The 288358-nt window shown below is 41.3% G+C and overlaps 2 protein-coding genes, 1 non-coding gene and 1 pseudogene across 3 annotated transcripts; all 4 read right to left on the reverse strand.

Annotated features, from left to right (window-relative positions):
- Positions 1-40578: 40578 nt before the first annotated feature.
- Positions 40579-41118, reverse strand: LOC123835948 (large ribosomal subunit protein eL21-like; annotated as a pseudogene).
- Positions 41119-46743: 5625 nt separating this feature from the next.
- NPSR1 (neuropeptide S receptor 1) lies at positions 46744-195656 on the reverse strand. The gene is given in 11 exon segments (XM_045865118.1): positions 46744-46836; positions 47703-47881; positions 52510-52537; positions 52539-52597; positions 64944-65020; positions 76532-76733; positions 82794-82887; positions 92215-92234; positions 92237-92317; positions 166479-166611; positions 195501-195656. Coding segments are annotated over 11 exon segments (1122 nt in total).
- LOC123836184 (U6 spliceosomal RNA) lies at positions 67444-67549 on the reverse strand. Its single transcript, XR_006788884.1, has one exon. It is a non-coding gene; the product is annotated as a U6 spliceosomal RNA (small nuclear RNA).
- Positions 182629-183763, reverse strand: LOC135362085 (proteasome subunit alpha type-1-like). The gene has a single exon (XM_064575063.1). The coding sequence runs from the start codon at positions 183692-183694 to the stop codon at positions 182903-182905; it is 792 nt and encodes a 263-aa protein (XP_064431133.1). The 5' UTR covers positions 183695-183763; the 3' UTR covers positions 182629-182902.
- Positions 195657-288358: the final 92702 nt, after the last annotated feature.

Raw genomic sequence — 288358 nt, forward strand, 5'->3', positions numbered from 1 at the left:
TACCATATGATCCAGCAATTGCACTACTGGGTATTTACCCCAAAGATACAAAAGTAGGGATCCGAAGGGGTACGTGCACCCCGATGTTTATAGCAGCAATGTCCACAATAGCCAAACTGTGGAAAGAGCCAAGATGTCCATCGACAGATGAATGGATAAAGAAGAAGTGGTATATATATACAATGGAATATTATGCAGCCATCAAAAGGAATGAGATATTGCCATTTGCAACAACGTGGATGGAACTGGAGGGTATTATGTTGAGTGAAATAAGTCAAACAGAGAAAGACATGTATCATATGATCTCACTGATATGAGGAATTCTTAATCGCAGGAAACAAACTGAGTGTTGTTGGAGTGGGGGGTGGGGTGGGAGGGATGGGGTGACTGGGTGATAGACACTGGGGAGTGTATGTGCTCTGGTAAGCGCTGTGAATTGTGCAAGACTGTTGAATCTCAGATCTGTACCTCTGAAACAAATAATGCAATATATGTTAAGAAAAAAAAAAAAGAAGAAGAAGAAGAAGAAGGTAGCAGGAGGGGAAGAATGAAGCGGGGGAAATCGGAGGGGTAGACGAACCATGAGAGACGATGGACTCTGAAAAACAAACAGGGTTCTAGAGGGGAGGGGGGTGGGAGGATGGGTTAGCCTGGTGGTGGGTATTTAGGAGGGCACATTCTGCATGGAGCACTGGGTGTTGTGCACAAACAATGAATCATGGAACACTTCATCTAAAACTAATGTTGTAATGTAAGGGGATTAACATAAGAATAAAAAAATTAAAAAAAAAAAAAAAAAGATGGTAGGATTTTCTTCTGTTCTGAGGCTGAATAATATTCCATTGTATGTATATACCACATTTTACGAATCCACTTATTTGTTCCCAGACACTTTAGGCTGTTTCCACTTACTGGCTGTTGTGAATGCAGTGAGCCCAGGAAGGCTAATATCTCTTCGAGATCCTGATTTCAGGTGTTTCATCTAACCTTCTTATCTGGGTGATCTATTCCAAGAGGGTTTCACGTTCCTAATCAAACACGTTTGTTAGGTTATTTTTTCCCAACCAGAAGACCAAAACTCTCTTTGAAATGAATTTTCTATCAAGCTCAAGCAGCAGAGAGCTTTAAAAAAAGAACATCTCTCTCCCTGTCTCTTCCCTTAATCATAGCGCCCAGCACGATGAGCAAATCAGGGTGGATCTGCTTGCTAACCATTTCTAATGCTGAAAACCTTTGAGGTTTTCTTTTTTGTACTTTTTCTCCCAGATGTCTCTCCAACCCCTTTGGAATAATTTCTTTCTGTTCCTCTTCATTTTTCATTGAGAATAGGAATAATTCATCCAAACATAAGGAGAGAAAAAAGGCTTTTTGGGAGAAGGGGGGTGGGAATCAATCCTCTGTCAAAATAGTCTGGCTCCACATCTGCCCCTTTCACTCAGCCTTTGCTTAAAGTGGGGCTGGTTGGGTATGATGGGCTGGGGCTCTGCTCAACAGAGCATCTGTCACTCCCAGCAGAGCCAGGGCTGCCTTCTGAGCTGAACAGGAAAATGACTAAGTGATGACAGAGAAATGGCTGCCAATTCCAAGTAGATATTACCACCTCTGAGGATGCACAGTATTGTCTTTTCAGATGGCACTTCCACAACGAGCTTCCTTTCCCTGCAGAGGCTTGTGATCTGAAGATCTGATTCCTGTCCAAATGCCCAGGCATCCACTGATTCCTAGAGTTGCAGAGTTTTACTCTGGGAAAGAACTTTGATGATGAAAGGCCAAGTTGAAAGCTGTGAGATTGGTTTGGGAGGGACAAGAAATTCCTAAAGAAAGTTTCAAGAATTCCAAGGTTTCAGGGTGAGTGCTGAGGGAAGAACACTGGACTGATTCCAGAAGACTGAAGTATTAGTCTCCACTGTATTGCTCTGTGGGATCTTGGGCAAATTACTTTACTTCTCTGGACTTTAGCTTCCTCATCTATAAAGTGAGGATGTTGAATAGGATCAGTAATTTTCAAATTGTGTTCTGAGGATCCAGTAGTCAATAAGTTGGAGGAAATGCTGGGATAAATTTCTTAGAGTGCTTTAGTAATGACTTTCTCAGAAACTTTAATAAGTTACTATGCACCACAACTTTCCAGGACCAGGGTAATGTGCAAGTTTTCATAAGCAATCAAAAGCCCTTTAGAGTAAGTAGCAGTAAAGCCACTTAATGGCTTTATTGGTATGAATGATACTTGTTCTGAACATTTAGTTGCATAGCTCAAGAAGAGGAGAAGCTAGAAGAATGAGAAGCATGAGTTCTAATAGTACAGAGAGTGAGATCATGAGAATAAAAATCCATAGAAATGAGAATGTGAATTAGAAGGAGAGATGGGCAAAAGGCAATGTGATTCATCTTCACTTATAGGAAGGGCTTGAATGAAGAGCTGGAGGTCATGGAGAACCAAGGGAAGGAAGAGCGACTTAAAATTTAAATAGTAAGAAAAAAATCTTACATGCTTGCTCATGGCTTTGCCAGTTCCAGTGCTCCTCACGTGTTTGTGAAGCTCCAGATTTCCATCTGGTATCATTTTCCTTCTGCATGGAGGACTTCCCCTCACTTTCTGCAATGCAGGTCTGCTGGAGATGAATTCTTGCAGCCTTTGTATGACTGAAACGTCTTTATTTGGCTCTTGTTTTGAAATGTTTTTACTGAGTAAAGAGTTGTAGGTTGACAGGCTTTTGGTACAGTGTTTTCAAGACATTGCTCCATTGTCTCCTGCTCTCAATATTTTCAGGAAGAAATCTGCTGTAATTCTTATTTTTATTCCTCTGTATGTCACTTGTCATTATTCTCTAGATGTTTTTCAGCTTTACCCTTTATCATTGTTTTTAAGCAATTTCATTTTGTTGTGTCTTGGTGTAGTTTTCTTAATGGTTTGTGTGTGTGTGTGTGTGCGCGCGTGTGTGTGTGTGTGTGTGTGTGTGTGTGAGCATGCTTGGATTTCATTGAGCTCTTTTCATCCATGGGTTTATGGTTTTCATTGAATTTGGAAAATTTTGCCATTATTTCTTCATTTGAAGGACTATATTTTCTGTCCATACCCCTCTCTCTAATGTCTTTTCTGGAGACTCCAACTACCTAAATTTTAGGCTGCCTGTGACCATCCTGCAGCTCACTGATGCTGTTTTCATTTGGGGGGCAGCAGGGAAGAGGGATCCTTTTTACTCCCTTTCATTTGGATTGTTTCTATTGCCATGTGTTCGAGCTCATTATTCTTTTCCTCTACAACATCCAGTCTGCCAGGGGCACCATGTAGAGTATTTCACCTCTTAGACTTCACAGTTTTCACCCCCTGAAGTTCCACTGGGGTCTTTAAAACATATTCTCCATGTCTCTATATAACTTCTGACCATATTGGAATAGTTATAATAAATGCTTATTAAAACATTACTAATGTCCTTGTCTGTTTGTTCTACCATCTGTGTTAGTTATGGGCCAGTTTCTGTTGATTGATCAATCCTCATTGTGGGTCATATTTTCTAGCTTCTTTGCATATCTGATGATCTTTTATTAGATTCTAAACATTGTGAATTTTATCCTGCTTAGTGTGGATTATTTTTTATATCCTTATAAATATCCTTAAACTTTGCTCAGGGATGCAATTAAGTTACTTTGAATAGATCTTTGTGGGTCTTGTTTTTGTGATATTTTTTGGTGTGTTCGGAGCTGTGCTCAGTCTAGGACTATTTATTCCCACTATTGAGGCATGACTTCCCTGGGTACTTTCCCCAATGTGCCATGAATTACATGTTTTCCCCTCTGCCTATTAGGAACAGGCTCTGTTCACAGTCCTGTGTGAGCACTGGGCACTGTTCTCCAATCTTTCCAGATGGTTTTCCCCCAGCATCGTGTAGTTTCCTTAAATGTATATACTGCTCACTGCTGTGCTGGATACCCAAGAAGGACCCTGGCCAGACCACTCTCTGTGCAGTTTTCTCCTTTCTTGGTACCCTGTTCTACCAGGCCCAGCTCCCTTCTTGTCTCCAGACTCTCAATTCATGGGGTCCATCAGGCTCTATCTGGCTTCCTCCTTCTTATGCTCCAGACTATAAATTCTCTCAAGGTAATCCGTGACAATTATAGGGCTCAGCTCATTATTAGCCATCTCAGGGATCACTGTTCTTCATTGTCTAATATCCAGTGACTTGAAAATCTTTGTTTCATATATTTTGTCTGCTGGTTGTTGTTGTTGGCATTTCAGTAGGAGGATAAATCTAGTTCCTGTTACTCTGTCTCAGGTGGAAGCAGAAGTCTTTAACTTAAAATTATAGTAGAAATTTTAATTTGAATGTAAGGAATGAATTTTATTTTTACACCCACTATTAGAAAAACAAAAAATCCTTGAAAGAGGAGACTCAGGAATATGTGGGAGTCCTCATGCTTGGAGCCTTAATAAAGGGTACAGGTTGAGAGGGTGACCTGTCTGGGACATCTGTCACCCCATTCACGCCAGGGTTGATTTGGCTGCTCTGGTTGGCCAGGCAGGTGTCCCCATCCTTCCTAACTGCTGCATGTACATACCTCCCAAAGCTGCGTTCTTGATCCAAGAGAATGACCACGACCAGGAAAATCGTTCTTCAGTCAAGGATATACGAGTAGCTATGCTCTCACTCAAGCTCACAAAGTCCATTTGTAGAAGAACATAGTGTAGACAAGCTTCCAAAACTCCAGACACATCCAAATGAGGCACTGAATGTGGCAGTCTACCTTTCTTAAACAAAAAACAAAATACAATACAATAAAGTAAATAGTATTTGTTATGGGTGGTTATTTTTTAAGAATTCTTTCTGATGTATGTGACAGAAAATAAATTCAAGCCTTCAGCAAAAAGGGTTATTAATCAGTTTAACACTTTTCTGGAAAGTCCAAGGAGTTGGGCCAGGCACATCTGTTACTCAAGTTTTGAATGATCATTCCAAACCCATGTCTTCCCTTGACTTGAAGGCCAAGACAAAGAGAATAATCCTCTCCCCAACAGAAGTAATCTGAATGGCTGCCCCGGTCATGTGAACCCTGCCAGACTGATTACTGTTTCCAGGGAAATGATGTAAATTACTCTGATTATTTAATTTGGATCTTGTTCTTCAGCCTCTCCACACTCCCCTCCGCCCCCCAGCCCCATGATTGACAGTTTTGCTAGAATCACACATACTAGGGGAGGGATACTATGTAGTCAGAAATGTACCCATGAAACATGAGGGAGCTTTATGAGATGATATTGCAAGATTTCTACCTACTCTAAAAATTCATGATTCTAAGGACCAAAACCGTATTGAAAGGATTTGAAAAATATTTAAAAAATTGTAGGACCGCAGATGACACAAAGAAATTGATTTCCTCCCTGGGAATTCTTTCTTAAGATTTTATTGTTTTTCTGATTTTTAAAATAATGCATGTTTATTACTGAAAATTTGGAAAATCAAGAAAATGTCACTACCCAAAGAAGATCCCTGGTAACATTTCAACATATGTCCAAATTGTTCAAGAACTTGATTGATATGAGTTAAAAGAAGGCATACCTGAATAAAGACTGTGGTAATTCTCCTGATCTTTCATGCATATAGACCAACTTGAATACCAAATTTTGGCGTTTATGCTCCTGGTAACAGTAAGCAGATTTTCAATTAATTATGGTGTATGAGCACTCTTGAAGGTCTTATTCCTCTAATTACTTACTAGTTGCTGCTTTGCATTTTGCTTTATTCAATAAAAATGCACATCATTAATGTCTAGTCACTGCTGCTGTACCCCGCATTGCAAAGCTTCACCAGAAAACACATTTTATCTTGACATATTTCTGAAGGATCTCACATACAAACAGGAATGGTGAGGGATGGATTGAATGGGGCCTATAGTTAATTTTGTGTTAATTCTACTCATTCATTCCTGCATTCATCATTTATTTACTCATTTATTCAACAACCTTCTATTGAATTTCTACTATGTTCCAGGTACTTACAGGGTGGTAGAGAAATAAATGTAAACAAAGCACCAGTGGTTTTTTTTTCCCCTCATAGTTTGCAGTTTAATGGGAGACACGGAAAAAAATGTCAGTGAAATAATTACAGACTGTGATAAGTGCCATGAAAGAAGCAAACGGAGTGTTGAGATTTACAAAATTTAGACCACACAAGGCTCTTCTCTGCTTCTAACCTTCCATAGCTCCGCATTGCCTAGGCAAGCCAGCCAGCAACCCAGCATGACGTTCAAGGCTCTTCACAGTATGAACCCTGCCTGAAGTTCCCTCTTCCATTGCCCCCAACACTCAGGCACACATAAATATTCATCAGTCCCTGGATGTGTATGTCACGTCAAGGTGCGCAGGGTTTGACTCGCTAGCGACCGAGTGTCTTTGAGGGATTCCAAGCAAGGCAGTGACACGAGTTCACACAAAGTATGCTTTGAATGGTCACCTTGCATGGCGATGTGTGCAGGAGGACCTGGTCAGGTGGAGGCATGAGCACCTGTTAGGAAGCATTGCGAGGGCTGCAGCAAGAGGATGGTGTTGCCTAAATGTTGGCGGGAGTGACAGAGCTATGAGAGAAGGATGCGATCCATTCTCTCCGACGCGGTCAGGGCTTGGCGGTGAGGGTGAGGACACAGCAAGTGACTCCCACCCTCCTGGCCTTGAAGAGGCTGGTGAGCGGCCAGATGAAGCAGTAAAATTGGCAGTAAAGCTGTTTTAAGGTAGTCATGCTACTTAAATCAATATATAGATTCTTGAGGGGAAAGTCAGAAATAATTTCTTCCTCTGGGGTTGGTCGGAGTCTTGCAAGAGCAGTATCCAGACTTCCTGCTGGTGGTGCTCTCACATGAAAGGATATGGCAAGAGAGATCATTTCTTAAGTCTCTAACCTGGGGTCTCACAAGGGTGGCCCACAGGCCGAATCTGGCTTCCAGACCGATGAGCTGATTTATCTTGCACTGTGTCTTAAAACTGGGAGTTTCCCCCACAGAGTTTCTGATTTCCATCTTCTCTTTAAAAATAAGATCTGCTAACATTCTCATGGGACAGTTGGCTGGAGCTGAGGGGAGACTCTTTTCCAAGGGCATTTCCACCCCTGGCTCATGACAGGCCCCACTACTCGCTAACACCTGTCAAGACGGCAGGTTGAGGAGTCCCCATCTGCTGCTTGGTAGAAGGGCCCGTGTGTCCTATGTGCCAGGCCTTCTAGGCCGAGCCCCAGAGCATGCAGGTGAGGTCGGAAGCATGGTCACCCTTCCCGGATGGCCAGGGGGGCGTGGCTCTCCTCCAGGAGCTCTAGCAGGTGCCTGCCTCCCTCCGGGGCACGCCAGGCAGCATGTGTGGTGCCTTGGTGCGGCTAACAATGAACGCTAACAATACTACTTCCAATACTATTCATAAGAGCAATTATAGAGCACTTACCATGGTCCAGACACTCTGCCAAGGACATCACGTGGATACATGACTCCTTCAATGAACCTGAAGGCAGACGTTATTATTCCCATTTTAAAGATGTGCAAACAGGAGCAGAGAAGTACCTTGCCCAAAGTTACACCATGGATGATTGATTAGGAAAAGGGAAGAATCTAGGTTAAAACCTTGGTGCCTACCCTTGAAGAATTTCTTAACCCATAGTATATTTTTAAATAAGAATCTTTCCTGTTTTATCTATTTCTATGAAGGTTAATAATGCATATTTGGAATTCTCTTCAAACAGCTACATCTGTCTGGAATGGCTGGTTAAGTCCAAATAGTGTGCCCTATGCTTTCCTATCCTACATCTTTGTGCACGGGTTTCTCCTGCCTGGGTTATGGTTCCCTCCTCCTCCTCTTGCCCATATGTAGGTCTCTGTCCTGGAAGCTTCTGGTAACAGTTTGCATATGCCTCTTACAGGTGGCATGGCCACGGGTTCTGAGGTCGTCTTGATTTAAAATATTTGGTCCTATTGTTATGCTTTCTCACAGCTTGTGTCCAGAGCATGGATACTTGATTCAGAATATAGGCCCACGGTGTGTTTATAGCCCTTTTAATTTCTGTTGAGGGTTTTAAAAGAAATGTATGCAAGTCTCCCTGATGCAAGTGAGGTCCTAAGAGCAGAAACTGCGTCTTACTCATGTGCATGCTCTGGCCCACCTTAAGTGATAAAGAGCATTGCGTGGAGTAGGCAAAGTCTGTCTTGTCCTCATCAATGTCCTTCTTTTTACTTAATAGCACGTTCAGATCGCTTTCTCTCTCCCCATCATATCAGCTTGCTTGAAATAGTGGGAATTCATTCTGAGCTGTCAGAGACTGGTGACAGCTTTGTGTGCTATCTCCCTAGGCACTTACTCTTCAATTGGCATCAAAGGCCTCATCCAGGAGCATCCATATAGAAAAGGTCAGGGAACAGAATCCAAAGTGTAGGAGGACAAAGTGTGTGTTAGAATGAATAACCATGGCAGGTTCAGAGCAGAGGTTCTGAGCCAAGGGCGATTTCCCCCCTTCTCTCCCACTCCGGGCAATGTCTGGAGACATTCTGGGTTGTTACAAGTTGAGGAAGGGGCTCTGCTGGCATCTACTGGGGAGAGGCAAGGAATCCTACTAAATACCCTACAATTCACAGGACTGCTCCCCACAACAGAATGTTCCAGCCCCAAATGTCAATAGTACTGGAGTCGAGAAACGAAGGTTGAAAGGGTTTTCTGGCCTAAAACAACACACAATTTTAATCTTACAGTTCTGGAAGTCAGAAGTCCAAAATGGGTGTCACTGGGCTAAAATCAAAATTTCAGCAGGGCTGTGTTCCTTGTGAAGGTTCTAGGGGAGAATCCACTTCCTTGCCTTTTCCAGCCTTTAGAAACCACTCCTGTTTCTTGACTTGTGGCTTCATCCTTCATCTTCAAAGCCAGGAAAGGCAGGCCAAATTCTCTGCTGTCAGGTGGCTGGTTCTCCCTCTTCCACCTAAGGACCCTGTGATTACGCTGGGCCTATCTGGATAAACCGGGATAACCTCCCTATTTTCAGGTCATCTAATTAGCAACCTTAGCTCCATCTGCAGCCTTAATTCCCCTTCGCCATGTAACTACCGTTCTTGTAAGTTTGGGGATTAAGATGCGGACATTTTTAGGGGCCATTATTCTTCCCACCGCGGAGGATTGCCCTTGTCCTAAATGCCCAAATGCATTTACCGGCTTTATCAAAACCAAGTTGCAGATAATGCCCAAACACCATAATATGATTTTAAGAGAATTAAGTGTGGACAGCTCAAGACCTGTAAATCCCTTTCAGTTATAGTTACTTATTCACCAAGGCCTGCCTAGGACCTCCAATGACATTGTTTTCTGAGCGGTGGGAGTCTGGGCTCGATCACACCTGCCTCCCTGTGTGGTTACCAGGTGAGGGGCTTACACACAAGGATTAATAGCCAAATGGAAATCCATATGCATCTTCATTAAGTGCCAGATGCAACAACTCCCAGTACAAAAAGATAGGAGTCCTAGAGAGACTTCACTCCTCTTCCCAGAAAATTAAAGACACCAGCCTAAATTTCCTACCAGTTATAGGCAGAATGAAGGTGCAAGGGATAGAGCCTTGGGGAGCACCTGGGGGGATCAGTCGGTTAAGCATCTAACTCTTCATTTCAGCTCAGGTCATGACCTCATGGGTCATGAGATAGAGCCCTGAGGTGGGCGCTGTGCTGAGTGGGAAGTCTGCTTGAGATTCTCTCTCCTCTCCTTCTGCACCTCCCCCCGCCTCTCTCTCAAAATATATAAATAAATTTTTTTTTCTTTTAAAGAGAAAGAGCCCTGGCTGGGCCTGCGCAGAGTTGTTGGAGGCCCCCTGCCCAGGTGTGCCTGCCCACAGGGAGCAGGGCGTGTGTGCATGCATGAGTGCTCCAGGCTGTGACCAATCAATGACCATTTTTTGCTCCTTTGTATCAACTTAGAAAATTAGGTAAGAAAAAGCGCTAGCATGAGTTTCGGCAGCCTGTTAGAGAGTTACACTTACCCTTAAGAGGTATGTTGGGGGCGCCTGGGTGGCTCAGTCGGCTAAGCGGCTGCCTTCGGCTCAGGTCATGATCCCAGGGTCCTGGGATCGAGTCCTGCTTCGGGCTCCCTGCTCAGCGGTAAGCCTGCCTCTCCCTCTCCCACTCCCCCTGCTTCTCCCTCTCCCACTCCCCCTGCTTGTGTTCCCTCTCTCGCTGTGTCTCTCTCTGTCAAATAAATAAATAAAATCTTTAAAATAAAGAAGCATATTGGAGTTTGGGGACTTTTAGCACAAGGATTGGGGTTACCGATAATGGTGCAGAATGGGAGGTGGAGAGAATACTGGTGTTGGAATCAAAAGACTCCGCGTTGTGGGGCCGGCTCAGCTCGGCCCGGGACAGCTGCCTCATACAGCCTTCCGGGGCCTTGTGGGGAGCAGCCCTGCCCCTGCGGTCCCACAGCCCGATGTCCCGGCCCCCTTCAAGTAGGGCAGGTGCATGCCAACTAGTGGCGCCTCTAGAAAATGCACCCGGGGATCAGTGGTGTTATTGTAGGAACACTGTAGGCACACAGGTGTATCCAGGCACTTGGCCGGCCTTTGACCGTGAGGCCCTGGTGCCGGCCAGGTCACAGAGCCCGCTGCTGTTCTGGCTTCTTGGGTTGTCGCGTGAGCCCAGAGACATAGCCTCCTTTGCAGCCAGCAATATGATTTATTTGAAAGAAAGTCTGTAACGAGCATGTGCTGCAAATGAAAGAATCGGGATGGTCCTGCCAGAGCCTTTTATGCTAACGCTCTGCAGGGAAGCCGCTGGAACGCTGCTTTTACGAAGGGAACGGCCCCACGGGGAGCGGGAAAGGGAGCCTGCGGGCAGCCAGAGGTCTCCCGCCTCTTCGCCTTCAATTTGCAAGCGGCCGGGCGCCAGCCGCGGTTGGCAGGGGCCGTCGGCACAACGTAGGTGTTGCCGGGCCGGCCTCGTTGGCTGTCTGCGCTGGGGAAGTGCTCTCTTTGCATCCTGTGGTCTGCCTGAGCCCGCTTTCCCTGACTCCCTTTGCTCTATCTGGGTGTGAGTGAGCAAACAGAGCAGGCGCCGAGCGTGCCCGCAGGGACAGGCTGGGACAGGTGGCGCTTCCGCTCACAGGCTGGGCGACTGGTGCAATGGCTGGGCATCACTGGCCCTAAAAACTGCAATGCTGTCAACTAGAAGACTCCCTAGGGCTCTGGTGGACACTGACCTTACCCCCTTCACAGATAACCTCGTTGGCAATATGAACAGCCTTCTTCCAAGTGGGTGAATGACCCAGAGCGGGGACAGGAACCTGAGGAGGTGCTGACGTTGCCGACTGCAGCATGTCTGGCCCCCCAGAGTTTTGGCAAAGGTCCAAAGCTCCCCCGGTGCACCCACCCCCTCCCCGCACTATACGAAAGCGTATTCCTTTCCTGTTGCCTCTGTAACCAATTACCAGAAACTCGGTAGCTTAAAACAACACATATTAACTATTCTCCTACTGTTCTGGAAGTCAGGAGTCTACAAGCTCGAGGTGTTGGCCGGGCTGTGTTCATTCTAGAGGCTTTAAGGGAGAATCTATTTCCTTGTCTTTTCAGAGTCTAGATGCCGCCTGTGTTCCACCCTCTGTAACCTCTTGCTTCCACGACTGTCTCTGAGCCTCCTGCCTCCGTCTTATAAGGACCCTGTGATTACACTCAGCCCCCTGTATAATTTAGCATAATCTCTCCATCCCAACATCCTTCACTTAACCCTATCTGCAGAGTCTCTTTTACCATGTAAGGTAGAAGATTCTGGGATGAGGAGGTTGGCTCATCCTAGCACAGGAGGACGGCAGCCTGTGGTGTGGGAGGGGGAGACCACAGGGAGACCCTGCCCCTTCCAGCCCAGCGATGCCCCCCTTCTGGGCAGTGGCTCCAGGACCATAGCCTGGGCAGCTCTGGCTCAGCTTGCTTATCTAGGTCTATGCTAGCCATGCTCCATGACCTCTCTCCTGCACCCCAGGCTGCTCATCCAACCTGCTGGCACGTGACCGTGCAGCCCCTCCCCTGCCTTCTCTATCTTCATCACCGCAACTACTGGGTTGTGCCATTTCCCTGCTTCTAACCTTGGGTTCTCTTTTCCAGGTCGTGCTTCTCCTTGTGGCCTTCCTCAATCACACATTTCCCCCAGGAATCTCATCATGGTCCTGCAAGTTTTGTAAAGTTGAGCACATTAATGTTCTAACAGAAAGGCAAGGGTAGGCCATCCCTTGTAGCCGAAGATAGAATTTCAGGGCAGCAAGTACGAAGAGGGATGGGCTCCCAGCGCTTCCTTCTGTCCTGGGGGCAGAGCGTTGGGCATGATGAGCAGGGGCCGAGAGGAAGCATAGTCATTGGGACAACTCGGGGAACCAGAGAAATCTGTCATAAGTCGTGGTGCCTCAAGGAGAGACCTGCCCAGAGGGATTTGAAGATGAATGAGGAACCCCTGGGGGATGCTGACGAGGCCTCCACTTAGGAAGTGTTGTCTCTGGGCCAGAGGAAGCAGCCACTGCTTAGGACATCTGGGGACCAGGCTATGAAGCCGAGGTGACACTTGAACCAACCCAAAGAGAAAGATGGGATCCTGGGAGCCCAAGTTTAGACCGGAGCTGGAGGTGGTGGCCAGGACGGACCACGGAGAGGATGAAACACCCTGAAGCAGGCAGGATTAGTGAGCGGTCTGGGTGTCTGCGAATTGCCTGCTTCCACCGTGGGTCCCTGTCTCATATGACATAAAAGCACTTTAGCTCTCCCTCAAGCTGGCGGGACAAGCATTCATCCCGCGAGGAAGGAAAACACTTTCAGGGGCACGATGGGCATGTGTGAGTGTGCAGGACATGGGGAGAGAACAAAGGGAGTCTACGAACAGTCCACTCCAGGTGGTTTTGGAAAAGAGAGCAGTGGCCCCATGGCCAGAAGAGCATGGAAGGAGACTATGGGATGGGTTTGGTTTGGAGGATGCTCCAATACTGTTGGAAGTGATCCAGCAAAGAAGGTAGGGGAAAGGGAGCCCCCCAGGGAGCAGACAGTGCCATCACGGACGCCTTGCCTCCAGACTCAGTGGGACGCTGTGTCCCTTGCCAATTTGTTATTTGCTCCCCTAATCTTTCTCAACACAACACACACTTCGTTAAAAAAAATCCTTGAGGATCTCCCTCCACTTCCTGTGCAAATATCTTTCTTTTTCTCTGTCTTTCTCTCTCCCTCCCTCCCTTCTCCTTCCTTCCTTCCTTTCATCCTTTTTGAAGCTTAACTATAGATAGTGTGTTGGCTCCGAGGGTTCTGTGTATTTTGTTCTTTTTTTTGCTTTGATCTTAATCTTTCAGTCATATTTTCCCTAGATCCTGATTTTTTTTTCCTGTTTTTGTCATTGTTTCATTGAATGTGTTTTTGTCATTATGACCTAATTGTGTGTGTGTGCGTGTGTGTGTGTGTGTGCTGTGCACTAGGTCTAGAGACCTAAAGTAGCTTTACTCATTAGGAACTGGTTAACTGCTCTTGGCCAAGTTAAATAACATCCCTGGACCTTCTTTTCCTCATCTGAAAAATGAGGTAATCACACTGCATATTGGTTTCTTGTAGCCCTAATTTCTTCCTTAATCAGAGGGAAGCCCAGAGCACTGATGGATCTCTTTTCTTCCGAGGCGTGTCCATCACTGGACAGATCTCACTCCCGCAGTGATTAGTCTAGATCAGGAAACTTACATTTGCTTTAGAGAGTTTCTCCCCTTACTAGTGGAATAAATCTCCGACCCTCTGTATTGTTTTCCTGAGGCTGCTGTAACAAATTCCCAAAAACCTCCTAGCTTAAAAGCACAGAAATGTATTCGCTCATCATTCTGGAGACTAGAGTCTGAAATCGGTATCAGTAGGTGGAGATCAAGGTGTCGGTAGGCTATGCTCACTCTGAAGGATTTGGGCACAATCTCTTCCTCGTCTCTTCTGGCTTCTGGTGGCAGCTGGCCTTCCTTGACTTGTATACTACCCTAGTGTCTGCCTCCAAGGTCCCATCGGGTTCTCGCCTTCTCTGTGTGTGACCTCCGGCTGTGCTCTCTTTGCTCTCTTCCCAGGGTACTTGTGATTGCATTTGGAGGCTACCCTGATAATCCAGGATAATCTTCCCATGTCAAGATCGTTAACTGAGTCACATCTATAAAGAACTTCTTTCCTTATAACATTTACAAGTTCCAAAGGTCACAATCTGATATATTTGGGTGACCATTTTTCAACCCATGACACCACCTTATACCAGCCTGGCTAATGGCCATCGGCAAGCAAGGGAGAGGTTGACTGCAGTGCCATCTCTAGCCTCTCTCTCATCATAGCTGCAGCCTTTGTGAAATCAGCCCCAGAGGGGGGTGCCGATAACTCCGGACAATCTTGGAGAAAAACGCACAGCACTTCCCCAGGCAAAGAAGACAGAGCGTGTGTCCACGGAGCTGGAGTCTGGGCTTCTTTTTGAGGGTGCCATGAAACCCACAATTTCCCAACTTCTTGACAGCTGATAAGAGACAGATAATCTGTTCTAAGAATGTTTTTTCTTTTGTTCTTTTCTCTTCTAGGTCACTGTCTAGAGAGAGGGTGTCATGGGAGGGAAGAAACTGAAGACCCAATGCCATGGACAACTCTTTTATTGTAAACATGGAGACTTCAGATCCAGATCTTATCAACCCCCAGAGCTCCTCTCCCTGCCCTCCAACTCCCTTCACATGGCTGAATGGTCAGATTTTTATTTTTTATTTATTTATTTATTTATTTATTTATTTATTTATTTATTTACTTGAGAGAGAGAATGAGACAGAGAGAGAGAGCACGAGATGGGGGAGGGTCAGAGGGAGAAGCAGGCTCCCCGCCGAGCAGGGAGCCCGATGTGGGACTCGATCCTGGGACTCCAGGATCATGACCTGAGCCGAAGGCAGTCGCTTAACCAACTGAGCCACCCAGGCGCCCTGAATGGTCAGATTTTTAATAAGCATTTTTGAATTGATATACATTAACTAAAAGTCCCAATCTCAAAATTTGCTGCCTGTATTTTTCCCTGTATGACATTGGGCAAATCATTACCCCTTCCTAGACTTCAATTTGCTCATTTGTAACTTGAAAGAGGATGGACAGTGAGGGCAGAGGCAGGAAGGGATGTCTAGTGTGAAAAAGACTGTATAATGTAGTGCAGAAACCCAAGCTTGAGAACCAGGCAGACTTGAGTTAGAAACCTGATTCTGGCACTCTAGTAGTCACCATGCTCTTGAGCAAGTTGCTTTTCTTCTCCCAAGTCCTGGCTTCTCATCTGTAAAATGGGTTAACAACTGGTGTGGGAGATTGTTATGGGTTGAATTACATCCCTCAAAAAGATACACTGAAGTCCTAGTCCCGGGTACCTGTGAATGTGACCTTACTTGGGAACGGGGTTAGTGCAGATGTAATTAGTTAAGATGAGGTCTACTAATAGAGTAGGATGACCCCTCATCCAATATGACTGGTGTCCTTATAAGAAGGGAAAAAGACACATGGGGAGAAGATGGTCATGTGACAGCAGAGGCAGAGATTGGAGCAATGCATCCACAAGCCAAGGAATGCCAGGGGCTACCAGAAGCTTGAAGAAGTAAGAAAGGATCCTTTTCTGGAAGCTTCAGAGGGAGCATGGCTCTGCCAACACCTTGATTTCAGACCTCCAGCCTCCAGAACTATGAGAGAGTAAGTTTTTGTTGTTTTAAGCCCCATCCCCCATTTTGGGGTCATTTGTTACAGAAGCACGTAGGAAATTAAGACTGTTGTCATGTCTGCTTAGGCTCCTCTTGCCTGTAATGGTTTCTTGGGCTTTCACTGCTTCAATGACCTTAACAGTTTTGAAGAATGCTGGTGAGGTATTTTGCAGAATACCCTTCTATTAGGATTTTTCTGATGGTTTTCTCATGATTACACTGAGGTTATGGAATTTTTGGAGGAAGACACAGAGGTAAAGTGGATTCTCATTCCATCATATCAAGGGTGCATGCTATCAATACGATTTATGACTATGGATGCTGATATGATTTATGACTTGACCACCTGGCTGAGGTAGTTGGTCAGCTTCCTCTACTGCAAAGTTACTCATCCCTTCCCCTTTTCCTACTGTGCTCTCTGGAAGGAAGTCACCATCTGCAGCCCACACTTAAGAGATGGGCATTGTACTGCACACCCTTGAGGGTGAAATATCTACATACATTATTTAACATTCTTCTGCATGGAAGATGTGTCTCTTTTCTATCGATTAATTTATTCAATCTTTTTTCTGTGAGTATGGGCTCATGGATATTTATTTAGTACTGTGGATTATGATCCAACCCTATTTATTTTGTTGCTCAAAGTATTTCAGCTTGACCATGGCTCTTGCTTCCCATTAGCACAGCCCTGATCACTCTGGGATTTTTTTTCCTTCCCAAGGACTTCCTTATTTCTGGCATATGAGATGCTCTAGGTTCATCTTGTATATTTCCTGTCCTGGTTCTAGAATCAGCCATTTCTCTAGGGAGCCCTGGCTTTTTTTTTTTTTTTTTTTTTTTGAGGCTGGATTATTTTATTGCTAATGTATAGTGATATTCAAAAGGCTTATAAATAATGAACATGCATTTGTGACTTGGGGCTATTAAAATGCTCAGCAACCAATTCCAGCTAATCTGATTTAATTGACATTATGTCAGAGGTTTTGAAGTTCTTTTTTTTTTTATAAATTTTTTTATTGTTATGCTAATCCCCATACATTACATCATTAGTCCTAGATGTAGTGCTCCATGATTCGCCGTTTGTGCATAACACCCAGTGCTCCATGCAGAACGTGCCCTCCTCAATACCCATCACCAGGCTAACCCATCCTCCCACCCACCTCCCCTCTAGAACCCTCAGTTTGTTTTTCAGAGTCCATCGTCTCTCATGGTTCGTCTCCCCCTCCGATTTCCCCCCCTTCATTCTTCCCCTCCTGCTACCTTCTTCTTCTTCTTCTTTTTTTCTTAACATATATTGCACCATCAGTTTCAGAGGTACAGATCTGAGACTCAACAGTCCCGCACAATTCACAGCACTTACCAGAGCACATACCCTCTCCAGTGTCCATCACCCAGTTACCCCATCCCTCCCACCCCACCCCCCACTCCAGCAACCCTCAGTTTGCTTCTTGAGATTAAGAATTCCTCATATCAGTGAGGTCATATGATACATGTCTTTCTCTGTTTGACTTATTTCGCTCAGCATAACACTCTCCAGTTCCATCCACGTCATTGCAAATGGCAAGATCTCATTCCTTTTGATGGCTGCATAATATTCCATTGTATATATATACCACTTCTTCTTTATCCATTCATCTGTCGATGGACATCTTGGCTCTTTCCACAGTTTGGCCACTGTGGACATTGCTGCTATAAACATCAGGGTGCACGTACCCTTTCAGATCCCTACTTTTGTATCTTTGGGGTAAATACCCAGTAGTGCAATTGCTGGATCGTATGGTAGCTCTATTTTCAACTTTTTAAGGAACCTCCATACTGTTTTCCAGAGTGGCTGCACCAGCTTGCATTCCCACCAACAGTGTAGGAGGGTTCCCCTTTCTCCGCATCCCTGCCAACATCTGTCGTTTCCTGACTTGCTAATTTTAGCCATTCTGACTGGTGTGAGGTGGTATCTCATTGAGGTTTTGATTTGGATTTCCCTGATGCCGAGCGATATTGACCACTTTTTCATGTGTCTGTTGGCCATTTGGATGTCTTCTTTGGAAAAATGTCTGTTCATGTCTTCTGCCCATTTCTTGATTGGATTCTTTGTTCTTTGGGTGTTGAGTTTGAGGAGTTCTTTATAGATTTTGGATACTAGCCCTTTATCTGATATGTTATTTGCAAATATCTTCTCCCATTCTGTCAGTTGTCTTTTGGTTTTGTTGACTGTTTCCTTTGCTTTGCAAAAGCTTTCTATCTTGATGAAGTCCCAATAGTTCATTTTTGCCCTTGCTTCCCTTGCCTTTGGCGATGTTTCTAGGAAGAAGTTGCTGTGGCTGAGGTCGAAGAGGTTGCTGCCTGTGTTCTCCTTTAGGATGTTGATGGACTCTTGTCTCACATTGAGGTCTTTCAACCATTTGGAGTCTATTTTTGTGTGTGGTGTAAGGAAATGGTCCAGTTTCATTCTTCTGCATGTGGCTGTCCAATTTTGCCAACACCATTTGTTGAAGAGACTGTCTTTTTTCCATTGGACATTCTTTCCTGCTTTGTCAAAGATGAGTTGACCATAGAGTTGAGGGTCCATTTCTGGGCTCTCTATTCTGTTCCATTGATTTATGTGCCTGTTTTTGTGCCACTACCATACAGTCTTGATGATTACAGCTTTGTAATATAGCTTGAAGTCCGGAATTGTGATGCCGCCGGCTTTGCTTTTCTTTTTCAACATTCCTCTGGCTATGTGGGGTCTTTTCTGGTTCCATACAAATTTTAGGATTATTTGTTCCATTTCTTTGAAAAAAGTGAATGGTATTTTGATGGGGATTGCATTGAATGTGTAGATTGCTCTAGGTAGCATTGACATCTTCACAATATTTGCTCTTCCAATCCATGAGCATGGAACGTTTTTCCATTTCTTTGTGTCTTCCTCAATTTCTTTCATGAGTATTTTATAGTTTTCTGAGTACAGATCCTTTGCCTCTTTGGTTAGATTTATTCCTAGGTATCTTATGGTTTTGGGTGCAATTGTAAATGGGATCGACTCCTTAATTTCTCTTTCTTCTGTCCTGTTGTTGGTGTATGGGAATGCCACTGACTTCTGTGCATTGTTTTTATATTCTGCCACTTTACTGAATTCCTGTATGAGTTCTAGCAGTTTTGGGGTGGAGTCTTTGGGGTTTTCCACAAAAAGTATCATATCATCTGCAAAGACTGAGAGTTTGACTTCTTCTCTGCCGATTTGGATGCCTTTTATTTCTTTTTCTTGTCTGATTGCTGTGGCTAGGACTTCCAATACTATGTTGAATAGCAGTGGTGATAGTGGACATCCCTGCCACATTCCTGACCTTAGGGGGAGAGCTTTCAGTTTTTCCCCATGGAGAATGATATTTGCTGTAGGTTTTTCATAGATGGCTTTTATGATATTGAGGTATGTACCCTCCATGCCTATACTCTGAAGAGTTTTGATCAAGAAAGGATGCTGTACTTTGTCAAATGCTTTTTCTGCATCTATTGAGAGGATCATATGATTCTTGTTCTTTCTTTTGTTAATGTATTGTATCACGTTGATTGATTTGTGGATGTTGAACCAACCTTGCAGCCCAGGGATAAATCCCACTTGGTCGTGGTGAATAATCCTTTTAATGTACTGTTGGATCCTATTGGCTAGTATTTTGGTGAGAATTTTTGCATCCATGTTCATCAGGGATATTGGTCTATAATTCTCCTTTTTGATGGGGTCTTTGTCTGGTTTTGGGATCAAGGTAATGCTGGCCTCATAAAATGAGTTTGGAAGTTTTCCTTCCAGTTCTATTTTTTGGAACAGTTTCAGAAGAATAGGTATTAATTCTTCTTTAAATGTTTGGTAGAACTCCCCTGGGAAGCCATCTGGCCTGGGCTTTTGTTTTTTGGGAGATTTTTGATGACTGCTTCAATTTCCTTAGTGGTTATAGGTCTGTTCAGGTTTTCTATTTCTTCCTGGTTCAGTTTTGGTAGCTGATACATCTCTAGGAATGCATCCATTTCTTCCAGGTTATCGAATTTGCTGGCATAGAGTTGCTCATAATATGTTCTTATAATTGTTTGTATTTCTTTGGTGTTGGTTGTGATCTCTCCTCTTTCATTCATGATTTTGTTGATTTGGCTCATTTCTCTTTTCTTTTTGATAAGTCTGGCCAGGGGTTTATCAGTCTTGTTAATTCTTTCAAAGAACCAGCTGCTAGTTTCATTGATCTGTTCTACTGTTCTTTTAGTTTCTATTTCATTGATTTCTGCTCTGATCTTTATTATTTCTCTTCTCCTGCTGGGTTTAGGCTTTATTTGCTGTTCTTTCTCTAACTCCTTTAGGTGTAGGGTTCAGTTGTGTATTTGAGACCTTTCTTGTTTCTTGAGAAAGGCTTGTTTTGCTATATACTTTCCTCTTAGGACTGCCTTTGCTGCATCCCAAAGATTTTGAACAGTTGTGTTTTCATTTTTTTTGTTTCCATGTATTTTTTAAATTCTTCTTTAATTTCCTGGTTGAGCCATTCATTCTTTAGTCGGATGCTTTTTAGCCTCCATGTATTTGAGTTCTTTCCAACTTTCCTCTTGTGATTGAGTTCTAGTTTCAAAGCATTGTGGTCCAAAAATACACAGGGAATGATCCCAATCTTTTGGCACTGGTTGAGACCTGATTTATGACCTAGGATGTGATCTATTCTGGAGAATGTTCCATGGGCACTAGAGAAGAATGTGTATTCCGTTGCTTTGGGATGGAATGTTCTGAATATATTTGTGAAGTCCATTTGGTCCAGTTTGTCATTTAAAGTCTTTATTTCCTTGTTGATCTTTTGCTTAGATGATCTGTCCATTTCAGTGAGGGGGAGTGTTAAAGTCCCCCACTATTATTGTATTGTTGTCGATGTGTTTCTTTGCTTTTGTTATTAATTGTCTTATATAATTGGCTACTCCCATGTTAGGGGCATAGATGTTTATAATTGTTAGATCTTCTTGTTGGATAGACCCTTTAAGTAGGATATAGTGTCCTTCCTCATCTCTTATTACAGTCTTTGGTTTAAAATCTAATTAGTCTGATATAAGGATTGCTACCCCAGCTTTCTTTTGGTGTCCATTAGCATGGTAAATGGTTTTCCACCCCCTCACTTTCAATCTGGGGGTGTCTTTGGTTCTAAAATGAGTCTTTTGCAGACAGCATATCGATGGGTCTTGTTTTTTAATCTAGTCTGATAGCCTGTGTCTTTTGATTGGGGCATTGAGCCCATTTACATTCAGGGTAACTATTGAAAGATAGGAATTTAGTGCCATTGTATTGCCTGTAAGCTGACTGTTACCGTATATTGTCTGTGTTCCTTTCTGGTCTATGTTGCTTTTTGGCTCTCTCTTTGCTTAGAGGACCCCTTTCAAGATTTCTTGTAGGGCTGGTTTCGTGTTTGCAAATTCCTTTAGTTTTTGTTTGTCCTGGAAGCTTTTTATCTCTCCTTCAATTTTCAATGACAGCCTAGCTGGATAGAGTATTCTTGGCTGCATATTTTTCTCATTTAGTGCTCTGAGTATATCCTGCCAGTCCTTTCTGGCCTGCCAGGTCTCTGTGGATAGGTCTGTTGCCAATCTAATGTTTCTACCATTGTAGGTTACATATCTCTTGTCCCGAGCTGCTTTCAGGATTTTCTCTTTGTCTTTGAGACTCGTAAGTTTTACTATTAGATGTCGGGGTGTTGACCTATTTTTATTGATTTTGAGAGGGGTTCTCTGTGCTTCCTGGATTTTGATGCCTGTTTCCTTCGCCAAATTAGGGAAGTTCTCTACTCTAATTTGCTCCATTATACCTTCTGCCCCTCTCTCTTTCTTCTTCTTCTGGGATCCCAATTATTCTAATGTTGTTTCGTCTTATGGTATCGCTTACCTCTCGAATTCTGCCCTCGTGATCCAGTAGTTGTTTATCTCTCTTTTTCTCAGCTTCTTTATTCTCCATCATTTGGTTTTCTATATCACTGATTCTCTCTTTTGCCTCATTTATCCTAGCAGTTAGTGCCCTCATATTTGATTGCACCTCATTAATAGCCTTTTTGATTTCTACTTGGTTAGATTTTAGTTCTTTTACTTCTCCAGAAAGGGTTTCTCTAATAACTTCCATGCTTTTTTCAAGCCCAGCTAGTATCTTTAAAGTGATGATTCTGAACTCTAGATCTGACATCGTACTAATGTCCATATTGAGTAGGTCCCTGGCAGTCAGTACTACCTCTTGTTCTTTTTGTTGAGGTGATTTTTTCTGTCTTGTCGTTTTGTGCAGAGGAGAATAGATTAATGAGAGAACAAAATGCTAGCAGGGTAACAACGTCCCCAGAAAATATACTCTAAACAAATCAGAAAAGACCTGAAGCAGTGGGAAAAGAAAGGGAAAGAGAGAAAAAAGAAAAAAAAAAAAAGAAAGAAAGAAAAAGAAAAAGATAAAGATAAAAACAAACAAAAACAGAACAAAACAAAACAAAACAAAAACAGAATGTGATCAAATATGATCAGGCTGGTATATAGATCAGTGCCACACACTAGATTTTGGGTGTATTTTGGTCTGTTAGAAGAAAGTGCCTCCCAAAATTTTAAAGAAAGAAAAACTTATATATGTACAAAAATAAGGGTTGATATGATGAAGGGATGGAATATGACTGTAAAGATGGAAATTATAAAAAATTTTATAAAAGGAATTGATAGAATTTGTTTGAAAAAAGAAAGAAGAGGATTAAAAAAAAAGAAAAAAAAAGGGAGAGAATGTGATTAGGCAGGGGAGTAGAAAAATACCATACACTAGAGATTTAGAGTATATTTTGATCTGTTAGAAGAAACTATCTCAAAATTTTAAAGAGAGAACAACTTATATATATATGCCAAAAATACGGGTAACTACTATGAAGGGATAGAATATGACTCTAAAAATGAAAAATAAAAATGTTTTTTAAAAAAGGGATTGATAAGATGTTGGTTGAAAAAGGGAAAAAGAAAAATTAAAAAAAAAAAGTTAAAAAAAATTAACTTTGAAAGACTACAGAATCATGGTAAAAAAGCCATGAATTCTATGTGCAGTATTCCCCTAGCGCTGGAGTTCTGCCGTTCTCATTGATCGGTAACCTTGGTCTTGGCTGGCTGTTCTGGCTGATCTTCTGGGGAGGGGCCTGTTGCCATGGTTTCCAAATGTCTCTGCCGGAGGCGGAATTGCCCCGCCCTTGCCCCCTCCCGGCTAAGGAATCTGCTCGGGTTTGCTCTCCGGGGCTTTTGTTCCCTGCGAGCTTTCCGTACAGCTTTGGAGGCGGAGAGTGAAAATGGCGGCCTCCCAATCTCCGCCCTGGAGGAGCCGAGAACTCGGGGCCCGCTCCTCAGTGAGCCCCCAGAGAAAAGCCGTCAGTCACTCCCGTCTCCCCGGTCTCTGGCTGCACTCCGTGCTCACCCGGCCTGTGATCGAGCGTTTCTATCTCTGGCCCCCGACCCCGGGTGGAGTCTCCAAACCCAGCAGATCCCTGCGGTGCACTCCCGCGCGGCTCTTCCCGGGGGAGGAAGGTGAGTCTCCCCGGATCTGCCGCTTGTTGGGTCCCTGCTGGAGGAGCAGTGGCCCGACTGGGCCGCGGATCACGGTTTATGGGAACCCCGAGCTGAGAGCCCGCGCCTGGGCTCCGCCTCTGCAGCCGGCTTCCCTGCTCCGTTACCTGGGAGCTCTGCCGCACTCAGGCACCCCCGGTCTCTCTGTGACCCCGAGGGTCCTGAGACCACACTGTCCCGGAGGGTTCCACCCCCCGCTCAGCCACCAGAGTGACGTCCCTCGGCGGAGCCGACTTTTAAAAGTTCCGATTTTGTGCTCCGCGGCTCTATCACTTGCCAGAAGCGGCGGACGGAGGCCCCTCCCCCGCCGTCTATCCTCCCGAATATCGCCTCAGAGTCACTTCTCCGCACGTCCTACCTTCCAGAATGTGGTCGCTTTTCTGATGAGAGAGTTGTTGCTCTTCTTTTCTTTGATCTCCTGTTGAGTTTGTAGGTGTTCAGAATGGTTTGATCCCCATCCAGCTGAATTCCTGAGAGGAGACGAAATCCAGGTCTCCCACTCCTCCGCCATCTTCTGGCTTTTTGTTTTTTAAATTAGAGGTTGGTATTAGAAATCACTATGTGCTTGTTGCCACTAGTGTGTCATTGCTTCTGGTCCCCCTCAGCTGACAGAGCAAGGAAATATATGTGGCTTACTAACCGTGTTTTTCTACTTTGCTCTTCACTTTAGATTTGGTGCTTCTTGGATTCCTCCTCATTATACTCCTAATAGGCATCTAGCCCCTCTGGTTGTTGGGTCCATAAGCAGGAAAGGTCCTGGTAGAACTCACATAATGAATGAATCTGAATGGACATTCTTTCTTTATCTTATTGACCCACGTTTGTCAAGCCTGGATTCTCACATCCTCTCCAGTCCACCTCATAAGGTCCTACATTGGGACTTTGATTCGTGTTGCTCCTCTCTCCTAACATGCATGGCTGGCCTTTGACTTCTGTTTCTCCACATTTTCCCCATTCTTCCGGGTCCAACCCAGGTGGTTGCATGGTGTGTTCCCAGTATCATAATTCATCAAACTATACCCCTGGGATTGGCACACATTTTTATGAATGCTGCATTTCAATAAAACACTTACTTAAAAAGATATCTTTGATCCAGGTACAAGACATCAAAAACTTTGTTTCCGTGAGGTTGCAAATAATCTTCATGATACTAAAAATAAAACTTATTCTTATGCTTCAGTTAAAATATGTTGGCCTGTAAGAAACAGAAACCCCATCTCAAGCTGGTTTAAACAGGGACTTTATTACCTCAGGAACCAGGAGGTGGTGAGGTAGGCAGCTTCATGGACAGCTGACTTGGTGGCTCAGTGGGCTCTGGCCATGTCCAGACATCAGTCACTTCCTGTGCTCCCCCCGAAGTGCAAGAGAACTTTCTAGCAACTTCCCCCTTTCAAAAAAATCTTCCCTTCACACCCCCTCAGGCACAATTGAAGAAGAGACGTGAAGAATCTTTGAATCTTGGTATTGGTAACAAGACTGTCGCTCCTTCCTGAGGAAGGAAAGCTTTTTTGGGGCTCTTCTCTGCCATGGCTTCTGATATTGTTGAAATCTGGTTGGAATGGCCATAAGACTGGTAGCCTGGACGAGGAGAAGGTGAGCAGTGAAGGGTCAAGCAGTGGCCTTTATGAAGGAGGGCTGCACCCCCCTGGTGCCCTGCGGGGATTATTATCAAGGGAACAGCTTCAGCACCCAGCCTAGGCTGCACGGTGGGTAAAATTGATCCTGGCCTCTGGCTCCCAGTTTTGAAGGTGGTCGAACAGTGCCAAGAAAGTGTTCTCTCAAAGCATTTAGCACCGTTCCAATTTTATATTTTCTTTGGTGATTAACTGGTTAATATCTTTCCCCCTACTCTGAGAGCTCCCCAAGAGTAGGGAACATGTTTATTTTGCTCAGCTTTCTATCTCCAGCAACCGGAACAGTGTCTGGAACATATAGGAGTTCAACACTATTGGCTGAGTCAATGAATATAGTCAGAAGAACATGGGTTTTTAGATCAAACCAATGTGGTTTCAATGCCCAACCCAGAAACACGTCAGCTTCCAGCTATGACAGGCTCACTTATCTTCTCTGAGCCTCTGAATCCCCCACCTGCAAAATGAGGATAATGCCACCCTCCCTTTAGAAGAGCTTCACACATGTTAGCTTGCCTCTTATTTTTCACTCCTCTGACTCCCAAACACCCCTGCAGGTTGTTTCTTTATGAATCAAATGGGAACCAAATGTTTATCTCATAGAATAGTTATGCAAATTAAATGAAGTAAAACGTGTAGGAGGAGGTGCTTTGTAAAAGCTGGTGTTAAAATTACAATAATCATCCTGTAAAAAGGAAGGTAGAAGAGCATTGAAGTCAGCGTCCACCTCACAAGATTGTCCAGAACACACAAGACTTCTTACCCTGCAATCGATTTTGCTCTGTGTCATTTGAAGACCTGAGTAGCATTTTTGGGGGTTGATTTGCTGTATTTAATATTTTTTCTGTATTGCTTATATTTTTGAAATGTTCTGTATTCTTTCTGCTCTAGCATTTAGGGCCTCATTCCGGAGAGACTGCCCCTCCCTGGGCTAGCTAATTCCTCCAGGGAGCAGATGACTTCCCCTGAGGGTGCATCTTTGGTACACAAACCAACACGTCTGGAGCCCACACCCTCAGCCATCACCTTCATCAAACTCTCCACACCAAGCCAGTATTCCCCTTGCCCTAAACCACCCCAGGGCCAAGTTCTAAGGACAACTAGGGACCACCCCCATAGCCTACAGCCTGCTGAGGTTATTCAAACTATCAAACCCTAAGCTACTCAGGGCCTTGTGCCTACCTTACCTTGCACCTTCTGTCCTGGGAAAACCCCAGTAAGCGCTCTGGGCTGTGCTCTCCCCTCTCATTTCTTTCGCCTCCTGACTGACCCTGCTGCTTCTCTGTGTGGTCCTGCATGGTATGGTGTGTCTGCTGTTTCTTGGGATCTGTGAGTATAGACTTCCTCCTTCATGACAGTCATATCTGTTTCTACATCTTATCAGACTTGATTAACACAAATCCTGAGTACATTTTAACATAGAAACAGACACCAGAACCAAATGCTCTGGGTGGGGGTGGGTGCCTGTGTTAGAGAAAGGAAAACAAGAGAGCCCCCTCCCATGTTCTGAGAGGACACCCATGGCAGAGGCTGCCTGGACAGTGGGCTCAGAGCCTGGGGACCCGGCCTCGAGGATCCTCACAAGGCTGGGGCTTGGCCAGGGAAAGGTTCATGCATTTCATGCTTATACAGTGAAGAATGTCTATACCCCTCAGAAATAAGTGGAAGAGATATTATTTAATGCCCTGGAGACTTAACTAGAATCGGATCTGCAGGAATTTCCAGTAAAGGAGTCAGGAAAGAAAATATTTTGTGGAGTACCTACATTGAGTTCTGTGCCAGGGACACGGCAGCCTTCTGGAGAAGGTGTTATTTAGCCTCATTTACAAATGGGGAAACCGAGGCACACCACAGTGAAGGCCCTTGCCCAGCTTGTAAGCGGTGAGACGAGCACTGGGACGAAAGCGAGCTGCTTCAAGGCCTCCCCGACCCCAGCTGCCTGTTGTCCCTAGACAATAGTGCGATCTGTCAGACACGTAGGGACAAGGGAGCCCGAGGTCGCCCCCATCTTCTGGGTGTGAGAGCAGAAGTGTGATGAGGGAAGGCCCTCTACAATGCTCTCTGTGCTGCGTGAGCCTTCCCCAGGACGGTGGTGCAGAAACAAGGCCATGGCAACCCCTGTCCTTATCTAGGCTTTGTTGGGCCTTTTCCCAGGCTCTCCCAGGGAAGCCCTCCTCCTGCCCTCCCACTATGTAAGCCCATCTTGAAGGCAGGGAAGGCGCGTTCCGCGAGGGCCGTCGTGGGCCACGTGCCACACGGGGCTTCTCTTAAGTTTTCATCACCATCAGCAGGACTTGGCGGTGGGTTTTCCTATTCCCGTTTTGCAGGTTGGAAAATGAAAGGAAAAGCATTTCACTTGGGCACCTGATGTTAAACACAGCCAGGAAGTAGTCGAGCTGGGCTCAAGCCGGATCCTCCCACTTCCCGTCCCAGTATGAACAACGGCAGAGCTGGCTCTGGCATCCGAGGGTCTCGGGGAGCCCGGGAGCTTCCCCATAGCCCCAGCGGCACTGCCATGCTGCATTGGCATGCTGATGTTAGCCTCAGTTTCCCTGCCCAGTCCTGCCATTTCCTGCGGACTGGAGCCCTGTCCTGAATGCAGGCCCCGGTCCCTGACCTCCTCCTTAACTCCTGTTAAAAACAAAAAAGTCGATATATTTATTTAATGCAGTGAAATGAGTGTTTGTTCATTTATAAAAGCCAGCCAGGCCGTCCACCAGTCCGGACAAAAAGAGTACACTGAAGCAGACATCTGTGAACTCCCTCCAGAAGGAAGGAAGGAACAGCACATCTCTCTGGGAGGCTCCAGTTGTAGGAAACCCACACCGAATATGTCACAATCTGCTCCCCAGCATTCACAAAAGCACATATTCATTACGAAAGAAATACGTGCTTCTTGTAGAAAACCTAGAAAATTGAGAGAGGCATAAAAAGAAAATCCTATCACCCCACCACCTAGTATCTATGTATCTGTGTGTGTATTTACAAAGTTCGGTTATACTATTTATTATGTACTACAAAGTATATCTATAGATACATACACACATAACTGGAGTTACACTGTTCATAATACTGGCACCTAAATGCCTTTTGTTAACATCCTTTCTAACACATAGTAGCAGCATTTGGTGGCAATCGGTACTTTACTCCAAGTTTGGCGTCTTCACAATCGCCCTGTTCGGGGATCCTTGGGCTCTTCCCCATATGCTACCGCGGCAGAAGGTCTAGGTTTAGAACTCGGCGTTCTGGGGGGGCCTCCCCGGTGATTCGGACACAGCCTGGCCTGCTGGGACCCCTTTTCGGAGCCCCCGGGGACCGGGAGCTGCGGTAGGCAGGCAGGAGTGGCGCCGGGCACGTGGGGGGGGGGGGGGGCGCTGCGGCCCGTGGGAAGGGGGCTGACCGAGCTCCTCCCAGGTTTTCTCCCTGAGGGAATGGCAGAGCCGGCCTCCTGGCGTTGACATGGAAAGGAGCCCCCCGCCCGGGAAAGAAAGATGGATCGCAGTAGATAAGGCCTGGGTCTTCCTATGTGTGAGCTCGTTTGGGGGAACTCCTCATACCACATAGAGTTCACCCCCCACCCCCGTTTTTCACCTTCTGACTACTCCCCCCCCTCCCCGTTTTCTCCCCCTGTGAGCGGCTCTGATTATTTCTTTCATCCTCTTCAACTCCTTCGCCACGGCTGGCCCGTGCGGCTCCAGCCGGGGGTCTGGTGTGAGGACAACCGGCTTCCCCACCTCCTGCAGCTGAGAGGCTCCCGCACAGGAGGGGCACACACACCCCTGGGGATGTCCGCTCTCACCTCCCCGCTGGGGCCGAGCAAGCGTCTCAGCCTTGCTGGTGGAAACGGGGCCCCAGACCTAGAGGCAGAATCTCAGGCTGAATCCAAACCTGTCTTTTCACAGGATCCCAGGCGATGCCTGTACACACTGGAGTTCGAGAAGCCCTGTCCTAAGGGGGAGCTTCTTCTTTTTTTTTTAAATTTTATTATGTTATGTTAATCACCATACTGTACATCATTAGTTTTTGATGTAGTGCTCCATGATTCATTGTTTGCGTATAACACCCAGTGCTCCATGCAGAACGTGCCCTCCTTAATACCCATCACCAGGCTAACCCATCCCCCCACCCCCTCCCCTCTAGAACCCTCAGTTTGTTTCTCAGAGCCCATAGTCTCTCATGGTCCTAAGGAGAAACTTCCTTCAAAGAGCATTGCTGCCCTACGCTCCAGGGTCTGATTTGAGGGATGAGATCACAGGCTGCAAGGGCAAGCAAGCCACTGAGACCTGGCCCTGCAGCTCTATTCCCAGTCTGTCCTCCAGCCTGGATTGGTCTGGAGACCCCAAGTTGAAGGGAAGAACACAAGCCGTTCTCCAAGGGGCAATGGAGACCTCTGGCTGTGGCGCCCCCTGGCTGCTCTGTTGGGGGAGAGTAAGGACCAGAGGGGACGGTGGCGTTGCAAAGGCTGAATAACAGGGTGAAGCTCGGATCCTAGCTGCTTTTGGAAAGACGGCCCAGTTCTGTTTGGCAAAGAAGCACAATGGCTCTTTATCGCTGGGTGTTACAGGATTTCAATAGCAGGAGGCAGCCAGACAAAATGCAAGGCATTGTGAGCAGGCCACGCTTTGCGCAGCCCCAAGTCCTATCATAATAGCCATTGTTCACACAGCCCCTGCCTGGGCCCACCTCCTTCCTCAGAAATACTGTGGGACAGGGACATGGGTCTATTAAACTCTTCTCAGGAAAAGGGGGGTGAAGCAGTAGTAAACTCTGGGGTCTGGGAGGATGGATGGGGAGGGGGAGATGAAAGGGGGGAGCATGGGTAGGACAGAAGGTGACAGTGAGGGTTGGTTAGCGCATAGACCACGGCGGATCTGGGAAGGGATGTGGGGGGCAGGAGCAATTAGTGTTGCACTGGGGCTTTGAGGAGCCAACAGCAAGTGGAGGGCAGGGGAGGGCAGGGAAAGGCTGCTGCTGGCCCCCGCCATGAGACAGGATGTCAGGAAGACTAAGTTCAGAATCTGTGTCCCACTTAATGGCTACGTGGCTTTGGCATTTTGCCTACCTTTCCCGCGTCTTATTTTCCTTGTCTGCAAAATGCAGATACTGACATTTGCCTCAGGAGGGGATGTGGCAATGAAATTAAATGAAATGAAGCATAAGAAAGTACCTAGTGCAGCACTTGGCACAAATCATGAGTTCGGGTTCAGAAAGATGTTGTTTCCTGTTGCCTGTCAATGAATATACCATACGCTCAGCCCTGCCAGTTCTGTGATGCCTCTCTCCTCTGAACCTAAGAAAGGTTCAAAGCGTGATTCCAGAAAGCAGCACATGGGGAGGGGGCAAGGTAAGGCTGAGGGTGGTTAGACTACTGCAATCATCCCAGCGCTAGTTCATTATGGTCTGAGCTAAGGCAGGGTATGTGGGACTGGGGAAAAAGCAGTGATTTTAAACAGGATCTGATATCACCAAATTTGCATTTTAGAAGAATGACTTTCAAGCGCTGTGAATGACTGGGCCTGTATTTTCTCCCCTTGAATTATTTTATTGTTTCACTTGAATTGTTTTATTGTCCAGTCTCTGTCTGATTTTTGCCTTCACCCGTTAATGAAGGACACTTTCCCCCCTGCATTTGCCAGAGGGTGTCACTCGGCAACAGATCTGTCTGCTACCACACAGGGTGGTAAGATGGGCAGTTTTCTTCCCATGGTCGTCACCGGACTCATTTTCATGGAACCCTGCCCCTAGAAGCTAACTAGAAATTGTTCATGTGATGTCTGGGGGTGCTGAGGGGTGCAGCCCCCTGGTTCCTCCCCAGCTTTCCAGTAGAGGATGCTAAGGGGTTCCAGACCCCTTCTCAATTTCATTTCTGGCATTCCCCTAGGGCTTCTGAAATTTGCCTTTCTTCTGCTGACTCCTTGCTCTTTAATACAGGAAATTCACCAGGGATTTATTTAATAACATTCTAGTATGTGCACCAGATTATTTGGCCAGTTGGCTAGTTGAACTGTCAGTTTTAGCTTCCTCTCATTTGATTTCCTCACTAACTTCTTTGTTTTGGTGAGGATTAAGATAATTCAGTATATTATAGCTTCCGAAGTTACAAATTTTAAAGATTAAAAGTTTTTAGTAAAACTGGCTGAACTTTCTGCATTTGGAGTAGACGTGCCTCATTAGCTTATACATTCCACAGATTTCCGAGTGCCTCCTTTTCATAAATGAATTCTCTTAACTGAATGCGAGACTGTTTTGGACTCATCTTGGAACACAGGCTGGGATCACTATGTCACAAGGAGACCATTGAGCAGGGGGAGCCACTTGCTTTAGAATTTCTTAAGAGATATTACTTCTTGAAAAAGTTCCATTAATGTCCCTGGTGACCCTTTTCTTATTTCCAGATCAAAATCAATAGTCATTATTTCTCCTTGGGTGATAAATGGGAAATCTTCAGAAAGAAAGATGGCCCTCCTCTGCAGCTATAACAGCTATCATGGGGACTTGGACGTGTTTCTCTAGTAGGACCTATAATGTTACTGGCAAGTGGGCATAGCCCACAGACCTACATTCTCTGGATAAATGACCTGATCTGGTCTACTGTCTGACCCTCCAGCTCCTGGCTTTGGGGCCCCAAATAGCCTCAAGCCTTTCCTGAAGATGGGGACAGAAGGTGCAGTATGAGTCATCAAGTGCCAGGATCTCCTGTCTCATTTGGGGATCCAATCTTGCAACCTTCCCAGCTACCACTTTGCTACTCCCTCCAGGGCATGGCTCGGGGCTAAATTCTTCACACATCTCTCCTCCCATTCACCCTGCTTTGGAAGCTTGTCCACTAAGCCTCTTGGCCCTTGCAGCTCTGTCAGGACAATGGCCCCTTTTCTTGGGGACATCTGTTGGTCTTGATAATGGATTGAAGTTCTGGGCTCCATGTGACTGCAGCTCATGTCTCTGGGCTCTTGAGACTCTTTACCTTCACTTAGAAGGGTCTCACCCAGGCCTCAACATCCCATAGTGGGAAGGGATCAGTGTCTGTCCTGGGTTGAAAGATGACAGTGAGGATGTGATTTGGTTCTCTCCTTCTCAGCAGTAAAAAAATGCCAACTAATTTTTTTTTTTACCAACACCATGATGTCCTTGAAGAAACCTCGTCATTTCCTCACATGGTCTGGACTGGAGAATTCTTTAGTCTGGCATGGATTTTCCTTTGGGTGACTTTTACCCTAAACTCCAAACCTCATAGAAGCCTAAAAAATACCACAAATTCACCTGTCTTGTTCTTTCTCCCCAAAGTGCCAGTCTTGCCAAACTCTCTGTTATTTATTCACAGCTTCTTCCCAAAGTTTGTAGCTCAAGGCATCTGACAGGTAGGAAGGAAGAGGAAGAAGCTCATATGAGCATAGTTTTCTAGAGAATCACTCATCACAGTTTGATAACACAATTATGGAAATGAATTGTTCTAGTCAGACAAGGCACTGTGATGTGCTCAAGTCAGGTCAAGGAAAAAGGAGGTTATTATAAGGATAGACATGGAGAGAATTGAACAACTGTCAGGATCCAAGATATCTCCGTGGATGGATTCCTCCAAATTGTGTTCTCTCTTTCTCTGTCTCTCTCTCTGTCTCTGTCTCTGTCTCTCTTTTCCCCTTCCCTTCTCATGTCTCCGTTTGCATTTCTCTGCATACCTGTTCCATTGTCCTTTCTCTGTTAGTCAATTTCCTCTCCTTACTCATGGGTGTTATTGTCTTATGGGCTTGAGATGGTCCATTGTGTTCAATATCATGAACTTTGGGTTGCAATTCCCACTAAATGGCTTAGCCTCTTGGCCATAGTTTGTGGATCAGTCTGTAGATGAGCCTCCATGGATTGGGGGGCTACCTTGGTCTAATCTGCTTGGCCAGGAGGTGCTAGGTCACATGGTGCTAGGCCAAATGTTGGCCTAAGCGTTAAGTGCTGTGCAGGACAGTGTCCCTCAGAAGGGACTGTGGGTGTGGCAGGTACACTGAAGTGGGCCCACCCCAGCATATATTCTTGCTATGGTGAGGATTTGAGTTTTTCTCTTTCCATTTCAAGTAAAGGTGCAAGAAAGGTAGTTCCCAGGAAGGTGGACTCTGGAGGTGCTAAGAGCACAATTTTTCCCCAGAAACAGCCTGATGACTTATAAGCAAATGCCACCATCATTTAAAAAAAAAAAAAAGTGCCCAAATCTCCTGTTATATCTACTGAGCATAAGCCTTTGTGGATCCTGGAATCTGGAGCAGGTGGGGAGGGAGGGTCAATAAGCATTGTTTTTCCTTTAATTTTCATCTAACTTTGCCCAGAGGACAATTTGCCTGGGCTCCCATGGGCCAGTCTCAAGAGAGAAGCAAAGGCAGTTGCCCTCTGTTTTATACCTGTTAAGGAGCCTGGGGTGGGAGTGTGTATCTTGGAAAAGAGCTAATAGAATCTGGATGGGGAGCAAAGGAAAGATGTCAGCCCCTCTCTTTCTCTTGGGCTTGGGCTGTCCACTGGGTGCAGAAGTTTTTTGTTTTTTGTTTTTTTCTCATGATCCTCTGTCTCACTGAAGCAGCTAACTCCCTGCCATAGGAAAATCCATCCCGGGTCAGTGCTTCCAGAAACTGGCTGGGTATATCAGGCAGAGCAAGTGAAGGACTGGAAGAAGCAACTTCTGGAAATTGAGCGGCTTCTCCCTTTTCTACGCCCTCAGAGTCCTCTCCAATCAGTCTGCCGATGGGGGTGGGAAGGAAAGCAGGAGAAAATTCAAAGGCAGTGTTTATGGATCATGGTAGGAGGGTGTGCGTGACTCTTCTCACAATCCATTGGCCAAAACTCATATGAGCAGAGATGCCTCTGAGAGAGGCTGAGAAATATATAGTGCAGCCAGGGCTGCAAAGATATTGGTGAGCAGCTGTATATGCCACAGCCAGGATGTCTCATTCTAGAATTCATTATTAGTAGGCTCTCTTGCCTGCAGGCGTAAGCCACATTTATTTGTTATAAGGATGTTTTATTCTCCCTTCTGTCATCCTTTGTTTTACTTTATAATCTGCTCAAAGCTCTCATGGGGAAGAGAGAGGCTATTTTTTTGGACCTCTCAACTCCAACATTTGGTGCATGGCCTTGGAACACTGAGAAATAGAACGTAGGAGTTGAATATCAAATTGGGAGGAGATTTAGACTTTAATTTTCTTTGAACCTTAAATCAGAAAGGGAAGAGAATATGATTTTGGACTTTAAATCCTTTGGACTTTAGTATCTTTGGACTTTAACTTAAACATTGAACTTTAATTCCTTCCCAGAAAATTCATGATGAGCAGGGGTCGATACTCAAATTTGGAACATGTTGTAATTGGTATTTTATTGCTTGCGTATTTTAACATCATTTGATTTCATTGCAGAACATATAATGGTCATATTTAGAGTGCCCATATAATTTATCACCCAAACTAGGGTAGTTTTGAGAGAGAAAGGAGGCTCTATTAATAATTAAGCACAACAACAGGCACGAGCCTGGACTGTTTTGGATGAAGTTGGATGTGTGGTCACTCTAGCTATACTGAACAAAGTTGAAAGACATAATTAGGAAAGAGAAATGGAATAGAGAATGAATTTCCAGCAATGTAGTAGATTTAATTAATGAAGATTTTCTGACCCGTATAAAAGCCCTCTGGGGATCAATTCTAACTTGTCCACCAGTGGTCCCAGGGGGATCCACAAAGTAGCATAACCAGTAAGGGGCCATCCAGTCAGGCAAGAGGAGCCACCATAGGTATTTCAGACAGAGGGGACTCAATGCAGGGAATTGGGTGCACAGGTGTTGGAGGACAGAAGGACAGAGAGAGAAAAAAGGAGGAGTAGTAGAGACATGAGTAATGACAAGAAGCTGCTACCATCCCTAAGACTGGGGGAGCAAAAAGTAAGAGATGGAGTCATCCTGGGAGACCATCCTAGGATCCAAGCTCCAGGCAACTGAGGAGAAGTACAGCCTGGATGTTCCTAATAACTCTAAGGAGGTGGTGAGGCTGGTGCTTGGGACAGGAAGAAAGCCCCCCATTCTCCCCAGATTGTGTTCTTTCTTCCATTGTCCTGCCCTCTGCAGACCTTACCTAACAGGAACCAACTGCCAAGGGAGTCTGGGAAATGCAGTTTGCAGAGTCCCAGCCCCTGGATTAAAGGTAGAGCCGAAGGGTGGGCTTGGAGCTGAGAAGCAGTAGGGAGATGAAGGGCCTACATGCAGTGGATGGCACCGGGGCCGTGCCTGAGGAAAGAGGAGCAGAAAGGTCTCCACAGAACTTCTTTTTTTTTTTTTTTTTTTAAAAGTTTTGTGTTTCAATTTTTTTTTTTTTTAAGATTTTATTTATTTATTTGAGAGAGAGAATGAGAGAGAGAGCACATGAGACGGGGGAGGGTCAGAGGGAGAAGCAGACTCCCCGCTGAGCAGGGAGCCCGATGTGGGACTTGATCCCAGGACTCCAGGATCATGACCTGAGCCGAAGGCAGTTGCTCAACCAACTGAGCCACCCAGGCGCCCTCCACAGAACTTCTGATCTCCTTCTCTGAGTACGGCCGCACTCTGCTAACCACAGCTTAATAGTTGAGCACAAACAGTTTGAGAACAAACAGTTGAGGAAAGTCACTGTGGTGGCTGCTTCTTTATTCCTGATGTTTCCTTTCACATGGAGATGTCACATTCCCAGCTTCTCTTATTTGTTATTATTTATTGGCACCTGCTCTATTTCAGGCACCGTTCTGGTCGTGAGGATGCAACAGGGAATAAAATAGACAAGATCCTTATCTCGTGGCATATGCAGGCAATAAACAATAAACATAATCGATAAGTACACCGTACAGTATATTGGAAAGTGATAAACACGGTGCAAAGAAAGAACCGAGAACAGTGAAGGGGGCCCAGGGTTGCTGGATCAGCACTTGAGGTGCTCAAGAGGGTGGGCTGGGTGGCGTCACTTAGCAAGCCCCTTTGAGCACACGGGAAGTGCTATTTGTTGCTGACACTCAGAACCCCAACAAATGCCCTAGCTTTTGAGGGGAATATTGACCATTCTGTTCCTCAGTCTAAGCAATCACTTGTCCCCAGTCCCGAACATGCTGTAAGACTACGAACCCAGCCCGCAGCAAAGACAGGTTTAATCCCCTCCTGAGGTGTTACTTGGAAGCCTCAATCAGAATTGCCTATAATCAGTGCCTTACCCAGCTTTGCAAACAGGTGCCTACGGTCCCTTACCCTGCCTACCTCACCCTGTTTCTGATTTGCCTCCAAGACAGTGGTAATGGCTGGTGCTATTGGCAAGCAAGCCAACACTGGTTTTCTTGAAGACAACAGTCCTCAAAGTGTGGTCCAGAACCTGGAGGGTGGAAGGCCATGTCTTCCAGAACCTTTCAGGGGATGGTGTGTGAGGTCAAAACTATTTTCCTAGCAGCACTAGGATGCTATTTGCCTTTTTCATTTTCATTCTCTCATGTGTACGGTAGAATTTTCCAGAGGTTATGTGGCATGTAATAGCACAACAGATTGAGTGCAAAAGCAGATTAAAATACTCCTTTTTTTTCCTAACTACATATTTGTGTGAAGCCTGATTTTCTTTATACGTTTCCATCAAAACAACATATTGCAACAGATTGAATGCAGAAGATATGAAAATCCAGCTGTCTTCTGTTAAGCCAAACTTAAAGAGATTTGCAAAAGTTAAAACAATGTCACCCTTCTCACTAATTTTTTTGGGGGATGGTACAGTTACTTTCCATATAAAAGATATTTATGTTAATATGGAATGAGCTTGTTATTGTTACTTGTAAATGAATTCATAAATATTAAATATTTTTTCATTTTAATTTTTAATGCAGTAAATATCAATGAGTATAATCCACATAAACAAGCATAAAGGGGTCCTGAGACAAATAAGTTTAAGAAAGTCTGTTCTAGAGGGCTTTGTTGTCATATCACACCCACATATTTTTAGAGCCCCCAAAATACCTCTTCAGAGACATCCTTCCTTGTGTCCAGCCATCACATAAATACATGGCCATCCTTGGGTGCCTGGGTGGCTCAGTCGGTTAAGCATCTGCCTTCGGCTCAGGTCATGATCTCAGGTCCTGGGATTGAGTCCTGTGTCAGACTTCCTGCTCAGCGGGGAGCCTGCTTCTCCCTCTGCCCCTCCTCCCACTCATTCTTTCAATCTCTCTTTCTCTCTCTCTCTCTCAAATAAATGAATAAAAATCTTAAAAAAGAAATACATGGCCATCCTTGCTGACTTTTGGATATCTACATGCATGCAGAACTAATTTTGACTAAGTCTATCCTCTTGGGGGAAAAAAATGCCATTAATCCAGAGTGGAAAGAAGAAATTCGAGCTATCCTGAGTTTACCTACCAGATACCTGAAGAGTTGCAAGGTGATGAAGTTGTAGTCTTAGAAGAACACATTTATCCTCAGGTCAGACCCAGGGAAACTGGATGGAGGTAAGCAAGGGGATGGAGTCCGCACACTTCCAGCCCTGAGGCATGTGGGCTCCTGAATTCCCACTCACGGAAGGGCTGCCCTGATCTCCCAGAACCACAGTCGCCCGAGGTGCTTGCCATTCATATGGAGTTCCAGGCTTTCCCAGAGCCCAATGAAACAAAATCTAGGGCTGGAGATCTAGCAATCTACTTTTTTTCTTTTTTTTAAACTCCTTGGGTGATTCTGTGAGGTAGGTTTTTTGGGACCATTTGATCAGTCTCCTTAAAGCCAGTCAGGGAGTTATGGGGATGTGTGGGTTACACGCTGCTGGCCCCAACTATTTCTCCCAGTTCCCTACTCTGGGCTCAAATCACACACCTGTGGGGATTAGTTCTTTGGGGGTTAGGGCAGCACCATCTCCAGTGTTCCTTATTTACATGTAAATCTCCCGGGGAATGGGAGTTGCATTCAGTTGCGCTCTGGGAGTAACGTCTTAGCAGGTGTCTTATACACCTGCTCTGCTCTGAGGGATGAGGAAGGGCAGAAAGGATGGGCACAAGGAAGAGAAGGAGACTTTGGGGAAGGATACAGAAGTGAGAAAAGCTTAAGGACTCCAGGCCCCCTCGAAGGCAAGAGGAGAACAGAAGATGAATATTGATTTCTGCTGAACTGACTCCCAAGGCTCTGTGAAGGAGCCAAGACGTTTCTGCAGATTTTGAAAAATGTTGGCATCAATATCCCTATTACTGGATGCTAATGATACATGTTGGCTCTGAATAGAGAAGGAACCCAGAAGGATCTTTCAGCCGTCTTGGCTGTTTCTTGTGTGTAACTGATACCCAACTGATACCTATCTCCCTGTTTCCAGTCTGGTTCCCTTCTCTGCACTGTTTCCAGAATAACTGTTCTAAAGGCTTTTGAAAGATGGTTTTAGAAACTCCTTTTATTGTGAAATATAACACACATTCACAAAAGTGCACAAAACATAAATATATAGCTTAACGAGCAGTTAGAACATGTAAGTGCCACCCAGAGCAAGAAATAGAGTGCTGTCCATCCCTCTTCTGCATGCCGCCTCTCAAAGATAGCGCTTCCCTCCCCACAAAGGTACCCTGGTCTTAGCTTTTATAAAAAGTAGTTTTCTTGCTTTGCTTAAGAATTGTATCATCTAGGGGCGCCTGGGTGGCTCAGTCGGCTAAGCGGCTGCCTTCGGCTCAGGTCATGATCCCAGGATCCTGGGATCGAGCCCCGCATCGGGCTCCCTGCTCAGCGGGAAGCCTGCTTCTCCCTCTCCCTCTGCCTGTCACTCTGCCTACCTGTGCTGTCTCTCTATCTCTCTGTCAAATAAATAAATAAAATCTTAAAAAAAAAAAAAAGAATTGTATCATCTATGTGTGCATCCCCAAACACAGTAGTTTAATTTTGGTTGGCTTTGAATTTTATATGAATCAAATTATATATAATATCTTTTGGTATCAATCTTCTTTACTTTTATGTTATGTTTTTTTCATTTTTGTTACTGTAAAGTTTCCTACTGTGTGAAATATACCATCATCTGTTTATTCTACTGTTGGTGGGCATTTGCTTTGCCTCCAATTGGGGTTCTTATAATCACTGCTATTATGAATATTCTTTCACATATATCACGGTGCGTATAATTACACTCTTCTGTGGCGTGTGTACTGAGGAATGGAATTTCAAGGTCATGGGATATAGGCATCCTTAAGTTTACTAGTTAAAGGTACATAATTTTCTGGAATGGTTGTACTAATTACTCACCCACTAGAACAGAATGAGAATTTCTGTTGTTCCATGTGCTCACCAGTACTCGATATTTGTCAAAGTTTTACATTTTTGCCAGTCTGGTGGGTGTATATTATTTTCCTTTTGTGGTTTAATTTACCTTCTCCTGACTTTTAATGGGATTAAACATTATAAATGTTTACTGGCTATTTGGACCACTTCGTTCCTGAAGTCCAGTCTTGCCCATTTGCCTGTCTTCCATTGTTTTTTTCTTACTGATTAGCATGAGTTTTTTTATATTCTAAATACTTGATCTTGCTCAGTTATATGTGTTACAAACATCCTCTCCAGTCTACAGCTTGCCTTTTCACCCTCCCTATGATGGCTTTCGATGAACAGAGTTTCTAACTTTAAGTAATCAAATTTATTGCTCTTTTTCTTTATGAGCTGTGGTTTTTGTTTTGTTTAAGAGCTATTTCCCTATTCAGAGATCTTCAAGATATTCTCCTACATTATCTCCTTAAGGTTGTTTTCTCTTCACAGTCAGATCCATAATCCACCTAGAACCACTTTTGCATAAATCCACTAGGCTTTCATTTGAATTTTCTCCCATGTAAACACCCAACTGTCCTAGTATCATGTATTGGAAAGAGCACCCTTTCCCCATCTCTCTGAAATGCTGCCTCTAAAAGAAATCAAGTTTTCCAAATGCGGCCATCCTCTTCTGGACTCTTTTTCTGTTCCATTTGCTAATTTGTCCACCCTGGAGACTACCACAGCCTTTACTATTATAGCTTTATGATAAGGTTTGCTATCTGGTTCATCAAGGTTTTCCCTTTTTTTCGTCTTGGTCAAGAGTGTCTTGGATATTCTTGGCACTTTGCATTTCTATATACATTTTTAGAGGTACCTCGTCAGGCTTTACAGAACTCCTGGTGAAGCTTTGATGGTCACTGTATTAATATTGTACATCAATTAGAGAAGAATAGATAATTTTATGGTATTCAGTCTTCCAAACAGTATTAATGATATATTTCTTTCTTTCTTTATATTTCTACATATTATATCTCTCAATAATATTAAAATTTCCCCATAGAGATTTACACATCTTTTATAAATTTATTCCTGGAAACTTAATCCTTTAAGTCTATTGTAAATAATAATTGAAAAGTTTATTTTTTTTATTTGTTGCTGTTATGTGGGAATGATAGAGATTTTTGCATATGGAATTTGTATCCTGTTACCTTATTAAACCTTGTGATTAATTCTGATCATTTATCTGCATATATTATTTTGTATATTGCACTACACATATATATCAATAATACTGGTTTTTATCATTCATTATTAATCCTTATATCATTTATCTTATTTATTTTGTTTGCTTTACAGCATTGGCTAGGATCTCAGGACAAGGTTGAGTAGAAATGATGATGTTAGCATTGTTAACTCATTCTTTATTTTATTTTATTTATTATTATTATTATTATTTTTTACAGTCTTGAGGTCTTTAATCTTCTTTACATTTATCATGCCATAAATTCATAGGGAATGGGTTCCAGCAGTTCGGGCTCCTTTCCATTAGTTCTCACAAAGTGTGCTTCTCTGGGTGGGGCAGGCTGGCACTTCAGTTGAACCCAAGTACATTTCTCTTTGGCTTCCTTCTTTTTCTGATCATTTTCTTTCACACGCTTCAGGAAGCTATCTCGGCTCTTTGAGTGTTTAATATACTCAATGCGTACATTAATTCTCTTGGCAAGAATCTTGCCCTTAACTTGTTTGTTTACAACAATGCCAACAGCATGCTGAGTAACATTGTAGACTCTTCCAGTTTTGCCATGGTAACATTTGTGGGGCATTCCTTTTCGAACAGTGCCCATTCCCTTGATGTCCACAATATCACCTTTCTTATCGATTCACATGTATGTGGCCAAAGGAACAACTCCATGTTTTCTAAAAGGTCTAGAGAACATATAGCGGGTACCTCTCCTCTTTCCCTTTGTGTTGGTCATTTTGGCGAATTACTGGAAGATGGTGGTTCCGCTCATTCTTTATTTTAAAGAGAACACCCTCAAAGTTTCATCATTAGATTTTGGGGTACATAACCTTTAAAGTTATTTAGGAATTTCTTTTTATCTCAAGTTTGTGAATTTTTTTTATATGCCTGGATGTCAAATAATTTTATCAAACATTTTCCCTGCTTCCATTAAGTTGATAATACATTGTTTGTTTAATCATTTCATCTATTAGTGTAATGAGTTATTGAATGATTTTCTAATGTTAAGCCAACTTTGCATTCCTGGAATGAATGGAACCTGGTCACAAGTGTTAGTCTTTATTTTTCTGGATTTGGTTTGCTAGTATCTTATTTGGAGTTTTTGTATTTATTTTCATGAAAAAATTGGCTTGTAATTTTCCTTTTTGTAATGTCTTTGTAGGACTTTGGCATTAAGTATTTTTAGTCTCAAAAGTAATTTTAAAATTCACCCTTTTTCTACTTTCCTGAAGAGTGTGTAACATTAGGGGTTGCTTTGTACTTAAATGGTGGTTGAACTTCACAGTGAAGGCATATTTTTTCTTTATGGTACTACTCAGATTATCTGTTTCTTCTTATGTCCATTATGGTAAGTTGTCCCATCCATGTCTGTTTTCCATTTTTTGGCATAAGCTTAATCATGATATACTTTTATTATCCCTTTATTGATTCCAGGACCTACAGTGACATCCTTAAAAAAAAAAAGATACTGCTTACTTTGCCTTCTCATTTTTTTCCCTTTGACCAATCTCACCAAAGGTTTATTTTTATTATTTTTTCAGTGAGCAGAATTCTACCTTTGTTGAATCTTTTGAATCATGCTTATTTTCCATTTCCTTAATTTTACTCCTACTCATTATTTCCTTCCTTAGCTTTCCTTTAGGTTTATTTTGGTGATTCTTTTTTTCTAACTTCATGAAATAGATGATTTGTTCATTGTCTTCAGATTTTTCCTCTTTTAAATATTATTTTGTCTGTATCCCACACATCTGACATATAATTTCATTATCACTCAGTGCAACGGTTTTCTAACTTCCATATACTTTCTTCTTTGACCGTAAGTTATCGAGAAGTGTATTTCCTAATTTCCAAACATATGGTAACTTTCTTGTTATTGTTCTGGCATAATTGCATTATGATCCAAGAAATTTGACTGTATGAGCTCAGTCTTTCAAAAGTTTTGAAGACTGCTTCACTTGTGCTTTAAAAGCCCGACTACTCTGAGATGTTAGGGCAAAGGGCTTTCTGTGTTATTCACATTGTTCAAATTATCTAGATCATTTCTAATTTTTGCTTCAGTTACTGGAATTAAGTGTGATAAAATTCCCCACGAGGCTAGGGGTTGGCTTATTGATTTTGTAGTTTTGAGCACTTTGCAAAATAGGTATTTGAAGCCATGTTGTTAAATGCACAGAAATTGAGAATTATTGTATCATCCTATTGAACTAAAACACTGATCATTTGCAGCGTCCCTGTTTAACTCGACTGATGCTTTATACCTTAAAGTTTATTTAGTCTTTGTTAACACAGTCCCACGAGCGTTCTTTTGGTACTGTTTGCATTGAATGTCTTAATTCCTTCTTTTACTTTCACACTTCCTGTGTCCTTGTGTTTTAAGCATGTCTTTTGTAAAGGACAGATTCGTTTGTTTTAAATCCAGCCTGACAATCTTTGATTAACTGGAGCATTTAATCTGCTTACATTTATTACCGTTACTAACATATTTGGATTAAAAAACCCTGCCATCTTCCTCTGCACTCTCTATTTGTCCCAGCTCTTCATATTCCCCTTTCTTTCTTTTCTTGCCTTCCTTCAGACTGCTTGAGCCATTTTATCATTCTGTTTTCCTTCTCTTTTAGTTTAGAAGCTACATACCTCTTCGATTCTTTTATTTTACAACGTGCCTTCTGGAAATGACAATATGCATTGTGGGTGTATCGATGGCTAATGGTAATCTATATTCTACTCTCATTCCACGTAATTCAAGGACTTGTAAGCAATTTCACTACATTTAGTTTTCTCTAGACATATGCTCTTGTGTGTAGAAATGGTAATACTGAGTCACACCTCCTGGGAACCTCTCAGAGGGTCCCTGAGCAGTCCGAAAACCATGAGACTACACCAGCCAAGGCGCTGTCCACATTAACATTCTATAAGCATGGAGCTGCACTTCTAAAATGTTAACTGGACCAGCCCTGTTGTGGATAATGCATTTTAAAAATGCAATCGCAGAGCAATGAGGCATGGGCTTTTCATGATTCCCAAGGCAAGGAGGTTGGCGCCTAAATGGGGCTATCTCCTTTTAATCAAATGCATTGAAAAGCAGTAGGGAACACGGGGAGATCTGCACATCAAATGAGATATATTCAGATGATGATAAAAGAACTGCAGTTGCCAGCAGGTCTGTAGCTCACCTAAGATGATTCTAGAAGTACCCAATCACTTTACTTCGTGCTATAAGTGTTTTTGTTTTTCTGTTTCCTCAGCAGACCCAGGCTCGTAGCCCCTTTCCATACCGGGCATGCAGAAGGAAAAAGCAAAGTCATTTCTGTGGATGTGTGTACAAAGTTGTCAAAATGAAGGGAGGCAGAAAGTTTAAGCTGCATGTTTGTTTGCTTTAAAAGGGGAGACAAACCATAGGAGACTCTTGACTCCAAGAAACAAACTGAGGGCTTTGCAAAGGGAGGTGAGCGGGGGGATGGGGAAACTCGGTGATGGGCACTAAGGAGGGCACGTGATGTGAGGAACACTGGGTGTTATACGCAACTAATGAATCATTGAACACTATATCAAAAACTAAAGATGTACTATATGGTGGCTAATTGAATTTAAATTAAACAAATAAAATAAAAGGGACACTCTTTTTCTCATGATTGATTTCAAATTGAAGCCATTAAAAAGATGTTTCCACTTTCTGGAAAAAAAAATAGTGGGGCATGTTGCTTGGTGAAATTAAACTTCAATTAAATTATGCTTCACACAAGCCCTGAAAGCAGAGGAGCTTTTTACCATTCATGTTTAATTTGGTTCAGTAAAGTGGACACAGTTTTTCTATAGCACGGCTAAATATATTAAGCACACCTACTCTTGTTATCCTGAATTTTCACCTGTGCCCGAAGCTATGAGATAATGTAACCACAGACCTCTGTGACACCTCGGTGTAGGCAGTAAGCATCTTTATTTGGCATAGCGCCTTGCTGGCTTCTCTGACCCCACTTGGGCATCCACGGCCCCCCACAATGACATCACTGCACTAAGCTTCTCATTTTCTCCAGGAGCTCAAACTGTATTTCTCGATTGGGAAATGTTTCTCTGACTTCATACTGATAGATGGGGAAGTTATAAAGGGCAAATGACTCAGTGTTGAGTCACCAAGTCATTGGTCCCCTGGGGAAAGAATTTCAGAAGGTCTGACTCTCTGGGTGTCATTTAAACCATTTTGGTCTCAGCACTGTATCTATAAAGAACCTACAAGATCCTCTGCTCCAGCCTTATTCTGTTGCCATCTTTCAGATGAGACGATGGAAGCCCAAAGACATTAAATGATTTTTCCCAAGGTCAGAAGACTAGTAATTACCAGTGTTCCCATAATGTTTAAATCGGATTTCCCCAAGCTTAGCAGATACGTGGGAGATGAGGATTCCAGAATCCACACCAGTACAAAGCAAGCTTTGTTTTAGCGACACCTTCTCCTATAGCAATGTGAGCTGTTATCTCACTGATGTCCAGTCTTCTCAGGGAATGAGAGACACGGCATTAGAGCAAACTACAAAATCGCATTCCCAGTTTCTAAAAGAACACAAAGCCCCCTCACTCCACTCTCTCCTTCACTGTCAGACTCTACTGATGGATGAGGTAGGCGCGTAATGTCTCTTGCAGACCAGAACTTGACAGAGATTGAAAGCATCTCTCAGGAGAACCCAGGCCCCTGTTTTGCCACCCAGGACACCTGCCAGATTTTGCTCTGTTAATTGGCTTCCATGCAGGCAGCTATTTTAGCAACGATTCTGTGTGGGTCTTCGGTGGCACGTCCTGATTTAAAGTGAAACGTTGAAAAGTACATCTCGACCACTCACACCGTCTGGGGTTGCTCACATTTAGCTGGCTGGACAGAAGGGGAGGGAGCCTTCAAAACTATTGTGTCGACATAAAACTAGATTTTTCAGTCTCCTCAATTCAGAGAATAAGTCTCAGAGAGATAGTGACTGAGGAGTCTGATTTCTGCCTAAAGAGATACTTTCCCTAAGGACAGAAGGAATTGGGAAGAGAGTTTGTGGAAAAAATGCCACTGTGACCTTAAACATACAGTTTCTGGGTTGACACCATAATGAGGACTGGAGTGCTATTAAAATATACTGCACATTTTAATGACTCCACTAGAGCGGTAGGCCAAAAAAAAAAAAAAAAGACTTAAGCTCAGAATAATTCTGGGAAGGAGGATTTTGCCAAGGAGATTTTAATGTCAAGAAACTATGTGAGGCTAAAAATAAGGAGCTCACGCACATTCCAGAGCCGTGGGTGGGGATGTATATATAATCAAATTAAATTATGCCATTTCCACTTAGGAAAAAATCTGATGGCAAAAATTGACTAGAAAACATTTAGTCATATTTCACTTGGATTAAGCTTATAAATACCAAACTCCAGACTTGTCAAAATAAACCCCACCAGCACTTTCTGGCCGAGGTGTTAGATAGACAATGGCTGCGATGTGCAAAACCAATAGCTTACGGGAACATCGTGCCTGGAAAAGCCTCAGGGACTCAGCTCTCAACTAAAGAGAGGGTTCAGAGAGGTCAGAGGGGAAGAGGTGACCCTGCAGGATGAGGACTGGAGCCCAGAGTGGCCCAAATGTGGAAAGCCGAGGGAGGGGCTGTCGGGGGGCCCCAAAGACGTGTGAAACCCAGGTCCCAACTCTCAGAGACTGGAGGTCTGGGGCCCATGACTTTTTAGTATTATTATTTTTTCCCATCAGAGAAAGTACCCCTTAATTTTAACCTTCCTCTAGAGGGCCAGCATTGGGTTCTTTTGACAAATCATTGATTGATACAACAGGACTGTGAGGTTAGGTGCTGCCGACACACCCAGCTGCAAACTGAGGCCTTGCGCAGAGGAGATCCAACGTACCTGTGCCTGGGAATGAATTAGTTGCCATTTTAAGGATAAACATCTTCTTGGCTACAACTGCTGAACTGCCAATCCAAAAGTGGGGGGAAAATCTAGGCTTCAACAAGTCTTAATTTACATCTTAAGTTGTAATTAGGAGACTCTTGTAGTACAACCGTACTTCTTTAGTCCCCTCTGCTTGCCCAAGCCTGGACCTTGGGCCAGAGATGCCTCTGTCCATTGGGTTCTGGTGTTGACCAGTGGGAAGGAGGGCTGGGAATCGCGGGGAAGGAGGGAGCATCTTTCTTGGATGGCATGAATAGTTGGTGACCTCACATTGGCCAGTACTTGCTGAAGCAGGTGACACACACTCCTTAGGATGCTTGCCTTGTGCATCTCCCAAGTGATGGAAGGAACAGGATGGAGAAGTCAGCTCAAGCTCCATGCACACACCCAAGGTGGTGACAGGGATCCAGAATTGCTGATGGGGCTCAGCCTAGCAATCCTACTGCCCCAGAGTCTAGATAAATTCTGGCTTGGATAGAACCTGCATCTCGTGCCTCTGAGTTCTCTCCTGGAATGTCATTCTGGAATCCCGTGATGTTTGCTTCCCTAGAGAAAGAATAAATCAGGGAGGGAAAAATAATTTGACCTGATGAAAAGGGAAGTAAGGATGTTAAACAATAATAGTTATGGAGGATGTATTGAGGATCAAACACTGTTGAAGCACTTTGCATGTGATACCACCCCCTCCCCCCGACCCCCCCACCCGCCCCCACACACACCTTCCTTCCCCACCCATCACAGCCCTCCTTCCCAATGGTCAGTACCAGAGCCTGGGTAGGCACTGCGACTAGCCCCATTTTATAGGCAAGGACACTGAGTTTTATGGAAGTTAAATAACTTGCTCAAGGTAAACACATAGCTATGAATCAGCAATGGTGGGATTTGAAACTTAGACACGGGCATCAAAACCAAGCCTTAAACCATTTTACTATTCTATCTCCTATGGATCTCTCTACCTACTCTCCGTAGCTTATGCAGTAAAACAGCTGCAAAAGAGCAAAAATGACTGAGTAGTTGTGGGAGGGATCTAATTTCAGCGTTGGTACTTACTTTTCATATAACCTCCGTAATGTCACTTACCTTCATGAGCCTTCCTCTGTTTATCTATATATAACATAGTAATAATGCTTTGGGTCCTGCTATCCCCACAGCATCGTATTGAGGAAATTCATGTTGGGAAGCTTTGAGCAAAAGAAAGTTCTTCCATGCATGACCTGATTAAGATGGTTGCTATCGCAGGTGAGGTGGTATAGGAGAAAGAGCATAGAGCATGACCTGAACCTGGGTTTGAATTTGTCACACTAGCGAGCCTTTCTGACCCTCAAGCATCTCAACTATTACCTGAAAAGACGCATGTTGGAGTCCAAGTACAGTGGCTATCTGCATTGGCCCAGGCAGGAGTGCCCCTTACCTGCAGGGAAAGCTGATGGAGCTGCTGAAGACACAGTAGATGAGAGGGTTGATGGCGCTATTCAAGGCTGGCAGGTCCTGAATGATCACAGAGGCAGAGAAGCGTTCCTTGGTGTCTGGAAGAAGACTGAAATTGTCCCATATGTCGAAGAAGAAGTATGGACTCTAACAGCAGATGAAGGCTGGGGAGAAGAGAGCCGTTAGCACCATAGCAGACTCAGCTGGGTCTCACCACTGAAAGCGGTGACCCCAAGTCGAGCTCCAAATAGGAGTTTCCTTAGCACCTGAGATCTCTCAGAAATATTTAGAACATGTGTGTTAACGTTAATGTCATGTTTACTCACACACATGCACATATACACAGGCATGCGTACACAGCCCACAGATACGTTGCTAGAGTTGAGTGAATCTGTAAAGGGAGGGTTCGATTTGACCCCTGTTGTGAGTCCTATTGGAAAGGTTGGGAACTGCTCGGCATGGCCTCAGCTTCGCATCCCACATAGTGTGAAAGGAAAAGCAGCAAAACTCTTTGGAGGCTCTATGAGAAAAAAACAAAACAAAACAAAAGAACAGGAAGCATTTTGACCAATAGTGACTCCTGGTTTTAGGGTATGGCGGGGGAAAAGGTGGTGCCTAACATTTTCAAAGCACAATCTGGCTTCATCACAATGTTCTTAATTTTCTTTTCCATTTCTAAGTCAGCCACTCCAGAAAATAGCTGCCCTCTACCCCTCTCCAAGTCAGTCTGTGTGTGAGCCCCTGATTCTGTTTGTCTCCAAATCCTCAGAGGAAATGGGTGGTATATGGGGAGATCCAGAGCATGACAGTGAATTTTATGGGTCACCTTGACTGGGTCAGGTGGTGCCCAGATATTTAGTGAAACACTATTTCTCAGTGTTTCTGGATGAGATGAACATTTGAATTGGTAGGCTAAGAAAAGCAGACCATCCTCTTCAATGTGCGTGACCCCCTTCAATCCCTGAAAGGCTTGAATAGAACAAAAAGCTGAGTGAGAGAGGATTCATACTGCCTGCTTGACTACCTTTTAGCTGGGACATCATTCTTCTCCTGCCTTCCTTCACACTCAGACTCGGACTGGAACTACACCATCGGCTCTCCTGGGTCTGCAGAACCTGGGACTTCTCAGCTCTGTAATCATGTGAGCCAATTCCTTCTAATAATTCTCTTTACATACATGTATATCTCTTCTTTCTCTGGGGAACTGGACTAATACCCACATGCACCGAGGTAAAGAGTCTTGGGGCTGACTAGACATGGACGTGTCCTCTTCTGCTTTCTTGCTACATCCTCTCCACCCTCCCTCTCCCCCTTTCTCACCCATAGGACTTTTCTTCAGAGAAGTCAGGGTTCCTTCGCCATCTGCTTGCAGGGGCCTACTTTCCCCTGTAACTGTTTGACCGGCGTGTGTTTATTCCCCAGGCCTTGGCAATGGACTAAAGAGGAGCAACTGAAACACAAAGACCACTGAGCATTCTGGGCACTGGCGGTTAAGCTTAGCATTGGCCTAGAATAGTGGTTCTGGGGCATGAAAGGGCAAAATTGCCTTTTGGGGGCATTTTGAAAAAAATGTGCATGTTTATGTATGTGCATGTGTGGGGTTGGTGGGGGATCTGGTTTGCCCAGGGATACTAGTCCTTCTGTGTGGGGCAGGCCATCCCACCAATGTCCCATATGTCCTTTGAATGTCCAAGTGAGCATTTATGTAGCAGAGAACTCTGTTTATAATTACTCCAGTCTGGAAACCTAACTCTGTTTTATATATGAACACAAATATTTTTAAGAAATAGTGAATTTTCCAGAAAGGCAATTCTTTTGCAAAGGGAGGAAAGATTACTTTTTCTAATTTGGAACTTTAGCAGGATTTATTTACCTGCTCAGAAAATCAAGTCCCTGACAGCAATGTTGCTTTATTTTCATGTCTTTATGAAAACACACCTGTATTGATTTTCCTTTGTATCTGTTATTACATCTAGCTGCCTACTTCATTATTCTTCTAGTGTAGCTGTGGCCAAGTATTTACATATTGAAATCTGCTCTGTTTTATTATACATTATTTTCTCTCTGGTCCTCCTTTGTGTTCTTACATATTGATATTCTAAGACTTGTTAGGTGGATAGTATTAATTATACATTTCATTTCAGGATGGTAAAGGGGCATTCCAAGATATCTGTTATAGGAAGGGCTGGTTTGGTCTGACTGGGCTGTTAACACTGGCTGACCCTCTTGGGGGCCTCTCTGCTCTCTGACGAAAGGACCCTCAGGGTCTGAGCAGATGGTTCCTGATTACAAATAATTATGTCGGCTCTGGAACACATGTATAACATTTATGTCCTGACTCAACATCCAGGGGATGTGTATCTCTATTTCTGACCATCTGCGAAGGCAAGAGAATCTTTGCGCTACTTGATCAGCTGTTGGGAAAGGACTGTGAGCCCCGGTGGTTGTATCTGCTTTCGCCCCAGCTCTGCCTGCATTGCTGTTTTGCACCTCTATCCTGCTGGCTGAGTCCCTCTGCGCCTGGTCTGTTTGGCATTTTGGAATGGCATCTCAGAAAGGTGAGATTGATTATTTTGGTGATCTGATACACAGCTAAGACAAAAGGCCTGCTTTCTTAGGCTCCTAGGAGCTGCCAGAGGGGTAGGGAGGGAAGTATTTGAGCTACATAAAAAGAAAATCGCACAAATCCCTTTCCTTCTTGCATATCCTAATTCATTTGTTCCCAGCAAATATTAATGAAGCACCTAGTGTATGTGGGATCTTATTTCAGGCTTTGGTGATGATAATATAAGGAACACAAAAGCAAAAGTCATTGCTCTCATGGATTTAAACCAGTGGGGGGACAGACAGTAAGCAGACCAACAGATAAAATGTTCAGGTAGAAGTGGGAGGAGGAAGAAAAATACGGCTGGGTAAAGACTAGAGGAGGGCTATTTAAGACTTGTGAAGGAGGCCTGGCTGAGGAGAAAGCACTGTTGGGAAACAAAATGATGTGAGGAGGGAGCCAGGCCATCTGGAGCAGAGTATTTCAGGTGGTGGAAACAGCACGGGGTCCCCCAGGTGCAAACAAGTGGACATTTTGAAGAAATAGCAAGAAGACCAATGCAACTGGGATAAAATGAGCAAGGAGGAGAGCGCTGGGAGTGAGGCTGGAGACCTGGCTGAGGGATAGATCACACATCTATCCCTCAATAAAACTGTAGGGTTTTATTCCAATGTAATGGGAAGCCAAAGGTGGGTTTGCAGGATAGTGATGATACCTGATTTACAATCTTGAAAGACCACATTGGTTGTTTTGCAGAAAAGGAATAAAGAGAAGACCAGTTATAATGTTCTAGGCAGAAATTTGTAGAAGCTTTGACTAAGACAGGAGTTGGATAGATAGTGAGGACTGGTTGGGTTTGAGAGCTATTTTGCAGGTAGAGCCTTCAGGCCTTGCTGATGCACTAGTCATGTGGGATGTCTGAGAAATAGAATAACAACAGATAGATGACCCTTAGGTTTTTGATATAGACACTGGGTGAAAGATGGTGTCATTTACTGAAATAGGGACAATTGGGGGAAGAGTTACTTTGTGTAGGGGAGGAAAACATGTCAAGAATTTTGGTTTGACATGTTGACTATGATAAGCTTATCAGAAATGCAAATCAAGATCTCAAGTAGAAATCATAAATAGAATTTCTAAGCAAAGGAAGTGTTCTTAAAAAGAGAAACTGATTACATGTTGCTTACAAGTCAAGATGAAGATTGAGAATTGACACTGGCCTTTTAGAGGTTGTGATGACCTTGCTGAAAGTGGTTTCAGGAGTGACAGGAGAGGAAGCGGATGGAAACAGGCTCCAGAGAATGAGAGGTAAAACATGGAAGAGTTGTGTTAGAAGAGACTCGGTGACTCGGTGGAGTTCACCGAGCGGCCTCCTGCACAATATTTACATGCATACGATCTAGTTAAGGGGAGACCTGTTGGGGAGGGGAGATAACGAGAGGGCTGAAATTCTTGAGGAGGCAGCACGGAATGGGATTTGGGGCTCCAGCAATCATTCTGGGCTTAGAAAGAAGCAGTGCCAGTTGATTCACCGGAATAGGAGAAAAGACAGAGCACATTGTAGAAAGGCAGATAGGTCGAGGGATGCGAAGGTGGGAGGATGAGGGGGTTCTATTGTATTTTCTTAGTGAAATATGAAGCAAGGTCATTAACTAATAGGGAGTAAGGGCGAGGAAGCTTCGAAGGTTTGAGAATAGCAAAGAATACACACCAATCTGACACATATTATGTGCTCTAGAAATACCGTTTTTTTCCTAAGATGAAGTGATGTTATGGGTCTTAGGAGTAGAGAGAAAGGGGAGAAGGCCAAGTGGCCATCAGGAAGGGACTTGTAGTGACCCTGCAATTAAGTATCCAGAAGAAATGGAATGCCACTTCTGTCTTTCTTTGCTCATAAACTTCAGCCTTAGGGGAGAATATGTCTCAGAGAATGCAACAGGGTCAACTGGGTAATTGTGAGCATCATTCAGCTAGTTATGACTTAATCAACTTTCTCCAAATTATCCACACCCCATGGTCTTGGTGGGCAACTATAGTCCTAAAGGGAAGGATCGGGAACCACTGTCTGCCCTTGAAGGAGACACAAGTGGATGGATAAATTCCACACATTCCTCTCCAGTCAGACAAAGGTAGAGTGCCTGCAGACAAATTCCTTTCTTGTGTGGACTCTCCACCACCAGCTCCTGGGACAAGCTTGCTTTTGGAATGTTCACACGGTTCTGCAACACAAAGAGGGAATTTGCTTACCCAGAATGATGACAGTGCTATACTTGATGGGCTTTGATTTTTGCCTTTGAGATGAGCCCTCGGTGGTAACTGGTGCACAGCTTTCCATCTGGAGATACAGAAGGGGAATGTTGAAATGGAGTGGTGTTTTTGCCAATAGGAACATCATAGGTTAGATCCACAGCTGTCATGGGACCACTTAGATCCTGCTCACCTCTGCCTGGGAGGACCTCCTTGAGTATTATCAGAGTAAAGATGGCTTTGAGCCGGATGCTAGAAACTGCTCAGGTTGCAGCTTAATATAAAATGCAAATGCATTGGGACATCCAGACTTTCTCCAGAGTCTTGGCTGAATGCCCTGAATCAGCCAAAGCTGGAATTAGCCTTGTGACCTGGAATTAGCCAGGGGGCAATGCTGAGCTACCCATCCAGTCACTTCAGGAACTTAGGGCAAAGCCATTTTCTTAGAATGGTTACCCCAGACTTATTCGTTCATCTAACTCAGAAGATCCACTCTCAACAAAAGCTCAAGCCAGGGATATGAAAAACAAAACAAAACAAAACAACCTGTCCCAAGTAGGAACCTGGATATATAATTTAATTCTACGTGGGCTGTTGTTTGATGGTAAATACACGAGGGGTACGTGTGTATACCAATCTATTAGAGTATAAGCTTGATGGAGGCAGGGACTTTGTTTTCTTCACTGCTGTATCCTCTAAACTTAGTGAGTGATTAATATATATTTGTTGAATCAATGAATACAAACCACTCTCTAGTTAAGAAGTAGTGGTAAAATAAAAGTTGATTAGGGTGGACAGAATTCAGAGTGATAGCTCTTAGTGAAAGGAGTGTGTAGATGGTACATTTGGGAATGGAGATGTTGGACGCAGGGTCCCTTGCCACTGCGGAAGAGTTTTTTCACTGTCAGAGCTTCTGCCAGGCAATATGGCGCCTTTGTGAAAATTGGGAAAAGGTGCCCTTCCTGTGGATGCCTGCAACCTTGCCCCAGCACACCCTTAGCGAGGGAAGCAGGGATGGGATGCCAGACCCATGCACCCTTAGCTGGATGCCACTGATTGGGGCTCAATGAGCACGACCCTAGCAGTGGCCCATGTCAAAGGCCTACCCGGGGCACCTGTCATGTGGGGCAGGATTGTACATTGTACATTGCTGTGCTTGCCTGTCCTCACTACAGTGTTCAGATTCCACATTTGAAATTTATTTTAATCCCAGGGAAACTGGTCTGAAGTTTATCTTTGCAGTATTATTCTAGACCCTCTCCAGTCTAATCCAGCCCAATCTGACCAACATGGCACATCTGCCAAAAGATAAGGACTGAACAGAAGAGGCTAAGATAGAGTTCCTGTTCTCTAGGAGGTTTCAGTCCAGCAGGAAAGGTCACACACTGTCCTGGGTGAGGACAAGCCTGGCTGACATGAGGGAGAGGAAAACCAGCTGTGAGGGAGAGAGCCATCCGCCGTTGTTATGCGGGGAAGGCTGCAGGGCAGATGCAGAGAATCCAGAGGTGGAACTGGGGGGTGTGGGAGTGAGATTGGGACAGACACGTGAAGCAGAGTGAGTGTCCTCACCCAAGACGTGGAAACCAGAAAATGTCAGATGTATTTGGACCATGAGGGAGTCACCTCACTTGGTTGGAGCTTAAAAGGATATTGATTTTCGGGGTGGGGGGTGGAGAACTGAGGCCGAAGTGGAAAGATCTAGAATGTCTTCCCAGGGAGTCTGGGCTGAATTTCTGAGGCGACCGCAAACCACTGGATCTTCTGAGTCTTTCCACAGTGTGAACATTTACTCACTGGAGAGGACAAACGGTTATCAGGAATAATGGGAAGAAGCTTTTATGTTCAATAAGCTGCAATGCTAATTAGAACTGGTGTTTTCTTTCTTAATGTATACCTTGTGAGGCCACTCTTAGGAACTGTTAGAGCTTCAAATTATTCTGTGCATTTCACAGAACCGCAAGACTTCATGGCATAAGGAAGCAAACGTCGCAGAAGCATTTACCGCAGCGGTTAAGCTGGGGGCGATATTGCCCCTGAGGGTTACATTTGCCAATGTCCAGACACATTTTTGGTTGTCTCAGTGTGCTGGGGGAGGGGGGGGGGGGCTGCTATTGGCATCTAGTGTGTAGAGGTGAGGAATGCTGCTAAACATCCTTAGATGCATAGGAGAGTAAAACAGAATTATCTAGTCCCAAACACCAATAGTGCCAAGGTTGAAAAACCCTGATTTCCATGGTGGTCTCCTGGGAAGGAGACAGGCTCCAAGGTCAGACCTGAATATACTTTCCAGCTCTACCAATCACCAGCTGTGTAACCTTAGGCAACGACCAACCGTTTCCAGCTTCAGATTCCCAGTTTAAAAAACAAGGCATAAAATACCAAACTCAGAGGCTTTTTAAAAAGGGGCAGAGGGAGGGAATCTTACAAGCAAATTCTCCACTGAGCATGGAGCCCCACACGGGGCTGGATCCCACGACTGATCCCACAACCCTGAGATCGTGATCTGATCATGACCAAGAGTTGAACGCTTAACCGACTGAGCCACCCAGGCGCCCTGCACCAAACTCAGAGTTTTGAAGATAAAAACAAAATATGTATTTAAGATGACAAGCCCTATGCTGAGAATGTCAATTCCTTTACTAATTGGGATGAATAAAGTTTTGATAGTATTTCAGGATGTATATGGCCTGCCTTTATGGAAGTGAACAGACAGTCTTACTGCATTTAGATTGTTATCTGTATATAGGAATTATATACATCCCAAAATTCTCCCAGAAGGATTTTACCCAGGGGAGGCAAGTAAGAAATACAGCTGACCAAATTATATCCTTTCAAAATATCCCCATTTGCTGGACTAACAGCTGGCTCTGAAACAATATGGTTGTGAAGACTTGGTTGGTTTTTCAGAAAAGTTCTTGAGAATGACATTTGTGCTCTAACTTTTTAAAATGGAACCTGGCAGTACTTTCCACAGGGCAACTGGGTGACAATATAATCAACTACTTGCCCTTTGATCTCCCAATGAGATCAGTGAAAAACGTCTCTAATCTGACCACTCTAGGAAATGCAAAGCCTCCAGCTTCTAAAGATGGCTCTTCAAAGAGAACTGAGCTACAAAATGCCAGTAATTCTCCTTTATTGGGAGATAAAAGGGTTATTTCCACCCAGGCCTTGGTGCTGAGCTGGAGCAAAAAGCAGTTAAATCCAGCCATCCCTGCGCATTAATAGCTGGGGTAGCCTTGAGGCAGCAGGTCCATTAGGTTCGGGACTGGAAGCAGCATGCTGCCTTAGGCAGTCTTAATTCACGGATGCATCCCTAGGGGGGGCCCACACTGTCCATTTAGTCTCCAGGGGGCCAGTTCCTGCTCCTTACCTCGCCATGCTTCATGCCCCTTGCTGAGCCACTGGGAATCCATTGTTTTTGTGAACTGAGTGCCTGAAGGGGAGCAATTGGTATCTTGGGATTTTTAAATGAGACAGAATTTATTCCTGGTCGGGAGGGGACTATGTCATCTCTGGGCTTATAATGAGTGCAGGTGATTTGTTTGTAACAAGGAAATCTACCCGGGGATGTCTTAAATATTTTTTCACATATTGGGAAGTCTATGTATTTCGGGTTGATTTTAAAATTTTAAACGTTTTTAACAGTCATGCCCGAATTGTAAAATTTTTAAAATTTGAAATTAATTTTTGATTTCCAATCATTGATAGCTTGTTTATCTACAAATATAACCTCAGTGTTAAATATTTCTAGTGCATTAGGTCTCATCTGCTTAACTGTGGGATTTTGACCACTACCTTCCCTTGGGGTTTTTTTGACCCTCTAACAAACCAGAGGTCATAGCTAGATATGAGGAGGTATGACCTAACTCACCTACCTCACAGCTTTTTCCCTTCCTCAGCTCCTCAGCTCAGGTGGAACCAGGAAGCCTGGCAGACCTAAAATAACTGTGGCAGAGACAGGTGAGCTGTCCAGCAAGCCTTTTCTTTTCAGCGGCGTGTAGTCATATGACTAAGCTCTACCTATGGGAATATGGGAAGAATCCATGGACACTATTCTCGGGCCTGGCTCAGATAAACCACCTGAGTAATCCTCCTCTCTCTCTTCCTTCCACCCCTGACTGTTGGATGTTGCTGCTGAAGGATATCTTATAGCCATCTGTTAAGTGCGGCAGAATCTTCACCTTGAGTTTCTGAATGACTGTGTGGAGCAGGGCCCTTCCCTTTGACTTTTACTGTTGATTGAGCTTTAAACAAGGAACAAAGTTCTACTTTGTTAAGGCTACTGTATTTGGGGGTTTCTTTGATATAGCAGCTAGTGTTTCCTTAACTGAAGCAGAAGTTGGTATCTCATATGCAATGCTATCATAACAAAAATCAAAAACATGTGGCATTGGCCTGTGGGCTGGCAGCAGGTGGCAAGGAAATTGATATTGGAAGCTGGGACACTAGAGATCCATTTCATAGAACCATCACATATGATGCCTGGGAAGTCAAATTGTGTGCCTACTGAGCCTGGAGCCCATAGGACAAGCCTGGGTTAGCAGTCAGGGCTCTCCAGAAAATGGAACCAATAGGAAATACATAGAGATATACATAAAAGGAAATGTATTATAGGAATTAGCTCACAAAATTGTGGAGGCTGAGAAGTCCCACAATTTGCTGTCTTTAAGCTGGAGAACTAGGAAAGCTGGTGGTATAATTAAGTCCAAGTACAAATCATGAGACCCAAGGAAGATGTTTGTGTAGGTCTGAGCACAATGGCTGGAGACTCGGGCAGTCAATGGTGTAAATCCTGGTCCTAGCCCAAGGACCCAGGAACAGGAGTGCTGATGTCCAGGGACAGGAGAAGATGGATGTCCCAGCTCAAGCAAATTTACCCTTCCTTTGTCTTTTTGTTCTATTCAGGCCTTCAACAGATTGGATGATGCCTACCACATTGGTGAGAACATCTTTACTTAGTCTACCGATTCAAACGCTTCTAGAAATGCCTTCCAGATACCCAGAAATAGTGTTTTGCCAGCTATCTGGGCATCCCTTAGCTCATTCAAGTTGACACATAAAATTAGCCATCACAGTTGGTAAATAGAATGTTAATAGTGTATGTTGATTGCTACCAGCTGTGTTTAGCAAGGTATTAGAAAAAAGAGATGAATTCAGACAAGAGTTGGTTGGTTTATGAACAAAAATGACAGGAAGTTAAAGAAAGTCTTACAATTTGGGATCTCATAGAGTTGCAAGTTTCCATTGCTTTCTGGCCCCTGATAGTAACAGATACATACTTTGCATGACCTGGTGCAAATTGGAAATGTGAGTGGAGCATTAAAGCAAATGTGTATACCTTCTAAGTGTGCAAGTCTTATGCCAATGGAGCAGACCCTGATCCCCAAATTAAGTTATAACATTGAGAAGTTTTAACCAGCAAAGACCCATTCAGAATCATTCCTGAGGCAAAGATGAGACTAAGGATGTGGCCTCCTGACTATTGTTTCCGATGGCTTCAACCTAGCTTCCATTAAGTTAAAGACAGGGATGGCATGAGGAAGAAAAGAAACAAGTCAGACCTGAGAATTTTATTAAGAAAGACTTTTTGGACATGGTTCCTGGCACATGAAACGGACTGAAAGCAAATGGATCAGAAGTCTACTACGTTTTTGAGGAATGATGTTGCCAAATAAACCATGAGCTCTATATCTTTTTCACCACTTTGAAAGATCAGATGTTAACATTTTTACTAATCCTGTGGGTAGAAAATTGTATCTAACTGAGGTTTAAATGTGCATCTTCCTGATCATCAATGAGGTTGAGAATCTTAGTTTTGGCCATTCCTTTTTTTTTCCCTTCTGTGAAATGCCTGTTTGTGTATTGCTGATTTTTTTCTATTTATCTCTTGTTGTTGTTGTATATGTTTTTTAAAATTGAAGTATAATCAGCATACGATGTTATAAGAGTTTCAAGTGAACAACATACTGATTCAACAATTCTATCCATTACTCAGTGCTCACCATGCTAAGTGTGGTCACCATCTGTCACCATACAATGTTATCACAATATTATTAATTATATACCTTATGCTGTACTTTTCATCTCTGTGACTTATTTATTATATTCATCTTTTTATAACTTCTCCCACTTTGTTCTTGACTTTTTAAATATTTACAGAGTCAAATTTATCTATCATTTCTTTTATGATTTAATATAAAAGATCTTGTTTGGATCTTGTTTAAGAAGTCCTTCCTTATCCCAGTGTCATAAAGGTATCATCCTACATTTTCTTTGAAAAGTTTTATATATACTGAACATAAAGGAAACCTCACTTAAAACAGTCAGAAGTGAGGTGCTCACTCACACGTACCACTCCCTGCAGGCTGCCCAACCAACAGAAAGAAGAAACAGAATCATTTTGACAAGGGAGCTCACTTTTCACACAGGAATTTGTCTCCTGCCTTTAAGAAAAGTAAGGAAGATCCCTCCCTGCTCCAGCACCAAGGCACCAACCACCACCTGCTGCCAGTGAGAAACCACCGCCACCTGGAACTCTCATTCTCCAGTGACCTTTTGTTCAGAACAGCCCTCCCCAGATTCCTCCTAAAACCTAATAAAACCTAATAAAAGCTCATCTTCCCTTCTTCTCTTTAGACTTGCCTAAGGTTCGCCATACCTTGCTTGTCCCGAACTGCAATTTCTTTGCTGTTCATGAATAAATACATTTTTTACTTAAAATTGCTCTTTGCTCTGCTTAAAGTTAACAAAATTTCAGTCTCCAATTCACCTGGAATTTGTTTTTGCCTATAAATTGAGGTAAAGAGCCAGTTTTCTTTCTTTCCCTATGATCTTCTGACATAGATCAAGTTTTCATATACGTGTAGGTTCTGTTTTGAGGTTGTTTCATTTTCTATTTGTCTATTGTATTGTGTCACTACCATACTCTATTAATCACTCTGACTTTATGATAGATTTTACTATTGAATACAGTAAATCCCCCCTACTTTGTTCTAGTTCTCCAGGAGTGTCTTGGCTATTCTTGGCTCTTGAAATTTCCCCGTATATTTTAAACTTGGTTTGTCAAGCTCAATAAAATGTCCCATTTTAATTTTGACAGGAACTGCATTAATCTGTAGATTGTTGGGGAGAACTGACATCTTCAAGCTATTGAATCTTACTATCCATGAACTTGTTATAAGCTTCATTTATTTATATCTTTCTACTTTTTTTTCCATGAAGTTCTTTATGTCTTTTGCTAAATGTCCTTATAGGTAGAGAAGCCATTTTGCCTACATTTTCCGATGAAGAAAGGTACTCAGAGCAGTTAATGGGCTTATCTTAAATTCACTTAGCTAGAAATGAAGAGGACTCTAACCCAGTCCCTAATCCAAAGCTTTTTTATCCACCTCATTCTGACTCACTTAATTTGAAACGCAGTTTGGACGTGCCATGGATCATACCACGTCTCCCAAGCCACCATGGCCGGATGCAGTCATGTGCAGATAGGTTTGCGCGTTCTGTGGCCGCACCTCGGCATCTCCCGTCCCTATGCAGTTAAATGCTCTATTTTACAGAAGTAGATACCCCTAGGCATCAAAAGCATGCCTGTTTATGAAAGATTACCTACAATATTGAAAATCTCATCCCCACTACTTCTTGCTTTCCGCACTTGTTTGTGGGAAAGTATTTAGATCATTTATTAAACAGTTCTTTTTCTTTTCTTTCTGTCCTCCTTTGAGGTAGAGAAAACAGACATACTTGCCGGTAAGAAGAGTGGTGCATAAACGAATGAGAGCTTGGATTTTTGCAGCCTGTATTTACACGGTGTGCTTCTGTTCACACTAATCATTGCCGATGTCCCCTTGTTGATGAGCAATAATCCTGGCATGCTAACACCACTGGAGATCTATTTACCAGCCAACTCCATAGCTGCCTGGCTGTAATAACAAATAGAAAATCAGGTGAGTTCCATTTATGAATCAGATACAGAGAGTACCTGGGCTTTTGACAATACTATCTGCTCCTCATTCTAGAAGGGGCTCACTGGTGTTAATATGGACAACTAAAAAAATAGCAGTAATGGAGATGTAGACTTGGATTAAAGAATAAAAATTGACTGTAGCCATTTTCGCCTTTGGGGAGGGTAATAACATATTGTATACCACTGGGAAAACTGCTCTCTATGTGGCTTTGTACTATTTCAGAGACTGGAGGACAGGGGAAGCCAGTAGTTTAGGGACTGGAAATTCTAGTAGCAGGGAGATATGGGGGTCTCTGGAGAGAGACAGAGCCCAACCACAGTGGTGAAAAGCCTGCTAGAAAAGGGTGGGGAGCAGCTGATAGGATGTGGAAACCTTTCATCACCTCAACATTTGCTTTATTTACTCTTGGGTGTGATAAACTCAAGGAAAGTGATGTGGATCCCATGCTTGCTGGGCCAGGAGCAGAGGGAACAGAAGAGCACTCTGAGGAGGGGTAGGTGAATGTGACAGCTCAGGGGGAGAGTGCAGGACACGCCAGCCTCCTGGAACTGGCAAGAAGCATGGGACAGGGGTTTAAACCAACCTGATTTAAATCTGCAATATAGGAAGACCTCAGCCTACCAAGATAAAATTGGGCCCTTGACCAGTGGTGGCCACCTTTTAGATTTTAAAGACTTCAAATCAAAATACTTCAGGGGCTGGGGCCAGAATAGTGCTCTCAAGGCAAAACTCTAGGGAGTCGGGTGGAAGAGAAGCCATGCCAAAGAGCCAGGTTTGGGTTTTTTCACTTTGAGCTCTTTTTGTGTGTGTGTGTGTGTGTGTGTGTGTGTGTGTGTGTGAGTCATTTACCACCTCCCTTTCTTCAGTGTCCTTCTTTCTGAGAGGCAGCCTGGTATCGGGGAGAAAACAGGCTTTCTGGTCAATCGTATGTGCTTAACCTTCATGCCTGTCCTCCATTTGTAAAAGAGAGATGATAATGCGCCTTGCAGCGTTGTGTATGGATTCAAGAAGATACAGTATGGAAAGAACTTAGTGAAGTGGCTGGCAGGAGAGGCTCTGTCTGTTCCTCTGTCTCGCCAGCTTGTGTTGATAGACTGAATAAACAAATGGATCATGGCCAGACCATGTATAAAAACAGAGCCCTGACCTCTGCAGCAACCAGGCCAGGAAACCAATCCATTATCTATAGTAACCAGGCCAGAAGGCCAACCTACTGTGTACAAGTCAAATTTGTGGCAAGTCAGTCTCTCTCCCCCTGTCCAGTAAGACCTGTAAAAATCTACCCCAAACGGTCAACACTTGATTAATGACTGACAGCTTCTTTAGTTTTTGTCCCTGTTTTCAACTTAAAACCAATCAGAGGAAGCCAAATATATACTCCTAACCAACCACATGGGATGCCATGCTTCTACTTAGCCTACCTGCAGCTTCCCATGCCAATAGTCACCAGCCAGGGCACATCTGAAGTCTTCCCTTTTTCCACTATAAAGTTTTCCCACTCCTCTGCTTGCTTTTGAGTCTCTGCCAGAATGTAAGGCATGGTGGCTGACTCCCTTGCAATGACTCTTTCGCAAGCTCTGGATAAACAGCATTTGTCTATTCTCATTTGGTTGGTCTTCAATTATTTCCACAGTGTCTTTTTTTTTTTTTTTTCTGATTCTCCCTTTTTATGGACTAAGTGTTTGTGTCCTCCCCAACCCCTTTTTACTTTGTTCCCCTTCAAACCCAAAGCTCTGGACCTTCAAACCCAAAGCTTCCAAACCCTCTGGTCCCACCACACTTGATCTGTCCACCATCAAATCAGGGTCATGCACTCTAAGTGACAACTTGATCAGTATATGCTTGTAGAGTGCACATTACTCAACCCAGGCTACAAATGTACTGCTCCTGGGTTCTCCTAGAGATAGTACCTTAATGAAAAAGGACTGATTCCATTGGTTTGAATTTCAGGCATCATAGAAGGCTCAGCAGGGAGATATCTGAGGGCAGGCAGAGGCATTTTTTGTATCTCTCATAGCAACCTCTGGGTACTTCCCTATTGCTTGTAGCTTCTGCATCCTACCTATATATCAGGATTCATCTGATCTTGGTCATTACCCATTCACTGAGAATGTAAGTTTTGAATGTTTAAGGATTCATCAGTTTACGATATATCTATATATCTCTCTCTCTATCTATCATCTATCTATCTATCTATCTATCTATCTATCTATCTATCTATTCATCATCTATCCAGCTAGCTATCATTTATCTGTATATGCACATGCATATTCTAATATTTATTATATATTCATATATTTATAAAAGTGATATCACTTTCTCCTTCTTAATCTAATACATAATAGACATCTTTCTATTGCAATAAGTATACAACACAATACTTTTTACAGCTGTAGTATTTGATTGTATGTCTATATAATTACACTTGATCCCTCATTGCAGGTATTCAGAACTTTTCCCATTTTTCCTGCTTATAAACAATGATTCTTATATTTTCTTTCCATTCTCTCTCTCTTAGATTTAAATCTTTAAAAAAGTTTATTTCCTTGTGGCGTATGAGGTAGGACTATAGTGTATTTATTTCCAAATGAATTGTCTCAACAACACTAATTACCGAACAATCTCTACGACTCTATCAGTTTGAAGCACTTTATCATACCCTAAATTCGTAAGGTTTCCTTTAGAGCTTCTGTCCTGTTCTAGTCCCCTCTTCATGTAATTCTTCGATAGGGATACCCTATTTCAACAATTATAGTATTTAATATATTTATTTGATATCTGATAGAGGAAGGACATCCTCCTCCATTTTTTTTCCAGACAAATATTCTGACTTTTAACCAAAGCCACTCATGATGAATAAAATGAATGCATTTGTGTTTATTCTTTTGGATTGCTCTTGTTTCTTCTAGAAAAACCAGGGTGCAGAGACTAGACTGGTGTGAGGGAGTCTGTGTGGAGGATCTGCGTGGAAGCCGGAATGAGTCACAAGTTGAATGAGAGGTATTCCATGGGTGGAAGATTTCCGAGCAGCCTGCACACACGTCTGGGCTACTGTCGTCAGTCCCTGTGGGAGTTGGCTGCCTGGAACTGCGTCTCCCACTGGAGGAGAGGTTGTCAAACCTGGTTGCACGTTAAAATCATCCGAAGAGCTTTCCCAGAGTAATGATGCCAGACCTCACTCCAAACCGAGTGAATCAGAATCTCTCGGACAGGGGTCTCCAGGTATGGGCGCATTTGAAAATTTCCCCAGGCATTCCCAGGCCTTTGTACCGCTGCCGACATGTGGTGGACAGAGCAGAACTGAATTGAATTCAGATGAAGACACCCAGACTTATACGTCTCTACCAATTCTCCTAGAGAAGGGACACAGATGATTAGTGCCCACTTGGGAATCTTTATGACTTTCCCTCTGTCACACTGGGAGAAGAAGCTTCAAAGGGAGAAAAATGAGCATGGTCTTGGTCCAGTAAAGGTACTAGCTCAACAGTCTGAAAAGAGGAAGCTTCGAGACCATTTAGGCTGTCCCTGTATTTTAAGCTCATGAAGGCTAGAGAGGTTAGATGACTTTGCAAGGTGGCACAGCTCTCGGTGGCACATCTGGAACAGAAACCAGCCTTTTGTATTCCAGACATCCGTGTTATAGCCCGCTGTCCTCATGTGAGTGCGTGTGAGGGAGTGTGTAAGTGTGGGTGTGAGAGACTGGGTGTGTGAAGGGGTGCATGTGTGCATGCGAGTACTAGGAATGGGAGGAGGTGGGGAGCCTGAGCAGAGAACTAGTTGCATTATAATAAATAGAAAACCAGGAGCCCTGGCCCCTCTCTCTCTGGCACGTGGTTCACTGCGTTCTCTCCAGGTTGGTCTCTGGCAGGTGCAGCAGTGGGGGCCTGGGAGGCAGGGTAGGCCTCCAGGGCCCAGCGCCGGCCATGGGGGAGGTGCTCCGCACTAAGGTTTACTGATGCAGAATTTGGGGAAGGGCTATTGTGAGTGGTCTCAGGCTCATTCTGGGGTGAGATGGTGTGTTGGGAAAGCATTGACCATGCTTTGCCTGGCTTAGGGTCCAGGATTGTTCTGTGGATGGATGGCAGTTTTCTCCATCTGTAAATTCAAGCCAAGTAGAAATGTCTATGCTCACACGTCACTGAATGTGTCCTCCTTGGACAGACCTCTTTTCACCGCAGTGTCTTCCAGGGTGTTCCTCTTTGCCAGGCCTAAGAAACCGGGGCAACCTTTGGATCCTGGCACCCAAAGTCCACCCCCCCTCTTTCTTCTTGAGTCTTCAGGGAGGCCACATGGAAGAAGCAGTACCTGCCAGGAGAGCCTTTGGTGGGTCTGATCTGCTAGCTGGGTCCTGATAGAAGAGTGCAGGCTTGTTGTATTCAGGCAAAGCCCAAGCTCTGATTTGCTAGAGAAAAACCACTACAGAAGCAAAATTACCCAAGAGTTGGGTAATGCTGGTTAGAGACTTACCCGAGCAGTTGGAGATCACGGTCTCGTGGGCTTTGCTCTTAATCCAAATGGTTCGGATCACAATGGCATAGATGGCACTGTGGAAAGGACCAGAAGTAATACTAACATGGCTGGTGGGTCCCTACTGTGAGGACTGTGAGGACACATACAGAGGATCACTCCCAGTTACCTGAGTGTGAGGTATGGCCAGGGGAAGGGGGGTTCTCTAAACCATGCCTGGTCCCTATGCTTGCTGATTGTAGAATCCCAGCATGTTACAGCTACCTCTCTTTTAACTGAGGAGGCTAGAATCTGGTGAAGTGAAATGGTTCTCTGAGATAACTCATATGGTTAGAGGTAGAGCTGAGATTAGAATCCAAACTCAGGGTTTGGGATTGGAAATATTTTTATTTGTAAGCAGCTTTACTGCTTGCTGGTTGTATGTCCTTGACCTTAGACATTCTTTAATGTGGCTCCTTGATTCCTGCCTCTGGTATTCATACCTTTGTGATATCCCCTCCCCTTGAGTGTGGTGGGAACTGTGACTGGCTTCTAATCCTTGCATTGGGCTGAAGGTGATAAATGTCTGTGATCGTGTAAGATTGTAGTGCCTGTCTTGCTAGTGTCTCTCTCTGTTGCTACCATGAGTCCTACAGTAGCAGAAAATTAATTCTGCCAAGAACCCCCGGGAGCCTGAAAGAAGATCCTTCCCCAGTTGAGCCTCTGATGATACCCCAGCCCTGGCAGACACCTTGTTGGTTGCCTTGCTTAAGCAGAAGTAAGCCATGCCCAGTTAAGCCATGTCCAGATTCCTGACCCACAGACCCTGGAGATAATAAATGTATGTTGTTTTAAGTACCCAGGTTCATGACAATTTGTTACCCTGCAATAGATAAGCAATATACTGACTGATACAGGCTGAATGTTTGCATCACCACCCCTAACTTTATATGTTGAAATGTAAATGACCATGGTGATAGTAGTAGGAGGTGGAGCCTATGGGAGGTGATTAGGTCATGAGTGCTCTTATAAAAGACACCTCACAGAGCTCCCTAGCCTCCTCCACCATGTGAGGACACAAGGAGAATTCGGCTGCCCAGAAGAGAGCTGTCACCAGAATCTGACCATGCTGGTGCCCTGTTCTTGGACTGCCAGCCTCCAGCACTGTGAGAACTGAAGTTCTGTTGTTTACAAACCACCCAGTCTGTAATATTTTGTTACAGTAGCCAAAACAGACTAAGGCACTGGGCCTCTGTTGACACTAAAATGGAGTTAATAACACAAACTTCTTATGAAATTTTTTTTTTTGGATCCAATGTGACAACATTGAAAATGCCAAGCACAGTGCTTGGAAATTAGCAGAGACTCAATAAATGTCATTTTCTTTCTCCTCTTTCTTCCCCATTTTTCACGTAATATTACACCTACTGTAGCATGACATAATCTATACCTAACAGGAAAACAAAGTGTTAATGACTCAAAAGCATCAGGAAATTTTGTCTTTTGTCCCCTTTGATAAATATAAAAATTTATACTCTTCTTTAGTTAGTTACGTGATGCTTCCAATATATTAAGAACCTCAACTAAAAATTTTGGGACAAAGCGTTGCTTTACTTTAGAATAGCACAAACTTCCCTCTTGAGATTTACTGTGTTAAAAACCTTCTGCTCCTTATTGCTTTTCCCATTCTTGCTTAGTGAACCCCTCTGAGTGCTCCAGGTGAGCTTGGAGTCTTTTTGGAACATCCCCAGTTCTTTGCATATGCCTGCCCAGGGATTTTTCTGGGATTTGCATGTCTACATTAAAGAAGAAATGAGGAAAAAATTACTTGTGAGTCTATTCTTTACCTTAAGTTGGACATTTGTTACAGCAGAGAAACTTTTTCCCCAGGTAAATGAACTACAAGGAAAGGTTACAGCCAGTATGAAACATTAATTATGTATTACAATTGCAACCCCAGTGCTAAATCAATCAATAATTCAAATATTTATTGGCCATCAGCCATGTACACAATGGAAAATTAAGGAAGGTCTTATGTGTTAGGGGTTTGGGACTAAGTCATCTCTGCCTCATCTCCTTAGGATCCATCGGGCAAGGGGAAAGCAACTCCTAATAAGTAGGGTGTCCCTTTATTACCCAAATCAGGCCACTGCTCAGAGCAGAACAGTTATGCATCAGAGAAATCTCTGAATTATATTTTTCTCCTTCTTCTTCCTTGTTTCTTTCATCAGCAAGTTCTATGGTCTGTCCCTTCAAAATGTTTCCATGATTTGTTCTTTCTTCTCCATTCCTGCTCCTCAGCATCAGTCCAGATCCTTACAAACTCCTTTTTTTTTTTTAAATATTTTGATAGGGTTTTTTTATTGTGGTAAAACAAACATAACAAAATTTACCATTTTAACTATTTTTAAGTGCATGGTTTGGCAGCATGAAGTACATTCACATTGTTGCATAACCATCTCCACCATCCATTTCCATTCTTCCATTTTTCATCTTCCCCAACTGAAGCTTAGTACCCATTAAAAGTATTCAAGAAGGCTTCATGAATGTTCATATCATCCTCGTATGGGGCCATACTAATCTCTGTATGATTCCAATTTCAGTATGTGTGCTCCCCAAACGAGCACCCCTTATGACCTCTTGCCTGATTATTGTGATCTTCTAATGCCTCTACTCAGCTACTATCTTGAATGCCCATGCTGCCATCAAGGTGGAGCTCTAGGACACAGAGTAATTCTCTGGCTTAAAACCCCCCAGAGTCTCCACTTCCCTACAAGACGACATCCAGGCTCTTATGCAGGGCATCCAAACCTCCCACAATCTGCCTCTGCCTTCCTCACATTTACCGTCATCATCCTGCTTCCCTCCACCCCACCGTCTCCCAGTGACCTTTCTCCATATCAGCAACAGGGGTGGCCAACAGGAGCAGGCTGACAAAACTAACCTTGACTCCATGCTTCATGTGTGGTTGACTTTGGGTGAATCGGAGTTCCAGTGCCTTTCATCTCTCTGTGTCTGCTTTGCTGTCTTGCTGAAATGCATTTTTAAACCCACTCTTCATGTATCACTTAGCTATGAAACCTTTCTTTTTTTTTTTTTTTTAAGATTTTATTTATTTATTTGAGAGAGAGAGAATGAGAGACAGAGAGCATGAGAAGGAGGAAGGTCAGAGGGAGAAGCAGACTCCTTGCCGAGCAGGGAGCCCGATGCGGGACTCGATCCCGGGACTCCAGGATCATGACCTGAGCCGAAGGCAGTCGCTTAACCAACTGAGCCACCCAGGCGCCCTATGAAACCTTTCTAAACTGTCCCTGTTCCTCAATGATAACTAGCTCCCACTTCCTTGGGGCCTCCATGCTGGTATAACATCGGTTACACTGAGTCTTGTCTGTAGTGGTCAGGTCCTAAAGATCAGCAGACCTATACATAGCCCATTCTCAGAAACAGAGCTAGAGAATAGCATCTCCACTCTCTTGTTTTAACTTCTTCCATGTCTTCGACCTATTTCCATTCTCCCAACAAATGAAGCTTTTCTTCAAGCTTCTCAGAAATCTGAAAACTGAAAGATCATCTAGATTGAAGAAAATATCCCTTATCTGTAATTGGCTGGCTAAGTTCTTGATTTTATGGGAGACTATCCAGACACAGACCCATTTTCTCTTATTTCCTTTATAGAGGCAGCTCATGATGGAGGTAGAGTGAGAGGCAAGGCAGAGAAAGACCTTGCAGGACTGCCTTAGGAGGATGCCTGAACCTGGTTCCTTAGTCCTGGCTCCGCATTATGTGTAAGAAGTGTCCAGGAAACAGAACAAAACCTTTGCTTTTCCTATGAGACACAACAGACAGCATTCCACTCAGACTGTAAGTGCTCCACCCCTGCAGGACTCAGCACAAGGCTGGGGACTTCATGGATTACAATCTTGAAACCATAGACATTCAGAGCCAGAGGCGATCTAAGGCTCCATCTCTGTTTCACATTTGGGGCCTGAGGATTCTGTCCAGTTGTGCTCTGAAGGTCCCATTTGAGGTGAAGCATAGGGAAGACAGGTAGGAGGAGTTGGTGTTTCACTGAACAAGGCCTTTTTTTCTCTTCTAGCAGGGGTATTAAGGACACTTCCTAGTCAAAAGTGTCTCTCTCCTTATTAATTAATTCATTTCATTATATGTATTTGAGGACTTACTTTGTCCCAGGCACCTAATGAGCCATTGTGGATACTGTGGCAGAAAATACAGAGTCCTAACCCTCATGGAGCTCACATTGTATTTGTGGAGATAGATAATAATAAAATGAGGACACAGTAATATATGCTTATAAAGGAGCAAATTCTATGAAGATAAAATGTAGGGTGACACAGAGTATATAATAGGGGCCCTGACTTGTTCTGGGGCTCAGACTTCAGGTTTGAGAGATTCAGTGATTTGTCTGAGTTCACACACCTAGAGGATGGGTCCTCTGACTTCAAGGGCTGTTAACCAACTTGTTAACAACCTTGTTAAGAAGGGCGCACAAGCTCCTCTGCGAGACGTATTGGGTTATACGTGCTATATATGGTTCTAGTTATTTCCTGAATGCCTTCTTTGATTCCTAGACCAGGTTAGCATCCCTGCTGTGGGTCCCTTAGGGCTCTCTATTTACCCTACCACAGCACTCATCACAGTGTTATAACTCCTTCCTTAATTGGCTGCCTTCTCTATTATACAGGACTATTCTTAAATTCAGATAGCATGTGTGTCTTGTCATTTCCGTATCCCCATTACCAGGTCCAGGGTCTCACAGAGGGTGGGTGCCCTATGGGTATATGGGAAGAGGCAAGGGGTCAGGGACTGAATAGTATCTCTGTATGTAGTTGGGCTCTGGGAGACATGAAGGCAGAACTAACTTTGGGGGGAAAATGTAAAAACAGCTTGATACTTAAGAAACTAAAAAAAAATCTGAGAGTCCTGATATACACAGTCCATTGGCGCCATGTTTAATGTGCTCCCAGGACAGAGAAAGTCAAAGGGATGCCTTTGCTAACTCACTTGGTACCACTGAAATAACTGAGATTTCCTAATGGTCCTAGAAGAAGAGTTCACTCTGATGGCTTCGGTAGTTCAGATGAATTCACTGATATCTGGAAACAGCAAGTATGGACAGTTGGGTATCAGGATATTTTTTGTAGCAACTTACAGAAAACTCCAACTCAAATTATTCTAAGCAATCAGAATATTTCTTATCTCCCATAATTGCAACTTCAAAGGGTCAAAGCTGAACTTGAGAAATCTGCATTCTTTCCATCCCTTTCTCTTTTCTTTTCAGTGTAGGTGTCTCCCTGAGTCAGACTGAAGCAGTTCCAGGTGTCAATCCTGGACACCTATATCCAGAAGCAGTACCCAGAAGATGAGAAGCTGGCCTCTCCTGGACTTGTTTCCTAAGAATGGGGAAATTTTTTCCAAAAGCTCTTCAGAAGACATTCCCTCACATCTCATTGGCTAGAATTGGTCACGCAGCCATTCCCAAACCATTCACATACTGAGGGGAAGGGCTGCCATGAGTGGCTTACTATGGAATGGATATTGGAAATCCCATCACAAACATCCACCTTAACCTAGCAAATCAGTGAGAATGGCTTTTCAAAAGGTAACTCTTGCCACCCCTCAGGTAATGCCATATGGTATGTCACTTCCTTTGCTGATATGATGGGTCATTCTCCTTGACCTTGGACCACATGCCCAGAGACAGTGCTGGCCAGACCCCTGGGACCCTTTTACACACCATGGCCTTGAACTCTACTGGGCTGTACCAGCCTTAGCATGGGACTTTCCCACAGTCTGATCTCCATTCCCCAAGCAGAATAAGTGGATTTTTTTTTTTTCATATAACACGAATCAATGCTCCATGACAAATGCGCTTTTTTCCACTTATTCCTTTGCAATTGTTGGCCATGGATCTTTTATGCCTCCATCTTTATGTCACAGAGATAAAAATGATAGAAAAATGAGAAATCAGTTAAGTCACAAGAAAATAACCACTGCTAAAGTAAAGCAATTACACCAGGGCTAATAACCTCCCCAGCAACAGTTAGACAGTTATGTCAAGTAAATTTTGAAATAACAGGAGTTGTATTGACCCAGAAAAACAATGTATTGCCTTTATTGTCAGTCACTATGGTTTCAAGTCCTGGGAGCCTGATTTAATTAATGATGGAAGAGCTAAATCTTTATTCATACACAGCTCTCCTGAGAGTTTGCCCCAGACAATGCAAGTCTTCCTTCCTCTCTCCTTCCCTCCCTCTCTGCCTTTCTTCTTCTCTCCCTTCTTTCCTTTCTCCCTTCCTTCTTCCCTTTCACATATATGGAGGACCTACCATCTGCCAGAAACTGATCTAGGCTCTAAATAGCCAGAAATGTCCATATTAGGTGTGTGTGTATCGGAGTGACACGGCACCTCTGTCCTGTGATTGGTGCCCTTTATCGGTCAGACCTGCATTGTTCATTCTCTCCAACATTTACAGAGTGAGCATTAGGTACTCGATTTGGAATCCAGAAATGAAGAGACAAAGTTCTATACTCAAGAGATACAGCCACACAAGCGGGTGATGACACTACCACGAAGCCTTCATGGCGACAAGGACGAGCTGAGCTTGGAGGCTTTGGGTGAACACCCGAGGCATTACTTGGCCTAGGGCCAGCAGTGGCCGTTCTGTGTGGAGTTGGTATGTGGCGTGAGACGTGCAGAATGTGAACGGGGTTGCCAGAAGCAGGGCAGCAAGGCAGGGCGAGTGTGGAGGAGTGCTCGGGCATAAGGAACGATGTGCACAAAGGCACAGGGATGAACGGTGCGAGGGGTGTCCCTTGTTGGTTATGCCTGGAGTAGGAGCTGAAAGGGAGAGCATCAGTAGCTCCCCTGAAATAGCCAGGGGAGCTTTGAGAAACACAGGACATCCGTCTTATGGGATATGACATGTATATAAAGTGACAATGTGGTATTCGTGGCAGAAAAGCCAGTAACTTAGTTATTTGTGTATTCTCTCCTTTCTTCATTATGGCAATTCCTATTAACTGAAAATAAAACCATATTCAAGATGAAGAAGCAAATGACAAACGAGGGACGTATTTGCAACATATAAAAAAAGAAAAAGGTTATTGTATAAGGAGTATGTCTCATGATAGAGAAAAAAGAAAATAAAAACAAAATGAAGAGCCTAACAAGTTCAGAAGCAATGAGAGTATTTAGAATATAAATATGCATATGGTAGAATTGCCATTTCATACCATGTAGAAAAGATAGATTATTCAATATTCAGTAAGTGGTGTTGGGACAAATGACCTGGCATTAGAAAAGTAGATTTAAGTTAGATCTTGAATTCATATGTAACATCGAAAGTAAATGGTATTGGGGCAATTGGAAAATCGAATCAAATGCTTTTTTATAAGAGATTTATTTATTTGAGAGAGAGAGAGCATGAACAGGAGGGGTAGAGGGAGAGGGAGAGAGAATCCCGAGCAGCGCTGAGTGCGGAGCCATTGCAGGGCTCCATCCTACGACCCTGAGTTCATGACCTGAGCCAGACCAAGAGTCAGACCCTTAACTGACTGAGCCACCCAGGCACCCCAAATCAAATACAGTTTTTAAAGTGACATTTTTTGGGGCGCCTGGGTGGCTCAGTCGGTTAAGCGGCTGCCTTTGGCTCAGGTCATGATCCCAGGGTCCTGGGATTGAGCCCCGCATCGGGCTCCGTGCTCAGTGGGGAGCCTGCTTCTCCCTCTCTCTTTGCCTGCCGCTCTTCCTGCTTGTGATCTCTCTCTCTCTCTCTCTGTGTCAAATAAATAAATAAATAAATAAAATCTTTAAAAATAAAAAAATAAAGTGACATTTTTAGGGGTGCAGAGTCTGCTTGGGATTTTCTCTCCCTCTACCCCTCCCAATTGTGCTCTCTCCATCACTCTCAAATAAATAAATCTTTTTTAAAAAAGTGACATTTTTAATGTACTCCCAACACTGAAATTATTTTCCAATAACTAAAATAATAAATCATAAAAACTTAAATCAAAGTAGAAATAAGCAGGCGCAAGGGGCAATTTCCTAAGAAAGAAATGGAAGGCAGCAATGTAAAGAAAAGCATGAGTAGGGGTGCCTGGGTAGCTTAGTCATTAAGTGTCTGCCTTTGGCTCAGGTCATGATCCCAGGGTCCTGGGATCCAGCCCTGCATCCTGGGATCAAGCCCTGCATCCTGGGATCGAGCCCCGCATCGGGCTCCCTGCTAGGAGGGGAGCCTGTTTCTCCCTCTCACACTCTCCCCTGCTTGTGTTCCCTCTCTCACTGTTTCTCTCTCTGTGTCAAATAATAAATAAATAAATAAAATCTTAAAAAAAAAAGAAAAGAAAAGCATGAGTAGATGTGAATACATTACAATGTGAAAGGTCTGTGTATTACAGAGAAGCCTCATACATTTCATTCGTATTTCCACATGCATTTATATAAAGTTTTGCATAGTGTTTTCCTACGATTCTTTTAACTTTTTAAAGAATTTGACTTTCTCATTTCTAATTTTTGGTATTCATGCAGTCTCCCCTTTTCACATTTATGCCAGTCTTATTAACTAAAAGCAAAATAAAACCATATTCAAATGGCAAATGACAAACTAGGGAAATATCCTCAACATATGGAAACAGGAAAAGTTTATTATACAAAGAGTATCTTTAAAAATAAAGAAGAGAGAAAATAAAATTGAGAGAAATTTGAATAAATTTGAAAGAATATGAATAAGTAATTTATTTAAAAAACAAAAATGATAATGTACATCTTAAATTTTTTCAACCTCGTCTGTAATGAAAAAAATACAAATTAAAACAACTATATATGGTTTTTTTGCCTATCAGTTTGGTAAGGAGGTATATATATATGTAGGTGTATATCATGCCTGAAGAACAATGAGGCATGAGGCATAGTTAATAAAGTGAATGAACACCTAATTTGAGTTGTTTCTTTTGTCTTCTTAAGCTTGGAATTAAGAGTTTAACTCTACCTAAAAGAACTATAAGCAACAGAATCAACTTCAAGTGTCCAAAATGTGGTTAAGAAAAAAAAAGAAAGAAAAGAAAAAAGATGAACTTTAACTCTGAGAGATATAAAATTGTAGCAAGTTATCCCAGGAGCTAGCTGGAAAACAAATTCTTCACAAGATTCCATCTGGGCCTGGTCTTAGGTCAAGAGGGAGGAGGAGCTGAGAGGGCTGGAGGATGCCATATCCCCCAAAGAGGAGCTCTTTCTTCATCAGGAGGAGCCTGACCACAGAAGACTGAAGGTCATGACTGTACAGATAGGAAATGCTTCAGGGAAGCTCGAGGTTGGGGGGGGGGGGGGGGGAGGTCACTCTGAATCTTCCTCATTCTACCACAGCTGGGAGCAAGGAACTCCGGGCAGGATTTAAGGAGGCTGTACTTTGATGAAGGCTGAGTGCAGCTTTTGAAATCATCCCTTTCATCGTCATATTATACTTGGCTTTTTCCAAGGGCACTACAAGAGCACACAAGCTGGGCTGTAGGCAAGTCTGAGAGGTCCTGATGGGAAGGAACAGCTTGAATTGATGGGGGAAGATTACGGACAGGGAAAGAGCCACATGACGGATCTGGCCAGACAGCGCATCAGGAGCCATGGGGTCGACATACTGCATTCACCCTGCTGAGCAGGGGTTTGGACTGATTTCATGAGCTGATGGGAAATCAATCAGGAGAGAACAAGGACAAACGCTGCCCACTGAAATGGATGCGTCAGTTGCCTGTGATGGACGGCAGGAGTTGCTTCCCCCCAAAGGCTCACCCCTGCAACTAGCCACCCTCCTCCTCCACGTGCCCCTTCCAATGATGCTATGACTTACCTGTGAGTGCTTGTCTAAATAACCTTCATCTTTCCTCCAGGATTCCTCCCAAATTCAGCTTGGAGGAGAGGAGGCGGTACGTGGAAATAAAGTAGACATCAATTTGTCAAGTCAGCAGAGAGGACTGACAATCTCCAGTCTCAGCAAGGCTGCTGGGCTGGCTATGGAATCCCTCTCCTGCCCAGCTCGACCTCTGATGGAGAGCAAGTCATTTTGCTCCTTTTAGCTCTAAGCCTACTTTTGTGAAAAATTCAGGGGCTGGCCTATGCGATGGATAACATTTTTCCAGTTGTGGTATTTTTTGAGACTAAAGATGAACACAGAGCAAGAACACAGGAGTCCCATAATGTCAGAAAAATACTTGAAACGGATTTAATACACTTAACACATAATTAAAGAAATGAGCATGAAAACAATGAGATACTTTTTTGAAACCTCTATGTTTGGCAAAGATTTCATAAAGAAATGATACCACCTTCCATTGGGTCCGGGGAAGAAAACTCAGAGCTCTTTTTTTGCTGTTGGCAGGAATACACCTTTTCTGTAGGGCAGTTTATGAATATGCATCAAAATTTTAAAATGAGCATCATTTTTGATCTAGCATTTCCAGTAGAATGAGTTCTGAAGGAATAATCAGAGACTCATGAATAAATTTAAACACAAGGATTTTTATCACAGCATTATTTATACTATCTGAAACCAAAGACTGATGTTCCTTCATCCAGGACAAATTATGGGACACACCATGGCCGGCTTGAGGACACTCAGAAGGGGCAGGATTAGCCTGGCCATGCAAACACTCAATACGCCAGTATCTCCCTCAACCCCCCACCCCATCCACCCAGGCGGAGCCATGCTGTCAGAGGAGATCCTGCCGCATGACAAGCGAGACCCTGCCTTTCCAGGCAGTTGTGGTCTTCCTGCTGAAAGACCATCTGTGGCCACCATTGGCTGCAGGACAAAGGGAGCATCCTATGGCTTGGTTGTTAAGGCCCTTTATAATCAAGGCTCACCCCACCAGAAAGAGCTTATTGCCAACTTCTTCCCTCTCCCACTGGCATGGCCTGCCTGTCCTTTCCCTGTTGCCACACTTACTCAGACCCCCAGTCACCCGGAAACCTGCTTCCTTCTCACCTTTCCCTTCTCCTACCTGAATTCTTCCCTTTTCAATGGCAGCTTCCAAGAAGTGTTCCCTGCCATTACCTGACCTCACTGCATGCACTTTCTAGCATATTTTTTTGTGTGTATTGCCTTTTTTGCTCAGTTTTGCTTCAAGTTTGCCTATCATTTCAGTTATCATATAAGATCTCTAAAACTGGTACTATGTCTTATATTTGAAAGACTACATGCAAAAGGAGAAAGAACAGGCTATGAACTCAGAAAAACCTGTGTTTAAATCCTATGTGATGTTGGGCAGGTTACCTAACCTCTCTGGACCTGAGTTTTACCATACATAAAATGGGGACAAGAGTAGTTATTTTATAGAGTTGTAACGGGGTTACTGGGATCATTGTTAGCCACTTAGCACAATGCCTGCTCCGTAATACATGCTCAGAAAATATTAGTTCCTTCCTCCTTACTCTACTTTGGAGAAGTTGGGCTTAATACATAGTAGCTTTAGATGAAATCTTATGGTCTGGCCACTTGCCTTAAGGACACTAGGAACAATGAGGGGCCTTGTAGGGGAGGAGAGCAGGAGTTGGTGAACCAGGAAAGCCTCTGTGTGAGTCTGGCCTGTTGGCCTCTTACCTGATGATTGTCAGGGGGATGAAGTACACCAGGAAGGCCGCGATGGTCATGTACGGGGTCCAGTAGGAGTCATCAGGCCATAACACCCAGCACTGCACTTCACCATTAGAGAGTTTCCTTTTCCCAAATATGATCAGGGTGGGAATGGAGAAAAGGAAAGAGACGCTCCAGGCAATCACGATGAGAACCTTGGCTTGCTTTTCTGCTCAAAGGAAAGAGAAATTGGATGATTTGTCCATGTAGACATCAAAGTCACCCAAGATGGGGACAGTATGAAGGGTGAGAGAGAGACTGAGAACGGTGTCTGCCTTTCCAGTGGGTTAGGGGCATGGCCATGTGGTCGGACAGAGAGGGAACATTGTAGAAGGTAATCTAGTTTGATAGTATGAGCGTCAAAGGAACAGATCAGCGCACAGGCAATAACGGAGGAGAAATGGGTTGGAAGGGGTCCAGGGAAGTAGGAAAATGTCTATACCACCCCCAGGCCTTGAAGTTCTCAGAAGGAAGTTCTGAGATGTTAAGAGAACCAGGGATCTCAGGAGGCAGGAGGTGGAGGGAACCTACCGTCATGTGGTTGAGGATATAAGGGAGTTTTTTCCTGAAGGAATAGAGGAAAGTTTGGGGTGGAAAAGAAGCCATGGGTGTTTGGGAGAGGAAACAAACACAGAGCAGTCTGGCATTTAGAGAGCAACTGAGGATGTTTCCTCTCGACCACAGCGATGAGATGTGTACTGGGTTTCTACAGATCCTGCTCATGCATGGTCTCCTTCTTTCACTGGTTAAAATTCAAATTTTGTCTCCCTCTGTAGGTCCTAGAGCCTGGACTTTTAAGGGTGATCTGCAAGTCCGGGGCTCCACTCAGATTCCACTGGATGGGTTAACAGGCATTCACTTTTGAAAGAGATGGGCATGGAAAGAATCAGATTAAAACAATATGAAACTGTGTGAGGGTTGCTAGAGTGGAGGGGCGTGGGAAGGATGGGGTGACTGGGTGATGGACATTGGGGAGGCTGTATACTATGGTGAGCGCTCTGAATTGTGTAAGACTGATGAATCACAGACTTGTACCCCTGAAACAAACAATACATTATATATACATTTTATTGTTAAAAATATATATATATATAAAAAAAGAATTCATTCTACCAAGGTACTAAAAATGTTTCCCCAATGTGCACCCAGGGCAGATGCTTGGAATTACTTTTCTCATACTGGTGCTGGGCTGCATTGGGAGAAATCCCCAGTCTCAGGTGCCTCCGCAACAGGTGTGTGGCCCGCAAACACAGCGGTGACAAGACTGTTGGCCCTTTGGCCAGCTGAGCCCGCCTGTCATGAAGAGTGACTGCTCAGGGCTCAACATTCAGGGATGGAACAGATGAAGTGCAGTTTCAGTATTAGGTGGCTGGTCTCCTGTTATCTCCAAAGTGGCCTGTGTCCCCCACCCGTAGAAAGGAAGACTTCCTCTTCCATTTGCTCTTGTCCAATTCTGTACTTCTGTCTTAGCCCTCTTTCATGCATCATATATACCTTCTTTGTTTTTGATAATGAAAGTTACACATGATAATTACAGAAATATAAACAAAAAGAAGGAAAAAGAGTCCATGATGGCACCACCCAGAAATAGCCAGCCCAAATTTTGGTAATACATCCGTATGTAATACATAGATTACACATATAAAAATAAGAACGTAATAGGGGCGCCTGGGTGACTCAGTCCTTAGGCGTCTGCCTTCGGCTCAGGTCATGATCCCAGGGTCCTGGGATCAAGCCCCGCATCGTGCTCCCTGCTCAGCAGAGAGCCTGCTTCTCCCTCTCCCCCTCCCCCTGCTTGTGTTCCCTCTCTCAGTGTGTCTCTCTCTGTCAAATAAATAAATAAAATCTTTTTTAAAAAAATGAGAACATAATATACATGCTGGTTTTCAACCTTATTTTTTCCCTGGAAAAAATTTTTACGACTGTCTTTTTATGTCAAGAAAGTCTTTGTCAAAAAATTTTATGACACCTTTTCATGTCTGCGTCTAGGCAAGCAGCATTCAGACTTTTTCAGTTGGTAAAACGCTTTCATCAAATATAATTGTACTTTGAGCCCAGTGCAGAATGCCAGGGTAGCTCAGGTTGAGGCTGGGTGACAGCCAGAGGCTTCCAGACCTGTCCTGGAGCAGGTCTACAGAATGAGTCCTCCAGGGCCAGTGTGTGAAGTGTAATTTAAAAAGCACTGATAGAAAATATTTTTCCATGGTTACACTAAATTCTAATTTTATCAATAGCCTATTATTATTTAAATTGTTTCCAATTATTACAAATAATTTATGTGTATCTCTTTACAGTGCTGTTGCCTTAGGATAAACTCTGAGAAACAGATTTTGGCAAATATTATTAAATTTCTTCCAAAAGTGTCTACAGCTTATGGCTCCCACCACAAACCTATTTCGTTATGCTCTCCCAACACTGAGAGGATCCTTCCTCTTCCTCTTGTTATTTCATTGATAAGATTTCATATCCAAATGTCTAATCTTGCACTTCTTCAATTAGTGGTCAAAAAGAACATTTCTATATATCATCTGTTCATTTTTCTTTGTTTCTTAATAACTTGCTCCTGTTCTTTGCCCGTTTTTTCAATTGGTACGTTCTTATTTCTTTGCCAGAGTTCTTTAGAAGAAGGATATTATCCCTTTGCCTGTTGTATACAAATATTTTCTATTTGTCATTTTGCTTAAGTATGTGTACAATGTTTATTATTTGTATGAAGAGTTTTAAAGTTTTGATGTAATTTAAACTACATTTATTTTGCTTTTGGTGTTATTCTCAGAAAGATCTTTCCCTCACAAAAATAAAAACTTTTACCCATACCCACACCCTTTCAAGTTTAAAATTTTTACTTTTTCAATCCAGCTGGAATTTACTTGGTGGCAGTATGGCAGATTTAATATTTTGTAAATGGCTAGACAACTATACTAACACCCTCTACTGACTAATTCATTCTTTTCTAACTGATTCGATATTCCATATGCTTTACGTACATTATTCTGGTTTCGGTATCATATTGCTTAAATTATCAAAGTTTTATATTATGCTTTAGTACCTGGAACTACGTATTTCTCTTCATTATGAATAGATGTTTTCCTAATTATTCTCATATTTATTTATCCTAAAGAGTCTTAAAATGTCAGCTTCTCTGGAGTTGCTGGCCAAGGAAACTACCACGTTAGTAAAAAGCGGTAAACAAGCAGTAAGATGTGCCCCCCCGCCCCCCACCCCCTTCCGTTGGTTTAGTCTCCATCGCCCTGTGTCTGCTCCACCACGAGTAACTTCGTGTGGCTTCTGTCAGCTCAGTTCTCCATAGAGAGGCTGTGCTGCCTGGTGGGGAACCTCTTTCTGCTGCCTCCTCTTTGTTCAGTTGCGTGAACCCTAAGCCCTGCCTCTCACGGCTGCCCTTAGATTCCGATGAGCTGTAGCACCGAGTGACTCTAGCATAGTGTTCCCTGTTCTCACCTACCACCTCACCCCAAAACTCCTACACCGCCATGCCACCTTCGGGGTGGGGCATGGCTTCCGCGTGTAATCAGCTCCCTGTGTGCTGGGAATTCCGTGACGTTCTGGTACTTGGACAGCTTCTTTCCTTGGCTCCCACCCAGCTGCACATCTCCTTTATTTCTATGTTTCCTCCATGACTTCAGTGGGATTGGGCAGAGAGGAAGGGAAAATGGCTAATGTCTACTTCCAAGTTTTCATCTTTCCCCAAAGCTATTGGAGATGATTATTTTGCAAGTGCCCTCCACCGAACCTCTATTAATTTTGTAATGAGGAAATAAATTGCTTTACAGCTTTAAAAGGACACTATAATATTCATTGCTGCCTTTTCTATAATTTAGGACCTTGTTCATAATATTTCAGTGTCTCCTAGAACTAGTCATATTTGCCATGAGCTAAAGAGTTGATATATATATATATAGTTGAGGTATATATATATATGTATATATATATATATATATATTTTTTACCTAATGAATATGGTGAGATGGGTAACTGACCATGTTTCCCTTTTGGCTATGGATTCCCTAAGCCTCCACCTCTGGCAAATATCTGGGGACACCCCTTACATTTCCTTATACCTAATTTCCCTTCACTCATATTTCTGCACCTTGAAACACTCTGCTGTATGTGTTTTTTTGTATGCCCCCATTCAATCCTTCCTGGGGCCTGCTGGGCATAAATAAATAGATGAATGAATAAGTATATCACACTTTTGTATAGATCATAAAATGTCTCTCCCATTTCCCTTCATCCCACTCCCTGCTCCCTTCTTTATCATAATCACTGGGGCAATGGAAATGCCCAGAAAGCTTGGTGCTGGTCACATACTTCACACATACACGCACACACACACACACACCCCCCAAAACAAACAAACAAAAACAACCCTAGAAAAGCCTATAAAACAGGTGTAAATTCTATTTTTAAACTAGTTTTAATTGCGCACAACACATCAGTATACCTTCTAGTATGTAAGTCCCTGTGATCACTATGGCTAGTCCAAATTCTATCCCCAGAAGTGAGGACTAGTTGGTGCATGTCTTTGCAAGCAATTGTTTATTATGTTTTCTTTTTTTTACTGTCCATGGCTATCCCACCTCCCCATTGAGAGGCAGGATATGCAGTAGTCATAGATACCTGAGCTACACCCAGACCGTCTTGGGTTCAAATCTTGCCATGCACCTACTAGCTGAGTGATCTTGGGCAAGTTACTTTAACTCTCTGAACTGTAATTGTCCAAACTATAAGATTCAGATAATAATAGGACCTATCTCACAGAGAGGTTGTAAGAATTAAAATACTTAGCATGCTTAAAGAACTTATAATCATGAGTGGCATCTAGTATGCAATCAATAAATCTAAGCTACTGAAATGTCTACATTCCTCCAATGAAGGAATTCCTATCCTAAGCAATGCTACAATAAAGAACACATGTGCATACATGCATACATGTGGGTGTTTGTCCAGAGAAGATACCAAGAAGTAGGATTTCAAGGTCAAAGGACTGCACATTTTATATTTTAATTAGATGTGGTTAACTTACCATTCAAAGGATCTGTGCCAATATTCTCTGATATATTCAATAGTATCTGATGACATTAATTCTACTTATTCTAAAGTTCTGCTTGTTAATTTGGCTTTCTTAGTTGTAAATGCCACAGAATGGTATTCTGAAGGGTTATCTATTTTCCAGTTTGGCTTTGCCCCATTTTCCATGATATTTGATTACACCCCATCTTTGTAGTCAAGATTTCATATTAGTTCCTCACTTTAACTTTTCACAGGCTCCTTGGGAGACTGTGGTACAGATCACCAAACATTGGGTTCTTACTTGCTTTCAGGGTTCATGGAGGAAAGTGGGCTTTGCACATGGGCAGAGTAATGGACAATTAGTCTGTGACTAGGTACCCACCATCCCTCCAAGGAGTCATTGCTTCCTAGGACCCCACCCTGTCTCTTCAAATCCAGCACTCCCACTACTAGGAGGAAGAGACCTCTATCCTTGCTGTCCCTCTGGGAAGGGGGAGGACAGAGGGAAAGTAAACATGCAGTGATGAACACTCTTCTTTGTGCTCCAGAAATCACCCTGCTGGTTTCCTTGAGTCCTTCTTGCTCTGGGCCTTTACATGATCTATTTAGGAAGCACTCTTAACACTTCACCCATATTACTGTAGTGTCGTCTGTGGGTATTGTAAGCTGTGTGGTTTCAGCCTCTCCTCTGACCCATCTGCTTTCTTCTTCTGGAGATTCCTCACTATCACTGGATCAAGGAGAATTTTCCAACTTCCCAGTATTCGTGTCAGTTAAAAACATCTTTCCAATTATCTCTATGGTTTGGAATTAAGGAAGGCAAGGTGCTTGTTTCTGGAAAATGAGCAAGTTGAAGTGGGAGTATTCATTTCTTGAGAGAGGTACAATGTGTCAACACTGCTCTAAAGGAAAAAACCAGAGGCATTAGGGTCAAAGTAAATGACCACAGAGTGGGTCCAGCAAACTGCCTTCCCTAGGAGCTCTTGACCATCCATGGGTACCATCCTCATTTTCCTAGGCATCCTGCTTCTCTTTCTACATCTTTTTGGACAATCAGACCCATGAAGTAGAAAAAAAGTAGAGAAGAAGAGAGAGGGAGGAAGAAAACCATTATTAAGAGGATAATATTAGTGAAAATAATCCTACCCTCACCCAAGGATGATTTCTTACAGGATAGCCATTGGTGGAGCCATCTCACCTCCTTGCAGGAACGTCATAGGGTAGACAATGGTCTGGTATCTGTCTATGCTGAGGGACACCAGCACATAGGTAGAAGCATAGAGCAGCACAACCTGAAGACAGAAACAAGAGGAGGTGCATGACTTCATAGAAATGAAGGAATGCGTATCATAGAAAGAAGAATGTTTTGTGCTATTTAGAAACCTATGCACTGAACCTAGGGAGGGATGAAGTTTGGGCTAGGGAGAGAAATGACTGACTCCTTGTGTCTAGAAGCAGATTATTGTTCTTGGAATTGGACTTGTCATCGCTAGTGGTGACCAGTGAGAATACTTCTAAGCTCACCCTTCTTCATTCATTCACTTGGCTTCTTGGATACCACATCTCAGGATCATTCTCTCTTGACATCTGCATGGTACATTTGTGTGTAATTGACTTTTAAAGCTAAGCTAATTTTCCCTGCCACAACTGACATTCCAGAATAATTAGAAAGAAGCTTTCATTTACCATTTATCAGTGTGAGTTGAGAGACAGTGGAAGGCATCTGGTTTCCAGGAGCCCATGTGTGGTTTAAAATCATTTATCACTATCTGCGTTGACAGTCCCAGAGCTCACTTCCTCCTCCACTTCTCTAGCAGAGCTGTTCATTAGGGTCAGTCCTTGGGTCCCCCCTTCCTCTTTCCCACCGCATCTCTTATTAACCTTGCCCAGGCCCTTTAATTATCCTAAGTATAGTGTTATTTGTAGAGTTTGCAAAGAAGGAAATTGGGATATAAGAGGTTAACAGTTCTTATGTGAAGAGCATAATCAAAATGTAATTAAGTGAAATATCTCTGAAAGGATGAATAAGGTGGAAAATTTTGGGGTAATGTTGAGCCTCATTTCTACCAAGAGTCCAGACGTATCTCTGTTTTGTAACCTTTGGGCCAGTTCCAGAGCCAGGAAGAGTAAATCAAACACCAAAGTCTAAGGGTGAGTGTCTGAATCTCTTCTAAAATGAAAGAGAAATACCATGACTTTGGTAATAATTTTGTCTGAATTTATACCTTATTGTTCTTTCCCTCACTCAGACAAATAATAATCAACTATATTGTTGTTCTTTATTATTTTTATTTCCAGAACACTACACAAATGCATCCCAGCACTAACATTGTAGAAGGTGCCATAGGGAAGTGGTTTCTGAGGGCTGATTAGAGATTGAAGGTTCTGCTGAGGGATATAAGAAGAGATTCTCTTCTTGCTAAAAAGGTGCTATATGGATGGCGAGAAGAATGATGTCCAAGTTTAACTAAAAAAAATTAGACAACTGTCTTCTTAGAGAAAACTGGGATTTCTATGGGTGATCCAAGAATTCAGAATTACTACAACTGGCCACACACAGCTCAGGAGGTGGCATTCGAGGAGGATGGGAAAGAAAGCTCCCAAGGGCAGAACTCTGTGGGATGGAATGTCATGGTAAGAAGGTCACAAGAATCTCAGCCATCTTTTGCTGTGTTGAGTGAGGTGGCCGACACAAGTTCAGAATTTGGAGCAAGAGGAAAGTACAAAAAAGAGTGCCTGGAAGAGCAAGCAACATTAACAAAAAGAGATGTATTTTGAGACACAGTCAAAAAGAGTAGTTAATTTCAAGGGTCTTCAAACATCTAGGCAGGGTAAAAAAAAATTAAAGGTTACATAAAAGAAATGCATTTCAAATTGTCATGCCTCTTTTTTACAAAAATAAAATGCCAGAAAACAGCATAAAAACATGTTCAGAGTTTTGAAAGAAAAATTATGATCCAAGAATTTTGTAAATATCACTTCTGTGCCAAGGCACAGAATGATTTTCTTAGATGTATAAGAAAGAAGAAAGCATAACATCACATAATCTCCTGAAAATCTTCGGTGAGGAAAATATTTCTGCTGATTGTGCGTTGTTTCAAAATTAAGAACTCTAGAAGAGGGACAGGATTGAATAATAACAGCTATGATAAGCAATGAGTCCAAAAAACCCCACAACATGTATACAAAATAACTATGATTATAGTTAGGAAACATTCCAGGGAAAAATCTGGGGAGTTGAGTGAGAGGAGAGAGAATAAGGAAAGAATTCATGTCATATATTTCCATTTGGACATTTTAGGCATTTCTTTTGTTTTTTACTTTGATAGAGACATATTAAATTTAAAAATTAAGATAAGCTATGATAGTGAAATAAAAATGGAGAAAAAATAATTTATTAGCTTCTTATGGTAATTGTAACAAACTTTGTGGTTTAAACCAACATAAATTTATTCTCTTACATTTCTAGAGACCGGAAGTCCAAAATCAGTTGTACTAGGTCAAAATCAAGGTGTTGGCAAGACCACCCTCCCTCCACAGGCTCTAGGGGGGATTCCTTCCCTTTCCTCTTTCAGCTTCAGGTGAGTGCCAGCATTTTTTGATTTGTGGTCACACCCATCCCATCTTAGGTCTACGGTTACAATGCCTCTTCTGTCTGTCAAATCTCCCTCTGCCTCCCTTTTATAAAGGATACATATGATTACATTTAGACTTATTAAGATATTATCTAATAATCTCCCCATTTCAAGATCTTTAACTTAATTACATCTGTAAAGCCCCTTTTTGCCATATAAGGTAATATACATAAATTTCAGGGATTAGGATTTGGATTTGGGGGGGCATTTTTCAGTCTACCACAATTAATAACCAAATAGAAAGGAAAAAACATGTAAATAGGAAAAAAATTAACCAAAAAGATTAAAATGAGGTGACTTAAATAACACCAAACACTATTTGTCTCAATAAATATAAATGGCTTAAGCTCCTTGACTAAAACAAAGACTATGTACAAAGCCCTTCCCCAAGTCTAACTGCATACTGTGTTGAAAACAAACCTCTAAAACCAAATGATTATCAAAGTTTAAAAATAGAGTGATGGCCAAGGACACACTGAACAACTAAAACCAAATGAAGGCAACTATTACAATATTACTACTAGGTAAATTAAATTCAAAGCAAATTGCACTACATGAGACAAAGGGATTCTTTTTATTGATGAAAGATACAATACAGGGGCGCCTGGGTGGCTCAGTAGTTAAGCGTCTGCCTTTGGCTCAGGTCATGGTCCCAGTGTCCTGGGACGGAGCCCCCATGGGGCTCCCTGCTCTGCGGGGAGCCTGCTTCTCCCTCTCCCCCTCCCCCTGCTTGTGTTCCCTCTCTCGCTGTCTCTCTCTGTCAGATAAATAAATAAATCTTAAAAAATATATGCAATACAAAATGGTGATGGAATATTAATAAACTTATCTGTGACAAGCAACATAATATTAAATATGTATAGCTAGAGTGGTCAAAGATTTACAAAGGATAAAACACAATAATACATAGATAGAAAAAATTAAACACACTTTAAAATAATACACATTATTGTAAAATATCTAGGCAACATTTCAAAACTGGTTCTAAACTAAACTACCAAGAAAAAAAAAATCCCTCAATAGATTCCAAAAATTATACAACTTATATAATTTGCATATTTAAAACAACAAGCAATAAAAGCTGAAATTAGTATCATGTTATTTTTTTAAAATACCACTTGGAAATTTAAACACCCTTGTAATTAACTTGAGTCAAGAAGGAAATCAAAGTACAATTATAGTCAATTCATAAATGTCAACAATGAAAATTCTACACATCAACAACATATGGGGTACCATTTGGAGAACAGATGGCAGCTTGAGGACATATGTCTGAATTCTCACTACCCCACCCCTCAATTCTGACAAAAATGACCTAGGAAATATAAAACTAAGGAAAATCTTGCAGAGAAGTGAGACTTGAATGCAGCAAACTTAGGAAATTTTTATTTAGAAAAATACCAGATTGGATCCATGTAAAGGAGGATCCCCGGATTGACTTTAAAAATTAATATACTTTATTTTTTAGAACATTTTAGATTTAGAGAAGAAATAGAGCAGATAGTACAGAGAGGTCCCACCCCCTATCCCCCACTTTTCGCTATTATTAACATCCTTGTTTAGTGTGGTTCATTGGTTAAAACTGATGAACCAATATCAATACATTATTACTAAAGTTTTACACGAAGCTTTACTCTTTGGGTTGTATAATTCTATGGGTTTTTGACAAATGCATAATGTCATGTATCCACCATTCATACAGAAAAATTTCACTATTCTAAAAATCCTCTGTGCTTTACCTATTCAATCCTTCCAAATCCCTAGCAACCACTGATCTTTTTACTGTCTTCATCGTTTCCCTTTTCCAGAACGTCATATAGTTGTAATCTTACTCATGTAGCCTTTTCAGACTGACTTCTTTAACTTAGCAAAATGCATGTAAGATTCCTCTGTGACTTTTCCTGGCTACATAGCTAATGTTGTTTTATTGCTGAATAATATTCCATGACATGGAAGTACCAAAGTTCTTTTTTTTGTTTTTTGTTTTTGTTTTTTTTTTAATCCATTCAGATTTTGAGGAACATCCTGCTTCTAATTTTTGACAATTCTGAATGAAATCACTATAAACATTCTTGTGCAAGTTTTTGTGTAAATGTAAGTTGTCAGCTCAATTGGTTATATATGTAGGAGCAAAATTGCTATATTGTATGATAAGAGTATGTTCAATTTTATAAGAAACTGCCAAAATATCTTCCAAAATGGCTGTACCATTTTGCACTCCTACAAACAGCATTAGCATTTCGCATCATCAGTTTTTTGGATTGTAGTCATTCTAATAGGTATGTTAGTGCTATCTCATTGTTGTTCTAATTTGCAATTCCCTAATGCCATATAATGGTGGGCTTCTTTTCATATGCTTGTTTGTTATCTTTCTATCTTCTTTGGAAAAGTGTCTGTTCAGATCTTTTGCTCATTTTTAAGTGGGTTGAATTTTAAGAGATCCTTGTATATTTTGGATAAAAATCTTTTATCAGGTATGTGTTTTGCAAACATTTTTTCCCACTCTGTGCCTTGTCTTTTCTGTCTCTTAACAGTGTCTTATGCAGAGAAGTTTTACATTTTCATAAAGTCCAACTTTTCATTTTTTTCTTTCATGGATTGTGTTTTTGATGTTATATCTAAAAAGTCATTGAGAAACGCAAAGTCCCTGATTCTCTCCTATGTTATCTTCTAGTAGTTTTATAGCTATGTATATTTCATTCAAGCCTATGATCCATACTGAGTTAGTTTTTGTGAAAGGTGTGAGTCAGATCATCATTATTATTATTTTATGTGGATATCAATGACTCCAGCAGTATTTCTTGGAGAGGCTATCTTTTCTCCATTGAATTATCTTTGCTCCTTTGTCAAAGATCAGTTGACTTTTAGTGTGCATTTCTTTCTGGGTCTCTATTCAGTTCCACTATCTATTTGTTGATTCTTTTGCCAATATGCTGTCTTGATTCAGCTGTAGCTTTATAGTAAGTCTGGAAATCAGATATCACTCTTCCAACTGTGTTCTTCTTCAGTATTGTATTGGCTATTCTGTGTTTTTTGCCTGTCCACATAAACTTTAGAGTTTGTCTATATCTATAAAATAACTTGGTGGGATTTTGATTGGGATTGCTTTGAATTTATAAGTTGCTTTGAGCAGAATTGACATTTTAACAATAGTGCATCTTCCTATCTGTGAACATAGAATATCTATCTATTTATTTAGATATTCTTTGATTTCTTCCAATGAAGTTTTCCTCATACTGATCTTGCACATATTTTGCTAGGTTTATACCTAAGTCTTTCATATTTTTCATGCTAACATAAATGGTTATTGCATTTTTAATTTTAAATTCAAATTGTTCATTGCTAGAATATAAAAGCACAATTGTATTCTTCAACCTCATTATTTTTATTTTCACTTAATAAGCCCACAGATTTTCTGTGTTTTGTTTTGTTTTTTCTGTCTATTTTTTCTGATTGTCTACATAGATAAGCTTGTCATCTGTGAACAAAGATATTTCATCTTTCCCAATCTGTATACATTTTATTTCCTTGTTTTGTCCTGTTGAGTTAGTTGGGACTTCCAGTATGATGCTGAATAAGAGTAGTGAGAGGGAATATCCTTGCCTTGTTCCCAATCTTAGGAAAGAAGCATTCAGTCTCTCACCATTAAGTATGAGGTTAGCGATAGCTTTTTGTAGATGTTCTTTACCAAGTTGGGGAAATTTCCCTTTATGAAAAGTTTACTGAGACTTTTTAACATAAATGGATATTGGATTTTATCAAATGCTTTTTCTGTATCTATTGAAATGATCATATAAATTTTCTTCTTTACATTTTTGATTTAATGGATTACTTTGATTTTTGAATGTTGAATCAGCCTTGCATACCTGGAATGAATTCCACTTGGTCATGGTATGTAATTTTTTTAATAAGTATTTTGGTTCAATTTACTAATATTTGTTGATAATTTTTGGATCTATGTTCATGAGAGATATTGGTCTATAGTTTTCCTTTCCTGTAATGTCTTTGCCTGGTTTTGGTGTTAGGATAATGTTGGATGCACAGAATGACTTAGGAAATGTTCCCTTTGCTTCTATGTTTTAGAAAAATTAGAAACTTATTAGTAGGGGCATCTGGGTGCCACAGTAGGTTATGCATTTTCCTTTGGCTCAGGTCATGATCCTGAGTTCCTAGGATCGAGCCCCACATCAGGCTTTCTGCTCAGCAGGGAGTCTGCTTCTCTCTCTCTCTCTTTGCCCCTCCTCCCCCCCATTCATGTGCTCTCTCACTCTCTCTCTCATAAATAAGTGAAATCTGAAAAAAAGAAACTTACTAGTATAATTTCTTCTTAAATATTTGGTAGAATTCACCAGTAAACCCATCTGGGCCTGGTGCTTTCTTTCTTAGATTATGAATTATTAATTCAATCTGTTTAATAGATATTGGTCTATTCAGATCATCCATTTTTCCTTGTGTGAGTTTTGTCAGATTGTGTCTTTCAAGGATTTGGTCCATTTCAAGTAAGTTATCAAACTTGTAGGAATATAGTTCATAATATCCCTTTATTATTCATCTAATATCCATGGGATCAGTAGTAATGACCCCTCTTTCATTTTTGATATTAGTAATTTGTGTCATCCCTCTTCTTTTCTTGTTTAGCCTGTCAAGAATTTTATCAGTTTTATTATCTCTTTGAAGAACCAGTTTACAGTTTCATTGATTTTCACTAATGAATTACTGTTTTCATTTTAGTGATTTGTTCTAATTTTTATCATTTAAGACATCCTGCTTGCTTTAGGTTTACATTGGTCTGCTTTCTCTAGTTTCCTAAGGTGGAAGGTTAGATTATTAATTTTAATTAATTTAATTTATTTTTAATAATTTTTAAATTTAAATTAATTTAATAATTAATTTTAATTAATTTTAAATCTTTTTTATTTTCTAATACAAGAATTTAAATGCTGTGTTTCTTCAAAAGCACTGTTTTTAATGTCCTACAAATTATGATAAATTATTTTTTCATTTTTTTCTTTGACCCACCTGTTACTTAGAAATGTGTTGTTTAATCTCCAAAAACACTGAGATTGGCCAGCTAGCCTTCTGTTATACATTTTTAGTTTAATTCTAGTTTGGTCTGAGAGCATAATTTGTGCTATTTCTACTCTTTTACATTGTTAAGGTGTGTTTTATGGTCCAGTATGTAATTTCGCTTGGTGAATGTTCTCTGTGAATTTGATAAGAATAAGTGTTCTGCTTTGTTGGATGAAGTGTTGTATAAATGCCAATTAGGTCAATTTGATTGATAGTTTAGTTTACTTCAACTGATAGCTATTTATTTCAACCATATACCCGCTTCTAACACTAAGTACTGGCATAATTTATTTCTCAGCAATTACTAGAATAAGTAATTGATAATGTTTATCTAAAAGGAAACAAAATTTTTAATAAGAAATTAAAATAAGTTTTAAAAAATTACCCCTGAGAAAATACCAGTTCCAGATAGTAATCAGGGCTCTTTCACATCAACTAAACTTTCAAGATTATGTTCAGATCACAAAAGATTTTTAATTTTAACTATTCTCTACCCATTTTCTGAAGATGGAGTCACTCCATTTTCAAGGTCTGAAAATGATAGAACAAATGAAAATCATAGATTGAATATAGATGCAAAGATTCTATAAAAATCTACTAACAAATGGAATCTTGTAGGAGAAGGTTTTCCAAAATTGCATTGTGCATCTATAAAACTACAATAATTTAGACCTGGAGTATGGGCATAAGAATAGAAATATATTAATGGAAAATAATTTTAAGAGCTCAGAAACAGCACATCAATCCTAACACCAGTTATAAAACAGTTCATTCTTTCTATACTTAGTTGATGTGCCTTAATCCATATTATGTACATATATGAGGTATTAATAATACAATATATATATGGGACATATGTAATATTTTACACCATATATTTTATATATATGTATATATATTTGCATTTATAATTTTTACATCAAAGCATATTCAACAGGCAAAGTGTAAATGTCTTTAATCTAAAAATAGATATTAACAATAACTGAGAAAAAACAAGTATCCCAGATATAAAAAAAAATTGAAAAAGGGTAATAGGCAATTTAAAGAAGAAGAAATTCAAATGCCAGTAGATATTTTTAAAAGTCCAATTTAGGTGGTAATACAAGAAATACAAGTAAAAACAACCAGAGACAATACCTATTTTCTAACAATCTGTCAATGTTTTTCAAAAAGAACAGTAGCCAGTGTTGTGTTAGTTTGAGGGGGGGAAAAGGCAAAAAAAAAAAAAAAAAAGAATTGACAAATTTCCTGGAGATTGTTTAGACAGTGCTATATATGCTCTTAATGTTTGTATCCCACCAAAATTCACATGTTGGAATCCTAATGCCCAATGTGATGGTGTTAGGAGGTGAGGCCTTTGGGAGGTGATTAAGTTATGAGAGTGGAGCCCTCATGAATGAGATTAGTGCCCTTATAAAAGAGGCCTGACAGAGCTCCCCAGCTCCTTCTGTCATGGGAGGGTATAATTTGAAGTCTACAACCTGGAAGAAGGTCCTCCATCTGACAATTTCTGGCACACTGTTCTGGAACTTCCAGCCTCCAGAACTGTGAGAAATAAATGTTTGTTGTTTCTAAGCCACCTACGCTGTGATATTTTTGTTACAGCAGCCTGAATGGACCAAGACAGCCAGAATAGGTCAAAGGCCTTCACATTGACCCCAAAATTTTACTTAATGTTTGAAATGTGAACATTTATATTCTTACTAATGTTATTTTTGTTTTATTTATATATTTATTATTTTAGCGAAAAAACAAAATAAAAAATCTTACAAATTATGCTTGTCCTTCCAACTAGAAGGAAGCGAGCAGTTTGTTGTGTAGAAGTGCTGGGTTCTATATTACTTTCCTTATGAAGAATCCAAGACCTAGTTTTGGTGTCAATTTGTCTCATCATGTATGTAAGGTGCGACATACCTGCAAATAGCGGACACTAGGCAAACGAGATCAGGTGCCAGAAAGTCTCCAGGGAATCGCCAAATGATGTCTGTCAAGATGTTAATCAGACCTGTGAAAGAGTCTAACAAAAACACACAAGTGGTTAATTTTAGTATCTTTCGAATTTCCAGGCTTGCCACAGTAGAAATGAATTCCTGGGGAGATTTTTTTTTTTCCCCCTGATTTATCAGGTGACCATTAAGGAAAAGTAAGCCAAAGCAGGAGTCCACTGACTTTTATTATTGGAGCTTGTTACCAGTCAGATAGAGCCACTTTGGAAGGATTTTGGTAATGATTAAAATGATTTTGGTAATCATACAGTTGACATTTTAAGTCACAGAAGAGGAATTTTAAGGGGGTTTAGATCCCTATCCAAACAAGGACTGTTTGAGGATCAATAAGGGCAAAATTGAGAAAAGGAAAATATTTATCTTCAAGAAATCCCTCAAAATCCCCCTTTTTGTATCGTTATTTTACAATGTGGACCTCTTGTTACCTCTCTACCATCAACAACTTCCCTCCACCCCCACCCCAGTTTCCTTTTCTTTCTTCACCTTTCCCCTTTCAATATCTGTCTCTGGAAAAAGTCAAGTGCATGATCTATCAGTTTAATCAAGTTAGTTGGTTAAACTACAGAGGAACTGAGGCCAAGATTCGAGACCAAGGTCAGAGACTTTATGCTCCTGTGGTTATCTTTACTCGTTTCTATAGTTACAGATTGTAAGCTGTGCAAATGTCTACATCAGAAATGGTAAAATATACTATATGTCTTGAAGCTCCCTCTCACCTTTCCATGATCAATATCGCTAATTGATCATGTGATTCAGAATCTTTCTCAAAACAGTGCTGGAGGGATTCTCTGCTGATTGATGGATAGGGCTGGGACTTAAAACAGGAAAAATAAGAATTCATTGACTTAGGGTCACTTTCTTAGAACATGGGATATAACACTCTGTCAAGGACCCAAGAGACAAGGCAAACTCATTGATAGGGTGGCTCTTAGAAGTCTGGAGGAAGTGTTGGTCCTTCCTAGGCAAGGAAATGGCTGAGTTGCCCTGACAGACAGTGGAAAAAAAGAATAAAAAGACCAAAGGAAGTGGGCATGTTGTAATGGATATATTGTGTGAAGCCAGAAGACCCACCAGGGAATTATATTCCATGGAAGGGCTCAGAAGACACATCATTCATGAAGAATGTACTGGTGAGAGGAACACCAGCATTACAAAGAAGCTCAGGGGTGGCTTCCTACTGTAAGCCAGAGTGGATGGTAGGAGAGGTGGTCATAGAACCAGGTCTTGTAGAATTATAGTAAGTATACACTGTAATAGTTCTCCTAGTCCTTCCCCAAAGGGACCTATGGTCATTTATTTGAGTGACAGTACACTGGGGAAAGAAGAATATACAGACATTTTGAGGACTATTAGACACAGGGTCTATGTTGACATGATACTTGGCTACCTGAAATGTCATTATGGCCCCACTACAAGAGTGGAATCTTATGGGACCAGGTAACAAATAGAATTCTAGTTGAAGTAGAATGGTTCGCTAGACCTGCAGACCTTTCATTGTTTATTTCCCCAGTCCCTGGGTATTTAGTTTGTATTGACATACTTGGCAGTTGGAATAACTCCATATTGGGCTCCTCATAATAGTGGCAGACAGTAAGACTACTCATTTGCACAACATGATGAATTACCCCTTATCATGGTCAATCTAGCTATTGTTGTATTTGACTGTCTTGGAATTACCAACAATGGAGACCAACACTGAGCCCCAATATAACACTATTCCTTAAGACCAACTCGCTACCTTGTGAAAAGTTGACTGCATTGGGTTCCTTCAATACTGCAAAGGCCAGCTGTCCATCTTCCCAGTGTATACCTATTCTGGGTATGAGCTTGCCTTCCCTGACCTCTGAGTTGTAATCAACACCTCACCAATCTCCAGAGGATTTCTGATTGCTCAACTGGAATGGAATGCCACACAACATAATATCTGATCAGGAGACCCACGTCCTAGTGAAGGGGATATAGCCTTGAACCACTGATCATAGAATCCTCTGTTTATATCACATAGTGTACCACCCAGCAGCAGCTGTCTTCTTGGAGCACTGGGATGGACTACTAAAGGCACAGATAAGGGTCCAAATTAATGGCACTCTGAAAGGATGGAATGCCATCCTTCAAAATGCTGCATATGCATAAAATCAGAGCTTTCTTTATGGTGCTGTGTTCACTAATAGGAGGTAGACATACATCTGAGAACCAAGGGGTAGAGACAGGAATGGCCTCACTAGACATCACTCCCAAAGGAGCCCTGGGACACTTTGTGCACCATTCTGCTCTGCAGCCTGGAGGGCCTGGTTCCAAAAGGAAGTACAAACCTGCCAAGGGACATAGCAAGGGTCCCTTTGAACTAAAAGTGATGACTGCCACAAGGACTCCTTTGTCCAGGGACTAGCATTCGAGAAGAGAAGTCACCACTGTGGCCAAAGTCATTGGCTATGATCAGCAGATGGCGGTAGAGCTGGGTTTATACAATGAAGAAAGAGAAGAGTATGGGTAGGACACAGGCAATTTACTTCTCAAGTTATGATTGACGGCAGTAAAGAGTGAATGAGGCTAGGGATGCTGGGCATACTGCCCCAGACCCTCAATGAAGAGTTGTGCAGATTATTCAGGCTCTCGGGTGCCCTGTCCTTCTGCGGTGGGAGGGTGATGGGGGTTGAAACTGAGTCTTTATTCTTTTTTTTTTTTTAAAGATTTTATTTATTTATTCATGAGGGACAGAGAAAGAGAGGCAGAGGGAGAAGCAGACTCCCAAGGAGCAGGGAGCCCGATGTGGGACTCGATCCCAGGACCCTGGGGTCATGACCTGAGCCGAAGGCAGACACTTAACCATCTGAGCCACCCAGGTGCCCCTGAGTCTTTATTCTTTTTTTTTTTTAATTAATTTATTTTTTAATTCTTATGTTAATCCCCATACATTACATCATTAGTTTTAGATGAAGTGTTCCATGATTCATTGTGCATAACACCCAGTGCTCCATGCAGAATGTGCCCTCCTCAATACCCACCACCAGGCTAACCCATCCTCCCACCCCCCTCCCCTCTAGAACCCTGTTTGTTTTTCAGAGTCCATCGTCTCTCATGGTTCGTCTACCACTCCGATTTCCCCCGCTTCATTCTTCCCCTCCCGCTACCTTCTTCTTCTTTTTTTTTTCTTAACATATATTGCATTATTTGTTTCAGAGGTACAGATCTGAGATTCAACAGTCTTGCACAATTCACAGCGCTTACCAGAGCACATACCCTCCCCAGTGTCTATCACCCAGTCACCCCATCCCTCCCACCCCACCCCCCACTCCAACAACACTCAGTTTGTTTCCTGCGATTAAGAATTCCTCATATCAGTGAGATCATATGATACATGTCTTTCTCTGTTTGACTTATTTCACTCAACATAATACCCTCCAGTTCCATCCACGTCGTTGCAAATGGCAAGATCTCATTCCTTTTGATGGCTGCATAATATTCCATTGTATATATATACATTTCTTTATCCATTCATCTGTCGATGGACATCTTGGCTCTTTCCACAGTTTGGCTATTGTGGACATTGCTGCTATAAACATCGGGTGCACGTACCCCTTCGGATCCCTACTTTTGTATCTTTGGGGTAAATACCCAGTAGTGCAATTGCTGGATCGTATGGTAGCTCTATTTTCAACTTTTTGAGGACCCTCCATACAGTTTTCCAGAGTGGCTGCACCAGCTTGCATTCCCACCAACAGTGTAGGAGGGTTCCCCTTTCTCCGCATCCCCGCCAACATCTGTCGTTTCCTGACTTGTTAATTTTAGCCATTCTGACTGGTGTGAGGTGGTATCTCATTGAGGTTTTGATTTGGATTTCCCTGATGCCGAGCGATATTGAGCACTTTTTCATGTGTCTGTTGGCCATTTGGATGTCTTCTTTGGAAAAATGTCTGTTCATGTCTTCTGCCCATTTCTTGATTGGATTCTTTGTTCTTTGGGTGTTGAGTTTGAGAAGTTCTTTATAGATTTTGGATACTAGCCCTTTATCTGATATGTCATTTGCAAATATCTTCTCCCATTCTGTCGGTTGTCTTCTGGTTTTGTTGACTGTTTCCTTTGCTTTGCAAAAGCTTTTTATCTTGATGAAGTCCCAATAGTTCATTTTTGCCCTTGCTTCCCTTGCCTTTGGCGATGTTTCTAGGAAGAAGTTGCTTTGGCTGAGGTCAAAGAGGTTGCTGCCTGTGTTCTCCTTTAGGATGTTGATGGACTCCTGTCTCACATTGAGGTCTTTCAACCATTTGGAGTCTATTTTTGTGTGTGGTGTAAGGAAATGGTCCAGTTTCATTCTTCTGCATGTGGCTATCCAATTTTCCCAACACCATTTGTTGAAGAGACTGTCTTTGTTCCATTGGACATTCTTTCCTGCTTTGTCGAAGATTAGTTGACCATAGAGTTGAGGGTCCATTTCTGGGCTCTCTATTCTGTTCCATTGATCTATGTGTCTGTTTTTGTGCCAGTACCATGCTGTCTTGATGATGACAGCTTTGTAATAAAGCTTGAAGTCCAGAATTGTGATGCCGCCGGCTTTGCTTTTCTTTTTCAACATTCCTTTGGCTATGCGGGGTCTTTTCTGGTTCCATACAAATTTTAGGATTATTTGTTCCATTTCTTTGAAAAAAGTGGATGGTATTTTGATGGGGATTGCATTGAATGTGTAGATTGCTCTAGGTATCATTGACATCTTCACAATATTTGTTCTTCCAATCCATGAGCATGGAACGTTTTTCCATTTCTTTGTGTCTTCCTCAATTTCTTTCATGAGTATTTTATAGTTTTCTGAGTACAGATCCTTTGTCTCTTTGGTTAGATTTATTCCTAGGTATCTTATGGTTTTGGGTGCAATTGTAAATGGGATCGACTCCTTAATTTCTCTTTCTTCTGTCTTGTTGTTGCTGTATAGGAATGCCACTGACTTCTGTGCATTGACTTTATATCCTGCCCCTTTACTGAATTCCTGTATGAGTTCTAGCAGTTTTGGGGTGGAGTCTTTTGAGTTTTCCACATAAAGTATCATATCATCTGCAAAGAGTGAGAGTTTGACTTCTTCTTTGCCAATTTGGATGCCTTTGATTTCTTTTTGTTGTCTGATTGCTGTGGCTAGGACCTCTAATACTATGTTGAATAGCAGTGGTGATAGTGGACATCCCTGCCACGTTCCTGACCTTAGGGGGAAAGCTCTCAGTTTTTCCCCATTGAGAATGATATTCGCTGTGGGTTTTTCATAGATGGCTTTTATGATATTGAAGTATGTACCCTCTATCCCTATACTCTGAAGAGTTTTGATCAAGAAAGGATGCTGTACTTTGTCAAAAGCTTTTTCTGCATCTATTGGGAGGATCATATGATTCTTGTTCTTTCTTTTGTTAATGTATTGTATCACGTTGATTGATTTGCGGATGTTGAACCAACCTTGCAGCCCAGGGATAAATCCCACTTGGTCGTGGTGAATAATCCTTTTAATGTACTGTTGGATCCTATTGGCTAGTATTTTGGTGAGAATTTTTGCATCCATGTTCATCAGGGATATTGGTCTGTAATTCTCCTTTTTGATGGGGTCTTTGTCTGGTTTTGGGATCAAGGTAATGCTGGCCTCATAAAATGAGTTTGGAAGTTTTCCTTCCAGTTCTATTTTTTGGAACAGTTTCAGAAGAATAGGTATTAATTCTTCTTGAAATGTTTGGTAGAATTCCCCTGGGAAGCCATCTGGCCCTGGGCTTTTGTTTTGGGGGAGATTTTTGATGACTGCTTCAATTTCCTTAGTGGTTATAGGTCTGTTCAGGTTTTCTATTTCATCCTGGTTCAGTTTTGGTAGTTGATACATCTCTAGGAATGCATCCATTTCTTCCAGGTTATCTAATTTGCTGGCATAGAGTTGCTCATAATATGTTCCTATAATTGTTTGTATTTCTTTGGTGTTGGTTTTGATCTCTCCTCTTTCATTCATGATTTTGTTGATTTGGGTCATTTCTCTTCTCTTTTTGATAAGTCTGGCCAGGGGTTTATCAATCTTGTTAATTCTTTCAAAGAACCAGCTCCTAGTTTCGTTGATCTTTTCTACTGTTCTTTTAGTTTCTATTTCATTGATTTCTGCTCTGATCTTGATTATTTCTCTTCTCCTGCTGGGTTTAGGCTTTATTTGCTGTTCTTTCTCCAGCTCCTTTAGGTGTAGGGTTAGGTTGTGTACTTGAGACCTTTCTTGTTTCTTGAGAAAGGCTTGTATTGCTATATACTTTCCTCTTAGGACTGCCCTTGCTGCATCCCAAAGATTTTGAACAGTTGTGTTTTCATTTTCATTGGTTTCCATGTATTTTTTTAATTCTTCTTTAATTTCCTGGTTGACCCATTCATTCTTCAGTAGGATGCTCTTTAGCCTCCATGTATTTGAGTTCTTTCTGACTTTCCTCTTGTGATTGAGTTCTAGTTTCAAAGCATTGTGGTCTGAAAATAGGCAGGGAATGATCCCAATCTTTTGGTACCAGTTGAGACCTGATTTATGACCTAGGATGTGATCTATTCTGGAGAATGTTCCATGGGCATTAGAGAAGAATGTGTATTCCGTTGCTTTGGGGTGGAATGTTCTGAATATGTCTGTGAAGTCCATTTGGTCCAGTGTGTCATTTAAAGTCTTTATTTCCTTGTTGATCTTTTGCTTAGACGATCTGTCCATTTCAGTGAGGGGGATGTTAAAGTCCCCCACTATTATTGTATTGTTGTCGATGTGTTTCTTTGCTTTTGTTATTAATTGCCTTATATAATTGGCTGCTCCCATGTTAGGGGCATAGATATTTACAATTGTTAGATCTTCTTGTTGGATAGATCCTTTAAGTAGGATATAGTGTCCTTCCTCATCTCTTATTACAGTCTTTGGTTTAAAATCTAATTTGTCTGATATAAGGATTGCCACCCCAGCTTTCTTTTGGTGTCCGTTAGCATGGTAAATGGTTTTCCACCCCCTCACTTTCAATCTGGGGGTGTCTTTGGTTCTAAAATGAGTCTCTTGCAGACAGCATATCGATGGGTCTTGTTTTTTAATCCAGTCTGTTAGCCTGTGTCTTTTGATTGGGGCATTGAGCCCATTTACATTCAGGGTAACTATTGAAAGATAGGAATTTAGTGCCATTGTATGGCCTGTAAGGTGACTGTTACCGTATATTGTCTGTGTTCCTTTCTGGTCTATGTTGCTTTTTGGCTCTCTCTTTGCTTAGAGCACCCCTTTCAAGATTTCCTGTAGGGCTGGTTTTGTGTTTACAAATTCCTTTAGTTTTTGTTTGTCCTGGAAGCTTTTTATCTCTCCTTCAATTTTCAATGACAGCCTAGCTGGATATAGTATTCTTGGCTGCATATTTTTCTCATTTAGTGCTCTGAATATATCCTGCCAGTCCTTTCTGGCCTGCCAGGTCTCTGTGGATAGGTCTGTTGCCAATCTAATGTTTCTACCCTTGTAGGTTACATATCTCTTCTCCCGAGCTGCTTTCAGGATTTTCTCTTTGTCTATGAGACTCGTAAGTTTTACTATTAGATATCGGGGTGTTGACCTATTTTTATTGATTTTGAGAGGGGTTCTCTGTGCTTCCTGGATTTTGATGCCTGTTTCCTTCCCCAAATTAGGGAAGTTCTCTGCTATAATTTGCTCCATTATACCTTCTGCCCCCCTCTCTCTTTCTTCTTCTTCTGGGATCCCAATTATTCTAATGTTGTTTCGTCTTATGGTATCGCTTATCTCTCAAATTCTGCCCTCGTGATCCAGTAGTTGTTTATCTCTCTTTTTCTCAGCTTCTTTATTTTCCATCATTTCATCTTCTATATTACTGATTCTCTCTTCTGCCTCATTTATTCTAGCACTTAGCGCCCCCATTTTTGATTGCACCTCATTAATAGCCTTTTTGATTTCTACTTGGTTGGATTTTAGCTCTTTTACTTCTCCAGAAAGGGTTTCTCTAATAACTTCCATATTTTTTTTCAAGCCCAGCTAGTATCTTTAAAATGATTCTGAACTCTAGATCTGACATCGTACTAATGTCCATATTGAGTAGGTCCCTGGCAGTCGGTACTACCTCTTGTTCTTTTTGTTGAGGTGATTTTTTCCGTCTCGTCATTTTGTGCAGAGGAGAATAGATTAATGAGAGAACAAATGCTAGCAGAGTAACCACATCCCCAGAAAATATACTCTAAACAAATCAGAAAAGACCTGAAGCAGTGGGATAAGAAAGGGAAATAGAGAAAAAATTAAAAGAAAAAAAGAAAAAGAAAAAGAAAAAAACAAAAACAAACAAAACAAAACAACAACAACAACAAAAAAACCAGAATGTGATCAGATATGATCAGGCTGGTATATAGATCAGTGCCACACACTAGATTTGGGGTGTATTTTGGTCTTTTAGAAGAAAGTGCCTCCCAAAATTAAAAAAAAAGAAAAACTTATATATGTATAAAAATAAGGGTTGATATGATGAAGGGATGGAATATGACTCTAAAGATGGAAATTATAAAAAATTTTATAAAAGGAATTGATAAGAAGTTGTTTGAAAAAAGAAAGAAGAGGATTTAAAAAAAAAGGGAAAAAAAGGGAGAGAATGTGATCAGGCAGGGGAGTAGAAAAAAACCATATACTAGAGATTTAGGGTATATTTTAATCTGTTAGAAGAAACTATCTCAAAATTTTAAAGAGAGAACAACTTATATATATAAGCCAAAAATATGGGTAACTACTATGAAGGGATAGAATATGACTCTAAAAATGAAAAATAAAAATGCTTTTTTTAAAAAAAGGGATTGATAAGATGTTGGTTGAAAAAGGGAAAAAGAAAAATCTTAAAAGAAATAAAAAGACAAAAAGACAGTTAAAAAAAAATTAACTTTGAAAGACTAAAGAATCATGGTAAAAAAGCCATGAATTCTATGTGCAGTATTCCCCTATCGCTGGAGTTCTGCCGTTCTCATTGATCGGTAAACTTGGTCTTGGCCGGCTGTTCTCGCTGATCTTCTGGGGAGGGGCCTGTTGCCGTGGTTTCCAAATGTCTCTGCTGGAGGCGGACTTGCCCCGCCCTTGCCCCCTCCCGGCTAAGGAATCTGCTCGGGTTTGCTCTCCGGGGCTTTTGTTCCCTGCGAGCTTTCCGTACAGCTTTGGAGGCGGAGAGTGAAAATGGCGGCCTCCCAATCTCCGCCCCGGAGGAGCCGAGAACTTGGGGCCCCGCTCCTCAGTGAGCCCCCAGAGAAAAGCCGTCAGTCACTCCCGGCTGCCCGGTCTCCGGCCGCACTCCGTGCTCACCCGGCCTGTGCCCGTGCGCCTCTGTCTCCGGCACCCGACCTGGGTGGAGTCTCCAAACCCAGCAGATGCCTGCGGTGCACTCCCGCGCGGCGCCTCCCGTGGGAGGAAGGTGAGTCTCCCCGGATCTGCCGCTTGTTGGGTCCCTGCTGGAGGAGCAGGGGCCCGACTGCGCCACAGATCATGGTTTATGGCCACCCCAAGCTGAGAGCCCGCGCCTGGGCTCCGCCTCTGCAGCCGGCTTCCCTGCTCCGTTACCTGGGAGCTCTGCCGCACTCAGGCACCCCCGGTCTTTCTGTGACCCCGAGGGTCCCGAGACCACACTGTCCCGGAGGGTTCCAGCCCCCGCTTAGCCACCAGAGTGACGTCCCGCAGCGGAGCAGACTTTTAAAAGTTCCGATTTTGTGCTCTGCGGCTCCATCACTTGCCAGAAGCGGCGACGGAGGCCCCCCCCCCCGCCGTCTATCCTCCCGTATCGCCGGGGATTCACTTCTCCGCACGTCCTACCTTCCAGAAAGTGGTCGCTTTTCTGTTCAGAGGGTTGCTATTCCTTTCTTCGATCTCCTGTTGGGTTTGGAAGTAGTTCAGAATGGTTTGATCCCCATCCAGCTGAATTCCTGAGACCAGAGGAAATCCAGGTCTCCCACTCCTCCGCCATCTTGCTCCGCCCCCCCGAGTCTTTATTCTTGTCATGAAGATGTGCACCCTGGCTTCAGGCTGCACAAAGACAAAGCAAGGGGCAACTCTGTCCTGGATGACATATGAACTGTACCATCTAATAAATTGTTCTGATCAAAATTCGAATCCTTCCTCTGTCGAGAAACACCGCTAGCTGTTATGGGAGAGGATTCTATTTCCGTGCAGCTCTACTGAGACAGAGGAGTGGGCAGAACCTCAGTCAGAAGTAAAGGCTTATGTGTTTGGCTGGATTCAGGCTCTCGGAAAGCTGAACAGCTAAACAACAAAAGAAACTTCAGTTTTGGAGTAGGCCACTCGTAATTCCATTTCCAATAGTTTATTTTTATTGCTGTGTTTCTGGTAAAGAGAAGTAAGAAGTAATGAAAACTGAAAATGACACTGTCACTTGGTTAATTACTTCTGTGGACCCTGGAGAATGAGAAGAGAAGGGAGGCCAGCGTCCCGAGCATGTAGGGCATATATAGGTGCTCAAAGCATATTTATCAAATAAATTGTCACTAAGGTTTGGAAAAAGCATTTATGGCTTTGTAAAAATTAAACTTTTATTTAGAGATAATTAAAGACTCACGAGAAGTTGCAGAAATAGCATAGAGTTTTCACGTACAAGTCACCCAGCTTTCCTTCTGACATGGTGACATCTTACATAACTAGAGTTGACTTTGTTCAAAGGACAATTATTACTCTTAATCCAGGTTTCTGTACAACTGAGCTGGTCTTAAGGAATGTTACTAAGCAGTCATTATATCCTTGTTAATATTTTAAGTATTTAAAGTATCTTAAGATTTTTTAACCTAACCAAAAACTATGAGGTAAGTTCCCCGTTTAATAGATAGGCAACTAAGTGTGATTAGAATCTTTTCTAAGATTTTATAACAAGTTAGAGGTACAGGCAGGCTTTTAACCCAGACTTGGATGTCCGTGTCCACAGTCTTCCACAGTACCTGTGTGTTTTCCTTTCCTTTTCTTTCCTCCCTTTCTAATTCTTGTTCTTTCTGTTCTCGTATATTCCGCAGACCAATATATAGACATGATTCTTCCTCCCATCCCCTCATTCCTTTTTCTGGCTGCCCTGATTTTTCTCTTGCCCCCCTCTATTTATAGGACCACTCCACCCATAGAATTTGCCTTTATTCCTTTAGACAACTGTGATGGTAAGTCTTCCTTTACTGGATCTTCACTATAAACAGGATAAGCTCCCAGCTTAGCATAAAGACCTTCCACAATCTGACCTTGCCTACCTCTTGCCAGATACCCATGTGGCATTTTTATATTGAAGACCATAGTGATCATACATTTGTGTTTTCAGATATGCATTCCCTTTTCTTGAAATTGCCTCACTCCAGGTATCAGTCTGTTGAATTCTTATTTACCTTTGAATATCTAGCTGACATGTCCCCTTTTCCAGGAGCTTCCCTTGACCATTCACACAGTAGAGGCTACAACTAAAGGTATTTGGCCCTCCCACTCTTATGCCCATCCGTCTCTTCCTTTTTGTGTTTCTGTAGATAACAATTAGACCACTGGCAAGCAAATGGGCACTACAACAAAAATGTCAGAGATTAGGGAATCTTGTAGCAGTCCTGGGTAGTCAGAGAAGTGCTGAGGAGGTCAGATTTGAGGAAGGTCTTCGGAATTTTGAGTTGGGACCTGAAATCTCAGGAAGCATTTCCTGGCAGGAATTGACTGGAGGGATGAGTGGAATGGACATTGGAGTTCCTTGGATCTTCTCTTTTGTTGTACTTATTCTTTAACTAAAGAATAATCGGGAAAATGCCTAAACTTATGTTTCTCAAATCTAAGTGATTATATTAACAATTATGATGTACTCCAGTAAAATTTCTTTTTTCCCCTGGAGCTCAGTCTGAAATAAGCCCAGATCTGGGAGTAGACTATCAATGGAACTGGGCCCCAGAGTTTGTGGCTATTAAGCAAATACTGCTCTATCTGATAAGTAAAAAGCTATTTAGTTACCTAAGTAATTGAATACATTGCAAATAAACCTTTCTTAAATGGTAATTAACAGGACCTTGGGAACAAAGGGTACACTTTAAAGGCTTAATCACTTCCATGCTATTACTCCTGCTTCTTAAAATTTCTTCAGTGAGAGATCCTAGGAAGCTGCAATACTCAGAAAAACCGAAACAGGCTCACCACAGGCTTCATTGCTCCTTTGATGGTCTCTAAGAAACCTGAATGTCGGTTCCCAGTTGGAGCATGGATATGGGTGGAGTGGGGAGAAGTCAAGAACGAGGGGACACCTGAGCTGAACCTTAAAGGGTCAGTGAGGTTGGGTTGGGGAAAAGCAGGTGAAAGACACTCATTCTAGGCAGAGATGACAGCATGAACAGAGTTATGGTATGAAACAACATCAGTTTGTGATTGTTGAAGTCTGAAGTAGGAGCTTCTAAGGGCAAGAAATGGGGCTGGGGAGACAAGAGTTGGACCTTTTAGGGTCTCGTGTGCCAGTTAAAAGAGCTTGTGCTTTTTCCTGTGTACTGTGGGAGCTATTGAATGTTTATGTGTTCAAACACCTGTTTCAAATAGATTTCTTTAGTCTCCTTTGGGGGATCAATTTGGGAGGTCCAATGCTGAAATCACACTATACTTTTAGGGAAAGATGCAAAAGTATGGGAAAGAGATAAGTGGTAGCTGGTGTATGTCAAATAGGAATTGGGATAGAGAGAAGGGTGCAGATTTGAGATATACTTTATAAAGTAAAATAAGGAGGACTTAGTGTTTTAAATGTGTGATACAGCGAGAAGTCCTGGCTTGGGTGTTCGTGGTAGATGGTGGTGCCTCTTGAGAAGACAGGAGGATAAGCTCATTATATTTGGGTTGTTCCCAGTTTTTGACAATTCCAAATAAAGCTGCTATGAATATTCATGTATAAGATTGTGTGTGAATATATGTTTTCATTTCCCTAGGGTAAATACCCAGGAGTAAGACTGTTGGGCCATAGGATGAGTATATGTTGAACTTCATGAGAAACTACCCGACAGTTTTCCAGAGTGGTTGTACCACTGTGATCCGTACCAAGAATAAATGTCTGAGAGATGCATTCTCTCCTTGTCAGCACTTGGTATTGTCAGTATGTTTTATTTTAGTCATTGGGCTAGGTGTGTCATGGTCTTTCATTATGGTTTCCATTTGCATTTACTTAATGGTTAGCGATGTTGTTGCTATGATCATCCGCAGCCCCTATGCTTCACATTCCTCTTTGAGTACTCTGTCAGGGTGGGAGCTGGGGTGTGGAGGGTTTTAGAGCTCCAGTCTCTACTTTCATCTGGCCCCGTGTTCCTGTTACATGGTTGTGGCTTGTTGCTCAGTGCTTGTTAAGCTGGAGGTTGGAGGGCTCTCTTTGTCCTGGCTCAGCCTTGGTCTTACATCAACCTGTGCACCAGGGCCTTGGGGTTGGGACCTTCTCGGGATTCGAATTCCTTCTCCACCATGGCACTCAAACTTCTGCCTTATATCTATGGTGGGTCTTGTGTGGGAGACAGTTTTATGCCCTTTCCCCAGTGGTAGGTGACGTTCAATGGAATTAGTAGAGTATCTTGAGCCAGCCATTTTATGCCCCCATCCCCAAGAGTTGAGGGCTTTTTATTGGTTGTCTCCATGTCTTTCCCTGTGCTCTGGGGCAACAGTATTTGGTCCCACAGTGGCCTAAGGTGTTGAGAGACGCGACTGAGCAGGAGGGCATGATAAACTAAACCTTCATGTATACCTCACACCATCTTGGTAACAACTCCTTAACTCTGCCATGGTAGAGCGGAAGCAGCCATAGACAACCCTTTAACTGAATGAATATAGCTGTGTCCCCATAATACTTTCTAAAAATAGGCTACAGGCTGGATTTGGACTGAGGGCTATAGCTTGTCAACCCCTGACCTACAGAATAAACTACAAATTGTGACATTTGGAGCCTTCCTGTCTACCTCTTAGGTCTGATCTTTTCTTGTCCTACTGTAAGTTTGTATCATAAGAGAAACCCTTTCAACCAGCACATTAATACTGACAGCTGGTTAACTGATCAAAACGTTGGTTAAAAAAAGGAAGCACACACACAAACCCATCTTAAAACATTTTAATATAAAACATTAATGTGCATGCATTTATCATTTCTTTAATGTAGGGCCAAGACTTTTATTTGATTTTATGCATCATCTTTCTTTTGTGTGCATAAAATATATCCGTAATGCATCTTTTATGATTTCCAGTTTTGTTTTCTTTTAATTGGAGTGAGAACTTGAGATACCAGCATAGCAATTTGAGGCAGAATCTCACTGTAGGGATTTTTATAATCCTCTTTCATTCTTTTATAGTTACATTCCATGTGCTTAATTCTATTGCTTCTTTTAGTGACTCAGAAAAAAAAAATAGTCAAGTCTTTCCAAAGTATCCAACTTAATTTTCACAGAAACAACAACACTTTAACATAGTTTATTTAATTATATTATTTTAATAATGAGTACAACTGGCATAAACTGGTTTGGGAACAAACACCTGTGACTCCTATAACCCAAGAAGTGGGAGCAGAAATGGATGACTTTTTAGGGACCATCCTGCTAGTCATGGGTGCGAGTTAGTCAGGGTGTTGGAAGGAAGAATAGAGAGTGTTGGTTAGCCCAGTAAGGCATGAAGAAGATGCAGCCAAGAGACCTTCCATGGGAATCCTATACTGTTCCTTGACCATTCCCGGCTGTTCACTCTGCCAGCCCCTTTCTTTATGTTGCTCCCTTGACTTGGGAGTTTCTTTATGCACTTCTACCTAAAGAATATCCTAACTCCTCTAGGTTTAGTTCAGGGCTACCTACTTTTTGAAACCTTTTCTGACTACTGGGATTGGCTGATTGCCTTCTCTGGACCTCTCCCTACCTTGCTATCAAAGTATCTATAACAGATTAACACATTTATGTTTTGTATTTCTCTCTAATTCTGCTATATTATGAGAGGATAAAGATTATATTTTATGCACTGTCTTGTCTTGGACCCTAACATCTTTTTACATGGTAAGAGCTTGGTAACTTTCCGTGTAATGAATGACGACATTGTTACCGCTGTTGCTTGATCGGCTGCCTCAGCAGAGGATTTCACAGAGCCGATTGAACCCCATTAACTGTCTCCTTCAGAGTAGATTGAGGTAATGATTATAGAGTCAAGATGCTGGAAGGAGGAATATGATTGGAAATTTTGATCCCCAAGCAGAATTTTTTTTTTTTTTTTGGTAAATTTTAGAATTTTTTTTAGAGAAGGAGAGAGAGAGAGAGGGAGAGAGGGGCAGAAGGAGAGAAAGAAACTTAAGCAGGCTTCACGCCCAGCTCAGAGCCCAACACAAGGCTGGATCTCATGTCTCTGAGATCATGACCAGTGCTGAAATCAAGAGTCAGATGCTTAACTGACTGAGCCACCCAGGCGCCTCAATCCCCATGCAGATTTCTAAAAAAGTGATCTAGATTCTGAGATCTCTGCTAGATTGTAAGCTCCTGGTTAGCAGTGGCTGTGCCTTACTCATGTTTCTAGCCTCATCCCTTTTCAGGGTGTCTTGCAAGATACTCAGTGCTTGCAAGATAAAGGAGGAAATGTTGGTGAACCAAACAGATTTGTAAAGTCCTTGAAAACACGAGGCCACTATTGTAAGACCCACCTCACCTAGAGAACACGATGAAGCACCATTTCTTAGATTCCTACTTGTTCTCAGCTGATGTTCATACTTTCCCATACAGAGAAGAACTATGGGAATAATGAACACTTAGCAAGCTGAGTAACTTTTCCTTGGGAAGTGAGTAGCATGTGAACATTTGTCACACTGGATAAGGGGACCACTGAATACAAACAATTTTAAGGAAGATTTTGACATTTCTGACAATGTAAGATTCTTTTAGCTTCGACTACAGTGTTATGGACGAGAGGTGCCCTGGTGTTCCTGGAGGACACTGTGGATAGCAATGTCCATGGAGAATCTCCAGGGTATACAATGTTTCCAGCTCAACTCAATGTCTTTAGTGTTGTTTGTTTTGTTTTTAAAGCAAGGGAGGTGATAATTGTTTGCCTGTGGTCGTGCATGAAAACGTTTTTGATATTGCTAAGCGTCCTTTTCTCCCCCCAACCCTTTCTTTGGAACAAGATTTGAAGACTTTATGTGAAAATCTGTTTAATGATGGAACTTGCATTGCTCAACCTGATGCCAGGCAATTAAAATTATTTCTCAAAAAAGTAAGTTCTTGGGTCTCTAAGTTTTAGACTCATTTTACAACTAATATGATCCTGGCACTGTGCCCTTTGCCAAGATTAAGTACTGGATGAGCTTAATGGCCCACTCTCCAGCTCTTTATTAATCCTGGGAAAGTGACCTGCACCTCAGTCATTACTGCTCAATTAGGTAAATAATCATCACATCCATTCTCATTAGACTACTCTCTCCACAGAAAGCTGTTTCTGAGATTTTCATTTAGTCTTATTAAGTCATAAATGCCACTAGTGTCTCCCTTTTTCCATTGGTCCACTAAACAAATAAAAATCATGTATCTAATTAAAGGAACCCAAATCCTCCTAAAACCTATTCTCTTTGCTTTGGTTCTGTGCAAAAGCCAAGAATCCCATTACATGAGGCCAACTGGCTAGCGTGGGTCATTGGTTATTGCCGGGTGGTGAAGAACTCTTATACTCAGACATGCAAATATCAGGTTCAGCAAGAGCATATGTTTTCTTGAAGTGGGGAAAAATAAGTCATCGAGTCACTACTATTTCTCCTCCTTCACTCTGTTTTACAGGGAAATTTTTTGAGGCATGGCAATACATAATCATCATCACACAACATGAGGCTCAAACTGACTCTGAGTGTAAAAACATAAGACATGGACAACTGTCTCCTCCTTTAATGAGAGTTTGTTTTCCTAGTAAGAATGGTCTTCCATCAATGGTCTCGGATTTTTAAAAACCCAAGTGAAGGAGAGAAGAGTTCCATTTATAGTTATCCAAGAGATGAATTCTTTGAATGTCTTTTTTTTTTTCCTTCTTTGCAGTTCTTGCCCAAAGACAGCTGAGTTGTAGCAGGTTGGCATGCAAGTAGTAGATTGCAACAAGAAATAGTTGGTTCTCATTTCATCCTGCTGCAAAAGGGCACAGGCTTATACATAGGGAGGTGAGGCAGACACAGAGATAGATTGCTCAGGTCCCTCTTGAAGAATGACCTCCCTGTCCAGCTGTGAGAAGTGTGGTTTGCTGACATCCTCTCGCTGTTAGATTCCTCAGGATCTGCCTCAGCTTCCTAGTTGAGATCACACCATTAGTAGTACAAGTCCTGCCAATGACTGAGCAAGATGCGAGTAGAAGGGTCTCGTCATTTCCATCCAGCATGGGAATCCTATAACGAGCGAGCAGAACCTGTAAGATGGTCCTTATGTTCTGATGGGTCCTCCTGCCCAATCTTGCTTCTTCCCTTTTCTTTTCATAGATGTTACATCCCCTCCCCCATTTTTGCATGCCTTATTCTGTTTCAGCATCTGTCTCCCAAAGAACCCAACTTGCAACAGGAGGTAGGGCAGGAAGGGACACATGACCATTCATTGTCTAGGGATAGTCTTTAAAGGCTGCCTCTTTGCATAATCTAAGATCTTAGCTCCTAGCCCAGTCCCAAGCTCCTACCCAATTTTCTGGAAGGTAGTTTTCTGGAAAAAATGATAAATAGGAGGTTCAGGCTTTGTTTAAACTAGATCTACAATGATGACTGTCTATCTTATTTTTTTACAATGCATGCTCATTAATTTATGTTAGTTAATTTAATACATTTGGCATCCACTAACAAAATAGTGTTGACTAAATTAACTGATTGGCTTACAAGGTGAATACAACCAAGCCAATACTTGAGATAATAGAACACAAAGAAATACTAGTTGTGATGAATGGTTCCAAGATAGGACCATTATTTGTTGACAGAGATGCTGTTTATGGGCAATTCTTTGTTGGGCTAGACTGTACTGTGCATTGCAGGAAATGTGGCATCCCCAGATTGTGTGATAATTCCAAATGCCCAAGCCTTTCTAAATGTCCCAGGACTGCCTCCAGTGGAAAATCACTTGTAAAGCAAGCTGAGGTGTTCAAGGTCAGAGTTATCTAGAAGAGTCTGAACTGCTGCATAATATATTAGGGCAAAGTGAGTTGTCTGTGTTGAGTCGGGAGTTGGGAGGATGGAGCCGAAGCTCAAAGGAGACAGGAGATAGGAACAAGCAAGCAGGGGGGGGAAGCAGAAGCCAATCACAGGGTCAGAAGGAAGCTGGAGATTTTGGGCCATGGCTGGGTCACTAGAATAGCAGAGTGAGACAAAGCAATGCCCAGAATAGTGGGTGATTGATGAAGGCAGAAACAGGGATCAGTCTGGGAACAAGAGAGCCGGCTGGGCTTCAGACTTGTACTCATACTCTGGACTCTGTATTTATTTCCTTGGAAGAGGCTTGTTTGTCTCAATGTATCTTGTAAGGCCTTGGCCTCATCTTTCCAGGTGACGCTCACCTTTCCCAAAAACCAGTTCTCTGAGTCTGATCTTGCCACTAAGGAGGGTGGAGACAAATTTTGGCTAACTGCCTTTGTGCCAGGCATTGCTTGGGGCTATTTAACATGCATTGGTTTATTTAATGCAGTGTTTGTACGAGTATATCTGGGCCAAACTCTCTAGTGTACATGTCAATAGAATTAGTGACCATTCAGAGTCTGCATTCAACTTTGGGTTCAGTGAAATTTGGAGTGTAAATTGGACTTTTATGTATTTCTAACTGAATAGAAGAATTCTAATTAGATGAAACGTCTCAGCCCAAGGTGCAGTATAACTATAGACACTCAGAAAAATCACAGAATCTTGGAGAAGCAGGAACACTATCCCTGAACCAACATAGAGACTTCTGCATGTGGTAAGGATTTACCTCTATAAACAGTAGAGGCCAGGTCAGACATAATTTACATGTAATCTCTTTCCATCACCATAACTGTCCATATATATATATATACACACACAAATATATATATAACTGTCCCAAATAATAAAATTTCTGCATCTTGTGGTCATGATGAGGATTAAAGTAAGCAAAGCACAGAAAGCCCCCGTGTCAGTGGGGGCTTTGAATGCATGGCATCTGCTCTGCTCAGTTCCCCAAGGGAGAGATGAAGCCACGAGAATGTAAAGCAATGTGTTGAAAGCCACTCAAATGATAAACACGAGAGCCAGGCCTCAAACCCAGGTTATCTAGTCTCTTATTTTTGTACAACTTTCACACTAAGAATGGCTTTTAAAATGTTTTAATAATTGAACAAAATTACAAGAAGGAAAACCTTTTGTGGCACAGGAAAATGATATGAAATTCAAATTTCAGGATCCACAAGTGTACTGGAAGGCAGCCAGGCCCATGTGCTGCCATATCGTCCCTGGCCGCTTTCCTGCTATACCAGCAGAGTTCCGTGATGGAGCTCAGAGGGCCCCCAAAGCCGAAAATGTTTAGAAAAAGCTAGCTGACCCTTCTCTACACCTTAGACCCCTGATCCTTCCGTTACGCCCAAGTGCTGGTGGATCCAGATTGCTTGTGACTTTGCCAAATCTTCGGTATTCTTGAGGAATTCTCAAATTGCTGCGCAGGTTGCACTGAAGTGCTCCCTGCTGGCTGACATCGGAGAGTTGTGAAGGTACCAGATGGGAACAGATTCCTTTCTTTCATCTTAGCAAAAATCCAATCTCACTCTCTTTCATGTTCAAAACATTTGATTAATGAGGACATGCAGGGGGAGAAAGAACAGTCCCTCCTGTTGCCCTGGGCTGGGCTGCCAGTGCGGCTGCCGTCGGAGCTCCTTCCCCCCCACCCCCAACCGCGTCTGACAGATCCCGGAGCGCCCAGCCCTGCCCCGCCGCCCAGGTTGCGGACTCGGAGGCTGACCGCGCAAGCTCTGGAAGGAGGCATCTGCTTTGCACCTGCTTCTCCACTCGCTGACTCTCTGGTTTTGGGCAAGGCATTTAACTGTTCTCGGCGTCGGTTTCCACGGGGCCAAAATGGGAATAGTGCAAGCATCTATAGCTCGGGCAATTGGTAGGATTACACGAGAAAATATATGCAAAGAGTGTTTTGTCCACTTGTTTATTGGTTTGTTTTGCAAAGAGTTTGCTGAGTGAGCATTCAGTTAATGTTAACTATTATTATTATTTTGTGTGCCTATTTGTCAGCAGGGAAGAAGCTCATTTTCTGATCTCAGTGAAAACGCCCTGGAAGGTGTTTTACAGACATTTTTTTAAGTAACACAAGCACACAATATGCAATTCCAGTAGTACAAATAATAAAAATAAATGTCTCACAAAATGATGTGTCCTGGGATGTTCAAGGCAGTGCTATTCATAATAGCTCTAAACTGGAAAGTACCCACATGCCCATCCCTGGTAGAATGGAGAAATACATTGTTCTATATTCACACAGTGGAGCCATTCAGGAAGGAGTGTGAAGGTCTACAATATGTGTAACAATGCTGACGGATCTCTTGCAAAAAGGGGTGCCTGGGTGGCTCAGTTGGTTAAGTGTCTGCCTTCAGCTCATGTCCTGAGGGATAGAGCCCCGCATCAGACTCCCTGTTTCTCCCTCTCCCTCTGCCTGCCACTCCCCCTGCTTGTCCTCTCTCTCTCTTTGTCAAAAAGATAAATAAAATCTTAAAAAAAAAAAAAAAAGGAGCCAGACATAAAAAGCATACATACTGTAAGGCTCCATCTAGATAAAGTATAAAATCAGGTGAAGCTCACCTTGGCCTTTGGGATTACCCTTGGTGGAGGTGAGGGGTGGTGACTACAAGTTGGTGGAGGGGGTTTGGGAAAGGCTGGTGGTGCTCTGTTTCTTGATTTGGATGCTGGTTACATAGGTGGATTCAGTTTGTGAACATTCATTAAACTGATATTTGTAATGTGTGCACAGGATTAGACTTCATATTTCAATATAAAGAATAAAATCTAAAAATAAAAAAGGCACCCTCCACCTACTCTTGACTCCCACTCACTCAGCTCCTTCCTCAGAAGCAGCCACAGTTACGATCAAACAGAATAACCAGAGCTAGTCACGGAATGTGCAAGAACATGTCTGCATGGGTATATTGTGGGTATTCCTTTCTTTCTTCTTATTTCTGGAGAGCAAGTTTTTGTTTTATTTTCTAATAGCTTTATTTTTAGAGCAGTTTTAGGGTCACAATAAAATCGAGCAGAAGTACAATGAGTTCCCATCTACTCCCTGCCCCCACATATGCACAGCCTCCCTTATTATCAATCCCCCACAGGAGTGGTCCATTTGTTTTTTTTTTTTTTTTTTTTTTTTTTTTTTTTTTTTTTTTTTTAAAGATTTTATTTATTTATTTGAGAGAGAGAGAATGAGAGACAGAGATCATGAGAGGGAGAAGCAGACTCCCCGCTGAGCAGGGAGCCCGATGCGGGACTCGATCCCGGGACTCCAGGATCATGACCTGAGCCGAAGGCAGTCGTTTAACCAACTGAGCCACCCAGGCGCCCCAGGAGTGGTCCATTTGTTGCAATTAATGAACCTACACTGACACATCATAATCATCCAAAGCCCATAGTTTACATTAGGGTGTTCTCTTGGTGTACTCCTAGGGGTTTGGGCTAATGTATAATAAAATGTAACCATCATCGCAGATAGTATCAGATCGAGTATTTTCACTGCCCTAAAAATCCTGAAAGCAAGTTTTGATGGGCCTACCCCTATGTCCAGTTGACAATCTGTTACAAACGCAGATCTCAGGAGAAGGAAGAAAGAGCAGAGGAGATGAGAAGGAGCCCGGATGCTGGGTAACCCTCCTGGACCTGGCAAGATTCCTGCAAATGATTGTTGAATTGTCAAAGTGAATTTAAGGGCTTCAAAACGGATGGGCCTTCTTCCTAGTAGTGGGTTGGGACCCAGATGTAGTCATCTCATACCTTCTTTGTGTTTGAAACTCTAAGTATCCCTCTGGGCAGCCCTAGTCCTAAGCCTATTCATGATGAGCACTCGGCCTGATTTGTGATTCAGAATAACATCCATCTTTTATGTGAAACCATTTTCCTCATTCTGAAGCTATAACAATGTCTGACAATAGGATGGGATATTTGAAATCAGGGCCACCATGAAGCCATGGGAAGGCATCCTTGTATTTCTGGCCTTTTATTCTGTCTCATCCTTCTAGCTGGTGCCTTTCTCCTATACTTTTGGCAGCATCAACAACCCCAAATGTTATTCATCAAGACGCACTGCAAGTTCCATCTCTCCATGAAGTTCCCACCATGTTTCCCTGGAGGACTCTGATTTGCATCACTTCATCTAGCCCTTCTTTAAGTGGTCATCAGTCTATACTTATTGATTGCTGCCTACTAGGCTTCAAATACCATGCCATGCTAGAAATACTACAAGGAAGCAAACTCCATTCCTGTCCTCAATTTGTTCACATTCTAGGGTCAAAAGGAGGCATGTAAAATAATTTACCACGTTATTGCATGGTATCTGTACCAAGGATGGGGTGACTGATTAAATCCGCTAGGGTAGGAACCAAGAGGACAAGGCAGGCTTCACAGAGGTACCCCTGGAGCTTTGTATCTTGAAAAATTAGCAGCGCTTTGCTAGAGAGATCACAGGAAGAGAGCAGTACGTGTAAGACATGGGAGTATGAAGCACCTGTTGTCATTCATCATTTTGAGTATCACTGCACTTACTAGTCTTTCTAACTAGACTGTGGATAAGACTCATAACAGCCTGCTCTGTTCCCCTAGTCAAGTTCTAGACACTAAAATTAGAAACAAAAGATTAAGGGCAAACACAGGAAGAATCTTTTTAAAAGATCTAAGGGCCTAAATTTTACACATTCAACAAATCTCCATTTTTAGGATGCGAACTTCTCATCAGACTTGGAATATAAAGGAAACCTTCTTCTTCTTCTTCTTCTTCTTCTTCTTCTTCTTCTTCTTCTTCTTCTTCTTCTTCTTCTTCTTCTTCTTCTTCTTCTTCTTTAGAGAGAGAGAGTGAGAGTGGGGGAGGGGGAGCAGAGGGAGAGGGAGAGAGATAACCTTTAGCAGACTCCATGCCCATAACAGACTGAACCGCCCAGGTGCCCCTAAAGGAAACCTAAAGAGATGAAACAACTTCAATTGGAGCAGTTTTTATAATCATGGTCAAACTGTGATTAGCAGCTTGTCTTTTCTGTACATTCTGCCTTATTCAACACTCCATGCCTGGGTCCCCAAGGCTTGGCTCTCCAGCACTCAGGAGGATGTGAATTATTTTGAGGGTAATTGGGCTTGGCCTGTGACATAGTCACTATCTGAATCCACTGTTTGCTGCTTAATTGCTCTGTGATCTTGGGAAACTTACCTAGACAGCTGGGTCTTTGTTGTACCTTATATAATTGAGATAAGTATACATACTTTGTCAAGATTAAATGTTATAAGTGTTTCGAACATAACAGGCTCTCAATAATGTAAGCTTTTCCTTTCTTTCTTCTCCTTACTTCCCTTTCTAGCCCCTTCCCTCTTTCCTTGGAACGTTTAGGAAGAAATTTTGGAAAGAGCGAGTCTAAGAGTCGGAGAATGAAGAGATTCTGAGCAGCTGCGAGAGACTTTGGGAGAGGTAAATGGATGGGTAGAGAGGAATTTTAAGACATTTTGCTGTGTTTCTTGCAATTTAACTCCACTGATAAATGCCATTGCCTCTGAGAGGTCTCCTTAAGACTGAAGTTGGATGTTTCTTTGGAACAGGGCATCAGGCTGAGACTGGCCACAAGGGGGCTCAGCTTTGTTGGGGTGCACACATTGCAGAGGAAGGGTAGAATATTAGTAATCTAGAAGAAGAGAAGATTCAAGGTCATACTCTTGACTTTAGTGTGTGCCTGTCATGCATTCCTTTAAGGGCTGTCACCTGGGAAAAGCATTAGACTTCAGATTAATATGCGGCTGGCTAAGGGCCTTTTCTCAGTAATATCTTGGAGCTTTCAAGTAGCTTATCCCCATTACTAGAAGGGATTATGCAAAGATCCTCTGTCCATTTGACAGGGATTCAGGCACAGTGGGGAGATGGGTGCAATGACCCAAGCTATGTCTCCCGGACCTGTGTCTATGATTCTATAATGACTTACTTGGATCCTTCTCTATGTCACCCACCCCACTCCTGGGCAAGAGAGTCCCAACGTCCAGTTAGTGTTCTTCCGCCCTCCCACTTCAGCCCACAAAAACCAAAGGGCTCTCAGTTGCGAACAAATCTGACTGACAATTAATTCTCCAGGGCTAATGGTTGAAGTCACTTATTCTCTCAACAGCACTTTCATTTTAATGGGGGCATCAAGCCTTGGCCCAGGAGGGACTCTTTCATGGAGGGATTCCAGGCAATGTGGAATGCAGACAAGAACAGAATGGGCTGGCATCTCGCCCGAGGTCACACAGCACGGTGGTGGCAGAGCTGTAAATAAAACTCAGCTGCCTCAACTCCCAGTCTCACACAGCTGCCCCAACCTGAGGCTGCCTCTCTTTTGGTCAGAACAGGGACTTGCGACCCTATTCTTGAACTGTGTTAGTGACAGTGGCCTGGCCTGAGTGTGAAGAGGCTGTGATGTGAGACCCAAACAGTCCTCCCTCGCTGCCAGAACCCAGCATGAAGAACAGGAACGTTGAGGAGGCTTGATCAATAGATATTATGCAAATGCCTAGAGCAATAACATTCCCTTCCATCACCAAGCTAACAGTCCCAATAAAGGGTGTGCCTAGATTCTGACAGTTTTATTTTTCCTGGTTTGTCAGATGGAAACCAGGGTCTGACTGATGTCCACATGAAAGCGTAAAAGGTACATGACTGGCAGAGGCCCAATTCCTTTTTCTCTGAATTAGAGGCCTTTGCACCATGAGCTTCCAACAGGCTGGCTCTGTGCACATCAATTATGTTCCCTGGCTGAGAGCCTTGCTGAGTAGGAAACATGCCTAGAGCCACGATGAACCTCATTTGTGATGCAGCCCCCATAGCAAGGAAGCAGCGCGCAGCGGTCCCCACATCCCCTCCTTCCTTTCCCTCTTCACCTCCTCCCACGTGTCGCTGCAGCTAAGGGATCCTGAGGTCGGAGGATTTGTTACACTTATGTTTGTAGTGTACAAGAAAAATCACATTCTTCATCTTCTAAACCTGAAATTAACTGCTAGTATGAACGCCGACTCTGTTGGAAAACTTAATTGCAGTCAGTCAATTAAGTGTTTACTCTTCCCCTGTCTCTATAGTCCTGTTTAAGTTCTAGAAAACTTATGCAGCATCAAGCCGTGTATGTGCGAGTGTGTGCGTACATGTGTGTGCATGCGCACGTGCGTGGGGTCTGGTCCTAGGTGTCTTCCCTTATCCTCACTGGCATCTACTAAGAAGTGCCCAATCCCATCTTGCCTTTGGTTGTCAGCAGATCACAGTGATGCCTGCCTGGTTCCCACTGCACAGCCCCTTTCGGCCGCCGGCTCTCTTCTCTTGGTTGCTCAGAATACATTCCTCTGTCCCTGCACCAGGATGCAGGGCAGCCTCTTCAGACTGCATGTGGCTATTTCAGGCTCTCTGCCTACACACCCACACAGACGTTTCTTCACACTTTCAGTGCTGGGTGGAGGGGGGGACCCAGTGCCTCACTCATCCCCTGGACTCTCTCTTGAGAAAGTGGGTCACAGACCTCCTTGCTCTTGAATTTCTCTGACTTGTAGCTCCCCTCTCGTGTCCCCCTAATGTTTGTCCTGTAGTGGCTCAAGACTCAAGAGCCCCTTCTCAGCAATAGCTTGATGATGTCTTGGCTCTTGTCTCTTGCACACGCTCCTTTGCCTTTCCCATTTCTGGATCCAGGTAGCCTAGCTTTTCAGCTTTTCTTCCAAATCACTTGAAATTCAAAAGCCAAGAAGTAGACGATTTTTTGTTTTCGTGTTCCTTTAATAAACCTTCGTTATGGCAGTAAAAGCCTCATGGTATAGTTGTCCAAATGGAGGATTATGTAGTGATAGAAATGCTAAAGAGGAGAAGGGGAAGAACACATCGGTTGAGAAGCAAAAACATCTTACGGTTACATTAGATTTTTAAAACTTGCTTGCAGTTATTCTCAAACAGAGCTCCAGAGAAAATTAAGCCTTAAGGAAAATGATTGGAGTTTTCATTTTCTCAATGTTCCCAAGGTTGATGGCTTCCCAAAGTTGCCAAAGGCAATTCCCCAGGGTAATTCTGGATGCACAGGAGAAAAATAATTCATTAAATCAATGGATGCTTTGTGAAAGCGATTCTCAAAGTGTGATCTAAGGACACCCCTAAGGGCTCCTGAGACCCTCGATCTATCAGGTCAAAACCATTTTCATAGTAACACTAAGACTTTATTTGTCTTTTTTACTTTCATTCTCTCATGAGTGTACTATGGCCTTTGGAAAATTCCTCTGTGCAAACATAAACATCTGTGTACACACAGAAAACAGGTGTATAAAGATTTCATATGTTAGAAATATCAGATAAATAATATTATATAGCTTTTAAAAATATGAAAATAAAACAAGGGATTCTAAATTTGATGAGATTAAAAGACAACTATAACTGAGCAGATATATTAAAACAAGAACAAAATTGAACTTTGAGAAATGAAGAAAAATTACGTGATAATTCAAATTAAAATCCCAATAAACATTCTAAATAGAAGATTGGAACCAGATGAAAAGAGAATTGTAGGCTTGAAGATAGGTCTGAAGAAATTACCCTGAAGGCAATGGAGATAAGGAGATGGATCAAAGAGAAGTTCAGACACATAGTGAATAGAACAAGAAAGTCCAATGAAAATCTCATTGGAGTTCCAGAAGATGATAAAGAGAATGGAAAAGAGGCATTACTCAAAGAGACAGTGGCTATGACTTTTCTATAATTGAAGGATTCCAGTCCTCAGATATAAGAAAACTGACAATGTCTGGGTGTTAAATATCCCATACAATTTTCAGACAATGTGCAGATTTAGGAGGAGGAAAGAGTTTGTGTTGTCTCGAATCACTAACAAAACAGAGTTGTCATTATGAACAGAAGGCCTTGGGGACCAGGGCTTCTTAATGGAATTCCCAGAGTTTCAAACACAAAGAAGTGTTGGGGAGACTTTATCTGAGTCCAGGTCAACACTAGGAAAAAGGCCTGGCCATCAGAATTCACTTTGATGGTTCAACAAACATTTGTTGAACTCTTGCCAGTTTCCAGGAGGGTCACCCAGCATCAGGACTCCTTCCTCCCTCCTCCACTCTCCCTTGTCCTCTTATCCTGAGGACTCCTCCCCCTCTGTAGCAGGCAGCCAAATTGCACACAGGACTAGGCACATGAATACTTGCTCTAAGGAAAGAAGAAAAAAGAAGTACCTACAACATAAAAACACAAAGCATTTAAAAATATATATATATCAGGCAAACATTAACTAAAAAAAAGATGCTATTGCTACATCCATACAAGATAAAATCTTAAAAGCTAAAAGCATTACTGAAGATAAAGAGAGTTACTGAATATTGATTAAAAGTTTAATTCACAGGGAAGACATAGCAATTCTAAACCTGTTAGAAAAAATAAAGTAAAAAATAATAGAACTATTGGGAGACAGACAAATATACAGCCGTACCTGCAGATTTTAGCAACTTCTTTTAGTTATTTATAGATCAAGTAGATAAAAAATCACTAAGGATAGAAAAGATTTGAATTACACAATAAACAACCTTGACCTGATATAAATATATAAATAATGCTCCTCAAATCTGGAGAACACATATTTTCAGAGGTGCACAGCACATTATATAATTGTTATGCATTAGACCATGTGTCAAGTTTCATCCAATTTCAAAAAGTCTAAAACCTACAAGACATTAAGCTAACAATAACAAAGACATAATTAGACAAGTCTGGCCTTCTGGAAAATTAAAAAACAGACTTCTAAATAACAATTTGTCCAAGAAGAAATCATAATAGAAATTATAGATTGATTAATCATAATGAGATAGTAACGAAACTAGTATCTGTCAGAACTTGTGAGAGGAAATGAAAGTATTTTTGAGAAGTTACCTTTAATCCCTAAAAACTTATTTTAGAAAAGAAGAAAGTATGAAAATAAATGATCTGAATATCTAACCTAAGAAACTAGGAAACGGTGGAGGTGGTATTACTGCAAGTGGTGGAATAGGGAACGCCATGGTTCCATCACTCCAGAAACTCATAAGCTAGCGGAAATCTCAGAATCAACTTTCAAAGAACTCTGAAATACAGTTAAAAAATAACCTTACAACAACCAGAGGAAAGCCTAAGAAATTGCTGCATTGCGGTGAGAGAGTGCTATGGCATTTTAAATTGCCTGCTTGCCATACCTGACTCCTCAGCTCAGCAGTGGCCATAAAGACACTGGTGTAGGTTGCTAGGGCCAAGGGAGCAATACAAATCCTATTTTCAAAGAGCTGTGGTTGTGTTTTGACCTGTCTGGCAGCTCCCCTTACCACTGGTACAAGTGTGCCTTCATTACACCTGACTCGGAGTGTTCCCAGGACTGAAGAGCTTCCCCAAGTGGCACTTGCTGAAGACATTTAAAGACAAAGGTATTGAATACAGTCGTATGGAGAAAGGAATAATAATAGGGACAAGTATAGACAAATCAAAAAGCCTGGGAAAGAAGATATTTGGGGGAATAAAGGCTTTCAAAAGCACCCATGAGTATAGGTGCTCACACACGTGCTCAGGGCTGCATGAATTCTCAGATAAGTCCAGAGAAAATCTTATAAAAGCTTTCACTTCTGGGAGTCTCAGAGGGAGGGAGAGAGACAGAAAAGGTCAGAAAGAATATTTGAAGTAATAATGGCTAAAACTCTCCCCAATTTGAAGAAAGACATGACTTATATATGCAAGAATCCCAGTGAATTCCAGGCAGGGTAAACTTGTAGAGATGCACAACAAGACACACTGTAGTTAAACTGCTGAAAGCCAGAGAGAAAGACAGAATCTTGAAAGCAGTGGAAGAGAAGTGACTTGACATATACAAGGGATCCTCCATAAGAATAACAGCATATTTCTTTTCTGAAACTATGGAGGCCAGAAGGCAGTAAGAAGACATATTTAAAGTGCTGAAAGAAAAACTGCCAATCAAGTTTTATATCCAGCAAAACTGCCTTTTAAAAAAAGAATGAGAAGCGAAGATATTCCCAGATGAAAAATGAAGAAGCACCTCACAAGTGGACATGCCCTAGGAAAAATATTTCAGACTGAAATGAAAGGCCACTAAACAGCGACTAGACACCATGTGAAAAAAATAAAGAACAACAGTAAAGTTCAAGGCAAAGGTAAATATAAAAGCTAGTATTATTGCACTTCGGGTTTGTAACTCTTCTTTTTTTGTTCTATTTATTTATTTATTTATTTATTTATTTATTTATTTATTTATATTAGAGAGAGAGTGTATGTGCAAGTTGTGGGGAGAGGCAGAGGGAGAAGGAGAGAGAGAAAATCTTAAGCAGGCTCCATGCCTAACTTGGAGCCTGATGCAGGGCTAGGTCTCTGAGTCGAAATCAAGAGTTGGACAGTTAACCAACTGAGCTACCCAGGTGCTCCTGTTCAATATGATTTAAAATACAATTGCATACAGCAATAATGATAAATATATGTCAATGGACACACAATGTATAAAGATGTAATTTGTGACTAGCAACAGAAAAAAGGATGAAGTTAAAAAGGCACAAAATTTTTGTACATTGTTGAAACTAAGTTGGTATTAATTTTCAAACTTGATTGTATGAATTATCACAGTTACAAAGTTAAGATGTTAATTGTAATCCCATGGATAACCACTAAGAAAAATATAAACTAAAAAACCCCCAGAGAAATAAGAAATTATAAAAACTATACACTAGGAAAAAAAAATCAATTATTCCTAAAAGGAGGCAGTAATAAAAGAATTCAGGGACAAAAAAGCTATAAACAGGAAACAAATATCAAAATGACAGAAGCAAATCTTTCTTTGTTAGTAATTACTTTAAATGTAAATGGATTAAACTATCTAATCAAAAGGTAGAGAATTGATAAAAATCATTATCCAGTTATATGTTGTTTAAAAGACATTTTAGTTTCAAAGACATGAATAGGATGAAACTAAAAGAATGGGGAAAAAAATCCAAGCAAATAGTACCCAAAAGAGAGCTGGTGTGGCATTACTAATTCATTCATTCAGTAAATATTTATTAAATGACCCACGATGGGCCAGACACTCTTCTAGGTGTAGTGAATAAAATAGATAAAAAACTTGCTTTAATGGAGCTTACACTCCAGTGTCCATTATTGGATATATTTGAAGGTGAGACAACTGGATTTCCTGATAGACTGGAAATAGAGTGTGAAAGGAAGAGTCAAACATATCTCTGAGGTTTTTGTCCTGAGTAATGCTAAGAATGGCATTGCCATGAATTGAAATGGTACCCCATCTTCTAGATTCCACACTTTCTAGAAACCACATTTTCTAGATTCTCCTTCCCTGTAATATTCCAAGTTAGAGTTTTTCAATGAGAAATTTGAGAAGCAAAAGTGAGGAGAAACCATTCTGTCAGTAGGCCATAGAAAGCACGTGTATAGGCAGCTGCAAGATTTACAGTGGCTTCTCAGGCTTCTGGAAGAACGTGTTTTGCTTCTGAGGTTGAGACAGTTGGTGGGAGATTTGCCATAGAATCTGAGAATTGCTGCAGTTCTCTAGAGAACATTTGAGAGCCACTGGCTTCTTGGTCTTTGTTCTTCCAACTGTGTTCACATTTGAGAAAGCACCCATTTAACTACTACATTTCTTTATTCCTATAACAGAGTGACTTTGATTCATTGACAAAATCTGGACTGATACAGATGGGAAAGGATCCGAGTAGAGTAGGTTTAGGGAGAGAGGATCAAAAATTCAGCTCTGGATATGGATTGTTTGACACATTTTTTTGTGGCAAAATCTAGTAGGGTTGCATATTCAAGTCTAGAAATTAGGGGTAAGGTTTGGCCTGGAGATATAAATGGGAAAGTTTGGGCGCCTGGATGGCTCAGTCAGTTAAGCGGCTGCCTTCAGCTCAGGTCATGATACCGGGGTTATGGAGCTCCATGTCCGGCTTCCTGCTCAGTGGAGAGCCTGCTTCTCCCTCTCCCTCTGCCTGCCGCTCTGCCTACTTGTGCTTTCTCTCTCTCTCTGTCAAATAAATAAATAAAATCTTTAAAAATAAATAAATAAATGGGACAGTTATTGGCAATATAGATGATGTGTAAAGTCATGCTGCTGTATGAGATCACTAAAGAAGTGGGTGTGGCTAGGGAAGTGTAAAGGTGTGAGAACCAAGTTCTGGGACACCCCAAATTAAAAGACCAGGGAGAAGATGAGAAACAGGGAAAGGAGACAGGGAAGGAAGAACCAGTGGGGTGAGATAAAAACCAGGAGAGTATGGTGTTCTGAAAGGCAAGTTTGGAAAGTATTTCAGGGAGTGGGGAGTGATCAGCTATGTCAAATTCTGCTGACAGGTCAATCAAGATGTCTGAGAACTGAACATTGCTTATGTTTACCATAAATATGGAAGCTAGAGACAAGTAAAAATTTGGGAGAGAAGGAAGATCAACTGTTTTATCATCATCAAAAACAACATTTTCTGTACTCTTTTTTTCAATGCAAGGCCTTACTTCTTTATATAGCTGAAGTCCACTGTGCATATATAATCCTCTATCTCGCTTTTCATTTACTTTATGAGGTTTTTTCTATACTATTACAAATTTATTATTAACATTATTTTTAATGGTACGTTATATTCTTTGAGAGGGTGTAGCATATGTTATTTAACTGTTCCTTCAATATTGAACATTTAAGTTGTTGACAATTTTCTGCTGTTACAAATAGCCTGTGATAAAAATCTCTTTGCCAAAAGCTTCATCAGCAGTTTTAGATGACTTCCCCAGGGTAGATTATCAAAACCTTCACTGCTATTTTTTTTGAAAAAGAACATTTTTAAAGCTCTGTTTCAGGCTTTTGGAAATTAACTCATTAAACAATACTTTTCACAAGATCCATTTTGCTTTCTCGAGAGCCCGAGGTTAAGAACTCCCACTTTTTCAATTCTTAAATTCCAATAATCACCCAATTTATTTTTGGGGGGAAAGAAGGAAGGCTGGTATGACATTTGTGGGGAACATATGTATAGGACCCAAATATATATTCACTTATTCACTCATCTATTTATTCATTCATTTATTCACTTATCGAAGTCAGCAAAATAGAAAAGAAGGATAGGGCTCTGGGATAAGAAACGAGAGGGTTGGCCATGCTGTGAATGGTGCAAGTTGGCCTTCCTCCAGGGTGTTTTTTTCTCTAAAACCTCCAGGGCCTCCCCATGAAGCATGGCCATCTCTGTCCCTATGCATAGCTATGCATGGAGCTTGGGAAGGGAACATAGTAATCCATGGACTATTCCTGGGCTTCACAGGACACTGGCAAGGCTCAAGGGAATGGAAAATTGGAGACTCACTGAAGTTTTGCTGGTAACCTCTCGTTTTTGCATACCCTACATATATTTCTGCTGATGACAGTATCTCAATGATCCTTTCCCCAATCAGGTCATAATGCACATGATTTAGGTAGTGTTAACCCCATTCCTCCCACCAAGGGTGGACTCATGACCCAGGCCTGGCCAATCAGTATAGTCCACCCATGGCCAAGCCTAGTGCTGCTGGGGTCCCTTGTGGAGAGTTCCTGCCTAAGAGAAAAATACAATCATTAAATGGGCAGAGAAGAACAGGAGAAAACAGGTAAGGCCAGCGGGAGATGAAAGAGAACACACTTGCAGGTGGACATTGGTTTTCAAGAAGAGTGAAACCTAATAATTGCTATGAAACTTCATGGCCATTTTGACCAATTTGCTGAGAATCGCTGTCCTCTGAGGAGATGCTCCACCTCAATCTTAAATAAAAGAAATGATAAATCTAGTCTCAGATTTGAGCAAAATCCACATAATGAAATACTGCTATTTCAATTTCCAGATCTCCCTTGAGAACACACATCTATAGTCAAGCCATTTTCTTTTTTTTTTTTTTTTTTAAAGATTTTATTTATTTGATAGAGAGAGAGACAGCGAGAGAGGGAACACAAGCAGGGGGAGTGGGAGAGGGAGAAGCAGGCCTCCTGCTGAGCAGGGAGCCCGATGCGGGGCTCGATCCCAGGACCCTGGGACCATGACCTGAGCCGAAGGCAGACGCTTAACGACTGAGCCACCCAGGCGCCCCTATAGTCAAGCCATTTTCTCTTACGACTTTTGAGAGCATATGATTTTCCTAACACTAGCCAACCAATTTGAAAAGAATTATTTTTTCAAGTAATAGAGGCTTTCTTTGCTGACTGCCCCTCCAAGGTTGTAGGTTTGTGGGACAAGCTAGGTTTTGAAGAAAACTATCAGTTGTAGTATATTTAAAGCTTGAAATGTGTTTAACTTTAAGAAGGTCCTCCATATTTTCTATTTTAATGAGTGCCATTTTATCCTCCAAGCTGTCTAAGACCTATCCCTTGAAGTTAGATACTTCCTGTTCCTCCATTTCTATCAGTCATCATCAAATTCTAACTCCTGAATGTTTTTTGAATTCATCCACATCTACTTCTATTGCTTGGTTTGGTTTAAACAGCAGAATTCCCACCTTTCATCTTGCATCAGAATCATCTGGAGAACTTTAAAAAATATCAGTACCCAGGTGTCACTCCCAGAAATTCTGATGCAGTTGATCTGGAATGGTATTCAGGAATCTGCACTCTCAAGAGCTCCCCAACTGACTCTAATATCCAGCCAGGGTTGAGAACCACTGGATTTGAGACTACTTTGAGAACCTTATCATCTTTTTAGGATTATGAAAATATTCTCCTAAATTGTCACCTTGAGTCCTCCAGTCTGGTTCCTTCCCAATCTGTCCTCCACTCCACTTCCTGGGAAATCTTTTGGGGGAATGAGTTTCCATGAGAACCTGTCCGGTTTTGTTGCTCTCATGGTTGTGACCCTTCTGTGACCCTAACCCAAATGCATGGCTGGAAACACAACCTCATGGTGAGCTATCCACCCCCATCTCCTCAATATCAACTCCTATGCCGTTCCTTTTCCAGTTTATTCTATGGTGGTACCAAAGCAGTCTTTGTTATTCATAAGAGAAATATCTTAAAAGACAGTTTTGACAACTCTATTTTCTTGGATGTCATGTAATTTCTTTCCATACATGCAGTATATCATACCTGAAAAATTTGTGACTTCAATGACTCTATAAATGCAGAACTAAGATAATTGAAATACCAAGTACAAGTACGTACACTTTGCCATGAAAATAACCTCCATACACTTTTGTATTGCATCTTTATAGTAACATGGACCAAGAATGATGAATAGGTTAAGCATTCCAGTAGAGTCTACATTTGTACAGAGGTGTGATTAAGGAGTCCTTAATTACAAGTCCACTCCTGGGACGCCTGGGTGGCTCAGTTGGTTAAGTGTCTGCCTTTGGGTCAGGTCATAATCCCAGGGTCCTGGGATCAAGTCCTGCATAGGGTTCAGTGGGAAGCCTGCTTCTCCCTCTGCCCGTGGCTCCCCCTGCTTGTGCTCTCTCTGTCAAATAAATAAATAAAATCTTAAAATTTTTTTTTTAAGATGTCCTCTCCTCACAAAGCCCTGTTATCTAAATTCTGCAAAGGAAAAATATTTCCTAAAATTTCCAACCAACTTTTATTTTTCCCCATATGCCATCAAAGTCTTAATGGTACTTCCGCTGTGCATGGGTTCTGTAAAGAGTCAGATACCTGCTAACACTGTAAGTTCACCATCATTTGATCATTCATTTATTGTATTCTAACCGTATGAGCAATTCTTGAATTGGTTGAGGCAATCATTAAAACGGATTCACGAATTGCCTTTACTTCTTTCTAATGCTGTACTCATTGTCATTCAAACTTTAACAAATAGATGAGTTCATATTTCTCTTTGTCATTGATCCACAATTTCTTTTTTTCTGTCCAAGAACTAATAATCTCTCACTCTTTACAGTCACCACGAGCATTGGCAGTTAACACCCCTTTTTGTGCCCACTCTTTACAAAATATCAGCCAATTGTAAAAGTGTGCATGTGTATTTGCAGATAAATACACAAAAAGATGTTTAGTAGAATGTGACTTCTGGGTGGTCAGCTCATCTCATTCACTAGTTGAGTGATGTACTTTGCACAATAACCTTAAATTGTGGGTGAGTCACATCCAGCCTCAGTAAAATTAAAATTGCTAAAACGTCACGGACTTCTGGTATGGATACCCGGAGAGTCCAACACCCACCATAGAATTCTGGTATGGATGAACAGAATAGTCCGAAAGCAACCCTGGGAATTCTCACTCAGTTGCCTGGATGATGAGCCAGCAGAGACAGTGGGGTTTTTCCCATGTCAGAGATAGAGCTGTACTTGTACTTAACTTCTTGGGTCTCAAGCAGGCAGCTGGCTTTCCTAAACAACTATTATAAACAACTCACATGGAAACCACCCTGCCTAATGCCCAGGCAGTCCTCTTCTTGCCCCCCACCACTTCCCTTCCCCACCACTAATAAACTTGCCTTATCCCTTGATAAATAAGAAAGGTGAACAACTGGAGGAGCTGGGTCTCTTTCCTGGGAGGTATACTCAAGACCTGCCCCAGCACTTCCCAGGGGGAGAGGTTAGAGAAACACGCTCTTTTTTACTGACACTTGCTTTGCAAATTTCATTGAAAACTCCTGTTATCCATAACCTGTCAGGTGAACCTGAGCCTTCTTATATGATAAACTTTTAGTGTCACTTAGGAATTCTGGAAAGTGAGAAGCCAAAGCGTCACTTGTTTATATAATGACACTACTGTGCCCCATCCTGTCTTGTGCCCCTCTCCCTTTGCACATTCTGTTCTTCCGCCTATAATCCCTTCGTCTACTGACCACCTGGAAACCTCTAGTGGGACTTCAAAATCTGTCTGTGCAGTAGGAACCCTCATCCCCTGGCCCTCATCCAAAGCAGAGAAAAAGCACCCTCTCCTCCTTGCTAGGGACAGGTGCAGCAGACATAGGTAATTCTCAGTACTGAGGCATTATTTTCCAGGATTGGCTCATCCTAGGAGCCAAGGTTTACCACTGCTGTGTATTTTTTATGCACAATTAATTTTTTATTTTATTTTATTTATTTTTATTTTTTATTTTTTAAAGATTTTATTTATTTATTTGAGAGAGAGAGAATGAGGGAGAACACATGAGAGGGGATAGGGTCAGAGGGAGAAGCAGACTCCCTGCCGAGCAGGGAGCCCGATGTGGGACTCGATCCCGGGACTCCAGGATCATGACCTGAGCCGAAGGCAGTTGCTTAACCAACTGAGCCACCCAGGCGCCCCTGCACAATTAATTTTTTATTACGTAAGTAGTAGTTAATTACATATGTAATTTCTAAAAAATTACAAAGTACCAAAAAGCTAAATATGACCCAGAAATAGATACTTCCTAATGTTTTGTTGATACCATTTCAGATTTTATTAAGAAGAACTGGCCTGATGCCCTACTAATTTCTTGAAACCTACTTTCTTTTCTTAGTAGGAAAACATGGCAGCTCATTGTTAGTCTTATTTGCATTCATTTACTTAGTGGCAACATTAAACATTTAAAATAGCCTTACTGATAAGTTGCATTTCCTTTTTTATTTTACCTGTTCACATATTTGTGCTTATTTCTTTAAGTATTGATCTTCTTCTTATTGATTTGTCAGAAGTCTTTATTTGGTGAGAGTATTAACTTGTTACCAGCTATGCAAATACTACTCATATTGTAAATATTCTCATTTATAATTTTATTTTTTACTTTTCACTTTATAATTTAAAATTTGTGTTTTATTTATTTTTTTATTTATTTATTTTTAAAGATTTTATTTATTTATTTGAGAGAGAGAATGAGAGAGAGAGAGAGCATGAGAGGGGGGAGGGTCAGAGGGAGAAGCAGACTCCCTGCCGAGCAGGGAGCCCGATGCGGGACTTGATCCCGGGACTCCAGGATCATGACCCGAGCCGAAGGCAGTCGCTTAACCGACTTAGCCACCCAGGCGCCCCAAATTTTGTGTTTTATATATTTTGGTCAAACCTGTTAGTCTTAATAATTTCTACCTTGATGTCACACTTAGAAAAATCCTTCCTCACCCTAATTATTGAAATTTTTTCCCTAAAAACAATTTCATGTTTATATTGGTATTTTTGCTTATTTAAGTAAACCTCCTTCCTTTTCTTCTTCCCTCTCTTCCTTCCTCCAGCAAATGCTTTTTAACCCACCAGTTATTTTTGATGCTACAGAAACAGCAGTGAACAAAGATGATACACTTCCTGTCTTCATAGTTAATATTCTAATGAGAAAAACAGATAATAAACACAAAACCCAAATAAATACAGATCATCATGTTACAGAGTGGTAAGTGTTATAACAAAATATGGAAGGGGTAAGGAGCTAGAGGGGAATGGGAGTGTTATATAAGTAAGCCAGAGACGGCCTCTATATAATGGCTCCTAGCTTGCTTATTTTTCACAGCAGGCTGAGCTCTGTTAGTTCAAAAGCTCACTGGCACCAAGCTCAAAATTTTAAATCCAATTATTTTAAATATAGCCCCAATAAACAGCTTTTTAGCCATTGAAAATCTGCCTGCTTTGTACACCCTGAAACCCTGTCCAACATGTGCTAGCCATAGATAAGATAAATTCTGGGGCTGTATCGACCTCAAGCCGATGTTGTCAATTTTGGGGCTCCCTGCTGCTGAGTGGCATCATCTAGACACATAAACCTTCTCGATTCTACTCCCTGCTTGCCCTCCTGTCCTTCTGAGCAGTAACTCTTGTACCATAGCCTCTGGGTCATGTTGCCACGAAGAACTTGCATACAAACTTGTCAAAGTAGCACCTAAATAAAGCTTGTGTGCATTACTGCCACCTCGTGGTCATATCTTTTTCATCCATTACCCCTGGAAATCCGTCCAACCCTCTATAGGGCGCTGCTATTTTACTTACGGGCCTCCCTGAAGAGGGAACACTGAGCAGAGACCAGCAAATAGCTTTGGCAGAAGACAATCCAAGTCAGACGGAAGAGCAAGCACAAAGGGCTGCAGGCAACTTGGAAATAATTCAGCTAGTTTGCTATTATTAATTCTCTAATTTTGTTGTGGTCAGAATAGATACACTGTATGTTCTGAATTATTTTAAATTCATGGTAACTTCTTCCATTAATTAGTGTATGTTCTATCTTGGTGTGTCTCATGCACATTTAATTAGGATGTTTATTCTGCTTCTGTTGAATAGAATGTTCTAAGAATGTCAGGTTAACTTGATAATTTGTGCTATACTTGTTTTTTGTTAAAAAAATAATGTTTTTATTAATAAATTAAAACAAAACAAAACAAAACAAACAAACAAAAAACACCAAGGTCTGTGGGCAGCAAGGACCTAAGCATGTGCCCAAAAGCAGGAGCATCAATTGGCCACTGTTTATTCAACCACCTTGCCCCACCCCCGTTCATTTCAAAAGCAGTTTTCCTCTATCTTAAAGTCTTATGTATATTTGCTTTGCTTCTAGCCTTTCATTCTGTTCCTTCACTTTCAGATCTTAACCCAGCACAGACTTGTTTTAAGATGAGCAGCTACATTTTACTTACTGTTGTCCTTATAGAAAATTTCTTGGAAAATATCAAGAGTGTATGTTTCCAGATGTGCTTTAAAATAATATCTGCTAGTTTTAAATTAAAAATCCAGTTAGAGTCTTCATCTGAATTGCATGAAACTAAAATTTCGATTTTGGGATAACTGGAATCTTTACAAGCTGGTGTATTTTGACCAGAAACATCGAATGGATTTTCAGTTATTAAATTTTCTAAATGTCACTTAGTTAACTGTTCATATAAATCACTACATTTATTTCAAAGTGGATTCACATGCATTTTGTGTTTTGGTTGCTCTACGAAAATTTAGTTTTTTATTGTATTTTCTAATAGGTTATTGTTAGTATACAAGAAAGCTAATTGCTTTTTATATTTGTTGGTTTTATAATCAGCTACTTTAATTAAATCTCTTATTAGGCCCAATGGGTTTTCCAAACAATCTTGCATTTTCTTCTTAGATAGTTACATCATTTGCAAACTGATAATTTCACTCATTTTTTTTTCACTTACATCTTTTATTATATTGTTTTCTTATTGGATTGCATTAGCTAAATTCCTTAGGGAGTTTCCTTTTGAACTGCAGAATCTTTGTATGTGTTCATTGATTTTTCTATCAGAGGTTGGTGTATTTTTTCAAGATGTTTAAATCTTGCAAAGTTCAGGGATACATCTCTTCTCTGGGATCGAACATATTTTGACTCTTTTATTCACAAGGAGATGGAAACTTCAGGAAACAAAGAGACAAACAGAGATTGGTCAATAGGTTTTGCTTCTCCTTTATTCCCTCTTAAGTCTAAGAAAAAGCAGTCTCCAGAGATTACCCGTATTGCCATAGCCCTCAGCAGGATGGGATTCTTGTGGGGCCTGGACCCTGGGGCTGACAAGGCACCCTGGGAGAGGATGCTGTGCTCAGAGGGGTTGTACTTAGAGCTGAGCCTCTGAGGGGGGAAATGGGTGACAGTTCTTGCCAAGGGCTGGTGGTAGGTGCGTGGACGCCCTGATCAATTTCTTTGAGAGACTATGAGCACACAGAGAAATAGAATCTCACTTTCATTTTTCTCTCAGGAGGCAGAGGAACAAACAAATTTCTCTCTTGCATTTAACAGCAACATAAAAAGCAAGCAAAAAATGTTTTCTAAACAAAAAGGGACTGTAATGAAGAATTTGCAGACAATTTATGTTGTCTCTTTGCTCCTATTTGCCCCTTATCTGGGAAGAGGCCCACAGAGACTGTGGTTAGTCGCCACGGTCTCCAGGCCAGTGGGCTTTCCTGTGACAAGACACTCGGTGCACGTGGCGGTCAGGGTCTCAAGCCCAGCAGAACGGTCCTTCCTGAGGCTCTTTCTTAACCCCAGACTTGGAATGGAGCTTATTTCTTTCACAGATGATATTACACTTCCTTAACTCCTTGGATCATTCCTGAAAACCCTTAGGTGAGCAGATACAAGTTGAGGGAGAATTTTCTCTAGTTCCATTTGGCCAGATCAAGATCCAGTTCTTTTTAGAGACTAAGGCAAAAGTACTAGCCCCACTTTGAGCTTTTGAGCTTTGTCAGGGGCTGAGGACCTGTCACATCACTCTAGTTGGCATCACCGCCCCAGGTAAGAATTGGCTCTGCCACGTGCACCCCACTCCTACACCCCCAGCCCAGTGCAGTCCCCCTCCAGTGTGCCTCTGTCACCCAGTATGGACTGGGAGGTCGCCATGAGCTGATGCTCTGGGACTGGGTCTGGTGCATTGCTTCCATAACTTATACCCAGAATATCCTTTAATTGGAGCTCTTGGTTTTCTGAGTTCTGGGATTGAGAATGGAGTCTTGATGGGTATGCCTTTCACTTGCTACAAAGGCAGGTTTCTGTTTTCTCACATGCTGCCTTGCCATGTCGCCTGCTCTGAATCCGGTAAGAAAGCCCTTTTCCGGGCGCCTGGGTGGCTCAGTTGGTTAAGCGACTGCCTTCGGCTCAGGTCATGATCCTGGAGTCCCTGGATCGAGTCCCACATCAGGCTCCCTGCTCGGCAGGGAGTCTGCTTCTCCCTCTGACCCTCCCCCCTCTCATGTGCTCTCTCTCTCATTCTCTCTCTCTCAAATAAATAAATAAAAAATCTTTAAAAAAAGAAAGCCCTTTTCCTTTTTTTTTTTTTTTTTTACCACATGCATAGCACTCTTTCCTATCATCAGGGATTCAGTTTTTATCGTTCCTTCTGTATTTTTGTTATATTATTTCAATGAGCATGTTTTTGGGGAGGGCAGGTAAGCTCATGTAGGCTCAGTTAGCCAACTTGAAACGAAGGGCAAGACTCTTCAGTAGTGTGGTGAGGTGCTCCCAATCCACGTATTTATAAGCAACTCTCAGATCCAGATTTTATTAAAAAAAAATGATTTCTGAGATCGGCTGAGCCTATAGTATAAGAACTATGTGTTATTCATTTATGCCATAGACTCAGTCATCCATTCAGCTACTTGCTTATTTGTTCATTCACTGAGTTACTTCACAGCATTATTGAATATCTTAGTCCGCACTGGAACAAGATACTGGAGGGGGGTGGTTACACGGGCCTACACATGCAGTAAAAGGCAGAGACACACACACATACTCACACACACACATACACACTTTACCTACATCAGTTTCCTGATTTGGATGTTATATTAAAGTTATGCAAAATGTTATGCAAAAACCACTGGGGAAAACAGATGAAAGGTACAGAGGATCTCTCTCTACTGTTTTTGTAGCTTCCTTCGAATTTATTCTTATTTCAAAATAAGTTAAGAATAAAGCAAACAAGATAAACATGATTCTTGCCCCCTTGGAGATCACTATTTATCAATGAATTCTAAAAAAAAACTGCACATGTGTTTGAAGATTGGCATCCATTTCCTTTTTAAAAAAATAGATTTCATTTTTTCAGAGCAGCTTTAGGTTCATTGCAAAATTGAGAGGAAGATACAGGGTTTCCAGACACCCCCTGCCCTTGCACATCATAACTTCCCCCACTAGCAACATCCTGGCCCACAGTGGTGCACTGGTCACAATCCATGAAACTTCATCGACACATTGTTATGTTCTCACCCAAAGTTCATCGTTTACATTAAGGTTCACTCTGGATTTAGACATTCTCTGGTTTTGACAAATGTTTATAATGACCTTTATCCACTTTGCAGTGACATACAGAATCGTTTCACTGCCCTAAAAATCCTCTGTACTTCGTCTGTTCATCCCTCCTTTTCCCCTCACTCCTGGCAACCACTGATCTTTGTACTGTTTCTAGTTCAATTTTAAAATAGAGTGGTTTTAGAATAGTTTTATCTTTCCCAGAAGGTCATATAGTTGGAATCACACAGTATGTAGCCTTTTCAGACTGGCTTCTTTCACTTAGTAACGTGCATTTAAATTTCTCTATGTCTTTTCATGGTTTGATAACTCATTTCTTTTTTTTTTTTTTTGCACAGAATAATATTTCATTGTATGGATGCACCACAGTTTATTTATCCATTCATATCCTCCCAAAGGACATATGGGTTGCTTCCAAGGTTTGACAGTATGAATAAAGCTGTTAAAATAATCCATGTGCAGGTTTTTCTGTGGAAATAAATTTTCAACTCCTTTCAGTAAACACCAAGGAGTGCAACTGCTAAATTGTGTGGTTAAGAGTATGTTTAGTTTTGGAAGAAACTGCCAAACTGTCTTCCAAAGTGGCTGTATCATTTTGTATTTCCACCAGCAATGAATGAGCATTCCCATTGCTCCACATCTTCACCAGCATTTGATGTTGTCAGTGTTCCAGATTTTGGCCATTCTGAAAGGAATATCGTGGTAACTCATTGTTGTTTTCATTTGCAATTCCCTAAAGCCACATGATGTGGGCCATCTTTTCATATGCTTATTTACCCTCTGTATATCTTTTTTAGTGAGATGTCTGTTCAGGTCTTTTGCCCATTTTTTAAAAAAAATATTTTATTTATTTATTTGACAGAGAAACACGCAGCAAGAGAGGGAACACAGCAGGGGGAGTGGGAGAGGGAGAAGCAGGCTTCCCGTGGAGCAGGGAGCTCGATGCGGGGCTCGATCCCAGGACCCTGGGATCATGACCTGAGCCAAAGGGAGACACTTAGCGACTGAGCCACCCAGGCGCCCCGTCTTTTGCCCATTTTAAAAATCAGGTTGTTCTCTTACCGTTGACTTTAAGGAGTTCTTTGTATATTTTATTGATAGGCCTTTATCAGAATGTGTCTTTTGCAAATATCTTCCCCCAGTCTGTGGCTTGTCTTCTCATTCCTTTGATTAACAAGCTGGTGACAACAGCTAGCTGGTATAGTGTAGGAAACCCCCTCACCACTGGGTTTTGCCCTCATTTTGGGGACCCTATTACGAGGGTTCTGATTATGAGCACAGGATCTGAGATGTCTTAACCTGCACAGAGCCTGGTTCCACTGCCTATGATGTGTGCAACCCAGCTAACCTTCTTCATCTCTCTGTCCTCAGTACCCTCCATCACAGCTGGAGAGAAAACCAACACTTATCCTAGGGTGGTTATCAAGATAGAATGAGCCAATCCCAGTAGGGGATTTAGTGTTGTTGAGGGGACATAGTAAATTCTTCAAAAGTGTGATTATGATATTCATGGTGACATCCTCTGTTGGCTTTAATGTCTTAGTTACTAAGTTTTAGTCTTGCAAGCCCTTTCTTTTTTTGCAATATGAGTGGCTTCAGGAATAGTTATGGAAATTGTGTTGGTAGTCACCTTGTGGCAGTTGGCGGGCTAGGTTTCAGAGCTCCCCTCTCTTTTTATTCCTTTCTAAAGTGGACTTTGAATGTATCATCCATTTGGTAGTTTGGTGACACTTGTTGTCTACTATGATTAGACATTCTCTCATCCAACCCCGTAAGCATCAGACATGCTACAAGCATATTACCTACCATACTGTCTGTTTTATAATTTTCACATACTACAATGATAATAATAATAATTACTCCCATTTTTTATCAATTGCCTACTGTAATGCACACACTTGTGCTAAGCACTTTGCATACATATACTATCTCATTAATTTTCACATATGATCATCCTATTAATAAATGGGAAATCTGAGATTTAGTTAATTGACTTGCCACATTCACCTTGTTGGTGAGACATGGAGCTGGGATTTGACCCCCAGAATCTGTTACTCCAAGTTCCTAACCACTAGGTGCACACCACCACCAAATATCCTACTTAGAGATTCTCAAAACAGTGCCCCCAAACCACCTGAGTAAGAGTAACTTTGAGGGAGTTGTTAAAAAAATCCAGCTTCCTGGGCCCTACCCAGACCTGTTGAATCATGCTGTCTGCTTTCTCTCCCTTTCTGAGCACACCTTATTGCTGCAAACGTTTTACACTTTATCAGAAGAAATAATCTTCCAGCTCCTGGGAACAGAGAACAGATGCCAGGAAGTGAAGTTGTGTGGGCTTATGGATAGAACTGAATGAGTTTATATCCAACCGTGAACAAAGGCTGACAAACTCTAGGGAAAACTTATATAATATGCTTTCCTTCTCTAGAGTTCTTGGGTTTATTTTTCTGAGTCTGTTTCTGTGGCAATATGGCTACACTATTTAGAGGTTTTCCTTTATGCTAGCTACACCATTTTTTCCAGATCTAGTTATAGGAAGTGATGAAAAGAAAGTCAACTTTAATTGTTTTTGGGGAAACAAGCCAGTAATTCAGGTCTGGGTGACTTTGAGGGCAAAAGTCAAAGTGAAGGTATAATGGGGCTTTCTTGATAATAACATATTCTTTAAAATAAAAGCCTAACTCCTCAGTGTGGGAGGTAGATGGGTTTTGGTTCAACCAAGTGGATAAGCTTTCTCTCTGACATCTATAGAAATTAGGTTATCTTCTTCGAGTTATTGTTGTAAAGACAAAATGAGATATATTCACAATAGGGCATGGCAAACTGACAAATGATCATACTATTTTATTACGATTACTATCATTATTATTGTTATGAACTATAACTGGTAAGAAATGTTGAGTAGATCAAGTGAAAAAGAAGTCTTTTGATAAAGAATTTCAGTGAAGATTTGAAATAGAAATTCCAATGACCTATTCTTGCTCTCAATGTCTGCTAAAGAATGGTACTGGCACAAAAACAGACATACAGACCAATGGAACAGAATAGAGAACCCAGATATGGACCCTCAACTCTATGGTCAAATAATCTTTGACAAAGCAGGAAAAAACATGCAATGGAAAAAAGACAGTCTCTTCAATAAATGGTGCTGGGAAAATTGGACAGCCACATGCAGAAGAATGAAACTCGACCATTCTCTAACACCATACACAAAGATAAACTCAAAATGGATGAAAGCCCTCAATGTGAGACAGGAATCCATCAAAATCCTAGAGGAGAACATAGGCAGTAACCTCTTTGACATCGCCCACAGCAACTTCTTTCAAGATACATCTCCAAAAGCTAGTGAAACTAAAGCAAAAATGAACTTTTGGTGCTTCATCAAGAGCAAAAGCTTCTGCACAGCAAAGGAAACAGTCAACAAAACGAAGAGGCAACCCACAGAATGGGAGAAGATATTTGCAAATAACACTATAGATAAAGGGCTGGTATCCAAGATTTATAAAGAACTTCTCCAACTCGACACCCAAAAAACAAGTAATCAAGTCAAAAATGGGCAGAAGATATGAAAAGACACTTCTCTGAAGAAGACATACAAATGGCTAACAGACACATGAAAAAATGTTCATCATCATTAGCCATCAGGGAAATTCAAATCAAAACCACATTGAGATACCACCTTACACCAGTTAGAATGGCAAAAACGGACAGGGAAAGAAACAACAAATGTTAGAGAGGTTGTGGAGAAAGGGGAACCCTCTTACACTGTTGGTGGGAATTCAAGTTGGTACAGCCCCTTTGGAAAACAGTGTGGAGGTTCCTCAAAAATTTAAAAATAGAGCTACCCTATGACCCAGCATTTGCACTACTGGGTATTTACCCCAAAGACACAGATGTAGTGAAAAGAAGGGCCATATGCACCCCAATGTTCATAGCAGCAATGTCTGCAATAGCCAAACTGTGGAAAGAGCCGAGATGCCCTTCAACAGATGAATGGATAAAGAAGATGTGGTCCATATATACAATGGAATATTACTCAGCCATCAGAAAGGATGAATACCCAACTTTTACATCAACATGGATGGGATTGGAGGAGATTATGCTAAGTGAAATAAGTCAAGCAGAGAAAGTCAATTATCATATGCTTCACTTATTTGTGGAACATAAGGAATAGCATGGAGGACATTAGGAGAAGGAAGGGAAAAATGAAGTCGGGGGGAAATCAGATGGAGAGTTGAACCATGAGAGACTATGGACTCTGAGAAACAAACAGGGTTTTAGAGGGGAGGGGAGTGGGGGGATTGGTTGGCCCGGTGATGGGTATTAAGGAGGGCACGTACTGCATGGAGCACTGGGTGTTATACGAAAACAATGGATCGTGGATCACCACATCAAAAAGTGATGAGGTATTGTATGGTGACTAACATAACATAATAAAATTAAAAAAAAAATGTCTGCTAAAGAGAGAGTGATAATTGCAGACAATCTTATTTTGTGCCATCTAGAAATTTGCACCCCCTTCATTCTGTATATAAAGGATGCTTTGTTCAAACCCTCAGGCTCTTGGAGTCCTCAGGGAGAGCCTGTCAGTGTGATGAATCTTCACGTTCTGACAGGGCCTCCAATCTGCTGGATGGTATTTTGGATCGGGTCCTTGGGGAAAGGACACTTCAGTCCCAGTGAAGTTCACAGTGATGATTACTGGGCAATGGGACATTGCTCTGCTATTGTAAGTCATTGGGGTCAAATGTGTTACTATTTCCTAGAAATAGAAACTGTGCTGTGCTTGGCTGATACAGGATTCCCAGGAGTTCTCCATTCAGGAGTAAATGAGGCACTCAGCAGAGAATAACCCCGTTCTGCAAAGTGGCCTTGGGTGGCATCCCCGGGGGATTGCTTCAGCCAAGATGGATGGATTCACTCTGACTTAATGCGCTCAGAGGTTCCAGAGGGAGTAGTGCTTTTTGCTCCCTTTGAAAATGTTAATTCAGCTTTGGTGACCATGTTTGCAATTTGGCTGGGAGAGGCCACTGTGAGGTCAAATAATGGGACCCACACTTCTGACTGCAATGATTTTCCTCTCCTCTCCATCTGGCTGATTCTTCCTTATTCTTTAAAAGAGGAGACGGAATTTCTTGCTGCACTGTTCAGTAATTATCTGCGGCTTCACTCCCTTATCTTCCCAATCTCCAGCGTCATTGGACCCTTGTTGTTGGAGTGACTCAAGTCTGCCATTTTTGTCCGTCCACCCTGCAGCTCACTGCCTGGCTTTGGGCACCCATCACCTCTCACCTGACTTGCTTCAGTGACTGTGTCTCTCATCCAGGCCCTCAAGTCTGTCTCCACCCTTGAAAATTGAATATGTCACAGCCTTGTTCAAACCTCTTACATGTAACTTGCAGAAAAACTAGAAAATCCAGAGAAGCCAAAAACAAACCAACATAAACCAGAAAATAACAAGCATGTAAAACCTTTCCATCCAGATGCAACAACTATTAACATTTAATTGCAGAGGTTTTTAGACTTTATTTTCTATTTATATGCATATGGTAATTTTTTTCCAAAGTAGAATTATACTGTAAGTACTGGGTTTTAACTTGATTTTTTTTTTACATGACCACGTATCAGAGCTTATTACCCTATAAGTGGATTTTATCTGCATTGTTCTATTGTATTCCATTATAGGTATAAATTATTGTTTCTACATCCAATGACACTGCTGTTTTCCTAATTTTTTTTTACTTTATAACATTGTAAATTGTATCTTTGTTTAGAGAGCATTACACTCATACTTAAATAATTTCTTGGGAAATTTTAATAGAATTATTAAGTTAATGGTATGTATGTTTATATATATACTTTTTAAAATATAATATTTGATATTTTCAGTTTACAACTGTGTGTACCAAATATGTATGCTTATTTGTTTTTTAATAATTTCAGGACTTCTATACTATGACTTCTTCAATCTCAGGTCTTTAATTCTGCTCCAACTCTTCACTGGTTGTGGAATACCTTTAAGTTTATTTTTTTATTTTTTTTTTAAGATTTAATTTATTTTTCAGAGAGAGAAAAAGCACAAGCAGGGGGAACAGCAGGCAGAGGGAGAAGCAGGCTCCCAGATGAGCAAGGAGCCCAATGTGGGGCTCGATTCCAGGACCCTGGGATCCCGACCTGACCCAAAAGCAGACACTTAACCCACTGAGCCACCCAGGCTTCCCCCTTTAAGTTTATTTTTAAACATTCTATAATAATGCCATGGTTTCTAAACCACTGTGTATATCATTTTGTTACCTTCACACACTAAAGGTAACTTGGCAGCTTCTGAAATCCCTGGGCAATGAACTATTCCCTTAAGACTTTCCATGTCTTCTGATGTTTGGTTTTGCAAAGAAATCAAAAGTCGCTGTGGGTATTATCAGTAAACAATTTTGTTCCACCTAAAATTTGGGGACTTTTCTTTAACCTTTTTAATTGCAGTACTTACAAATAAAATATATATTTGTTGAGTGAATGCATAAAAATGCTTTGCTAAGATGTGACTCAGTGATGGTGGAGGTGGGGGTGGTGGGTCTTTTCAATTACTGTGTCTAGAAATGACGAGCCCTTGGAACCCGTTCCCACAAGCCTCTCTCTCCCCTTTTCTTTAAGCTCAGGGAGAATTTCTTCTGTTATAGGCTTGATTCTGCTTTTCATTCATTTATTCTTGCTTCTCTTCCAGGAATACTCTTTGCTCTCTTCCACTCTTACCTCCTTTTACTTTGTTTTGACTTCCTTATCCTTTTCCTCGTCATTCTGGAAAGGTTTCTTAAATTTTCCTTCCATCAGTGGATAGGATTTTCTGCACCATGAATTGGGCAGTTTTTGACTGTGGCCTCGTGTGGTTGGATGGTTCCCTCCCCACCATGGCTTCTTTCCTTTACTTGCCTTGCTTATGACACTGTTCCTACTTATGCCTTCTTATATCTTTAAATGACACCAAGACATTTCCTTGAAATATTTTTTTTTTCTAGCCACTGAGGTATAAATTTTCCAAAGATAACATTTTCTTTTTCTTTTTTAAAGATTTTGTTTATTTATTTGTCAGAGAGAGAGAGAGAGAGCAAGAGAGAACACAAGCAGGGGAATGACAGAGGCAGAGGGAGAAGCAGGCTTCCCGCCGAGCAGGGAGCCCGATGCGGGGCTCGATCCCAGGACCCTGGGACCATGACCTGAGCTGAAGGCAGATGCTTAACCGACTGAGCCACCCAGGTGCCCCCAACGATATCTTTTTTCTTCTGAACCTTCTAGATGTTGTTTCCTTTGTCTTGGTATAAAGTATACTTCTGTAGTTATAAATTATTTGATGGCTTTGTTGTTTTTTTCAGGAAAACACCAGATTAGGTGATTCGAAGCAGATGTGGCGAATGAATTACTCTTGCTCCTGCTTTGTTTGGCATATGGTGAACAAATAATACCCCTTCCCAAAATGCACTGGGAGGCCAGGTCAGTGTGCCTAGCTCCAGGCCAATTCCAAGTTTCTGATGGCTGTTTCTCTAAGGGAAGTCCTCCCTCTTCTTCAATTGCCTGGTTCTTTGGGACTCTTAATTAGTCAGGTGTACACACACTACCCCCCCCACGCCCCCCCCCATCCCCCCCACAGATGTCACATATATACACATGTATACACACACATATGCACACACACACACCCACACACAACTCCCAACGTGGCACTGTCACCAGAGGACTTCCCTCAACTCACACGCCCAGTCCCACTGGTAGGACTACCCATTACCCTATATCCTGAGTCTGCTCCTACATCCTGCCCATTTTCCCCCTGGGGACTTAAGAATTCTTTCCAGAAAGTAGTTAATGGCATAATGAATCCATTGTGCTTGTCTCACAGCCTGGCCATGTCTAAGGACGAGCTCCTCCTTGTCCAGTGGGTCACATCAGGCCACAGATCGTCCCTCTGTCTTGCATTTGTTGTCAGTCTGGTTTTGCTAAACAATTCTAGGTATGGCCTCCGGGGCTCCTTGGCTCCATGCTTCTCCGTGCAACCCCATCTGCCTTATCAGTAGTATCAGTTCCTCTCTAGCTCTGACATTAGGTTGTCTGTCATGGGTGGTTTTAACAGTGCTGGGAATTTTTCACTTTTCCCCAAATTTTTGAAGTAAGAAGAGGGGACAGATTGCGGGGAGGGCAGTGAGACAGGCACAATCCTGAACTGCAAGTCCATCTCGATTTTTGGCAAAAGATATTGGAAACAATCTGTGATTTAGGAACATACTCTGACAGCAGTATGAGAATACATTTTAAATCCTCATTAAAGAATCAGGTATGAAATAGATATTTATGTAGTAAGGTAATAGCTGTATGAAAAATCCCTTTCTTGTTTCTCATAATATTTCGGAAACTTTTAGCAGCACATAGAGACGGAATGTCATCATTATCCAGGGACAGAGCGTTATCCTTTTTTTCCTAGGACCAATCTTTTCTAGGTCACCTGCTGCTTCAGCATAGCTCTGAACAATCTAGCATGCTAACCATCTGACTCCATTCTCCTCACTAAGTCATGAGAGAGGAAACAGATTTGCAGCAAATTATGCCAAGCATCAGCGTGGAAATGAAAGGAGAGGAAAAAGCCTCCCTGCCCTCTCTCCCCTGAGAGAGGCAGGCCTGGGGCAGGGTGGTGTTTGCATGCCCAGCACATGTGCTCTGAGAGCATTTACCCTCACTCCAGCCCTCTGATGACCAGCCATGTGATGGTCCATTTTCCACACATTGCATAACACACCCCCCCATGCAGTTACTGGGTATTGAGTGCTCATTCTCCCCTAGCATCCTTATCACATGCCATGGGCTCTGGATATACTCACAGAGCAAACTCCATCTTCCACCTCTTTCTGCTCCCTGCTGACCCTGGACACCTCGCCTGGCCAGCAGGTCTGGGAGGCTTGGAGGCCAGACAAACCTGGATTCAAAGGAGGACTGTGTCATTTTTTGTCTAATGGGCTCCTCAGATTACATTATACACTCTGCATTGCCAGGGTGTGAAAGTAGTCTCTTCCTACGGTGAGACCCTAAGAGCCCTGCTGGGCTTTTGAGGGTATGCCTTACTTTGGGGCATGGCCAGTGCAGAGCAAAAGTAGAAGTTCTGAACCAAATGGTACCTCCCCAGAGACTGTCTCTGGGGTTCCCAGGGCTCACATTTGGATCCTTTGCCTTCTCAACTACTCAAATCCTCAGGCTTTTCATCCTCTCTTCCATCTCCCCCTCACCTAAGCTGCTTTTAAAGAGAAGTAAATATCTTGGAAGATTTCCTACTAGAAAGCAGGAGGCCACCCACACTGTCACCGCTTTTTCCGGGTTTTCTATGCTTCCTTTTTGGATTTAACCGATGTCCCCCTCATTCTGACTGTGGCTTCACTCAACTCTCTTCTCATGGTGGTACCTCCTAGAGCTTCTTCCACTCACATCCCTCCAAGCTAAATGTGGAATTTTCCCGCCCAGGTGCTGAGCCCCACCTGCAGAGAGGCTGAAAGGTGGGCCCGCCACGTCTCTGGACGGACGGAATAGTTGAGGCCTATGCTGTCTGCCGTAGCGCAGAGATTCAGAGGTTCAGGCTACTCTGATCGAAAGAACCCGACGTCTCAACACGTGGCCTCCACGCTCATTACTGAAAATGGAGAGGCAGACAGGGTAATCTAGGGCTTCATGCATGGCTCCAGCCTGGAAGTGACATAAACACTTCCATTCACACTTCATTGGCTTGAGCAAATTACGTGACCCCATCCAGAAAGGACAGATTGGAAAAGGAATATAGTGGACATATGACATAACTTCTGCCAAAGTTTAAGATAGGGCCACAAAGAATGTTCTGTAAGGCTGACTGACAATTCCTTGGTAGAGGCTCCAATGATAGGAGGGTTTTCTGACTCTCTTAAATGCTTCAGTATATGGAAGCCTATATAATCCACTTGGGCCTGATTGGCTGTCAAAAAGAGGATTTCTTTGGGAGAAGGACTTTCTGGAACCATATTCCCATTTGCTTAATCCAAGAGCAATGCTAGCCTGGGACAGGATTGCCTTTAAATGTTTGAGTTTCTTGATTTTATTGAGTTGGGTCTTCTTTCTTTGCTGCCTTTCTAGCAGCCCAAATTACGAGGCCATTATATCTCTGCTCTATTCTGAAGCATTGACCAAGCAGAGGGGGACCTGCCACAACCTGCCGTGGCAGCCAGACTCCTCTCGCTCTCTCACATCAGGTGTCCTCAGTTAATATTCCTCCAGATAGAAGGAGCACAATGGGACTTGCCATTTGTGTTAATCAAAGCACACATCTCCACTGTGAATTGTACCAGCCTGGAGCTTCATTTCAGAGATCACTGCTGCTTGCTTGAGATGGGAGGCTTGTGGTCTGAGTACAGTTTCTTATGCACATGCGTGCGGTCTTATGTCCTTCAGAATAATAGCTCATCTTCATTCATTTGGCTCTGGGTCTCTGTGGCATTCCCTGATGCATAGCTAAAGTCACTGGGTAGCCCACTACCCATTTAGGCCTGACCCCAGCTCTGTTTCTCTCCCAAGGCTGGTCAAGAACAACTAACTGGGTCTTGGGTGGGGAACCCTGTGGACCTCCATTTGGTCAGCCTTGGAGATCACATCCCAGCTCTGCTAAGTGGGCATCTACCTCTAAGTTCATCTTCCTATCATCTTTGGGAACTCTAAGAGAGTTTGGTGGGTGCTCTAATGTACAGAGGTCTTATGGGGCAATTTTTATGGTTACTTCTGAAAGGCACCAGAGGGTTATCTTATTCTGGACCCGTGTATCTATTTGGCTTTTACAGAGAGATTCTTAGCCAAATACCAGCACATTGCCTAATTCCAGCCATCTCAAAGATGCCCCACCTCCTAGGCCCAGAGCCATGTTTCATCTTATGCACACCTTGTGTGGTCCCCTCCTCTTGGATCCTGCCTGGGCTGTGACTCATGCTTGACCAGTGGGACATGGCAGAAGTGATATTTCATAACTTCTCAGCCCAGGCCATATGAATCCTAGCAGCTTCTACCAGGTGCTCCTGGAACCCACTGCCCCCCTTCAGTAAAGCTTTGGACAGGCCATGTGAGGAGGAACCTGGGAACCTGCCTAACAGTTCTTGCTAATCTCCCAGCGGCCAGCCAGCATCAACATGCCAGCCTCTGAGCTGAATCATTAATTGTTTTAATATACGTTTTTTCTTCTAGAAGTTGTCATTTGGAGATGGGGTAAGGATGGGCTACAAAGGAGGAATCCGAGAGGCAGCTCCATCTGACATTATAGCCTGATTGCTTTATTTTCTCTCTCAAAGATTTTTGGGCATTTGGCCCCCACATCACAGGACTATGCTAGCAAAAACCACAAATGTGCTAACTTTTAAAAGATGTGAATTCATTCAGAAAAAAAAAAATGGAGTTCTATGTCATAGATTATTAAATTCATAGTGGTCGTCTATTGTTCCACCAAGATGGGTCCGACAATTGAAATTCTGTTTGTTTGGGGGACCAGCGATGTAACTACCGATCAAGGAGGCTTCCTCTCTGCCCAGTCTGTGCTTTGTAACAACCATCAGAGAGCTGTGTCCTTAAAATCACGCCTCCTTGCAATCCATCTCCATCGCAGACAACAGCTAATGGGGCCAGGCTGCTCACATGGATCTCCTAGATAATGTAGAGGGTTATTTTTTCCCCCATTTAGATTTTAATAAAACTAGCAGATGGGAATTCAAGCTGTAACATTCAGCAAGAGAATTAATATACTGAAATGTGACCCTTTGACAGATACTCAAATGAGTATAAGGCTATCAGGGCAAGTGAACGGAGAAAAAAATAATTATGGAAGGAAGGAAACTGGAAACAGAACTGAGATGATTATATAGTCCTTTGAGAAATGAATAAAGGACTCTCTCAGAAGTAATTAAGTCTCCTTCTTCTATCCACACGCTGTATTTTGGCTTTGACGCTTAAACACATTTCTGTTTAAGTTGCTCCTCTGCTCAAAGCCTTCGGTGATGCCTCAGTGCCCTGATTTCTCACCCTCTGGCTCCCAGTCCCAACCCACCCCTAAGCAGTGGTTCTTCCTTTTGGGTGTGCTTTCAAGTCACTGGGGACCTTTATAAATGGTGGAGGCCTTCTAGTACACACAAAAATAGATCGGACATTATAACCGACATGCGTGTTAATTATATCACTCTGTGTATACTATTACACCCACCAGACAGCTTTGGTAACGGGTTTGAATGTTGAAAAGATCACCACTCCGGCTACAGTGTGAAGAAAGGACATAAAGCAAAACAACAACAAAAGAAAACACGGCAAGTAATGCGAAGGGGAAAGTAGAAGGGAGAAGTCAGGGAGTTTCAGATGGGTATCTGTGGCTTCAGACAATTAGTTAAATTAATAGTACTTAAATATATACCATATGTTAGAACTCTGCTGGGTGCTGAGTACAAAGGAAAAGAGATCGTATAAAAGCAAAATGAAACAAAACATAATCCTTGATCTCCAGTGGTTCACAATACAGCGGGAGAGATAATATAAACAAGCAGCTGTAATACAAGGCATATTGTGAAAACTGAAATAGCATACCAATCAATTTTAATGGGGAAATAGAGATCAGATCATGTGGCAGATGTTTGTGGAATAATTAACGAGGAAAATACTGTTACCTGGGTTCCACCCGAGAGATGCTGATTTGACTGCTCAGAGTAGGCCAGGGCATCGGTATTTCTGCAAAGTCTCTGTCGACTGAGACGTGCAGCCTGTGCTGAGAAATGTGCTCTGTGGTCTTATCCACCCTTTCAGGCAGCTGTGGGGCAACGAAAACCATGCTCCTCCAACAAATCTGGGTGCAGGTCTTAGATCTCCTGAACAATGACAGCAGAGAACAAAAGCTAAAATTGCTTGAGCAGGCTCTGTGGTAGGCCTTTCAAGAGCATTGTCTTAAGTATTTCTCAACCCTGGCCGCATATTAAAATCATCTGGGGAACTTTGAAAAAATACTAATGTCGCACTTTGGCTCCAGATCAGTTGGATCGGAATCTTTGGTGTGGGGCCTGGATATTAGTGTTTTGGGTTTTTTATTTTTTTAACCGGGCTCTTGGACTTGATTCCTACCTGCAGGATGACTGAAAACCCCTAGCCTTGGACACTATAAGGGGTTTCTCATGTTTATATTGATAACCCTCTTCCTTTCTGTATGGAGTCCCTGTTTTCCAGCCAAGCAAGCCCATTAGCCATCTTCTCAGAACACCACATACCTCTTGCCATCCTGTTTTCTAGGCCAGCACAGCTCCCGGCTTATCTCTTTGGGAAACCTAACCATCATTTAAGATCCATCTCTTCCAGAAAGGCCTTTCTGATTTCTCTTATGAGAATATAATTTCAGCTTCTTTGAAAACCTCTTAGCTCTTGCTTTTATGTAATTTTTTTCATGACATTTCTCTCTGTCTGGTGTCATTTCAGTTAATAACTTTGACTTCTCCCTGCTACACAGAAGTGCCCCAGTGAAAAGACTATTTCCTACTAATGCCACTCTTCTCCGCCAGGTCTAGCTGTGGGCCTTGTGCGCAGTAGGTACCAAATTAGTACTTACCAAATGAATCAGGCCACAGACCAAGGAGAGCTTCTCAATTATCTAGTATCAGGCTAAGCAGAAAGCTCTTTCTCTTATTGGCTGAGGGATTTCTTTTCAAGTTCTGATTATTCATGGCCTTTGAGACTCCAGTATAGAAAGTACAGAGGGCTCTTTAGTCACTAATAATAGAGTCTAGAAATAGGTAATTCACAAACAGTGGATTTCTTTCCTTCCTTTCTCTGCTTTCTCTCCTCTCCCCGAAGGGAGGTTGTTGTATAGTCTCAGGCTCTTGCAGAGAGCACCAACAGAAGTGGGAATCGTCCTTCCCCCGCAAACCTATCGTATTTGTCAGGTTCAGTCAGAAAATAGCCTTTCTAGGAATCCCAAGTAGGAAGGGTTTTGGATACAAGGAACTGGAGACGTAAGACGGTTCAGGAAAGCTTTGGCTCGAGTTCATAAAATCAAAAAGCACCTGAATGGCTAGATAGCAGCTTCGGATGACCTAGCCGCCTATAGCACCAAAACGGGTGGTCTTGCAGGAGCTCACTTGGAGTCTCTGCAAACTTCAGGAATCTTTGTAAGCACTAGGAAATCAGGTGATTTCCAAGAATTAGGTTAGAAAGCACTGATGTTAATCTCATGTTTGCCATCTGCTCATTCATGCTCTGTCAGACTCGCCGCTGGTGAGTAACAGTCTCTCCTTTGTATCTCTATTTCAGATATCCTGCGTGTGTGCTCCTCGCTGGCAGGATCTGACCTGGGAGCAAATGGCAAAAATGATTCTGGGAAATGTAGGCTTCGCCCCTGTGATGCAACAGAAAATCGAGAGAGAGGCAGTAGCATCGTTGAATTAACAACAGGCAATCTGGTCAAACGAACTCAAGGTAGGTCAAGACAAACTTATTTGGGGGAAGACTTAGAGGGAGGAAAGTGAGGAGATAAGAAAAATGTAAGTGGAAAAAAGAAAGAAAGCCTAAGAAAAAGTTTCTCCCGAAAGGAGCGTATGTAGCAAGAGGAAAGGTGTCTCTGAGGAGGACTCTGCACGTCCCTAGGAGCTTGAGAGGGTGGCCTTCTCAGGTGAATTTGCCACAGTGTGTGGATTAGTTCTCAGTTCAGCAGGTCCAGAAATTGGGCTTCTGATCTACAGCCACCACCAAAAAAAGTCAATTTCCTCTAACAGCCCATTCGAGACACAGAAGCAGTCATCACAAGGTTGCTTCATGATTATCCCATTGGAGCAAGAACTGGCCCCGGTCTTGGAGACCCCCTCCCAGCCTCCTTGACCAGTGTGTGTTTAATATCTGCATCCACACTAGCCTACTGCTGCACAGGGCCAAGCACACTGCTCGCTTGCTCACTCTCCTTCTCTGGCACTTAGCACATCCTGGTGCATAGTAGATGCTCAGTGAGTTTCCGTTGACTGAATAGCTATATAGTCATGGTGAGGCCTGATGACACATCTTTGATTCAAAGGACAGAACACCACACTAATGACCTGATTCAGTGTGTCTCTCTCCTGGCCAGTAGTAGATACCTAATTTCATCATTTCATTAAAAAATTTCAGATTGTTAGTCTCTTTATATATCTATATCTGTGTGCATATTTATATGCATACAGATATGGATATATTGATATGTATATGCAGATACAGGTATATAACATATATCTGTATATATAATATACAATATAATATACATCTGTATATATTATAAAGTGTATCTCTGTATACTACATATCATCTCTATATATTATATATAGTTACATATAGATATGGATATATATTACATAATGTATATACCTAATGTATAAGTATACATATCTATATAAAATATACATATCTATATACCCATACATGGATTATTACATACTATATTATTGTATTACATGTTTAGAGGATTTAATATCACTGGTTAAGCTATAGTTAACTATTTCAGTGGGTGTGGAAGACCCTGCCTTTTCCCAACATGATTGGTTTAGTAAATCTGATTATTAAAAGGGAACCTCTCTTCCCTCACTGGTTGGATATTAAATGTTTTCTTTTGTTTCTGTTTTTTTTTTTTTAAGTCAGATGATTTCACAAGGAATTGCATGTGTGGTATGAGAGAAGGAGAGGACCCTAGCATGCCTTCACGTTTGCTCTAAGATTCTGCAAAGACGTGTTGGCATCACCGACAGGGAAAGCTGGGCATGAAGAAGGGCAGTTTTAAGGAATGTCACGGAAGCAGTTGGATAGAGAGGTCTGGAGTACTGTGGTTTGCATTGGCCTGAAAAGTATAAGAATGCATTTTATTTTATTTTATTTTATTTTATTTATTTATTTATTTATTTATTTGAGAGAGAGAGAATGAGAGACAGAGAGCATGAGAGGGAGGAGGGTCAGAGGGGGAAGCAGACTCCCTGCCGAGCAGGGAGCCCGATGCGGGACTCGATCCCGGGACTCCAGGATCACGACCTGAGCCGAAGGCAGTCGCTTAACCAACTGAGCCACCCAGGCGCCCAAGAATGCATTTTAGACACAAGTGTTGATTCCTCTAGTTTTCAATGACCAAACTGTACAAAAACCTTCGGTGTTCAGGAGGACACAATGAGCTCACTGTGGAAGAAGTTGATCAGAGATCACACCCAGCCTCTGTCTGTATAACAATGACCACACTGTTAAGGCCCAAGAAACAGTAAGCCAAAGAAAAGGGAATTGAAAGTCATGGAAAGTCGTCTAACTTTGTTTAATGATTAAAATTAGGGACAAGCAACAATTCTTAATGTTGAGTTTTTGGCAGAGTTCATCAGGGATGGAGCCAGTAATTGCTGAGCCAAGGACAGTTCCACAGGACAGAGTTGTGGTACCTGTCTATATTACATCACTCTGCTCCAGGGGCTCCTCATCGTGTGACCACAAGGAGTCCCTGAAGAGATGCTTGGGGGCTCTCAAGCCTCTTTAGAAGAAAGTGACAACCTGTGACTCTAGGTTCCTCATGCTTGCATCCCTCACACTGGGGAGTGCAAAAGGCACTCAAGGATTTTTGACAGGCCATGTACCCTCTCTGAGCTTCATTATCCTCTCTGGAAAATGAGAATATTTATCTCATAAGGCTGGTATAAGGTTAAAGGGACGATATTTGTTAACATCCCGAAGGTTAGTGACCACCACTCACCTATCTACATAATTATCAGGGAGACAGACACGATTGCAGCTTATTTGATCTGTGTAAGTTCTCCTGAATTGAATGGAATAGCTTACTTTATAATTTTATAAATATTATTTTCCTCTAGCAGTGTTCAAATGTTTTGAATCTTCAAAGATATTCAGAAGGCTCCCAACTCTTGGGCAGAGTCTACTCTGCCATGTTCTGGAATCCAAGCTGCCCAGCTACCCCACTCCTGAGCCCTGAGAAAAATTTCCTTTTCCCTTCTGTTAACTAGGAGCTCATGAAGTTTGCGACTCCGTTTTTTTCGGTCCCCTTACTATTTGTAAGCAGGCTACCCTCTCCAACATCTACTTCTTCTTCTTTCGATAAGAACCCCAGCTTTTAACTCCAAGTATCCATCCCATCTACTCAGCCCATGTGTTCTGGGGAAAACTGAATCTCTAGGAGGAAGGCATTTGGCTTCAGTCTAAGCTCCTCGGTGTATTTGCATATTTTCTTCACATCGATTAGTTCAAATATGAGCATATAGCTCAAGTTAGGTTGGTGAAGTGCATGAAGAGGTTTACCAAACACTGCTGGAGAGAGTGCCTTCCTGTACTTCTAAGAAGGCTTCTGGAAGTCACAGACTTTCTCCATGCCTGTGGACCAATGTTCCCCAGGAGTCATTAGAAGACATCTGCTATGGGTTTGAATTGTATCCTCCCAGATTTATTTGTTGAAGTCCTAACTCCCTGTACCTCAGAATAGGACAGCATTTGACCTAGGGCTTTTTAAAGAGTAATTAAGGTAAAATGAGGTCATATGGGTGGGACCTAATTCACATGACTGGTATCCTTGTAGGAACAGGATATTCAGACACAGACATTCACACACAGAGGAAAGACCATGCGAGGACAAAGGAAGAAGACAGCCATCCCACAAGCCAAGGAGAGAGGCCTCGGTAGAAACCAACTTGCCCACACTTTCCTCCTGAAATTCCAGCCTCCAGAACTGTGAGAAAATAAATTTCTGTTGTTTAAGCCACCCACTCTGTGGTATTTATGGCAGCCCCAGCAGACTATGACAGCATCCCATAACCAAGATAGGGAACAAAGCTTAGGGGGTGATGCCTTCTACCATATCAGAGACAGGGTCCTTGGTGCCAATGCCGACTTGCTAGAGCAAATCAAGCCCAAGGATATTCTGCCACCGAACTTTGCATGACAAAAGGTAAACTGTCCCCTTTCTTGCGTTATTGTTTGAACTCTCACTTGTAACCAAATACACCACTGTGCCCTTAGTACCTAGAACCACGCCTCATCAGCGTCAGTGCTTAATAATATTTATTGAATGACTAAAAGAAGGAATGAATAATAGTCATGTATGGAATTGTAGGATGTTGACCTGGGAAGCCCAGGGAGGCAGCGAGCAACAGGGGAGTGAGTCAACCTTCTAACTATGTTCCACTGGTCATATTCCTTCTGTGTGGGCCAGAAGCTACATACTAGCATTATGAAGCAACAGAGCTAATTCATAAAGGTGTTGGCTCTCATTAAAGCAAAAGTTGTTTAGTTATTAAACAACTATCTAAAGATGTAAAAATTCCCCTCAGTTTTTACAGTTGGGAATTCCTGATTAGAAGCACAGGACGATTAGAACCAGATCACTCTGGCCTCTTAAGTTCAACCAGCTAATCTCTTCATTTTTAGAAACAGAGAAACAAAGATTTAGTGAGGGTAAGTGCCTTTCCCAGGTCACAGAGTGTGCTAATGGTGGTGTGAAGGCAGGGAACGAAAAGAAATCCAACTTCAATAAAGAAGAAAAAGCTTTCATTCCTTTTAGTTAAATTATTCACAGAGTGATAGGAGAATACCTTTTTTTTTTTCTGCTTAAGAGAAACTGATTTTCTTTATAAACATAGACCTTTTCTTTTCAGAGTAGGTAACAATGATGGTAGTGTGTAGCCACCGTAGAAATAATCTAAATGAAAAGCATGTGCATTTATTCAGATGTTAGCCCATTAGGCAACTTCTGGTGGAATGAGTGAGTCATATAGTAGAGAGATTTTGTGGCATTAAGTAAGTAGAAAAAAGCACACAAATGTCAAGGGAAAAAAATCTAACATTAAAAAAACTTTAGTTCAGGAAACACTTCAATTTTAAGCAGTGTGTTTTGTGATCATTTGCATTTTAGGAACACTTTGACAATATGGCATAAAAGGTGAAGGAGGAACCAATAAGACATTAGAGAAGTTGCAAAAAAAGAAATACTGAGAAACTGACAGAAATGAAAGGCACTAGGTAATATAAAAATAAATATTTTGAAACTGATCATTGGAAAAGCAACTTTTAAGAGACTTTAAAAATGATAAAAAGTAGAGGTAACACTGCTAATAATGGAATCAAAATCAAATCAGTGATTAGGAAAAGCTTAAATAATCCTTCCCAATGTAAAGGAATAGGACCAAGATATTTAAATGATGAGAAAGAAAAACCATGGTTACTGACATATGGACAATTAATGTTCCTGGACAAAAGATCAGAATAAATGGAAGATAATAAATATTCAGGCATAGACAAAATGAGCTAAGAAATCACTTTAATCTGCAGATCAAAAGAGCTTACTTGGCAAAGAGCAGAACTGATCAAACAGACCCATAAATAGATATAAACGGATAAAAGTATGAAACTACAAAGAAAAAAAAATCTAGAAACAAAAATTTGATAACCTATAAAAGAAGAAAACTCTGGCTGACTTTAGACTTCTCCTTTGTAGCATAAATTGCCAGGAGTCAATGGAGTAACATCAGTGGAAATCTGAGTTGTGAATTCAAGATTTCTACACCCATCTATATTGTCATTGTTGTGGAGGCAAGAGAAAGATTTTTTCATAAATGCCAGGTGCTTGAGACTCCTATCCACGTACCAATCTGGAAAGGAGAAGGAATTATCACTCAAGGTACTTCAGAAAATTGTGAGCTGTATCAAATAGAGGGACCAAGAATGAGGAAGCCAACTGCTGGTGAGCATGAAACATTCCAACATAGAAATACTTGTTGATAATTATTGCAAGCATTGATACAAAGCAGAAGACAAAGGCCATAAAATATTTTTAAGATAATATTTTATTAAAATGCTTGGTCCAGTGTTTGGCAAATAAATGCAATAAAAATAAAATAGATGAACCTAATATTAATATCACATAAATAAAATTTAGAGCCAAGTGGATAACTGAAACTAAAAGGATTATGTGTGTGTAATATTAAGCACACAAACCTATATTAAAGATACACTAGTCAGGAGCCTTTAGGGTCCAAATGACAAAATGTTAAAATTTATAAAATAAATACTGATTTAAAAATATTAGGAGAAGATGAGAGAAAGTATGAAAGTTTGTAACAGCTCTTTTAGTCACCCATGATGTATCAAATAGGTGAAATACATGAAAATACATGAAATACATGTATGAACATGAAAATAGAGAATATTTGAAGACTGTAATTAATAAGGGCAAATTCAAAAAGATAAGCACAAAAAAGGGACTGAATATACAAATGGACAATGACCAGGCTATATATAAAAATAGAACTCTGACCCACAAACTGCAGCAACCAGCCCAGGAAGCTAACCTATCACCTGTAGCAACCACTCCAGAAGGCCAAACAATAGCCACAGTAGTAATCCACTCCAAGTGGCCGGGACTTCATTGATAACTGACAACTTCTCTAATTTTTGACCCTGCTTCCAACTTAGGACCAAACAGAGAAAGTCAAATATGCACTGCTAACCAAGCACATAGGATGGCATGCTTCTAGTTAGCCTGCCTACAGCTTCCCTTGCCAATAGCCTCCCATAAGGACACAACTGAAGCCTTCCCTTTTTTATATTATAAAGCTTTCCCACCCTCCTGCCCACCCCTCTGTCGCTGCCAACAGAAATGATGGTGACGGAAAACCTGCTATAGCAAGCTCTGAATAAACAATTGTTTGCTTGTTCTCATTTGGGTGGCTTTTTCTTATTCCCACAACCTTAGTTATTATGTCCTATGTTTTAGTGTCCATTAAATATTTTTCAAAATAAGTGATTGCATGTGAGACCTCAAAGATGCCCTTAATAAATTCCAAAGAGCAGGAATCCTTCCAAAAATAGTCTTTGACTGCAAGGCCATAACATTCAATATGATTTACAAAATGTTAGAGAAAATAGAAATTCACCTGGACATTAAAAATAAAAATAAGCTAAAAACTACTAAATGGCTATTATGTGAAAGAGGAAATAAAAACTTCAAAACTGAAATTTTTTGGAAATAAAAACAGTAACATTGTATCGTATACACATTTATGAATTCAGAAAAAAATTTATAGTTCTAACGTTTTCATTATGAATGAGAATTACAAGTAAGGTCATCAAGAGGGCAACACACGTCATTCCTGACTTCCCCCTCACAAGACCAACTAGCAATTGTCCATAGACAAGACATGATCATGAAGCACTCTGCTGGACCACAGACACCGAGAAGGACTGCATTAGAAGGGTAAGAGGAGTGGCTGTACCCTGACTGCATCACCCCTCCCCCAGGTGGGCACGATGCCCCACCAGTAAAGCCCCTCCGGGGCCTATGGTTTCTCTAATGGGGGGAAAAAAGATCACTGGGGAAATCTGCAGAGCTTGACCACTGGGGATCAAGTCCAAATAGAAATCCCAGATATATTTATATCATACAATTCAATAGCCAAAAAGAAATAATCCACTTAAATGATGGACATAGGACCTGAATAGCCGTTTTTTCAAAGAAAGTATTCAAGTGGCCAAAAGGTTCATGAAAAGGTCCTCGACATCATTGATAATCAGGGAAACACATACCACAATGAGCTAACTCCTCACAGATGTTAAAATGGCTATTATCAAAAAAAAAAAAAAGAAAAAAAAAAAGAAGCGATAACAAGTTGTTGGTAAGGAGAAAAGAGAATCCCTGTGCACTGTTGGTGGGAATACAAATTGGTGTAGCCACTCTGGAAAGCAGTATAGAGATTCCTCAAAAAATTAAAAATAGAGCTACTCTATGATCCAGTAATTCCACTCCTGGGTCTATATATCCAAAGCAAATGAACTCTATCTTCAAGAGATATCTTTAACCCTACTCTGGTGACAGCATTATATATAATAATAGCCAAGACATGGAAACAAACTGTTCATTAACGAATGAGTAAGATATATAGATATCTATATCTATATCTATATATCTATATATCTATATATATATATTTTGAAAGTTCTTAACACACACAAATTGTAACTATATGAGGTGCTGAATGTTAACAAAACTTCTTATGGTAATCATTCTGCAATTTATACATACAATGTATCATTACTTTGTCCACCTTAAGCTTACACATATCATATGCCAATTTTATCTCAATGAAGTTGAAAAAAATTTTAAAAGTTAACAAATGAGCAGAATTAAATAAATGAATTAAGTATGTAACTCACAAATCCAGGAAAAGAGTGAATGAAATCAGCATAGGAAAGTTGTAGTGAGCTCCACATATGGCCTTAGACAACTCAGCACTCCTGGTCTCACCTCTCTTGCCAAAACTCTAAATTTTCTCTGTTGTCAGATAATTAACAGGAGAGTTTTGAGGGTGGAGAATTCCTTAGTTCATCAATAAATTGCTCTCCAAGGAGTGCTTTGAGATAAAGCTAATTTTCTTTACTAATATGAGAAGATTTGGCCCTATCAGAAAAAGGAAGTTATTTGAATGTGTGCCAAAAAATATGTTTTCTATCTTTCCTTTGTTGAACACTCAATGGGAGTTATTCTCATTAGCTCCTCTTCTTTACTGCATTTGAATAAAACAGACAAGTCAGTCTTGAAGATGATAAATGACTAATACATTTTAATTGGCACTTTAGCTCATAAAATATAAACAGTCATTAAATTCATCCAGAAAATTGTTAGAATGGAAGTACTAAGAATTGCAGAATGTGCCAAAATAGCAGCTTCAATATCTTCTGGTTTCCTTCCATTCTTAAGACTAATCCTATAATCAAAAATCCTAATGGTAATATATAGAGAAGAATTAGTTAAGAGTTTTTTTTGAAGGGGTCAGAAATGTGGAGAAGAAGTAAATTAAAACATATGAAAACAGACACACAGACAAATGGACTAGTATAGAGAGCCCAGAAATAACCCCCACACCATGTATATATGGTCAATTAATCTATGATAAAGGAGGCAAGAATATGCAATGGGGAAAAGGCAGTCTCTTCAATGAATGGTGTTGGGAAAACTGGACAGCTACATACAAAAGAATGAAACTGTCCACTATTTTGTTCCACATATAAAAAAAAATTCAAATGGATTAAAAACTTGAATGTAAGACCTAAACCATGAAACTCTTAGAAGAAAACATAGGCAGGAAGCTCTGACATCAGTTTTAGCAATATTTTTTTGGACCAGTATTCTCAGGCAAAAGCAACAAGAACTAAGATAAAATGGGATTATATCAAGCTGAAAAGCTTTTGCACAGCAAAGGAAACCACCAACAAAACAAAGATAAACTACTGAATGGAATAAGATATTTGCAACTGATTTATCTGATAAGCAGTTACTATCCAAAATATATGAAGAACTTACACAACTTAACATCAAAAACAAACAACTCAATTAGAAAATGAGCAGAGGACTTAAATAGACATTTTTCAAAGAAGACATCCAGATGGCCAACAGGCACATAAGAAGATGCTCAACATCACTCGTCATCAGGGAAATGTAAATCAAAACCACAGTGAGGTATCACCTCACACCTGTCAGTGCGGCTAAAATGAACAAGACAAGAAACAACAGGTGTTGGAGGATGTGGAGAAAGGGGAAACCTCTTGCACTGTTGGTGAAATGCATACTGGGGCAGCCACTGTGGTAGACAGTATGGAGGTTCCTCAAAAAATGTCAAATAGAATTACCATATGATCCAGGAATTCCAGTACTGGGTATTACCCAAAGAATATGAAAACCCTAATTAGAAAATATGTGCACCCCTATGTCTATTACAGCTTTATTTTCAGTAGCCAGATTATGGAAGCAACCCAACCCAAGTGTCCATTGATGGATGAATGGATAAAGATGTGATACACACACACACACACACACGCACACACACACATAAGACTATTACTCAGCCATAAAAAAATAAAGAAATCTTGTCATTCACACAACATGGATGGACCTAAATGAAATGAAATCAGGCAAAAAGACAAATACCTTAATGATTTCACATACATGTGGAATCTAAAAAACAAAACAAACAAAACAAAATAGAAACAGATTCATAAATACCAGAAGCAAACTGGCAGTTGCCACAAGGGGTAGGAGTTGGGGGCTGGCCAAATAGGTGAAGGGCATTAAGAGATACAAACTTCCAGTTATAAAATAAAGAAGTCATGGGGATGTGAAGTATAGCATAAGGAATATAATCAATAATAATGTAATAACTTTGTATGATGACAGTTGGTAACTAGACATACAGTGGGGACTATTTTGTAATGTATAAAAATACCAAATCATTATGATGTACACCTGCAACTAATAGGATAATATATGTCACTTATACTTCAATTAAAATAAACATACAGATGCAAAATTAAAACACTTGTTCCATTCAAATGCTGGTAAATGATGTGTTCTTTGTTTTGACAAATATATAAATGCTGCTATAGTCATTATGGAAGAAACAGATAAATTAGGTTTCTTCTCCAATACACTGGCTAAGGTGGGAGAAAATTCTCCTTTTTAAATAAGCAAATTATACTTGAATAGGTGCATAAGTATAACAGATGAACAGTGAGAACGCCTGCCCTCAAGGAACTGGTTATGATTCTCTATTGCAAGCCAGCAAAGCTTTTGTTTTCAGAAACCTTTTTAAATAAGGATCAGTGTGGATCTATGCTGGTGGCATCTAGAGCATTTGTCTCATGGCATTCCCCATCATCTTTTAGTCCTGGGGGACCGAAAAGGACATCGGCCCATTTGAAAGCCACTAAAGTGTCTTTCTTTAGTACAGTAAGCCCACTTCTATAAACTCTCCTAAATAAATAAAAGCTCGTAAGATTTAATAGTGAGAATATTCATTGCAGAATTGCTATAACAGCCAAAACTTGGCGGGGGAGGGGGAGGTAGGGAATGTAAACCGTCAACAATAGGAGTTTATTTGCTTAATGGGACAATCATCCAACGGGTCACTGCAGTGTGCAGAGAGTGTGCCAAGATAAAAGGTCAGAAGAGAGCATGACCCTCTGGAGGAAGCATTCTCAAAGTAGAGGAATAGCTAGTCAAACAGAGATTCGTTGTCTAAACTTCTCAGTTCTCTATGGAAATTAAAGTATGGAAGACAAGCCATGCCAGAGACTGCCACTTACCTCTATTCTCTCATTCTGCCTTAGGAAAAGAACTCTGGGTTTCTTCTGGCCAATGGACTCAGGTTAAAAACAAAGAAAAACATTCCCTGCTTTTTCTTTAGTTAGAGATGGCTAATGAAACACAAGCAAAAATTAATGGATGGGAGTTCTAGGAATGTCAGTTAAGAGGAGGACAGATAGCTGGCATGGGCTTCTCTTGTCTTTCCTCCCCTCTTCTTCCTATTGACTAGAATTTGTGCATGATGGCAGGAGTTCTAGCAGCCGTTTTGAACCAAGAGCCCTCCATACGATGGAGGATGGAAGTTCCATCTTGAGGATGGAAGTCTTTGAAGATGGAACATTGTTCCCTAGTGATAAGGAAACACAATATGGACTACCTGTCTCAAGAATTATTTACGTAAGGTAAAAATAAATCCTTATAAACTTAGGCCACCATTATCTGGATTTTATGGATGTGCAGCTGAATCTAATTCCAACTGATTTACTGACTAAATAAATAAAAGACCAAATAGAAATCAAAATGTTCCTCAAAGAATAACTCAAAGCTACTGGTCTATAAGTAGGAGGCTATTCTCAACAGGTGAGTGATGATGGAAATATTATTTAATGAAGGGCATTAGTATTGCCTTACCCAGTAATAACAGTTAGAGCATATTTTTCTCCCTCAAAAAAGCCAGATAAAATGTTTCAGAATTTAGTTTTCCAAATATTTGTGGCACTGATGATGTCAATTGAATCTGATGATTTAAGAATATGTTTATATGAAAAATTTGGTCATCCTTCAAAGCAACACTTGCGACCCAAATCACATCTGAGGTAAGAACACTGTTCTGAATAAAAAAGCAGAGCAGTTGAGGGTTGCAGTGAACTTCAGGCCTTTTGGAGAACTTTTGCTCTTTAGCAAGTGACTCGAAGGATTTTAAATTAATCATTCCCTTCATTTCATTTCAATGAACGAAACAACCAGAGTGGTAGCATTAACAGCTAGTGTTTATTGAGCAATTACTATGTGCTTCACACTGTATTAAGCACTTCACTGATATTATCTCATTTACTGCTCTCCACAACTCGGAGAAACATCCCTACTTTTTGGGTTAAGAAACTGATATTCAGAGAAATTGACTTTTCCAAAGGCACAGAGCTAAGAAATACAATTGTTGAGATTCATACTCAAGTCTGAATAACATAAAACACTGGCAAAACAAAATGTTCATCCAAAGACGTGAGTTTGTGGAAATTTTTATGTACTTGAAAGAGGATTTTATATAGTGGCTGATAGAATATATTTTGAAAAGACGATATCTCAGGGCACCTGGGTGGCTCAGTCGTTAAGCGTCTGCCTTCGGCTCAGGTAATGATCCCAAGGGTCCTGGGATCGAGCCCCACATCGGGCTCCCTGCTCAGCGGGAAGCCTGCTTCTCCTTCTCCCACTCCCCCTGCTCGTGTTCCCTCTCTCACTATCTCTCTCTCTGTCAAATAAATAAATAAAATCTTAAAAAAAAAAGACCATATCTCCATTCAGAATGTTGATTAAAATGATCTAACCCTTCCTAAACTTTGGAACCATGACATTTGGTTTGCCTTTATGTAAATCCTGAGGCTCCCCAAAGGATTTGAAGTAGACAAGTCTAAAATAGGTGAAATGTGTCTTGAGTAACACTGGCTCCTTCCCACTCTTTGTCATCCATGGCCCCCAGGACCCTTCTCTTCTACGAGCTCTCAGACTCTCATTCCACACTGGGAAGGAATGAGCAAAGTGAACCGTGAGATATGTTTTCAGAGTATTTTCATTTTAACAGGCTTCCAAGAAATGGTTATGCTGTGGCAGACATTTCAGCCAATAACAGCAGGTGTGCAAGGCATTGGGATGGGGCAAGAGGATTCCTGGCGTCCCATCCTGCATGGGCAGTTGTCACTAGTACCAATGCTGGGGTTCACGATGCAGACTAGAAACCCAGCCAGCTGGTCAGCTACGAATGTTTTTAACTGAATCACAAGCACTTTCAAAATCGTTTGAAGTGTATATTCAGCTCTTATATTCTCCTACCTCTAGTGACTCCTATGCTCTTGCTCCAACAATCCCCCTCATATATTAAATACATTGGCACCAGGGTCTCAACTTTGCTCCATCTAACCAGCCTCCTCTTGTCCTGAGATGTTGCAGTATGTCCACAGACCACTCGCCTATGCATAGGCCCCTTGGGGAGGCCCATCCTGTGACGACTAAAAACTCACAATTGGAAGAAAGACTGCCTGAGTTTGAATATCTGGTCTACCCCTTACTGCATGACCTAGGGCAAGGTCTGAATCTCTTTGAATCTTAATTTTTATGTCCGTGAAAAGGGGATTATGGCAGAGTTAGGTCATGGGACTATTGTGAGGATTAAATCAAATAATCTACACAAAGCATTTAGTACAGAGCCTGGTACATGGTAAGAATTTAATAGAATTAACTTCCATTATGGTGGCCCTGTTTACTAACGACTTTCTGGTGACTATACTCCCCAGTACAAGGGACACACTGAGTTATACCATTTCTGCAACATTCACCTGAGAATATCTTGGCTCTTGAACACACACTCACTTCTTTCCAGCTCTTTTATTCAGCGGCTATCACTAAGCCCACCTTACCACTCTGTGGCGACCTCTGATTCCTTGACTCTCCACTCTCTCTCTATTTTTCTGACCTCCTGGCTTTCATTTCTTTCTTTAGTCATGGTCTCTGTGGTCCAACATTTGTGTCATCCTCTTGACAAGAAGTTTAACTTCCTTGCTTTATTGTGTTCCCATGTTACCAGCAAAACCTGGCCATGGGTTAATTTAAGTATCTCTTTTCTCATTCTTGTATGTTGGGACTGTTGCAGTAGTCCACATAAAGGGCAGTGGTGGCTTGAACCAAGCTAGCATGACAGGGGATATGCTCAAGGATTTGCTGAACATCTTAGCAAGGCATCCGAAGCTATTTATGTCTACCCCTCATTTCTTTCATCTAGGACCTCCAATCCCCCACGCTATGTTCTGCCCGTTGTGAATCACTTGTAATCCTCTGATGCACCTAGCTTTTTCCCTCTGTTATTACCTGAATATTTGTGTCTCACCAAAATTCATGTTAAAGCCCCAACTCCCAATATGACTATATGTGCAGACAGGGCCTTTATGGAAGTGGTTTGTCATAAAGATAAGGTCCTGATCTGACAGGATTAGCAGCTTTATTAGGAGACACTAGAGAGCTTGTTTTCTCTCTCTCCATGTGAGGACATATTGAGAAGGCAGGAAGAGCGCTCTCACCAGGAGCCGACCCTGCTGGCACCCCATCTCACACTCCCAGCCTCCAGAGCTCTGAGGATATAAGTGTGTGTTGTTTAAGCCCCCCAGTCTGTGGTATTTTGCTATGGCGCACTGAGTAGACTAAGACATGATGCCAAGAGAAAAACACCTATAAAATTATAGCTGTATTTATGCAAATGTCTTGGCAACACAGGGACACACTAATAATAGCAGCATCTTTATGTGAGAACAACTCATTCATGCTGAGTTTAAGCCAGCAGCCTCTGTTTTAATATCACCCTGATAGGGCCAGTGTCTTGTCAGTGATTTTTCCTCATATCAAGAAGCCTGATACATGCTCCTCTGAAGGAAGAATTTTAATGATAAACAGATATGAGGATGGGGTGCTTTTGACTTTTCTCCTTAATCTTAGTGGTCATCTGATAATCATGTAGACCAGGTTATGTGGGTTGGGCTTGATATCATCAAGAAATTTCCTTTATATTTTCATTTGCATTATTGTTGCTCCTGAGGCATACAACATTTCGATTTTTTTGGTTTCAATAGTTCAATATAATGGTCTATAATTTTCAAATTATAATAACATAACATCTTTTTTTTTTTTTTCGAGAGAAAGCGTTTTAAAACTTTGACAAACATGCAATTTGTTTAAACCATTATAAATGATAAGCTCCCCACCCTTGCTCTCACTCTCCCCAACTGCACCCAAAAAACTTAATAGTCCTTTCACATATTTTTTTAAAGATTTTATTTATTTGAGAGAGAGCGCGCGCGCATGCGCGCGCGTGCACACGAATGGGGGAGGGGCAGAGGCAGAGGGAGAAGCAGACTCCCAGCTGAGTAGGGAGCCAGAGGTGGAGCTTGATCCCAGGACCCTGGGATCATGACCTGAACAGAAGGCAGATGCTTAACTGAGCCACCCAGGTGTCCTTCCCTTCCAATATTGCAAGTGGGATTCATAATATGGGGTGGGCTAGACTTTTATCATAGCATAAGCTTTTAAAATTTTGATTTTAAGATTTTACATATCAGCAGCTATATGCCTGTGTGGTTTGTTTGATCAGCATAGTGCTTAACAAGAATTGAGTTTGAATGCCTGTAGGGGGGGCACGCATTCTCTACTTGCCCTGAGGGTCCATCTTTGCCTGTCCCTTCCCTGGGCTCTTTCACACAATTGTTCCTCAAGGCATTTGAGATGGCAACTCCTGCTCCATATTGAGGTGCTGTGTTTTGTAAATAAACCTTTTTTATTGAAATAAACTACATAAAGTACACAAATCATAAGCGTATAATTTGGTGAATTATCACAAAGGGAACACATCCATGTAATTACCATCAACAACAAAAAGAACATTATTAGCGCTAGAATCCTCCTGTCTTCAGTTTTTTCTCCCCTAAAGCAAATGCTAAGACAAAGATATGGGCACCCATGCTTTAAGAAGCACAGTGAATATCTGAATTTCTGACATACATATACAACTTTATCAGCTGTCTTTTGGTTTGTGTTTCCTTGTTTCATTATTTTTTATCCTTTTATTTGACTATCCTTTTACTTTCCCTTTAAAATTATATCATTATATTTAAGGTATATACCTTTTATAAGCAAACTGAAGTAGGTATGTCTTAAACCTACTCTGACAATCGTGCTATTTTATTTGAAGTACTTAGTCCACGTACACTAAATGCAATTATCTGTATACTGGAGGTTAAATGTACCAGCTTATTTGTCCTACCTGTTCTAATAATTTTAACATTTTTCTTTCTCCTTTCTTAACCTTTATGGTGCTTTATGAATCTGTATGTATTTTGATGTCTTTCAGGATTTTGGAAAAACTGTTGGTCTTTATATCTTTAAATATTATTTCTGTCTACTCTTTTATCTTTTTTTTGGGAATCCTTTTCCCTGGGCCCATGTGTTATTTTCTGTCTGTGTTTTCCATCCTTTTGTTTCTTCATGCTTCAATCTTATTATTTTCTGACCTATCTTCCAGTTTATTGATTTTCTCTGCAGCTATGTTTAATTTGCTGCTACACTCATCGATTGTATTTTTAGCTTCTGTTATTTTACATTTTCTAGTTTCTCAACTTGGTCAAGCTTTCCTCTCTAAGAATTCTTCACTTAAAATGCTCCTGATCTGACCACTGGAGTTTTTCCAGAAAGAATTAGCAAATAAAAAACAGACTTGAACATTCATGAGAAATTAAGCCCGGTTAATGTGGCAGACTATGGATTAGACTAGAACACAACTTTTTAACAATAGATGGTGAAATTTCAGTGATTCACTTGTTGATTATTTTTTGCAACACTAAACTCCAAGCTGATATCCTTGCCACCTCTAAATTCTTGCCCTCTGAAAGAACACACAGCTCTGTAGAATGTGGGTTACAACACCGTAGTTAAGGAAATATAATGAAAATAAGTTATTTCATCCTCACCCAGGGATTTTGCTTTTCAGCATTTGCGGGATGATGGTGAGTCCCTTCATTCCTACGGTCACAGGGATAAAAAGTGGGGCTGCTGTTTGCAGTAAAGATTGAAGGAGTTTTCTTCCATAGGTACCACCTGTGACCCAAGCTTCTCTCACCATCTCTGTACTTCTCAGTAGTGCCTTTGGTTTTCATCCTGGTCACTGTAGCCCAGCTCAAGAGATTGGAGAATTTCAGGCTATCAGCAATGAATGGCGAAGTTTTTCTTATAAGTGAAGTGCCATATTTTTCCTGTATTGCGGTTCAGGAATAAATTCCCAAGAACTCCCCATTGCCGTTACTGCAACTGAGAGACACAGCACAGGTTGAAATGCACCAAACAGCCCCTTCTGAAGGTCATCGACCGCTGCTTCTTGTTAGCGTTTAATACTTAAAAAAATTTTTTTTGTGTTTTCCCTACATTTTGATTCAAATTAAACTCATATCACAGCCATCTTGTTCCTAGAGCTCAGGAGTCCAAGCCTGTCTTAGGCTGGACCCTCCAGGAATCCCACCTGCCCACTCTCTTCTTTGACCTATAGAATAGGACTCTCTCCTTGATTATGTTTTCCTTTTTGTTTTGTTTTGTTTTATTTATTTATTAGAGAGAGAGAGCAGAGGGAGGGGCAGAGGGAGAGGGAGAGAGAATCTTCAGCAGACTTCTAGCTGAGCACGAACCCGATGCCGGGCTCGATCTCATGACCCTGAGATCATGACCTGAGCCGAAATCAAGAGTTGGACGCTCAACCTACTGAGCCAGCCAGGTGCCCCATGATTATGTTTTCCTTTTGAACATGACCCCTATCAGTTTAGGCTCTACCCATCTCTGTGAGAGTTCTCATTTCACAGATCATTTTTAAAGTTGAAAATATTTCACCATTCCCCCTCTAAGTGTGATGCATTCACACTTCAACTGTGCTGGACATTCCCCCAGTCCACACTTAAACATCCTGATCCCAGATATTATCTTATGTCCTTATATCGTGCCCACAAGTGGTGTTGCATATCACTTATTTTTCAAAAACAATGTCCACAGACTTAAATCTGCAAAATACTTGAGACTTCACATTTATTACTGAATAGAGATAATTCTGGTCCATTTGCTGGGATGTATTTTAAGCTCATAATATGGTATGATACTGTACTATCACCTTAGTGAACTACAGAGGCTGCTGTGTAGAGGAAGGATGGAACTCTAGAGAATCCCTTGGTGGCACTGATAACGGTATTTTCAAGTGGGCTTTATAGTGAGTTGTTTTTATAATGGAATCTTATGGATATATAGATGTCTTAAACTTGCTGAAAGAAAACTCCAAATATGGGTTTTGTGTCCCTATAGAAATTACTCTCGAATTTGCTGATGCCTTTTGGACTGGATAGTATGCTATTTCTATTGGTAAAATAATCGAAAGTGAGGAGGCACAGGAATTTTGCACACAGCTAATTCTGTCCCACCTGCACAGTTACTTACCTGTGATAGCCAGCTGAGTCACAAAGAAGGTCATTCTTGACTTCCTCTTCCTCCTCCACATAGAGAACAGCACCATGGAGTTTCCAACAATGGTGAAAACAAACAGGATCCACAGAGTTATCATCTGCTCAGTCTGTGAGAAACAAAGCAACACAAAACCAGTGTACCAGTGAGAACCAGGGTACTTTACAGAACACAAGGCTCAGGCTTTGCTACTGGAATGTCTTCCTCCTGATCGCAAATCCTCACCTGTCAAAGCTCTACTCTCAAGAGAACAGAGGCACAGCGGTCCTTACTTACATTGATGGCGGTGTAAATTGATGCAACCTTAAAAAAAAATCTATTTGGAAATATATGCCAAGAAACAAAAGAATGTATATGTATTCTTTGGCCAAGCAATTGTTTTAAGTCTCTACGAAAGAATTCAAGGTATGAAAAAGAATACTACAGTAGCAAAGATGTGGATATTTATTGTAAGAATAAACTGGAAATTGTTTAAAGATAACAAGATAGTTAAGTAAATGAAGCACTTCAGTTCTGTGAACTATTATGTAGTTATTAACAATGGCAACCATGAAGATTATATAGCAACATTAAACATACTTATAACAGTAAGTGGAAAAACATGGTAAAATTATATATTGGGTATGATTATAACTGTGCAAAATTAATACATGTAGAAAAAAGACTGAAGTAGACTAAAATGCTAAGATTGGTTATTTTAGGGTATCCTACTCTTTTTCTTTTGACAGAATTTTATAATATAGTAATACTAAAGTTTCACTGAGTAATACATAAATAGTAAATAATGGGGAAAAAGCAGGAATGCTACTCATTTAAAATGCCAAGTCCTTTTTAAGAAGTTTTCCACAATCCCTTCAAATGGAGCTTTCCATCTGTTTAAAAATCCATGGCCCAGAATAAGCAGAGGCCCAGGGTGCTGGGACAGGCTGACCAAAGGGACAAAGCAGAGCGAGGCCATGGGTGAAGAGAATGGGGCCAAGGGTATTCAGAGGCAAGCTTGAAATCAAAAGCCAAGACACATTAGCCCAAAAGGTCTGGGCAGAATGCTGGTAAGAATGCACAAGTCTAATATTGGAATCTGAAGTGCTTCTCTTATTTGGTGGAGATAAGAATAGCCTGAAGATACCCATTGAGATGATAAAATTTCATGTGTCAACTTGGCTAGGCGATAATGACCACTTGCTTGGTCAAACAGTAGTGTAAAACGTGGCTCTGAAGGTATTCTGTAGATGTGACTAATATCTACATTCAACTTGAGTTTAAATACAGCAGATAACCCTCAATAATATGGGTGGGACTCATCCAATGAGTTGAAAGCCTTAAGAGTAAAAGCTGAGGTTTCCCAGCAAGAATTCCTTGAGAAACATAGGAAACATGCCTGAGTTTCCAGCCAGCTGTCTCCTTTATGAATTTCAGACTTGTCAGGCCCATAATCACATGAGCAACTTTCTTAAAGCAAATATCTCTCTTTCTCTCTCTTGCCTCTCTGTCTCTGTTTCTGTATTCCTATTAGCTATTTTCTGTGGAGAACCTTAATATACTCTCTAAGTATCTGAGACATCACAGTAGCACTTTTTCTTATATTAAATTAAAGTTATGCAATAACAGATGCATTAATTCTTAAAACCTTAACAATTCAGGGGTGCCTGGCTGGCTCAGTTGGTAGAGCATGTGACTCTTGATCTCGGGGTCATGAGTTCAAGCCCCACACTGGGTATAGAGATTACTTAAAAAAAACTATAACAATGCAGATAAGGCTCAAAGCCCCTTTGCCACCACTCTCTGTCTTAATCAACTCCTTTCTCCCAGAAGGTAAATATCATTTTGATTACATTATCTTTCCAATCCTTTGAAAAATACTTTATAAGTGGATGCATGTGTATACACCCACACACCCATAGCAAATAAACAGTAGTGTGTGTGTGTGTGTGTATGTGATTAGCAATTTGGTATTTACTATACTCTGTATATATTGTGCATATTGCTTTTTTTCGGTCAGCTGGAGAAATGGCTAAATAAAAGGTGATACTTTCATACAGTGCAGTAAAATATTTCAGTTAAAAGAAATGGATTAGATTTGCTAAAACAAAATATGTTGACAATATAGAGAAGATTCTAGACTGAGGGAGGGGAGGGAGCTGGTGAGTGTACTAAGTCGGCTCCATACTCGAAGCCACTGTCCTCCCCAAGCATTTCTGGGGTTCCCTGGTGCTGCCAGGTGGAAACCTAAACCTGGTCTGCCAGGTTCCAGGGCTGGGGCAGTTTCTCATGATTTCTCCTCCAGCCCCATCCTTTCCAGAAGTCCAGGCTGAAGCTAGCATCTCCATGAGTCCTGTACTTTATCAAACTGATATTTTGGTTCTCCATCTCAGATTTACAGATGGGTTCCTGAGGCCCTGGGAAGAGGTCAGAGCCTTGAAACAGCAGAAGGTTGAAGTTAGGGGGCATTGTGGTAGTGTTGGGGGGCAGGGTGTGCAACTGGAGCGGGAGGACCACGTGGTTGATAACCTCTGCTACCTTGAAAGGCACAGGTGGCAGATACCTCCAGCATGCTTACTAATCTCCCATTTGGAGGACAGTCTTTGCTCAGTGCCAGGTTCTACACTTTTTCTCTGGTCCTTTTTTGACCAGATGGGTCACCTTCTTCTGGAAGATTCATTTCTCTAGCAGTCTAGATATGGGTGGCATAGAGAAAGCATCAAGAATGGAAACTATTATGAAAAGGGCTAGTCTGAGTGGAGTGAGGGAGTGGTTTTAGTAAGAGGATTCTCTTCTTCGAGATAGATGGACAGTTGTCAGGAGCAGATGCAGCAGGGGAGGCCTTTGATGTGCCAGAACCATGTTCCCCTTTCAGCAGCTGGTGTGCAGATGGTGGAGCATAAATAAGTGGTTTGAACTTGAAGGACCTGCCTTTTAAAACTTTAGAGCAACCTGGGGACCAACGTGAGAAACTAGGTGGCTTAGACATCTGTTGGCAGAAGGTCTCCCTGACACTGTGCCGCTGATGGCTGATAGAGTTAGGGGCCAGTGTGGGGGATGAGGCACCTATGTCCCCAGTATGGTCCTAATATAGTGTGCTATCAGGGAGGGTGATGGGGTCCTGGGAGTGTTTATGGTTCAGGAAAAGATAAGGAGACCCTAGAGCAGGTGGTGTGGCAGATATGGGCATGCAAAGTCCTGTCAAGCCCTGTTGAGAATACAAATGAGAGACTGTCCAAGATTTTCTCCTGTTTCTTTCAGGAAATCTGTTTCACAGGGAGAAACATTTCGATGTCTTAACGTAATTTCTTTTTTCAAATTAGAGAACACTGTGTCATGTCCAGCAAATTTTCTCAGCCTGGGCGATGGTGGTGTGGGGAGGTTATTTCCACACTTGTCCAGGACTCAGTTGATTTCTGTTGAGCTCTTTCAGCCTCAGATGAAGAAGAAAGGGAAAAGTTAGAAGGTTTGTGAAGTTTCTTTGTCAGATTAGAAATCCAGATCTCCACGGTGAGTGGGCAGACAGAGAAGGAGGCATGCTATTCTGCTGGCGATGGTGGGGTGTCAGGAAGGTGGTGGATACAGGGCTGTTTTCCTTACTGAGACTGTCTTCACCAGCAGCACCTACAGCTCTGCTCAGCAGTCCAGGCCCCTAGCAGGTTGAAAGCAGCTGGCCATGTCTCTTCCATGGAGTCTGTGGCATTCGGTGGACTTCCCACAGAAATCTGCCCCCACTCAGCCTCCTGTAATGGAATCCCCTGTGGCCGGTCTCTGCTCACTTCTTCTCCAGGGAGAGACTCTTACTTCAGATGAGAGAGTAAATGAGTCTCTCTGCTCTGCCCTCAGAACGTCTTAACTACTCTATACCTTATAGAAATTCCTCCAATTTTGCAGCAGGTGAGGTCAAACTTCCCTATTTTCTACTTCCGACACAGAACTTTTTTTTTTTTTTTAAGATTTTATTTATTTATTCATTTGACAGAGACAACGAGAGCAGGGAGAGGGAGAAGCAGGCTTCCCGCTGAGCCAGGAACCCGACGCGGGACTCGATCCCAGGACCCTGGGACCATGACCTGAGCCAAAGGCAGTCGCTTAACCAACTGAGCCACCCAGGCGCCCCGACACAGAACTTTTTTCAACTAAAATTATACCCTGAAGGCCTTCTGGATGAGAACTGGAAGGAGGAGGAGATTTAATCAACTGAACTCAGGTAAATTTGAACTAGAATTTTTTCCAGAATGCCTCTCTCCTCATGTTCTCCTTCCCTCACATGACTAACTGCCTGTGGTAAGTACAGTGAAGACTCGTTGCCAGAAAAACAACACTGAAGTGGGTAAACGGTTTGCTTTTCACATGGTGCTTTGGTGATTATGCTGCTGGCACTGAAGTTCAGATATCCAGAAATCAAGTTGCTCTGTAATGGAGGATACCTCTGGCCTCTCAGTGGGCACGGAGCGGCTGTGTTCTTCATCTTTGTGCAGCACAATTCTGACCCAGGCATCCAATATCTTCAAAGTAGGCTTGGAGCTCAGATCTGCTCTGCTGGGAGCACCGAGTGACAAACACTGCAAATCAAATTATCCTGGTTAGATATATCAGTGAATTGGAAGTCGGGCCTCAGGAGGGCTGGCAGAGTCGGGTGTTAGCTTGGCTGGGCCTTTTTCTTAGAAGCTTGCAGTAACTGTGCTTTGGGCTGCAGACCCAAGGCTCTCTGTAAACAGGTCAGAGTCTGTTCTCCTTGGGACTGGATGATGTCTATAGGGCAGGCTGAGCAGGACCTGTGAAATTAGGCCCCCTGCTTTACAGTTCTCTATTTGAAGACAATCTCACCTCAGAGACTTCAAGAAATTGGAAGACAGAAGAAGCTCCCACCCCCTTCTTGCTTTCTGGAGTCTTCCTACGAGCCATGTTTATTTATTTGTTTATTAATTCATTCACATTCAATTAATTGTCTATAGTATAAGGTGTTAGCACTACATCACGTAGAGTATATAAATTATACTCGGCCAAGTTTAAATCCTGTTTCATCAAGTAGTACAAGGGGCATTAAGTATGCAAACACTTACTTGTAGGATCATTTATTCATAGCGTTCTTACCCATGCGCTCACAAACACACAGACACACACAAATCCCAGGGTAATACGAGGATTTGGAAAACTATGACAACGGGAATTGAGGAAGCAAGTTCAGAGGCATTTGAGTATTACAGTCAGGTGAGTGATTTGTAGAAAAGTGGGTAGGCTTTGAAACCAGCCTGACTTGGGATCAGACTCTGCTTCTCCCTAGATATGTAATACATAGGTAAGGGATAACCTCGCTGAGTCTATTTTTTTTCATTTATAAAATGAAGATAAAGATAAAATCTGCCGCAGGACACTTGTGATGGATAGATTTTTTTTTTTTTTTTTTTTTAAGATTTTATTTATTTATTCATGAGAGACAGAGAGAGAGAGGCAGAGGGAGAAGCAGGCTCCCAAGGAGCAGGAAGCCCGATGCGGGACTCGATCCCAGGACCCTGAGATCATGACCTGAGCCGAAGGCAGACGCTTAACCATCTGAGCCACCCAGGCGCCCTGTGATGGATAGATTTGACAATGAAAATGCAAGACTTCTAGCTCAGTGCCCAAGTAGCTCAGTGCATAGTATATACACAATAAAAACTGGTTTTCCCCGTCCTTAGTTTCATGTACTATGTATAGGTTTGAGGAGTGATTTATAAATAACTCACAACCTTTTCAGGACGATGCTTGAATTCACCCTGTTCCTCCTATTTTCAGTTCCAGTCTGTTGGTATTTCACCTGAGCCTAAACGGCCCTCCACCCTTCCCCCAGGTAGGGAAGGTGTCCCAACACAGGTCTCAAAAAGCTATTGCAGAAATATAGTTGGGGATTAAATGCCCCCTAGTGGTCATGTGAGGCAAAATTCCAGCCAGATGCTCAATACTGAGTAGAAGTAATGGGTGACTTTGAAATTTTTCAGTGACTAAAGACCACGGCGTTGTCAACTCAGTTACATGGTTGTAGGCATGACTAATTGGTCTTCAACCTCAAAGTGATGAGGCCATGTAGTGACGTCATCTCTCTGCAGAACAGAAAATGAAGACCTGGGATTTAGAAGGATGAATTACAGCATTCCCTGGATGATGCTGGTGCTGCCACAGGGCTGATACTTGGGGTTTCACTCTGTAGGATAGGCTTCCAGGGCCAAAAGGATGCCTCTGAGGGTGGGCATTAAGTCTAGGTCACCACTTCAGGCTCGCATTCCGTCTTCCCCATAGAAAGTGTTTAATAAATATCTGTTGGGTGGATATACAGTTAATGACAAGTGAAAGGGTACTTATAAGTATCACAGAACAGGTTATCTGAAATGGGAATTATCTCAGGAAATACCAGACATTTAGTTGGGTGACACTAGCTAATGTTGGTTATGCCAGACTCGTCTGAGAGAAAAACACGATTTATCCAAATTCAAGGAATGGTGATCCTCTCTTCCGGAGGAGTCCTGGAAACTGGAATTAAAAGTGTAAAGTATCTTAAACAATTATAGGGTAAGTAGGAACTAATATTATTGGAGTGAATCCCATTAATCTAGCACCTGACTTACTTAGTTTGTCATGTATAGTAGATACTTAATAAGTGTTTGTTCTTGATTGATTGTCATGGACCAAACATTTGAGAAGCTTTACATATTGCTCACAGGTATCACAAACTGACGATTGAGATGTCACTGTCCCCAACTTTATACATAAGGAAATGGGGTTCGTGGAATATGTGGTTCATAAGCAATGTAGGTGGGCTGTGAACATAGCTTTACTTGACTGTAAAGTCCCTGCCCTACTTACGAGAGTGGTTTTCTGTTCCAATTTGGGGTCAGGATTGGTGAAGCTGACTCATTGACTTTCAATTTTCATTCATTTTCCTCTGGCCCAGAACTTGTCTGAAGCTGGGTTTCTGGGGCTGGGTCAGTTTCATGACTGTGTCCAGTAGGACTGAGTGTGTAAGGTCAATGCTCCATATGTGTTTGGATGGATGGACACTGGAGCAGTGGAAGGTGCCCACGCAACTGTAGTCATAAATATTACACAAGATGCAGCTGCATCATCTGTCCCAGGAATCACAGAACTTTCTGTACCACTTACATTTTCATGGCTCATTTTATGATTATTGTTATTTTTGTGATGTTGAAGATGAATCTCTCGAACACAGGAAAGAGCAAATATATCTTACTTCCCAAGAGAGGAAATGAAATCTCAGAGAGGTTATGATTCAGCCTCAGTTCTCAGGGAGCAGCCGGCAAAGAAACTCTGCTCTCCTGTCACTGAGACTCATATGCCACCTGTCATTCACAGCACACAGGCTCTGAGGCTGCTCAAAGCTCTATTAATTTGCTTGGGTAGGCTACAAATATCCAAAGCAAAGATCTGAAAATGTCTAATTCCACTGAGGCTGAATCACCACGCAATGCAGGGAGCACACAATTCAAAGCGAGGCAGGTAGGAACAGACTACAAAGCTTTGGATTCCTGAAGCTGCTTAATTAGACTTGAGGAATGAGATCCACTGAGGGCTCTAGAAACCCCTGGGCAGTAACCATTTCTGCATGGTTGGGAACCTCTCATTTGGGAGGTTGTCCCACCTTCTCCCTATTTCTCACTCCACCCGCTGCTTCAGGGACACTGCCAGGGAATGGTTGACTAGAAGGCTCGGAGGTAAGACTGAGCTTGCTGCAGAGCACATACTTTGGCTTCACCCCCACCACCGCCTCCTCCTAATGATGCCCCTTTTGAGAATCTGCAATTTCACCACCTTCCCAGTAACCATCTGGGAGACACCTATGCAAATACTGTTGAATTACTGTCATCAAGTCATCTGTCTGCATTCACCTTTTCAAACTATTTTACCTAGAACTATGGGAATTCCATGTAGGATTACCCAGGATAACCTTCATTTCTAGTACTCAGTTATCAATTATGAAAAAAATATATAACAAGACTTCTAAAATAATTACTATTGCAAAAAAAGAAAAGTATATAAAGCTACATATAAGTCTGGATGTTATTTTTTTTAATTTTTTTTAATTCTTATGTTAATCCCCATACATCATTAGTTTTAGATGAAGTGTTCCATGATTCATTGTTTGTGCATAACACCCAGTGCTCCATGCAGAATGTGCCCTCCTCAATACCCACCACCAGGCTAACCCATCCTCCCACCCCCCTCCCCTCTAGAACCCTGTTTGTTTTTCAGAGTCCATCGTCTCTCATGGTTCGTCTACCCCTTCGATTTTCCCCGCTTCATTCTTCCCCTCCCGCTACCTTCTTCTTCTTCTTTTTTTTTTTCTTAACATATATTGCATTATTTGTTTCAGAGGTACAGATCTGAGATTCAACAGTCTTGCACAATTCACAGCGCTTACCAGAGCACATACCCTCCCCAGTGTCTATCACCCAGTCACCCCATCCCTCCCACCACCCCCCACTCCAACAACACTCAGTTTGTTTCCTGCGATTAAGAATTCATCATATCAGTGAGATCATATGATACATGTCTTTCTCTGTTTGTAAGTCTGGATGTTAATTCAAGTTTCAAATTTTTTGTATGGCTTTTCATATCATTTTAACAGGGGCCCAGGACAGGGATGTAGGTTGCACTCTCTGACTAGGAGCTGGTGGGAGTAACTGACAGGAGATCTCCTGCTTGAAGAATCAAGAATGTGAATGGGGTGGAAGGTATTGTCACAGCCCGGGTCTGTTGAGGTTGACAGCATGGCCATGGACCAAGCCAGTCCCAAAGAGTTATGGACCTAGAGTCATTCTGTGAACTCCCATGTAGTATATCTGGGGGAGAGGCATTTGCCCTGAGGGGAGAACCTTGGCATCTATCTATCTGTCTATCTGTCTGTCTATCTATCTATCTATATATCTATCTATCTATCTATCTATCTATCTATCTATCTATCTATCTATCTATCTATCTATCTATCTACCTACCTATCCATCTATATGTTGGTATAGAAGTGATACTCAGACCAGAAGTGGAAAACTGGCCTTGAAATCATGTTGTTGTGAATATACACATACTGGTTTTCATTCTGTATAATCAAGTTCAACAAACATTTATTGAGAATCTAGTTCTAAAATTCAACATAGTTTGGGGATAGAAGGAAGGCTAAGACAAGGAGCTCATGGTCTGATGGTGGAGGCATAAATGTAAAAAATAAAAATTTACTGTGAGCTACGATAATGGAGATTTTATAGAACTCCAGATAAGGGACATGCAGTAGAACTTTAGGAAAGGCTGGTCATGGTTGGTCAAAACGTATATCTTGGAGAAATTAATGTGAATTGAGTCTGAAAAAAATTAGTAGACATAGCCTAGGAAAGAGTAGGGTGCCTGACAATAATATAAGTGAAGGCAGAGGTTGAAAACTTTCAGGTTAGTGAGGACAGATAAGGGCCACTCAGGAACATTAAATGTGGTCACAGAGCAATGAAAGGCTTAATAATGAGAAATTGGACCTGTGTCCTGAAAACCAACTATTTCAAATGGGCATCCTAGGTGTCTGTCCTGAGTTAGGAGAACTTGCTACCAAAAGAAGAAAAGAATTCTCTATCAGCAACCTTCTCTAGTTGTCTTCATTGCTTCAAGTGCCTTTGCCGTACCTCTCAACACCACCATCACGAGTAACAGAAGACAACAATTTTATCTTCTTCAAACTGGGACTGCACAGCGAAGTGATTCACCGCCTAACATTTATTTCTCAGTTTAGCCTCTAGGACATATTAAATAACTGCATCAGCTCTTTCTATTCTAACCAGAAAGGGTTATTTATTGGTCTGAAGTGTTTTATCATTACTGCCATGGGTTATATTTCATGTTTAATTTGCAATGTTAATTTCCCACTGCCTAATTGTTCTCATTTCAATCAGGGTTTGGTGCACGAGACTGCATTTGGATGGGACTGTCTGATTCAGCTTTTTGGGTACTAGTGAATCTTTGAATTCTACCTGCAACAGAAATGCCGGTGCCCCACATTCATTTCAGTGTGAGTCCCTTCTTGTGATTCATTCTTGGATCACAAGAGGACATCTAGATTAATCACAAATAGGGTGTATTGGAAGTTTTGGGCAATTAAATTCTGGGGTTCCATCTGAATTCCCATAATATACCAGACCACAGATATTAGAAATCATCTGAAAACCCACTGGGCTGCAAGTTCAGGTAGTAATTAATGTTTGTTGAACAAACGAATGGAGCTCCTCCTATGTACCAAGAACTGAGATTAACATTTGAATTTGCTATTTGAGCTCTAGACTCTTGAAATAGAAAACTAACATTTGGATAAATTAGGTCCAAATCTCTACAACATAGTAGAAACTGAATAATTACTATGTAATAAAAATACCAAAAAACTATTCTTCCTGATGATCTACATAATTAAAAAAATAAGCCGCCAGGGGATGTCTGGGTGGCTCAGTCAGTTAAGTGACCAACTCTTGGTTTCGGCTCAGGTCATGATCTCAGGATGGTGGGATCCAGTCCCAAGACGGGATCCATGCTCAGCGTGGAGTCTGCCTGAGGTTCCTTCTCTCCGTCTTCTCCTCCTCCTGCTCACATGCGAGCGTGTTCTCTCCCTATTTCTCTCTAAATAAATAAATAAATACAATCTTAAAATTCTATTAAAAAAAAAGCCTCCAGGAATTTGTTTTCTGTTCTAGGGGTACTAATAAATGGGGGAAAGTGTCCAAGGAATCTTTCTCCCTGGGACCCCATTGCAGTACAGACTCTGAGGACTTTAATCTGTACTTTCCAGTCCATCCAGGAAGCTCACAATCAAGTAGCTAAAAGAAACCAGGAGAAGTTAAGCAAACAAAGAGCAGGAGCAGACGTGAAGCCAGGTTATGGAATAGATGAGAATGGGTAGCGGGAAGGGGCATGAAAGGCGCTCAGGACAAGGATTCCAGGGAGATCATCCTGAACTCTTGGTGACTTCATTTTCAGGAGAGTCTAAATGGCTAATTGTTAGTTTGCACCCAATTCATATAACTGGTAGTCTGCCTTGGTTTCCATTTGTCCTTTGGTTCCCTTGCCTGCATTTCTGGGTCTCCTACATGTTCTCTGAGTCTTGCAAGCCTCCCCTGCCCAGGGTAGGACCCTAGTCCCTCCACCTCTCGCCAGTCATTCCGTGGGAGCCTATCTGAGGCCTACAGGTGCAACCATCTGCCTAGCTGCGAGCATCACCCTCACCTGAACCTCTTGGATTTTGATGGGGTTGGCCACATCACCTTGGGCCTATGCTCAGGAGCCTCAGTTACCCCAGCAGGGACCACCTGTCCCCTAGAGACTGGTCCTCTAGGCTGATGCCTGCCTCTGTCTAAACCACCTTCCTACTATTCTCTACTTGCCATGGAAGTCTAAACACACTTTGTGGTTCAGCCCATCTCAATGATGATAGAAAAATGATGCAAATGATTGGAAAAGTCGATTTTCAGAGAAACAGATAACTCCCAGGTCGCGTGTGTAATTCAGGAATCACTAACAAAATCTCAACTGGGGGCTGGAGTGGGGAAAAATTACAAGGGGAGCGATATGGGAAAATGGAGAAATAAAGAAATGGGGGAATTCACTAAATTCCTGAATCCAACTGTGGCTCTGAAAGTGCATAACCATAATTATTTAAAGACCACATCCCTCTCCCCCCACACCTGGGTCATTACTAGAGAGATGCTGGCACTGCCCAGACCTTTTCATGTGTGAGGCTCGGGCCAGGACATTCTCTGGAACTCCTCCTCCCTCTGTTTGGCATATGCTGTCACAAAGTTGTCTTGCTTTCAGATGGCTTTTAGAACCTCCCTTGAGGTTTCTCTGCAGAAAAAAATTGATCCTTTCATTTGCTCTTATGGAAATGTAACAATTTTCTCAGTTTTTGTTTCCCTTTAAATTTTTATTTTTAGGGGCGCCTGGGTGGCTCAGTCATTGAGCGTCTGCCTTCGTCTCCGGTTGTGATCCCAGGGTCCTGGGATCAAGCCCCGCATCGGGCTCCCTGCTCAGAGGGAAGCCTGCTTCTCCCTCTCCCACTCCCCCTGCTTGTGTTCCCTCTCTCGCTGTGTCTCTGTCTGTCAAATAAATAAGTAAAATCTTTTTAAAAAAATTTTATTTTTAAACTTAGGAAGCTTTTGCTCATCTCAAAATCAGTCTGATAATTATACTTTTTTTCTAGCTCTTTTGTAAAAACTTAGTTCCAAAATATAACTGAAATTGACCTTACAACCTCACGTGATGTAAGAATCATCACCCACCCACCTACCCTCTATTTTTACTGCCAAAATACGCATTCCTTCTTACTGATTTTTGCAGTTTCTTTGTAGTATTAAGTTCATTTATGTACAAGAATTTTATTTTCAGGGCAAACCATTTGTTATTATTGATCTGTCAATTATTGTGCTAATTCTGAAATGTTTTTGCTTAATGCAGATTTATATTTATTAAAAGCTGATAGGGAAAAATCCCTCTTCCTCATTAGCATTTATATTAAAATCTCTTAGTTTTTCTCACCTGTTTTTTTATGAGCTTTTGAATTATTTTGTCACAATAAAACAATCACATTGAAGTTTTGACTAAAATTGTTTTAAACATTATAAGGTAATTTGGGGAGAACTGACAACTTCACAAAATTTAATCTTCCTATCCTGAAGCACCACGTTTTTTTATTTGTTCAAATATTTTCTATATTTCAGTAGTGCTTAGCATTAAGAATTAATGCTATCTTAAATTTGACTAGTGCTTTCCAGTTTGTATTTTCATGAAGCTTCCACAGGCTGGCCAGGAGCTCTGACTTAGATATCCAGAGATTACAGCTCTGTCCTATCTCTACCATTTACTGTCCTGTGTGATCTTGGGAAGATCACTTTACCTTTCTGGGTCTCATGTGCCCAAAAAGGTGGTTCTGTTAGGTTAGTCCACAGGTTCCATGGGAAGGAACATGATGTGGCATCTTCTGAGGTGTGTTCTAGGGACCATTGTCCCCATGGCAAATTATTAGAGGTAACATCCTAACGTTCTGTGGTCCAATAAATTTGGGAAATTTTGATTAAGCAGAATTAAACTGGTTTCTTTTCTGTAAGACTTCTCAGAAACTTAAATAGGCTAATACATTATATATGATGAATATAATAGGTGCTCTTTCCCAAACTTTTTTGGCCATACTCCTTTTTTATACACTTAGCAACTCACATAATTAGAGTTCTGTGGAACATCTTTAGGGAGTTCTGTTACAGTGGAGAATGCATGTGCTTCTGAACCAGATGGCTGGGTTCACATTTTTGGACAATCAACTATTGTGTGAACCTATCTTCAACGCGCCTCACCTCTTCTCTCTGTAAATCAAGGATAATAATGCCTGTTTCAGAGTTGCAGGAATTTCATTCACAGTTCTGATCACCAACAGCCCCTGACTTTCCCAGAGGGAGGCTGTTATTTTCTTGCTCCATTGATATCAGATCAGATCATGAACTTACTTTGGCCAATGAATTGTGAGAAGTGATGTGCATCACTTCTGGGCAGAAGCTAAAAGAGCCAGGGCAGGTTCACCATTTTCTGTCTGTCTGTCTTCTAGTCCTGGTGTTAAGGCAGCCTGTGTGGAGATGGAGATTCCATCAGCCTATGTCCCTGGTGACTACATTAAGCAGAGGTTCCTTGTTAACCTGTAATAAACACATGGCATGAGCAGGAAATAAACATTATCATTTCAACTTTCTGATAATAGCTGGTTCTTTGTTACCATAGCATAATCTAGGTTAACCTGAGTAATGAAGGGTAAATAAAATAATCGATGGAGAAGACAAAGTGCTTGGCAGTTAGCATTCAATAGATTATTCTAAGTTTTATTTTGGGCAAATAGTTTCTGTATTCTTGAATACCTTTTGCATTTTTATCCCAACCTAGGCAAAAAAAAAAAAAAATCCTCAAAAGGAACTAAATGCATTGGAAAGAAAATCAAATTTATCCTCAGTTGAAAGAGTATCTTCTATTTGCATAGATTGCTATGTGTTGCCAAGGGCAATAGTCCAGTATACTAGATGAAAGGAAGGAAACTTGCATTTGGGCCCTAACAATATTCCATTTCATTTTTTTATTAAATTATGAGTTGTGAATAATGGTCCTTGAGCAAAGACTTCGGTTCAATATCTGTACGTGAATGGAATTCTTAGTGCCGTGGGGAGATCTCTGATCAGATGCAGAGCCTGGAACACTGCAGGCCGGGGTGAATCAGGGCTCCAGCCCAGCAGAGGAGCTGGGCAAAAGCCTTTGGGAGCTGAAAGAAGAGGAATTAAAGGGGATCCTCTTACCCCTTGTTGTTGCTTCTTCAAGGAACCCCAACACTCCTCTAGACCCTGTGATCTTCACTGTCTCTGCCCAGGGAGCTCAGGAGAGGAGGGGTTTGTTTAAGTTAAGCAAAATCCTCTTTAAAATGCAAACAGCATTGGAAGGTTAAGGGGGCTGAGGGGAGAGACACCCCAGGGAAATAATTCCTTTATTCTGAAAGGCTTTTATGCTGATACTTGGAATTAGTTTGTTGAGGAAAAATGTTTTTAGATACAAGGAAGACTAGGGAAAAGAGGGAGAGAAAAAAATTTTGAAGCCGGGCATGCAAGGTCCAAGCTGAACGCCTGGACAGGCAGAGATGAGAGCAGGCAGAGAAGACAGCAAAGGGAAAGAAGTAGCCCTTAAGAGTGTGGGAAAGCTTAACCTGGTTCTTGTTTATCAAGGTTATGCTTCCTTCTTATTCTTCTCCAACCACCTATTTCTACCTTGGGAGAACTGTCTCTTTCCTTCCAAAAATGGAACACAAATAGGGGAGGAATCCCTGGAAGTTTCTGCTTTACTTACCTTTGGCAAAGGGAGAATAATCTGAGTGGGTAGAGAGTGTGGGAGGGTGGAGAATCTGGATGGGTGGAGAGTCTGGGTGAGTGGAGAATTTGGGAGAGTAGAGAATCTGGGAGAGTAGACAATGTGGGTGGGTGGAGAATTTGGAGAGTGGCAAGTTGGAGAGTAGAGAGTGTGGCAGGGGAGAACCTGGGGGAATGGAGTATTTGGGAGGGTGGAAAATCTGGGAAAGTGGAGAGTGTGGGACAGTGGAGAATCTGGGTGGGTGGAGAATCTGGGTGGGTGGAGAGCTGCAGAGTGGAAAATCTGGGTGGAGAATTTGGGTGAGTAGAGAACTGGGAAGAATGGAGAATCTGGTGAGTGGAGAACCTGGGTGAGTGGAGAATTTGGGAGAGTGGAGAATCTGGGTGAGTGGAGAGTATGAGAGAGTGGAGAATCTGGGAAAGTGGAGAGTGTGGGTGTGTGGAGAATCTGGGAGAATGGCAAGTTGGAGAATGAAGAGTGTGGGCAGGAGAGAACGTGGGTGAATGGAGTATTTGGGAGGGTGGAGAATCTGGGAGTATGGAGAGTGTGGGAGAGTGGAGTATGTGGGTGGGTGGAGAATGTGGGAGAATGGAGAATTTGGGAGTGGAGAATCTGGGTAAGTAGAGACTTTGGGAATATGGAGAGTGTGGAAGAGTGGAGAGTGGGTGAGTGGAGAATTTGGGAGAGTGGAGAATCTGGGAGTGTGGAGAGTGGGAGAATGGAGAGTGTGGGTGGGTGGAGAATCTGGGAGAGTGGAGAGTGTGAGGGGGGGAGAATCTGGGTGGTGGAGAGTCTGGGAGGCTGGTCTTTAAGGGGAAGGGCATCAGCCCTCACTCGCTGCTCACCCACTCTCAGTTTAGAGGGACCCTCACAGGAGGTTAATGGGTAGAATTCCTCCATGACTACCTTCCTCTTTTTCTCCCCCCAAATCCATTTTCCACATGAGAACTGGCTCCTTCGTTGCTTGATCCTACAGTGAAATAGTCATTGCTCGGCTCCCCCAGCAGAGCTACATGAGGCGAGAGCCGGCATGTGAGATGTTCTGGGTTGCACAATATGGAATTGGTTTCAGGTTCCAGAGTCCATGTGTCACACTTTCCTTGGTTGTCTTAAAAGTGTCAGGAATCATATCCTTTTACACTTTAGGAAGAACAATAGGAAATCCTCTTGTTGAGCCGTTATGGAAAAATGACCTAATGTTTTGGGTAGTTTTTTAAGCTAGTATTTTTTTTTTTTTCCACAGGCAGGTGAAACAATTTTATTTCACAGTTGTCTTTAAAACCACAAAGACACTATGTTCTTCATATAAAAACATCAGTACAGATACCTATACTTTCTAGAAAATGATTATATAGACCCTCTCAAAGAAAAATGCACACCATTATATGGTTTCAGACAAGTTGCTAGGAAAAAACACATCTGGACTGATTCCTACGTACAGATTATTGTCATCAGTACATGTTCCTGCATTCTTACAGATTTGATAATAAACATACAGACTGGCTTGTAACTTAATGTTCCATCGGTTCATCAGCCTTTTCTGCAGGTTCATCAGCAGGCTGAGCAGGCTGTGCCTTTCTCTGTGGTCTTTCTTCAAGACCTTCCAGGAATGGAGATACATCATCATCATCATAAATCGTAAACTCCAAGTCTTTACCAACAATTCCAATGGAAACATTCTTCGTAGTTAGGTCCTGTTCTGCAGGAAGCATCTCTCGTAAGGCACGCAGACCATGTTTAACCAGTTCATTCAAATTGCACTCCATAAACCCAGACATATGTCTCTCCAAGTAAGTACGAGCTGATTGAGAACGGGCTCCAATGGACATGGCTCTACAGTCAAAATAGTTGGCAGATGGACAGGTTTGGAAAATGTGAGGGCCCATATCATCATAACCAGCAATAAGCAGCCCAACACCATATGGTCTCCGGCCATATCGTTGTGTTGGTATCTGGGTCTTGCTTCCAATTAGAGATACAAGACGAGACACAGGAAGAGGTCTGTCAAATACAAATCTGGAATCCAAACACTCCTGGCGCATAAAATTACGTAACAGTCTAGCATCAGCAGTAAGTCCCGCAATTGAGATACCAATATGGTTGTCAACATGGAGAATTTTTTTCTGATGAGCTGCAAGCTCTGACTGTGCTCTCTTCAATGCAACCCACACTGCATGGGTTTTTGATTTCAGACCAACTGTGGCTGAACCTTGCGTGACAGCTTCCACTGCATGCTCAATTTGATGAATCCTGCCCTGAGGGCTCCAAACAGTGACATCATTGTCACCCTGGTTGCGAAACATGGTTCCGGCGCGGGTCTGGCTGCGGCCTCCTGCAGAGGTGCGGGTTCAGGAAAGTTGCCGAAACTACCACTCGGCCTAAGCTAGTATTTTTAAAGTGCTTTTAGCATTTTTCATAAAATTACCCAAGTACTGTCATTATCTGAAATGTGGAGAATCATTCTGAAAAATTCAAGGCTATTTTTCTTTGGGAAAGGGGAGAGACTTTTTCTTACTCAGAAACATATAATCCAGTCTGAATCAATGTTTATAAAACTCTATTCAGTGCCTCTTTAACAGCGGGGTGAGAAACCTGAGCATAGCCAGCCCTTGCACCACCCAAATGTGGAATAAAAGAAAAAGAAATGTTTGGTTGATTTTTCTGTGGCCCACTTTTAAGGCCTTAGCTTCAGAACTCCAAACATACAGTTTTGCACTTTTTTTTTTTTTTTAAATCTATTGGGAAAGTGTTCAGCTCAAAACCAAAAAAGCCCACTTAACAGTGGCTTAAACAAATACAGTGTGGTTGTTTTTTTTTTTTTTCCATATAATAAGAAATCTGAAGGTAGGTGACTGCTGTCTTTGACACATCTAATTTGCCCTGGGTTTTCTCCTGTGGTCATAAAGTGGCTGCTGCAGCTCCATGCATTGTGTCAGAATTCAAGGCGGACAGAAGGGAAAAAATAGAATGCCAGCCATATCTTTCTCCTTTTATTAGAAAAGGAGAAACTTTTATCAGCAATCTCACAGGCTTCCAATTAAGTTTCCCAAACTGAGCTACTTTTAACTGCAGGGGAGACTAGGGCAGTGCGTATTTAGCTGGGAAAGTGAGAAGGGGGTTGAGATTAGCTATGGGGTCAACCAAACAAGCACTGCCCATTCAGCATCTGTTCCTGAGCACACCTTCATCTTCTCCAGGCTCATCCAATGTTTCCTTTCACAGCTGTTGATGTTCTGCAAAATTTGGAAGCATCATCTTTATTCCTCACCAGTACTAGCTTTATATACTTAAGATTCATGCTAAGTGGCTAATGGTTGAGGTCTACTTGTAAAGTAGAATAAAGAGGAACCTAGGAAAACATTCACAGAGCTGTGCCCTGAATTCTTTGTCAATATTTATGCCTATCTAAGTCCACAATAGGGTCTATTCACTCTTCAAGACTCTCTGAGGGTCTAATCAGGGCTAGCATGGTTGTTGGCACTGGTGAAAGTAGGTGGAGTTCTGGTCCTCATGAAGCATAATTTCTAGACACTATGAGATAGAGAACAAGGCACAGATGTGTCATATAATGTCATATAAGCCGAAGACTCTGAAGGAGATGACATTTGAGCAAACACCTGTGTGACGTGGGGCTTTCATTTTTCTGTCCATTTTGATCCATAGTTGCTGCTTTTGGAGGTTCATCCATCTTGAACTCTTGATTCTGTAGTGATCTTCTAAATCTATATCCCATTTCAGGTGCTCCTGGGGCTTCAGCTATACTTCCATTATGCTGTCACTTGGGGATTTATGATTTTTAAATGAAACACATTTTGTTGAAAATTAAATTCACAATGTAAATCTCTAGATAATGAATTTTTTATTAAGATATAATTTCTACAGAGGAAAATTCACCCTTTTAGTGTACAGTTCTGTGAGTTTTGACAAATGTAACCATCATTACACTCAAGATATAGAACAGTTCCATCAATCACAAAGATTTCCCTGTGCCCTTTGTAGTCAGGCTTTGGCCCACCCCCAGCCCATGGCAACCACCGATTTGTTTTCTGTCCTTAGAGTTCTATTTTCTCAACAACATTACATAAATGAAATCATGACAGTCTGTAGCATTTTGAGTCTGATTTCCTTTCACTTAGCATAATGCATTTGAAAATGCATCATGTTGTTTTGTGTATCTGTAAGTTTATTCCTTGTTATTACTAGGTAATATTCTACTGAATGGGTATATTACAGCTTGTTTATCCATTCTCCAGCTGCAGGATGTTTGGGTTGTTTCTGCTTTTTGGCATTTTCAAATGAAGGCAGTCTACCTATTGACATACAGGCTTTGTGTAGACATAGGTTTTATTTCCCTTTGGTAAATGCCCAGGAGTAGGAGTTGGGGGTTGTAAAATAAATATATGTTTAACTTATAGGAAAAGGGCCAAATGTTTTCTGAAATGTCTTTACCATTTTGCCATCAGGAATGTAGGATGGTTCTAATGGCTTCCCATTCTTGACAGTGCTCGACATAGTCAGTATATTTTTATTTTGGCCCTTCTAATAAGTGTGTGGTGGTATTTCGTTGTAATTTTATTTTGTATTTCCCTGATGACTAAGGAGGCTGAACATCTTTTCATGTCCTTATTTACCACCTAAGGTATTTTCTTTGGTGGTATGTCTGTTCAAAATTTTGCTACATTTTATTTTATTTTTATCTTAAGAGAGAATGAGAGAGAGAGAGAGAGAGACTGTGAGCGGGGGTGGGAGGGGCAGAGGGAGAGAGAGAGAATCCCAAGCTTGGAGCCCAATGCAGAGCTCCATCTCATGCCCCTGAGATCATGACCTGAGTCCAAATCAAGAGTTGGATGCTTAACTGACTGAGCCACAGGCGCCCGTAAAACTTTTGCTACTTTTTTAAATCAAGATTTTTTTCTGCTTATTGAGCTTTAGGAAATTTTTATATGTTCTGTATAAAAATTACCCATTAGATCTGTATATAATTTATAGATATTTTTTCCTAGTATGTGATTAGCCTTTTTATCTCTTAATAGCATCTTTCAAATTACAGAAGTTCTTAATTTTTATAGAGTCCAATTTATCAAATTTTTATTTCATGGATTATATTTTTAGTGTTGTATGTAAGAAATCTTTGCCTAATCCAAGGTCACAAAGGTTTTCTCCTAGATTTTCTTCTAGGTGTTTTATTTTAGGTTTTACATTTAGGTATATGATCCATTTGGGGTTAAATTTTAAAGGGTGTAAGGTTTGGGTAGGGACTCACTTTTTACATGTAGCTATCTATTTGTTCCAGCACTATTTTTGCTTCCTTCATTGAATTTCTATTTTACTTTTGTCAAAAATTAATTGACCATATATGTGTGGGCCTATTTCTTTTCCATTTCTGTATGTTTAGCATTCCCTCAATACCTCACTGTAACTTTACAGTAAGTCTGTAAGTCACCTCCCTGACTTTCTTCTTTTTCAGAATTATTATGGCTGTTCAATTTCCTTTGCCTTTTCATCGACATTGTGGGATCACCTTATCGATTTTAACCCCCATGTCATCTTCCTTCTCTGCCTCAGCCAACCCTCTCTGATTCCCCGAAACCTTCATGACCTGACATACACACTTCCTTTCCACTCTCAGAAAAGACAATACTCATCTGAGCACCAACACCTCTTGTTCGGGCATCAGAACTGACTCTCCTTTCCCAGGGTCCCTTCCCTGCAACCTGCCCGGGACCCAGCAGCCTGATTAAGCTCTCTAAAATCAGTTTTCACTGTTAACATTTTTGTTAATAAAACTTTAAAGATCTTCTTGCCTATAAGAAAAAATCCATATTGTTTAGTCTAATGATCCCCTTGGGTCTTTTCTACCTAACTCTATTTTTTTTAAGATTCTATTTATTTGAGAGAGAGAGAGAGATGGAGTGCGTGCATGAGTGGGGGAGGGGCAGAAGGAGAGGGAGAAGCAGGCTTCCCACTGAGCACAGAGCCTGATGCTGGCTCCATCTCAGGACCCTGAGATCATGACCTGAGCCCAAACCAAGAGTCAGACACATAACCAACTGAGCAACCCAGGCACCCCTCTTCCCTTTTCTAAGTGACTATATCCTTTTCCCTTATAATTATTGACTAAATGTCTGGTTCCCCATTAGACAGAGCTGTCTGAAAGCAAAGTACCTGTTTCCTCCATCTCTGAACCCTCAGTGCCTAAAGTAATACTCGGTCAAGCCATTTTGTGATTCTCAAATTGATAAGGTAAAAGGGTATGTAAAATATGGGGAGGGAAAGAATATAGTTTAAAAAATTGTATTCTGCATTATTACAATTACACTTTGACTTATTTTTAGACATGATATTTATATTTTAAAATTTAAATTGAGTGAGAAATATTTATGTTTATCTATTGGTATTATGAATTTAAAAGGCTGAAGTCATGTTAGTAATATTTGTTGAATTAAAGCATTAGTTTACTAGTCCATCAAGACAGTGATACATCCTTCCTGGTTTCCTAGTACCTAGTATAAGGTCTTCTCCTGAGAAAGCAGCTATAGTCTCACTGCTCACAGGACAGACACATTTTCTGCTTGCAGTGTCCAGACAGGAATCATGTGGCTGCTTGATTGAAATTCTAGTAGACAAGGCTGAATCATTCACCCCATTGCAGTAGGTCCTATTGTCCACAGATGGTGCCCTTTGCCCTCTGTACCTTGCAGAAGATCTTTATAGCTGAACTTCTATAATCAGGTGTCAGAACACATAAATGGAGAGCAGGGATGTGAATGTTAACATTGTGCCTTTCCCAATACCTGCCTGATGTCTTGGGGTTCAGAGGTGGATGGTTTCCAGGCCTTAGATGTGGAACCAGGGCTAACACCATGGAAAGGAGTATCATCAGACTTTAGATGTTGATTGCTTTAGGTCTAAAGATCTGTTTACACAGCCTCCCCTGCTATATGGCCTTGCTGTGGTGTTAGGAATTCCCCTAAATCATGGTACCTTTAAAATTCAATCCCAATGGCTTGTAGAATAAGGATTAAGATTCCATCCACTCTAATATGTTCACATTAATTTATTGAGACCTTAGGAATAAACTTGTGACACAGACTATTTCTTGATATGCTCTTTCATTCAACAAAATATTTATTGACCATTTATCTAGTCTGTGTCAGACATGATGCTAGGGAAGCAGGATCTAGAGTTACCCTTCCACGACTGAAGTCTAGTATGTGTGCATGTATGTGTGTGTGCGTGTGTGTTCATGTGTATATGTCATGTAGCATATTGGGGTCATGAACATATTTAGGCCAGGCTGAAGAACTTAGGTTTCATCCTGTAGAAGGTGAAAATCAAGCCAAACTTTAAAGCAGTACACTATGTTCCCCACACTGGGGATGTTCAGTGAAGCTACATTTCCCATGCCCATCACCTAATGAATTCTTGCCCATGGAATCGAGTTGAAGTCATATATCAGTTCAGACCGAAGCAGGTAAGATAAGGCCAAAGACTTCATCCTTGGAAATCATTTTGTTCTAGAAGGCAGTGTTACAAGTTAACCTGCTTGCAACTGGGATAATTGAGAGAAATAAACTTTTGATATGTTAAACCACCAATATTCAGGGTTTAGTGTTTACTATTGCAGAAATTACCTTATCCTGACTAAAATCAGCAGTAGAATCTTATTTCTTTTTTTCTTTCTATTTTATTAGGAAGTTCACACCTTTAACTTTTCTCTGATTTCATATTCACATCTGGTTAAAAAATAAGAATGCTATTTTAGAGCCTGCTAGAGCTGATGGTAGGTCAAATGAAATCATGTGAAATTATGGTGTTGACTGTAAAGTGCTGACAAGTGTAAGAGACCCATCATTTTTAGGCAGCCAGCAATATTGCCTAAGTTAGGAGAAAAAAAGAAAAGAACCCTGATGATTACTTCTTAATGATTTCATCATGAGTGTGCGTGGTTTTGCCATCTTGTGGCCCAGAAGATCTTTTTGCCACAGTAGAAGCCCATCCTTTCTTCTGTTGGATAGGGCATAATTTCCCATTTCTGTAAATAGCGCTTCTTTTAGTGGGCCATTAAGCTTGCATAGATAAAAATTAGACATTATATCAAGATGATAAAGTAAGAAATTGAATCTTCTCTAAATAACTTACTCTACATTTTTCATGGTCTAATTGAAAGAAGAGAAACAGCTCAATTCACCACCACTGGGTGAGGACTTAAGGTATATTAAAACTGTCCCAAAGAGCTTCAACGGCAGTGATATCCTTCAGAATATTCAGAAGTATAGATAATGGTGACCCCTCAACTTTCAGGAAGGAGCTTTAGTAAAGATTGAAACAATTAGTTCCTGGGGATCTAACATCTAACAATTATTGAACACTTTTGGCCACTCACCATTCTTAAAGGCTTCACAAGAATTCCATTACTCAACTTGTCACAACAACCCTCCGAAGGACATTTAATTATTAGTGTCATTTGTTGGATATGGAAACCATGGCAGAGGTAGAAGGGAACGGCTCGAAGTCACACAGTTAGAGAGTGGTGGCACTGGGACCTGACCCCAGCACTCTGGCTATAGAGGCCATGCCTCACTAAAATGATGGGGAAGTTTCGAGTGCCTGAGTTTACCTGGGGATGACTAAGCTACTTCTGCCATCAGGTGGACTGAGCGGTCCAGAGAAAAGCTAAGTTCAGTTACAGAACAATGATCTGATATTTCTTGACACTTGAGTACATGGCTCCACACATTCTTACCCACTGTATCAACAGGAAGTTATTTCAAGGAGGACAGGATGACATTTTGAAGCATAAATGGATGTGGGCCTTCCTACTCTTTTGATAAATCCTTCCCCAGCTCAGGCAGCCAGAGAGCTCTACCCCATCTGCCCTCAGGGTATAATCTTTAGCAAAGTAGGCAGAGAGAAACAAGTGAGTGTCAGGCTTTCAAAAATAAATAAATAAATAAATAAATAAAAGCCTCACGGAGGGCATCTTAACTACCTCGAAAAGAAATGGCTTTTTTCCTGGCAAGAGGAGTGTCTTTTGAGCATTCAGAGCAGAGAGCTTGGAATAAGAAATTTGGAAGAACACAGTGCAGCCAGTTTCCCCTTGATAAAGAAAGGCTGAGGGGGTGGGCAGGTAGGACGGTTCAACAGTGATACAGAATGTGAGGAAGCTTAGACACTGATGAGAAGATATCGTATTACCCCTTCCAAAGGCTTGCACCAAAAAAGGAAGAGATAACACCCACTGAGTTTGAGAGCACGGTATTAAAAGGGGGCTGAAGTCCACTTACTGTATAGGAACGAGGGAATGGCAGGTTCCCCATCTATCACGAGGTGGGGGTGGTACAGATCTGGTCGCCATGTGGGTAGAGAGAGCACCAGAGACAATGCCACTGTTTCCCACAGCCCAGAGCTGGGAGGGAGGCAGTTGAACTTTTCATTCCTAGTAAGGACAAAAAAATTTGGCTGGATTGAGAGGGAAAGAGGGAGATGTGAACACCCGTGTGCCTGAAAGAAACGTGACAAAAGTACTCTGCCTCAGAAACCAGTCTGGTCCTGACCTGGGCCAGACAGGGATCCAGACAAGGGTCTGGAACAGGGAAAACCACTTCTGAAAGCCAGACGGCACTTTTCAAGCTGACACCAACTTGCCCAGATCTCTCCCCAGGTTGGACCCCCTCCCTCAGCCCCATCACACACTATAGAGGCACCAGCCCTAGAGCTTAGATACCTTCCTTGAGTCAGAAAATGGGAAAACCCTTCATAGGCTGCAAAACTGTAATTCTGAGTTCACTCGGAATTAACTAAGATTATGTTTCCTGCCCTGAGATATATTAGTAATGCAAAGAGAAGTTTGGTTGAGCAAGTTTTCCTTTCTCACAAACTACAGTGCATAGCTCGGGAAATGTCTGATGTCCTCGTACAGCCAACCAACAACATCTGTGCCTTTTTCAATGACACAAAGTAAAATTGGACATGATAGAGCTTACCCAGTAAGGGAATGGAAAGTGGAGTGCTCGGTTGGCACACTATAAACAGGTAGTAAATAGCAGACCTCTAATGACTATTTAACTGAGCAAAACTAGTAGTCATTTCCTTATAAACAGCCACATATTCAACCATATGAATGTACTGAAAATGAACATACCGAGTGAAACTATGTAGAAGACATAAACAAATGCATGATGTGAACGCCAGGCCCTTGTTGTAATCTGCAGGAGATAAGATGGGGAGGTCAGGGACCTCAGGAGGTAGATCAAGTTCTTAGAAATGAGTTGTCAATCAAAATATACTGAAAACAAGCAAGTCTACATAAGCTTTCTCAACTGAGCTCTTGCTAAAGCCCCCTGTGAAATAAGTGGGACAGGAATCGAACTAGAATTTGCTTTTCTTATATTAAAGGAGGAAAGATGTGTTAACAAAATTAGTAGCAAGAGAGTAGGCAGGAGGCTGCACTAACAAAGGGAAAAAAACCGTGTCCAATCACCCTCAAGCCCTTAGAAGCAACCATTTACATATCAACAATAGTTAGACTAATCACCTATCATTTGTAGCTTCCCACTGAAGGAGATTCAATAAAAGATCGTCATTAGGCAATATTTAGCAGTCTTGGTTCAAGTTTCTTCCTTCACCTCAGAGTAATAAAAATGAGTTCATTTGCATTATTTTATAGTTTCACCAATTTACTAATTCAGACAAGGTTCTCTCCCAGTTACTTTGAATTAATTTTCTCATCATTAAAATTAGAGATACAGGAAATGTTGCTAGCACATTCACGGGCAAAACGAAAGGCTAAAATGAAGAGTTTCATCTTTGTCTTCCACTTGGACAGGTTCATATTCACGTCCTCCATTCACTTTCTGATTAGCAAAGTCCTATCCTCCTTGGGAATTTCTGGTAGAATTTGGTACTGGAATTTGGTACTGGAATTGAGGAGGTGAACTGGATGGGAACTTGAAATTGGAAACTATGAAGGAAACCAGGGCTTGAGTTGGGAATCTTGAACCCAGGACCGCACAGGGTTGCTCACATGAAGCCCATGATAGAGGAAGTGGGTGGTAAACTCTCCGCTGACCTTCCTGCCTATATCCAAGGACATGCTTAGATAACAGAGTAGGTTAGAGCAGTGGAAAGTGGGGGCAAGAATTTGGGGGTGGAAATGGGAGGAGGGAAAGGAGCTAAGCCCATGGAAGAGAAAGCTAACCAGATCCAGACAGGTATGTCTTGTCTCCTGCCAAGAGAGCTTTGGGGTTCAGACAAGAACTCAAGTGCTAGGCAGGAAAGACAGAAGCCCAAGCATGCAGACCGAACAAGACCTCTGAGACTAGTAAGGCTACAACATGGTGGGTACAGTTTCCCAGGGCTGAATCGGATACTAGGTACTAGTCTATGGCACCACAACTAATTCTATACCCCACCCACTGGAATCCATAACTTACTTTGGTCATGTTGGCTTAGACATGGGATAAGGATGATTTGAATGTTCATGCAGAGAAGGACCTTGCTTGGCGAGTACAGTAAGTAGAGAGACAAGGCAGGGCAGGGGCTGCCCTGTGGAGTCATGGTTAACAAGACCCCCACCTCTATCACTGAGAAAGCAAGCTTTCTGATGAAATGTGGGCAGTTGACAGAGACAGAACACCACACTTCATTAATGTAGTAAATGTTTATTGAGTATGCCTAGCATGGTGCTGGCTTCTGGAGAGAATACGAAACAAAAATCACTCAAGGGGCTTAATGGCTATTATACCTCTTCTGGACACATATTGAAATAGCAGTTGAAGACAGCTGCTGGATTAAATGGCAAGAAGGCAGGTACACTCAGCGGAGAGATGAGTCGGGGGTGGGGGCTTCATGGAAGAAGCAATTCAAGAGGATACTTCAGAGTGGGTGGAATTTAGATCAATGCAGATGAAGGCGGAAGGCAATTCCAGATGGAAAGATGCACCATAGTGTGTAAGAATGAAATGTGATACGTCACAGGAGTCATTTAGAACGATTCCTGGCACCAAGAAAGCCCACAGCAAATAAGATGTTAGGCTATTGTTGTTGCTATTAATTCTGCTACTTTTACTGCTGTTACGATTTTTATTTTTATCATATTTTTACTGCTTTTGGTAAAGAACAGGGATTAAAAGGACACATTTGGGAGATAGTAAAGAGCAGTTCAGACTTTCTTCTTGAGAAGTATGTGCAATAAAAGACTCACAATGAACAAGGGTTTGCATCAGAATTGTTTCTGGATCCACAGTGTAACAGAACGGCCCTGCTCTAAGAGGACCATGGGAAAAAGTTACCCTGAAACATTTAAGCTCGGTGCCCACAAACACCACAGACTGCTTCGTAACTACAAATCACTGTGCTTTAGTCAATGATTGCGTGGGTCAAAAAATGAAATGGAACATCCTAAGCTCCTGGACAAACAATCCCTCTCTTTTATTTTCTTTTCTTGTCCAGTGGTCTAGTTGTTTGAGGGCAAACATGAATAGGCATGAGATAAAAAATGACGTGATTCTCTTTAGTACCTAGAGAGGATGTTGCTAGGACAGAATATAAACACTAGTAGAGAACCAGCAGGGATTTGTTTGTCTGAACATTCAAAATACCCCTTAGGAGCTGTATTCAAAAAAGGGCAAATGAGATTTCAGTGGAGAGTGATTATTGCCTGAGTCTCAGAACAACCCCCTTATTGCTGATTAGTATCCCTTTTGCAATGGCCATTCTCTCTTCATTCTGTTTGCTGTCAGGTTTTATAACTTATCAAAGAGGCTGCAGAGGCAGCGTCCCTGAGAAAGAGCAGTGTGTTTCCTGGGTGCACAAAGCCTTCTTCTCCAAGACAGACTCTCTAGATCTGCAAGCTGATTCCATAGAGAGGATGTACCCAGTCAAAGGTAAATGGCAACAAACTCCAATTTCAGTGTCTGTTTTCTGTCACGGAGCTGGGCAGCAGGGCTGTGCATGTGCATGCATCAGGAGGTGGTTCTGAGGGACTGGGTCCCATGGAGCCAACCTAAGGGACTTGTTCAGCCTCTGCTTTGCTATTTTGTCTCTTGGCTTTTGAGGAAGGCTAGGCTGCCTCCCAGGATTGCTCCCTGCTGAAAGTTTTATTTTGAGTGTTTGCAAAGAAGCAAAGCTCCAGTAGAGAGGTAGATGTTACAGTAATTCTACTTTGTGGAGTAAAAACCAAATCATTTTAAGAACACCCAGAGGATTAAACAAACAAACAAACAAACAAAAACGGCTTGAATTTTTCTTGAAGTATTTTCCTTTCTGGTATAAAAGACCAGTCTGAGACCTGGGAATTATTGCCACGACTTAACGCACCTCCAGGCAGCGTGTGAAATATCCTGACATGCCTGCATTCTGATGCAAGAGGCAGAGAACTTGTTTTCCAGATGCCTGGTTTGTTTCTGACTACAGTCTTATAGAAGAGGGAACAGTATTAGCCTAATGAGGATCATTTCCCCAGTGTGACCCCTGGATGCTTTGAAGGTGAAATTCATCAAAGTCTGATTTACTCATTTGTTCTAGGAGGCAACTTGTTGCAAACTGTGGCACCACAAACAACAGTCAAAGAATCTATTGTTCACTGATGCTCAAAGCACAGGATCTAAAGAGTGTGGTCTTTCCTTCCTTACTGCTATGTTTCTCCTTGCACCAGGCACTGTCCTGGGGGATGTGGGCTCTCCACACTTCTGATGTTCCTAGCAAAAAACTCAGCAATAACCCCTACAAGAAACAGACAACATTTCAAGCACTACTATAGAATTAATTAGAAGTGTTTTTACCTAAGGAAAGGGGGGAAACAAACAAACAAAATCATCCACTCTACAGCCTCTTGGTTAAATGCTACTCAAGATTTACACGTTTTCAGCAGCAGCAGAACAAAAAGACCAGTATTCATAAGAAACTACAGTATAGGTCCTTGCACAGAATGAAAAACTCCTTGATTTAGCTCATCAGGTTTTTTTTTTTTTTTCTGTTACTCTTTTAGTTAAAGAAAACAAACTATACCCATTCACGGTATTGACAATGATAGTTTAACTGGGTCTCTTAAATTCCACTTGTCTCATTATTTGAAATCCTTTTCAGAGTGGAAAACAGGAAACGTACCTTAAAGGAGTAGTAGAAGGAGCCCCACTCCTCCCCTTCCACCACTTCCGTGAAAGTCACCGTTTCGGTGCAGAGGCCTGGGGAAGCATCCAGGGTCTGCGTGGTCCTGCTGGAGGCGTCGGAGTCCGGGCCACGCTCTGTGAGGTTGGCTGGCATGGCTCAGGTGGACTCGAGCCTGGCTGTCCCGGCGCCTGCAGCCCAGGAAGAGTCCAGCTCCCCTCTGAGCGCTGCCCCTCTGCACCTGCTCTGCCTCCCAAGGCCTCTGGCTGGAGCTGGGCTGAGCAGAGGCACAGAGCCCTCCCAGAGCCCACCTCCCTGAAGAGCTCTGCCTGACGCCTGCGAGGACCCACGTGCTGCTCTCTCCTCAGCAGTTATGATCCAGGAGCCGGCACAGCCTCTTCACCCCACCGTCCGGGACGGGGCCGCACCACAGAGCCCGTGGGAGCCCCCGTCACCAAAAGCGATCCATATGGCTCCAGAGACAGGCCTTCCTGCCCAGCTAGGCTTTCCCTAACTTCCAGAATGGAACCCCACTTCTGCTCCAGCTTCAACAATACAGGAACTTGGACTCAACAGCAGACTGATTAATTCAGGTCATGTTGGCTCTTCTGATACCAGATCATAATTATGCATTTGCTTCAGCTGAGCTTGCCTTCTGACTTACAATACTCACCTAGCCATTTACTTAGCAGCCTGTACATTGTTTCAGTAAACATGGGAAAATAGCATATTTGTATTTCACACCGGGGTTTACTCTAGATTTTCACAGGGCACTTCTCAGAAAAGCCTGGGGTCTGTGTTTGTCAATAAGCTACGACCTTCAGAGTCGTGGCTGGGAGTGGTGCCTGGTAAATACCCTTATCAGCTTGACGTTCTTTCATTACCTATCCAAGCAACTTTGTGAGGTAGGCAGGGGATGTATCTTTACGTTCTTCATTTTACCCTAGAAAAGACTAGCTGTCAGAGCTGAAATGACTTGCCCAAGATCCCACAACTGGTGATGGAAATGAGGTAATAACTCATCTCTTCAGAAATTCCTGGGCAGCAGGGCCTTGACACTAACATATATTGATATGCATCACATTTCAAAAGCCTGTTGTGGCATGAAGTTAACACGAGTAAGGGTAAACGGCCAGGTGTAAAACAATAGAGCTAAGCTGCTTGTACTGCAACCAAGCATAACTCCCTGATTGCTCACATGGAAAATGCTCCAAATATGTGCAACCATTGGATCATGACACCTGGTATAAGGAGTAGCAGGTTAGTGATGATCATAAAAAAACCATGGCCCACATGAAAGTAACCGGGAAAGTTTTAGCATCATCTATGAGCCCAGAAGAATATAGAATGCTGTAGATGAGAAGATGTTAAGTCTTTAGTGAAGGGGCAACAAATGTCCCCGGTCTGACCTCCTGAACTCAGGAAGGTCCTAAAAGCTTCTGCTTAAGTGTCAGTCTTACCTTCTAGAAACTAACTAATGAGCTGCTGAAACAGAACAAGAAACATTTGAGGAAGATGCCTGCACAGGAGTCTCAGAAAGTGCCAGAAAGGGTGCCTGAGTAGCTCAGTCGGTTAACTGTTTGCCTTTGGCTCAGGTCATGATCCCGGGGTCGAGCCCCGCATAGGGGGGGGGTCCCTGCTCAGCAGGGAGCCTGCTTCTCCCTCTCTCTCTACACCTCCCCATTGCTCCTGCTTTCTCTCTCTCTCAAATAAATAAATAAAATCTTAAAAAAAAAGCGCCTCCACCTCATTATAATTTTAAAATACTCCTTGGAATATTTATCCCAACTCCTAATAAAAGGAGACTGCTTTCCTTTGTTCAGGGAGACACGACTTCGGAAATTATTCTCCATGGTTTCCTTGTTTGTACAAATAAAGTTGACTTTGTGAGGCTATGCCTCCTGGTGTTCTCTCTGCCTATAGTGTGCCGAGGAGCGGATCCCCTTTGATCCAGTAACAAGGGGCAGCAAATAGGAGGGAGCTATCCAGAAAACTGGGTAAGCCATGGGTTCCAAGGGGAAAGAGTCAAAACAGGACAACCGATAGCAAAATGAGCAAAAGAAATTCTGACTGGCAATAAACATGAAAAATCCCCAGTCATATTAAAAAGGAAGGAAAAGCAACTTAAAACAATAAGACAAAGCTTTTACCTATTGGCATAGTCAAAACTAGGGTTTCACTACCCCAAATATTGGCAAGGATGGGAAGAAATGGGTGTATTTTTTCACTTCTACGAGAGTTAGTTGCCACAGTCACTTGGAAGAGCAATTTGGCAGTATGCAGTAAAATTAAAATTACATAATCTATGTTGCATCATTCCATTTCTTAATGCTGGTAATTTTCCATCTCTATCTGGGTTACTTATGTGTATTTAATTTAGGGAAGTTCATTGCACTGCACACATAAAACGTATGTACTTGTTCATAAGTATATTTTACTTCAGCAAAAATTTATTTAAAAAAAAATCTGTGAAAAATTTCTGGGAAAGGGCAGAAGCTGGTTAAATCATAATGTGGTGAGGATGGAAAGAGAGAAAAGAGTAGATACCATAATGGACAGGGACTAGATGGAAAGAGAACTTTCTGGATGTGTTGTTTTCTCTCCACTCATCGTCCAGATGGATCATTTTTTTGACCTGTGGCCACCCAAGAGAAACATTTATGTGTGTGTACAAGGAGACATTGGAAAAGATGCCTTTGCAATACTGTTTAGAAATGAATCAGAAGCAACCTAAAATTCCAAGTGACAAAATCAATGAGAAGCTCCAAACTGGAATCTATCTACAGGCGCATCAATAGTAGACCAGGTAAATAAATTTCCACATAGTCACACAATGAATTATTATACATCAATGAGAATGAATAATTTGTAGCAAATATAACACATTATAGATGAAACTCACAAATATAATATTAAACAAAATAATACTTTTTCATTTATATTAAGTATAACTATATATGTGTGTGTTTGTATATACGTACATATATATATAATGGAATAATACTATATCACAGTTGAAAGGAATAGTTGTAGACAAGATGACAAGCTAATATGGTATGATGGCTAGTTTTATGTGTCATCTTGACTGGGGAGTGAGATGCCTCAATATTCGGCCAAACATTGTTCTCAGTGTGTCTGTGAAGGTGTTTCTGGATGAGATTAACTTTTCAATCTGTAGGCTGAGTAAAGTTGATTGCCCTCCTTAATGTGGGTAATCTTCATCCAGTCATCTGAAGGCCTGAATAGAACAAAAAGGCTGATTTTCTCATAAATAAGAGGGAACTCCTATCTGACTGTTTTGAGTTGGAACATTGGTCTTCAAAGGCTTTGGGGCTTGAACTAAAGCATTAGCTCTTCTTGAGCCTCAAGCCTGCTGGCTTTTAGACTAAAAGTACACATCAGCTCCCTGGTTCTCTAGCATGCTGACTACAGATCTTGGGACTTCTCCTATGGCTTCTAGGTTCTCACCTGAATTCATCCCTAGAGATTCCACAAAAATGAGAGAGGCATTGATGGATCATGGGACTTAACATGAAACCATAAGACACCTGCTAGAAAGGCTTAAATGATAAAGATGAGAAATACCTTGCGTTGGTAAGGATGGGTAGGATGAAGAACTATCATACACTTCTATAGCAATGTAAATTGGTACAAGCACTTTGGAAAACTTCTTGGCAGCATTATCTAAAGCTGATCATATGTATATTCTATGACCTAGCAGTTTCTCTACTAAGAAAATACCCAACACAAATGAAGACTTATGTTAATCAAAAAATGTAAAGATGAATAGAGCAGCTTGTTTGTAATTGCCCCTAACTTGAAACTACCTAAGCGCTCATCAAGAAAAAAGTAGACAAATAAATTGTGGTGTATTCATACCATGGAAAACATATACCAATGAGAATGAGTGATCTGCCACTCTAAGTAAAAAATGCATAAATCTCACCGTCGTTATTCTGAGTTATAGGGAAGTTAGACACAAATGCATGCATGCCGTTTGATTTCATTTACATAAACTAAAAGCTAAGGGTAGTGACTGGAATAGGCTAGGAGGGAGCCCCTGGGCTGCTGGTAATATTCTGTTTCTTGGTCAGGGTGACAGTTACATGAGGGTATTCCAATTATGAAAAAGCTTTGAGCTAAATACACTTACCATCTCTGCACTGTGAGAAATTTCTGGATGTGGGTCAGAGACTGGTTGGGTCACAATGTGATGAAGGCTAAAGGTGGGAGGGGAAATCTAGAACAGGCAAGGGCCAGGTGCCATGGACAGGGATAGGCTGAGAGGAAGCTTTCTAGCTGTGCCTTTTTTTCCTGCACACATTGCCCAGGTGGATTATTGGTTGGCCCATGATTACAACAGAGCAGAAAAATGGCAGCAGCAATTCCAGAGTCTGATCTGGGGTGATAGGAGTAGGTCACCATACATGAAGATGGGTGGTCTAGTCTCTGAGTCTTTGGTTCTTGCCCATCTGTGTTGGGCTGAGATCAAGGTGCTGGCCAGGATTGGGGTTTCATCAGAGCCTCAAATGAGGCAGGATGCTCTTCTAAGCTCTCTCATGCTGTTGGCAGAATTCATTTCTTTATAACTGTAGAACTCATGGCACCTGTTCCTTCAAAGCCAGTAAAGGGAGGAGAGATTCTAACAACATGGGTTCAACAGTCTTATGTAATCACATATATGTAATTGCATACATCCCATTCCCTTTGCCTCATTCCACTCAAGAGGAGGGGATTACGCAAAGGCATAAATTCCAGGAGTCAGGTATCATGGTGGCTGCTTTAAAGTCTATCCTTCATACTACCCCACGGGTTAAGTGTTTATAAGTGAGGGAGGTAGCTTTTGAGAAAGAGGAAGGTAGAAAAGAGCTAAAAGTTTAAGGTGTACCAACTGGAAAAATGGATATAAAAATAAATTGTTGGAAAAAAGCACTAAAGAGATGTTTTGAATTGCAAAAAAAAAAAAAAAGAAGAATTAGATAGAAGGCAGGTAAGAAACTCTCAGAAGGCATTAAGAGTGATATAAGGAAAAGAATGAGAGAAAAATGGTTAAGGAATGTGAGCAAAAGAAGTACATATGTGAACATCTGTATAATGAGTCTCAGAGGGACATTAAAAATAAATGCAAGGGATTGGACAACAAAGTTTACAAAACATTTTCATTTACAATTCTTTGGAATTCTTTAAATTTAGGAATTTAATATTCTTAGGAATATATTTAACAAAAGATGTGAAATACTTCTATAAAATATTGCTGAGAGAAATGAATGAAGACACCGAAAAATGGAGAGCTATACTAGTTCAGGGATTGGAGGATTCAGTGTGGTTAAGATGTCAATTTTCCCCAAATTGATCTATAGATTCAATGAAATTCCAGTCACAATCAAATCAAGTTTTTTTGGTAGAGGTGGACAAACTGATACAAAAATATGGGAATGCAATGAACCGACACTATCCAAAGTAATCTTAAAATTGAAGAATGTTGGAGGTCAAGAATTGACATAGGGCTACAGAAATCAAGACAATGTGGTAATGAGATAAGGACTGATGAATAGGGGCACCTGGGTGGCTCAGTTGGTTAAGTGTCTGACTGTGGATTTCAACTCAGATCATGATCTCAGGGTTGTGAGATCAAGCCCCACGTCAGGCTCCTCGCTCAGCATAGAGTCTGCTAGAGTTTCTCTCCCTCTGCCTACCCCCACCCCCCGCTCCTTCTCTCTCTTTCAAATAAATAAATAAAATAAAATTTAAAAAAGGACTGATGAATAGCTCAGGACAAAACATTTTATATGTGCAGGGCGCCTGGGTGGCTCAGTTGGTTAAGCGACTGCCTTCGGCTCAGGTCATGATCCTGGAGTCCCCGGATCAAGTCCCGCATCGGGCTCCCTGCTCGGCAGGGAGTCTGCTTCTCCTTCTGACCCTCCCCCCTCTCATGTGCTCTCTCTCTCAAATAAATAAATAAAATCTTTAAAAAAAAAAAAAACATTTTATATGTGCAGAAATAGACCCCCATTTATACAGATACCTGATTTTTGACAGAGGTGCCAAAACAATCCAGTGAAAAGTATTATCAATAAACGGTGCCAAAAACCTGGATATCCACATGGAAAACAAAATGAACCTTGGCCTTTATCTCACACCATGTCCCCAAATTAATTTGGGATGGATCAAGGCTTCTATAAGCTCTCAGAAGAAAACATAGGAAAATATTTTCACAGCTGAGAATGTCAGTCCTTTAGCTTTATTAATTAGCTGTTAGCCCATAACAATGACAATCACAAACCCAGCAAGTAGTTGTGGTATAGTAGAGAAACTGTGCCTCGATGATCCAATAGTGCTGGGGGGCTGACACAAGGCAGGGCCTACCCAGTTACGTGTATAATGACTCCATCCTGTTTTGAGAGCTCTAGCCTCTGCTAGGTATATCATTAGAGGCAGCCTAGCAATCCCCACCTTGCCACCTCCCTAACACAAACTTTAGCAAATGGCTTACTAACAGATTGCAAAAATTGAGCTTCAAGTCTCTATGTTCCCTATAGAAACCGGCAGCCCTCTCAGAGAAAGCCCTATATTTTACACGGTCAGTGCTCACCAGGGTAGAAGTTCTCAGTCCTGGCTACGTACTGGAATAGCCTAGGGTGCTTTATAAAGCACTAATGCGTGGATGCCAAGGTTCTGATTAGATTGTTCTAGGGTGCAGCCTGGGCATTGGGACTGTTAAAAGCTCCCCAGGTGATTCGAATGTGCCTCCAGAGAAGAGAAACCCTGTTTTAGGAGGACAGCAATCTCTAGCGCCCAACTCCCAGTGGGAAGTGTTTGCTGCCTGCCCGTGGCATTCATTCCGGGGCTGCTGTCTTAATTAGCTCATCCTGCCGGGTCTTCAGCCCTGAGGGATGCTTCTGGTGTTCCTGGGACCCACAGTGAGCTTGACCTCATTTCTGGGCTCTACTTTCTCACAACCAAGTTTGAGCTGCTGGGCACCCGTAGCTCCAGAGAGGGAGGGAACTTTCCCTTAGCGTTCTCTTTGGACCTCCAGAGAGTTTTGCTCTCTCTTTCAGAGCACCCAGAAGTCATAGTTAACCTCCCTTTTGGAGACACTCAGACACGCAATTTGGATCCCATTTCTAACACTTGCCTTCCTTAAAAAAATATGCAACGAGAGCCTGAAAGGAGAATTTCCAGGTAAGGAAATGGGTAATAAAAGTACAACTCCCTCCCTTAGATTTTCTCTGCCTGTGGAGATGGTTCGGTAATTCATTCTGCCTTCCTGACCTTCAGGAGGTGAGTGTCAGTTTAGTTCCTGTACCCGAGAATGCACCAGGTCTTGGAGGGAGGCATCTCAGTAAAATGGGACCAAGGCTTGGAGATATGAAAAGAGAAATTTGCACAAACTGCTAAGAAACTACTTTACAAGGTATTTACTCCTCTTGTTCCTGGGGCACAGTCAGGCTACGGGGCTTTGGAAAAGAAGTGGTGTCTGGGAGAGTCTTACCTTTTATTTTTCTGGTCCCCCTGTGTCCCTGGTACGTGCCCAGTTCTCCTCTCCAGACGCCCCCCTCCTGTCCTGGTATATCAGTCAAGCATTCAATTTGGAGGATGGCACTTCACATCTGCTCTCAGCCTCTTCCCTTTCTAGTTGAAGGTCACCTTTCCCAGGTAACTGGCTCCCTTCTTCATCTCTTCTATGAACCTTTGCTCAGAATCAGTCTCACATCAGCCACATATCCCTTGAAGGTATCTGGTAGGGGCATTTATTTCTTAAGTCTCAACCTTCCTAAGATGAAAAGTGCTGCCTCTGGGCCAGGGATTTCATCTTCAGTGAGCAGAATGATGGAGAGGCTTAGAAGGGAGATGCTCAAGGTTCCATGAATTCCCGCAGCTTCCTGCTTTATACATTTATCATGGGAACCTGGGCTATGATATTCATTTCCTTGTTTTTCTATAATGCTTAAAGTAAAGAGTCCCTACGCTTTGGAATAAAAACTATAAGCAAAATATGTTTTTTTCTTTTTTTAAAAATTTTATTCTTATGTTAATCCCCATACATTACATCATTAGTTTTAGATGAAGTGTTCCATGATTCATTGTTTGTGCACAACACCCAGTGCTCCATGCAGAATGTGCCCTCCTCAATACCCACAAGCAGGCTAACCCATCCTCCCACCCCCCTCCCCTCTAGAACCTTCAGTTTGTTTTTCAGAGTCTATCGTCTCTCATGGTTCGTCTACCCCTCCGATTTCCCCCGCTTCATTCTTCCCCTCCCGCTACCTTCTTCTTCTTCTTTTTTTTTTTTCCTTAACATATATTGCATTATTTGTTTCAGAGGTACAGATCTGAGATTCAACAGTCTTGCACAATTCACAGCGCTTACCAGAGCACACACCCTCCCCAGTGTCCATCACCCAGTCACCCCATCCCTCCCACCCCACCCCCCACTCCAACAAAACTCAGTTTGTTTCCTGCAATTAAGAATTCCTCATATCAGTGAGATCATATGATACATGTCTTTCTCTGTTTGACTTATTTCACTCAACATAATACCCTCCAGTTCCATCCACGTCGTTGCAAAGGGCAAGATCTCATTCCTTTTGATGGCTGCATAATATTCCATTGTATATATATACCACCTCTTCTTTATCCATTCATCTGTTGATGGACATCTTGGCTCTTTCCACAGTTTGGCTATTGTGGACATTGCTGCTATAAACATCGGGGTGCACGTAGTCCTTCGGATCCCTACTTTTGTATCTTTGGGGTAAATACCCAGTAGTGCAATTGCTGGATCATATGGTAGCTCTATTTTCAACTTTTTGAGGACCCTCCATACAGTTTTCCAGAGTGGCTGCACCAGCTTGCATTCCCACCAACAGTGGAGGAGGGTTCCCCTTTCTCCGCATCCCCGCCAACATCTGTCGTTTCCTGACTTGTTAATTTGAGCCATTCTGACTGGTGTGAGGTGGTATCTCATTGAGGTTTTGATTTGCATTTCCCTGATGCTGAGCAATATTGAGCACTTTTTCATGTGTCTGTTGGCCATTTGGATGTCTTCTTTGGAAAAATGTCTGTTCATGTCTTCTGCCCATTTCTTGATTGGATTCTTTGTTCTTTGGGTGTTGAGTTTGATGAGTTCTTTATAGATTTTGGATACTAGCCCTTTATCTGATATGTCATTTGCAAATATCTTCTCCCATTCTGTCGGTTGTCTTTTGGTTTTGTTGACTGTTTCCTTTACTTTGCAAAAGCTTTTTATCTTGATGAAGTCCCAATAGTTCATTTTTGCCCTTGCTTCCCTTGCCTTTGGCGATGTTTCTAGGAAGAAGTTGCTTCGGCTGAGGTCAAAGAGGTTGCTGCCTGTGTTCTCCTTTAGGATTTTGATGGACTCCTGTCTCACATTGAGGTCTTTCAACCATTTGGAGTCTATTTTTGTGTGTGGTGTAAGGAAATGGTCCAGTTTCATTCTTCTGCATGTGGCTATCCAATTTTCCCAACACCATTTGTTGAAGAGACTGTCTTTGTTCCATTGGACATTCTTTCCTGCTTTGTCGAAGATTAGTTGACCATAGAGTTGAGGGTCCATTTCTGGGCTCTCTATTCTGTTCCATTGATCTATGTGTCTGTTTTTGTTCCAGTACCATGCTGTCTTGATGATGACAGCTTTGTAATAGAGCTGGAAGTCCGGAATTGTGATGCCACCAGCTTTGCTTTTCCTTTTCAATATTCCTCTGGCTATGCGGGGTCTTTTCTGGTTCCATACAAATTGTAGGATTATTTGTTCCATTTCTTTGAAAAAAGTGGATGGTATTTTGATGGGGATTGCATTGAATGTGTAGATTGCTCTAGGTAGCATTGACATCTTCACAATATTTGTTCTTCCAATCCATGAGCATGGAACATTTTTCCATTTCTTTGTGTCTTCCTCTATTTCTTTCATGAGTATTTTATAGTTTTCTGAGTACAGATCCTTTGTCTCTTTGGTTAGATTTATTCCTAGGTATCTTATGGTTTTGGGTGCAATTGTAAATGGGATCAACTCCTTAATTTCTCTTTCTTCTGTCTTGTTGTTGGTGTATAGGAATGCCACTGACTTCTGTGCACTGATTTTATATCCTGCCACTTTACTGAATTCCTGTATGAGTTCTAGCAGTTTTGGGGTGGAGTCTTTTGGGTTTTCCACATAAAGTAACATATCATCTGCAAAGAGTGAGAGTTTGACTTCTTCTTTGCCAATTTGGATGCCTTTGATTTCTTTTTGTTGTCTGATTGCTGTGGCTAGGACTTCCAATACTATGTTGAATAGCAGTGGTGATAGTGGACATCCCTGCCGCGTTCCTGACCTTAGGGGGAAAGCTCTCAGTTTATCCCCATTGAGAATGATATTTGCTGTAGGTTTTTCATAGATGGCTTTTATGATATTGAGGTATGTACCCTCTATCCCTATACTCTGAAGAGTTTTGATCAAGAAAGGATGCTGTACTTTGTCAAAAGCTTTTTCTGCATCTATTGAGAGGATCATATGATTCTTGTTCTTTCTTTTGTTAATGTATTGTATCACGTTGATTGATTTGCGGATGTTGAACCAACCTTGCAGCCCAGGGATAAATCCCACTTGGTCATGGTGAATAATCCTTTTAATGTACTGTTGGATCCTATTGGCTAGTATTTTGGTGAGAATTTTTGCATCCATGTTCATCAGGGATATTGGTCTGTAATTCTCCTTTTTGATGGGGTCTTTGTCTGGTTTTGGGATCAAGGTAATGCTGGCCTCATAAAATGAGTTTGGAAGTTTTCCTTCCGTTTCTATTTTTTGGAACAGTTTCAGAAGAATAGGTATTAATTCTTCTTGAAATGTTTGGTAGAATTCCCCTGGGAAGCCATCTGGCCCTGGGCTTTTGTTTTTTGGGAGATTTTTGATGACTGCTTCAATTTCCTTAGTGGTTATAGGTCTGTTCAGGTTTTCTATTTCTTCCTGGTTCAGTTTTGGTAGTGGATACATCTCTAGGAATGCATCCATCTCTTCCAGGTTATCTAATTTGCTGGCATAGAGTTGCTCATAATATGTTCTTATAATTGTTTGTATTTCTTTGGTGTTGGTTGTGATCTGTCCTCTTTCATTCATGATTTTGTTGATTTGGGTCATTTCTCTTCTCTTTTTGATAAGTCTGGCCAGGGGTTTATCAATCTTGTTAATTCTTTCAAAGAACCAGCTCCTAGTTTCGTTGATCTGTTCTACTGTTCTTTTAGTTTCTATTTCATTGATTTCTGCTCTGATCTTTATTATTTCTCTTCTCCTGCTGGGTTTAGGCTTTATTTGCTGTTCTTTCTCCAGCTCCTTTAGGTGTAGGGTTAGGTTGTGTACTTGAGACCTTTCTTGTTTCTTGAGAAAGGCTTGTATTGCTATATACTTTCCTCTCAGGACTGCCTTTGCTGCATCCCAAAGATTTTGAACAGTTGTGTTTTCATTTTCATTGGTTTCCATGTATTTTTTCAATTCTTCTTTAATTTCCTGGTTGACCCATTCATTCTTCAGTAGGATGCTCTTTAGCCTCCATGCATTTGAGTTCTTTCCGACTTTCCTCTTGTGATTGAGTTCTAGTTTCAAAGCATTGTGGTCTGAAAATAGGCAGGGAATGATCCCAATCTTTTGGTACCAGTTGAGACCTGCTTTATGACCTAGGATGTGATCGATTCTGGAGAATGTTCCATGTTGCACTAGAGAAGAATGTGTATTCCGTTGCTTTGGGGTGGAATGTTCTGAATATGTCTGTGAAGTCCATTTGGTCCAGTGTGTCATTTAAAGTCTTTATTTCCTTGTTGATCTTTTGCTTAGACGATCTGTCCATTTCAGTGAGGGGGGTGTTGAAGTCCCCCACTATTATTGTATTGTTGTCGATGTGTTTCTTTGCTTTTGTTATTAATTGCCTTATATAACTGGCTGCTCCCATGTTAGGGGCATAGATATTTACAATTGTTAGATCTTCTTGTTGGATAGATCCTTTATGTAGGATATAGTGTCCTTCCTCATCTCTTATTACAGTCTTTGGTTTAAAATCTAATTTGTCTGATATAAGGATTGCCACCCCAGCTTTCTTTTGGTGTCCATTAGCATGGTAAATGGTTTTCCACCCCCTCACTTTCAATCTGGGGGTGTCTTTGGTTCTAAAATGAGTCTCTTGCAGACAGCATATCGATGGGTCTTGTTTTTTAATCCAGTCTGTTAGCCTGTGTCTTTTGATTGGGGCATTGAGCCCATTTACATTCAGGGTAACTATTGAAAGATAGGAATTTAGTGCCATTGTTTTGCCTGTAAGGTGACTGTTACCGTATATTGTCTGTGTTCCTTTCTGGTCTATGTTGCTTTTAGGCTCTCTCTTTGCTTAGAGGACCCCTTTCAAGATTTCCTGTAGGGCTGGTTTTGTGTTTGCAAATTCCTTTAGTTTTTGTTTGTCCTGGAAGCTTTTTATCTCTCCTTCAATTTTCAATGACAGCCTAGCTGGATAGAGTATTCTTGGCTGCATATTTTTCTCATTTAGTGCTCTGAATATATCCTGCCAGTCCTTTCTGGCCTGTCAGGTCTCTGTGGATAGGTCTGTTGCCAATCTAATGTTTCTACCCTTGTAGGTTACATATTTCTTCTCCCGAGCTGCTTTCAGGATTTTCTCTTTGTCTATGAGACTCGTAAGTTTTACTATTAGATGTCGGGATGTTGACCTATTTTTATTGATTTTGAGAGGGGTTCTCTGTGCTTCCTGGATTTTCATGCCTGTTTCTTTCCCCAAATTAGGGAAGTTCTCTGCTATAATTTGCTCCATTATATCTTCTGGCCCTCTCTCTCTTTCTTCTTCTTCTGGGATCCCAATTATTCTAATGTTGTTTCGTCTTATGGTATCGCTTATCTCTCGAATTCTGCCCTCGTGATCCAGTAGTTGTTTATCTCTCTTTTTCTCAGCTTCTTTATTTTCCATCATTTCATCTTCTATATTACTGATTCTCTCTTCTGCCTCATTTATTCTAGCACTTAGTGCCCCCATTTTTGATTGCACCTCATTAATAGCCTTTTTGATTTCTACTTGGTTGGATTTTAGCTCTTTTACTTCTCCAGAAAGGGTTTCTCTAATAACTTCCATATTTTTTTCAAGCCCAGCTAGTATCTTTAAAGTGATGATTCTGAACTCTAGATCTGACATCGTACTAATGTCCGTATTGAGTAGGTCCCTGGCAGTCGGTACTACCTCTTGTTCTTTTTGTTGAGGTGATTTTTTCCTTCTCGTCATTTTGTGCAGAGGAGAATAGATTAATGAGAGAACAAAATGCTAGCAGAGTAACCACGTCCCCAGAAAATATACTTTAAACAAATCAGAAAAGACCTGAAGCAGTGGGATAAGAAAGGAAAAGAGAGAAAAAAGAAAAAGAAAAAAAAGAAAAAGAAAAAGATAAAGATAAAAACAAAAACAAACAAAAGAAAACAACAACAATAAAAGAAAAACCAGAATGTGATCAAATATGATCAGGCTGGTATATAGATCAGTGCCACACACTAGATTTGGGGTTTATTTTGGTCTTTTAGAAGAAAGTGCCTCCCAAAATTTTAAAGAAAGAAAAACTTATATATGTACAAAAATAAGGGTTGATATGATGAAGGGATGGAATATGACTGTAAAGATGGAAATTATAAAAAATTTTATAAAAGGAATTGATAAGAAGTTGTTTGAAAAAAGAAAGAAGAGGATTTAAAAAAAGAAAAAAGAAAAAGAGAAAAAAAAAAGGGAAAGGATGTGATCAGGCAGGGGAATAGAAAACACCATATACTAGAGATTTAGGGTATATTTTAATCTGTTAGAAGAAACTATCTCAAAATTTTAAAGAGAGAACAACTTATATATATAAGCTAAAAATATGGGTAACTACTATGAAGGGATAGAATATGACTCTAAATATGAAAAATAAAAATTTTTTTTTTTTTAAAAAGGGATTGATAAGATGTTGGTTGAAAAAGGGAAAAAGAAAAATTCAAAAAGAAATAAAAAGACAAGAAAGACAGTTAAAAAAAATTAACTTTAAAAGACTAAAGTATCCTGGTAAAAAAGCCGTGAATTCTATGTGCAGGAGTCCCCTAGCGCTGGAGTTCTGCCGTTCTCATTGATCGGTAACCTTGGTCTTGGCCGGCTGTTCTCGCTGATCTTCTGGGGAGGGGCCTGTTGCCGTGGTTTCCAAATGTCTCTGCCGGAGGCGGACTTGCCCCGCCCTTGCCCCCTCCCGGCTAAGTAATCTGCTCGGGTTTGCTCTCCGGGGCTTTTGTTCCCTGCGAGCTTTCCGTACAGCTTTGGAGGAAGAGAGTGAAAATGGCGGCCTCCCAATCTCCGCCCCGGAGGATCTGAGAACTCAGGCCCCGCTTCTCAGTGAGCCCCCAGAGAAAAGCCGTCAGTCACTCCCGTCTCCCCGCTCTCCGGCCGCACTCCGTGCTCGCCCGGCGTTTCTATCTCTGGCACCCGACCCCGGGTGGAGTCTCCAAACCCAGCAGATGCCTGCGGTGCACTCCCGCCCGGCTCCTCCGGGGGAGGAAGGTGAGTCTCCCCGGATCTGCCGCTTGTTGGGTCCCTGCTGGAGGAGCAGGGGCCCGACTGTGCCGAGGGTCACGGTCTATGGCCACCCCGAGCTGAGAGCCCGCGCCTGGGCTCTGCCTCTGCAGCCGGCTTCCCTGCTCCGATACCTGGGAGCTCTGCCGCACTCAGGCACCCCCGGTCTTTCTGTGACCCCGAGGGTCCTGAGACCACACTGTCCCGGAGGGTTCCACCCCCCGCTCAGCCACCAGAGTGACGTCCCTCGGCGGAGCAGACTTTGAAAAGTTCCGATTTTGTGCTCCGCGGCTCTATCACTTGCCAGAAGCAGCCGACGGAGGCCCCTCCCCCGCCGTCTATCCTCCCGAATATCGCCTCGGATTCACTTCTCCGCACGTCCTACCTTCCAGAAAGTGGTCGTATAAGCAAAATATTTAAAGTTGGTTCTTGTATATGTACTATTTTTTTTTTTTAAAGATTTGATTTATTTATTTTAGAGACAGAGCACAAGAGGGGGGAGCGGGAGAGGGAGAAGCAGACTCCCTGCTGAGCAGGGAGCCCGATGCAGGACTCGATCCTGGGACTCCAGGATCATGACCTGAGCCGAAGGCAGTTGCTTAACCAACTGAGCCACCCAAGCGCCCCCTTGTATATGTACTTTTGATAGTCAATGGGGTCCATCTCCATGGGGATGCCCTTCTGCCTCATTGCAGTTTGGAAATCTGAAGGTTTCTCTTCAGTCCTATGTAAATGAGACAGAGAGTTCGGAGCTCCCAGGTATTTCCTGACCTTTCCAGAACTCATTCATTACTTGACATTTTCACATATTGACTGTAACCACGCAGTCAGAGTCAATCTGGATCCAAAGTTGGCTCTGCTACTTCCTTTCTGTGAGTACATGGACACCCAGAAGCTTCTCTTTTGTTCTCTGTTAACAGGGATGACAGTCGTGCCTACATCACTGGAGAATTAAGTGAGATAATGCTGACCCATTATGCTAATTGTCTTCCTTCTTTCCTTCTTCATTATGACTCTTTTATGTGTATAAATTTTCCTGGGCTCTTTGTTTAGTCTCCAAATTCCTAAAGGACAGAAGCTGCCCCTTTTCTTTTTGTATTCTATGACCACACTGAACCTTACCTGACCCTGTGGGAAAACAGAGAAATTAACTATTTCTTTGCATTCCAGAAACAAATGACTTCAAGTAACCATTGTTTCCCATATGGCTCAGATCAGACTCATGGATGTCCCCCTGTGGGTCATGGCCAATTATAACAAGGCCAGACATAGACCCTCCAGTTCCCTTTCTTTGTTTCATAAATGGTTAGCTAAACTAGTGTGCCCCACTGATCAATTGAGAATATAATGGTAGTTAAGCAAATTTTAGTCAAGAGTCTGTCCTTTACCCAGGCTGAACTTCAGCCTCTCTCAGCTAACAACCTCTCCTTAACAGCCCTTCACTAGAATGGGCCAGCCCCTCAAGAAAACATTTTCCCCTTTGCTATTAGACCACACCATTCCATTCACCCCGCTTCTCCATGCCTGCCTATTTCCAGCCTCAGAAACCTCTTAGTTTACTAACCCTTTAGATGCTTGCACATCTCCTGGTGGGGACATTCTCCCTATGATAATGGTCCTCTTTCCCCTGTTGCTGTGGTGCCCTTCCCCTCTGGAACAATTCTTTCAAATTAAGTCTTTTCTTACCGGAGTCCAAACTGTTCAAAAGTTCATGCTGTATTGAATTGAAAATGTTATTGGTCAGAAGAAACAATCTCTTGAGCAATTGCTAAACGAAGTATACATTATGTCAGGTGCTCTGGGGGGACCTTCGTGGTTTGGTTGGAGAGAACAGACAATAAAACTCTCCAGGTTGAATCACAGAAGGAGTAAAATAATATAAAAGCAGTAGGTGACACAGGCGGAGTGCGATTAATCTCCAAGTGAGTAGTAAGGAGAATTAAATTCCAAGTTTAGAGGAAGATCCTACTTCGGAGGTTTAAATTTGGGTTTCGGTGTTTTTATTACTTTGGATGAAGCACGAAACTTTTCTTTTTCCATCAGTGTGGAAAAAGGTGGCTAAGTGTGGGTTTAGGACAAAGGAAATTAACTTCCTTCGGCTGGATTTTGATCCTCGGATACCAGAAGGTGCCATTTCCTGCAGAGACGAAATTTCTCAGGTTGAGGTGGTAATAGGCCACCTCCCATGCCCCATGACTTCTCTCTCAAAGGAAGGAGCTGACAGTCTAAGCTTGTTGTTGATACAATGTCGCACAAGGTATCTAAGTAAGATACATCGCTGCCACGCCTGGACCTTTATTCTCTAAGTGCCTCTTTTAGAATCTGTGTGAACGTGGATTGGGTAGATGAATTTTAATCATAGCGATAGGAGGTAGGAAAGGATATGGGGGAGGGAAAAGGGGGAATTCCACCTAATCGCTGTGCTGGGAGCTTGACATTTGTCACAACATTTAATTCCCAGAATTTTTCTTTCAAGTGCGTGCAAGTTTTCCCCATTTTAGAGGTGCAGAGAGCTCCTGGTAAAGGAGAGCTTTTCAAGTAGAGACACGGAATTGGAAACAATCATTGACTCTCTACACTGGTTAATTTTTGTAGTCCCTATATTTTTGCCTTGCATTCTGAGGGGGTGGTAAGGGCTCTGAATCATTAGTATGAAATAATAGTATCCTCTGGGGGGAAATTGCTTTGAAAGCAGAGAGAAATCCTTGGGATCCTAGAGAAAAGATAAATGCAGTATTACATCTGGTAATTGCTTGCTCTAATAGGTGCAAGAGGTTACACATGTTATAATGACTAAGAGGTATTATTCCTAAAGAAATGGAATGCAGTGTTCTATTTTAAAGAGGACACCAGAGGAAAGGGGATTTAGCAGTCCATGCTTTTAGGGTTGTATTTTTCTAATTATAACAACAAAACTCACCTACTCTCAATACTAACCTGAAATGCAAAGATACAAATCATATGAACGGCTAATGTATTCCTCAGTTCCCCAGTGAGATCATACTATGCACTCTGCTTACCATTCTGCTTTTTAATTTCACATATTTTGGGCTTTTATATAAATAAATATAATGGCTATTTCTCTGTAATGCTAATATGTGATGTTCCCATGATTTTATTCATTCCTTCTCATATTAACTGAGATTTAAGTTATCTTGTTAGCGTCCCAGCCAGTGGAAGGGAGCAAGTGGGGAAAGCAAAAGGGGGCTCAGCTCTTTTTAAAGGAGCTTCCCTAGAAACCTCCCCCAGTCCCTTCCACTTCTATTTCTTTGATTCTCTGGCTTCTCCTGTCTGCAAGGAAAACTGGAAACATTGTCATGCCCCGTAAAATGAGGGTTCTTTAAGTCAGTCAGTTCAGCATGGAGATTGAGTTGGGAGATAGCAGTCCCTGACATGTCTGCCTTTTTTCTTTTCCATTAATATCCTTTGCATATCTTCTCTGGTCCTTTTTTCCTTGTGTTTCTTAGTCTTTGGCTTTAGGTCTGTCTGTAAATAAGTTTATTTATTTATAGGTTTTATTTATTTTTTTGTGCAACGTTAGAGTGTCTTTGCTTTAATGAGACAGAGGTTTAACCATTTGTATTTATTGTTAAACATTTTGTGTTTCGTCTCTTACTATACTATCTCTTACCTCTGTTTCTGTCCTTTTCTATTATTTTCAGTATTTTCTTTAGTTTTTATGTCATCTTTACATTTTTTCTTCATCTTTTTAAAGTTTTCCTTAGTTGTTTATCCTCTATAATGTGAAAGACATAAAATTTTTTTCTTCTGTTAATATACACTTTCTATATCTTCAAATAATTTAATTAAAGCTCAGTTTGTTAATTATCAACACTGGAAATGAGACATCGTTTATTGAGTTCCCTCTGTGAAAAACAGGAAAAAGACTCACATACATTCCCTTTCACTCTCTTCTGCCTACTTCTTCATAAAATTTTTAACTGATATGCACTGGAATTTCTGATGCAGTAGAGAAGTTAAATATGGTGATAGTCTTTCAAGAAATAGAACATGCATATTTCATCCAGACATAATATTTTCTGGATCAATTTATACATAATTTGATTTTTAAAATGGATTTGTTGCCCACCTACAGCCCTGTATCTTACTTTTGTATCTGTGAAGTCTGTATTTTGATTTATTCCTCAATTAGATGAAGAATGTCTTTAAGTAATTGCTTGACAATTTGCTGCCCAACTCTTTGTATATATTTAAGAGCAGCTTTTCATTGTTCTCCTACATTAATTATAACTCGACTATACATAAATTGTTTTTTGTCATCAAATGTTGTGGAGAATAAGTCTAGGACATTATTTACGTACTAAATTAAGTAATTAATTATTGCTTTTTAAGTGATTGCTTCTACCAAATGCTACATGTAGACTTGTTCATTTATCTTTGAAATGCAGGATTTCTTGGAATGATCATTTTTCACTAATTTTGACTTGATGTGATAAACACTTTAGCTCTACATAGTTGGTGTAGTAAAATAGTTAAGAAGAAAGACTTTGGAGACTTATATATGACTGTAAGTTTTGGTATTGCGACTTACCAGCTGTGGTCTTAGGTTCAAAGTAGGGTCATTGTGTCATTTGCTGTCCACATTTCTGACACTTTTGAGGATGAATGGTGCCTAAAGTAATTTACATTCGTTTATTGATGTACCACAGGAGGGAATCAGCATTGTCCTAGGCAAGCTGGAGATATGCAGTCATCTTCTTCTAAGGATTATCTGTAAAATGAGCATAATTATAGTGTGTGCTTCCTAGGGTTGTGATGATCAAACAAGTAGTTGTGTGTGAAGTCCTCAGTGCAGCTGCAGGGACATTGTTATCTGATATCTTGTCAATGATGGTGCCATTTATATTTAAAATTCTTCTCAGGGGTGCCTGGGTGGCTCAGTCTTTAAGCGTCTGCCTTTGGCTCAGGTCATGATTGGGGGGGGGGGATCCTGGGATCGAGCCCTGCATTGGGCTCCCTGCTCACCAGGAAGCCTGCTTCTCCCTCTCCCACTCCCTCTGCTTGTGTTCCCTCTCTTTCTGTCTCTCTCTCTCTGACCAATAAATAAATAAAATCTTTAAAAAAATAAAATAAAATTCTCCTCAACTAAGAGAAAATGTAAATAATAGCCTTTAACTTTGTTTTATGCTGTTCTCTCCTGCACCCCTCAGAACACTATTATCTTTTCTTTGGCCCTCGTTTTATGTCATCCATATCTACCTATCATCTATTTTCTGATCACATTAATCTCTTTCTCCTTTTCCTCTGCATTGACCGTAATATCTTCAATCCCATTCTGATCATCACTAAACTACTTTTGGGTCTTCATTATTTTTTGGTCTTTCTAATAGCATTTACAATTATGTAATGGCATTGTTAATTCCTTGAATTATTTCTTTAGCACTACCACCTCCCTTTTAATTTAAGTCTCTCTTTTTATACTATCATTTCATTTTTTTTATATCCAGTTAGTCTCAGTTTCTCTATTTGTAAAAGGGGGTATAATATCAACATTATAGGATTATTTAATGATAAAATGATGTAAAGAACTTTGAACAACATTTGGCATATAGTAGTAAACAATATATTTAATTAATATTATTTTTATAGAGCTCATGCATTGTTGAAAAAAATCCTGCAGCTTTTTCCTCCTATTTCTTAAAGTAATTTTTTCAAAGTACTAATCTTTATTTTTGCCTGTTTATTTTTTTCAGAACTTTATTTTTTTTTAATTTATTTTGAGAGAGAGAGTGAGCATGAATGGGGGTGGGGAAGGGCTGAGGGAGAGGGAGAGAAAGAACCTTAAGCAGGCTCCAGGCCTAGGGTGGAGCCTGATGCCAGGCTTGATCTCATGACCCTGAGATCATGACCTGAGCCGAAATCAAGAGTCCAATGCTTAACTAACTAAGCCACCCAGGCACCCCTTTTTTTCAGAACTTTAAAGCTAAAGCCACATTGTATCTTTCTAAACAGTTTTATTGTTTACCTTAAAATTCACCTATATGAAGTATATAATTAAATTGACTCTTAGTAATTTATGGAGTTGTGGAAACATCACCACAATATTAATTATTGTAGCTTTATTGTAAGTGTTGAAGTCAGGTGGTGTTAGTCCTCCAACTTGTTCTCCTTCAATACCGTGTTGGCTATTCTGGATAATTTACCTTTCCATATAAACTTTAGAATTGGTTTGTCACAAAATGACAAATATCCACAAAATGACTTCCTGGATTTTGATTGGGATTGTATTGAATCTATAGATCAAGATGGGAAGAATAGACATCTTGACAATATTGAGTTCCTACCCATGAACATGAAATATATCTTCATTTATTTAATGCTTCTTTGATTTAATTCATCAGAGTTTTGTAGTTTTCTTCATATATATCTTTTACAGATTTTATTAGATTTATATCTAAGTATTAATGGAGGGACTAGTGTAAATGGTATGTTTTCATTTCAAATTTCACTTGAAATTGCTGGCATATAGGAAAGGAATTGTCTATTCTTTTGCCAATATGGTAGAGAGGGGGTAGGAATATGGACAGTCATCTCTGGGGCTTGTCTTTCTGCACATGTTCTCATACTTTTAACCATTTTATCTGATACCAAGTTATGAGAGTATCCTAATAAAAAGATGACCCCTAGAGGTACAGACTTCTCTTTTAATTCAGGATGAATCAGCTTCATTTGTGAGAATTTGAGGTAAAGACAGTGTTTTTCAAATTTGGATAGACTCTGAACTACCTGGGGAGCCTTATGCATAAACTGTGCCTGTGAGCCACCTCCAGAGTTTGTTGTAATAGTCTGGGGTACAGCAATGGGGACTTTTAAAAGTTCTCCAGGTGATTCTAATGTGGAGTCAAAGTTGAGAAACACTGAGTTAAAAAAAGCAATTGTTCCTGTCAGTCTTCTGTATGTTGAGCGTAGATAACTGCACTCCTACACAGTTAGTTGGCAAATAAATTGGTGCTTGTCTCTCCTGTGGTATGAATGCATGGCCACATAACCTCAGATTGTTAAGTCCGTGTGGGCATGGGTGTTCACTCAAGTCAGAGGGAGAAAGCAGTGCAATTAAGCAACTGTCTTCTCAGAAATTATCTGAGACATGCTAAAAAGGGGCACTTACTTTTCCTTCAGCTAAACCTCTCCTCAAAATTTTCCTACATGCAGTGGTAGGTGGACAGGAAATAATGCCATTTTATCTACATTGCCCCCTTTTCTCTACTTACTTTCCATAACACTATATTGGTGGTTCTCAAACAATGTGTTTCAGAGGCACCTGGAGAGTTAACAAAGACTAGAGAGGGGGTGCCTGGGTGGGTCAGTTGGTTGAACATCTGACTCTTGATTTGGGCTCAGGTCATGATCTTGAGCTCCCCTGATGCAGGCTCCGTGCTCGTTGGGGAGTCTGCTTCTCTCTTTCTCTCTCTCCCGCTGCCCTTCTTCTCGTGTGCTCTCTTTCTAAAATAAATAAATATATCTTCAAAAAAAAAAAAAGAACAGAGAGGCACATTAAGTAGGTAAAGGCCTGGGCCTCTTTATCTTACCAAGTTTCTCAGTGATTGTGATGTATATCAAAGTTCAAGAGTCGCTGCACTGAGGCATTTTCTTGGGAACTTTAATTAGTAACAGTCTCAGGGAGGAGATTTGTGTTTTTTGATGCACATTCTGCTGTGATTATATTTAGTAGAAATTTCTTGAGTTGTTATCTTTCTACTTGATTTTTGTCTGGAATACATTATACATATAAACACTAGGCACAATCAAAAGCATAATAATATGGGACAACACTTCCTGAATACCTGAGACTTTACTCATAATTTGTTCTTGCCGAAAAGTCTAGAGACGCTATGATTACATATTGTTGTGTAACAAACCACTGCCTCCAGATTCAGTGCCTACGCTGTGAATGAGGAATTTGGACAGGATGTAGCACGAATGGTTTGTCACTACTTGGTGATATCTGAGGTCTCCATAAGCAGACTTGAAAACTTTGGGTAACTTAAATGGCATCAGGTTGTAATATTTTAGAGACCTTTATCCTCACATATTTGGCACTTGAGCTGGGATGACTCTAATGCTGAGCTCAGTCAGGAATGTTGACCAGAGTGCTTACACATGGTCTGTCCATGTGGCTTGGGCTTCCTCAAAGCATGGCAACCTCAGGATAATTGAACATTTTACATGGCTCAGGGATCCAAAAGTGAGTATTCCTATAAGTAAGGTACAACCAGTGGCCTTCTATGGCCTAACCTTCAAAATCACATAGCATCATCTCTATTACACCATCCTCTACTGGTTAAAGCAATCATAAACCCAACTAGATTCAGAGGTGAACATAGACCATATCTCTTTACAAAGTACTTTGTGCTTTAAATCCTCCACAAGAGGGAAAGCAGTTTGTCATGTGTAACCTGGATTGGCTAAACTTCAGTGTGAATTCTCTTAATTGTTTGACAAATAACCCATCTTACTGTAAATAACACTAAAGTCTCATGTGCATGATTCGATTCCAACTTGTATAGTCTTATTAGCATTCTTTGATTAGTTTTTATTTTTAAATGTTATCATGGACTCAAGGCTTACTTACAGATTAATCTTATTCTAGTGGACCATAATTATTATTTTTCTGGTCACCTTTCTGCTGTTTGAATGCTCTGTTGTGTAAGCATCTCACGTCTATTACTTATTTGTCACTATACTATCTCCAGATTGTCTGAATAGAGCACCATCTCCAACCACAAATTGTCCCAGACCCATCTTATTTTCCCATCCCCAGACCTAGCACCCTTATCCTGGAGGGAAACTGTTATTCCCTTTAGGGAGAAAATATAAAGATTGAATGCAGGTTCTGCTTCCAGATGGAATGATGCCAGGCATATCAGGGTAATTTCAGTTTCAGAGTAAGCGTTTTTCAAAGTCTTCAGTTCATGTCAATGATTTCAATTTTTACTTTGATATCTTTATCAAATATAAGAACTTCTTAGTCCATTATTTTCTCTTATCTGAATTGCCAGCTTCTCTCCCTCTCCCTTTTCTCACATATGGTAAATTTATACTAGAATCAAAACATTATACTCTATATTATCACACTAAACTCTGTTTTAAATTATAATGCTGAAAGAATCCTAGAAATACTGATGTTAAGGTACATTTGATGAAAACAAAATTAATAAACCCAATCTCTTGTCACCTAAATAAGAGAAGATTCATTGCTCTAGGCTTGATTCATGCTGTTATATCAGGTATCTTGTATATGTCAGCAGAAAAGGAGGTTCTGTCTGATTCCTGAGGCCACCTAGACTTCCCCAAGAACATCTTTTCCCCCTGCCATTTGATCTGTAGAATGCATCCAAGAGCAGCAAAAAGGGAGATTAACACTCTGAAGGGTAGAGTGATAAGGGGATGTACAATCCCTGATCACAGCAACTCCAACCAGCTAAAAAGTTTCTATACTACTAAGTGAACCAGCACTCAAAATGTCCCTTGGCAACGTAATCACTGGATCATATGAGGAGATCAAATTGCTGCCCCAATTCCTAGCAATCAAGGTAGTTATGTCAACTATTGGCTGGATGTTGGATATCTGGGGAAGACTTAGATGGCTGTTATGACCCTAGTTAGTATAAAATCAGAGAGGGAAGGTAATAGTGAGTGAGAATTATGTCTCACCCAAGAGATAAGGAGTCTAGGATAACAATGGATTCCTGTTCTTTATGTGCTGGGACACTTCTGGTTATCTGTTTGGCTGAAAACCAAAGCTACTGTACTATTTTCAAAGACTCCCTCCCCAAGGCAGATGACAGTGCCAATGTGCCATCTCAGTGATCCAGAAGGCAAGATATCAATGCCCATGTGTGTCTGATTGGGGTAGGAGTGGTGCAAAAGCATTTGAAATAGTCCTTAGGGATCCCTTACAGCCTCCTAGCTCACTTGCTGTGCTTCTTCAGTAGTCTTTTCCACCTTGGTTTCAAACTACATCCCCAGAACTCAGATCTATACCCAATACTCTCCTGTTTACTCCTGCTTGGTTTGGCTCCTCCAACTTCCCATTCATTTCCTGACCTTGCCCTATCTCCATCTTGGCTTTGGATTATGAATTAGGTTTTGGGAATCTGCCTACACCCTCTTTTCTTGGGATGCTCTCTGGACCATGATGGATGATGAATTCACAGTGAAGCAGAAGCTGGGACAAGAGCAAGGGGGGTTCAAGTTGTCCTTTCCCTTTACTCCCTATCAACTAGAATGCTAAATATGTGCTACAGTGGATCTGGCCTCTCCCTGAAAGCAGCAGCTTTCAGCCACTGGGACAGACTCAGGGCCCCAGAGATGGTATGGAAAAAGCACTTGATGATGAAGAAGAGTCAAGGAAGAGGTTATCCACAACTTGAAGTCACCATGGTTGTTAAACCTTAGCATATACACATTGTGCTTAAACTCAGAACAAAATTTATAGCATGAAAGAACAGATGAAGGGAGAAAAATGGGTATTTATTGTATTTCTTATATAGGCCAGCCAAGTTAAGTACTTTATATGTGTTACCTCTTTTTATCTTCAGAAAAGTATGTTGAGGTAGATATTGGCCTTCCCATTTGACAAATGAGGAAATTGAGGAAAGAGTAATATACCCAGAAGGGTGTGGATCTGGGATTTGAGCCAGGTAGTCCGATTGCATGCCCACAATTATGCTGACGTTCTGCAGGGGCCTGGGTGGCTGCCCTGCACTCTCTCTCCTTGGTTAGATCTCACTTGGCTCATAATTTGAATATTCTCTTTTTAGGTGCTTCAGAACTTCAAATAGCATAAAGAGCCATTCCCAGGGAGCCAAGAAGCCTGTCTGCCAATAATGAAACATTCGCACGACAGGTAGGTACCCCCGGGAACCTGGTGTCAGAGGCAAACCCAGTTGAGTGATGTGGCTTCTTGTGAACAAGGTCTGTTCTTGAGCATGGCAGTGCTGAGAAAACCATCTTCATCTGGCAGGCTTGTGCTTGCTGGTCGTGGTTGTGAAATATAATCCACGCTTAAAACTTCTTAGCCTGTGGGATTTCTCCACTGGAGATTGTCAAATTAGGTCTTTTCTTTTGGGTCAGTCAGATGCAATGGCAACAAGGCAGCCTGCTGCTGGTGGCTCTTTGGGGAAATTGCCGTTAGCTCAGACAGATGAGTTCTAACGTCGTATTCCAGCAATGTCAAATTGTCTGCTAAACTTTAAATTTGTAATAGCAACTCAGATGGGAAAAATGAAACTTTCTTTATTATACAAATCAACTTAATTCATGAAATACTATTTCTGCTCTGTTTTTCCATTAAAAAAAAAAGTAACCCAGTCTTTCCATTCAGGGTAATTTGTTTTAAACTCAGTGTTTCTGAGTTGTTCTCTTTCCACTTCTTTTTCTTCCCATTTCTCTCATGCCATCACTTTATCAGTCTGCTGGGGGGTTGTGAATCCCTGACTGCATTCCAGCCCTTAATTCTCAGCTGTCTTCTGGGCCCCTTGCAAACTTTCTGAGTCTCTTCTGAAGCCTGAGATGGGTGATCTCACCATGCCATGCCCCCTTACTAACCTGTAGCAGTCTACCTTTGTTGATACGAGGCACTTGACATGACTGTCTCCTGAATGGGTTCCAGATAGGGAGTGTGGAACAGGCCTTTCTGCATTTAGGTCCCCAAGCCTATTCTATCCAATCCCCCAATAATGGGTCAAATCTGTAGGAAAGGGCCGTCGGGATTCAGACCCCAACATTAGCATCTATTGTGTTGCTATTTCTAATCCTCTGTAGAAAAATCTTCTTATCTTCTCTGTGTACAGTGAAGAAACAATCATTAGGTAGAATTCTCCTCCTGCCTTACCATATAAATTGTAGGCTCTGAATCCATCAGAAATTTTCTCAAGAATCTGGATCCAACAATGAAAAGCTAAGGCTCCCAGGATTTGTGGGGTTTTTGCTTCTATAGTTTCACAAAAATGTCACTCAGAGATTTAGAGACTTGCTTGTTCTAAGCTGTATCTGTGTTGTCAAAGAGGGTGGAACATGTAGAAAAGTTATTGCTGTTGCCCATTTGATGGTGTACTGGTTTTAGGATGCCATGGACTGCAAGGAGCAGAAGACTCAACTCATGGAAGATTAAACCATGAAGATGGAATGTTTATACCACAGAAGGCTGGATCTGGGCAGTATCAGACTGGGTCTGGTAGCTCAACAAGGCCATAGGGGACTCAGGCTCTCTTGATCCTCTATACCATTCTATCATGTTGCCAGTGTCTCCCTTCCTAGCGATGAGATGGCACCCAGATCCCTAATCATCATATCTTCACATGTCAGGGTCCAAAGCAGAAAGCAAGGATGGTGGAGGAGGGTGTTCTTATCTGTCTCTCTTTTCTGAAAAGAAAATATTTTCATGATACCCATGAAAGTATTGACAGTTATCTCTTTACATCTTGTTGGCAAGAACAAGGTCATACGGCAACCCCTAGCTCTAAAATGAGTGCCTGGCTTTTAAGGCCTTGATAGTGGGAGGCAACAAGGAAGAAACGTGCTGGAAATGACTGCAGAGAAGCTGAGTTGGGTAATGGCAACAAGAAAGCCCAGGGAAGAAGCAACCTCTTAACACCGTGTCAACACATTCTCCTTCCTTAAGTCCTACCTGGGCACATTCTCCACTCTCTATGCCTGTTATCTTTCCTACACCCACTGAGGGAACCACCAATGGATCATGCATGGCACTTAGGCCTGGTGTGCCCTAGTATATCCTTAGTTTTTTCCTAAAACCGTAGTATAATGAGAAATTGACCATTTGGCTTAAAAGGTAAAATCTAGATTTCATTTTGGAAAATTTTGAGAAAAATTTAACTCTGGCTTTAGACCACTTTAATTTGAATCTCCAGTTCACTTCTTCATAGCTATCTACCTTTGGCAAGTCAGATGTCTCAGCTTTGATTTCTTCCTAAGTAAAATGAAGACAGTGAGGCATATGCCAGGCTTTGTGAGGATTAAATACAAATGTGTATTTAGAGCACATGGAATATCATAGGTGCTCAGTCAATGTGAGTATTAATGTCAAATGATTGGTGTGCTCTCAGGGTCGAGAGAAAAGGACCCCTCGAAGGTACTGGAAGCGAGGGGGTAACTCACAGAAATGCTGCTGATTGTGTATGCACCTTGGGGAACACGTAGGAATAATCAAGAGGCAAGGTGATATTCTGGATACAGGGACAACTAGAGAAAAAGTGTGGAAATAAGAATTTGAAAGGAAGATTAGGACAAGAGTGGGGATGTCAGGTTGTGAGTGAGGGAGGAAAAGACTTAAAAATGCTGGCAGATTTTGTAGGGTCCTGAGTGATGGGCTAAGGAATCTAAGCTTGACTTTAGGAAAAAAAGAGGAACTTGAGATTTTTGAGCAAGGAAGTGGTATGGTATCACCCTGATTTACTTGATAGAAACTCTTCTTACCTTTATTGTAATATTTAAATATAAGATTTTAATTGATAGTTGGCTAAAAAATAGATGTTCATTGGCTTGTTTTTAGGAGCACCTTTTGCTCTGTGTCAAGATATTGCTAATGTTGGTTTTTTAAGTTTAGATAGTTGGATGATACAAAGAAACTGATTATTACAAAAGTATAAAACAAAACAGGGCATCCTCCTATGTGTGCCTTGCTGCATTTTTTGTGTATATTTTTTGTCTGTAATTTGGATCTAGTATTGATCTTGGAATTGACCTATATTTGGAGGACTCTGGAACCAGATTAACTGATGCAAATCCCAGGTCTGTCACTCTTTGCTGTGTGATCTCAAGAAGTTATTTAACTGATCTGTGACTCAGTTTCTTCATATGTAAAGCAGAGGCAGTAATAGCACCAACTTTTACATTTATAAAGTACTCTAGAATAGATAGTGTGTGGCATAGTAGGTGCTCAATACGTATTATTAGTAGTGATTGTTCAACTTAATTTGTAAATATTTTTTGCTCCATCAATCCTCATTTAGCAACAGTCTCAGTTGCAACAAACCTTGATGTGATCTGGCTGCAAAGGAAAAAAATGTGCATTTATAGAGCACCTGTTATGCACTAAATAGCATCCTTGCTATAATTACTTACTAAAAATTTAGGATGTGGTGGGAATTGTGTCTGGTAGTTATACATTATTATTTCCATTGTGCTGATAAGGAAACTGAAGGTCAAGGAGACTTTTAAGGAGTTCACCTCCAGTCCCATTCACCTAGCTAGGTAAGAGAGAGAATTCCAACTGAAGTGCGTGCAGTATCATAACTCAAACTATTTCTACCGAGGAAATATTGGGTACTATGGAAAACATCGTGTTCTGGGGGCTAGGAGGTCTGGGTACCATTGTGAGCACAAATCCTTAAGAACTCTAATTTTGTGAAAATATTTAATTTTTCTTACACTGTTTATAAAAAGGGATATAATATTATCGCCCTCCTTGTTCTAGAGTTGATGTAAAAATTAAATGAGGTAATAAATGTGAAAGTGCTGTAAAAGCATTTTGCTACAAGACAATTGAATGGCATTTGAGTGAATGATATCATCTTCGTCATCACTGAAAAATCTAGGGAGTAAGTGGGAAAATTTTAAGAGAAAGTGCGAACCAAGTGTGAGTTTCGCACCAGGCATTTCCTATCTCGGCTGCACACTATTCTTTAGGAAGTTAAGAGATGGAGGAATTAATGTATTGTTATACAGTAAATCAGGACATAATGGAGTGGTGTGGAAAGTAAGGTAGGTGAGACTTCTGAAAGAAAAAAACACCACTGACTTAGAATGTCATTTACCCATAATTTGGATGAAATTAGTTTCTCTGCACAGCTGACATCTGATTATCCACATCAGTTAAAACTTCAAGTGAAAAAATTAATTTTATCTTATGAATCAAAATATGGAATATGTTTTAAGAAGTAACACATGCCAATAATTAATTTGAGCTGCTAAGAACATTTTGAAAAATTAGAAATTTATAAACATAGAACATACTCATGTATCTGTTGTAGTTAAAGACCATATGTTGCCTGGATAAGAATTCATTAATCTCCTCATTGTTTTTCAGTTATTTTCTTGTAATGGGACTCCCATCACTAACCATTTGTGACCATTCTCTAGATTCATATTGACTCAAGTTGCTCATTACAGTGAAAATATCTTTTGGGGAGAATAAGTCAAATATATATTATCTATTTATTTATTATATCTAATTATATCTTATTTAAGACATTTAGAAATTGAAAGGGTACCTTATGTTTTCACAATCATATTGGAAGCATGGAATCCTCTTTATTGTGAAGTTGTACTATCTGCCCCTAGGACCGTTTCCACTATGGAAAAGAAAGGGTTGACTGGGGAGCAGAGCAGATCTTTCACACATGGAAATGTTGTTGATCAAAGATTCACTATGCTAACATATTAATAGAGCATACATGTAGGAAGATCTATATTTAATTCATAACTTCAGTTTTGGGGGATTCTCATAGCTGAGGGAGTTGAGGAATGAGGTCTCTAATCAGGTCTAGAATTTACAAGAGAAAGAGAACTTAACTACATTTTGGAGATAGATTATCCTTTTTGCTTCTAAGAAGCTCTGAGTCAAGAAATCCTCAACAAAGAAGCAATTTACATAATTTAAGACTTAAAAGAACAGTTGGAGTTATGTTTTCTTTGTCTACTTAAGGCTTCTTGAAATGGCAACTGCCTCCTTGAAGCTTTAAATACATGGCCAGGACGATGACCAGGTCACAGATACTTTCAGTCCCGTCAGAAGGATCCTTTCAGTAACAGCATTATGAAGTGTGTTATGATGAATACCATCAGCCTCCTGGCTTCAGGGCTAAGGGATCTTTCACAAGGAACTCCACAGACTGATGGAGAACTGCTCGTTACCGGAACTCCCAGGAGAGCCAAGTAAACAATGGAGGCTCCTCAAAGGAGCTAGTGTGTTACTTCCTTTAACTTCGTTCCACCTGCTTAGATTTTTGCAGTAATTCTGGCACCGTCCTCCAGTGTCCTGTTCCCATTATTTTCCTTTCAGTCCTTCAGGTTTTTTTTTTTTATCCCCACCAAACAGAAGGAAGCAAATAACAATCTCCTTTATACAACTAGAATCAACTGGAACAATCTTGCTAGATATGTTTTTCCTGAAATCTGAGGGGAGGGAAAAACAAGATGCCAACTCAATATACAATTATGAAAAGACAAACTGTCATTTTTTTTTTGCAATTTTGCATGCGTAGCATATTTAGAAGATCCCGAAAGGTTACAGAAAGAGGGGATCAGGTAGTGTGGTTGCACTCAAGAAGAATCAGGGGTGTCATGGGCATGTGAATTAATTTGATAACCATACAATACATATCTAAACACAACAACTGGTTCATGTAGTAACCATGAATTCCATAATTAGAGCCAATACTCTGCTAAGGGCTTTATGTGCACCATTTTATTTTGTCTTAATGACAACTCTATGAGGTAGATATTAGCAGGGAACTGATGACCAGAGAGAGTAAATAATTTGTCCAAGGATGCATGAATAGTAATGGAGAGGCAGGATTCATACCCAGCTTTGCCTAACAGGAGAGTTCCTGTTATGAACAATGTGGTGTGATGACCAAGCTCTGCACGGATGTTGCCTTCTCCGATCCCTTCCCTTTCCTTGCTTGTTGTGGCTTCCCGGACGGCATGCTTGGTGAGGCCAGGGACCGCATCTGTCTTCTTTCAAGTGCATCTCAGCACTGTAGCAGGTACCTGAATGAATGAATGAATGAATGAATGAATGAATGAATATCTGAGCTTTCTTGAGGTCTTTGAATAGAAAAATATTTCAGAAGGGTTGAACTCTGAATGCGAAGAAGACTTCGGAATTCTTCAGCCAATTAATTTCATGTATATTTTCCTTTTATATATGTTCTAGAGTGATAGACAATAAAGATCTATGTCTGGATACACTTAAAACAGCTTTTTGAACAACTGTAAACATTTTCCAAGTTATAAGAAAGTTTCCTGTGTGGTTTCATTAGCAGTTGTTTTTTCCTTCCTGGTACATACAACAGTATTTCTTCTAACCGACTGGTTCTTAGAGTCCATGACTTACTATCCACACAGTAGGCAGGATGATTTTTTAAAAACTCTTAAATCAACTGTTTTCCCTCTCCCGTTCATCCTCCCTAAGTGGCTTCTCCTTTCACTTCGAGTGTCCTGACCCGGAGCCACCTTCCTTCCAGCACCACTGGCCTTTTTGCTTGTCTCCGCCAGCACGCCAGACGGGCTTTAGCTTCAGCACCCCTGCTGTCTCTTGCCTCCACCTGCAACTGCTTCTTTCATAGATGTTCCTCAGACTCCTATCATTCTGATCTCTGTCAAACTGCTCCTTTCTCTAGAGTCCTTCTTGATCATTCTCGACATCCCTGCCTCACCATGTCTTCTCACACAACCACATTTCTCTCTGTAGAACTCGTTATTCTCTAATTCCCTAGTGTGCATTATCTGCCTCACTCCTGCCTTTCCCTCCCACACTCCCTGAAATGTAAACGAGACTTGGTCTGCTTGGCCCATGGCTGGATCTCCAGTGTCTAGAACAATGTCCAACACGGGAAGTTTGGAATAAGCCCTCACTGAACTAGGTAGTGAACGGATGAGGAGATGGATGGATAGGCCTTCTCTAAGGCCAACACAGGTCTGCGGGAATGCATGATACAAGGTTAGAGTACTATGGGCCACTGTATTGTTGGAAGGGGATAGCATTTAAGAGGCCAGAGAGTGGATATACTTTGTACCTGAGGCAGGTTCTCACAGTCAACATTCAGAAATCCAAACTCATTATCTGGTTCAATGGGCACTAATAATAGGAGGTGAAATTTAAAAAACCCCAGGAGCTGCACAGATTGCCAAACGAGGATGGTAATGAGATACAAGGGCTTCTTAGCACCAGGAAGGCCAAAGCTTGTTCCCTCTGAGCACTGCCGAGTTGGGGAAGGTCATTCTGTCTTGCTATTTTACTCCTGTAATTTTTTCCCAACCCTATTCTCCTCTTCTTTGCTCCCTTATCTTCCTTTTCACTCTCAGAAATAGGCATAGAGCCCTGTTATTTGCAGATACTCTTTTTTTCTTTTTAAAGATGTTATTTATTTATTTGAGAGAGAGAGAAAGAACACAAGCAGGGGGAGGGGCAGTGGTAGAGGAAGAGGGAGAAGCAGGCTCCCCACTGAGCAGGGAGCCCGATGCGGGGCTCGATCCCAGGCCCCTGGGATCATGACCTGAGCCGAAGGTAGATGCTTAACCGCCTGAGCCATCCAGGTGCCCCTTGCAGACACTCTTGACAGGAGCTGTGTGCAGGGGACTTTTGCTAATATTTTTCAGCTTCAAACCACCCTTCTGTGCCCAACTTTTAACCAGGACTGCAAACCCCATTTCTGTTTTAACAGCTGGCTCCTTGTTGCCTCTGCCATCAGGGGGAGCTAGAGGGAGGGACATACTCCTTCACCTCTGTTTCCTGTTCAGCCCAGCCACTCCACAGCAACTGTTGGTTCTGGCAGCTGCAGCCAAGTTCTGGTGGCAGTAGTTACCCACATTGTTGTTAGAAGCAGTCTCATGGCACCCCCTCAGGGGTCATAGTGCTGGCCAACCTGGGCCCTACTCAGGGTCTGAATCCAGCTCCACAGGGTGTCTCCTATGGGTCCCTGAGGTGTCACGCCACAGCAACCAAGCAGTGCCCTCTCACCAGAGGTTTCAATCCCAGTTCCTCGAGCCCCCCCTCCTCGCAGCATCTAAATTTTGGTAATCCTAGTCCCTTCCCCTGTCCTCCCCACCCTAGAGAGAGTTGCTAGTTCTTGCAATCACAACCTCTATAAAACCTCAGTGTCCTGGTTTGCGTTTTCAGTTCTCCAATACCTAATTAACTATACTTTGCATTAAATTCTTTTTCTAAAAGTAACCGATGTGGTCACTACCTCCTTACTGGGTACTGGCTGAGACACACCTGAAGGAGGGATAACTGGTTTCTGATGGAGAAGGAAGGGGTTCTCATTTTTTTTTTTTTTAAAGATTCCATTGATTTACTTGACAGAGAGAGACACAGCGAGAGAGGGAACACAAGCAGGGGGAGTGGGAGAGGGAGAAGGAGAAGCAGGCTTCCCGCCGAACAGGGAGCCCGATGCGGGGCCCGATCCCAGGACCCTGGGACCATGACCCGAGCCGAAGGCAGACGCTCAACTGACTGAGCCACCCAGGCACCCCGGAAGGGGTTCTTATTTTGCCGTTTCAGGTTGGCATCAGAATTATCCTCCCAAAGGAGATCTGCATTCTAATGGTATTCAGATAACATGGATAGTGTTTTTTTTTGGGGGGGGGGGTTGGAATTAAAATCTAACAGATAGAGAATACATGTTATAAAATAGGTGATGTTAAACTATGAGAACTATAAAATAAAACATTCTGAATTACAGAGGTTAACATGATAATAAAAGAAATAGATGTGCAAGGGAATCTTAAAGGAGATGATTCATACTGTATTATTGAAAGAGATAAAAAGGAATCAGATGTAATATACCTTATTATTTCAATTGTATGTGGGAGTAGAAAAGGGCAAGCAGAAGTAAAATATATATTGAACATTTTGTTTCATGGTCAACATCAATAGCTGCAGTTGTGTATTTCATATGGGTAGAAAAATCTCAGCTTTTTTTCCCTCTAAACTAAAGGCTCTAAACATGATAAAGATATTTCATCTTTATATCCAGTATTCAAGGAGCCAACAATCTAATTGTTCTTTTCTTAAACACAGAAACACAATTATCCTTTTATTGTTCTAGGTCACTGGTGTTATATATTCATTTTGGAATAACTGGAAGATACAGATAACCCAAAAATAGCATCATCCAGACAGTGCTAACATTACTATGTTCCCTAGTCATTTTTCTATGCTTATCAATTTAGGTATGTATTTATATGCCTATTTGAACAATATAAATGTTTATAACCTGTTTCTTTTCCTAAAATATATCGCAAATATGTTTTCCTCATCAATAAATATCACAAAGTAGTTATGTTGGCTTATTGCCTGTTTGCTCAGATTCATTCCCTATCTTTTTCTGCTCGGTTCTGAACTGCAATTACAGATCCCAGGCTCCAGTGCCTCTAATTTCCAAGTAGATTCACCAACGGGAGGAGGAACTGGTGGAAGATTGGCAAGGATAAGCTGGGGTACTTCTCTGCCCTTCTCGTGGGTTGAGCGTTACTTCTGACAGCATCTCGTCTCTTCCTTGGCTCCAGCAGTAACAGGACAGCCCTCTCCTCTGTGGAACCTTGCTCGGGTTCCCACTGGAGCCCTAGCTTCTGCAGCAAGGTCTCAACTTCTGGTTCCAGTGACACCACTTCCTCCCCGTCATCAGACCAGGCATTCGGGCGTGAGGAGCTTTCTGCTGTTGCCAAACTCTTTGTTGCCTCATCATCCCCTGTTTGCCTTCTCGGTTCTTTCATCACCTCTAGAGAACCAGTTCCCTGATGGACTGTGACTCTACTCCTGAGACCTTTCTCCGTGTTTGGATGTTCCCTAATGTATTTATTTTTTAGATTTTGTTTTAATTCTGGTATAGTTGACATACAGTGTAATATTAGTTTTAGGTGTACGCTATAGTGATTCCACATTCCATGTAACACTGGGTGCTCATCCCCACAAGTGCCCTCCTTAATCCCCATCACCTATTTCACCCATGCCCCTGACCACCCCTCTGGTAACCCTCAGTTTGTTCTCTAGAGTTAGGAACCTGTTTCTGGGTTTGTCTCTCTCTCTCTCTTTTTTTCCTTTGCCCATCTGTTTTGTTTCTTAAATTTAATATTGTTTCACTATTCACCATTAGATGTTTCAATTACATGCCATTATAGATAAGGCTACAGTGGATATCTTTTGCCCGTTAGTCTAACCACATCTTTATGGTAGTTTCCTAGAGACAAAATTGCCCTGCCACGGTGCACATACTTTTCTTTTTCAACCAAATATACATGTTTTCTTGTTAGTCATTTCAGGAAGGTCTTTCTAGTATTGTTGGCATTATGTTTTGTTATTTATTCACTGGTATTTAATATATTTTGGTACCTCCGTAAATTGGATTTTGTTTACTTATTACTATTATATTGATTTTGTACACTGTTTTTTAATTACTAACTTACTGAATTCGTTTATCAGTTGCAATAGTTATTTAGTTGTGCTTTTGCAAGTTTCCCAGGTATAAAATGACAGCATATGAAAATCACGGTAATTTTGTCTCCTCTATTCTAATATTTATAGCTCTCAGCATTTTCTTTACTTTCTTCTTTTGCTTTTTGTAAGGATGAAGATCTTCTTGTATTGGCTAATATAGCCAAAGCAATATTGAATAATTCACTTACAGCAAATAATCTTTTATCCTTCTTGACTTTAGTGACACTGTCCTTAGTATTTAACTCTAAGATAGTTAAAAGTAAAAAGGATAACGCTTTTACTGTTATTTTTCAAGTACTACTTCAGTATCTTTTTTTTACAGTTTTCATTCTTTGATCCATTTAGATGATGAATTAATTGCCTTACGCAAATTGCCTAATGAACTGCCCAACATTAAATTATACTTTTATTTATGGAATAAATCTTCCCTGATCATTGTGCCAGTTTGCCCGTTTGTCCTAAAATCTATTCCCTGCCCTCACCCTGCTCTACTTGACTCTGGTGGTGACCTTGCAAACCATGTTTCCCAGGCTCCCTTGCAAACAACATTTCAATTAAGTTTGGCTCCTAGGTTCTCTGCATTTTGCCAAGTACTCAGTATGCCTTTTCATCTGAAGATGGAAGCTTCTCCACATCTCATGGAATTTTCTTCAATTATTTTTCTGATTACTGGTTACTTCTTTTAAATAATCCTTCTCCAATTCCTGTTATAGGTGAATGAAATCTGGTCTTTTTGTCTGTGTTTATTTTGATATATTCACCACATTCATCATGTTTCTTTTTTTCCTGGGTTCTGAGAAAATTTCTTAAGCCTTTCATCCAATTAACCAATTTCAGTTTTTAAAAAATATGTTTTATTAGTCATAGCCTCCATGATATTTTCACAATAATTATGTTGATCATCTGAAGACAGTTGTTCCTTATCCCTGATTTGTAACTCCTCATAGATACAAGTTTCTCTTGAATCTCTTTGAAAATATAAACCAAATCTGTTAACATCTGTTTTTCTTTGCCTTTCTCTTTAATGAAAGGCTTTTATTTGGATTTCTCAGAATGGTCTCCTTGTTTGAAACTATTGAATGTTTCCATAGATTTGCAACCTCTCCTTCTAGTCATTCACTCTTATGGGGAGAGATACCATACCTGTTTTGTTTCTACATTAGGGGTTGAGAAGGATTCAGCCAGGTTGTTAGATACCTGTTCAAATGTGTTGTGCAGAAAAAGGGAAAAGGCTTTATTCATGATGTGTCCGTTTTATTCTGTGAGGTGCAGGAAGGTGTTTCAGTGGGAAGCATTGGCAGGCTGCGCAGCCCATCTCTGCTTGGTTGTCAGCCGGGGGCAGGTCGCTGCTTCTGGAGACTATCTGAGTTCCTTCTCTTATCTGCCATGTGGCCCCTCTTTCGGGTAATGTTATGTTAAATCCCTTTCCTGTTTCAGATCTCTCCCACTAACCCTTCTGCCACATCTGCCTGACTCCAGCTGGTGCATTCTTTCTGTTTTCAAGACCTCACATGATCGGATATGCCCACTTGGATAATCCAGGGTCATCTCCCTATTTTAACGTCTGCTACCTTAATTACACTTGCAAAATCCCTTTTGCCATTAACAAACCATATCCACAGGTCCAGGGGTAAGAGTGCATATATTCGTGGGGGGCCTTTCTGATTACCACAGGCTCTAAATTTCCCCTTGTCCTCATTGGGTGAAGGGGTGGCGCTGCTTCTCATAATAGTAAAGACTGTGTTTTGCTGTGAGCCTGCTAGGTTGGGCCAAGTGCTTTATAGTCAGCATGTCACTTAATCCTTGAAATAATCCTGGAAGTTAGGTATACTATCTCCTAGTACCAACCAGAAAATAAGGCTCCAATGCTGGAACAAAGAAACAAATCATTTATGTTACTAATAATAGTAATGATAATAGATAATGCTGTGGGTGCCGTGGAAGATAAGTCTTTGAGGTTGGCTCAAACTCTAAGAACAAATGGCTTGATCTAAAGTGGTTTTTTTTTTTTTTTTTTTTTTTTTAAGAGTGTCGCTGTGATGAAAAGTCTAGCACTACCTCTGAAAAACAAGAGGAAACCCATTCATAGCTAGGAAGGAAACAGCACCACCAGTGAAGCAAAGACAGAATTAGGGGACTGAGCAATGAGGTCACCAGGCTACAAGATGAGGGCAGGAAAGAAGGGGTGGTCCTCAATGAAGGCACTACAGCGCTGAGCCGGTGAACAGAAACTGTGAGTCAGTGTGCCCCTTACAGGTACCTTATAAGGGGAGGGGTGAACACCTGCAGAGGCTTTAAGGTATCAAGGCTTAAAGCTGGACCTTTGGAATTTGCCAGAACCTTTCCTTCTCAGAGCACCTTTTGTGGAATCCCTTACCCATTGCTTAAAGTAGCTGATACGCAGCCTGTAGCTGATATGAAGCACTCCCTTGGGATGACCCTAGGGATGCTATGAAACTAGTAAAGGTAAACCAATTTCCTAAGCACTTATGGGGAAACATAAAAAATAATATGCAAAACAGACAAGAAAACACAGACCCCTCAGGGCAGCTTCTTGAAACAATCCGTGGAAAGACTCTGTCTCCAGTAGCACAGTTATCTACGTAGACTGGAGTCTTTTTGCCATGATATTTCCCTTATTTCTTAGGAATAACAGAACTGGGTCCTTGGACTAAAGCATAAAACATCGGAACTACTGCCCCTTCACTGGCACCCAGGTCGGGTCTCAGAGGACGTCAGCCCTGTTGCTAAAAGACAGCAGGAAGCTCCCGTCTCCACGGGGCATGAATCTCCCAGAGGTAAAAGTAGCAGATGGGAATTTGAATTCTAGAATACCATGTCAGGATCTGACTTTGAGCATTCCCAATTAGTAAGAGAGGGAAATTAGTTCTGGCTCTGTGTCTTCTTAATCAGCAGAGTGACTCTGTCATTAAAATTGTTAAGTAACATATTTTCAAATGAATTGATAATTAAAGGAAGGAAGAGATGCAACTCCCCTGTCCCACCCCGTCCCACCCCCGCAAAAGCAAAAAGAGCAAAAAGAATCTTGAGAGTTGTAACACATTTTTCTTGTTTTGTGTCATTTTTTTTTTTTTCCTGAGGAACCAGCCTGGTTCAGGACAACAAGTGCTCTCTGTAGAAGTCCCAGCACCATGAGGCTGAGCTGGATGATCTAGGACAAGTCATATGCCAGCCTTAACTTCATATCTTTATCTGTAAATATTGGTCCTTCTCTTTCTTCCAACCTGTTTAGACACAAATGTCAGCTATATTACTCAGATGGAACTGGCAGAACTTAATATAAGACTCAGTACATCGTGGGGGTTGATAATAACAGCTGACTTCTACAGTGACTATTCACCAGGAATTGTTCCAACCCAGAAGTTCCAAACGTCCTCATTTCGTGGCATTCACAGCAACAATAATTTTTTTTATGGCACATCTGGGCCAAAAGAGATACCCATTATATCCATTTACTAAGTAGTTAGGTCTCACCAACTTAATACATATTTATGTCCTGGCAACTTAAGTAGCCATTTGAAAAAAAAACGACATACATAACTTAAAAGATAATACTTTTATTTCTCTCTTAAGTAACATAATTACTTATAATGGGACGTGTGCACCTGTTGGGTCCTGCACAACTGTTCGAACATAGGAATTAGATTGGACACTGCCACGCCCCCCCCACGTTGATTTTTCGGTGGGACTTACTTTTTTTGCACAGCATTAACTGAAAACCCAGCTTTGTGAAGATATATCATTACCAAAAAGAATGTAGTGGGATCTAATGTTGAAACTGTGAATGACTTGGAGCAGTAGTTCACTCAGTGTTGGACAGATGTCCAGTATCACCACATTTCCCTTGAAAATTTTAAATGTCCCAGCAACCCTCTGTGATTTTGCCCTGAGGCCCTGGGGCCCCTTGGCACACTGGATAGGAATTGCAGATTTAAGAATTTTAAATGCATTAACTTATTTAATCCTCACGACAGCCCTGTGATTTACTGTCTCTATTACTATTCCCCATTTTGGAGGTGAAGACATTGAGGCACAGAGAGGTTACGAAACATGCCTAAGGTCACACAGCTCATGGAGTCAGAATTTGAGCCCATGTATTTTGGTTCTAAAGTCCATACACTGCAGAAGCTCACAGGTTAGGGATCAGGGAAAGTTGTCTCCACCTCTCAGGATCTGTGTGGGCTTGGGATAGCCAACTGACCCCTCTAGGCTTCAGCATCATTTTCTTTCTTCCTTTTTTTTTTTTTTTTTTTAAGATTTTATTTATTTATTTGACAGAGAGAGACCCAGCGAGAGAGGGAACACAAGCAGGGGGAGGGGGAGAGGGAGAAGCAGGCTTCTGCCAAGCAGGGAGCCCGATTTGGGGCTCGATCCCAGGACCATGAAATCATGACCTGAGCCGAAGGCAGACGCTTAACGACTGAGCCACCCAGGCACCCCCAGCATCATTTTCTGATGAAAGGGGATACTAACAGTTGTCTTAAGGATTAAATGAGAACAAGATGCGAAGATCTGAGTTTAGTACCGTCACTTAAAGCTGGTAAAATTTTGCAGAAGGTTTCATTTGTTCATTGTCTTCTTTTTTTTTTTTTTTCCCTCAGTTTCCCATAAGAACTTTGTAAGATAGACGTCAGTTTGAAGGATCCAAAGCCCGGAGATAATTCAGAGGACATTGCAGTGAGCCTGTGGTTAGTTGCTCCAAACGTAGCCCTGAGGGTATGGGTCTCCCTGAGTGTCCCCTATCCCCTCCTGCTCACTTGGGCCTCTGTGAGAGACAGCACTGAGCTTTAGGGGGAGGTGTTCCCTACCAACACATGGTAAGACTGTGAGGAATTGATAGGAAAAGATTACTTTGATTAAAAAGCTTTATTTTTCTGTTGTTATAGGGAAAGACAGAGTGAAAAAATTGTAGAGTCCTACTTATCTGACAAAGTAGAACAATATAGTCACAGGGCCGTGGGAAGTTCCACCTATCCTTTCACAATAGGTAAAAAAAGAACAACAAAAACCAACAAACCAACAAACTTCTACTAATTCAAACAGGAAGACCTGAGGGAGAAAAAATTTTCCCCTGCCCCCCCCCCCCCCCCCGGCAATTTCTTTCTGTTCCAGTCTACGACTATTTTCTTCAGACCATTCTGACACAAGAGCTCAGCTCGGGCAGCAGCTTCCCTCAGAGCCCGTGCTCATCTCTGGAGACTTTCTTACCCGTGAATTCCAATATTCTGTTTTAGTTAGATGAGCAATGGTTTGGGTAGTTGTGGGCTTCTTCTCTGTGCTACACAGAATGGTTTGATGGAAAGAGGTTAATTGTGAAGTGAAGCCAGTCACAGTTGAGTCTCATGTGAATTCTGCCATTGAAAAGGTGTGCGGACTTGTGAACTCTCACCTTTATGCATTTCCATCTCCTCATCTCTAATCCTAGGATAATGGTATCTCCTCGTCATTGTCATTGGGAAGATTACCTTTGATAATAGATTTGAAGATGAGGTATGTAGCAGACATCGTATTGATGTCATCTCTAACTGTAAACCTGTCCATGTTCTCTCAGCTCTAGAACCTTATTTCTGTTTTCCTATCACCTCTACCCTCTTGGTAGAATATAGGAATTCCTAGGCTGTTTTGTTCATGTTTTGCTTTTCTCTACTTAAACATTTATTTTCCTTATAAATATTTACCTTGTTTTCCCTACTACTTATATAAATTGGTTTCTGACCTTATCTTAAAGAGTTTGTGTGTGCTACAATTTGCATGGAATGTACTTATTTGGCTCCTTTTTAATGCAATGGAAACAGACATCAAGGACTTGCTAGAGTTATAAGGACATAAAAGAGATAACAGATATATAAGGACATAAAAGAGGTAATTTGGATTTATTAATGAATAAATCCAAATTATCTTTCAAAACAATTTCCCCACACAGCAGGTTTTCTCATGCCATCTTTTGTCCTTTTGGGATGGATAATACTTAGAAAGTTTTGTCCTAGAGCATTTTCCTGTTGCCTTTCCTTCTTCCCCCAAGAAGAAGCAATCTTAAGCCTGAATGAGACTTGCATAATTCAGTTCTTAGCAATAATTGGGGGACATTGTGGGCCTTGATAGGAGAGATTGATGGAAGAGAGGATGGTTGGAAGCTAGCCTCTCTATTACGGTGCAAGTTGAGTTAGAGCTGGTAGGTTGGTCCAGTTTCAATTATTTAAATACAAGAACAGGGACCTGCAGTTAGGATATTTGGCCAAGATGTGGCAATGGTGTGGCTCCTGGGTGGAGTTGTGGCATATACTCCAGTAATAAAAATATCGCTAATACAACAGTAATGTTTACTCTATGCTTTTAACATTTTAGGTATTGTGTTCAACACTTCTCGTGGGATTATTTCATTTAAGTGTTCTCAATCTGAGAAGGGAGCTATGATAATTATCTTCATTTTATGGATGAGGATATTGAATCACAGAGCTAGCAAGTTAGAGGGCCAAAATGGCTCTCTACTTTCACATGAGTCTTGGGAAAATCTGGAAAAACAAAATAAAACCTCTGCCTAAGCTCATTTTTAAGGACTTTGTTCAATAAATTGGGGTAGAACCTAAGTGTGGGAATTTTAAAAGCTCAGTGAGTGACCCACTGCCATAATTTGCCTGAGAAGCAAGGATTAGGGTCTCTAGACACAACTTCTGATTTATCATATCAAGTAAACATTCTACTTACAAGATGCTATCTTAATTCTGATCAAATTATGCTATTTATGGGATCCAAGAATTTTTTATTTACTATATATGCCAATAGAAGGCTTATGTTAAAAAACAATCAGCCTGAAAATTCATCCTTTTATTTATTCCATAAATGATTGTTAAACACCTACAATATACTTGACCATTCTGGGGCTACAAAGACTTTAAAAAAACACTATCCTTCCCAGAAGGACCTCTCAGGCTAGTGGGAAAGCTTGAAAGAAATGAGAATATGATATACTGAAACTTTGAATGGACATACTTTCTTTAGGTTAAAAGATGTATTGAACACGTACTCGGTGCCAGACACAGGAAACCTTTAGTGAAATAGGGATGAATGGAACAGTCACTACCTTGGAGCTCATATTCTAGCTGGAAAGGCGATACACAATAGACACAGAGTCAAAATGCCACATGACACATCTGATAATAGTTATGAAGCAGAACAGTGCAGCCCAGTGAAGGGACAATCTACCTCTAACCGAGGGAGTCATTGAGAGGGAACTTTCAAAGCTGGGTCTTGAGTAAGCATCTGCAATGAGAGGAGGAGAGGAAAGGCATGCCTTACAGGAGTCGTGTCATGTCCCAGGGCATGAATTGTTTACAATTGTCCAGACTTCTTTAAGAAGTGGTGAGGATTTCACAGTTGCCTGGGTGTCGGGTGGGTTGCCATTGCCAGTGGGAGAGCCCAATGAGAAACCCATTGTCAGGAGGAACCCCACAGCCACCCAGAATCAGCTCAAGCAAGCTGCCTGGGTGATTTCCAATCCAACCACCAGCCAGTCTGAATGGGAATACCAGTGCTGATCCCTCAGACACCTGGGGGAGGGAGGGTAGGAATGGTTCTCTCCTCTACTGGATAGTAACAGCTAATGGCTACTATATATAAGGTCTGGGTCACAAACATTTTATGATGATAGCAACCCTGTAAAGCAGGCCCTTCTTTCATCTCCATTGTAGAGATACGGCAATTGAGGTGTAGAAAATCAAGTACCTTCCTCGATGTCACATAAAGAACTAAAGCCGGGATTTGAATCTGGAAAGTTTCACTTCAGGGTCCACATGCTTTGCCGCCATTATTATCACTTTTTTTTTTTTTTAAGATTTTATTTATTTGACAGAGAGAGATACAGCGAGAGAGGGAGCACAAACAGGGGGAGTGGGAGAGGGAGAAGCAGGTTTCCCACCGAGCAGGGAGCCCGATGCGGGGCTCGATCCCAGGACCCTGGGATCACGACCCGAGCCGAAGGCAGACGCTTAACGACTGAGCCACCCAGGCGCCCCCACTTTTGTTAATAGTTGTATGTCCCCTGGCCTCAGGTGAGTGCTTCTGGCGTGTCCTGAACTGTGCTAATCACTTAATGTACAGTATCTCTTTAAAAATCCAGTGGAGTGTTATTATCCACCCCTATTTAACAGATGAGAAAACTGAGGCCCCAGATTACACGGGTGGTGTGTACACATGATGTGAACCAATTGGGTCCTATGGCAAAGACTTTGCATTGAACCACTGCAGGATTTTGCCTCTACTCAAAAAATGACAAAGGGACCTAGGGAGGTGCGATTACCCAATTTTCTGGGTTATATCTTGGGCTAGACATTGTGTGTAAAGAATAACCGATCCTTCAGTTTCCAGCACAGCTTGTGAGGAAGAAAAGAAGACTGCTTTTATCACATATTAACTGCATTGATCTGTGATGATCTCATGCCGTTCTTAAGACCCTTCTTCCCCTCCCTGAAGTGACAGCGTGATAAGAAAAAGAGGGAGAGAGAGGAAGAAAGAAAGAAGCTGCTCAGCTTTCCTTGTCTGAGCACGGATCTCTCCCACTGGGTCCCTGTCCACACCCCCACCCCCACTACCCCACTTATTCCTGGAGCAGGGTTTTTGTCCTTTCCTTGGAAGTTCAGGGGCAGTGAGACATCACTGGAGAAGAGTCCCAGATGTGAGGGTGTCTCCACAACTAGAGAAAAGTTGACTTTCAGGAGTTTTCAGAAGACTGCATCAGGTCCCAGAACCCCCTTTCTCCTGCACTTGGTGTAGACGCGGTGGGCTGTGGTGCGTTGTGAGGGGGGTTGCAGACCCACAGTACAAAAGTGCGCAAATACTTCAATTTCATCAGGAATTAGAGATTAAAACATAGATGAAAGATGGGTCTGTTGTTAGTACTTGAACTCTGAGTGAGAGAGAAGGGGGGTGGGGGGCTCTGACAGCTAGCTCAGTTGGAATTGCAATAATCCTCCATGGATCCCATCCCAGCCAAGCTCACTGGCAGTGAACACCACTCACTATTTTAATTCAAAGTAAAAAAAACCTTAGGTTAGTTACATTTCTTTTTCTTTTCTTTAAAAAGACAACATTTTTGAGGTAAGTGCCTGATTCCACTGGTTTTATAAATATGAAATGCTTAAAAAAATGCCATGCCAAATAATTTGAGGGGGGTGGAGGATTATGTTTGTTTAAGTCAAGTTACACTCATGGGCTTGTGTAGTACAAGTGAGAATCTTCCATCACTATGGCCCAGGGGAACAATACTGTAACTGTTGCCTTAGATAAACCTATATAATGATGCCTGTGATGTTCCCTGTGGCACTCTTTAGTCCTGCCATGATGGTGGCCAGCTCTGGCACCCTCCTTCCAAGGAAGAGTTTCTGGTCAGGCATTCCCAGCTCCTGGCTGGGCTCCTGCTATAAACAGTCAGATCAATTAGAAGCATGGCACAACCCAGGCAAGCTGGATGGTGCTGGATCGTGCTGGATCGTGTTGGATCTGGGAGCCTGGATGCCTCTTGCCGTGACACCCAGGTTCGTGGTTTGGCACTTGCGCTCTCATGCTTGCTGGACCCCACGGCCCAGGATAGCCAGGTACCCTTGCAGAAGCCTGCCCCTGCAGCCGAGTCTCTCCACACAGGGCAGCTTATTGTTCTAGTTCCCTTGGCTCCTCTGTCTTTGCTGACATCAGCCTGCGTTAAACTCCAGACCTGCATCCCAAAGAGGCTATCATCTCCCCGACGCCAGGGACTCTTTCTCCTGCCTGTTCTGAACACTTATTCTGTGTAGTGCAATGTTGGTGAGTAGTAAATACATGGACAGATGTTGTCACAAATTCTTTAAAAATTAAGGTTAATTCTAAAAAAATGACATCAAAGCACATTCCAATTCTGCCATTCCAAGAATCTTTTCTAATAGCTTTGCTTCTGGCAGTCTCAAATATATTGGTCTCAAATATATCTATGCTTACCTAACCGGTGTACTTTCCCTTTGCTCCCAGCTGTTGTAATCGTGGGGGACAAGGTTGACAGCCCCCCTTGTTGCATCCATGGCTGTAGCTGGCCCACGGCTTAAAGAGTTTGAAAGAACCAGTCCATACTTCTCTAACACAAAACTCTGGGCCTCAGGTACACCTAAACAGGACCCCATGAAGAGGTTTCACATCCAGGAAATGACTTGATAGGGTTTTCCATTTAATGATTCTGGAAAACTGACAATTGTTGGCTTAGGGCTTGGTTGTCCAGCATGTCAGACTCAGTGTAATCAGAGCAGTGGGGCTCAAACAATGCTCTAATGAGCCCCTACTCTGTGTTTCCGAATTCTTGATTTTTATTCTTTTCATCCCTGAGCGGCGGTATGGTTGACCTCAGAAGAACACTAGTTTCCTCAACGTGTAAAGAATATTTTCCAGTTCGGAAAAAATTGTTTTTTACATAAGTACAATGTAATTTGGTTCTATAATGGAGCATTTAAGCTTTGGCTCGTTCTTTTTTTTTTAATTTTATTTTAGTATGTTATGTTAATCACCATACATCATTAGTTTTTGATTAATTTTTGTATTCTGCACAGCAAGTATTAGAGATCTCTCATCAACCCTTTCCCCTTTTCTTCAAACAGATTCTTCTAGTTTCTCAGAGTTGCTTAATATGGTATTTGCAAAGATGCGCACCCTCACTCCTGACAAACTTTCAGGCAAAGGAAGATAGGCACTTGACAAGGGGTAAAACCCTGCTTCTGACACATCAGAGCTCCCAGTTAGGTGAGGAAGAAAGACATGCGAACAAAGCAGCGCCGTGCAGGGCAGTGTGGGGAGTGCTCTTAGGGGCCATGAGAACTAGAGGAAAAGACTCTTTGCTGGGGTCATTGGAGAAGGCAGCGCAAAGAAAAAGGCACTTTCATGCAACGATAAGAGGAGGGAAGAAGTATCAGGGGAAACCTGATTTGCACACGTAACCCCATAAGATTTTGGTGGAGGGTATCACAGAGGCCATGTAGGTCAGTCTTCCAATCCTCAGCCACCCCCAGCCACCACTATTTCTAACACCCAAATGCCCCCACCCCCAAAGTCCCTACCAGCTGCTTGTCTGTTTGAACCCCTCCTTGGTAGTCCTACTTCGGCAGCCATTTGTTCTTTGATAGCTCTGTCTTATACAGGTGTGTAGCCAACCCCCTCCACAGTAGCAGTCTGTCTGTCCTTCCACTGCACGGTGGCCCTTCAAGTATTTGAGGTCACATAGCACATCTTTGTCTCTTCTGCAGCTCCCCACGTGACAATACTTGGATGCCTTCCCCATCGTGATTGTCCTCCAACAAACTGGCTTCAGTGCATCTGAGTAACCTGTTCATGAGTAGGTTCCAGAACCGAACCCTATCATATAGCTAAACACACAGTGGGACTATGACCTTACGTTTTTCAGGATATCCTATGAGCCCAAGACTCATGTCAACTGTATGGGAAACCACATAGAATTGTTGATTTCTACAGAATCTGCAAACAGATAAGCACATGGCTGGCTGATAGAGAATGGCTCCCAGCTGATATGGTAATCCGAGAGGAGCCTGGTTCTACCCTGTGATACATTAATGATTTCTGCTTCTCATGCTGGGCAGCCAGTCTGACACCTCCCCCCCTCCCCGCCCCCCTGCCTCATAGTCTCTGGTCAGGGTTATTAGCTCAGCATACCGCTGCGGTCCATGACCCAATCATTAATAACAATATTGACCAGAACAAAAATGAGGACATGGCAAACCATTAAAGACCTTGTTTTCTCTAAAACACTACTGTCAAAGATAAGGACATAGACAGATTGTCAGGCCGAATACAGACAACTTACTTTGAACATTTCCTTTTTATGAATTGTGACCTCTATGATAGATAGTATCCGTGTAAACTTCAGAACAATTTATTTTGATCAACACTTTCATGCAGCTACTGTTTCAGCTTTTATTACAAGAAAATAAAGGAGATAGGGATCAGGCAGTTGGGTATTTTGCTAGCTGAATGTTTATTGGGACAGTCTCCAGCTCTCTGTCATTTGGTGCTTTCTTATAGTATTCTCTATAGTAACCTTTTGTATCAAGAGGGAACACAAGTTCTTAATGGATTTTTGCATTTTGTTTCTTACTGAGGCTAGAGAATGATTTTTAAAAGTTTCATTAAAAATGTGTTTCTTTCTTCACATAAGGAGGTATATGAGTAGAATTGTTTTACCAGACTAAAATTTTAAACTTAGGAACTGAACTATTTATTTTTCCATTGTGGATGAAGAACTAATTTCCTTGACTATATAAGTATCCCAAAGGAAAGGAAACAATGTGACCTGCTGTACACTTCTAAAGCTAGAGGGATTTACATGTATAAATATATATCACTGTGTATAAATATAAATATGTATCACTATGAATTTCCCTTTCAGCCTTGCTTTTACCTGCATCCTCCACATTTGCTATGTCATGTCTTTATTGTAATTCCATTTTATATTTTATAATTTCTATTGTGATTTCTTCTTTGACCTAGGTATTTCTCAGAAGTGTATTAGTTCATTTTTACTTATATGTTTGTACTTAAACTTTTTAGCTTGATTCCATTATGATCAGAGAACTTAGGATGAGTGATATAAATTTTCTAAAGTTTGTTGACATTTGCTTTGTGCCCAAACATATGATTATTTTTGCTTAAGGTACTCTGTGAACTTGAAAAGAATGAGTAGCCTGTCATTGTTGAGTGCATTGTTCTATATACGCCACTTAGGTCAATTTTTAAAAATTTTGTCTCTCAGATTTTGCATATTCCCACTAATTTTTAATTTTCTTATTCTATCGGCTTCTTATGGAGGTATGTTAAGGTCTCCTGGTAAGAGATAGATTTAAATTTTTCTTTTTTCTTTTTATCAGTTTTTGCATTACACACTTTGAAATTCTCCACATTGTTTTTTTAAAAGTAAAGCAAACAGAGAGGACCAAATGTACTAGAGAATAAATCTTATGGTAAAGACATTGTCATAAAAAAAGGCTGGTTTACCGGTTCAAGTACAAGTGGAATTCAATGGAAAGTGAGAAACAGAGCCAGGTATGTGGGGTAATTTAATGTAAGATAGTACCACGTCTGTGTAGGAAAAGTTAGATGATTAATAGAAGGTGCTCAAAAGCCAGATCACAGGGTAAAGAACTATACATCATGCAAAATACAAGGATGGATACCAATGGAATATAAGTATTAAGGGTCAAATATAAAATAATAGGAAAAAAATGTAGGTTATCTTTCTGACTTCAGGTCAGATGAATATTCCTACAGAAGATCTTTAAAAATAAAGTCCACAGCATAAAATATTAGGAGTGGATGATATCAAAGCTGGAATTTCTGTTAAATGAAACCATCGACAAAATTATTAGACAGGCAATGGACTGGAGGAAGATATTTGCCAAATCTAAGAGTAACAAGGGATTAAAATCTAAACCCTTGAAAGGATTCTTTTAAATCATTAAGAAAAAGAGCACAAAAAAGAAAAAGTGGACAAATAACATGTATACTCAAATCTCAGAAGTGAAAAATCAAATGGCTATGTGAAGTGATGGTCAAACTCACTAGTTAAACAGGTCAATGTGAAATACAACAGTTGTGAGCTGCTATATTAACCCTGTTACACCAACAGAAGTAAATAGCAGTATTGGTAAGAGTGAGAGGGAATGAACCTCAGGGAGTGCTGGTGAAAGAGAAAAAAAAAATGTGAGCAATATGAAAATCAATTCAAAAGTACTTGTGAAAAAAAAGATAACTATATATTTGTACATACATACACACATACACACATATATATTAATTATATATATATCTATATATATCTATATATATCTATCTATATATATATCTATATATATATCTCCTGTGTTCCCAGCTAAATTTTTACATAGATCCATCAGGAAAGTGCATGGCAATGTTCATTATGACCCTGGTTGTGATAAAAAGGTCCTGAGACAATTTAGATGCCATTTCTAGAAGAACGGATTATCATAATGTGATGGGCGATTACTGGGGAAGGAGGAACAGGGCAATGAGATTAGAGATCTAAAGGGAGCAAATTAATAAGAAAAAATCAAAGAAGAGACAGTTTTTCCAAGTGTGTGTGATGTTAATTAATGTTCCATGAATTGAGAGAAGTAAGGTCTGTACGTACAGTACAAACAAAAGAACCACTCCAGATACCCTCTGACTTGTGTCTTTGCATACTAGAGTCAAATTTGTTAAAGAAAGTTTCCTTAAATTGGATTGTTAGGTCAAAGAGAATATGCATTTTACATTTTAGTTATATTACCAGGCTTCTTATCTCTTTGCTGTTTCAAAATGTTTCCTTACTTAAGTCCCATTTATTTATATTTCAGGTTGAATTTAGAGTGAATTAATCAAGTTTTAAAAGAAACCCATCCACATGCTTATTAGAATGGAATTCCAATAAGGAATCGCAACTTAGAATTACGTTGAATGAATAGCTTATTTTATGGGTGATTGACCTATTTTCAATCTGAGAAAAAACTTTATAAGCATAAAACTAAGAAGAAATCATGATTGAAAACACTGAATGCTAATAATGATTTTTCTTGGATAATGGAGCTAAGTGTGCTTTTTTTCCTTCTGTCTACTTTTCTGGGTTTTCCAAATGTTCTTTAATATGCATGTTCTACTTTTATAGTGAAAGCATTTATTTAAAAAGGGAATCATCCAGTAATAGGGCCAGGAGGAATGGCTGTTTCCAAAACTTTTTTTTTCCCATTTAATGAGACAAGAGATTCAAGAGCTGCATTTTAAATGTCAGAAATTATTTATCAAAGTTGGTTGCCATGATTAGAGTTGTAGAAAAATTGATATTATAGTTTTAGGTAAGAAAAACTACTTTCCTTATTTATGAAGTCATGTTCTAAAACCAAATGGGTCTCATTATGTGGCATGGTCCCTGAGGACAGTGTTCCCAAGGTTCTCTTAATGAATCATGGCACCAAATGGTTATTTTTTTTAGTCCTAACATATTGAATGCTCAGAAATTCCCCAAAGGCAGGAGCAATCTATTCTTGCTAGAAGACATCAGCACATCTTGGCAGAGGGCTGGACCACAGAGATCTGTGCTTTTCCATAAGTAAAGAAGGAGAGCCCTTTGGGGTTAACCCTTACTTATTAAGAGAAGAAGGAGTATATCAAACATCTAGTTTGCTAGCTCTTTCTGAACAAGCTGGAATAACCATTGACCTTTGTGACCACATGGAAGCAGGAAGTGATACATCTTCACTTCTGTGCATGTTAATGTCATCCTAACTCTACTGTCTGTGATAATAAAGAAGGAGGGAACTGGGAGGACACACAGAAAAGGAGAAAGCGTGTGGACATGTTGTAGTGGGAAGCTGAGCCAAGGAATCCCGGGCCTTGGTGCTGCTCTGTGGGGTCTGGGAGAATAGAGGGCAGTGAGTCAACCGTGTGATTGGCTTCTCCCATGGCATTGTTCTGGAGGGTTCTATAGGAAGCCATTACAAGTGAAGTTAGAAGGCTCTCAGACAACTCTTTTAGCTGAGATGAGCAGAATATGAAATTAGAAGAAATTTTGGACTTGAACAAGATGTGGTGTTAATCTTTGAACTTTCATTTCTTTCTGGAATTTGATTAAGGGAGAAGTTTTAATAATCAGATTCAGGGTGTGTCTATCTGGTTGGCATTTTATTCATTTGTTTTTATTGCAAAACCTCTGATATGCTGGGTGGACATAATTTGGCATGGGAAATAAAATAAAGAGCAAATTTTCAGGCTTGGGAATTGAATGGCCTTGGGGTTGTATTAATTAATTAATTAACTGTTCTGATCAATTTCTGAGCTTTATGGAGGCAGATTACGTATTGCCCATCAGCAGTCTCATGAATACACAAAGATGCAGATGTTAATGCTTGGGGAGGGGCCTAATTAAGTGAGAGTGGGTCTTCCCTATAACCCTGTGATGATCTTCTCCCCATAGGAAGCAGCCACACCCCTAGTTGACCAAAAGCTTAAGCTCAATGGACCAAGGTAAAAATAAGCTAGGCAATGTGAATGGATCTCTCCCTTCATGTAGGGTGACATCCATTCATGTGATACTTCTGGCCTCTGAACTAATTACTCTGATTGGCAAGTTACATAGGGGAAACATGCCCAGTCTCTCCCTCTCCCTTCCCCTTTGGGAGAAGCTTCTCTTAGAAGCAACCCTTCCCTTTGCTCCTTCACATTGTAATCCTCACTCCTTAGCAGGACCAAGAATCCATAGGAAGTTCCAGGAGCCCCGCTCTGGTCCAGTATTGCTTGTGTTGGAATGGGTACTTTTGGACTGTCTTGGGAGACCATCTTTCTGCAGAGAACATGGATTCTGTTACTCTCCTCCATGCTTCCCATTTTAAAGGTGTCTATTCCTTCAGACTCCTTCCAGGGAATTGCCTATTTGGAATCCCACTTGACCACAGACATAAGCTCTGTTCTCCAGCCTTGCCTCTAGTAGCCGTTTCCAGTAATAAGGCATTTTGCTTACTCTTTGACTTATTTTTCAGATTGAGTGAATCTTAGCTCCTGGGTGTCACTGAAGACTACTTGGCATGTGAACACAGGGGTCCTGGTACTGTTGCCCTGACCTCCGCCTTACAATCACCATATATTTTCATGGCCATTATCTGAATTATATGAATCTCTTTCACACTCTCTGGGAAAGGGACTGGTCAAGAAAGTCATCTAATAGTCTCTCAAATTGTATCATCATCTGCTGGTTTCCAAGCTTTTAAGCAAGGTACCCACAAGGCATAAATTGATGACGTGAAGGGGATGTGGCCCCCATCCAGGGGAGGGGTCAGCTGCAGCCAGACTGTGCTGGCTCAGGAGGGAGGGACTGTGGGCACTGCTTACAAATCTGCACTCAGTGAGATCACTTTAGTCACTTGAAATCAGCAATGATTTACACCGAAGAAAATGACAAATGCTACAAATCAGGACTTCCTTAAAAAATTTTTTTGAGATCTGTCTTACCAGCAACTCACTTTCTCCATCTCAAATATTTCCCTACCACTTTTCTTATTAAAGGCTGCAAGTAAGTATCCCAAACCAGTGTGGAATTGAGGGCAGAGAGTTGTGATTTTATCTAGTTAATCCACACCCTTGAACTCCGAAGGAGACTGGGGGGCTGCGGGGGAAGTCAGAGACAGGCCCTGCTCCTTAGGCCTTTGGAGAGTGTCCCCTTTTTCAAGCAGCTCTCTCCATCCATGCTGTACTTCACCTCTCCATGCTCACCACCTTTCTCTGGACAATCCTCTTCCTATATGATAACAGTTGCCAGGTAACCCTCCCTCCCCATGTCTAACCAAATCCAGTCCCAGTCTACAGCTCTGTGTTAATGAATTTTCTCTCTGTCTTGGTTTGCCTTTGTTCTCAAGAGGGTTGGATGACTTGTTTTTTTTTGCGGGGAGAGAAGGTAACTGGCCTGAATTGCATGTTTGCCTTTATCCACTAGTGGGGCCATAGCTGATTTTCTCCCGGATCACCTAAAGGAAAACACACTCAGCTACTATGATTATGTATCTTCTTCCAAAGAGAAACCAGAGTTGGCTCATTTGGTTGTATTCAGATTCACAGATTGGCAATGACATTGAGTCTAAATCTTGGCCTTCTGCTGAAGATACAATAGCATCTTTCTTGGACCATCCTTGTCACAAAGGTCCATGCTAGATGAAACATCAAAGGTGGAGGCTTCCTCATCAAGATGTCCTTTATATGCTTCAGTTTAGGCATTTTTGTCTTAATGACTTGTGTTTTACTCTCATGATTTGGGACTCGCAGACAAACATGATGGGAGGGGGCAGGTCTCTTTCACGTTAGCCAAGAAAACCAGTAGATTTTGTAGGTTTTAGAGCTCTGACTCAGTTATTTAGGGTAAGTCCCCTCCTTAGCCCCACGAAAGGAGTCACCCCTAAATAATAGCCTCTGCAACCTTATGTTTAGAGCATTAATTTAGCTTCTGCTCAAACAGCCTCTGGGAAGCTGGAGGAACCTTTTGGAAGAGAACTCTACTGTAGCCCCGAACTTACTCATTCACCATTCTGCTAATCCAGAGAGTGCAATTAAAATACAGCTTTGCCTGTAAAGCCCACTTTAGTTTATCCCTAAGAATTTTTAGGAGGCAGACACCTGCTAAAGATTCATACTGAACATGAAGGGGATTAAATACTTATACAATTCCAGCAGTCAAGAGGAGATTAGGAAAATCATTCTACCTTTTGATTGTTGGCTCCCAACTACCCCTAGTATGTTGTTTGAGGCTGATGATTTAGTTTTTGATTTATACAATGTAAAGAAACTTTTTAAAAATAGTATTTACCTTTCCATGAGGCAGCATAGTGTAATAGGTAAGGACAGGGATTTTGGCGTCACTTACCTGTGTGTGAATTTCAGCACTGTTACTTCCAGCTGTGTGATCTTGAGAAAAATTACTTAACCTCTATGTGTCTCCATTTTCCCATCTGTAAAAGGGGATACTTTACCTCATAGGGCTAAATATTAAATAAGTTAATATTTATAGGGCCTTTCAAATGGTCGCTACATATAGTAAGGGCTATGCAAGTGTTTATTAAAATACATTTAAAAAATGACACGGGTAAAATTTGTCTGGAAATTATTTTATGCCCCTGAGTACCTTTTTTATGCTCACAAGACACACTGAGAGGAAATAAACATAAGATTTGGACATAAAGACTATTTGACCCTCTCTTGACTGTGCAGTTTTTTACACAGAGGCATGAACACATGACCCCACTCCAGGTGAATTGCTAGCTCCCAAGGAGCCCCCCATCCTGAAGAGGATTGGAAAACTGCTTCTAGAGTCTCAGTCTAAAGCTTCCTCTCTATTCATTGTGGGTTCTAGAAAAATAAGGTAGCCTTTAGGCCCACACACCACCTGTAGTCATCTCGTATCTCTCAGAAATATTAATAATAGCAGTAAACTTGAAATCCCCAGCTATTAAATTTAGCAACAGAGCCAATAACCAGCATCCTTTATGACATTTAACAGATGAGGAAGCTGAGGCTCCTACGTGTTGATGATTTCCTGATGCCAGGAGGGTCATGTGTTCCAACAGAATCTGCGCCTCTGACCTTTCCACTTGCGGTCTCGTGATCTCCCTCTGCATCATAAGCTGAGCTGGAAAAGAAAAGTTGGACTTGCCTGATGAGGGACAGAGACGATGGGATGGGCACCCAGGACAGGACCCAGGAAGGGCATGAGTGGAACACTTTAGACTCCCAAACCTGTTTACTTGTCATTTTCCAGATGTTCTCAACTGCTTCTTTCCTATATTTATCCTTCCAAAGGAAAGGAAGTACAGTTTTGATGTCAGTGAAAACAACATCGATTCAGCTTCTTGGTTCTTTCCATCTGCCAAAGTGATGGTGAGGTGTCTTGGGATTTTGCCTGTGTGCGTAACTGCTTTTTAAAGCATGATTCTTATGAAAAGTATTTTTCGGTTGCCGCATTACTCTTCAAAACCACCTACACACGCGCACGCACACACACACGTATGCACACTTAAAACTTTAATTTTTTTTAAAGATATTTCTTTATTTATTTCTCAGAGAGAGGGAGACAGCACAAGCAGGGAGAACGGCAGGCGGAGGGAGAAGCAGGCTCGGGGTGGGGGTGGGGCCAATACATACGCCCGACTGGGGACTCGATCCCAGGACCCTGGGATCATGACCTGAGCCGAAGGCACACGCTTAACTGGCTGAGCCACCCAGGCATCCCAAAACTTTAATTTTTTTCAAAAGCCTGCTATTCCCCATGGATAATTGGAACTCCCTGCTTTCCCACGGTTTGGAATTTTGGCAACATTGTTTTATTCTGCCCATCGAGTTTACTCTGCTTAGCTGACATCATCAGCACTCACTTTAACTCTGTATTTTTATGTTGTGTTTTTCTTTTTTTTTTTTTTTAAATTTTTAAATTTATTTATTTGACAGAGAGAGAGATAGCGAGAGCAGGAACACAAGCAGGGGGAGTGGGAGAGGGAGAAGCAGGCTCCTAACTGAGCAGGGAGCCCGATGCGGGGCTTGATCCCAGGACCTTGGGATCATGACCTGAGCCGAAGGAAGACGCTTAACGACTGAGCCACCCAGGCGCCCCTGTTGTGTTTTTCAAAGAAAGTTGACACTGCTATTGATCAGTGATTAGACACAAGTGCTCTATCAAGCAGTGTTGAAATTCCAGTTTCTAGAACTTTATGGATGGTGAAACGTTGGATGGCTGCTTTCCACATGCAGCCTTGCTAACTTGGTAACGCGGTAACGTGTGGTGGTTTACAGACCGCACCGCTCGACCCCCGGGCGCAGCAGTGGCTTCAGTCAGTATGCATTTGCATGGCCAGACAGTGGTGACTGGCGCGTCTCTTTCGATCATTCTGTGCCTTGTCCTTACCAGGGGCTAAGTATTTTTATTATCACCTACCCCAGAGGTCTTATGGCCATTCCTCGAGGTAGAGAATGAGGGGAGGATCCAGCAGGTGGGTGGCCAGGTCCCACCTCTGCTCTGAATTTATCCTCTTTTTATATTGCCTTCCTCATCATATTTCAATTGCAGAAAGAGTCCAGGGGTAAAAAAAGGTTTTGAACCAGTGCTATATGAGTAAAGAGCACAGTGTTGATTCAGAAGGTCAGGATAGAGCATTTGACAAGACAAGTAGAGACACTGTGGGGAAACTATGTATGCCCTGAGGCTTGGTTTCTTGGTTTTAAAAAAAGAAAGAGGTTTGACTGGGTGATCTCCGAATTCTTCCTCCCACTCTAACTTTGTGCGATTCACTGGGACTAACTGAAAAGCACTTCATATCAGCGGCACACACGGCTTTTAATGATAGAGACAGGAAGGTGAGAAGGGAGGGTTGGTGGTCACAGCAGTCCGGGTAGGGGGAGAGATGGGAAGGGAAGTATATATATATATATAAAGAACTCATTAACACAACGGGACCATTTTATAGGCGAGGAAACAAGGCTGCATGATCACATGTGGCCAGAGTGGCCAAGTCACCCCATGAAATATTAGCAGATTTTGTCTCAGTTTTCCTTGTTGACCAGGAATTCAAGCAGATAAAGGGATTGATGCTACAGATTAGAATAGAATCCTAGAAGCCAATGCACAAAGTTCGGTGAAGTGCTTAGGTTTGGTCTCTGGGAGAAATCAGGACAATTGTTTACCCTGACTTGCTGCAGACTTTCCCACGGGTGAGAGTGCTAAATTCCCAAAATTTTGTCCTCGGATGATTAGGCTGACCTGAGAGTCTCAAAGGCTTGCTTAATGAAGATCAGGGGAAATAAATAGTGGAATCTTACTATGTTAGGGTAGGATTTTAAAAATCTGCTGAGATCTGAGTTTTCAATATTTGCTTCATTCAGAGGGAGAATTTCAGAATTTCTACCTTTATGTTCATCCCTGTATTTTCTCACCCATTGGGAGGAATAACTGCTGCGTGCCAGGGGCTCAGGTGTGAGCTTTTAATCTTTCAAAAGGCAATTAACATCCAAAACAAGATGGCACGCTACTATGGAGATAATACCTATGCTAATAGTTAAAGGAAAATGATTCAAAATTTATCTGGCAAATTACGGCAACATCCTTGGTTCTTCCAGAAAATCACTTCCATAGAACTCCACGGGACTTACACGAGGTAGATACTGGCCAAGCGACAGGTTCCTCCGAGTGCAAATCAAGAACTCAGGCTAACTGATATGTATAAGAGAAGAGACAGCTCTTTGGAAATTCTGTGATTTAGACTTTTCCTTTGATAGGAATGCTTTGTGGGAGGAAAAAAAATACCACTTCATATTGGTTGCACATAACTCATTTACTTCACTTTTGTGCAGTGATTTTTCATTTTTATGACCATAAATTATTGAGGTTCTTCTGTGGCCCGAAGGTAAGAAGGGGTGGTCCTCGGAGAGCCAGGTAAACAAATACCCTGCTGGTTAGCAGGCACTGCCCCATTACTTTGAAGTCCCTCAGGTGGGCAGTTACCTTATAATTTCATTTTAGCAGAATGAGAGTTAAGGGACCTTGATGTGAGCGTCTGCTCCCTCCCATCATTTCATCAGAATAGCTTTCAATTTGCAGGGAGCTGCGTGAGGAAAAGGAGGAAGAGTGAACTTCAATTCCTTGAAGGCAGTACACATGTTGTAGACACCAAACTGTGCAATCAGGAGGGCTGGCAAGCAAGCAGGTTCTTAATAAAACCACCGTGCCTGCTATTTTGTTCAGCTCTTCGTCTTGACCACTTTTCTCTTTGCTTGTGAGGAGAGGTAAAGGGCAGCGGAATGGAAGGAGCAGTTAGCGAGGTGTGGGAAGACCCAGGTTGGAATATCTGTCGAAGCCTCGGAACTGCTCTCCAGTGTGGGCAGGGAGCGCACGTAGTTTTCACGATCTCACACAGTGGTGGTGAGACAAAAATGAAAGAATGTCAGGGACAGTGCTGTTGAAAGTGAATGTTCAGTGTTAGTGATTATTATTTGTTTCTCTCTTCTCTGCTTCCCCCTGCCCTTGAGAGGGAGGAGTTGAGATGAAGAGGTCAAGGTTCAAGGTTAAGGTTGTTTTACTGCTCACTGAGACCAGTGTGGAATCTCGCTGCCTGATGGACAGTGGTGCTTTCTCTGGAGTCCCTTAGTTCCACCTGGTGGGAGGTGAACCCTAGAGGAACCAGCTCAGCTCTGTTTTTATCTCTTTGCCGATGCTTGGGTACCACTTAGACCACAGGCACTGAGACAGTTTCAAATAGAATTTGAGTGTAGTGTTTTTCCCCAGACTGATGAATTTTTTATGGATGTGTTTTTTTGGTACGAATGTTTGTATTTTCTTAATGAATCATTACATTCTCAAATAACAAGGGTATTTGGGAGTTCTAGATTACGTGTGTGAAAGCTAAAAGACCAATCCTGACCATTTTCAAAAACAAAAATAAAGTTTCTCTGCAGTACAATGAATGTTGGCAGATCAGGGAATGACTCCTCACAATGACTGGTATTAGAATCAGAAAGCCTTTTCCCTTGCAACTGCCTAAGAAAGTCGGAGAGCTGCATGCACTCTAGAAAAAGATTTCGAAGAACTGTGATGAGTAGAGCATGGACCACGGGCCATGGAACCATAGATCATTTCTTTCAGCAGATGACCCTGTCAGTACCCTGCCCAGAGACCCCGGCCTGCCCCATTGTTACCCAAAGAGAGGTTCTGTGCTGCCCGAGGCTATTTGCTCTCCGCTGGAGTGTGCCCTGCACGCAGCCCATCCCCACTGCGTGGCAGCTTGGGAACGCCAGACGGAGTCCCAGGAATGACCCTGAACCAAAGAGTAATGGGACCAGGTGTCATAACTTGTAGAATCTAGGTTGTGGGCATAGGGGCATGCAAGGCACACTCTGTACTTTTCTGTTTGAAGATGTTCGTAATAACAGGTTGAATGGGATGGTGTTATAGAAGACAAAACGTGGGAGAATGTTCACCATATGTTGTTCGAAACGTGAAGGTTACAAAACGGTATAGACTATGATCATAATTTTGTAAATTATATATATATATATATATATATATATATGTATGTATAAGCACACGCACACATACACCTAGAGAGAGGGACATAGAGAGAGATATTTATATGCCACTTTCAATACTACCTTTACTTGTATTAAAATATTTCCGGAAGGAAAAAGAGCAAAAAAGATAGTAATTGTTAGCTGTGGGTTGTGGGCATTCAGAGAATTAAAAACAATTTTTTTAAAGATTTTATTTATTCATTTTGAGACACAGAGATACAGAGAGAAAGAGAGAGAGAGAGCATGAGCAGGGAGAGAGGCAGAGGGAGAGGAAGAAGCAGGCTCCCTGCTGAGCCAGGAGCCCGATGTGGGGCTCGATCCCAGGACCCTGGGGTCATGACCTGAGCCGAAGGCAGAAGCTTAACCATCTGAGCCCCCCAGACGCCCCTAAAAACAATTTTTTTTAAAAGCAATTTTTTAAAATGATTTCTCTGTAACTTCCAGATATTCTACAATGTATCAGTTTATATAGTCAAATTTAAAAACATATTATTTACAAATTGTGTTTTGAAGAGGTTTACTGATGGAGAAATAAAGCTATCCCTAGTTGTTTTATGGTATGATTACAACCGAAAAACTACCTATGTGATTTTGAGGGTCTTAAGAGAGGATTTTATTGCTGGTAACTACGGGGAAACAGGGAAGAGTCTATTGGGAGTTAAATCCTAAGAGTGATAATGCTTAAATGCTGATCTTTGAGATACGGTTTTACAAGGAGTTCGTATTTTTTAAAAAAATTCTTAAAGCTTTTGTATGTTCCAATTTTCCACAAGTACATTGATTATTTTTATAAACAAACAAAACATTCTCTTTTAAAGCGAGAAGGTCTAGGTTCCTATTCTAGGCCCAGTGCTTTTTGCATCTCTGCTTATCTCAGGGGACTGTCATCAGTTTCAAATGCATCAGAAAACACTCTTTATAAATGTCGAAATAAAGAAATTATAACATATATTAAGGCAGTTTTCCTCCAGCTTTTCAAACTCAAGAGATTATTTTAGGCATTAAGAATGTGAGACTCTTATTACCCATAAAATCTTCAGGCTCTACTGAGCCACCTTTCATGAGACTCATTTTTCATGGACCAGGCACAGCATAACAAGCTTCATATGTCACTCCCTGAGTTGAAGAGCAGTAAGACTCCAGAGCAAGGGGAGAATGTTATTAATCTTGTGCACGCCGGGGCTCTCTTTATTCCACACTCAGAGAGTGGAGCGACAGCACTCGGCGGAAACACGTAGATCATGTAGATGGGCTTTGAAGTCGCTATGCAGACGCAACTGTGAGTCACGCTCCAATCCCTGAGTGTGTGATGGCTTGACTGCCTGACGGCAGTGTTTTCCCTCTCTCTACCCTCATGCCCGTTCTTCATCGAGCAGAGTCGGTTTGCCTACTTACTTGATTCTGGGCTGGCCTGAATACCCTGACCCATCAAGTGTGGTACAAGAGATGTTGCGGCAGCTTTGGGGCCATCCTTTAATGATCGGCAGCTTCCGTTCCTTCGCTGTCGAAGCCCTAAGTTGCGTGTAAGAAGTCCAGGTTAGTCGTCTGGAAAACGAGGTCATGAAAGTAGACTTTCTTCTACTAGAACCTTCTATCTTTCTTCCTCTGCTACGGATAGGAACAGTGAAGTCATCCAGCTCTGTTAGTGACGAGGTTGGCAAGTTTCCCTTCGGTTTCAACCTAGAGGTGGAGATCAGGGAAGGGGTTTGATTTATTGATTTATTGTCATCCCCTCCAGCCTCAACACTTGATTTTCTTATGTCTATGTAATTAGGGGAAAATTACCAGGATGGAATCTAGCATGGATGCCCTGTCATTGATTTCATCTGCATTGCAGGGAGTCATTTACATTGTGTACAGATGTCTCCAGGTCATCAGAGTATTCTGACACAATTAACACTGCTGCGGAAAAGCAATCGACTCCAAAGTTTTAGCTAGTGGGCAAAACAACACGTGCATTTTATCCTTAACGTTAATGGGAAAACTGCTGTGCTGCTATTAACGGAGAACAAAGTTCAGGCTTTAAGCTGTTAATATCAATAACGAGTGTTGGTAATTACATACTGTAGATAATTATAATCTCTATCATTATGCAATTAAATTTAAAAAACTTTTGAAGTGATAGGGATTCTAGTAAAGTAGTAACATCAGTGCCAGCCATTCTGCCAGTGTTCTGTTTGTTTTGTTTTGTTCGTGCAAATTACAAGCGATGGTTGAAATGTATCTGGGACAGAATTTCGTAACAAATATTATTAATTGTATTATTAATAGCAAATATTATTACTTATATAGTTAATAAATTATAAATGAAAATATTAAAGATAGAACTCCATTTTAACCTTAAAAACTGAAAAATACATGAGCAAAATTTTGTGTCACATGCCTCTGAGCTGACTACAACCAGCTTCAACATTGTAGAAGGGAAAAAATCCAGCTGTGTATAACAAAGTGGGTGGTTTATAAATATGTGTGATTTTGTGTGAAAACTTAGAAAGATAGCAAAAGAATGGATGCATATCTTTGATTATAGCTTCTGTCAACTCTTCGTCTTCTTTCATTCTGGTCAATGAGTTACTCATATTGGTCCTCCATATTCATTAACTTTTTAATTGTTTAAATCTCTGTTCATTTTCTAAATATTCTGGGAAGCTTGCCCATTTTTCTCTCCATCATTACTTATAATTCCTGCATTTCTGTGCTTGTTTCTTGAAGATAATTTCTTGAACACTTTTGACAGATAATAATGATGATGCCAAAAGTATTTTGATGAGCAATAATGTGCTACCCTAAACAGTCATTGTTTCATGTATATAATCCCACTGGTATTAGGCATTGGGGTTGGAGTCTTAGTAAGGTCATGGAAACTGTACAAGATCATGCAGTTATTAAATAAAGAAACTGGAATGCAAAACCTCGTTCCTCTGATTTCAAAGCCCATGTTTTTAACCACTAGATAATATGATCACCAAAGTTTCTTGAAATTTTACTCTGGATCCTGCATGGATCATTTTCATGTGTCTTTGTCCTCTGAGTCATCCTTGTGTGGGGCCATTTTGCTTTCCCTTTAAGTAACAGAAGCTGTAATAGGCTCAGTGGATGTTTTCTCTTTCCTTTTCTACAATGTACATTTCCTTGCTTCCATTTACACATAATCTGCCAAATAGAAATTACTTCCATTTGTACTTCTTTTTCACTTCTCATTCTGATAATAAACGAGGTTCCTCATCCGGCCAACAGTTAATTTCTCTACCTACCCTGCATCCCATGTCCCCCACAGCTCTCTCACCAGGGACTTGCTCCACTGATTAGTCTCTATTCTCTCTGCGTGTTTCTTCCCAAAGGCATTTGAAGGATCCTCTCACATTTAAAATAAAACAACCCCCAAGCATAAAACCTCCTTCAACCCATGTTTGTATCTAACTACTTCCCTACGTCTTCCATCACAAGCAAAGAGTTTTCTAAATATTTTGTCTCCATATCCTCCTGCTGCATCCATTCCTCAGGCTACAATAATGAGAGTTAGCTGCCCCACCCCACCCTCACTGCCCCATGGTATGGTTCTTGTTTATTAAATCAAATGGGCACCTCTTTGAACTTAGCTCATTTGCCCTTCAGCATTATCTGGCTCTGTGTATAACCCACCCCTGAAAATTCTCTCTCCACATCTCCCTCCATCGTGCAAAACATTTTTGTGGGTTTTTTTCTGTTCTCTAGATGCTTTCCTTCTCCTCAGTAGGCTCTTTTGTCTCTGCCCATCTCTTAAATGTTCATACTACTCATTCTTTACGGCCTTTTCACCTTCTCCCTTCTGGGTGCATTTTCAGTACACTTACCACTTTCTGTCTACACCGCCAGACTCCTAGATTCTAGCAATGATGCTCAACCCAGTCTCCCTGCTTTTGGTCTTGCACTATTGGTCATTCTAAAATGGGAATCTAATCATGTCATTTCCCGACTTAATTGCTTTAATGGTTTCTTTGTGAACTTGGGTGAAATTTAAACTACTTCCCACAGTTGTGAGCTGGGCCAAACTAATGTTGATTGACAGAGTTATGGGTTAGAATTCCAGCAACATGGCAGGGTCCCTTGGAGCTGACGGCTTGTTCTTTTATGAAAGAATACTACTTGTTGCTAATTTAACCTGTAATCCAATTTCTTACTGTTATGAGTTGGAGTAGGCTGGGCTACCTCAACAGATAGGCACCACGTACAATTAAAAAAGTGTATTTCTTCTTTACATTATGGTTGAGTTGAGGCTTCCTGTATGACAGGCAGCACTCCCCTATTTGGGATTTGAGGACACCCCCCCCCAGGGACCTCATCATTATATGTTTCCAGCTGACAGAATGGTAGAGTATGGGGAAACTGCCAGAAACTAAACCACTTTCATTCTCTTCACAGTAACTATCCACACCGTCATACCTAGATGAAGCGGTTAGGAAATATAGTTCTATGGTTGATACAAAAGAAAAAATAAGAAGAATTACTGAGAGCTTGATATGTGTCAGACAAGCAAGTAAGTCAATGGTTGTGGTTGGATGTGAGGCTCACTCTTTTGGAAGTATGGGTAGGATGCAGTGGAGATCTGGGGGTGGGGTGGGTGCAGTGATCATGAGGGACAGGATGTGTGAGCTTATTCTTTATCATCTTCATTCTCTCAGGAGAGAGGCTGCGTGACCTATCTTGTCATCCCATAGTCAACATCACATGTTGTTTGGCTCATCCTGCTGCCCCCATTTTGTACTAAGCAATTGGAAGAATGAGACTTTTTATTACGAGAAACATGTCTCTGAAAGAGTCTGTTAAGTATAGCTGATTGAAATGGTAGGAACCTGTATGCTCTGCTCTCTGAAGAATTTAACTGGAACTCTGACTCCAGCCAGAGTGAAGCTCTCAAACCAGGAAGTAAGTCAAAACTCTACTGGGGATTTGCTCTCCTTAGCAGTAATTGCTTCTGAATAGAGAAACACCTTCCAATTTTTCTTTGGGTATATTTATCAACAAGGAACTATCCCTGGAAGTGTGGCTCTTGCAATCTTCCATTCTAAGGCAATGAAAAAATAGCATTTAATAATTACTGCTGGTAACAAGAAAATATGAACCTGCCTCTTACCACAAAATTGGGGCTGATCACTGAAATTGTCTACCTGAGGCAAACCAGTGTAGCGGGCATCTGCAGCAGAAGCAAATCCTTATGTAATATGAGAAGAATTACTTACTAACCTGGTTTGCACATGTATAAAGTGGAGCTAATAGCAATCTCACCAGTTTATCATGGGGATTAAACAAGATACCCTATAGGAAAGCACTTTGGCCAGAATGGATTCTGATAAAGGTTAACTCTGCCCTCCTGTCCTCTCTCTTTCTCTCCCATCTTCCTTTCTTTCTTCTCTCTTCTCTCCTCTTTCCTCTCTTCCCTTCTGTGGAGAACTGAGATTTACAGAAGAGGACCATGAAGGTCTAGAGAGAGAGGGGACTGACCCCGGGGACTTTGAGAGAAGGAGAGAAAAGTCACAGGGCAAAGGGCAGGCAACAAGTGAGGGGGACAGGGGTGAAAGCCAGAGAGAGAGAGAGAGATAGAAACAAAGAAAGAAAGAGGAAAGAAGGAAGAAAGGACAGAAGGAAGGGGAGGGGGAGGGAAGTAGGGAGGGAGGGAGGGAGGAAGAACAGAACAGGTTTTTCACTTAGAAGGTGTCATGGCCACATGGCACTGGAGAAGTCTGAGGGTTGAAGAGGTCAAAGAGAGACAGGGATGGGGGCGCCTGGGTGGCTCAGATAGTTAAGCATCTGCCTTTGGCTCAGGTCATGATCTCAGGGTCCTGGGATTGATTCCCACATCCGGCTCCTTGCTCAGTGAGGAGCCTGCTTCTCCCTCTGCCTGCCACTCCCCCTGCTTGTACTCTCCCTCTCTCTCTCTCTGGCAAATAAATAATTAAAATCTTAAAAAAAAAAAAAAAAAAAAAAAGAAAGACAGGGGTGACAAGCCTCCCACAGTCAGTTCTGTGGCTGAACCTAGGGGTTCCTCCTGGCTGAGCCGGCCTCACATATTTTAGTTTTTAATGAGGAAGAGCCAGGCAGGGTCTCCCCCAGAGCCCACCCCCAGACTCAGGTGCTCCACCTTCTTCCACATCCCTTTTTGGAAAACACTTCTTGTTGAGGAAGTTCTTTATCATCCCCCCCTGCCCCCACCAGTTTGCCTGCTATTCTTCTGTGTATCTTTTGATATTCCACTTAAATGTCCTGTGGTTGGTGTGACTGATTCTTGCAGGTGTTCCCCACAGCATCCTGTCTGTCCTTTGGATATGTGTTTATTAGTTCAGTTCAGGCCAAAAAGCACTTGTGGGGTCTCCCATGTGCTTGTGGGGCCAAGGGTGGGTGTGGAAACAGGACTGATACAAGGTCTCCGTCCCAAGGCCACTGCAGTAGAATATACCAGGTATTCCCAAAACCCAGTTCCCCTTGGACAATTCATATCAGAACATGGGGGGACTGTGTGTTCAAAATGTGTATTTCTAGGTCCTACTCACAGGTATTCAAGTAAAGGTAAGGCTTGGTCATCTGTAATTTAAAAAGCTCTCCCAGGTTATTCTGATGAGCAGCCAGGTTTGGGAACTTCTTAAAAGGTGAAGGGAAGGGAAGAAATTTAGAGTACTCTCTCTGATGGGGTTTGGATTGGTGGTGTTCTATGTTACCAACTACAGCTGGGTCCAAAAACTTCAGAGGACAGTTAGGTGAGCTTACATCTTACTGTACTGTCTTAAAGGTGACTTTCTGTTTATGGTTCTAACATTTGGTCTGGTTAAGGTTCAACATACAGAGAAGGTGGGTGAGCAAGACCCTGACATTGACATATAGACCAATAGCCCAGGTGAAAAGGATACAAAGACTTTAGGCTTCTCTTGGCTTTGGCTCCGGTGCCTGGAATCTAGCTGGCTTACCACCATGACACAGAGGCTGGCACCGAGGACTGGGCTGTGGAGACAGCCTTCCTCCGCCTTCTGTCTGTGGCATCCTCTCTGCCTACAGTCACCTCACTTCTCTTGCTCTCGCTCCCTCCCTCTTGGAGTCGGGGCTTTAGAGCCCAGGCTACATCCTGTGATGTTCTGCCCCACCCCTTCTTTACCTAGGATAGAACCACTCTTGGCTCTGTGTGCAGCCTCATTCATGGTGACAGACTCCTCCTTCCAGCCAGGCAGACAGTGTCTTACTAGGCAGACTAACCTCCTCCCACCACTACTAGAAGAGAGGACTTTCTACACCTCTGTCTTTCGCTGTGTTCCACAGAAGGCTGTTCTGCCACCAAGTGACTCCTGACTGCCTTGGCGGGGAGGGGCTGAGAAACTGTGCCTGAGGCCCCTTGTATGTCTCTGCAATGGGAAGAATGGGAAGCACTCCTTGGTGGGTTCCCAGGGAAGAACAGAGCTCTCGAAAGCCAGCCAGCTGGAATAAGAAGATTTTAGGTAGAATGGCGCATGGAAGCATTAAAAGTGATTTCTTTTCTTTTGGGGAGGTAGATGCCACTTCATAGAATTGGAGTTGAAAACTCTGCTTTCAGATCCTAAAGTTGGAATCCTTCTTCCTGAGGTGAGACTGACTTGGACACGTCTAAAGTCAAAGATGGACATCCCCCCACAGGAGATGGGAAGATGTATAAAACAAAATACATCAATGCAGAAGGAAAACCCATTTTCCTGAGAGATTTAATATAGATTGTTTACATGATGGCCAAAAGGGAATATCAGGATCCCAGAACAGTACAGCGTCTCAAGAGCCAAACATCTACAATAGCCAGAGACAACTACATCTCTTTGAAATACACTGGGCAAGAGGGTTTGATAAACCAGGTTAAGCAGCCTTGGGCTGTGCCTTTGGGACAAAGCTAGTGCCCTTGTGATGGGTGGGTGGGTCAAGCCAAACCTCAGGTTCTAGGAAACCTTGTCTGTTTCCCTCTTATCATTCTGAGAAAGAAGGGAAAACAGGTGAAAACCTTGGCAACCATATTAGTTTTATAGGGGGATTATGACAAATGACCACAAACTGGGTGGCTTAAAACAACACAAATTTATCTTCTCATAGATTTGGATGTCAGAGTCCAAAATCAAGGTGTCAGCAGGGTCATGCTCCCTCTGAAAGCTATAAAGGAGCATCCTCCTTCTTCCAGCTTCTGGTGGTTCTAGGCCTTCTGTGGCTAAGAGCAGCATATGCATATTTCCTTCCAACCTCATGGTCTTCTCTGTGCCTTTTCCTCTTATCTTTCCTCTTGTCAGAATGAGGATGTTGGTCATGGGTTTGGGCCCATCCTAATCCAGGATGGTTTTATCTGGAGATCCATAGCTTGATCATATCTGCAAAGACCTTTTTATGCCCAATAAGGTCACATTCACAGGATATGGTGGACATATCTTTTGGAGGATCATCATTGTACCCACTACAGCAACCTCTGAGGACATGTCCCCTAAGATAGCGTTGAAGCTAGAACTTGAGGCCTCCTTTGCAAAATGGTGCAGCTCACAAATTGCCTCTGGGTGCTGCTGCTGGTCTAGGTGGTCACTGGCCCCCTTCCTCACTTGTGTCAGGTCCTCGAGTTCACCAAACCCCTTCCTACCTTCGAGTCTCTGCACTTTTTGCAAGGAAAGCACTTGACTCCATCACATCTAATGATTACCTCTTCCCAGACAGACCTTCTCTGTTCACCCTGTGATTTTTTTTTTTAAGATTTTATTTATTTATTTGACAGAGAGAGAGAACACAAGGAGGCTGAGTGGTGGGCAGAGGGAGAAGGAGAAACAGGTTCTCCGCTGAGCAGAGAGCCCAACGCAGGCTCGATCCCAGGCCCATGGGATCATGACCTGAGCCAAAGGCTGATGCTTAACCGACTGAGCCACCCAGGTGCCCCCTGTTATTTTTTTTATTATTATGTTATGTTAATCACCCAGTTTAATCACAACTGCTGCTTGTTTCCTTTAGAGCACTGACCACAATCTTCAATTATTTACTTGATTCTTTTCTCTCTTTCCCACTAAATTGAAGTGAGAAGGGGGCAAGAAACAGGTCTACCCTGTTTACTCTACATACCCAACAGTAGACACAGTGTCAGGTGCTCAAAAACTACCAGTTGATAGATAAGGATGGAATACACTGAGTGAATGAGCACGTGACATCATTACCCTCCTTCTCTGCAGTTCTTCCATCCTTTCTTGGACTTGACCTTCCCAAGTGATTATCCAAAACTTGATTCTTATTCTTACCAAATCCCTGTTAAGATGATAACCGACAGAGGTCCCTGTGCTTCTGCTCTTCTGCCTTACACCCATATCTCTCTGAATTTTGTTGGAATTGAGAACAACTAAGCAGTTGTTTGGTCGCACCAAGTACCTTGGCTATAGTGTTTTGTGGTCTTGACAATTTGCTCCAAGGAAGGGCATGAGGGATAAGGGGGAGAAGAGGCCATCGCTGCAAGGGCAACTGCCAAGCCTTTGAGGTAGAGAGGTAAAGAGAGGTGAGCAGCTAGCCAGCTCCCATGTGCACCTTGGCTTCTGAATTTTTCCTGCTAAAATGACAGCACCCCATGTAGCCTTAGGCTGTAATACATTACCACACTTTTGTGAAGATTCCTTTATCAAAGCTGTCTTCTTCATTGTCTTTATAGAAATGATATATTCTCACTGTGAAAATTCAATCATTATAAAAATGTATAAGGATGAGAATTAAAAAAAAAAGTCACCCAAATTCTACCACTGAGTTCATACAATGAACATCAGTTAAGCGTAATTCCCGGCAGTTCTCTGTGCATATATACATGAGGAAGGGTCTATGGTTAAGTAAATAGTCTGAGAAATAGTTTTCATAACAATGGGATGATACTTTACATAATATAATATTTTTGGTAAGAAGGTATTAAATTTAATTTTTACATGAATTAAACAGAAGGAAAACAAGCTGATTTGAAGCTGAAACATTTGCTGAATTTCAGTTATTTATGTTTAATAAAAGAAAGAGTAGATTCTAGAAGATTCTTCTAAAAGCAAGGGAAAATTATTTAAAGTGACATTAGGGGGGCGCCTGGGTGGCTCAGTAGGTTAAGCCTTGGACTCCTGATTTTGGCTCAGGTCACGATATCAGGGTTGTGAGTTCGAGCCTTTGCATCTGGCTCTGTGCTGAGTGTGGAGCCTGCTTGAGATTCTCTCTCTGTCTCTCTCCCTCTCCCTCTACCTCTCTCCCCGACTTGTGCTCCTTGTCCTTTAAAAAAAATAAAATAAAATAAAGTGACATTAGGAACTATTACAGTTATTTACTGTTTAATCTATATTTAAATGAATACCATGCTTTCTACCAGAATGTTTCCATTCTGTATTTCTTTATTTGGGCATGTAAGGGGCTATATTCCTTAAAACTTGTGAGATTGTTTGCTTTAATTTTTTTCATACACAATTAACATTTATCACCCCTTAAGTTGTTCTAAATTACACATATCAAGAAGCCGCCTCTTTCCCAAACAACTCCCTCTTGAAATTCTTCCTTCTCATCCCCCAATCTGTATAAATTGCTCTCTATACATCCATAAAACTGTTACTTTGAAAGCTTTCTTTTATTACTTTCCAATTTTGGATTCACTGTTTTTAAAGATACCATGTCTTCCTCTTTCTTAATTATTCTCTTATTTTGTTAGAGAATATTTTCCACCAACTCCCCAATAATGAATGGGGGAAGAAAAGCATTTTTGAGTCACTTCATATGTGAAAGAGCTTTTTGTTTGTTTGTTTGAATGATAGTTTGGCTGGTGTTGGAATCCATTGTTTTGGGTTGTCACTGGGCTATTTTATCTAAAGACACTACCTAGAGACACATTTCCTCTCGGGATATTCTTTTGCATTATTATTTGGAAATTAACTCACTGGTTGTTCTTTTTTTTTTTTTTTTTTTAAATTTTATTTATTTATTTGACAGAGAGAGAGAGAAAGCACAAGTAGGCAGAGAGGCAGGCAGAGGGAGAGGGAGAAGCAGGCTCTCCACTGATCAGGGAGCCCGATGTGGGGCTCGATCCCAGGACCCTGGGATCACGACCCGAGCCGAAGGCAGCCGCTCAACCGACTGAGCCACCCAGGCGCCCCACTGGTTGTTCTTTATTTCAACTAAGGTCTATTTACATACAGCTTGGTGAACTTTAACTAATATACACTCACACAACACTACCCAAAACAAGATATAGAATATGTATGTCTGTCCCCCACAAAGTTCCGGGGTCAACCCCTGCCCACACTTGCTACAAGCAGCCACTTTTTGATTTCTAACACCATAGAAGAGTTTTGCTTATTATAGTACCTTATTTAAATGAAATCACACAGAATGTACTCCTATACCTAGCTCCTTTTGCAAAGCATGTTTTCGAGATTCATTCATGATTATTGCATATTTCAGTAGTATATTTCTGTTTATTGTTGAGTGATATTTCTTTTTTAAAAGATTTTATTTATTTATTTATTTAGGGAGTGTGAGTGGAGGGAGGGGCAGAAGGAAAGGGAGAGAGAAAGCAGCCTCCACTCACAGCATGGAGCCCGACGCAGGTCTGATCTCTTGACCCTGAGATCATGACCTGAGCTGAAATCAAGTCTGAGGCTTAACCAACTGAGCCACTGAGGAACCCTTGTTGAGTAATATGTCATTGTATGAATATATTTCAATTGGTTTATTTAGTTTCCTACAGATAAGCATTTGGGTTGTTTCCAATTCTGGAATATTGTGAATTAAAATAATATTCCACTATTTTATTATTCAGCCATAAGAAGCAGAAACTCTTGCCATTTACAACAATATAGATGGACCTTGAGGGCATTATGGTCGGTGAAATAAGTCAGACAAAGACAAGTACTATGTGATGACGTTTATATGTTGAATCTAACAAAAAAAGAAAGAAAGGAAGAAAGAAAGAAGAAAGGAAGGAAGAACGATAGAAAGGAAGAAAGAAAGGAAGAAAGGAAGGAAGGAAGGAAGGAAAGAAAGCCTGACTTCATACATAGAGCAGATTGGTAGTTGCCAGAGGAGGGAGTGGGAGTGGGTTGGGTAAAACGGGTGAAGAAGGTCAAAAGGCACAAACTTCCAGATATAAAACAAGTCATGAAGCTGTAATGTGCAGCATGGTGCCCATGGTTGATAATAGTGTATTGCTTATTTGAAAGTTGCTAAAAGAATAGATCTTAAAAGTTCTCATCACAAGAAAAAAAAGTAATGTGTGTTGATGGATGTTAACTCGACGTATTGTGGTGATCATTTCATGATATATACAAATATCAAATCATTATGTTGTACACCTGAAATGAATATAAGGGTGTATATCAATTATATCTCAATTTTAAAAAAGAAAACTGAACAAGGAAAATTTTCAAATTTTCTCAAATATCCCAACTCTGCCTATGTTCATGTTTAGAAAATAAACTTCGAAATGTTTTATGTAAAACAAGAGCAACAACAAAAACCCTGCTAGGAACGTTCCTATAAAAAGACTTTTTGTGTACAGACGTTTTTATCTCTTTTAAGAAAATTCCTAGGAGAGGGGCGCCTGGGTGGCTCAGTCATTAAGTGACTGCCTTCAGCTCAGGTCATGATCCCAAGGTCCTGGATCAAGCCCTGCATCGCATTGGGCTCCCTGCTCCGCGGGAAGCCTGCTTCTCCCTCTCCCCCCCCCCCCCCCCCGCTTATGTTCCCTCTCTCGCTGTGTCTCTCTCTGTAAAATAAATAAATAAAATCTTAAAAAAAAAAAAAGAAAATTCCTAGGAGTGAATTGCCCAGTCATAAGGTAGATGTAAAGATAACTTTTTTAGAAACTTCCAGACACTTTCGCAATATTATTATCATTTTACACTCCCACCAGCAATGTGGGAGATCTCAGGTATCTTTATGTCTTTGCTAACCTTGGATCTTCAGTGTTTTTAGTGTAGTCATTGTAGTAAGTATACAGTCAGATCTCCTGTGGTTTTAATTTGCATTTCTGTGGTGATGAAATAGAGCATCTTTTTTATGTGCTTAGCATTAGCCATTTAGGTATCTTCTTTTGTTAAATTTTTGCCTATTTAAAAATTTTTTAAACTTTTTTTTTCCTTTTAGAAGGTATGAGATTTTTAAGCTAAATATATTCTGGTTACAAATCCTTTCTCAGATATACGTATTTGGAATATTTTCTCCCTGGGTTTCATTGCCTATTCAGTTGCTAATAATTTTTTTAAAGCAAATGTATTGAGGTAATATTGTCATACAATAAACTGTACATATTTCAAGTGTGCATATTGATAAGTTTTGACAATTCATGCACCCCAAAAATCATCACTACAATGTAGGTAATATACCTGTTACCCCAAAAGTTTCTTTGTGCCCTCTTGGAATACATCTCTTCAGGCAACTCCCTTCCTCAGGAAACCATTGATCTATTTCTGTTATTATAGATTAGTTTTCATTTTCTACAACCTTATATAAATAGAATCATAAGGCATGAAGAATTTTTGTGTTTATTTCATTCAAGTTAATTATTTTAAGATTCATTTGTGTTATTGTGTGTATCAATAATTCATTCTGCTTTACTGGTTAGTAGTATTCTATTATATGAATATACTGCATTTTGTTTACTGTTCACTTTTCATGGATATCTGGGTTGTTTTCAGTTTGGACTATTACAAATAAAGCTATTGTGTTTTTGTTTGTTTGTTTAAGATTTTATTTATTTGAGAGAGAGAGAGCACATGAGAGGGGGGAGGGTCAGAGGGAGAAGCAGACTCCCCGCTGAGCAGGGAGCCCGATGTGGGACTCGATCCAGGGACTCCAGGATCATGACCTGAGCCGAAGGCAGTCGCTTAACCAACTGAGCCACCCAGGCACCCAAATAAAGCTATTGTGTACACTCATAAAAGTCTTTGCATGAGTATATACTTTCTTTTCTTTTAGGAAAACACCTAGGAGTGGAATGAGAGTTCCAGCTCCTTCACATTCTTGCCAAGGCTTGATATATTGAGTCTTTTTAATTTCAGTCATTCTAGTAAGTATTTAGTGGTATATAATTATGATTTTAATTTGCATTTCCCTAATGACTAATGACATGGAACATCTTTGTTCTTTTAAAAGTTGTAGAGATGTTCTATGTCCTTGCTTTGCATTTCTAAGCGAATTTCATATTCAGCTTGTAAATCTCTACAGCGTTCTTATTGGGATTTTGAGTGGGATTGCAGTAAAAATATAGATTGATTTGGAGAAATGACATCTTAAAAATATTGGGTGTTCTGATCTGTGAACATGGCATCTCTCTCCATGTGTTAAGGTCTGCTTTAATTTCTCTAAGCAATATTTTGTGGTTTTTCTGCAAACCTATCTTTCACAATTTTTGTCACGTGTGTGTCCCTAAGAACTTTATGTGTTGATGCTGTTGTTAAATGGTATTATTTTAATTCAACTTTCTGATAATTCATTGGTAGGATTTAGGAATAAAATTGATTTCTGATATAGTTCTTATATTCTGCAACCTTGCTGAAATTTCTTATTGATTCTAGTAGCTTTTTATTATAGATTCCATAGGATTTTCTTTGTAGATCAACATCTTCTACAAATAAGACAGTTTTACTTCTTTCTTTCCAATCTGGATGACTTTTACATCATTTTCTTGCACTAAAACCTCCAATGCAATATTAAATAGAAGTGCTGATAATGGAATCCTTTTTTGTTGTTAATAATCTTTGGGGGGAAATACTCAGTTTTTCACCATAAAGTGTGATATTAGTTGAGGTTTTTCATAGATGCTCTTAATAAGGTTGAAGAGATTCCCTTCCATTTCCACTTTGCTGAGAGTTTTAATCAGGAATGGATGTTGACTTTTGTATAATGCTTTTTCTGTATCTATCAAGATGATAATATTTTTTTCTTTTTTTATTCTTTTAAGACAGTACATTACATTAATGGGTTTTCAAATGTTAAACCAATCTTGTATTCCTGGAACAAAACTGACTAGATTATGATGTATTATCATATTTATATATTCTTGGATTCAATTTTCTAATTTTTAAATGACTTTCTTACATCTGCGCTTATGATTGATGTTAGCCTGTAATTTTCTTTTTCTGTGTTTGGTTTTGGTATTAGAGGAAGGCTGGACTTACAGAATGAGACATCTTCAATTTTTTGGAAGAGTTTGTGTTATTTTTTTAAATGTTTGTAGGGATTCATCAGGGAAGACTCTGGCGCCTAGAGATTTTGTGGGGAAGTTTCAGTACAATCTTGTGTAAGACTGCTGAAAATAGACCTACTTCCCTTCCTTCCAATCTTATGGGTAAAATGTTCAGTCTTCCAACATAAAAAGCATGGTATTTTCTGGAGGTTTTTTTTTTTATAGATTCTTTTTATTGTAATTGAGAAAGTTTTATTTATTTTCTTTATTTTTTTTAAGAGGGGAGGTTGGGAGGGGCAAAGGGAGAGGGAGAGAGAGAATCTTAAGCAGGTTCCATGCCCAATGTGAAGCCCAATGCAGGGCTTGATCTCACAACCCACAGATCATGAACTCAGCCAAAATCAAGAGTTGGACACTTAATTGACTGAGCCACCAGGCACCCCGAGAAAGTTTTATTCTATAGGTAGTTTGCTGAAGTCTTTATCATGAAGGATGTTAGGTTTTATCAAGTGCTTTTTCTATAGGTATTGAGATATCATGATTTTTTCCTTTATTCTGTTTATTATAGGAATTGTACCAATTGAGTTTTAAAATAATTGAACCTACTTAGCTTTCCTGAGATAGACCCCAGTTCTTCATGGTGTATTATATTCTTTATATACTTCTAAGTTAGATTTCCTAGTTAGATTTAGAACTTTTGTATCCATGTTCCTTGAGGATGTTGATCTTCAATCTTTTTTTGTTGTAATATTATTCCTTTGTTTTAGTGTCAGATTCATGTTAGCTCCTTCAAGTAAATTGAGAAATGTTCCTTACTCCAATATTTTCTGAAAGAGTTTGTTTTAGGTAATTGGGTGGGGAGCTAACTGCCAGAATTTTAGTGTCTTTGTTCTGTAGCTGCTCAATTTCCTGAGGCAAAAACATGATTTTTTTTTTTTTAAAGATCAGACACATAAATGACTAGTTTACATGAATTTTTCTATACAGCCTGACAGGAGTATTGACAATTACATGCTCAGAAAGTTAATATCCCCATTTGCACAGCCCACACTCCTGGCATTTCCGAGTCCTGTGCTTCTCTGTACTTCTAGAGACAGAATAGCATCTTTGTGGGTTTGTCTTCTCTGCATTTACTAGATGTGGGCTTATGTACTCTACGCCATCAGTTATGGCTCTTCTATTCCGTTTCTTTCTACCAAAAATTTTTTGGTGTTTCTTTCCTCAGATGACTCCTAACTCTAGTCTCTTATTCAATTATCAACTAATACTTTTAAATTTCTTTGCTTTTATTTAAATGTTGTCTTTGGAAGATGAGGAAAATTATATTTTCCTACAGCATCCACAACAATATCTCCTAGCCCACATGCTCTTCTGCACGGTGATCTTGCTACTCTCCCATCAAGAGTTGGTATGTAATTCCCTTCCCTTTGAATATGACCTGGCCTTGTCACTCATTCATAACCCAAAGAATTTAGCATAACAGACAGAGTGTAAGTTACAAGGCTAGTTCACAAGAAGCAAGGCTGCTTTTGCTTTGGTTTCTTGGAAAACTCGCTCTTTAGATGCTCCTTTCAGGACTCTCCCACTTAGAATCTGTCCACCTGTACTGAGAAACCCAAGCCTCATGGAGAGATCATGTATAGACGCTCTGCTCATTAGTCCCAGCTAGCCTGGCCTCCTAGTCATCCCAGCCTCAATAGTAGACACATTAATGAGGAAGTCCTCAGATGATACCAGCCATTCAGCCATTTCATTATTAAGCAGTTATTCAAGACTTCCTGGATAGCCCCCAAATATTGTGCATCAGAAAAAAGTCACTTCTGCTGCTTCATGTCCAAATTTCTGACTCACAGAATCCATAAGCATGATAAAATTGTTGCCATTCAGTGCTGTAATTTGGGGGGTGGTTTGTAACACAGTGATTGAACACCAGAATGAAGGGAGAAAAGGCTACATGTACTTACTTTGTCTTTTTGATACAGGAGCCTCGTCAGAGCCTTTCCGATCACGACAGTTTCCCCAAAGCAAGATATTTTGCAAGTAGGACACAGCTGACTACCATGAAATGGGAACTAGATTGTGAGTCTCTGGTTTTAGTTCTGATTTTAACTTGCTTGTTGAACCTGAGCAAGTCACTTCCTCAACTAGGCTCAAAGTATTCTTTGATCACTGGGTCATGTGTTGGGTCATGTGTTGTACATCTTTTGTTGACCTTTCTAGGTATGCCTTTGGCTTCTGCACTTGGCTCTTTTTCCTAGGAGGTTGACTTTTATAAATAACATGTATAGATCCCTTGGCTTTCTGATTCCCAGTTGGGTTTGGCCTATGGGGAGCCCTAGCAGGAGATTGGAAAAGGGAAGAGAGGTAGGTTAGGTGTTTATTTTCTTAGCTCCCTCCCTGTACTATTATTAAGCTGGCCATGTCCATCAGTTGAGTTCATAACATTTCCCAAGTTGGTAGTCTCCATATAAGCCTTCTTTAACATGCAAGTCCCCTTATTTATTCAGGCTTAGGGGGAACTAAATGCATCTCACTATTACTAACTCCAAGGTACTGCATCATCCTTCATCATTTCCCTACATATTTCCCATGCCTTTGCCAATTAGTGCCTTTTAAAAACTCTGCTGGAATTATCCTATTTTAGACATGCCATCTGTTTCTTGTAATGAACTTAACTGATACATTTCAAATGATCTTTGGTATTCCTACTATATATAACATCTTATAATTCTATGAAGAGTCTTTTTCAGGCTTGGTTCTTTATCATCACAGAACCATTTTAACAAGGGCTCCAATAGGGGCGCCTGGGTGGCTCAGTCGTTAAGCATCTGCCTTCAGCTCAGGTCATGATTCTAGGGTCCTGGGATCGAGCCCCACATCGGGCTCCCTGCTCGGTGGGAAACCTGCTTCTCCCACTCCCCCTGCTTGTGTTCCCTCTCTCACTGTCTGTCTCTCTGTCAAATAAATAAATAAAATCTTTAAAAAAAAAAACAAAAACAGAAACAAAAAACCAAGAGCTGCAATACTCCTGAACAGATATATAGAATATCTTTTCTACAAGCCAATGCTTACATGGCCTGAAAATACAATAGCCATTCATTTTCTTCATTTACTTGATTTTTTAAAAAGGACCTAGAATTGACTTTTTCCATGTTGCTTCAACTGAAGTTTAGTTTTTTGACAAAGAGAACATTCACATAATACGCAAAGGTAAAATTGATTGTATTAGTGCCTGTCACTGTCAAAGATAATGCCCTGTAAGTGGTAGTGTGGTTGAGAGTGTGTTAACCATCTGTCCTTTCACTGATATCCATACACAAAATGAAGCTTTGGTTGCTTTGAAATTGCAGGTGCTATTTGCGGTGTTTTTCAGTTCGTGATTCTGAATATGCATTCCTCTTAAAATCTTTGTTAAGAAGGAGTGGCCATTTATACAAACATGTTAAAATCAAGTGTAAATTCCCAGAATGTTCAATTTTAGGGTTCTCCTTGTGTTGGGATTATATTTTATTGATAATTGTTTGAAATAAGTTAATCATATGTGAAAGCATAGAAATCTTTTTTTGGTAGATACATAGTTGGATGGTAAAATTTGATAAAAAATAAGGAATACGGGGTGCCTGGGTGGCTTAGTCATTAAGCGTCTGCCTTCGGCTCAGGTCATGATCCCAGGGTCCTGGCATGGAACCCCACATCCAGCTCCCTGCTCTGCAGGAGACCTGCTTCTCCCTCTCCCACTCCCCCCTGCCTGTGTTCCCTCTCAAGCTGTGTCTCTCTGTCAAATAAATAAAGAAAATCTTAAAAAAAAAAAAAAAGGAATACATAAGAGAGAACATAATCAATATCAAAGTAGTGTTCTCTATCCTTGAGTCATCTGATGATCTGTCCCCATGTTAAGGTACTGCTTGTTCTCACTGAGATCAAGTTCTTAAGAGAGCAGTTGCTTTCATCTAATGGTTTATATAGTATGGAAATTTCTCTTTGTCTCAAAATATAAATTAATAAAATAATAATTAGAATTCAGGGCGCCTGGCTGGCTCAGTTGGTTAAGCATCTGCCTTTGGCTCAGGTCATGATCCCAGGGTCCTGGGATTGAGTTCCGCGTCGGGCTCCCTGCACAGTGGAGAGTCTGCTCCTCCCTCTCCCTCTGATCCTGCCCCCTGCTCATGCTTGCTCTCTCTCTCTCTTTCACTTTCTCTCAAATAAATAAGTGAAATCTTTTAAAAAAATGATTAGAGTTTAAATTCTTAAAGACATTGTCCAGGCTGTGAAAAATCAAATAGGAAATATTAGGCAAAATTATTAAAAATTATAATTGTAAGGCTTCATTTAGTATATATTTATATCAAAGATCTTATCCTATAAGCAGAGAGTGAATCCTATTAATTATTTTGTAGGCCACAAAGAAAACCTTGGTAGCTTCTTCAAAGTCAAAACATAAAGTTATCATTTTTTTTTTTAAAGATTTTATTTATTTATTTGAGACAGAGCGAATGAGAGACAGAGAGCATGAGAGGGAGGAGGGTCAGAGGGAGAAGCAGACTCCCTGCCAAGCAGGGAGCCCGATGCGGGACTCGATCCCGGGACTCCAGGATCATGACCTGAGCTGAAGGCAGTTGCTTAACCAACTGAGCCACCCAGGCGCCCAAAACATAAAGTTATCATTTGACCACAATACAATTAGGCCAATATTTTAACCATATGGAAAATTTAAAGTTGTTCTCTTAAGCAAGCGATGATACAATATAATAAAATGTCATCAAAAATTAATTCATATGTTTTAATGATGATAAAATTATAATTGGAAATAAAAACAAATTAAGTCTGAACTCAAGAAACTAACAACCAATTAAATTTAAGGAAAGGAAAAATAAATAATACATGATATGGTAGATATTAATAAATTAGAAAATAGAAACAAAGAGTAGAATTGGCAGATTTATGTAGCAGCTGTATTATTGAAAATACTGCTATGAAAATGCACTTTAGGGTGCCTGGGTGGCTCAGTCATTAAGCGTCTGCCTTCGGCTCAGGTCATGACCCCAGGGTCCTGGGATCGAGTCCCACATCAGGCTCTCCCTGCTCAGCGGGAAGCCTGCTTCTCCCTCTCCCACTCCCCCTGCTTGTGTTCCTGTCCTCGCTGTCTCTCTCTGTCATATAAATAAATAAAATCTTAAAAAAAAAAAAAAGAAAATGCACTTTAAGGAAGCTTGTTGATTATTAAGCTAAAAGAAGATAAAGCAGTAATATACCAGGATGGAGATAAAAAAAGAAATAGATATATTGTCATGCACAGGGCTTTAAAAAGATAATAGGAGTCTATTACAAAGAAATCTATAAAGCAAATTTGAAAATTTGGATTAAAGTGATAATATGTTTTGAAAACACAAATTACTAAAGTTTACTTAGAAGTAGAAATCCAGCAGAGGCTGAAAATTATGAAAAGAATTGCAAGTGTTGTCAATTCCAACCCATAAAATGTTCAGGTACCCATATACAATGTATGCACAAACACATACACAAACACACACCCAGAAAGCTGGTAGTTATGCACAGAGATATTTCTGACAACATGATGGAAAGTTAACTTTCAGTTTTGTACTCTGTGAATATTTTTCATGTCCATGTATTGCTATAAAAAACAAACTTGAAAAACAAGAATTTCTCAAATTGGGGTTCTTTGGATCCCAGGAAATACTTAGATGCATTTTTTGTGGACTTATTAGTCCTTTATGATATTGATTTCAATGCATTGATTAAATTTTTGATCAGGTACAACTTTCATATAGCTTAAAATTTTTATAAAAGTAAATAATGAAAAAGTATTTCTGCTACGCATTTCTCCCCACTTTCACATCAATTTCCAAAGTTTCAGATGGTCATTTCAGAATTTCATTATGCTTATACAAGTTATTACAAATAGAAATTCTTTCTCTTCCCTTCCTTTTTTTACACATATTATATACATTGTATTTCACCTAGCTTTCTTCACCACATTTCTCATGGAGATATTTCTATATAGTGCATAGAAAGAGTCCTTATATTTTTTTATAAAACTGAATAGTGTGCTAGGGTTTGAAGATACAGTAGTTTTAAGAGTAGTATCCAATATAGGAACACATCTGATCATGTAAGTCTGGACTTGGCATACATACTTTTAGATCTAGGTAAACATATCCACTATGTGCCCTCCACTTTTTCTTTTTTTCCCCATGGAACAGTCAAATTGGTATCCTTAGGGACCTGACAACTCTGTCTTTACCTCAGACCCTCTTCTTTAGAGAATGGGAATGTACTCACAAGTGTAGCTAGGAGAACTGATATATAAATATTTTCCATAAAGAAAGTAAAAAACATGGCAGATTCATATACAAAAAAGAAATACCCATTTTTAACCACATGTTGAAATCTGAACCAAAAGACAGAGTTCATGAAACAGTCATAAAAACTGACCGTGTATTAGACCACAGATGAAACATCAGTTAAGTCCCCATAGAAAGTTACAGACAATATTCTCTGGTCACAACAAAACTAGAAATTAAATATTGAAATAGGAAAAAAGTCAAAACAAGTATTCCTGGAAAATTATGATAATACTTAGAAATCAGAATAATATACCTGGAAATAAAAATACTTTTATTGATAGTTTCCTTTGCTGTGGTTACATTTCTAAGAAAATATAAATTAGCAAATTGACTCTAGAAAATGTAGAAATAATCCTAAACAGACTAATTCTCACAGAAGAAATTCAAAATGTTGTTATTGAGCTACCTCTAAACAAAAAGCACCAGGTTCAAATAGTTTCACAAGGGAATTCTACCAAACCAGTAAGGAACTTTATCATTTAAAGCCATATGAAATATTCTTTTTTTTTTTTTTAAAGATTTTATTTATTTATTTGAGAGAGAGAGAATGAGAGACAGAGAGCATGAGAGGGAGGAGGGTCAGAGGGAGAAGCAGACTCCCCGCTGAGCAGGGAGCCCGATGCGGGACTCGATCCCGGGACTCCAGGATTATGACCTGAGCCGAAGGCAGTCGCTTAACCAACTGAGCCACCCAGGTGCCCCCATATGAAATATTCTAATCCAGAGCATAAACACAGAAAGTTTCTAAATTCTAAAGCATGCATAAATATTGTTTTAAAAATCCTATACAGGTAAAAATTGTAAGTCAATCACAATTATACATATAAATTTAAAAATCTAAGGAAATCTAAGGAAATGTATAGTACTTCAAAGGAATTAATAAAGCAAGACCAAGGAGATACAATTTTAGAAATGCAAGAATTAATTAATATTAAATACCTGTTAATAATCAAAAAGGAAAAAATCCCTTTTTATGGATGAATAATATTCCTGTGTGTGTGTGTGTGTGTGTGTGTGATGTCATTTTTATCCATTCATCTAACTAATATAACGCTGTACATTAACACTGTTAACACAGTGTATGTTAACACTGGAATTGAAATAAAAACAAAGGGGGAAAAATCACAATATTATCCCTGTTAATTTTGAAAATGTATTTCATGTAATTTATCTTTTCTTGAATAATAATAATAATAATAAAAATTATCCATTGGTTCCTCAGCACAGTCCTATGTCATAACATTATGAAATGTATCCCTTAACTAACCACTTTTCATCACACCCAATGCTAACCCTCTTTCACTCTCTCTCCTCAGTTGCTTGGTCCACTGCTATAACCTCCTTCCTGGTTTTGCATATCTCTTCCTTCTGGAATCCATTGTTATGTACCAGAGTACATTTTGTGAAATAAATAAGAAAGTTTTGCTCCCCAATTTAAAAATTCTTTGATGGTTTTCCTTTATGTTCAGCATAAAATTCATGCCCATTGTGATCTTGTTCATGTTATCTTGAACTACTTCCCTGAAGCTCCCCTGTGCTCCCGCCATCACGGCTCTGCTGATCTTCCCGGAACAGAGTTCAGGCTCATTTCAGCTCTAGGGCTTTTATATTCATAGGGAGTTCTCCCTGGAATATTTTTTATCAGTCAAGTTCTACTCAGGTGTTGCCCTCTCACGAAATTTCCCTGCCTATCCCCTTAAAAAGCTTTCTTCTCTTGCCCAGAGTCCCTCTTTATACTATTACACTGTTTCCTTGTCTTCATAGAACTTCAAATGCTTTTCTTGCTCGTTTGCTGATACTTGAAATTTTTTTTAATTGACTTTGTTTTTAAGAGCAGTTTTAGGGTCGCCGCAAAATTGAGTGGGAATTGCAGAGAGTTCCCATATATCTCTTATTTCCACATGCTGAGCTTCTCCCACCATCAGTGTACCCTCCAGGTGGGTACATTTGTTGCAACTGATGAACCCACACTGACACATCATAATCATCCAAAGTCCACCATTTACAGTTGGGTTGTACATTCCATGGACTTGGGCAAATGTCTTACAGCACAAGTATCCACCATTATAATGTCGTAATGAGTGGTTTTGCTGCCCTAAGAGTCCTCTGTGCTCTGCCTTATTCATCCCCCTCTTCCCTTTAATTTCTGGCAACCACTGAGCTTTTTACTGTCTCCATAGTTTTGCCTTTTTCAGAATGTTGTATTGTTGGGAGCAGACTGTGTATAGCCTTTTCAAATAGTCTTTTTTCACATGGTAATACGCATTTAAAGGTCTACCATGTCTTTTCATGGCTTGATAGCTCATTTCTATTTAGTGTTGAATAATATTCCATTGTCCTACTAAAGGACATCCTGGTTGCTTCCAAGCTTTTGGCAACTATGAATAAAGCTGCTATAAACATCCATGTGCAGGATTTTGTGTACACATGAGTTTTCAAATTAGGAACTATTTCCTGCTCTTCAAAATACTTTTCTTACTCATTTTGCCTGTGCTCAGAATTTTTCTAAGGAATTTTAATTTTGTAATAAAGAGACTTGCAGTGCAAAGGCTTCTGGCAGAGGTGATGCTCTGGATTCATAGTAATGTAGGCAAGACTACATCTGAAACTTTCCTGACAGTAGGTGTTGGGGGCAGCTGCGTATCTAAAATAAGATTATAGGGCGCCTGGGTGGCTCAGTTGGTTAAGCGACTGCCTTCGGCTCAGGTCATGATCCCAGGGTCCTGGGATGGAGTCCCACATCGGGCTCCCTGCTCTGCGGGGAGCCTGCTTCTCCCTCTCCCACTCCCCTTGCTTGTGTTCCCTCTCTCGCTGTGTCTCTCTGTCAAATAAATAAAATCTTTAAAAAAAAATAAAATAAAATAAGATTATAAAGGAAGTTTTGAGAAATTGCAAAAATGTAAAAAATGTGAAGAATGTGCATCATCTTGAATTACACACTTACTCCTCCTGTATGTTATTTGATTTGTTGTTGTGGCCAATTGTGTTCTTATCCCTCCCTTGGCCAAACCTTGGGACTCTGTCTCTAGAGTCTGTGATTCTTTCTTCTTTTCAAACTCCGTGGTTTTTAAACTTCCTTCTGGCTCCCACACTCTCCCTGAACAAATGATGCATTGGAGTTCTGTCTTGTGTTGATGCAAAGATAGAGAATGCTCACATCCACATTCCCTCATCTCAGGAAACATGAGCCCTTCTTTATATTTAAAAGATGACATGTCAAGATGACTTTAAACTCTTTTATTTTGAAAAGGTTAGTGTGATTTATGTATTTGAAAAGACAGTACAAGACCACTGCTGCAGTTCTGTAGTGCTCACCCAACATTATTGCACACCACTATTTCCCAATTGGGCATCCAGTTTTTTGGGTTTGGGGTTTTTTTTACCAGGGAGGTTTCTTTTTTTATTATTTTTTTAAAGATTTATTTATTTGAGAGAGAGAGAGCACGTGGGTGGGGGTAGGGGGTAGGGGCAGAGGGAGAGAGAATCCTGAAGCAGACTTCCAGCTGAGTTCAGAGTCCCATGGGGCAGGGGCATGGGTGTGGGGGGGTGACTTGATCCCAGGACCCTGCGATCGTGAACTGAGATGAAATAGAATTGGCTGCCTGCTTAACCGACTGAGCTACCCAGGTACCCCAAGAAAATTTCTTTATAATGGTGAATTTGATAATACACAGTTCTAGAGTGGGGGCCCAATCACTGGACCACAGGGGACAGTAAGGGAGCAGGTCTGGAAAAGACCTACACCAGGAATGACCTTGTACCTCCCTGAAGCTCAGCCCCCTCACTAGTTCAGTCACAAACAATGTTGCTTTTAATCATTCAGTTTTGGCCACTGAAGATAAGATTCACCATGATGACAGGATTTTAGGCTTGACATTTTCTTCTTCACCTCTTTTGTTATATCCCACAGGTGTCACTTTCTAGCATCTTTTATAAATATATATATATATATATATATATATATATATATTCAGTATTGTGATATTTTTCTTTCAATAGGCAATCAAGTTCTTTAATTAAAAAATATTTATTTTTAAAGAAAGGAAATACATTTAAAATAGTCCATTTTCTATATTGTGATTGGGAATAGTATCCACTGTTTGTATACCATGCAAGCTGCAAACTGTAGGCTTATGTCTAGCTATGTCTAAACAACCTAAAGGTGTTTATTTGTTCTCTTGTCCTCCTAGTAGTTTTAATTAGGATAATCTGGGATTTTACATCCAGATTACCATCATTAATAATCATGTTAATTATATTTATTATTTTTCAAAAAATTTGTTTTTTCACTCTTACCAAGCTGCAAAACCATATTAAAGCTGTTAGGAAAAAGAAAAATGCTTACCCTTGGATCTTAGTCCAGATTGTGGTGGTAGAAACAGGAAATACTTGTTAACTTCGGTTTCTTTTTTGTTTGTTTGTTCTGTCTGATTGTTTTAAAGCAACATGTTATTCTTTAAATTAAAAGAATAAATAATAAATAAAATATTTATTTTATTTGGCGGCTCAGTCATTAAGCGTCTGCCTTCGGCTCAGGTCATGATCCCAGGGTCCCTGCTCCACGGGGAAGCCTGCTTCTCCCTCTTCCTCTGCTGCTCCCCTGCTTGTGCGCTCTTGCTCTCTGTCAAATAAATAAATAAAAATCTTTTCAAAATATTTATTTTTAAAGAAAGGAAATAAATTAAACCATGGTTCTTATTTGTAAATTATAGCTTGGCTGAGTATAGAATTCTTACCTCTCAAAAAGTATGCAAACCTTTCCCTCAAAATCTCATAGGAAAGTTCCATTTTCACTTAGTGTTCAGAGCAGTAAAGGAGAAATTTGGTTTTACCTTGAGATTTTTTTTCCCCTCTATAGATTCTTTTTTTCCTGTTGAAAGGCAAGACTTTTGTTCTTTTTATTATTAATAACATCAGATAGTTGATGATCCATTTCCTGGTAAAGATTCAAATTTTTCTTCAACTTAGGCAACTTTTATTCAATTATTTCTTTGATTTTGCTTTTCTTTGTGCTCCATTTCACCCTCTGGTGTGACATATATTGTGTGTGTTGGAGCTTCTGGATCATTTTTCCATGTCTCTTGTCATTCTGCTCATCATTATATTCTTTTTTTAAATTTAATTTTATTATGTTATGTTAGTCACCATACAATACATCATTAGTTCTTGATGTAGTGTTCCATGATTCATTGTTTTCATATAACACCCAGTGCACCATGCAGTACATGCCCTCCTTGATACCCATCATCGGGCTAATCCATCCCCACACCCCACTTCCCCTCTAAAACCCTCTGTTTGTTTCTCAGAGTCCATAGTCTCTCATGGTTCATCTCCTCCTCCAATTCATCCCCTTCATTTTTCCCTTCCTTCTCCTAATGTCCTCCATGCTATTCCTTATGTTCCACAAATAAGTGAAACCATATGATAATTGACTTTCTCTGCTTGACTTATTTCATTTAGCATAATCTCGTCCAGTCCCATTCATGTTGATGTAAAAGTTGGGTATTCATCCTTTCTGATGGCTGAGTAACATTATATTCTTATCTTTATCCTTTTCTTCTGAATTCTGGGACCATGCTTTTAGCTCAGCTTTTCTCAGTTTCTCGGTTTCCTTCATGATCCAACTTGCTAGTGACTGCCTCCAAAGTGTTTTTAAAAATGTGTCAATTGGGTTTATTATCTGAAACAACATTATCCTAACATTGAATATTCTTTTCCTAACATCTTCTTGCAATGTCATCTGAAATATCATTGAAAATAGTAATTACAAACATTTATATTTATCTTAATTCCTTACTTCTATTTCCTTTCTCTTGAAACTGCTAAATTTTTTCATCTGGTGATTTTTATTTGTTTATTCTTATATATAAGAGCAGAAAGGAAATGTCACAGACATGCTTTTTTGTGTTATGTACAACCTAAAGGTAGACCCCTTCTCCCACACCTCTTCTCTATCCTCAGGAAGGCATGCAGGCCAGATATAACTTCAGAGTGAGAGCCATGGTCTTCAACCCTGGTACACTTCTTAAATCAAGATCAAAGTCTTTCTCTCTTACAGCCCACTCTTGACTCCCATATCCCTCCGAGCTCAGAATACTGCTACCCTTGTGTATGGTAATGGTAATATGTAAGGGTTTTCCATTCCCATTCCCCAGCTGCCTACTCTCCAGAATTTCCAAAATGTGAATAGTACCCTTCCTGGGATCCAGAGATCTCTATTATATTTTCTTGGTCCCTTTGATGCACATGAGTTAAAGAGAAAAGCACAACACGGGTGATCAAATTATCATCCTAAAGGGAAATCCCCATGGCTCCTTGTCCTAGAGTGGCCCTATAATCAATTAGATGTCTCACCAAATTTTAAGCTCTCTGTAACCAAATAACATGCATGGGCCATTTTTCTGGGGTTCTACATTGGGATTATTTGAGCTGCTCTGAATAAGCCTCTAAGGTGAGGTTTTATCACTCTCCTGGCCTCATCAAGTTTTATTTATGTGTCTGTCAATATGTTTGTCCATCAGTTTCCTGCTCCCAATTTAATGACAACTACAGTAAGAATTATATTTTCTTGCTGACTTCCCAGCTGCTTGGAAAAGGTGCCAACCAGCTTTCTGCATGGACCCTTGTTTTATAATTAGTCCAGAGTTTTGTTCCATCATCGATGTCCCTGCTCACCGACTGCCTCCTCTTTGATGCTGTCATTATTCCCTGGTAGACAGTCCTGGGCACACTCTTAAGTCCTGTTTGACATTCTTCTCTCCTGTTGAATCATCCTGTTAAATGTATTTGGCAATCTCATCCTTAAACAGGAGCTATAGCTCCTTCCCCCAACCTACTTTACCAAAGTCTTTTAAGCAAAATCATTTCACTTTCTATTTTCTCCTCTCCCTTAGGGAACTTATGAGTCAGAAAAACCTGAGCTTAGAGAAAGAGGTTAGATGGGGAGGTGCCTTTCATCTTCTAGAGAGAATGAGCTGTAGAGAAAGGGAAAGAGAAGGGACAATGTGGGAAGGAATAAAGCTGATGGATTTTCTGCTTCTTGAGAGCCGGGTTTTGTAGTTTGGCATCATTATTTGATTAGACATATAGGAGATTTTCAGATGATCAGACTTCTTATAATCAAATACAAACAAAAGAACATTCCAGAGCCAGATTAAAATGCTATTTTGGACCAAAAAAAGCATGTTTGGCTTATCTGTGTTGCAGTGCCCTGGTGCAAACTGGCAGACTCATTGAGTTTGTACAAGGAGAGTTGGAAGGAAGCAAGGAAACTGACCTTTACTGAGGGCCTTCTTCATGCCACACCTTCAACGTACCTTCTTTCTTAATCATTCCTGACCCTATGTGGTAGGGTTTTCTTCATACAATTTACAGATGAGGCCCAGAGGTGTTATGTAATATGTTCGAGGTCACAAAGCCGGTTGGTGCCAGAGCTAGGATCTGAATTTTTTAATTTCCTAATTTTGTGAGTTCACCTTATTTTCTCTCAATCCTGTTTCATTGTATTAGTGCAGAGGTCGGCAAACTATGGTCCACAGGCCACATTGGCTCGCTACCTGTTGCTGAAAACATCCTCACACCCACTCACTATTGTTTTTGGCTGCTTTTGTGCTCTAAAGGCAGGATGAGTGGTTGTGACAAAGACTATATGACCTACAATGTCTAAAGGTTTGCCAGCTTCTGCATTACAGCCCCTGTGCCATGGCCCAGTGCTTCTCAAATTTTAATTTGCGTTTAAAACACTTGGAGATCTTGTTACAATTCAGATTCCGGTCCGACAAGTCTGAGGGTGGGCTGAGAGTCTGCTGCCCACATTGCTGCTTCCTGGGCCCTGCTTTGAGTAGAATGGAGGTAGTCAGTAATGGAACAACCGGAACAACTGTCTGCTTTTCTCATTTTTTCTGGGCTGGAAGCATAAAAATACCTTCTCTGGTCCCCTCTCAGGTGAAAAAGGTGTCAACTGTCTGACTTGTGACTCCTTCAGGGAAGACTTAGAGTTAGCAGTAATGGCCCCACCACTAATCCGCTGTATGTTCTCGAGGAAGCCAGAGCAGTTCCAGCTTTCTTCTTTGACTACAGTACACCTGGGGTTCTCAACCCCGGCTACACATCCAGATATCTTTGAGAGCTTTGAAAACATTCTGCTTCCCACTCTCACAAAATCTGACTTAATTGGTCCAGAGCAGTGAGTCTTATTCTTCGCTTGACATGGAGAGTTTTAAAAAATCCTAATGTCCCAGGGGCACCTGGGTGGCTCAGTCGGTTAAGCATCTGCCTTTGGCTCAGGTCATGATCTCAGGGTCCTGGGATCGAGCCCCATATGGGGCTCCCTGCTTAGTGGTGAGTCTGCTTCTCCCTCTGCCCCTCCCCCTGCTTGTGTGCTCTCTCCCTCTCTCTCTTTCAAATAAATAATTAAAATCCTTAAAAAAAAATCCTAATGTCCAGGTCAAACTCAAACAAAATATATAGTGACCAAAGTTAACATCCCAATCATGAGACAAACAGAGATCCTGTGCTGCCTGCTGTGATGTACGGAGGACACAATATGACCGTGATATTCCTGCCAAAAAAGGCATAACCTGAATTTAATCGTGAGGAAACACAGTAAACTCAAGTTGAGAAATATTTTTAAAATGCACAATGTACTGTACTCTCCAAAAATCTCCATGTCCTTCATGAAAGACAAAGGAAAATGAAGGAATAGTTACAAATTAAAGGAGATTAAGGAGGTATAGCAATTAAAGGCAACAATGATGCTTGAAAAGGAAAAAAAAATGGTACAGAGGACATGACCAAGAAAATTGGCAAAATCTGAATACGTTCTGTGCATTAGATAATAATATTGTGTCAAGGTGAAATTTCTTGATATTGATAACCGTACTGCAATTATATAAGAGAATATTCTGTTATTAAGAGAAATACACTGTATAAGTTAAAATGAAAGGGGCATGATGCTTGCCACTTACTTTCAAATGGTTCAGGAAAAATTATATATATATAAAACATAAGAGATAGAAAATAGTCAGCAAATGTGGCAAAGTAATAGGTGGTGCCCCTGGGTAAAAGATATATGAGAATTCTCTATGTATTCTTGCTCCTTGAAACTAAATCTGGGTGAAGTGTGTATGAGAGTACCTGGTATAGTTTTTGTAATTTTTTTGTAAGTCTGGAATTATTTCAAAAACAAAAGCTAAAAAATGCAAAGTAAAACAAATTATTTTTTTAAAAAGGGACTTGTGTTTGGAATTGGCCTATCTGGATGGTTATTAACTGTGCAAGTGTAAAGGCCAGCCATAAAGGAAGAGAGTGATCCATGACCATGCACAGATGCTGCCAAAAGCCCCTTTCAGGGTTGTCCATCTGGTTTACCACTGTTGGGTCCATGTGCAGACGTCTGATAATCTGCGCCCACACACCCAGGCCTGGGAGTATAGTTACATGGGACAAAGTGACAAGGACATAGAAGGAAGCTAAGCGATGATCTATCACCCAGCACAGACAGAGGAAGGAGGCAGAGTGCCTCTGCTTGTGGATGGAAGGATTGTCCTTGCTCATTCCAATCTTGCTACTTTCAGAAGAACACCACTCACAAAGTCTCCCTGTTAATTCCTTGGTTCAGGCACGAGGGCTGTCTGAATGGATGCCATGTGCAGAGCAGTGTGAGTAACATAGTTGAGAAGCTTGACAGAAAGCAAAAGGAGGGGCGCCTGGGTGGCTCAGTCGTTAAGCGTCTGCCTTCAGCTCGGGTCGTGATCCCAGAGTCCTGGGATCGAGCCCCGCATCAGGCTCCCTGCTCAGCAGGAAGCCTGCTTCTCCCTCTCCCACTCTCCCTGCTTGTGTTTCCTCTCTCGCTGTGTCTCTCTCTGTCAAATAAATAAAATCTTAAAAAAAAAAAAAGAAAGAAAGAAAGCAAAAGGAAAAACGTGCAGAGGAACTGGAGGACTTTGCATGATTTCCTCCACCTTTGCAGGCCCCTGGAATGCAAATGCAAACAGTGTTACTAGGAAAGCAATGTGTCCCCGAGCCCCTTCCTATGGTCCTCTTGCTATCATTCTTACCTTTGGAAGTGTTTGTTTTTCATGTGGTTACTTCTCACAGTCTGAGGACTTCTTGTTTCCTCTCCTCCTTTGTCTTGGTGATTTGGTCACAATGTGGACAGTCACAGCACCAGGCTTGCCGGCATTTCTGCCCCTGGTTAGTAATTCGGCCCTCCCCTCCTGCCGTTCCATCCACGCCCGTGCATGGGTTCTGGATACCTAGGCTCCTAACGCCACCACTCTACTGGCCTCAACATGCCAGATTGCTGTGAGTTTTATTCCCTAAATTACCCCGCAAATTCTCATTTTTGACTACTTGTTTTATCTTTTGCTTTCATCCCCACACTTACGCCCTGGAAAAATGACAGCTCTTAGAACTTCCCTAGCCATTTTCAGGGGAGGAAAATAAAGTACAGAGTGACTAATTTATGAATGTCACACAATTAGGAGGTGAAGGGGTCAGGATTGGACCCACTCCTGGCTGACCCCAGGTCTGTGTGTTGTACTGCATTCTTCTTGAAGCAGAAGTTCTCTCTTCCACTTGTATTCAGAGGCATAATATCCAAGAAAGACATCTAATGGCTTCTCTTCTAATTCATGAATTAAGGAACCTGAGCTCGTGTTTGCCAGAGTTACTAAGGTTAGATGAAGAGGTGCCAGGATTGAGAGGAAGGTTGGGTATATTTTCTTCTCTTCACTGCAGCTGACTATTCCTTTGGAGTGTACAGAAACAGAAGGGAGTAATGCAATTCCAATGAAAACATATTATCAATATATCAATGCACTGTGACATCATTTGGAAAGGAAACCTCATAAAAGATAGTACTAAAATCTTTAAACAAAACCTGCTTTCCCAAGAGATTCTGTTCCTCTCATGTCTGGACACTGGGTCCAGTTGAAAGCAACTCACGTGCTGAGAAAAATAGAGACAACAGAATGCAGCCTGTTGCTTTCAACCTAACACTTGTGGCAGGTGCCAGAAAGCTCTTCTCTAGCTTATTTGATTTCAGTGTCTGACATCTATTTCCAGTTGTGAATGCTGGATGAACCCCTTGCAAAACCTGTGCTGCCCAAGCTTATCTTCGCTTTCAGAAGGCTGAACCTACTCCTTTACATGTGGTCACCCACCGCCCATGGACACAGTGCTGAAATTCTCACCATCTTGCTCCTCCTTGGGAAGCCTTCTGATCCTTTTTTTTTTGGTCTGGAGTTGCCCGTTGTCTCAAGAAGTGTTTACCCCTTATGATCCAGTCTCTTAGAGATAAAAGTGTTAAGCCTGAGTACAGTACAGACTTGTCTGAGGTCAGACAGCTAGTAGGTGACCGTGCTGGACTTAAGCTCAAGTCTTGACTCCTTACCAAGCCTCTTGTCACTACGTTGTGCCTTTGAACCAGATGGTTTCAAAGGAGAGGCGGCCTGGTGAGTCATGCCTCAGGAGTCTAGCAGATGTGAGTTAAAGCCCCAGCCCCACCACTGGCTGGTGTGGGACACTGAGCAAATAGTTTTGACGTTTTCTTTCTTCGGCTCTAAAATGGGACTTGTGATCCCTAACATACAAAGCTGTCAGGATAAAAGGAGATAATATATGAAAGTGCCCGTACATACAAAGTTGCTCAAGAAATATAAATATCTGCCTTCATTTTTCAAAAACTGCCTTGTTGTGGTCAACCTTCCCTTCCCTTTGGTATGCGTGAGCTTCTGCAAAGGCAAGTGGGGAGCCAGGGTCTTGCATACACGCGGAGCCTACATAAGCCTGAATACCTGATTGATTTCCTAGAACTCAAAAAATTAATAAAAATGTTCTAAAATTGAAAATAAATAAATAAATTTCAACTGTGCAAACAAAAATTTTTGAAGGCCATAAAGAAGTTTTAAAAGTTTTAAAGTTAATGTTTACCTCACTTAATT

This window comes from Mirounga angustirostris, unplaced genomic scaffold (genome assembly GCF_029215605.1).
Source record: "Mirounga angustirostris isolate CCGP_5_RB_7025 unplaced genomic scaffold, mMirAng1.0.hap1 SCAF_12, whole genome shotgun sequence".
In the NCBI taxonomy this organism is placed as follows: Eukaryota; Metazoa; Chordata; class Mammalia; order Carnivora; family Phocidae; genus Mirounga; species Mirounga angustirostris.

Coding starts and splice junctions, on each gene's coding strand:
- LOC135362085 (XM_064575063.1), bottom strand. CDS start 183,694: ATGTTTCGCAACCAGGGTGACAATGATGTCACTGTTTGGAGCCCTCAG.